General features: G+C 41.2%; 10 protein-coding genes and 1 pseudogene across 11 annotated transcripts in view; 6 read left to right on the top strand and 5 right to left on the bottom strand.

The window, feature by feature from the left end:
* Positions 1-1,594, top strand: part of vldlr (very low density lipoprotein receptor) — a 38,896-nt gene extending 37,302 nt beyond the window's left edge. Inside the window, exon 19 of the mRNA XM_020938402.2 lies at positions 894-1,594. Coding sequence (XP_020794061.1) covers positions 894-929 — 36 coding nt within the window. The 3' untranslated portion in view covers positions 930-1,594. The remainder of the gene's footprint in view (positions 1-893) is intronic.
* A 1,154-nt stretch (positions 1,595-2,748) lies between these two features.
* On the top strand, positions 2,749-17,313 carry kcnv2a (potassium channel, subfamily V, member 2a). The gene is made up of 9 exons (XM_055153951.1): positions 2,749-2,865; positions 4,651-4,767; positions 4,988-5,166; positions 5,343-5,514; positions 6,622-6,813; positions 7,794-8,048; positions 11,289-11,405; positions 13,484-13,609; positions 16,708-17,313. The coding sequence occupies exons 1-9, from the start codon at positions 2,749-2,751 to the stop codon at positions 16,954-16,956; spliced, it is 1,524 nt and encodes a 507-aa protein (XP_055009926.1). The 3' UTR covers positions 16,957-17,313.
* Positions 17,314-18,092: 779 nt separating this feature from the next.
* On the bottom strand, positions 18,093-29,010 carry pum3 (pumilio RNA-binding family member 3). Of its 2 annotated transcripts, none has more exons than XM_055153949.1 (18): positions 28,870-29,010; positions 28,449-28,522; positions 27,818-28,003; positions 26,861-27,044; positions 26,167-26,242; positions 25,991-26,084; positions 25,124-25,190; positions 24,855-25,029; positions 24,047-24,150; positions 23,739-23,817; positions 23,233-23,331; positions 22,775-22,828; positions 22,617-22,697; positions 22,125-22,267; positions 21,562-21,784; positions 19,987-20,074; positions 19,786-19,876; positions 18,093-18,927 (listed from the first exon to the last, which is right to left on the bottom strand). In XM_055153949.1, exons 2-18 carry the CDS (start codon positions 28,519-28,521, stop codon positions 18,789-18,791), a joined length of 1,956 nt encoding a protein of 651 aa, XP_055009924.1. In that variant the 5' UTR covers position 28,522; positions 28,870-29,010; the 3' UTR covers positions 18,093-18,788. The 2 variants fall into 2 exon arrangements, with proteins under 2 accessions (XP_055009924.1, XP_055009925.1); XM_055153950.1 differs by having other exon boundaries at positions 18,814-18,927; positions 19,766-19,876.
* A 207-nt stretch (positions 29,011-29,217) lies between these two features.
* On the top strand, positions 29,218-69,615 carry LOC110172426 (cilia- and flagella-associated protein 44). The gene is made up of 35 exons (XM_055153215.1): positions 29,218-29,300; positions 29,377-29,477; positions 32,297-32,444; positions 32,711-32,873; positions 33,644-33,746; positions 34,325-34,541; positions 37,685-37,799; positions 38,751-38,915; positions 39,937-40,092; positions 40,652-40,699; positions 40,901-41,000; positions 41,569-41,663; positions 42,839-43,048; positions 43,386-43,496; positions 44,602-44,754; positions 46,744-46,947; positions 47,600-47,742; positions 47,881-48,154; positions 48,235-48,290; positions 48,517-48,679; positions 53,888-54,018; positions 57,556-57,752; positions 58,485-58,635; positions 59,094-59,265; positions 59,949-60,190; positions 60,771-61,017; positions 61,449-61,652; positions 62,781-62,970; positions 63,395-63,475; positions 64,740-64,870; positions 64,956-65,072; positions 65,972-66,161; positions 67,635-67,795; positions 67,909-68,043; positions 68,948-69,615. The coding sequence occupies exons 2-35, from the start codon at positions 29,441-29,443 to the stop codon at positions 69,185-69,187; spliced, it is 5,250 nt and encodes a 1,749-aa protein (XP_055009190.1). The 5' UTR covers positions 29,218-29,300; positions 29,377-29,440; the 3' UTR covers positions 69,188-69,615.
* A 419-nt stretch (positions 69,616-70,034) lies between these two features.
* brcc3 (BRCA1/BRCA2-containing complex, subunit 3) lies at positions 70,035-72,500 on the bottom strand. Its single transcript, XM_020938362.2, has 4 exons — positions 72,273-72,500; positions 71,456-71,701; positions 71,127-71,306; positions 70,035-70,884 (listed from the first exon to the last, which is right to left on the bottom strand). Exons 1-4 carry the CDS (start codon positions 72,351-72,353, stop codon positions 70,615-70,617), a joined length of 777 nt encoding a protein of 258 aa, XP_020794021.1. The 5' UTR covers positions 72,354-72,500; the 3' UTR covers positions 70,035-70,614.
* Positions 72,501-74,722: 2,222 nt separating this feature from the next.
* rab27b (RAB27B, member RAS oncogene family) lies at positions 74,723-100,815 on the top strand. Its single transcript, XM_020938381.2, has 6 exons — positions 74,723-74,987; positions 91,003-91,174; positions 94,585-94,673; positions 96,798-96,901; positions 97,472-97,595; positions 98,425-100,815. The coding sequence occupies exons 2-6, from the start codon at positions 91,022-91,024 to the stop codon at positions 98,609-98,611; spliced, it is 657 nt and encodes a 218-aa protein (XP_020794040.2). The 5' UTR covers positions 74,723-74,987; positions 91,003-91,021; the 3' UTR covers positions 98,612-100,815.
* LOC129408881 (uncharacterized histidine-rich protein DDB_G0274557-like) lies at positions 89,498-89,896 on the bottom strand (the record flags this gene model as incomplete). The annotated part of the gene is made up of 2 exons (XM_055153214.1): positions 89,498-89,629; positions 89,843-89,896. Coding segments are annotated over 2 exons (186 nt in total), but the record flags the coding sequence as incomplete, so codon positions are not given.
* Positions 100,816-101,612: 797 nt separating the features above from the next.
* LOC110172471 (E3 ubiquitin/ISG15 ligase TRIM25-like) lies at positions 101,613-104,416 on the top strand. The gene is made up of 2 exons (XM_020938347.2): positions 101,613-101,948; positions 102,402-104,416. Exons 1-2 carry the CDS (start codon positions 101,666-101,668, stop codon positions 103,766-103,768), a joined length of 1,650 nt encoding a protein of 549 aa, XP_020794006.1. The 5' UTR covers positions 101,613-101,665; the 3' UTR covers positions 103,769-104,416.
* Positions 104,417-107,199: 2,783 nt separating this feature from the next.
* On the top strand, positions 107,200-145,058 carry atp8b1 (ATPase phospholipid transporting 8B1). The gene is made up of 30 exons (XM_020938346.2): positions 107,200-107,363; positions 117,340-117,524; positions 117,939-118,036; positions 118,227-118,340; positions 120,561-120,659; positions 121,950-122,011; positions 122,621-122,693; positions 123,893-123,963; positions 124,539-124,621; positions 126,695-126,853; positions 128,972-129,060; positions 129,188-129,378; positions 129,474-129,558; positions 130,245-130,368; positions 131,604-131,647; positions 131,745-131,892; positions 132,342-132,530; positions 133,685-133,797; positions 134,141-134,305; positions 134,970-135,081; positions 135,150-135,225; positions 135,297-135,429; positions 135,520-135,648; positions 135,801-135,957; positions 136,539-136,762; positions 137,734-137,817; positions 137,886-138,131; positions 139,149-139,287; positions 142,844-142,974; positions 143,846-145,058. The coding sequence occupies exons 2-30, from the start codon at positions 117,353-117,355 to the stop codon at positions 144,074-144,076; spliced, it is 3,741 nt and encodes a 1,246-aa protein (XP_020794005.1). The 5' UTR covers positions 107,200-107,363; positions 117,340-117,352; the 3' UTR covers positions 144,077-145,058.
* LOC129409100 (5S ribosomal RNA) lies at positions 120,373-120,489 on the bottom strand (annotated as a pseudogene).
* A 10,195-nt stretch (positions 145,059-155,253) lies between the features above and the next one.
* txnl1 (thioredoxin-like 1) lies at positions 155,254-163,290 on the bottom strand. Its single transcript, XM_020938358.2, has 8 exons — positions 163,059-163,290; positions 162,392-162,488; positions 161,512-161,685; positions 160,693-160,815; positions 157,961-158,030; positions 157,087-157,259; positions 156,530-156,634; positions 155,254-155,388 (listed from the first exon to the last, which is right to left on the bottom strand). The coding sequence occupies exons 1-8, from the start codon at positions 163,154-163,156 to the stop codon at positions 155,359-155,361; spliced, it is 870 nt and encodes a 289-aa protein (XP_020794017.2). The 5' UTR covers positions 163,157-163,290; the 3' UTR covers positions 155,254-155,358.
* Positions 163,291-232,500: the final 69,210 nt, after the last annotated feature.

The following is a 232,500-nucleotide window of genomic DNA, read 5'->3' as shown; positions in this document are numbered from 1 at the left end:
TACTGGTACAATAAGTGTATACACTAGGTCTGCTCTAGATCAAAACCATGGTAAAAATGTTTTCTTCATAATATCTATATTTGATGTACGAGTGTAACATTCATGGCTAACCTTCTAGCCGCAGCCTCTTAATAGGAAGTGAGCATGGGTGTGCTTTTGGCTCCATCGGCTTAAATTCACTTTTCATTGAAAACCCTTTGTTCCTCTCTCTGTAACTGCTGCTGTCAGACTTGTCTTAAATGTTCGTAGTAACCCCCTCTATATGACATGATTATATTAAGATATGAACATCAATAATAGACCAATGAGCTGCCCTCTTTCGTAAAAGTCACTCCTGCTAGCATTGGCAAGAGCTTTGTTTGACAGTGCTGCTAAGTGACTGCCCTCTACCTAACTAGCAGTGGGTGTAATGTGTTGCTAAAATGTGAGCATGAGCATTGTGCATGCAGCACTCCATGATGTAAAACTGGTGACCCCATGTGCACTGAAAACACACAGTACTGCAGCCATGTCCCGATGGTCCATACCGCCATCACCACACTAATGCCGCAAATGTGTGCTCTGCTTGTGTGTGCATGTCACCTGCAGTTGTACTTGCCCATATTGAGTAATAATGTGTCAACCATTTTGTCAAATCTGCACTGAGGGGCTAATCAAATTCCCAGACGGGGGCAAAAGCCTGTTTTTCCGTTTAGGTACATGGTATTCATAAAAACTTATTTGAAATGCAACAAAAATCTGCCTATTAATGTGCGATTTGACCAGCCCCAACACACCCCCACATCTCCATAAAATATTCTAGGCCTGTAGAATGTTGTGATGTCATGTGTATTATGTATTATATAGAGTGTATCATATAGTGGCTAAACTCCACCCCCTCTCTGTGCTTTCAGATTTCCATAGTGAGCACAGACGATGACTTGTCCTGATTGTGGGCGCTGCGGTCACTTTTGTACCAACATGTATGAACAGCGCCCCCTGCAGACAGCCTGTCCCATCACACCACAGGCCTTTGACAGTGCACCAGGGCTTTGCACCTATCAAGGCAGAGGATGGACGTTTATTTATAATAACAGTGTGCCAATCAATTATGTCAAAGTATAAATAATTTTCTTACTTATTTATGTTCTGTAAGTATTATTTCTGCCCTAAAATATTTGTTTGTTTTCTGTATCGCTGTTTGACAGATGAAGTCTCTGCTGGCCAGATTCAGATTGAGACAAAACCAGTCTAACCACTGTTAGGAATTGTACATTGCACTTATTTATATCATGCGTTACATTTGCTTTGGCTGTTTCTGCTATAGTTCTAAATCATGTGTTGTCATGACAGTGTTTGACTTGTGTACACACCCCGGCTGCATCCTCGGACAGGACGCTGGATCAGGACTCTCATGCACTTTGAGCAGTTTCTTCTCATGTAAAGATTGTACAGATGTTTTCTTTAGGCCGGCATTTTCAGGTCCACTTTGTGAAGCACTCTTTTGTATGTGTGTGTGTGTGTGCCGTGGCTATGGGTTTTCTAACCTTGTACAGTATGTGCGATTGGAGAGCTGTGCCACTTGAAAATAAAGGCCTACGGTTGTTCAGATTTGGCCCATTCGTACCGTGTTTTCCATCAGCTGAACCACAGCATGACTGGTACCTACTCAGACAGCAGCATGTGAAGAGTAGACGACCCCAAACTGGATCATCCTTTGGATTTAGTGAAATTCAATGAATGGAAAAGTGCATTTAGTGTCATCTGGGTTGTCCTTCACCAAGGCCAGTGAAGAGAGCTAACAGCTAGCAGCCCAAACACACCAAGGCAAATGATAAAGTAGTTGTCTGCTTAAAAGAAAACCTTTTTTGTGGCCTAGTTATGTGGGGCACTGTACATTAGCCTTGTCTGTTGGTCAGAAGTCTGACTCACAGTCCCAGAGCTGCCCTGGATCCCAGCACAAGAGGAGAGGTCAGGGCTGCTGCTCCAGTAGCTCAGAGGGGAACCTGGTGTGCCTGGTGAGTCCTGTGGAGGGGGCTGGGATAGAGCTGGACCTCTGGAGGATTACTGCGTGTTTGCACACGTCCCTCAGGATTACTGCAGAGGTTACGGCTTACTGTGAACTCGAGCTGACCACCAACAATTTAATGAAGTCACTTCTGTGGTGAGACTGCTGTCAGCACGCCCCATCACTGGAGAATGGGGCTGGTTAATCTGTCTGATGATATTTACCCTTGAAGACATTTGTTAAACTCACAATATGCAAAGCAATTCATCACATTTGAATCCATCTAAGGTCCAACTCTTTCAAATGATCAGTCAATGATCAGCTTGGGGAATGATTCCTGTTAGTTTATTCTTCCTAGTTCTGAACTCTCCAAACTACAAGTTTTACTATTTTGTGTTAAATTGCACTGATGAAAAGTCTGCCTTGTTAATGAACATGAACTTGACATTGAAATAATATTTGCTTTTAATAAGAAAACATTGGGAAGAAAACCGTTGCCAATTGCCACTGTGATCCTGAGAGGAGAAAAGCTGCAGAAATAACCTTTATCTGTCTCATCTGGGATGAGGCAGATAAAGGTACTTAAGTTTGCACAGTTTGCATCATCAGTAAGAGCGGAGAGGTGGGCCCTTGTTCCTTCCCCCTTTTCTCCTCCCACTCTCCTCTTCCCCCTCCCCCTCCCCCTCTCCCTCTGGAACACATCTGTCCTGTGCTACACTCATCTGTGGGAGCTGTAGTGTCAGACTCTCTCGGGGAGGACCATGCTGACCACCCTCCGTGCCAGGAGCCGCAGCCTGTTCCATGACTCTGATGTGGGCATCAGGAGCCAGAGTGATGCCCTCCTCCACAGCTGCCTCAAACCATGGAACTCCCTCCAGGTCTGGGTTCACTGCTTCCACACTCTTTAAATGCTTTCACTAGGTTCAAAATTCAAGGCAAAACTTAAAGTAAAGCTATACTAATATGCATGTATCCAGAGATGTATAATACAATTATATTTTGGCCAATTTTCAGTGAAAAGTTTGTAAAAGTAGTATATCTCAAGGATGTGCAACTTTTTAACATTTATACACATGTTATTTTTATATGAAAAGGTGACAAACTTGTAATAAATGTTTCTTATGCTTCTGTGTGGGTAAACTACAGATGATGTTTCACATTTATTTCTTTATATTTGAAACTAGAAATAACTCTGGAGTCGAGGGTCCATGACATTCTCTGTGACATCACATATATAGCCACTTTGAAAACACATCAGATTTCAATGTGAAAAAAAGTACTGTATATCTATTCAAATATGGACAGGGCAATGCCCTAGGAAAAAAGGATGTCACTATTGGAAATAAAATTTTCAGCCTACAGAGAGCTTAATTTTATTGACACCCTGAAAATTAAAGTGAACTAATGATGTTGCAGGCCAGTCCATTTTGCCACAGTTAAATTTCTGCAGCTCAGAAGGCTTCTCAATATCTTGTGAGGTCCCCTTACACAGATCTGGGAGAACATCCCACGAGTCTTGTGGGATGTCCTCCTAGATCTGTGCAAGGGCATCACTGAGCTCCTGTAGAGTCTGATGGACTTAAACATAATGTCCCAGAGGTGTTCTATCAGGTTTAAGTCATCTGATTATGAGGGCCATTCAGTTATATCAATGCTTTCATCCCCCAGATACTGTCTGCATACTTTTGCCACATGAGGCCGGGCATTGTCGTGCTGGTAGAGGTCTGTGTGTCCATGTATATGCCTCCCCAGATCAGCACTGACCCACCACCAAACTGCTCATGCTGAACCATGTTGCAGGGATCATAGTGTTCTCCTGTCTTCTCCAGACTCTTTCACGTCTATCACAGGTGCTCAGGTGAATCTGCTCTCATCTGTGAAAAGCACAGGGCACCAGTGGTGGACTTGCCATGTCTGGTGTCATGTAGCAAATGTGAGTGGAGCTCCACCGTGCTGGTGGTGAACACAGGGCCCACTACAGGACGTGGTGCCCTCAAGCCACCCTCATGAAGTCTGTTTGTGATTGTTCGGGCAGAGATGTTCACACTAGTGGTCTGCTGGAGGTCATTCTGTAGGACATGGGCAGTGCTCAACCTGTTCCTCCTGCACAAAGGAGCAGATATGGGTCCTACTGATGGGTCGAGGACCTTCTTCAGCCCTGTCCAGCTCTCCTAGAGGAACTGCCTGTCTTCTGAAATCATCTCCATAATCTGGAAATTGTTCTGGAGACACATTAAATCGCCTTGCAACAGCACGTCCGCATGTGCCATCCTGGGGAAGTTGGACAATCTGTGTAACTTAATAATGGTAATCACTGCAGCCAAAGCAGCACTAGTGAAAACCAGCCAAGAACACCAAGAGGTAGAAACTTGAAATGACCTCCACATGCAAAACCAGTCCTGTTTTAGGGGTTGTGTCATTGGTGCCGCTCTAGTGCACCTGTTGTTCATTTCCATTAAAAGAGGTGCCATCCTTTTGTTCCCAAGACATTGCCCTGTCCAGATTGGTATAGCTATACAACAGATTTTTTTTTTTCATATTGAGATCTGATGTTTTCAAAGTGTTGCTTTAATTTTTTTGAGCAGTATATATAGTGTGTACAATATGCTGTCCTGTATGCGTGTGTGTAATGTGTACAGTCTGCTGTACTGTGTGTCTGACAGGAGGTGAGCAAGGACATCTATGACATTTATGCAGAGTATGAACATGAAGAGGATGTGGAGCAGTTCCCAGTGTCCCCAACCAAGCACTTCACCCTCAACATCAACGTGGGAGGGATGGTGAGTCCCTCTGTCCCCCTGTCCTCTAGGGTCTGATGGACACACATCTGTCCCACAAACAAAAACACCAGAGCATATCACATGGTTGAACTGAAGTGGTGTTTGGTCCACATGTGGACAGATGTTTGGCTCACAGTTCTCTGCTCAGTGTAGTTAAGAAAACTGAGGTTTTCTTTTTCCCACCATATTCATGTATGCATTGACCCCTCCCCCTCCTCAGGTGTACCGGCTGCCCTACCAGCTGGCCGCCCGCTACCCAAAGAGCCGCATTGGTCGCCTGGCCACCTGCTCCGATCACAGTCTCAGACTGGACCTGTGTGACGACTACATTGTTCACAGCCAGGAGTTCTTCTTCGACCGAGACCCCTCGGTGTTCCACCACATCTTCACCTTTTACAGGTGAGTCCCCCGCCTCCTCTTCACCTTGTACAGGTGAGTCCTCCTCCTCCTCTGCACCTTGTACAGGTGAGTTGTCTGCACATCCAAAATGGACCTGTTCATATGAATAAAAAGTGGTGTAGTTCTGCTTTAAACTGATATGGTCTCTTGTCAGTGTGCTATGGTCGTGTCTCCAGAACAGGCGTGCTGTGGATCAAAGATGAGCTGTGTCCCCGGAGCTTCCTTGAGGAGGTGAACTACTGGGGCGTGAGGATCCGGAACACTCAGCGCTGCTGCCGCATCTCCTTCGAGGAACGCCAGGACGAGCTGAACCAGCAGCTGAGGATACAGAGACTGCTGCTGGAGGAGGTCGGTCCATGCGCTCCACATGCTCCGCACACTCCACAAGCTCATCCTCATATTACACGTTTCAATCAAGTGAAATGCATGTCCAAATCTTTTTCAGGGAAGTTTAAGACATTCATCAGTCTGCAGTCTTTTGTATTTGACTGCCATATTAAATAAAAGATGAATCAAGCCCAGTATGAGCTCTGGTAAATGAGACAGGGACCGTTGCTGTGTCTGGTCTGATTGTTTTTTGTGTCTTTACTGTGTTCTCAATAGTCGCTGTGTGGGTTTGGAGATGGTCCCACATGATCTGTGTCTCGACATGTGTTTACAGCTAAGCCTCGTCTCTGCCCACATCTGGACAGCTGTTTGGCTCACAGGTCTTTTAGTTTGTCCTGAAATGTCAGAAATGAATGGATTTTTAACAATGATTTAATTGTAAACCTATTTTAGATTCTAGACCACTATTCTGAAATTAGAGCCATTGAATGCTTGAGATCTGAGACAGTTGTTTTTTTATGGGATCAATGAATGAATGGAGATAATAAACAACATTATTATTTAGAGAAGCTAATACTTTTAATTTTTCAGTAAATTTTATCTTAACTTTGTCTGACCAGGCTGTCCCTTCCACTGTAATGTGGAAGACATCCTCCAAAATTCTTGTATCATTCAGAACAACATGTACATCTTTTACCTGACATAAATAAGAGTTTGGTGCTTTAACTGCTGATTCTGCAAAAAGCCACACCATTTCTCAGTTCTGTTTGTTTGGGCCTAAACCTACCATGTGCATCTTTAATTGGTTAACTGGCCTGTCAATCACGCCTGTCTGAAATCAGAGAGGCAGGACACAGTTCTAGACCTACTTCTTTCTAAAGTGTTGTCAAAGCGTATGGTTCAGGCTGGACAAATAAGTTTTGACTAATATTTATATTTCATTTTTATTTCTTTCACCTTTATTTAACAAGGAAAGAAATCCCACTGAGATTAAAAAACTTTTTTTTTCAGGGGAATCCCGGCCAAGAGGCAGCACTATATCTTTCCTTTATTATCTTAAAGAGGTGGTATTATATGCTTGGCCCAGACTAGTTAAGATGAGGATGACATTGTGTTTGTGTCCTGCAGGTGGCAGTAGAGGAGAACGAGGTTCTGTTTTGTCACATGCGCTGGGGGCGGAGTCGACGGGCGTTGTGGAACCTGATGGAAAAGCCCTTCTCTTCTGTGCCAGCTAAGGTCATGGCAGTGGCATCATCCATGTTTGTGCTCATCTCGCTGGTTGCCATGACACTCAACACTGTGGAGGACATGCGCTTCCAGGTACAGCCACAGGGACAGTCAGCAAAGTCAACTGAGTCCAATTCTTAACACTACTCCAAGAGTATATTAGTAACTGATGCTAAATCCTTACACCACATTCTGAGCAGTGGCTTACCAAACCTGTTAAGGGGTTCTTTTTTGTACGTGATTGTGTTACAGTGGGAAATACATTTGGCAGCTCATGTCTGGTGCAGCAGCTCCAGTATTAACCCTTGAGGCACTCTCAAGGTTTACTCAGATTACAGTTCTGCACTATTGATTTTCCTTTTTTTAATTGAACACACTGATGTCTCAATTCAAGATATGATGTACATCAAATAGATGCTTTTATAAGAAATGTATTTGTCTACATTTTATTAGAGGACATTTATGGTTTCTTATACGTAGAACTGCTTCTCCACATTTGCCTTGACTACTGTTTGTAGTTTAATGTAGTGAAAGGATGTACAGCATTATCAGTACAGAGCATTGTTCAAAATCCAAACTGAATTGATTTTTAGTTTGGATTTGTTCAGCTGAGTCCCCAACTTTTTAAAATTTTGAAATGAAAGAAAGTAAAGGAACTGTATGTGGCCTACGCTCTTGCTGTTTTAAAAATGTGCTACAATCACAACTGAACTTGGGTTGCTATTGTCTTGCAGATAGAGGCACATCCAAGTTCTTCTCATTGTCAGTATATAGACAGCCATGTGAAAGCTTAGAACCTCCAGAATTCCATCCCTGAGCTACAGAGGCTGCACTAGCACTGACTCATGACTGACTGTAGGTGCTGTGGTTCAGGTGACCATTCAGCTCAGAGAGAAGCATTTTAGGACACACAGGGTCAAGTGTATGAAATATGAAATATAAAATATATATCTATCTATCATTCATTCATTCACTCACACTCACCCATGAACTCTATCCATGTGTGATTAAAAGCTCATAATAGTCTCTTTTACATATGTCCCCTTTTAATGTCCTCTTTCCATGTGCACTAGACTGCTTGGGGCCAGCTGAACGGCAGGATTTACGGTGAGAGTGTGGAGACCTTGTGCATTGCATTCTTCACTCTGGAGTACATACTGCGTCTGGTGTCTACTCCAAACCTGAGGCGCTTTGGGCGGAGCATGCTCAACACAGTGGACCTGATCGCCATCCTGCCCCATTACTTGCAGATGGTGCTAGAGCGCTTTGAGTACGAGGACATCCATCTGGACTCAGAGGATATCGAGACAGTGGGACGTGTGGGCAAGGTGAGAGAGGTCACACTCAGGATACACAAGAGATCAAACTTGATCTCTGCACCAGAGTATCTTAAAACTGGCTTATTTAGCAAAACCTACTTTTCAGATCTTTTACTCATGTTATAGTTGTTTCCCCTTCGCATTTACTTGCTCGAAGTTGTATTTGGAGTGATTTGTGCATGTTTGTAATTTTGTAATCTTTAATTGCTTATTTTCAAGACGCAAATCAACTCGTGTGTTCATTGCCACTGGTACATGCACATTGCTCTATACTTACTACTTCTCCAGACTTCCTTCACCCCTGACACGTCCTCCAGCTCTTCCGGGGGGACCCTGAGGTGTTCCCAGGCCAGCCCAAAGACATGGGTCTTCCACAGGGCCTCTGTCTGGTGGGACATGCCCAGAACACCATGCAACAGATGCCCGAGCCACCTCAACTGGCTCCTCTCGACGTGGAGGAGCAGCGGCTCTACTCCGAGCTCCTCCCGTGTGACTGAGCTCCTCACCCTATCTCTAAGCCATCCTGCGAAGAAAACTCATTTCGAGCGCTTGTATCCACAATCTCGTCCTTTCGGTCATTACCCAAAGCTCATGACCATAGGTGAGAGTAGGAACGACCCTCTTCACCACAACGGTCCGATACAGCGACCACATCACTGCAGACGCTGCACCGATCCGCCTGTCAATCTCACGCTCCATCCTCCCCTCACTTGTGAACAAGACCCCGAGATACTTGAACTCCTCCACTTGAGGAAGGGACTCTCCACCCACCCGGAGAGGGCAAGCCACCTTTTTCCGGTCGAGAACCATGGCCTCGGACTTGGAAGAGCTGATCTTCATCCCAGCTGCTTCACACTCGGCTGCAAACTGCCCTAGTGCACATTGCAGGTCCTGGCTTGATGAAGCCAACAGGACAACATCGTCTGCAAAGAGCAGAGATGAGATCCTGTGGTCCCCAAACCAGACCCCCTCCGGCCCCTGACTGCGAACAGAACCGGTGACAAAGGGCAGCCCTGGCGGAGTCCAACATGCACCGGGAACAGGTCTGACTTACTGCCAGCAATGAACACAGCTCCTGCTCCAGTCATACAGGGACCGGACAGCCCTTAGCAAAGGACCCCGAACCCCATACTCCCAGAGCACCCCCCACAGGACACCACGAGGGACACGGTCGAATGCCTTCTCCAGATCCACAAAGCACATGTGGACTGTTTGGGCAAACTCCCATGAACCCTCGAGCACCCGATGGAGAGTGTAGAGCTGGTCCAGTGTTCCACGGCCAGGACGAAAACCACACTGCTCCTCCTGGATCCAAGGTTCTCCATGTGCACTTGGACTCCATGTCCCCAGCCTCCCCCAGAATCCAGAAGAAGTCTTCCCGGAGGTGCGAGTTGAAAGTCCCTCTGACAGAGGGCTCCGACAGACATTCCCAACAGACACTCACTACACGCTTGGGCCTGCCAGGTCTTTCCGGCTTCCTCCTCCGCCAGTGGACCCAACTCACCACCACTTGGTGATCAGTTGACAGCTCTGCCCCTCTCTTCACCCGAGTGTCCAAGACACGCCAGAGGTCAGATGACATGACTACAAAGTCGATCATCGACATCTGGCCTAGGGTGTCCTGGTGCCACTTGCACTTATGGACACCCTTGTGCTCGAACATGGTGTTTGTTATGGACAAACTGTGACTAGCACAGCAGTCCAGTAACAGAACACCGCTCGGGATAAGATCAGGGAGGCCGTTCCTCCCAGTCACCCCTCTCCAGGTGTGACTGTCATTGCCCACACGGGCGTTGAAGTCCCCCAGTAGAACAACGGAGTCCCCGGTCGGTGCACTGTCCAGTACCTCTCCCAAGGACTCCAAGAAGGCCGGGTACTCTGGACTGCTGTTCGGCCCCTAGGCCGACACCACAGTGAGAGACCTGTCCCTGACCCAAAGGCGCAGCACACGGCATCTGAGCTGTGGGGCAATGAGCCCACACCAGCTCGCCACTGCTCCCCGCAGCCAACGTCAGAGAAATAGAGTCCAGCCCCTCTCAAGGAGTTGAGTTCCAGAGCCCAAACTGTGTGTGGAGGTGAGGCCGACTGTATCTAGTTGGTAGCACTCAATCTCCCACACAAGCTCAGGCTCCTCCCCCCCAGCAAGGTGACATTCCATGTCCCCAGAGCTATTCTGGAAATAGGTCCAGAGATCCGGTTGCCGAGGTCTACGCCTTCGACCGCCGCCCAGATCTCCTTGCTCCGGCCCCATATGGCTCCTCCCCGCAGGTGGTGGGCCCGCGGAAGGGCGGCCCCAAGTCACTCCTTTGGGCTGTGCTCGGCCAGGCCCCGTGGGGAAGGCCCGGCCACCAGACGCTCGCCGTCGAGCTCCAGGGTGGGGCCCCGGTAACACCATTCCGGGTGGCTGGCCTCTGCGTTGAACTCATCATATGGCGCTTCTTCTGCATGCAGCCCTTTGATGACATTTACATCGATGTCAGCTCCCATTGGGCACCAGTTTTCTAACACAGGAGTCAGTGGACTCTTTTATTAAGTTGTTTTAGATCAATATTATGATTCTAAAATATCCAAATGATAACATAATGAACCACAGGTGCCATAGTTTATAACTATAGAAGAAAGACAAGCACTATGTCTTCTTTTTCAAGTGCATTTAAAGTGCAGGTAAGGTTACATTTCTTCCTGTTTGGACATGGACCAAAACTCGTCTAAATAATAGTAAATAGTTATCCTTTTTTTTTTTGTCTCAATCGTGACATCAGAAAAATGCCTTCTGTGAAAATGTTTGGATGGAGTTTTCCACACTGATGATATAGGCAAAAGAATTCTGTTTTAGAAGTAAGCACTACTTTTAGTACTTTTGTTCACATCTCTTTTCCTACAAACTGTAACTAACGTAATCTGGGATGAATCTTCAGCACAGGGAATATCCCACCAAACCAAGTAATTACTTAACATGAACACCTGTCATATGCACTTTACATTGTATTCTGTTGTTGTCCTTGTATGGAAATGAATGGTTAATGCTTTTTTCCCCTTGTTTACTGTCCAAATGAATGTGATTTTTCCCTCAAAATAGTGATGTCACATGACCTCTGGTTTGATTCTAAGCTCTTGTCAATTTTGAATAAAAACCTAAGCAGGCAGTCCCATGGCCTCTGTCCCAGAGAAGTGTGTAGGTTGATGAATATTGTTCTAAAATGAATCCAGATGTGATGTGGTACTGCTGTCCATGTGTGCCCCCTGCAGGTGGGACAGGTGCTGAGGATCATGCGGCTCATGAGAATCTTCAGGATTCTCAAGTTGGCACGACACTCGACTGGACTGAGGGCGTTTGGCTTCACCCTGCGTCAGTGCTACCAGCAGGTCTGTTCTGATCTTTCACATGAGGCGTGATCTGTCCAGATAGAGAATGAACACACACTTGGATGTGCCCCTCTGTCTGCAGGTTAAGGCTCTGGCAACATAGGTTCAATTGAGATTACAGTCCAATTTTTTGTAACTGTAAGAGTGCAGGCTACATACAGTTCCTTTAATAACTAATCTTAATCTTTGTGTGTTATTTATATCGTGTGTGTGTGTATATATGTACGTACGTACATACATATATACACACACACACACACAAGATATAATGTATGTATAGATAGAGAGAGACAGAGACAGACACAGAGAGACACAGAGAGAATTTGTACACGATGTATATCGGTTGGCCGATATTATCGGCTGATATGGATAACTTTAGGCATATCTGCTATCGGCCGATATGCTTGCTGATAGGGGCCGATATTTCACGTGGGCATGTTATACCTCGTTATAAAGCTTAGACTCTCTACATTCTGTTCATTTAATCCAATTTACAGACAGATAAATGTCCTAATATGTGGCTCCACATCAGTATTTATCTACGGAGTCATTTGTCTGTGTGTGTTCGTACTGTCCCTGAACACACCACAGAATCGCGTCACTCACGTGTGTTTGTTTACACCTGCAGACACAGATCCAAACACTGAGATTATATTCTTTTTTACGGACAATCGGTTTGAGTCTGGATTAAAAGGACATTTATTAGTGCAGAATTGTGATGTGAGGAGGAGCCTGTATGAGCGGTGAGTGTTGGAAATATGTCGACTCTGAAGCTAGTTTTTGTCATTTGTTATGGGTTAGCTGCTGTAGCTCCCGCACATAAACAGACTGTTTTCTATTGGTCTGTTCTAAAGTGACTATATTGGCCGTATATTTGCTACTGGACCTGCACTGATATGTAAATGAGCTGTGAACAGACGTGTGAATTATGACATTTGCGCATATAATTAATTAGCGCGGCGCGCACGTATTTACGGCTAAAGGCTAATAGCGCTACTTTCTTTACTAGTTATGGGTCCGTCGCGAACGAAATGACTCTTAGAACCGGCTCTTTGAAGGGAACGACGGGAGCCTGATCCTTATTGGGAGCCGTGTTTTCTCTTTCTCTCACTTTTTTCTCTTCCCGCCGCGTGCAGATTCGTGGTTTGACAGCGGCAGCGGCTGAAAACGAAACTTTGAGAAATTTGCGTGTACGTAGGATTAAAGAAAATAAAAATTAAAAAAACGAGCATATTTCACTGTAGTTTAGCATAAAATAAATAAGTCCCGGTTTAGTCCTTTTTCAGTCCTGGTTTAGACCTGGTTCAGTCTTGATTCAGTCCTGCTTTAGACGTGCTTTAGTCCTGCTTGCAACAAAACAATCTGAAGAGTCACTTGGGAGCCAAAAGAACCAGCAGCTTTTAGTGAGCCGAGCCAAAAGAGCCGGTTCTCTAAAAAGAACTGGAATACCCATCACTAGCTGCTAGAATGTGATGCAAAAATGCCATTAAGCCAACCTACTGTCTGTAAATATGATGTAAAGAGTCAGAATAACAATAAATGTTGCCAAAATAAACCCAATTTAAAATCCACCAGAGCCAAACCTAAGTTTTTTAAACAATTCAAGATTTACAGTGAATTTTTACATCACTAAATATATCGGCGATTATATCGGCTATCGGCAGCTCCAACTCCCATTATATCGGTTTCATATCGGCCACAGCAAAATCCATATCGGTCGGGCTCTAGTTAATAGGTTCTTTTTCCATACCTGACAGTTTCAACTGGTCATTAGTGGTCTTCCTCAGGGTGGTCACGTGATGTTGCTGTGACATGTCCGGTCAGCTGATTTAAACAGGTTTTGGTGCTGTCTTCCTACCGTTGGAGGCAGGATGAAGGCGCCATCTGCAGTCTGACTTCCTCAGGACATTATCCCAGGTGTGATCTGTGCGTCTCAGTGCTAAAATGAGGAAGTATCTCTATTACATTAAGTTCATTTTCCATCTCAGATCTTCATCTTTATCCAACCTGCAGAGCACAGACCCATAGTAAATCAAGACCCTCAAATCCAGTGGAGTTCATGTCTCTTGTGCGTGCAGGTGGGCTGTTTGCTGCTGTTTATTGCCATGGGGATCTTCATGTTCTCAGCCATGGTCTACACGGTGGAGCATGACGTCTCCAACACAAACTTCACATCCATGCCCCATGCCTGGTGGTGGGCCGCGGTGAGTCTGCTCTTACTGCATCAGGAGAGAGACTGGAAGGGTCTGAGGGACAGTGGGATTTTAAGGTTTGAAAAAAAAAAGTTTAAAATTGTTCCTTCTTCATTCCAATGTCTGCTTTGGTATTATTTGAGTTTAGTTTAGTAATGTTTGAGTTTCCTTTAAATTTAGAAATAAATCAGTTTGTTTTTGATCTCCTTTGGGTTAATCATTAATTACAAACTACATGATATCCATGGTATAGTCATTTTAAATGTGTTTTAATCTAATAGTCTAGGCCAATTTAAGCCAGTTTGTATTTAGATATGGTGAGTCTGTAAGTCCTTTAGGATTGATTTGATGAACATAAACAGTACAAACCTTTAATCAGTATAATTTCAGTTCTTCTCCAGACCACATCATGTACAGACAGAGGCCTGGCTATAGATGTCTATTAATGGAGAGATCTCACCATGAAAAACCCTACCATATCACTGCCAATTACACGACTGTCTCACCATCTCTTGATCTTTTGATTAATTGCCCAGCACTAGATGTAACTCACCAGACACCTTTTTTTTGTCCGATTAAAAAGTAAAGATAGTATCTTAAGTAGTACTGAAAAGTGAAACATTTAAGAGCCACTGGTGTTTATTTGAAGGAACAATGTATAGACATTAAAGGCCCTATATTCCACAGAATTGACTTGTGTAAGGTTTAAGATCCAACATTTTTTGTTTCATTCAAACATGCCTGAGTAATGCTGTACTGTAAGACTGTCTACATCTCCAAAGCTCAAAATGCTGATGAATGATTTTGTGGGTATACAATTGCAATCAGCATTCTGTGTTCTAATATTTTGGGTATTTAATCTCAGTGTGCATTACAATTATATTAAAAATCATACAGTGTCATTGCAGTTATTATCTATGAACTTGAAGCCACAGTACAGTCCCTGACAAATGTCTTGTCACTTCTCCATTTTGTAGAAACAGCAGCTTATAACCTGACTTTTAATTAATCCATGGGTTTTAGAAATGGCTCATATAAAAGCTAAAACTCTCCCAAATGATGTTTAATATACTAAAATAAATTTGCTTCACTGAAGAAAGATTGATCATTTAATGAACACAGAAAGGTCAGATTTGGGCAAGACAAAAGTTTTTTCACCTACAGAGAGTAATGTGAAAATTGAACAAAGAATTGACTTAAAATACAAAAATATGTTGCATAACATCAGTGAATTAAGTAGTGGTGCTGTGAGATCCATATTTAATATCTTGTCTGACTTCCATGAGCTTGAAGGACACATCCATGCAGTTCGACAATGACTCATATAATTTATTGATGAAGTCATCAGGAATAGCGAAGAAAGCAGTCTTACATGCCTCCCAGAGTTCATCAAGATTCTTTGGTTTCGTTTTCCATGCTTCCTCTTTCATTCTACCCCAGACATGTTCAGTGATGTTCATGTCTGGTGACTGGACCGGCCAGTCTGGAGCACCTTGATCTTCTTCACCTTGAGGAACTTTGATGTAGGTGGAAGTGTGCGATTGAGCATCCTGCTGCAAAATTTGAACTCTTTCTGGTTGGGAATGTAAGAGGAAGTTAATACTTCTTGATTTTAGGCTATAGATATTGCCTTCCACCCTGCAAATCTCTAGCACAGCCCCAGACCATGATTTTTCCGCCACCAAACTTAACTGTTTTCTGGGTGAATCTTGGATCCATGCGGACTCCAGTAGGCCTCCTGCAATATTTGCGGCGGCTATGATGTAATTCAACTGAAGATTCATCTGAGAAATCCACCTTCTGCCACTTTTCCAGTGTCCATCCTTTTAGCAGGCTGTGGGCCTTGGCAAATGCCACACAGTTTTTTAATTGCCTTTTGTTTAGTGCTGGTTTCTGTGCACTGATTCGACCATGGAGGCCATTTCGAGACAGAATTCTACAAACTGTTCTGCTTGACACGGGGACTTGAGGTGACCAGGCCTGGTGGAGTCTGCTGCAGTGGAAAAGGAACTGACTTTGTATTTTCAAGCCAACAAACGGACCTCCCGAGCAGTTGTCTTGCACGGTCTACCGGACCTCGGCTTGTCAAAAACATCTCCAGTCTCTTCAAATCTTTTTTCTTATTCTTTGTACTTGACGCTGAGACACATTGAAGGTGTCAGCCACCTCAGCAGTGGATCTGGTCTTCAGCCTCTTGATAATAAACGCTTTGGTCAGGGTGGATCTTAGGCATGTTGTCAGAGGTCAAGTTGCAGTTGATGTGAAGGTCTGGTGTGCTGAGGTTCTTTTTATACACACCCACTAACTGACTGATCACTTATTGATCACAGCCGAGGCTGTAATTTAGGACTGGGTGCATCATATGACAAGGCGAAAAGACTTTTGTCTTTGCAAAAACTGACTCAGGCTTTACCAAGCTGTGAACGTTAGGATGCTTTTCAAGCAGTTTTGTTTTGGCACCAAAACATTTCAAAAACTGAAGTGTCTGAAATTAGTAATTTCTTGTCCAAAAAAAAAAAAAAAAAAAAAAGATTAGACTTATATTTGAGGGGCACTCAAGGTCAACTTGTACCCAAGTGACAAGACTTTTGTCAGGGACTGTAAGTAACTTTTAGAATGAAAATAGAATAAAGTCTTCTTTTTTTTTTTTTTCATATTTGGATATTTATTGTACTGAAAAACATGCATCCTTACTGTGAGGGGCCTTGCATCTCTACAAACCTGACGCTTACTTAGTTAGGAGGGCATGGAAATGCCGTTCATTTGGCTTTATTCATCCACAGTATTGCATAAAATTGATCTATGTCCATAGAGAATGTTCTCAAGTATGGTTTTTAACTTTTTTTCTATGGCAACATGCAGACGACACGCTACCTCCAGAAAGTTACAATATGTAGATTTTTATTCCCCAAGTCTGTCCCTCCATGCCCCACCATTCAACATGTGCCTCTATTTTTCACAATCTGAGATGGTCAGCCTACTTAGTACAGCATTTTGAGCATATTTCAACTGAAACCATGTGAAGTTTTGTTTTTTTGTTTGTTTTTCTTGACTTAACTAAAAAAAAAAAAAACTTTACAAAATGATGTTTGAGCAGCGTGCTTTTTCAGGCCAGCATCTCCACGGTGGGGTACGGAGACATGTTCCCGGAGACCAACCTGGGTCGGATATTTGCATTCGGCTGCATCTCCTTTGGGATCATCCTGAATGGCATGCCCATCTCCATCCTCTACAACAAGTTCTCGGACTACTATGCAAAGCTTAAGTCCAATGAGTACACAGCCATCACCAAGGCCCGTGGCAAAGTACACTTCACCCGCCGGGCCCTGAGGCGGCTCACACAGCCCCGCAAAGCCTGATCCAACCACCAGGGGGCACATGAAACATCACACCAGCTATGCATATGTGTTGCTGTGCGATCACTGAGCCAAACAGCATTGCATTTCTGACCATTTTAAAGTGGAACTAAACCAAAATCCACACTAAATCTTATGGCTCCTAAACTATGTATATAGTGTTTTAATAGCATTGTCTGTTCCTAGTCAGTGTTGGCACCCAACTAGCTAAGCCTGCAGCTTTGTGCAGGCAAGCATGGCTAAAAATAAAATTGTGTGTGCGACCTACAGTGGCCTCTGCATTTCCACTAGTTGTAAACAGAGCAGTCTTTTGTGATATCACTAAACTGGCTGTAGGGGCGGAGTTCACTGTTCCTCATATGTCCCTCCTCCCTCTTCAGTCCTCCATAATTTTTCCCCATACATTAGCTGGTACATGGTAACTAATATTCATAACACAGTTTTAAGTTCAGAAAGGCCATTAATCACAAGATTATGTGAAGTGTTTTTAAAAGTTGGTTTATAAAGTTTCAGAAACACACTTTAACTAAAAGTAAAGATCTTGTGGTCAATTGTTCACATACAGGGGATTATCCCTGAACACACTTTCACATTTTTTCCCCCAGAATGTCTAAGGGAAAAATTAATGGAAAATTTAGTTCTAGAACAGAGGGCTGGGTGGTCACTTGAGCTCCATTTGAAATGGGGTTGTGGGTGTTTAGGCGTTTAGTCCCACTTAAATATAAAACATGTAATTTCAATATGTTCAAGTATCTTCGTTGAAAATTAAACTGTATACAGCAGGTGTGTCCAAACTTTTTTCATCAAGGGCCACATATCTAAACACAGATGAAGCAGAGGGCTGATCGAGGGTCGTAGACTGGAGCCCAGTACAGTGAATAATTGAAATATGTGCATGTTTAACACGTTAGAATCAGCCACATACACTAAATATGAAATTAGATTTATCAAGGTAGACTTTCAAAAATGTTGCAGCAAAAAGTGAATTTTTAATTGATGCAAGGTAATTTGGGCCAATTCACCTGGAAGTCTGAGGGCCAAGAAAAATTTGCCTGAGAGCTGCATTTGGCCCACAGGCCATAGTTTGGACATGCCTGGCATACAGGGTAAATGCAGAATGCATGAAGAAAAAAAAAATATATATTTTAATGTTTATTATAAAGAGCACAGGGTGTGCAAGATGGTATTAATATAACAAAGCATTTGTATTTCACATGTTCTCTGTGGTAACATTATTAAACATAGGATTTACACTGTTATTTAAAATACTTCAACACATTTACATGAACTCAATGTATCTGGCACTCATTTTTACAGGCCCTGTCATAATAAAATAAAATTGGTGCCTGAAGCAGAGATGGGCCGATTATCTAAATCTGTTATGTTGTTGTGAAGATGTGCTCAACATTCAAATATTCCATAAAAACATGTTGAGAATTTGAGGGTATCATTTCATTATCAAATGTACAGACAGAAATGAATAACTTAGTCATGTTTTGTCACATTTGTGTTAGACAATTTAGTATCCCAATCCTGATGATTTGTCCATTGCCCACACTTACTGACACTCTCTGCTGGCAAGAGAGGGAAATTGAACATTCTATTCACTCAGTGTTTAGTCCAGGCCAAGCAACCAGCTCTGACTGTGGATCATTTAGTCATCTGCAGTGTGCAATAGTTTTGCCCTTGGCGTTTGGTGCACACCTAATCCTGACACAAGGACAACACAATATGCACAAACTCATATTTGACAAACAATATTTTCTTGCACTTCCTAAAGTCAACAGCAGTTCAGAGTGTTCTCTAGGCAGGAGGCTCCAGGTGAGGTGGGGCCCTCAGCTCTGGGTGAGTTTCTGCAGTAGGATGCGGGCTCCCTGGTTGGTGGTGCTGCTGCTCTGCTCCAGCTCAGGGATGAGGGGCTTCAGAGCGGCCCTTACCTCCTCCACCACCGAAGAGTCACAGCTGCTCAGCAGGCTGCAAGTACAATGCCCCATTCAAGTAATTACATTCACACACTTCTGTTTGGCACACAACTCACTCAAACTCTGCACTACTTTGACTACCATGGATGGATTATCCCAGGGCTGCAACGATTATTTTGAACAAATAATCTAGCATAACATATCTAGCTATAATCGATTTTATGTTTAGAATGTGAAAAGCCAGTAAATTTAAGAATTATACTAAATTTGATCTAAATGAAGTCAAAGTGAAGCTGCTTGAGGCCATCATGATTGTGTTTTTACAGACAAGTGCGTTTTCATCATATATTCCACAAGTTAGACAGTTATTGCTCAGTCTTGGTCCTAAAACCTCTTCTCTCATGCATGGCATGTTTTGTAGCCAGTGTTAGACCAGTTAACAATTATTCCATTACTAAATTAGTTGTGATCAATTAATTTGCTGCCCTAGTTACCACTGTAAAAATGTGGACAGGGTAACAATACAGGGTTACTTGCTATGTCTTTTTAAGCAAAAGACAATGTGCAGTAATGGGGGTTTCAGGTAAAACTGCCCCCCACTGCATCCTGACATCACGTTTAAACTGTGCTTTGAATGGCACAGGCAGTGAAACGTGTGCCAGACCAGTAAAGGCAGGAAGCGGCACAGTGTTCATGTGAAAAAGGCCATCACAGACGTGATGTGAGGCAAAAATGTGGCTGCATCAAAAGTCTAGACTAAACTTGTTCATTCACAACTGAAATTATGGGAATGAATGTTGTATTGAGGTGAGCCCACCACCACTGGCGATGGCCATGTATACTGTATTGATTAAGTCAGCAGGTGTAGCAAATGTGATACTGTGCCTGACCCTGGTGTGTGCAGTCTCACCAGCTCAGCACCATGGCTCCACGGTTGACTTGAGCCCATGTCTGCAGTTTGTCTGTCCCCACGGTGTCCACCAGCATCCGGCCGAACCGCTCTAAGCACAGACCACAAGCACACTCACTACCACTGTTCCTTTTCATCTGCTTTAAATTTACCGTAGAGCCGCATACTGAGAGCTAATGTGACCTGTGAACGTCCATGTACCTGGTTTAGTGGCCTCAGCCAGTGTCAGGTCCTGCTCCAGCAGCCACTTGAGCAGCAAGTGTCCAGCTGGGTGTTCTGCCAGGTGCAGCTGTGCCCAAACAACAATACACAATACATATATATCAGTTACTGGTGGGTTTCAGATGATATCACAATATACTATAGGCCAATATTATTTCAAATACAGATGGGGGCAGCTAAAATGAATACTGTTCAACTGCAGATTTTGTTATAATATAGCAGGTCTGGGGTCTAGTCAGTAATAGAAGTTATCAGGTTCCATATTTGGGAATTTACCTTTCTGCTATTCCTTGATAAAGTACAATATAATTAATAGGAAAAACTGGCTCTTGCCCCCTATCTGAGAGTATTACATCACCACAGTCTAGAATCTGAAAACCATCAATACTGTTCTCCCTTCTGAAATATGGATGATAAAGCATATCCAAAATCATCAAAAGTCAATCAATATGTATATACACTTATGTACATGTCCAGATAGGTTTGTAGTCTAAACCAAATCCAGTTTACTAGATACATTTTATCATCTAGTAATTTCCTTTGGATTATAAAGTATACCTAATCTAATCTTTACACAGTTGGTTTCAAAACAGCAGAACACTTTGGGAAAACATCAGAAAAAAATATGTTGGGTATCAGATATGGGCAGGGCAATGTCTTAGGGAAGAAAAAAAAAGTATGCCTTTTAATGGAAATAAAATTTTCAACCTACAGAAGGTTTAATTTTATAGACACCCTGAAATAATGATGTGGCAGGCTAACTCAAAATGGTTTTCAATATTTGTCTTCACCCTACAGGCACTGCCTGCATACTCTTGCCAGCATAGGGTCTGACAGTGGGTTCAAGGATTTCATCCTGATTGCTAATGGCAGTCACATTGGTATTTTCTAGCCAGTAGAGGTCTGTGCATACCTCCATAGATATGCCTCCCCAGACCATCACTGACCCAAACTCTCCAGACTCTTTCACGTCTATCACAGGTGCTCAGGGTGAAACTGCTCTCATCTGTGAAATGCACAGGGCACCAGTGGTGGACTTGCCATGTCTGGTGTCATGTAGCAAATGCCAGTGGAGCTCCACCGTGCTGGTGGTGAACACAGGGCCCACTACAGGACGTGGTGCCCTCAAGCCACCCTCATGAAGTCTGTTTGTGATTGTTTGGGCAGAGATGTTCACACTAGTGGTCTGCTGGAGGTCATTCTGTAGGACATGGGCAGTGCTCAACCTGCTCCTCCTGCACAAAGGAGACGATATGGGTCCTGCTGATGGGTTTGAGGACCTTCTACAGCCCTGTCCAGCTCTCCTAGAGGAACTGCCTGTCTCCTGCAATCGCCTCCATGTTCTGGAGATTGTGCTGGAGACATATTAAATGTCCTTGCAACAGCACGTCCGGATGACAGAATTCTGATCTGCTCATTTTAAAACTACAGTATAAACATGCTAGAACACTGATCACATCAAATGGATATAACCTATTAACAACCTCAGTACCTCATCCCCTAACTCACCTATCCCCATTCTCTTCCCCATGATGCCTAAATACTTTGCCTCACCTTTCCTTTGACTCCGCCTGGCTGCAGCTCCTGGTTGGCGAGCTGTGCCACAGCGCTCATAGCTGGTGTGAGGTCTCCACAAGCGGAGGCCAGGATGTCGCTGACAGTCACACAGCTGGCCTTGTCTGTGGCCATGGCCGCTGCATTCTCACACAGGTGCTGGAGCAGAGCTGGGGATACTGCCTCCAGCAGCTCCCTCCTCCGGATACTCATGTCCTTTTTACTGAAACACACCAATCACCATCAGCCATCAGCCCTGCGCTATGACATCAGTGTGTCACTAAGAGGCCATGTTAGGAGCAGCACATCAATCACGAGGGTTATTGATGTCACTGTGACCAAAAGAAAGACATTGTTTGACATTTTACTCTCTATGTACCCTGAGCGTTCATATGAGGCATGGCAAAGGAAGAAAAATATTTACAACATTTCCATGAATACATTTAACATACAATCTATTAGCAGTATGAATGGAAAGTAAAATGGAATTTGACATGACTAATATGTTTGTGATGCTTAAGGATCTGTTAAGAGAAAGCGCTGCTGGTTTGGCCTGGCCTCACCTGTGCTGGTTGCTGTCCCCTCTCTGCAGTAGCTGGATGGTCTCTGGGAGCAGGTGGGCAGGGTCACGTGGATTTAGCAGATAGGTCATCACCTTCTTACCATATTTGTTCCCCAGGACCTCGCTCAGAGAGGACAGCAGCTCCTATACACAGCACAACCTACTGTCAGCACTGTTAAAGACTTTTCATTATTATGGAGCAAAATTATGGATATGCAAACTCTTGGGTGTAAAGAGACAGTGCTTTCTAAAAAGAAATTGAACAGCTTTATAGAGGTGGAAAATGTGTCAGAAAATTTAACAACAAATAAGATTAATTATTTAAGTCTTTTTAGTCTTTAAAGTGGTATTTGTCAGTCCTGTTCAAGTTCTGGCCAGCATGGTGGATGAAAGATTAAGTTAATTTATTGTAAGCCACAATGTTGATCTAAATGGCTTCGTAATAGAAACATTGACCTTTTTAAAAACCCACATTTAAAATCTAGTAACTCACAGACAGCACAGCTTGTTTGACCAGTTTGGTGTCATCCACACAGTCAAAGATGGCCAGCAGGACAAGGTGAGCGAATTCCCCCTGGAGAAGCACACATACTTTGGATTAGAATAGAGGAGAAGAGGGTATAAGTGAAAAACAACCAGGACCAGGCTCACCGTGGCAAACTTCACCATATATGTCTTCATGGTTTTGATTATGACCTTCCTGTCCTGCAGCAGAACACACAGGAAGGGGATTACTTTTAATGGGGGGGGTAGTTTTTTAGGATATAATGATATATACGATTACAATACGAGATAGTGTTCAAATCAAATATTGATTAATGATGGTACTGTTGATTTATTCACAATTACAAAAACATTTGTATTTTTAAACATGATATTTTTTGTTCTTAAGCAGATTATTATTATCTAATCAGAAAGCAGAATGGGCTCATGTTTGGGTTGCCAGATCCAAAAACTAAAACCCACAAATTGAGACATGTCTTCGGTCACTAATGGTATCTTAGGTTCAATTTCTAAACCAGTAGCAGCACATGTTACAGTCCCTACAACTTTGAGAACAAAGCTTCAGTTTGAATAAAAGACAGCTGAGGCAGTGGGCGGGTTCTCACCTTTGCCGTTCCATGCCACACACAGCTCATGGCGACCCGTGCTCCATCATGAGTGTGAGCCATGTAGACCACAGCCTCCCGGATAGACTCAATCATCTCCTGCACAGACACACCTCAGTCACATACTTCACCAGGAGATACTATTCTCACATGCTGTTGCGCAGTGTTGCACAAGCATATTGAAAAATGCTGTCAATCTACCTGTTGATCTACAGACAATCAGTCACCAAGATATGAACATTAATCACAGACTAAAACAGCAAAATAAAAACATTCAGATTATTTAGAGTGAGTTAATAAGAATAATGTTAATACAAAGTGTAACAGCAACAGTTACACAGTGAGGGGTGAGTTTTTCCAATAGAAGTCAATTGAAACCAGACCTTGAAGTAACCACTTCACATACAGGCTCACTAGCTATTTCAAAAGTGGAGGTTAGTGGGCTAGCTTTCGCCATACAGTCTAAGGGACCGTCATGTACCATCATGTACTGGAGGCCTACTCACCGTTCTCTGCTTCTCAGGAGCAAAATGGAAAAAGTCCAGGAAGACCTTGTGGACCAGTGAGTGTTTGATGACCTGTTCTCTGAAAGGATAGAAAACAGTTAACTTCAAAATGTATTAAATCACTACAAATCTGATATACCATTTCACAATAAGAAAATCAGTCAAATAAATCTAGATTTTTATAGTTAAACATTAAATAGGTCCACAACAGTTTTTTTTTAAGCAAACCCCCAAATTACAGCGGTGTTTTCCCTCCCTTAACAGCTAGAACACAAAGTGGGTGTAGTACTATGTGCAGGGACACGTACTTTTGAGCCATGGGAGTCAGGATCTGCTTCATCTCATCCAAGATGGTGTCCACTTTGTCTGGATTGGCTTCCAGCACTTTGTCGATGGTGTTGCACACTGAAGACTGAAAAAAAGAGACATTTGTTTCTATGCACAAAATGTCTTAATACTGCCCACCCATCCACCCATTCGCTGCTCAGCCATTTCACTCTCTCAATACACTTCATCTGTTGGCTCTGCTCTCACACGTAGACCTAATACCTAAGCTACCAGTACACAGCGCCTGGAAAAGACCTGTTTTAGACATCAGCATCATCATCGCCATCGTCTGTATTATTATTTTAAGTGGAGATCTTCTACCTGTGGTGGCCAGTGCCCTGTACTTCGCTGTCGCCTGGTGGGGGGATGGCACCAGTAAAGAGACACTGGGCAGTTTGACCAGCTCGCAGCTGATCACGTGACCAGTTTTAGAGATGAGTTTGAGACTTTTGTCACAGTGAGGGACAGGAGGAAACTGGACAAAATGCTCTCCCTCATTGACACTCCTGCTCACCCACTGCACCAGATTAGAGGAACCGAGGAGCTCATTCTACCAACAGGCCTCTACAGCTCTGCTCAAACAGTGAGAGATACAGGACTAAATTCATACCATGCTCCATACAACTGCACAACAACTCACCCTTATGGAACAGATAATACTTCCTATGAGATATTTTTATTTCTTATTTTATTTCTTTTTACTACATATACATTTATATAATTAGGCCTTATTTGACACCTGTCTCTTGCTATCTTTTTCTATTCTCTTCTTTTTGAAATGCGGCTCACCCTGCAGACAGTGAAGGTGTTCCCATACAGCTCCTCTGTTAGCATTAGCCTCTGGGACAGCACGGCCTTGTCATTGTAGGCATACTCTATGATGGAGGACGCGGCTGCATGTCGGAGCATGGCCTTCACATGACCTTTGAACGTCTGCATCACCGAAGCCACCGTTTCCTTGTTCCTGTAAAATATCACACAAGAGAGCTGGGAGTCAGCGGAGCCGGAGCGGGAAGAGCCGGCAGGGAGTGGGAGAGGAGGACCCTTCAGACACTTACCCATACATGAGCAGCTTCTTCACGACGTGCCGACCGTACTGAGACTTGCACAGAGCCGCCATGTCATCTGTGGACAAGTTAAACATAAGTCAGGTGCATATAGTCAGACCAGAGTCCTGCAAAGGGTCAGGTACCCACAGGTATGGGCAACTAGTTGCTGAAACATGCGGGTTTTAACGTTCTGGAATTTTATGGGCAGGTATGCGAGCGGGTAGTGATTACACAGGGGCGGACCAGAACTAAACCAGCACTAAACCAGGATGACACCAGGACTAATTTTGGACTTAATAGAGAGAACATTTTAATATAGCACTTTTACAACAAGGAACCACTCACCCAGTGTCTTGCCCAAGGACACAATGACTGCATTCATCTGTGGGATCAGTGGATTATGTGCCTCACAGATCTCTGATCAGCTGACTCTGACCTCTTCACTACCAGTTAAATCAAAGCCCCTTGGAGGACCAAACATTTGCCATTGCTGCCCCAACCCTTTGGAACTCTCTCCCCCTCCACATCAGAAAATTATTATTTATATATATTATTATTATTAGATGTAAATGTTTACAAAGGTTTTGGCTTTTGCCACTTTTAAGTGGTGCAGGTTGTCAGGCAGCAGATGAGGGGCAAATCCCCAAACATGTATCTTCTTGAAGTATCATCCCTTTCCGTCTTCAGAGCTACATTCTGATGTAGCAGGACGACTTTCAGATAGTGGAAATAGACTACGCTATATAGTGACATCCTCAACACAACAACAACAAAGTCATGTGACTGAAACCCTTGAATGTGGAGTGATTGCTATTATTTCATGTATCAAGCAAATGCCATCATCATAAAAGGGAGCAGGTGAATTGTAGTCCTGACCTTTGAGCTCGTTAAACACTTCGTGGCGCTGCTCATGGGTCCCAAACTGAATGAAGCACTGCAGGACGCGTACTGAGTCATGAGCGAAAGCCATCTGTCACAAACACATATATCACACTCATGTTTTTCCATTTAAAACCCCTCCCATTATATTGAGTACATGTGGCCTCACCGACCTGTTTGGATTTGCCCCGGATCAGATCATGGAGATCCTTCATCAGTTTCGTTTTCATCTGCCCATCACACTTTTTCCTGTCCACACACAAAAGCATGTTATCCATTAGGGAGAGGTCTGTTTTAGAAAAAGGGGAATTTACATAACACGGGTTAAAACTCCATGAGCCATTTCTGACAGTACCAGTAATAAATATTTAAAAGTTAGCATCACTGAGGTAAAACCATGCTTTGTGCTGTCCAACCTCCCAAACATTCTGCAATATCACTCACATACTGTAAAAGTAGAATAAGTATGAGTAAAAGATTCTGTCCTGTTCTGTACCAAATTTTTCCATGTAATAAAGCAGGTAGTAGTAGTCTTGCCCTAGTACAGATATAAAAACAGCTCTCCAGGACATAATTCTGGTGCACTGTAAGCATGCTAGATGTTTGTATCTTTAGTGTGATGGAAAAACAATGCTCTGGCCTCTGAAAGTTAAGAAAAACAATTATAAAGAAATGTTTGGACCATTGTGAACTGTTTAAAATGAACTAGTTTAGATTTTTTTTTTTTTAAATCCTTTATTATGGAGGAAAAACTTTTTCCCCATTTAAAAAGTGAGATAGTGCAATAACAAAAACATAAAATGGCAGATTAATTGATTAGCAATGTGATTAGTAGTTGCTCTAGTGTGTAGTGTGAGTGGTGTGTACCTGCGCAGCTGGCCCCAGATTTGTTTGCTCTGACAGATGATGTCAAACATGTCCTTCCTTTCAGCCTGTTGTCTGTTCTTCTTCACGTCCCTCTTCCTCTGTTGCCGTGTGGCCTTCAGCTCCTCTTTGGACAGCTTCTTTTTGGGGTCAGGCTTTCCACTCTTCAATTTTTTAGACACAGGACCTAACACACACACACATACAGTATGTAAATTCGCTTCACTGCTCTAACAGTTCTCACAAGAACACTGCATATATTGAGAAGCATAATGTCGTAGGTAAACATGTTAAAGTGGACCTATTCTGCAAAATCCACTTTTTAGAGCTTTTAAACCATGTTATGGTTGTTTGTTTCCCTTCTCATTGACCCTCTGGAGTTGTATTTAGCATGAATCATGCATATTTGCGTAATGTTTATTTATTCTCCTGTATTCAAGATGTAATTTCTTTGACCAACCTCCTTTTTCACAGCCACCAGTATACGGCCACTGCTCTGTACTTCATTCTCCAATTTTATTTTGTATGTCATTTCTTATTGGGCAAGTCAGCGGACTTGATTCTTTTATCAAGTTTCTTTTTTTTGGATGAATATTGATTGCAATTTAAATGTCCAAATTATACCATGATCCAGGGGTGTCATAGACTACTACAACTATCTAATCACAACCCCACTTACCTATTAAAAAATTATCTCTATATTGATGAAAAAGTTATGAACCTAATTTAGAGCATACCAGTATTAGTTTATTTACTTGTCCAATCTCTGAGGATGTCAAAATCAAAGTCAAAATGAGCACTTCACTGTTGAAGAAAAGTAGGTTTATGAAAAGTGATGAGAAGTCATTTTAAAGATGGTGATCCGTTTAAGCATGACTGCATTACAACTCCACAAACTCTGCTTCAGCTGAGGACATGTTGAAATGATTAAAACTCAGGAGGAGTTGTTGTGCTCCTTACCTCCTTCACCTCCTTCACTGTCCTTCCCATGCGGCCTCTTTCTCTTCCTCACTCGTTGGTCATTTTTGAAGAACTTGTGTGCAACCCGTTTCTCTCCTCTTTTCCCACTGTGCTCTGTGTTCTTATAAGGTTTCTTAAAAGGCTTCTTAGAACCAGACTTTCCTCCCATTTTAGTGCTGGTGGAATCTAATAAAATAGAATAGAAATACAAAAAAACCCACATACTAATCAATACTAAAACTAGCATTGAAAATAGGTACCAGTATCAATACTAAAAATATCACATTCACAGGACAGAAATTAACATGTCCTGAAAACATTTAGAATGATCTTGACCTGTATCAGAACAAGTCTGAGACCGCGTGGATTAGTACTCGCCCATGGACCACTATGGAGCCTATCTGGACCACTGAGGGATTACACAGAAATATGGCCATGTGGGAATAGAAAAGAATGAACTTCGATTTAATGTTGCAAATCACATTCTATTGTCTAAAGGATGAGTGTTCATTTATTATCATGGGGTTCATTTTGAGTATTGAATCTATTCCTTAATGTCTAAATAGAAATTTGAAATGTTAGTATCGTGACAACACAAGTTTCATCATATTGACAAAATCAAGTATCTCACCTTTTCCTTTTAGAGCTGTGGCTTTAACAACCTTGGCCTTGGGAGAAAATGTCTTTTTGGGTTTGGCTTCCATTCTACAGAGAAAAATATATCAGTATCATCTTATTATCAAACAATCCAACTGTTACCTGAAGAAATCTAAATATTCAGTATAGGCTACAGAATAAACAAACAAGAACTAGGTGACAGTATGATGAGACAATATGGGTAAAAGTAGCCTTTACTACAGCAAAGAGAGTGATCCTTATGTACGGGAAGACACCTGAGATTCCTACGCATATATACAATTGAAAAAAAAAATATTCGTAAATGATTGAAGTTATCCTGGTTACGATTAGGCTTCTCGTCCTTTTACCTGGACCAAATCCATAAACTCAAACTGCGTATTGTGTATTTCACAGCTTTTACAATAAATGCTTACTTTTCGTCGAATTTCGGGCTACTGCCTGATTTCTGCGAGTTCTGTGGTCTGTTTTATACAGTTAGTTTCCTCACACGCTGCTGCTAAGAACCTTCCACATGTGTTGTGGACGAAACCCATTTACGTGTCGCAAAACAGTACTGGTCACGACAGTTCTTTTCCAACTACGACCGTGTGTCTGGATCGCTATTGGGCCACTGTTATTACTGTTTTCCCGCTACACTGATAGAGACACACGCTTTACACGCGCGTTTAACGTGTACCCGTTTTTTAATATATGACACCACTGTCAATATCATTACTTTAACTCTCTTTGCCAGACAAACAGATTAGCCATTTCTTCACAAATGTGACAGAACTACATTACCCAGCAGGCTTTGCGACAAGAGAGACCTGTCGCATAGCAACGCATCGAATCTCCAAACTTACAGGTGCAGTTTATAGCAAACGTTTCAGTCTGGTCAAAATGCCTTTACTGTACTTGTACTAATTAAGATAGTTTGTTAGGAGGCTGCAGGCCGGGTCATTTTGGTTAAAGAGTACCTCTGCTGAGCGGATAGAAGATTGAAACATGGACGAAACTCACACGGAGGATGAACCAGCCCCGGGTAAGATCACTGGAATCTACTGCGGTCAAGTAACACAGGTGGGCAGAGTGCAAAAAATATACGTTAAAAGGTTAGTAAATATTAACAAAGTATTTTGTTAGGACTTTTTGGTAAAATAAGTTTGGTTAAATACAAACAAATACTCATGCTCATTTTAGTAGTCAAACTAAAACTTAGCAAAGAACCAAGACCAACCCAAGTCTCTGAAATTATCCAAATTATTCTAGTGAAAGCGTGTGGAGGTTAAAAAAACAGTGGAGCACTTCCTGTTTTACCACATGACATCACACAGTGGAACAGTGCTTTCACATTGAGAGAATGCAGCCTAAATAGGCAGGGTTTATATGTTATCACCTCTGTGAATGAACATACCTACTCTACAGAAAGGGACAGTGTTGAAGATAGCTAGGGGGAGGACTGTAGACTGTGTACTGGGACACTTCATCCATACAATACTCCGGTCAGAGAGTAGAAACGGACACTAGAACGTATTTTGGAGCTTTTAATGTGCTGTCTTCTATTTATTAAGCTGGTATCTCTGTCACAAACACAGACACAAACAGGACAAACTAAGGCACCAGCAGTTAGGCCAGAAGCATCACGGTAACACTGTTACTATGATGCTAAGGACCCCTGAGCTGCCTGCAATTGCCTGATCAAATAAGCAGTTCCCTTAAGGAATTTACAATAGCTGCCCCATAATAGTACAGCTATTATGTAAAACTAGCTAAATTCCCTAAGGTGCAACTATTGTCCATGTAGAGGAGTTATCACATCATCAGGAATGGCAGACAGTTGCACTAGGCGTGCTACTGGTTGCAGGAAAGTCTTTTGGACACAGCTGTTATTGCTCTGGATCACCTTTATGGTGGTCTGCTGGGCTCTCGGAAGCTGGGGGTCGATGATTGTGATGACCGTGTTGGTCATCAGGTGGATAGCTTTGACCAATTTCTCCTGAGAGTTGTGCAGTGAGAAGCCTGCCACGAAGCTGGTGGTCCTGTTTCAGTGGGGCTTTGCTCTGTCTAAGCTCTAAAGTCTCTTTGGTATCTGCAGAATAGCCTTCTTTGTGTAGGCTGCAGAGCGAAGGCAGATTGTCGACATGCTGGGTTGGGAGTGCCTGCTCTGTGTTGCGGACAGAGGGCAGGACCACTTAAGGGGTAGTGTTGTTGTGTGGCACTGTATTGTCAGAATGATGTAAAGGATTGTCCCCCTCCTGAATTCCCTCAGCTGTGGCCTCATCAGTGTTCCTAATGTCTTGTTCCAGATGTTCGACCTGCTGGACAAGGTCATCTAGTACTGATGAGTCAAAGATGATTTGACTCCTGCCATCACAAATCAGCTTTTCTTGCTCAGGCACAGGAACCGGAAGATCGGGAGAAGGAAAGCGAGATGGAGACTGCTGCTGTGCAGACTGGTGCTGCTGGATATCATGTCCCTGTGAAGATGGGTTAGGTGTAGAAGTCACCAACTGGTACTTGGGCTGCAGGGAAGTGGGTGGCTCAGGTTGTGGAGCAAGTTGTGGAGGCTGACTTGGCTCAGTGATCTGTTGCTGGTACACTGGCAGTGCAGTTGGAGCTTGTGGAGGTCGGTGCAGAGGCTGTAAGGACAGAGCAGGACGAGTGTACAGCAACTGGTGGTGATGCTGTGGTTGACTGTAGATTTTGGAATGGTGTGAGTGGAGCTTGGGGCTGATATACTGGTGCTGTTACAACTGGCATAGGTCGTTGCACTGGAAAAGCTGGGCCAACTGATGTGGCCTGGTACTGGACTGGCATAGACGCTGTGGTGCCACCATGCTCCATGCTCACTGTGGCAGGAACAAGTTGTATCACCCCATAGGTAGGCTGGTAGAAGGCTGTCGTCGAGATGTGTGGCATAATCACATTTGTTACTGCAAAGGCTTGGTTTGGTTGTACATGACAAAGAAGGTGCTGTAGCTGGCAGCATAGTAGGCAGCTGCTCATGTATTAGACGGTTAACTGGCTGAACCATATAGGCAGCATGGTATAACTGGTTTTGGATGCTGTATCCACTTGGGCCAGGTGATGAGGATCCTCCACACACCACTGGAAAGCTGTGATGAGTGCTTAATTGGGGTGCTGTGTTCCACTCTTTGACTTTATCGACTGCAGCTGAGGATGGAAAGCGAGAGAACCCGAGCGCTGTATGTAGCTGGCTATCATTTGTTGCAGACTCAGTCTGTACGTAAAGTGACTGCAACTGGGGAATGCTGGCTCTTATGCTCTCATCCTGATGAGTGGCAGTATAAGGCAGGAAGGAATAAGGAAGCCTGACCTGGTTGATCTGGAGGGGCATAGGAAGCAGTTGTGACCATCTTGTTGCTCCTCTGTCTGTTGCTCTTCTGGTGTCCATTTTAATACTTGGGTGAAGACTGGCTGTAGACTGTGTACTGGGACACTTCATCCATACAATACTCCGGTCAAAGAGTAGAAATGGACACTAGAACATATTTTGGAGCTTTTAATGTCCTGTCTTCTATTTATTAAGCTGGTATCTCTGTCACAGACACAGACAAAATAGGACAAACTACGGCAGCAGCAGTTAGGCCAGAAGCACCACGGTAACACTGTTACTATGATGCTAAGGACCCCTGAGCTGCCTGCAAGTGTCTGATCAAATAAACAGTTCCTTTAAGGAATTTACAACAGACAGATCAGGCTGTACTTTTTCAGAAGGCTGAAGTCCTTTAGATATATTTATTTTCTTGCCATACCGATTACGTCAGCCTACACTGAAATATCAATATGTTTGCGATATATTGCTTCATCCACAGTAAATTGTCTACCTTGCTGTTTTAGAAGAGCAGCAAACCCAGCAGGTTGTTGAGGTGGAGGAGGCTGCAGGGAAGCAGCTCCCGGTGGACATGTTCTATGACTATGTCGAGCTGGAGTCCAAGGCTTCCATCAGCCCAGAGTCTGGAATCCCTATCAACCTGCTGCACCTGTCGTATCCTTCAGAATTTTCACACAACATCCTTTCTTCCTCTCAGCTCCTCCTCCTCTCTCCTTCTCCTCTCCTGCTCTGCTCCTCCTCCTCTTTCCTCTATCTCTTCTCCTCCTCCTCACCTCCTCCTCTGATTCTCATCTCTTCTCCTCCTCAGGTCCTCCTCCTCTCTCCTCCTCCTCCTCCTCCTCCTCCTCTGTTTCCCCTTCTTGTTGCACAGTTCTATATTGACATACATCATGTATCTGGGTCCTTGACATAGTGTGCAGTCACTCATTTGGCTATGACTGTAAGCGCAGATGTAACCTGCAGCTGTTGGACGAGCAGACATTGGTGTATGTGGCAGGGAACATCCTGGTTCTGCAAGACCTGATCTCCAGGCAGCAAAGGTACCTGCGCTCCAGCGGGGGAGGAGGCATTGGAGCCATCACTGTAAGGACAACACTTCCAACACTTGGTTCTTATCAATGTAAAACAAAATGAAAAGGCGCAGCCCTAATAGGGTTGTCAAATTATCAAAACTCAGATGCTAATCAATACTCAAAGTAATAACTAGATATAGTAGATTGAATCTAGATGAGCAGGTATTGATACTAAAAAAGTCACATTCACAGGACAGAAATCTTTCCTGAATAGCTTTAGAATGATCACAAGTTGTATCAGAACAAGAGCACATAGGCTAATATACACCTATTATGGACCATTATGGATCCTACTTGAACCACTGAGGGATTAAACAGATATAAGACCATTTAATGTTTAAAATCACATTATTATTATTATACAGTAGTCATCCTCAAAACTAATTTAATTGGTTGTCAAAATTATGACTTCTTGAAAAATTATGACTCCATGACTTGACTGGAGGAGGAGCTCTGTGCTGGCCTCAGTGATGTGTGACTATATGGTCAAAGGTCAATGTCATTTATATTCTAGAGCCCAAGATCACAACTACAGTTGTTTCATAGGACTTCAAAAAATAGTTCTTTTACCCAATAGAAAGTTAGAAAATGTAATGAATCAAACGATGAACCAACATTCACAGGTCCTCACAATGTCCTCATTTCATTTCATTTCATTTTATTAGACTGAGCCAGGACTGAAATAGGACTGAAGCAGGTCAAGCTGGAGATGTGTTCTGGAGTGACAGACAATTCATGCCAGGTTTATAATATTCTTTCTCCTTTACATCTTTGTTTTAGACTCATCCAAACAAGCAGTACTTTGCTGTGGGAGAAAAAGGAAACCACCCAGATATTATCATTTACGAATACCCTTCCTTAAGGCCTTATCGCATCCTGAGAGGTAAGCTTACTGTGAACACATTATTATTGAACATTCAAATTTTGCTTGGGTGGACCAAACTCAGTGTTAAATAAAAATGAACTCTTTAAGGAGGAGGTATTACACATAACACACAACACAGGTCCCTCCATCAGTGTGCATATACACTAATTAAACTATTGCACATTGCATCAGGTTTGTGAAGGTGTAGTGTATTGTTTTGTATCATGCTTTTGTATATTTATGAAAAATTGTTGTATGAGATCATGAGTTATGTAGGCTTGTGGGCCAAGTCTTGGATAGAATCATACTGCTATCTATAAGGAGGGTTCCAAGGAGAGCCCAGTAGAGACTCAAACATGCATAGATGACATCTAAAACTCTTCAGGAATGTTTTTGATGAGGGAACAATGTTATAACATTGTAGAAAGCTCCAAAAAGTCAATTTTTGCATAATACCCCTTCTTTAATGAGCCATGTAATTTTATTTGGCCAAATAACTGTTAATTCATTTTACTAGTAGATGTTGAATCAAAAGAATGTGTGTGATTGTGCATGATTGTTACACTTTGCACCAAATGTGTCCATGTGCTGTGCAGGCGGGACTGAACAGGCCTACTGTCACCTGGACTGGAGTGCAGATGGAGAGCTGCTGGCCAGTGTGGGCGCGTCCCCGGACTACATGTTGACCCTGTGGGACTGGAGGCAGGAGGACGTGATGCTGAGCTGTAAGGCTGTGTCCCAGGACGTGTACAGGGTCAGCTTCTCCCCTCACAACCCAGGACAGCTCACCTCCTGCGGCTCGGGACACATCAAGTCAGTCCTCCTCATCTCCATCCACCACCACACGCTTTGACATTACACACTAACTTTGTACCAGCACCAATATGATCAGAAGGCATTTGGGTCATTCCATGACATTTCAACAAATGGCCCACGCACTTCGGTCTCAAAAAATTTTGAAAAAATGACCAAATAGTCCTTTACTATCATGTACCAACCCTGTGAAGTTGTAGTGATTTTCGATCAATACTTTTTAAGTTACAGCTCATTTAGTGAGGGGAGTATGTGTCAATTTACGGGCCCAAAATTCACGTAATTTTTTCTCGGCCCTTTTCACAGGTCGATATCTCTGTATGTATCACACATAGAGGGCTGAAATTTTGTAGGCTTGTACTCCTCTACTCTGTGTTCAAATAACATCTATTGAAAGTTTGGTATCTCAACTCATTGTCATTTTATATTAACTTAAAAAAATAAAAATAAAAAATAGTTCATTTCCGTGGCGTACCATTTTTTAGCACCTTTTTAAACCCATTTGTAGGTGTCAGAGACCTGTGAATTTTTTTGAGAATCAAGATATGTACTAGGACTGTTAAAAAAAACTTACCAAATGTTGAAAATTTTAAATGGGTTATGTGTAAGGGTCCTGTTAAAAACAAGAAAACGCAACATGGTCTGATTTTCACATGTAATTTATGGCATGTGGGTCGTGATGAAAAAATAAACTGGAATAATTTTTTCTTGAAAGACCATATGATCTTTCATATGGCACCAAACATATGTATTTTATGAAGCTCCTTCAATTTTTAATTGTATCTTGAACATTCACATTTGAGGTTTCAGTCATAGTGCAAGACACAATGACATGAGTATACAGTGATCATGTACTATGTTTTATTCCAGCAGCTAACGTCACTAAACATTTAAAGACTGAATCAAATGGTTTGATAATAATTTTAATGTGACAAGGTATCTCTGACAAGTTATCTGACATCCAAGAAAACAGCTGGAGATTATTCTCATATTAAAGAAACAAACATGTTCAACAATATGACATTGTCTTCTGTTAGTTGTGGATGGCAGATTGATATTCAAGACTATGCAAACGTTACAATAGATTTTGGTGCGCAAACATCTGGAAGCAGCCAAGTGAGGACACAGTTCCCTATCATGTTCAGATCACCTGAGCAGGTAAAGAAAGTCTTATGGAGCCTTAAATGGAAAGTGTTAAGGTTGTCCATTTAAGGGAAACTGCAGGATTTGTGGGAATTTATCACATATAACAAATTATATTCATCTTTATTCCGGGGTGAACCTATATAGTTCCAAATGCACATTTGTTTTGAAGGTGTTGTTTGAGCCAGTACATGTTTGGATCACCATTGGAACAAGAGAATACTCCCAATAAATTAATGTAGTGCACAGATGACAAAGCTCCTGATTGAAGTTACAAAGTCACACCCCAGTCAACATGGTCAACTGAACCATCTAAAACCAGTCCACCAGGGATGAAAAAGCCTCCACAGTTTGAGGAGAATTCTGGTGGTCAAGCTTGTGGGGACTGTCCATGCGGCCGTGACCGCCAGAAAATCCAAAAGCTTCGGGACCGACTGCGTGTTTATTTAGATGTGCCTACCGATACTGATGACGAATAAGACATACATGTTCTGTGTTCTGGGTTTTTAGATAAGTTGTAACACATCCTGTTGATTCATTCTTGTTCATTCTTCATGTTTTGGAGCTTTAGCTGCTGGAATAAAACATAGTACATGGTCACTGTAGACTTGTGTCATTGTGTCAAATGTGAATGTTCAAGATACAATTAAAAGTTGAAGGAGCTTCATAAAATACATGTTTGGTGCCATATGAAAGGTCTTTTTCTGGTCTTTCAAGAAAAAAATTATTCCAATTTTTTTTCATCACGACCCACATGCCATAAATTACTTGTGAAATTTGGACCATGTTGCTTTTTCTTGTTTTTAACAGGACCCTCACACATAACCTATTTCAAATTTTCAACATTTGGTGATTTTTTTTAACAGTCCTAGTACAAATCTTGATTTTCAAAAAAATTCACGGGTCTCTGACACCTACAAATGGGTTTAAAAAGGTGCAAAAAATGGTACGCCACGGAAATGAACAAGTTTTTTTTTTTTTTTTTTTTTAAGTTCATATAAAATGGCAATGAGTTGAGATACCAAACTTTCAATAGATGTTATTTGAACACAGAGTAGAGGAGTACAAGCCTACAAAATTTCAGCCCTGTATGTGTGATACTTATGGACATATCGACCTGTGAAAAGGGCCGAGAAAAAATGACGTGCATTTTGGGCCCATAAATTGACACATACTCCCTTCACTGAATGAGCTGTAACTTAAAAAGTATTGATCGAAAATGACAAAAATTTCACAGGGTTGGTACATGATAGTAGGGGACCAGCTGGTAATTTTTTCAAATTTTTTTAAAAAACATGATGCGTGACATTTTAATAGCCAAAAACAACATATTAAAAATTTTGATTAGTTCCATTTTGTTTTTGATGCTTTTTCTGTTTCTCTGCCGCTCAATATTTTACGAGGGGAGGGCTGAGCAGGGAGGGGTCAAAAGGAGGGTTCAAATAGGGCTCGGGAGAGATGACTAATTTATGCACACATGCATGGGTGACTTTATAAGACCTCATCAGACATATTTTTGATGAGGGAACAACATGATAACATAAGCTACATACAGTTGAGGTGATTTTAATGCCCCCTTAATAAAATACTACTTAAAGAGGGGGTTTTATGCTATCACCAGTGTATGTTTCCCTCCTCTTGGTTATGTTGATAACGATCAGACAGATTCTGATGTCACTGCTGTTGACACAGTTGATTATCACAGTTAATTATCAGTGATGTCTTTTATGTTTCTAGCTAAATTCTGAATGTTTACAGATATTTTTCAAACTAAAGCTGGTTCCATTGTCTGATGCTTTTCATCCATATAGCCAAGCATCTTTCCGGACAGTACCATTTCTGTGAGCACTGGATAGACATGTTTGGCTTGTCCTAACGAATGCAGTGTAGTGTATAAAGCATAATGCAGAGATAAATTCTGAAAAATACAGTTTTATAAGTTGTTAGAATAGATCAAAATCAAGGTGCCATCTGAGTACCTGTTCCTGTGTCTATCTCAGGTTCTGGAAGATGGCCAGCTCATTCACGGGCCTCAAACTCCAAGGCCTCATGGGACATTTTGGAAAGACCACAGCCACTGATATTGAGAGCTACGTGGTTCTACCAGATGGGAAGGTACCGCTGTCTATGACGTTTAGCTACCTTTCATAAGTTTATACAAAAATGAACATGAATCATTTTACACAATAGATATATGTGCATGGCATTCTCTTTAGAAGTAGATGATTTATTTATGGCTTTTGATTTACCTACAAAGTGCCCTTTTAACATATATGTACAGTGTTGGGGAGTAACAGATTACATGTACTGGAGTTACGTAATCAGAGTACAAATTATGAGTAACTGTATTCAGTTACAGTTACTGTTTCAGTGAGTGGTAATTGGATTACAGTTACTTTGTTGAAATAAATGGATTACATGGTGGTAATTTCCTGTTTTCACATTATTTTAATTTAATTTTATTTATTTATTTATTTAATTTTTTTGGTAATTCCACTCATTGCTGGAAACTAAACCAGGTGTAAACCAGGACTAAATCAGGACTAAAACCAGGTCTAAACTAGAGCTAAACCAGGTCTAAACTGGATCTAAACCAGGAATAAAACCAGGTCTAAACTAGATTGAAACCAGGACTAAAACCAGGCCTAAACTAGAGCTAAACCAGGACTAAATCAGGACTAAAACAGGATTTAACAGGACTAAATCAATCTGTAGGAGAATACATTTTAAAAGTAACCTTCCCAACACTGTATATGTATATGTATTTATGTCCATATGAACTGGTTACTCAATTATAATAATCACAATTCTATAGCTACCAGCTCAAAACACATAAAACCAAAAGTGCCACAAACTGTCTTCTCTATTTGCAAAAATTATATTTGAGATAGCTTAAAAAAGTAGTGGAGTTATTTGAACACAAACTGTTGTCAATTGAAAGTGGCTTTAAGAATTATATGGCAGATCAATGAAGCCAGTCTCTAAGAAATAATACACATATGTTTATGATGTTTGTAGACTGAATGTTTTGGAAATATCAATGGTTCATGTGTGCTCCTTCTGCAGGTGGTGTCGGGTTCAGATTGGGGGAACCTACTGCTGTGGAATGGTAACTCCATAAAGGTGGAGATCTGCCGTAAAGAGGGTCGCACCTGCCACACTGGGACCTCCCTGCCCTTTGCCATGGAGGAGGGCCAGCTGTTGACCATAGGAGCTGATGGAGCAGTGCGGGTAACTGTGTCTGTGCTGTGTGTGTGGAAGTGGGACTGCTGTGAGCCCAGTGTATTGTCATCCAGGTAATTCTTCTTATACAGCATGTGCCTTAGTAGCACTAAAGCCTGCTCTCCCTTTGTGATTGGGCAGTCTACTCTACCAGCAGTAACGCTATCTGGTGTGGCTTCGATGATAGAGAGCTCTTATTCTTCTGTTCAGTCACAATACTTCTTCATGGTTGAGCTTTGTGAGAACTTTAACTCATATAAAATATAATAGTTTGAATTGAATCTAAGTTTTCTGATCCAGCCCCTTTGGGGTCAAAGTGGGTTGAATAAGGCCCCCCGACCAAAATGAGTTTGGCACCGCTGATTTATAGATTACTGGAGCAGGGAAGGCATTTAATAATAATCCATCAGTTTTATATAGCACTTTTTTGGACATTCAAAGACGCTTTACAGAGAATTATTCATTCACTCCATACCCAGTGGTGATAAGCTACTATTGTAGCCACAGCTGCCCTGGGGCAGACTGACAGAAGGGAGGCTGCCAATCTGCACCACTGGCCTCTCCATCTACCACCAACACCACTTTCATACTAGGCAATGAGGGTGAAGTGCCTTGCCTTAGGACACAACAACAGTTTTTACGACTGGCGCCCCCCTGTGGCACCTGATTTTCCCAGTGGTCTCCCATCCAAGTACTAAGCAGGCCCGGCCCAGCTTAGCTTCTGAGACCCCCTTGAAAATGAGATGGTGACACATCTCAAGGGCTTATCCTCCAAACAAATAAATTCAAATTAAATTCAAATCTGAGGGGATCAGGCTTTGAAAAGCCGGTATGGCCACACATATCACCCACCATGTTCAATGTGGTGGGAGTGATTGTGGTCTGGCTCTGGCTTTAAGTTTATATGGGATCAGGCTTGGTAAGACTCAGGAAAAATATTTGTTTAGACCAGTTTAGTCCAGATTTCATTCCATGATACTGGGAAAGCCAAGTATATTGATTGTGTCACTGTAATGTGTGCTGTGCTCAGGGCTGGTACCTTGAGACCATTGACGATGCAGACAGCCAGGACGAAGGCAGCCGCTTTGAGCTGGAGCCCATGAACGAGCTGGTGTTGGGCCACAATGTCAGTCTGAGCTCTATGGTTCGCAGTGGACATCACGATTCCTTCATCTGGTACGCCCAGGTCTGTCCACCAGCACACACTCACTGAGCCCTCTGCTGCCTTTTACACACATTAGCATCACATTCAAGATATCTGCACAAACAATAAAAATGTAAAAAGAGTTGGTGAAACCATGTAACATAAAACTCCTGCACAAAAACAGGAACTCATGTCAGTAAACTAAACATAACCGAATGTGGAGCATGTTACAAAGAATTCATTGTGTGTTTAAACTTTGTTCACTGGGTTTAAACTCACCAGAATCCATCTGCTGCTGCATTCAGACTCAGGCCACCAGTACCAGTGGGTAGGAGAAATTGACAAATCACAGACCAACATTGTGGTTTGGGTCAAAGCCAAATGTGAAGCACCAAAAATGAACCAAAACTAACATTGCGATGCTGACTGATATGAATGTGCCTATTTGAGCAGAACTACACAGAAGCACTTTACTGCTCAGGCATATATGGGAATAAATTCAGAGCTTTTCTCTCAACTAGGTTCATCAAAAATTTGAATGCTTGCTCTGCTGTTTCGTACACTTATATAAAAACCAATGAGGTTATTGTTGTGTGCGCAGGATGCCATGGGAGCCATCTGGAAACTGGATCTGTCCTTCACCCACACGGTATCTGCATCCTCTCCTCTCTCCTTTCTATTTAAATTCAAACCCAGGTCTGAGAAACTACAGCACAGTACAATAGCATTTTGATCATTGCATTAGGCCTGCCAGACAGTATAACTCAGTCAAATGTCATTGGTTCTTAGAATCTGAGTCTTTAAATATGTTGGTTGGAGTCTTAAGCTTCAGATGTGTGGCTGTGTGCAGACCCCAGACCCAGAGTGCCTGTTCCAATTCCACTGTGGAGCCATTCAGGGCATGGACGTGTCCCGGAGTAGCCACCTGATGGCCACCACCGCGCTGGGACGTGAGTCTGTCTTTGAATAAATGTATGAATAATACACTTAGAGGCTAAAACAGTTCACTACTACAATACAAATGTTGAGCTACTTCTAAAGTAAATATTTGGATGGCTATAAATGTCATAAAGATCTCTATAGCTCAGCTTGAATTTAAATCTAGGGCAAAGCAGTGATTTGAATTTCTGGACAGAGGCTTATGTTCAGGGGAGGTAGAGTTCCACATTTTAGGAGCACCCACTGTAAAAGCTCTGTTTAGTCTGCTTAGTCCAGACAGTCAAAGAGGTTTGGCCAAAGCCAGTACTCTCTCTGCACACATGCTGTATATGTGCCCATGAAAAAGACTCTAGATAGCGTAGAAAGCTAAGTGGAAGAAAATGGATGGATGGACTTGAAACTCTACAGGCCAGTGGAGAGAGAGAACAGCTCATAAGCCTGATGCTTATGGATATACCATGTGGTAGATGGACATATACATGCTCCTGTCCCCATCTGAGTGAAGGACGATGAACACATCATTATAGTGATGAAGCTCCCTGGGGTGCTAGGTTCTGACAGAGCCAGTTTGCTCTACAGGTTCAGTCCGAGTTTTTGACTTCCTGTCCAAGAAGGAGCTGACGACCAATCGCTTTAACCAGGGAGGGACAGCTCTGTGCTGGGCCCCACCACAGGTCAGTCCCCTCTACTCACCCACCCTCACCCAGCCTGCTTTGACTGACACATTTATTGCTATGGTAACCCTAGTGCATGGGAACCAAGTGATATCGTGATTGGATATAGTCTTAGGCTACGTTCAGACTGCAGAGCTTAATGCTTAGTTTGGATTTTTTTTGTGAAATCCAATGTTTTTGCGAGGTCGTTCACATTTCCAATTAAATGCGACTTGTAATCTCCAGTGTGAACATTAAACGGCCCAAAAGTGTCCCGCATAAGCACTAGAGGACATGACAACGTCAACCGTAGTGAGCGTGCTCTGTGTTTACAGAAGTTGTCCAAACATGGACACAGCATTGAACACTTTAAGTTCCTTTCGTACCGGAGCCAGAACATGAACAACTTACTTGTTGTAAGGAGGAGACTGAGAAGGAAAAGAACGAGGTTTTTGGCCATGGTGTTTTGTGGGGCAGTCACAGCAAGAGTGGTGGGATAGCGAAGTGCTTCGCTTCAGTGACACAGAGTTCATTAACAATTTTTGTATGACGAGAAGAACGTTTGTGTACATTTGTGAGCGCCTACCTGTGCCACTCATGCGGGAGTAATCAACGGCACATGGCTATGAAAATCCATAAACCCACTCAAAGCAAGTAAGCAGTAAACCAGAGCTAAACAAATGGTCTAAAACACCATATAAGTGGGTCTAATCTAGTATGAAATGTAGGGTTTTTAGAGTTCTCTAGCCTTTTTAATGTTGTAGTTGGGTATTAGCATAGGATGTTCACTGTTAACTTTGACTCGAGATTTTAATCCAGTTTTTGTGTATAGATTTTAAATAATTCTTTTTAGTTAGTTAGTCTAGTTTTATTTAATGGAAATGTTGTACTAATTCATCCATGATGGTTTTTAGTCAACTACATTTTTTTTTTTTACTTTGATAAATTGTATAGTGATGCTTCCTGGGACATTGAGTTTGGGTATGGATGGAAGTGGCAGTAGTTTCTTTCGTTCATTCAGTTTAGTTTATGTTTTGTTTAGTCATATCAACCAAAAATGTCTGTATATTTAGTCATATGTTTAGTCATAGTCATTTACGTTTTAGTTTTACTTAGAAATCACACTACAGAAAACTGTGACAAGATATTGTAATGAATTAAATGACCATGGCATGATTGGTGGTGTGCCCTTGCAGGTGGAGCGGGGCAGGGGTCTGCTCGTTGTGGGCTTTGAGGATGGAGTGGTGCGTCTCCTAGATGTGTTTGACCCTGAGAGGCTGCAGATGATCCCACGACGCAACCGCAGAGGAGAGGCTGAGCTGCACCTCCGACAGGCCTTCAAACCCCACAGCACGAGTGTGAGCGCTGTAGCCTATGACCACAACGCAGACATGCTCGCCACTGCAGTGAGTCAAGCACACAGCAGCACAGCAAACAGTTAAACATACAACTATTTAGGTAATATAAGGCAGTCTGCATAGAACTAAATGGACATTTATTATGTTAAATATTAGACTCACTATTCTGTCTTTAACTGGACGACGTTCTCCACTACTTTGATCTTGTGGTTTTCAATTCATACTCTGCACAGATGTTTCTGTACACTGTGAACATCTTACACCCTGCAGTCTTGTGCTGGACTTCTTCACTTTTGTGTGCACTTTTATTGTGCATGTACTTTCTGTGTCAAACTGTGTTTGAGTGAAATGCCACAGTTTTGCAGTAGTCCCTTGTTGTTTGCAGAGCTCAGACTGCACAGTGTTCTTCTTCAGTGTGGGGGAGAAGTATCGGCCCCTGGGCTTTGTGCGCGTACCAGGCCCTGTGCAGGCTCTGGAGTGGTCTCCACGCACCCACGTGAGTCTTCCACATGCACCACACATCTCTGAATGAGATTTATTTTTGCCTAGTATGAAAGTGGTGTGTGAGTGAATGATGGTGATGGTTGGAGGGGCCGATGGCACAGATTGGCAGCCTCACTTCCGTCAGTCTGCCACAGGGCAGCTGTGGCTACTGTCCTGGAAAATTATCTTTTTAAATAACAGACATCCGTTGAAGCAACAAAAATAAAAGTTTATTTAATATCTTTGCAAAGAGAGGCAGAGGACACGTGTGCTCAATGCAGGGTTGTAACTCTGTCTGAGCTAGTGTCAGACTCACAAAACATATATAAGAGTGTCTAAACAAGTATTATCAAAAGAAAGGAAACATCTGCACCTGTGCTGGGTCATGATGCCCCAAAACATACGCAACGACAGTTAGTCCCTAATATGAGGAGAGCAGCTCTCATTAAATCAGGATATAAAGCACACAATGAAAAGTGTAAATAACTGCACGTAGTAGCAAAACTGTATTTTCCCATTACACTACAGTAGTAGCTTATCACCACTGAGTGTGGAGTGAAATGAATAATGAACTGTAAAGCACTTTTGGTATCTTGAAAGGCGCTATATAAATGCCATGATTAATTAATTAATTTACATGTAGAATGAAACATACAAACAATAAAGAATAGTAAATCAGGTCTGTAGCTTGTAAAAATAAATTTCAAAATTCAACCTAGTCAAAACTACTGTACACCAGATAATTATAAAAAAATTCAATATTTTTTTATTTTGTGTTTGTTGTTTGTGTTTCTTCCACATCACACAATCACATGATCAAATAACTTCACAATTTCACAGTATAAGGCCCTTAAATGCTGTAAAAAGGCCAATAACTTTACAGCTGAAAACTAAGACACCTTAAAGTGAGACTAAACACCTAAACTCCACCCACAACCACATTTCAAATAGAGCTGCTAAACTGGGCGAGGGCAGGAGGGGCGTTGTCTGGAGGTATACGGAACGACTGATATAACAGGTATCCACACTTAGATTAGCCATAGGTTTCATGAACACTGTAAAAAACTTGTAGGCTTAGATTGTCAGTTTTTAAATGAGCTGCTGTGTTGCTGCCTTAGAGTGAGAGCTGCCTGCTGGTGCTGTGTGGGACAGGGCATGTAGTGGAGGTGCAAAGTCCAGACCTGGAGCTGTCTGAGCAAAGACAGACTTATCAGCTGAGCACACTGTCCACCAAAGCCTTTTGCTTCAAAAGCATCAAGTCACGCATCCAGGTACCACCTACACTGCACCTGCATGTTTCATGTTTTACTATAAGATTTCACTCTCCCAAATTGTCAGCAGACACAAATCCAAGCATTCCCTACACACAGGAAAGTCATTCATTCAGTTCTAACACACGTTTTCACCTAAACATTATTCTATGTAATAAACTGTAAAATATTCATGGAAAGATGTTCAAAAGTTTGAATTGGCTGAATTAATATGTTTAAATCATGTCACACTAGTTAGACACATAGTACATAGTGTTGTCACAACACTAAAACAGCCTCAATTTAAATACTAGGGAATAGTCTCATTATTCAAAACCAATTCTGATACCACAATGATAATTAAAAACACTCTTTATTTAGACAATAGAATGTGATTTTAAACATTAAAGGGCACATATTACACTATTTCCTTCTGTGATTTTATGTTGTTTCCTCATCAGAAAATGCTCACTGTTGTGTTTTGTTTGATGCACACGTTTAACACAGAAACCCTGCATGTTTAGAGATTTTCTGTCAAATTGAAAGCACTCTTTTCCACCTTGTGATGTCATGCGGTAATACAGGAAGTGCTCATAGGCGTAGTTTGACTTTTCTGCTGGGGGGGCGAACATTTTAACCTGATTTAAAGTGTGTATTGTCATGTGCACAGTAAGGAAACACCTTGCCCTGTACAAAAAATGAAATGATCGCTTTACTGTCCACACCGCTGTGCATTATAACTGGTCTGTGACATTGCACACAATAGTTATAATGCTATTACACATACAACAGTAGTGTTCATAAGCCTCTCATAAAGCCAAGCTACACAGCACATCACACATGATGAGGGTCGGAGAGGGTGTGGTACATGGGGGTACGCTGCCAGGACTTAACCAGGACTAAAACAGGACTAAACCAGAACTGAACCAGGACTGAATGTCGGGACGTGCCCGAAGTGCGCCCACGTAGACCATCAGGTGACGGACTGGCGCAGAGCTCCGCACCCCGTGATCATGCTTTACGGACTCCCTACACCGCGGGCTTGGGGTTTTCTCTCTCAAGTCCAAGATTATTCCTGATTTAGTCCCAATTTAGTCCTGGTTTAGTCCAGGTTTAGACCTAGTTTAAACCTGGTTCCGTTCAGTCCTGGTTCAGTCCTGGTTTAGTCCTGGTTCAGACTAGGATTCACATTTATTTCATACAATCTTTTTGATTTATTGACATATTTAAAATATAAAAAAATTTTTTAAAAGTAAATATTTGTATTGACCATATTACAGACACAATGTCGTGACCTATTTAAGCTACTGAGGGGGCAGTGCCACTCCTGACCCTCCGCAAACTCCGCCTACGTCCTCTGTGTTTTAAATTCCACACACCTTTACTGAAATTATTTGGAAGATTTCAGCCCTGGAGTTTCCAGTCTCTACTAAACAAAAAATAAAATGTACCTGTTGACTTGAAAACTACTGCTTGATGGAATCATTAGGTGGAACAGAGTATTTTCTGCTTGGAGATGTTGACAGACTAATAACTGACAGTTATGCAAACATGTGAATGAAACAAAACACAACTCCAGGTATATTTGTTATATTGATGAGGTAGCAGCTTTATAATATGGCTTAAAGCTCATGAGAGCCAATTTGGCATCATATAGGACATTTAAGTCTTTGCAATTTTTTATATTCCCATGTGGTCTTATGTCTGTGTAATACCTCAGCAGTCCAGGTAGGTTCGTTAGTGGTTCATGGGTGTATATTAGTCTATGTGCTTGTAGTCTATGTCTATGTACTTGTTCTTATACAGCTCAAGATCATTCTAAAGCTATTCAGGACAGGGTCCTTTCTGTCCTGTGAATGAACATTTTTAGTATTGATACTTGTTCAATGAGTAGTTTCAATGCTAGTTTTGGTGTTGATTAGTACCTGATTGACTTTATACTATACTATTACTTTATACAATACTGTACTTTGGACAAGTGTAATAGTTCATAGTTTGTGTGTTTGTCAGAGAGAGGAGGTGGCCCAGAGACAGGCCCTGAAGGAAAAGAGACGCAGAGAGCGAGAGGAGTGGTTCAAACAGACCCAAAACTATGAGTTGGAGTCAGAGGAAGAACAAGAGGAGGAAAAACTGCCCCCCATCCACCTGCCTAATCCCCCCAGCCCCCTCTGCTGTGGCTTCTACTCACAGCCAGGACGCTTCTGGCTCTCCATGGTAATGCAGTCACACAAACAATACTTTCACTGTTAGTGAAAGTATTGTTTGTTTAGTTAGTCAGGGGGGTGCATGTTATGAGACACATGTGTAAACCAGCCAAATTTGATAGGAGTTTCATTCTTCTAAGAAGAAGAATGAAACTCCTACTGCATATATAGGGAGCAACACAGCTGTCAGGACAAAAGTTTGGAATAAGTGGGAACTACAGAGTGAAAAGGGTTCCGTCAGCATTCTCAGTCAAAGCTTCACACTTGTGGAAGTCTTGGTGGCAATGTTTAATTGTACTCTTCCTGTCAAATAAACCAATAAATTGAAATAAATAAATACACCAACTAAAACGGGGATCAAACCACCAACCATAGGATTGGTGGGCAAACGTTCCATCATTGTCATTTTTTGAATTACACACCACACAGCATTCTGGGAGATTTAGATATGTACAGTTCTATAAGTTTTGTTTTTCTTCTGTAATTCCAGAGGTTTTACAGTTATAGCACAGCATAGTTTCATAATGTGCATATTGGGAATTTATATTATAATATTGTGACTACTAATATGGGATAAACTCTCAGCTCAATGTAAGATAACACTGCATACCATAGGTCTCTGAGTAGTATGTGATGTGTGCTGTGTTACCTCTCCGTGACAGGGTGGATATGATGCGGGCTTCCTGTACCACTGTGAGTTCTCTGAGGATCAGGGGCAGGATCCTGCTCAGCGCCAGGACGAGCCCTTCAAGGCCCTGCCCATCCACAATGCAGAGCATGACCCCATAGTTTCTGTCACATTCAGGTACAACCCCCTCTCTCCCTCTCACCCTCCCCCTCCCCCCCTCTCTCTCCCTCTGTCTCCTTGCTGTGTCTCCTCTTTCCTTGTGTCTCATTTAAACATCCTGCTAAAGTTCAGAACAGTGTTCTATTCATGCTGCAGTTCTGAGCAGCACCTCCTGCTGTGTGGGATGACCTCTGGCTCGCTCAGAGTGTACCCGCTGAGCCCGGGTGACCACAACCTGGAGTCCATGCACCACTACTGGAACCTGAGTATCCATGACAACACCTATGGCGCTCTGCGGCACTTGCGTGTCAGCCATGATGAGCTGTTTGTCCTGACGGCTGGAGATGATGGGAACATCTTCAGCTTCAGTCTGCTACCTCCTGAGAAGCGGCCTCAACATGTCCCTCACACTAAAGTGCCCTCCCCCCAGGTTAGGGGACTCTCAGCCAAGCCACTTTTTTTTTTAATTGTTATATTTCTTTCTAAAATGTACTTGACTTATTTTCACAGACTGGTTTGGAGCATGAGGAAGTGGCCCAAGACATAGACAACCCCTCTGCTTACAGGTGTGTTTGCTTTGTCCTCTAATGTCCTCAGGTCTGAATCAGGAGTATCATGCAGTTCTACTCAACTATTTGTTTTATACACAAGTCAGAGAAGCTCTCTAATGAGTGTTTAAACCCTCTTCTAAATGTACCAAAGCCCCATGTTAAAGCCAGACTGAATGTTGTTGAGTGTTGTGTGGGCCTGGGATAGTGAGGCAGACTCAGATGGTTGTTGCGTGTTGTGCAGCATTGAGATGGCCAAGCAGATGCTGGAGAGTGACCGTGTGCAGCATGTAGCAGAGCAGAAGATCCTGAGGAAGCGCAAGACTCTAGGGGATCTCCAGAAGAGTGTCAGACTTCTACTATCCGAGAACCAGACTCTGCCCTTACACGTGCGCCTGCAGCCTCAGGTATGGACCAGAGCTTTTACACTCAAATGGCAATCAAAAAGGCGTCTATGACAGTATATTTTAACTGAAGCCCTTGACTAGTAGTGGAGCTGTTAAGGACCAAAAAGTGCCCAATTGTTCACTTTTGTGGTACAAGCATGAAACTTTGCCAGATTAGTAACGTTCCTAAGACCAACATTTCTGGATGTGGAACCAAGCTTAAGTCGACCCTGGAGCCGAGTACTGCCCATGTCACAAAATGGCTGACATATAAATGTGGCTGGGAGCTAAATTATTGCTTAAACTGCCTTTTTTGGAAAATAATGTTAAATTATCAAATAGGTTATAAAGATGAATATGTATGTATGTAAGATACAACCTACTGCAAATTGATTTCCAATGCTGTTTTTAGAGTGAAAGGAAACATTAAATCACAAAAATATTTGTTACTAAACTAATGGTGTTTTTTTAAAGATGTATTGTGTAACTTTTCTGGTCCCCATGGAGATGTTATTGCTTCATCTGGAATATTTCACAGTATGGCATTAAACTTTTCTATCTCCATGGAGACTAAACCAGACCAAGTTCCAGGTCAGATCTGTGGATAGGCGACCCGCTCACAGTCAGAATGTCTGTTTTTCTAGGTATTTTTGAGCTCTAAAACCACCTGTAATTGAATAAATGTAACGTAGAGTTATTTAATGTCACACTGTGGAACATTCCAGGCAAAGCAATGACATCTCTATAGAAACAAGCAGATGACAGACCCCGAATTAAAGTTACACAGTGCATTTTTAATAGTATTATGTACTGTGGCTAGTGCTTTTTGGTAATTTTACAGCAAAATAGGTAAATTTGCTAAATAATCTGGTCAAAAATGTGTAAGAATGAGTGTGTGTGAACTCCAGTGGCCGCTGTGATATCAAGTACGATGTGACATCACGCAGGACTGCCCTGATTACAGCCAGGTGTTTCTGTTTACAAATCCCTGGCTATAGGGATGGAATTTGTAATGTGGATGCCTTTTACACCAGTCACATTGTTCCTTATGCCCCCTAGCCCCGCCCCTCTCTCCTTTCACTCTCTTCATTAGTCCTCCAGGTACCACTCAGTTTATCAGCTCTATTTGAAATGTGTTTCTGGGCGGAGTTTAGGTGTTCAATCCCACTTTAAGGCAAATGTAAAATTTCATGAAAATAGTTTTGTGTTTGTTTGATTTGCTATCTTCATTTCTCCTCTTCTTTCTTTATCTTATATTATATTATTTCCAATGGTTAAATCACCTCTTCAGTCTTCCTTTTAGTTTCCTGGTTCAAATGGTATGGGGGTGTTTTTATTGCTCAAAAATACTTTGAAAAAAGCATGAATTCTAATTGTGAGTGGGGTCACCTCTCCATATATCTGACCTGTAAACATGGCCTGGTTGCGCCACTGGCTTGTCTCCAAGGTGATAGACAAGTTTAATGCCATACTAATCTGATAATTATTGCTCCCAGCAGAAAAGTTACATAGTAGATCTAGATTAATACTACTAAAAAATGTATGCCTAAAAAATAAAAAAATGCATTAATATTTGAATTGCCATTGTGTAAATGACCTTGCATTTTATTATCCTTACCATAATAAATGAGTGTTAGATTAGCAGCATCTCTTCATCGGCTCTTACATTGTCTTTTAAGGGGTCACAGCAATGGATTTAAATTTGTCGTGTGCCATGAATAAACCACAACCATCACCAAATGAAATTACTACCAAATTAATTTACCCCTCCTAAAACACATCACAGTATCATAATAACAATAATGACAACAGCAGCGGTGGACTGCTCATTCTGATAATCCCACACCAGACTGAGAACACCTTTGAAACTGTGGAGATGGTGATTTGGGATTATGGCCAAATTAAGGTGAGAGTCGACCTGGTTTTGTGATGGTGTCATATTTTCATTGCGATCTCTCAATCTGGAATGAGCTGTAGATGTTCAGACTAGCTAAAGAGGAGGCTCTGTTCACACCCATGCTGCAGTGAGATATGGATTGTAATAAAGATAAAAACCCATTATTAAGATCACAAATTTTCTATGTTTTGTGACAAGCAAGAGATCCTGCTAAATGTAAGAATGTATTAGGGTTAGGTAAGGGTTAGGTAAGAATTCAGATATTTGAGCAGTAAACACATTTGTTATGGCTTCTAGTTTAACATGAGGTAGTCCGTAGTTCGTAGTTTTGATTTCTTTTATTTGCAGATTTTCAGCATGCGTTTGCGTATGCGGTGCAGTGCGGTGCAGTCAAAGATCGTGTTGGTCGCCCTCCACAATGCCCTCGTCCCCACACACCTGTCTCCCTATTTGACCTGATTATTTGACCTAATTTCCCTAGGACCCACCCTCTTATGTGGACCCACCCTCTTACACTATAAACCAAAAGACTTAAATTAACTGAAGTAACTTAAGTTGGGACTGAATATAATTCATTTTAACATTTCTATAAATTTAAGAATAATATTTTAATAGTTGGTTTTAAAGTATAATAAAATATGAATTTATGGTAAATAAAAAATAACTTTTTAAATAAATTAAATTATGGCTCAAACAACATTTTCAGTCCTTAACTGAATAAACACAAGACTGATATGTTTAATGCCATACAGTGAAAGATCTTCATTAAAGGTTGTGGACCCCCCACCAGAAAAGTTATAATTTGCCATTAAGTATTTTAGTATTTTAAGACACCAGATCTACCCAGCCCCACAGATTGGGGATGGAAGCATGATTGCAGTCACCGGTTACTGTTGTGGACCACACTCCCCCAGGCAAAGGACACATGCTGTGAACTTATCAAGTGTCGATGCAGAGTAGCCTGTGGTGGGAGATGCAAGTGTGCAAAAGCACATTTGGCATGTACAGATTTATGCAAATATGGCAGCAGCTGCACTTAGAGCACTTTGAATAAGTTTAACGATTTAAGGTAGATCTCTGTTAAGTGTTAAGGGTTAAGCCTCTCTTCCATTCAGCATGCATTCCATGCATTTAATTATCATTATGAAATATGATATGGCACTTGCAGATCTTTAGAGATGGTTAAACGTTTTTTGTTATCAAAAACCCAATAAATACAGCTTTGAAAGATAAAATATTATATTAATTTGAATTTCAACCACAGGGAACCCACACAACACTTACATTCTCAAGAAAAATGATCACATGACCTCTTTAATGCTTTGGAGTTTATGAAAAATTGTTGTTCAACAGTACAAAATGGATAACTATAGAAATTAGACTATAAGAACCCTTTCTTATATACAGTCCCTGACAAAAGTCTTGTCGCTTATCCATTTTGTAGAAACAAAAGCTTATAACTTGACTTTAAATTAATCGATTGGTTTTAGAAATGTCTCATATGAAGCTAAAACCCTTCCAAATTATGCTCAATATACTAAAAAAAATTTGCTTCACTGAAAAAAGATTGATCATTTAATGAACACAGAAAGGTCAGATTTTGGAAAGACAAAAGTCTTGTGGCCTTGTCATATGATGCACCCAATCCTAGATTACAGCCTCACCTGTGGTCAGTTACTACTGATCAATCAGTTAGTGGGTGTGTATATAAAAAGAAGCCCAGCACACCAGACCTTCACATCAACTGCAACTTGACCTCTGACAACATGCCTAAGATCCACCCTGAGACCAAAGTGTTAATTATCAAGAGGCTGAAGACCAGATCCACTGCTGAGGTGGTGACACCTTCAATGTGTCTCAGCGTCAAGTACAAAGAATAAGAAAAAGATCTGAAATGACTGGAGATGTTTTTGACAAGCCCAGGTCCGGCAGACCCCGCAAGACAACTGCTCGGGAGGACCGTTTGTTGATTCGAAAATCCAAGGCCCCTTTTCCACTGCAGCAGACTCCACCAGGCCTGGTCACCTCAAGTCCCTGTGTCAACCACAACAGTTTGTAGAATTCTGTCTCGAAATGGCCTCCATGGTCGAATCAGTGCACAGAAACCAGCACTAAACAAAAGGCAATTAAAAAACTGTGTGGCATTTGCCAAGGCCCACAGCCTGCTAAAAGGATGGACACTGGAAAAGTGGCAGAAGGTGGATTTCTCAGATGAATCTTCAGTTAAATTACATCACAGCTGCCACAAATATTGCAGGAGACCTACTGGAGCCTACATGGATCCAAGATTTGGTGGTGGAAAAATCATGGCCTGGGGTTACATCCGGTATGGGGCTGTGCGAGACATTTGCAGGGTTGAAGGCAATATCAATAGCCTAAAATATCAAGACATATTAGCTACCTCTTACATTCCCAACCATAAAAGGGGTCAAATTTTGCAGCAGGATGGTGCTCCATTGCATAATTCTATCTCGACATCAAAGTTTTTCAAGCTGAAGAAGATCAAGGTGGTCCAGGACTGGCCAGCCCAGTCACCAGACATGAACATCACTGAGCATGGCTGGGGTAGAATGAAAGAGGAAGCATGGAAGGCAAAACCAAAGAATCTTGATGAACTCTGGGAGGCATGTAAGACGCTTTCTTTGCTATTCCTGATGACTTCATCAACAAATTGTATGAATCGTTGTTGAACCGCATGGATGTAGTCCTTGAAGCTCATGGAGTCATACAAGATATTAAATATGGATCTCACAGCACCACTACTTCATTCACTGACGTTATGCAACATATTTTTGTATTTGAAGTAAATTATTTGTTAAATTTTCTGTAGGCGACAAAACTTTTGTCTTGCCAAAATCTGACCTTTCTGTGTTCATTAAATGATCAATCTTTTTTCAGTGAAGCAAATTTATTTTAGTTTATTGAGCATAATTTGGGAGAGTTTTAGCTTTCATATGAGACATTTCTAAAACCAATCGATTAATTTAAAGTCAAATTATAAGCTTTTGTTTCTACAAAATGGATAAGCGACAAGACTTTTGTCAGGGACTGTATATATTATGCAGTATTTTTTTATCACAGCCTCGTTTTCATGTAGTCCATTTTGTGACATGTGCAGTTCTCAGCTCCAGTGTTAAATTAGACTTGGTTCCATATCCAGAAATAATAGTCTTGGGGGTGGCAAAGTTTCATGCTTGTGGCATAAACGGGAAATATTTTGGTCCTTAACAGCTCCACTATAGTGGGTATAGACAAATCTACACACAAGACAGAGAAAAGTCATCCTGTACAGTAGTCTGGGTCTGATTTGTTGGTGCTTACATGTTTTGCAGGAGCTACGTTTGGACATGCATTTTGTGGAGCAGGTGGAGCGTGTGAAGGCACAGAGGCTCAAAGAGGTGCAGAGGCAGCAGGGCTGGGAGGAGGAGCACAGCCACCATGCTCTGGAGAAACTGCACAATTGGTACTCACAGGATATGCTTGGAATATATTTTATAGTGTTTCAAACTAAAAGCCTTTGGCTTTCTGTAGCATTGCATTTTGTCAAAAACCTGTGCGTAAAATCCATGCACATAATCTGCCTCTCTTCCTCCAGAGTGCTAAGGCTCTCTTTGTTTCCATAAGCACATTGTAATACACCTTCACCAGACTCCGTTGAATAGCCTTCACTATACCATTTAATACTAGGGATGGAACGAGATCTTCCACCATGAGTTTTCGCAGGGTCAAATTGCCATGAGTCTGGACGCACATAGGAAAAACAGTGTTGCGAGATTTGATCTGTGTTTACATGTGGCCTAGGCATGGAAGGGTTGTACCTTAATCAGGCTCTGGAAAGTTGTGTGTCTTTGAGCAACTGTAGCTAAAAGACTCCTTTACACACAGAGTTGTAAGTCATGTCTTCAGATAGAGAACACTCTGTTCCAGTTTTTATTTTGTATTGTTAGGTCCAGTGTTGACACAGATAACCAGTGCTAAAGTTGGTTTAAAAAGGTTGTAAAATTATGATCAAATATGCAGAAGCACATCTAATTCACCCGCAGACAGCACTGAGCATGCAGTGTTTTTCACACTTAAACATAGTTTGAAAAAGATTCACAAAAAGATATTTAGTTAGTTTAAAGTAAGAAAGGAGAACGAAGGGCTGAAGCAACACAGAGGACAGAGGAGCATATCTGGTTTTTGTCTAATCATTTACATAAAAGTGAAGTGTAATAGACATATTGTATATTGAGTATCATTATCACCATCATCATCATCATCATAATATATCAGTACGTTCAACATTATTATTGTCCCAAAGTGAAACTGGTGTGCAGCAGCATCAGACATACAGTAGACATACAGTACAATGCAATAATACACTTAACCACAGTTTAAGCTATCTAGTTATGGCTTCAGACAAAAATGAAGTCCAAACTCTCTGAATCCTGATCCAGGTAATTTTCAGACACTGCACAGAAGGAAGGAGGTTAAACTCCTCAAAGGGCGGGTGGTCAGGGCTTTCCATTATTTGTTGGGCTTTACAAATCACCCTTTCTGTTCCACGCTCAACTTAAAAAAAAAACAAAAAAACAATTGGTTCAGCGGTCAGATCCCACTGGTTGGTGATGTGATTTCCGCTCCCACAGATGAATACTTTCATTGTGTCCTTGAGCAAGACACTTAACCCACCTTGCCCCTGGTGTCTGTGTACACTAGAATGTGAATGTGTGTGTGAATGTGTGAGTGGTTCCTTGATGTAAAGCCTTGTAGCCTTGTAGTGCCTTGAAGGTAGAAAAGCACTATATGAAAATGTCACCAATTACCAATTAGATGTCATGCAGCCGGGATTGCTGTGAGCCTATGATTTTACCTGCCACTTTGATCAACTCAGCCACAGAGAGGACACCAAACCAACAGACAATACAAAATGCAAGGACAGATTTAATAAAACTCTGATAAAAAAAAAAAGGGGGGGGTCAAAAGAACATTACTGACATTAAAAGCATTCTCTTTCCTTAAAAAAAAACAGTCTTTGCTGTTTGTGCAGATCAGTGTTCGGTTAAAGTGTAGGGCACTGTCAATAATTGTCCCCAAGTATGTATATTCAGAGACAAAGTCAACCTTTTTTCCCTGAATCACAGAATGAGTGCCACTAAGGGGCCACTTTCGAAAGTCTACCAGTCTTTAGTCTTTGATACATTAATAACACAAATAAAAGCATTCACACCATTCAATAAAATCATCTAACATAGGTCTGTGACTACTCTCATTGTCTGTTAAGAGATTCACAGTGACTATATTGTCTGCAAATTTCGGGATTTGTTATTAAATATGCTTCTGCAGTCATTGGTACAAAATAAAAAGCAAAGACAGTAACACGCAGCCATGTGATCAGTGGAACAATACAGTCAAGAAGACATGGCATCATTTACTTTAAAACACTGTGTCCTGCATAAGAAAAAAAAACACAATCCAAACAGCGCAGTTAAAAGATACAGCTAGATAGTATTGAAGGCTAGGTCTATGAACAGAAGCTGAGCATGGCTTTTCCAGTTGCCTCACTAGCAGATGAAGCAAGGTCAGTGGAGCATCCCTGTCTCTATTTGTTCTATATGCATATTGCATTGGATTGAGTTTATTCTGGTAAATGGTCACATTTTTCTATAGCACTTTTCCACCTTCAAGGCACTCAAAGCGCTTTACAACAAGGAACCACTCACCCATTCATACACACATTCACACACCAGTGTACGCAGACACTGTGGGCAAGGTGGGTTAAGTGTCTTGCCCAAAGTCACAACGACAGCATTCATCTGTGGGAGCTGGAATCACACCAGCCAACCTGTGGCTCAGTGGATCTGACCACTCAACCTGTGATGTTTATGTCGAGAGCTGGAATCAAACCACCAACCTTCAGATCAGTGGGCGAATGCTCTGCCACACAGGTGTCAAACATAAGGCCCGGGGGCCAGATCCGGCCCTCCAAGACCTTTAATGTGGCCCTTGGGTGATTTTCTACTAAAATATTTAAATTATATTTTCTATTAAAATCTTGGTAATTTTCTGTGGTGTTTATCGCAGCAGCGTCTCCAGCGTCTCTGTACGTGGCCCCTCCCACCAGAGCAGCACAAATGAAGACTTGTCTCTTTCCAAACGCTCTTAAAGGACGATCGTTTTGACTGTTGACCGTGACACCCTCATCAGAAACATGTCCAACATGAGAAAAGTGGAGCCAAGTGCAGGATTTTCCAAGAAAAATTTACTTATTCCTATTTACATACAAGTTAATGTTAAAACATTGTGTTGAAATTGAATTTTTCTTAAAGTTTCAGGTTGTTCATAATATTAGAATATTATAATAAGAAAGAGTTCATCAATTAAAAAAGATTTCTGCAATAGATTTGTGTTTCTGTGCACAAATATTTGAACTTATTGTTATTTTTGGGGTTTATATGCCATGAGTTTTCTGATCCGCCCCTTTGGGATCAAAGTAGGTTGGATACAGCCCCCGGACCAAAATGAGTTTGACACCCCTGGTCTACCAACTGAGCTACTGCTGCCCCACCTTCTGCACCTGGTTTAAAATTTGCAGCTTCACCAGCTTTTCAAATGTTTTCAGGACGAGTGAGGTGAGTGTCACTGGTCTAAAGTTATTAAGAACCTTAGGCAGGTCCATTTGGCCACAAGGACATCGTGGAACCATGGGTAAATATTTTCTGAAAGATACCACTTAATTGGGAAGTACAAGACTTGAGCACATGACCCTGACCAGGGCTCTGCAGATGAAACTAAGAATAAGGTTTCTATGTCGTTTACAAAGTCTGCAGAATATAAGGCCTTGAATGATGACACTTAAAGCACTCTGAGTCTATTTAGTTCTTCAGAGAAACACATGACATTTTTCACGAAGAAATATGTTGAGTTTGTATCTTATCACTTTCAAAAACAGGAACACATGATGATGAGCACACATTGTACCTCTGATTGTTCGTTCCAAATCTGTGGTTGTTTGCAGGTTTAAAGACTCCAGTGTGTTAACAGTGGTGGGCATAGAGTCTGACCACAGAGTATCCACATACTGCCTGCCCTCTGTGCCTGTGACCTGCCAGGCCTCAGCCAGGAGAGCCAGTCACAGCAGCTCCAGGAGTTCCACCAGCACTGAGGTCTGCAAAGGGCAGGCCAAGTCAGGCAGAGGGGCTGCTACCATCACAGGTCTCACACACACACACACCCCTCTCTTTTTCTCTCACTCTCTTGGTTTCTTTCTCTGTCTCCCACTCCTCCCCGTCCTTCTCAGATACATTCTAAAGGTCTTATGGGATGTGAAGTCATGATGCCAGTGGAGTCATTTGTGGAGTCAGTTGATACTAACTGCTGTGTCTGAAGCGCTCAAGTTAGACTTTAATTTGAGCTTTGTTCATCTCAAACTGGCCATAAATGAATAACTTAGTTGGAACTGTAACAGGTGATTTGTGCTGTTACAAGTCCTTCTGATTACAGTCACAATTTAGCTAGCCAACAGTTTTTCAGTTACTCCTTTGGTTCAAAGTCAAAGTTTTTCTTGAATTTTCAGATCATCTTAAAACTTTTTTTTGGCAGTCTTTGCTAATGTGTGCATTGTGTCACCATGGTAACAGTTGAGATTTTGACATAGACAGTATTATTCAATTGATACATTGCAGTGACCTCATGCAGGAGGAGTAGGAGAGCACCCTACTGGCTTTGTACAATGCTGTCTTTTGTTGAGTCTCCAGCACTACACAATGCTACATCATCCTGACTGCTACCCTGACAGGAGTTCCGAATCACTAACAAGCAATTATTAGGTGCAACATACATTTCCTAAAATAGTGAAGCAACCATGGGTTCTAGTGACTTTTCCTTCTGAGACTTTGAATGTGACATCGTCTTCCCTCCTCTGATGTGTCTGTGTGTGACTTTCAGACGAGGAGGTGTTACACACAGCTCCTCTCGTGCCCCGGCCTCCTGCTGTCAAATTGGCCAATCGGCAGGTGGAAAGGCTGAAGAAAGCAGCTGAGAAAGCAGAACAAGCCCGAGTGAAGATCCAGAAGAGGAAGGAAGAGTGGGCACAGATGTAAGTCCTCCACATGCTTTGGGCAGTAGCAATCACAAAATAAATACATTGAACTTAAAGGCCCTATGTTACACTAATAGTATTACATTGTATACTCATTAAAACATATCTGGAGATATGTTTTGTTTTATTCACAGTACTCCACTGTGTTTTTAAACTCCATACAACTTCACTAGAATCATTTGCAGCCTTGGAACTGCCTGACTTTGAAGCTATTGTTTGAACGTATGCAGAAGCATAGCCATACTGGACTCTACTAGACTGGAAAGGACATTATCACATTGTCTCTCCAGGTGCTGGGTCCTGCACTGATGGTAAATAAACTTCTGCAGTGTTAGAACTCCAGTGGCATTCCTCTGCTCTTCAACATGCTGGCTACTACAGCTTATTCTACAATGCTCATCGTGAAAAACTGATACAAATGACATGAGTGCATAACTGTAGTGTTGTTGTATTAGTTACGCGGAGAAGCCTGATGAAAACTATGAGGACCCTCAGGATGTCCTGGCCATCCAGAGCGCTCGAGAGACTGTGGGGGAACGGAAGCTCAAGACCTCCTCTGAATTCCCCAAACAGCTGCAGGTGAACGTCGAGAGGAAGAGAGAGGAACTGAGCGTGCTGCAAGAGGCGGTAACCACTCACACACTTTTAGATGCATATCAGCTAAATCAGATGAGGTATTTGAATTTAGCACAACTGGATAATGCAGGATAACAGTATAACACCAGGATCTGCAATGGACCACAAACATAAATTACACAGATGTTGAGTGGGAATTGCTCTTATAGTTCAGCTCAGCTAAGATGCAACTGAAGTAAAAGTAAAAGAGAAAAGACATTTAATGTATGTGATAGACAGTTAGTGAGTTTTGGAAGTGGCATGTCACCTGGATGATTGCATGGAGATAGAAAGTTAAAACCATACTTAGTTCCGAACATTCTCCATGGTGATAATGTTACTGGCAATTTGGCATCCTGCAAGTGAAGGCTGCTGTGATTTTGGGCTTTACAAATCTACACTGGATTGAAATACTGTGAAATACTAAGATTATAGCCAACATAGCAAAATTTCCATGGCCATCCATCCCTCTTCTAGGCCAAATAAGAGTCAGGGATGCAAGCCCACTCAGTAAGGTTGTAAGGTTTTTAGTGCAAATAACCACTAAAAAGGTAAAGCTTTATTAGTCTAATTTAAAGCCACATGATGTATCATTGTCTTCAAATTCAGGACTATTTTCAAGTGAAGTCATTTATAGGAATGGAATATGTTGAACAATCAGACTAAACCCTGATAGAAAGAACATGCTCCATCAGATGCGGTGCAGACAGTCGGGGATGAACACTCGGATCATAGCTTTACGGGACTCTAAGCTTCAGCTGGTGGCTCGACTCCACGCTTTGAGCACAGAGCTGCAGAGGATCCAGCGGAGGCTCCCAGCAGAGTCCCACCTGCACTGCCCTGCCCTGCCCCATGTGTTGCCAGAGGAGACCCCCGAGAAGAGGCAGCAGTATACCCATGCTACTCTGCTCAATTACAAGCAGCTGAGGGACCACTGGTATGGATTCTCCTTTAACTATCTAGTGGAAGAGTACACCAATCAGATTCTGATCTGTTCAGAAGACAAAGGCCTTATGGTGTTGATTTTAATTGTATTCAAATTTTGTCCTCCTTTGAGTCAGCCCTTTTTTGAGAATTATTCTAGTCATTATGTAGTTCCATTTTGGTCTTGCTTTAGACTTTTAAGAACTTTTATAAGACGATCCTGTTATAGACCTTGTTAGAAAATAATCTATATAAAGCTCCTGTACTCGTAACTACATTTGATCGGGAATCCATATTGGCAATGTTGAATTAACAGTAATGGCACAGAGTCCGCTTTTGTATTTATTTTTTTGTGTTATTAAATAAAATCATAGACAATGATTTATCTTAAAACTAATCAGATTAAACTTTAAAATCACACCCGTGCCAGGTAAGGGCCACTAAAGAGTATAGATTTCTATATATCTAATATCTGCACATCAGGTTTACTTTTTAATTTCATATATTGTCAAAAAAGGCTCTCTGAAGATGTTTGTGAAAAACAGACTTTATTATAAAGCTCTGATCTTTGGCTGAACCTGAGTATGCTTCAGGGCCGCAGTCAAGGAGCAGGACCAGGATGAAGCCTCTGACATTCTGCAGCAGTTGGAGAAAAATCTGCGGGAAGGTCAACACCCTGGCGGCCAGTCAGACACCACAGAAGAGACCACCAGTCAGTTAGATGCAGACCTGGAGCTAGAAGAGAAGGGGCTAGTGGAAAATACTTGGAATATGGAAAAGGAGTTGCAGATGGAAGAGCAGATCAGGCTTCTGTATCAACAGGACTGTATAATAGAGCAGGTGTGTAAACGCTGCCTTTTATTTAACAAGCGTCAGAACTCATGATTTTTAGCTTTGGGTAAAAAAATCAAGCAGTGATTTTAATGACAAACACTTAATGCTAATTTATTCACAATTAACAAACTGTTTTACACTTTGCAGTGGTGTAGTCTCTAGTGGTTATAAGGTCATGTGTGTGTCTTTGGCTCAGAGTGTGGGATTTGACTCCTGCTGTCTGTGTGTGTGTCTGTGCCTCAGAGGTGTTGGAGTGGGATGTGACTCCTGGTGTGTGTCTGTGTCTCAGAGGTGTTGGAGTGGGATGTGACTCCTGGTGTGTGTCTGTGTCTCAGAGGTGTTGGAGTGGGATGTGACTCCTGGTGTATGCTTGTACCTCAGAAGCAGAGCGAGGTGTGGGAGTGGGATGTGACTCCTGGTGTGTGTCTGTTTCTCAGATGCAGAGCGAGGTGTTGGAGTGGGATGCAGCTCTGCGGATGATCCTTCATGAGAAACTGGCTCTGGACCAGCAGCTGAAGCTGGCAGACCTCCGACAGATCACTCTGCTGCAGGAGCTTCTGCTGTTCAAGCAGTTTGAGGGGGAAAAGGAGAGTCTGCAGAGCAAGCTGAGCGTCAAAGCAGAGGAAGAGGAGGCCATCATGGTACACCAGCTTGACTGTAGCACTACAGCATTCTCACCATGACTAACATCATTCACTAAATGAGACACGTTCAAGTATTTAATCAGTAAAAGAAATGGCCAGGTTTAAAATTTTTTTGTTTGTATTTGCCTAGCTTAATTTCTTCTGATTCCGTCGTATCTCTAGAAACAGAAACTCTTTGAATTGTAGTTTCAGTGGTAAAAAAAAAAAAAAAACCAAAAAAAAAACTAAACTGCCTACCACCTGGCGGGAGCACCACATTGGTATACGCTAGAAACATACTAGAGCCCCTGGTATTCTCAGCAGTCTGTCCTATCTAAGTACTAACTAGGCTCAGCCCTGCTTATATGAAGAGATCCGTAAAGATTGGATTTTGGCAAGGTAGTATGGCCACATACATTATTATAATTCAAGTATTACCATATGTGACATTCTAGGCTAATGGCATGCCAGTAAATATTTACAGTTATGGTTATAGTTTTACATTAAGTGCTTGGCTTAAAGACCTTATATTATACTATTTTTGATGACTTTTTTTTGATTGATTGATTTTTGTTACACTGTTGTTTCCTCATCAAAAATATAAGTTGTGTTTTGTTTCATTTGCACACTCAAACAGAAAGCACCTTGTGATTTCATGTCGTAATACAGGAAGCGATGCGCTGTGTTTTTAAACTCTGTACTTAAACTGTACACTTTTACTAGAATCATTTGGATAATTTCAAACCTGGAATTGCTCATCTTTGCTGGAGTAAAGGTAAGAGGAGCTGTTAACTTGAAAAGTACCACATTACATCACAAGCTGGAAATTTAGAGCTTTGGAGATGTATACACACTAATAATAAAAGATTTGTCAAATATGTGTGAATGAAACAAAACACATTCTATCCATTTTGTGTAATACGGGACCTTTAACTTTGAACCTTGGTATCAGAGCTATACAATACATTTGAAACCTACTAAGTCCTCCTAAGAATGTATTTATCTGTAATGTACTCCTAACTGGGCAATGTATCTTCCAGGATACAAACACTGGCCGAGTATTCTTTACTTATTGAAAATGTCATTTTGTGTGTCAATAATAACAAAAAATTTACAAGAGAACTCCTACATTTTGTTGTGCTTTAGTTGAGACTGGAGGAGCTGAAGGAGCAGCTGGAGTCAAAGCTGCAGTACATCACCAAACTTCAGGAGCGAGAGAAGGCCCTGACCACCACATTCATTGCCACACTGGGAGACAACAACAAGTTTGAGGAGTTCCTCACCAGAGTCTTCAACAAGAAGCACAAGAGGCTCAAGAAGAAGACTGCAGTGGATGGTAGAGAATGGAGACTTTTAAAAGCAATCATTAACATTTTGAAATGCATTCTGAAAGTTACAGGTATAATATGGTCCATGCGCTCCTTCCCTGCTTCTTCCAAAATTTGGCATAGGAGTTAAAAAAGCCTTACATGCTATCCAAACCATTTAAAAGATAGGATTGCCCAAAATAATAATTTCAGTTTTATCTTTGTTTAAACTGAAAAGGTTATTTATCACATGGTTTATTTCAAATGATGATAGTAATGATAGATAAATAGATAGATTCAAAAGACAGATTTTTACTGGCAGCTTGTATCTAGTCTATTTTTATTAGGGAGCAAAATTATATACTTGACTACTGTCTACTTTCTACTTAGTTCTGATTTAGTTTCTGCCCATAACAACATGACAATGGACAAAATTCCTTTTCATGTGTACAGCAGAACAGGGGGCAGACAGCGAGGAGGACGAAGATGAGGAGTGGGATGATGACGATGAAGGTCTTGATATGTGTCCTCCCGGTGAGTACTCTCACATCCATCCTGCTCTCTATATACACCTTACACTCTATAGCCATTCACTGAGCCCACAAACAGGAACAGATGATGTAGCTCTACCATCTCTGAAGGGATTTAAACAAGGGAAAGGATTTTGTAATTTAATAGTGCAGTTATGGAAAAGAAATGTATAAAAAATTACAATATTTAGTATATAATCTATAAATTAAACAAGTAAAATGAACAGCAAAAAGAGACAGAAACATCTGGTGTAATTTCCCAAACAAGGTCATGAAGTGATATTTCTGCCCTTGTGGTTAATTTCTTGTTCAGTTCATGTTTTATGTGACACTTGAGCCGTAAAAAAACAACATTTATACATTAGCACATTCCTGGTGTTAAAGTATTTATTATTTATTTATTTATTTATTTGATTGGGACAGAGCATGTTAATGAACAAACATGACAACATGAATATAAACACACCGGATTGTAGCTTAAGGCTAATTTCCATCCGTTGTCCCAAGGGCTGGGGTCACAGGGGGTCAGACACTAAAATATTGCACACTCCACTCATTATATAGTTCCATTCATTGCACAGTTCCCATTCATTGCACAGTTCCCATTATTACACAGTTCCCATACATTGCACAGTTCCCATTCATTGCACATAGAAAAACAATTAAAATCACAGTGCAGTTATACATGTGTACATGTTTGATTTGACCATAACCAAGTTTTTGTTTGAGCTTTAAAAGAGCTGTATGTAGGGCATTCTTTCAGGGTCAGTGGAAGACTGTTCCACAGATTTCCACCTTGTACAGATAAAACATTCTGACCAAAGGTGGTCCGTCTCTGGGGTATGACCAAGTCACCCCTGGTGGTGGCTCGTGTGGTTCTTATTGAAATGTCTTTACATTTAATGTAATTATTTAATGGTGGTGGTGCCAGGGAGTGTAGAACCTTATAAATTAGACAAGTCCTTTTGAGTTTGACCATGTTGCTAAAATCTAGAAGCCTGTGCTTTTTCAGTATGTGACAGTGGTGGTGGGAAATGGGTTTTTTGTCAAGTATTTTTAGACCTCTTTTATAGAGGTTTTCAATGGTTTTAAGTGTTGTGGGGCAGGCAAGAGACCAAGTAGTTAAGCAGTAATCGATGTGAGAGATAATCAGTATCATCTGAATATTTCTGATTATGGTAATGCAAAAAAAATCAAGATATAAATTGAGCCACAACGAGCAGAGCACATAGAGCAGACTGGCTACAGTGTGCTTCTCCTCTCCCCAGACTGTGAGCAAGCTCTATTTGAGAACACGTTGCAGCTGAGAGAGCGCAGACTGGACCTGCAGGAGCAGCTACAGGAGGAGAGTAGGAGTGCTGAGGCTCTGAAGAAGGATTTTGAGACCCTCGCTAATAAAGTAACTCTGTCCTTTATTGTTCTCTTCACTTCATCTACACGTGGAAAAGTCAACACTGTTATTCTCAGTCACTGTGTGTTTCCAGGGGACGAGTGTGAGGAACAACCGCAAAGCAGTAGAGGACGACCTTGAGCTGATGGACCGAGAGAAGCAGCAGAAGATGAACGAGCTGGATGTGGTGGTGCCTCTGCGCCTGCACCAGGTCAGCAGTACACCTCACAAGGACCTTCACATAGTACTCCTCATATACTTACAGAGCAGTCCTACAGCTTAGATTCATGTGGGTGGAGCCTGTAATGTAGGTCATGTGGGTGGAGCCTGTACTGTAGAGTCCTGTAGGTGGAGCCTGTAGTGTAGAGTCATGTGGGTGGAGCCTGTAGTGTAGAGTCATGTGGGTGGAGCCTGTAGTGTAGGTCATGTGGGTGGAGCCTGTAGTGTAGAGTCATGTGGGTGGAGCCTGTAGAGTAGAGTCCTGTAGGTGGAGCCTGTAGTGTAGAGTCATGTGGGTGGAGCCTGTAGCGTAGAGTCATGTGGGTGGAGCCTGTAGCGTAGGTCATGTGGGTGGAGCCTGTAGCGTAGAGTCATGTGGGTGGAGCCTGTAGAGTAGAGTCCTGTAGGTGGAGCCTGTAGTGTAGAGTCATGTGGGTGGAGCCTGTAGTGTAGAGTCATGTGGGTGGAGCCTGTAGCGTAGAGTCATGTGGGTGGAGCCTGTAGCGTAGAGTCATGTGGGTGGAGCCTGTAGCATAGGTCATGTGGGTGGAGCCTGTAGTGTAGAGTCATGTGGGTGGAGCCTGTAGTGTGTAGAGTCATGTGGGTAGCCTGTAGAGTCATGTGGGTGGAGCTGTAGAGTCATGTGGGTGGAGCCTGTAGTGTAGAGTCATGTGGGTGGAGCCTGTAGAGTAGAGTCATGTGGGTGGAGCCTGTAGTGTAGAGTCATGTGGGTGGAGCCTGTAGTGTAGAGTCATGTGGGTGGAGCCTGTAGTGTAGAGTCATGTGGGTGGAGCCTGTAGTGTAGATTCATGTGGGTGGAGATCTCTCAGGTCATGTGTTTCAGTGCTGGGGCAGTGCTGATGTGATCTGATTGTGTGCTGTGTTGTTCAGATGGGCGTAGAGCTGTGGACTGACCTAAGCCAGGTTCTGGTGCTGGAGCGCACTGAGCTCCAGCGTCTCCAGGACAGGATCCCAGAGCTGCAGCGCGAGAAGGGCCAGCAGAGGGAGCTGTTCCACCAGGCTCGGCAGCAGTACGCCCGGCTGCAGCAGGACAACACAGACATGAAGGCCAACATCCAGGGTCTCCTCCCACTCACACTGTCCCCACTGTCCCTACTGCTTTTATTTTGTGAAAAGCCTTTGTGGTTTATGCTCTGTTTTTGAGGGAATGAGTCACCAATTGGAAACTATTGTCAAATGTCCAGAAATACATTAGTAGCAAAAACAATGTTAAAAAAACAAACACTTTAGAAGCACAATACTTTTGAATGAATGTAGTTTAGCATTTTAAATATGTGACGACACAATCCCGAGCTCTGTTGGTAGGTAATCCTGACCTGCTGACCTTGCTCAAGATCTCTGATATGTCCTCTGGCACAGCTCTGCAGTCATCCAGTGTTTCTGACAGGAAAACCCAGTGGCCTTGAAGGATGGGTCAAATGCAGACCTGTACCTTATTATCTTATTATTTTATCTAAACAACAGTGAAGAGTATTGGGTCATTTCTGTTCATTTTCACACCATTGTGACATTTTCAGCACCACTGAGTGCCTATATTAGGGTGACCATATTTGCATTTGTCAAAACCAGGGGGTGGGATGTGGTGCTTGTCATCGACATTGAGTGACTCTCACCTGGCAAAGCTTTTTAATGTTTTTCTGTGTCCTGGTGCTTTGAGGTCTCTGGCACCACTACTGGACTCTGAAACATATGTGCCTGCTTTGTACACTGTGCACATGGCCTCCTACTTGTCCCGACTGGGACGGAAAGTGGGGAATTTCTTGTACAAGTCATCGTTAAATGCGCATTTGCGCTTCGGCATGTTACAGGCTGACCGACTGTTTGTATCTGCTCGCTCTTTCTGAGTCACAGAGGTACGAGAACCGCTCAATTTAATGGCCCAATGAAAGGTAATAAAAATCCAGACATTTGCATCACTTTGTAAAAAAAAACAAAAACAAAAAAACAGACTGCCAGGACAGGACATGGAAAACGGACATGTCCAGGGAAAAACAGACGTTTGGTCACCCTAGCCCAGGGGCATCCAAGCTTTTTTCATCAAGGGCCACATATTTAAACACAGACAAAGCAGAGGGCCGATCGAGGGCTGTAGACTGATGCTCAGTACAGGGAATAATTGAAATGTCTGCATGTTTAACATGTTAGAATGAGCCATCAGTCTTTATTCATGCTAAGATCCTTACACTAAATATGAAATATTGGCTTTATCAAGGCAAATTTTCAAAAAAACTTGCAGTAAAAAAATATTTTTTAATTGATGCAAGTTAATTAAGGCCAATTCACCTGGAAGTCTGAGAGCCAAGAAAAATTTGTCTGAGGGCCGCATTTGGCGCCCGGGCCATTGTTTGGACATGCCTGCCCTAGCCTAGATGAAATGTTTTATGAATGATATTATATATGATATTATAATATGAAATACTTAGTGATGTTATTTGAAAGCTTCTTTCAGCTGTTGTGACTGTTGGGTGGGGGCCAACCCTTGTGTCCAGTGGCTGTGTGCTTGTGTAAGCCCTATTCCTGTGTGCTGTTGCAGTGCTGAAGAGAAGATGCAGTGACCTGATGATGAAGAAGTTTGGGCGGATCGTGGACTTGGAGGCTCTGCAGACCCTCTCAGGGAACAGGGTCCTGGAAGAGCTCAAACAGGACCAACTACTGCGGGACAACAAGTACACTCGTGAGATCTACCAGTGGGATGTACGTATGTCTAAAGTCCACACTTCTCCCCACCCTGGCTTCAAGGCTTACCGGCAAAGATGCAGTAGCAGAGCTTGAGTACCCATTTTAACTGACCCTGATGTCCTCCACAGCTGAAGGTTCTGGAGGCTCGTGACGCTCTCATGAAGGCCACAAAGAGTAACACAGAGACCATGCTCAGCATGACCCAATTCCTCAATGAGAAGAAGGATTCTGAGCAAAAGATCAAAGCTTGGCAGAAAAGGATGGTAAGACCCCATGGGCCTGATCTTGTCCCCAATCTTAGCACTAGCGCTAGCGTAAAGGAGGGGGCGTGTCCAGGTTGGGCTGTATTTCGCTGCTGGAAGCTGGAGAGTACATACTGTATATGGTGACTGCATCTGAACCAATTTGTGACCACTGTGGCATTTAAAAGTCACATTCTCATCTCTCGGGTCCACTGCATTTGGTCCCACACAGGTGGAAGTCTCGCGGATTAAGGAATATGTTTATCATCATATAAATGTTTCTGATGTTGCCGCTTTGCGCACAGATATGATACATGCGTCTGCTCCACTGTCACAGCCCTGAGCTGTCAGTGAATGTATGCATTGATCCCTGTAAGAGTCGGGCCGCGAGAATGTGAGGAAATTGTCATCGCAGCATTAGGTCCACAGACAGAGTAAGAAAACAGACTTTAGGACATCGCTGTAAATGGCCACATGTGAATGAGCAGCTTTTGTACAGATCCAGATCAAACCAAAATATAGAGCAGAGCTGAGCCGATACAGGGAGCGGGAGAGGGGCTGTGATCTGCTGCGGACAGCTCCTGCATAACAGTTATGTTAAGCATTTATCATCCTAATATATTTCTAAGCAAGATCAGGCCCCATGCGTCTGAGAGCTGACACACACAGTACAGCCTCAGAGCTGCATGCAGTACAGCACAGGGTACTGAGGGATGACACCTGAAGGACCAATTGCGTTGGGCTTATAAAAGTGTACTTATTTATTTCAAATTACTACATTAAACAAAATAGCATATATCATAATAAATTGGTCAATTTGCCCAGACTGTATGTAGATTCAGACCTGCTTCTCACTGACTGGATGTTTTGTTTAACCAGGATAGTCCAGGATAGTGAGATGAGTTTTGTGTGTCTCTTGTTTCAGGGTAAACAGCTGGAGGACAGCCAGAGCCGCAGTGACAGGCAGGACATAGTGCATCTACAGGAGGTGGTGAAGGCCCAGGTGGAGCAGGCTGCTGCTCTGAACAGAGAAATCCAGCTGCTGTCCCGCAAAGGAGGACATATTCTGCCTCCTGGCCCTGTCCCCCCAGCCCTCAGACCCCAGCCTTCAGTCTCCGCCCCTTGCACATCACACACACACACACACCAGCATGAGCCACTGTGACAGGCCTGAGGCAGAACTACACTTTTGCTCATGTTTGATTGTGTTGGTTTTGGAGCGCATGCCCCTATGTGACCTCCTGCTGTCCTCCAGGGGGCAGTGCATATCAGGCCACTGTGTTCGACTGTGATAAACTACTGCACCCTGCTGCACTGTGAGTGGACAATCCATGAAATCTAAAACTGTTTTTGAAATACATTTTAATATTGCAATATAGATATATCCAACAAGATAAAAGTGGCTTACGTTGCTTTGTCACTTATGTTGCACTGAGAACATAATTCACTGGAAATGCTCAATTGTCTGAAATGAATAGTGAAAGAATAAATATTGAAATTGTAAATGGATCCTTGAGCTTTGACCTTTGTAGCAAAAAAGAAAAAGAGAGACAGAAAAGAAACAGTTCTACTTTGTAAGACTTTTTACACAAGTTTGTGTGTACTGTAACTCATTTTATCTGAGACATTTAAAAAATTTTAATGTGTATGTCGTCATCACACATCACAAATCATTAATGGATAGCTCCTTTTTTAAATGTGTGTACCCATTTAGAGTAGAGCACTAACCCGCTTTTATCTTTTTAAGTTTTAAGTAGATTTTTATTTATTTTATTTTTTTTATTGATCTTATGTAATATTCAAAGAGACTGAATTTTGGGTTATCATGATCTATTATATATTATCTAAGAAAAAAACTCTTGAAATATTTCATATAATATATTGGTTTGACTTTTCTTAAATGAGACAAATGGACTAGTATTCACTCATATAATTGTACAACATCCACAATAAGCCAACATCAATGGGCTTATAAAACAGCTATTGAACCAGTCACACCACAAAAGTTGAAATTAAATTTGTATTTATGGTATTTATTTTTTGAAACAAAATTAAGTGAGCCATTTACAGTATTTACAATATAAAAAGATGCCATAGCACTGATGCTTTGACCTGGGCTCCTGCTGTAGCTCTGGTGAGACAGGGAGCTGTACACACACAACACACACAACAACTGATACAGAACGGACTGTACCCTCCAACCCAAAACCCCAAGAAGAAATCATGGACACCAGTGCAGACACATCAGACAAACAGTGAGAAACATGATCACAAACATTAGGGATAATGTATAATCATATAATATTTATGAGTGAAATTTGAATTTGAAGTGCTAGCTGCACTGAAAGGGAGCAAAGCACTTTGGGAGTTTTAGCACTGCACCACTTGAGCTGCAAATGATTGTGTGATACAATTGTGACTGACCTGATATCACAATATTTCGTCATTGATATCACAATATTACAGTTACTATTACATCACTGCTCCTGTCTGTCAAACATTCTTGTTTTTCCAACAGTGTGAACCCAAAATGAAAGCGCAGAGTTGACACCTTTATCGATAAACATGTGGCAGTGTCCTGTGTCATGTGGCTCACAGCTTGTCTAGCTCCTCCCTCAGCTGCTGCCTCTCTCTCTGGAGCTCACTGATGCAATGCTGGTTGTGGCTGAGCCTGTGCTCCAGCCACTGCAGCAGGGGTCCGCTCACTGCCGACATCTGGCTGCAGAGGTTCTTGGTGAAGACGGAGCCGTTGTGGATGCGGGTGACCGGGTCCAAGTGGGACAGGGCGTGGATCTTCCTGTAGGTGTCCTGCTCCTCTTGACACAGGATCCTGGGCAGCTCCACAGCAGACTCCAGACAGGCCTGAGAGGGACAAGAGGAGGAGGAGTTACACCCTCAGCACAGAGCACAAGGAACACGACACTAAATACAAACATGCATCTCACTCTGGCTCTGAAGTTGAACTGTACATGCAACAGAGGACTACAGTAGTGTTTCCCAGATAGACTGAAGGTGCAGAGGGTCAGAGAACTACTGTTAGAATAGACCTTCTGCTGATGATTCCTAATGTCATTTATTATCAGAACAGCAGTAATAATATCTACCTTGCTGATGGCCTCCCTTGGCAGCACGTGGATGGGGATCTCCAGCCGTTCATTCTCAGAGCCCTTGGCCGTGGATTGAAAGCAGGTGTACAGCACACGTCCTGTGCGTGTGTTTTTGTCCTCGATGAAGCAAGAGAAAATGAGCCCCACAAAGCCTTGGTCCAGCATCTGGTACATGGCCTACAAACAAACACTGTCAGTGAGTCGATTCATTATGTGTCAGCATGTGTCACTCTACTGTACCACAGACTGTCGATGTACTGTACTGTACTGTCCAGAATACACAAAGAGTAGCAAGAATTAGTAACAGAATTAGCATAGGATAGTACCTGTGTACGTACGTCCACGTGGGAGGGCCACACGGTGATGTGGGGGTGGGAGTGATACCAGCCCACCACCCTCATGGGCCGCCCCGTGCTGTCTGCCAGTCGCTCGGCCTCTGTGCTGGCTGCAGACAGCTGCTCCGGGGAGATCTCCACACGGTCCTTCCGTTTGTCCGAACGTCTCAGGATGATCACAGAATGTACATGGACCACCCGACTGGGCTCCAGCTCACCAATGCACAGCCCCATCACCTGCACTCACAAGGGCAGATGTAATTACAAACTGCCTCCCAGAATCACAACAAATGTTCAAACTGATCAGCAGTCACAATGTGCACTGGCACATGTCACCAGTCTGTTGTCAGAGGAAATTATTTTAGATTTTTCTTGACAGAATTCTGAAACTGAAACCTCTCCTGACCACTGTTGTCCCTCTCTGGTCAGTGCCTCCACTTAAACTGCTAAATGTAGGACCATAGACTATATATGCAGTAGTGCCCAACCGCCTACTTTTACTACAACTTGGTGCTCACTGCTCAGCTAAAGAGTCACGTCAGATTTCACATCCACAAAGATTAGCACCAAGTCACACTCACACTACAACCACAGAACTATACATCCATGACTCCAACTCATTATACAGGCTGAAGAAGCGAGACGGGGCCTGGAACTGTCCGGGGGGGACTTAAAAGTGGAAACTTGGCAAATAAAAGATGGTTCGTACAGACCCTACAAGTCTGTAACGGTACTGTTAAAAGGCGTTTTCGTCCATCACGCCCTAAGACATAAAGTGCGGTGTCCGTGTCCCGTCCGTGTCCCGTACCTCTTCTTTCTCGGTGCTGAGTGCGTGGCTCATGCACACGAGGAAGGCGTCGGACTCCAGGTGACAGGCGCTCACTGCCATCCCGCAGCGGCTATGCTCACAGCGGACAGAGAAACGGACAGAAGAGCGGGATTATGCATCAAACTGAACTAACGAGGCTAACAGCTAACAACCATAGCTAACAACAACAATGGGCCTCTTCCGGGTTCTCCCAGTGAGGCGGGAGCAGTGCGTCAGCGCCATCTGCTGGAACGCCACGTGACTGATCCATGGATCGAACCCGTACAGTCGACTTGAGCTAGGTAGCGCTACTGCGCATGTGCCCAACCCCCCACCCCGCTGAGTTTAAATGCGTCGATTTGAGCTCCCGAAACAGAAGTGTGGAGTAACCAGTCACATTTTAAAAGTGTATTGTTTTTATTGTATGTTTTGTCCAGTTAAGCAACGACATGTGCGTGTGAGATTTGCTGCAGAAGAAGACATTAGATGACTGAATAGTTTGGAATTATTATTTTATTGTTATCATTTTCATTACATTGCATTTTATTTTGTTTCCATGTGTAGCAACTTTGTTTAGGAATGTGCTGTATAAATAAAATATCACTATATTATAATAGGAAATCACACTGTAGCCTGTGATATGAGTGTTAAATATTATGTATTTAACATGTTTTTCTCTTCTATAGTGGGAGTCTTATTTGATAGAAGATATCGACCTGTGGAAATGAGCTCCTCTACCCAAATTCATATAAATGAGTGAATAATGGTGATTCTACAGTGGGAGCATTATTCGATGGCTAAATTGTCCTGTCGATATGTGCTCTCTTTAGTCTGAGCCTATTTGAGCAGAATACAAATGTTGAAATAAACTGCTTATGCAGATTCGGATAAATGAGTTACAATTTGACATAACTAAAGTATAAAGTGTGATCACTGCGTGCAAACAGCATCAAACCTGCATCTCTAATCCAAAGAAATATGATGTAAAACTCAGGTTCGCTTTATTGGATCTATATGACTGTACACGGAAAAACGTGAAGTGGCTCATTTCGACGGGGCATTTCCACAGAATACCGGCTCTTCGCACATCTCACTGTAAGTTCTACAGCTCTTTGTAGCCACATTGGGATTATGGATATACTTTCAAAAATATGTTTGGAAAAGTGAAAACAGTGCGAACACAGATCCCTTGCTTCTGTCCTCTTCCAAAATAAACATCTCAGTAAGTGCCCCTTCTGTTGTATTTACCTTGATTCAGGATGACATTCATACCATGCTCCATACAACTGTGCAACAACTCATTCTTATGAAACAGATAATACTCCCTACAACTGTGCGACAACTCACCCTTATGTAACAGATAACCCTATGCCCGGTCAATCATCATCATCGTCATTGTTGCACTGTTTTCCTTATGACCTCTTGTATAAAGCTGAATATAGCTAATTTTATTACTTATTTTTTATTTTGACTTGTATCTTTTCATTTATATAATCATGCCTTATTTGACTCCTGTGTCTTGCTGTATTTTGCTACTTATTTAGAATTTATTATTACCATATATATTTTTTTTCTCTCCTTAGCTCCTGTGTCCAAATAATTTCTCTTGTGGATCAATAAATTTTGTCTAATCTATTTAAACTACTTCCTTTTTCAGTGAACCAGCAGATATGCTCATGGCACCTCATGGTGAGTAGCCTTAAAGCCAATGTAAAGACAAATATATAGGCCTTGGGGTATTTCCTGACACAGTTTTGAATACAACAGGAAAAAATGTCTACAGTAAGTAAATGAGTAGGCCTACAGAAATGTAAAACAAGAATATTTAATATATATTTGAGCTTTTTAATCCCCAGAATGTGATGTGTTAATGTGTAAATGCATTTTTTTAAATTTACCCATTGCCTACATTTCAACTGACCAACTGATTTATTACATTCCAACATTTATTGTATTTATTTATTTTTTGAATGATGTTATTTTTGGTTCTTCATAACACACAAGCCCTAGGCTATGCCCACAGACATTTATCTAATCTGTGTACTAAATCATTTCAAAGAGACACTACAGCGTGTTTAAAGAGAGCTCTGCATCAGAATTTCAAGTCACTGTTGCTGCTGCTGACCCCAGAACCTAGAAGGTTTCTTTCAAGAAATGGCTCCGAAGTGAAACTTCACCAATGCTGCTTTCACGGACAGACCGTGCAAATTACAACTTTGCAAACTAATTATATATTATTGGATCAGAACTAGTAAGCCTACTCGGCTACATCACTTGTATTTTGGACCTGGATTGTGCTGACAAAAATGAGTGCACGCGACCTAAAAGGTCTCTTAGTTTTAGCTAAACCAGCCAACATGTGCCTTCTGTGTGCGCTGGTCAGACGAGGAGAGCACCTGTTAAGTCCTCCAAATTCCGAGTGTCGGTGAATGCATCGTCTTCATCGTCACCCCCTCTTCCTCCTCTGCATACATCTCCGTTCCGTGCAGTGGGAGGTTTCCCAGAGTTCCCCAGCTCCGCGCTCCGTCAGCGGGCCTCAGCACGCAGCCCTGCCGCCTCCAGGCTCCCGAGGGCCGCCTGCTTTCCTCTCCTCATCCGTGGGACCCTGGGAGAGATGCGACGCCCCAGAAGCGCACTCGGACACGCAGCGAGCACTCCACGGCAGCAGACCGCACCAGGCATCCGCAGCATCTGAGTTTGTGTCGTCAAAGGAAGGTGAGTTGTGTGGGATCTGAACCGGAGATGGGCGAGAGCACGGGGGAGGCACGACGTGACTCCCCCAGCGTCAGTGCGAGCTCGGAGGCGGTGATATGAGTCATACACCGCTATTCGTCTCGGAGACTATAGCATCAGTAGCATCCTATAGCATCAGTGCAGGATTCAATTCAGTCACTTTTCTCAGGATTCCAGACAGACTGAGGATGAAGGGAAGGCGCGTGGAAGCAGCTTCTTTCCATATCTAAGATCACGTTACCCACAGCGTATTTGGGTTGCATTAAGTGTGTGCGGTTCCTGTAAATACAACTAGGCTTGGAGAATGCTGTGGATTTTCTTAAGTGGAGATGTTCCAGTTGTACCTAGACAGTGGCACGTCTGATGCTGTGGATTAAACTTTTGCGTCAGCACAAGAAGCTCCTTAGTTCATTTCTTCCAGGTAAGGATGTGGTCTTTGCAGTTTTTATGTTGTTTCATGTTTCTGATTGTCCCTATAGTTGTGCAGGTGCAACTAGTTTTTAAAATGCTAAAGCACTTATCTCCAGACAGACTTTTCCTCTTCCACAAGCCTGATATTTCTTTACTGAGATGAGTGCATTTTGGCAGGTGAGCTTCACACTGACAGGTGAAGCTATGATACACTTTGAGTTACTTGGGTGAAATATTGAAAAAGAAAGATAAAATTGCAGTTGTTTTGGAGATCTGTAACATTGTGACATCAAGTATAGTGATGCTGCTGTCAGGAGCCAGGAGCTAGTCTCAGTCAGTACAACTTCAGCTGGAGGATTTCAACTATTGTGCATGTTTTGGGTTTGTGAGGGTCATGGTGGAAACCCACCCAGACACAAGGAGAAACATGCATAGTCACAGAAAAGCCTGGGCAGCCCAGGAGTTGAACTTGCAACCTTCTTGCTGTGAGGAAAAAGCCACAATGCTGCCATGACAGTTACACTCACAGTTTAATATCTGGATTCCCAATATGGTCATTGTGTTTTTCTCCCTGGTGTTAGCTATTTACACTAGTGACAATAAACCTGATATTCTAATTTTTCACATTTTAAACCTTTAAAAAAAGATGTCCTGTCCTTAAGAGTGGTCAGCAGCGGTCAGAGGTAGATGAGATGTTCTCAGCTGGTGTGTGGTGAGGAGTGGTCAGAAATGGTGCTTAGTGGAGAAGACTGGTCAGAGATGGTGCTTAGTGGGGAGGACTGGTCAGAGATGGTGCTTAGTGGAGAAGACTGGTCAGAGATGGTGCTTAGTGGGGAGGACTGGTCAGAGATGGTGCTTAGTGGGGAGGACTGGTCAGAGATGGTGCTTAGTGGGGAGGACTGGTCAGAGATGGTGCTTAGTGGGGAGGACTGGTCAGAGATGGTGCTTAGTGGGGAGGACTGGTCAGAGATGTGCTTAGTGGGGAGGACTGGTCAGAGATGGTGCTTAGTGGGGAGGACTGGTCAGAGATGGTGCTTAGTGGAGAAGACTGGTCAGAGATGTGCTTGGTGGGGAGGACTGGTCAGAGATGGTGCTTAGTGGAGAGACTGGTCAGAGATGGTGCTTAGTGGGGAGGACTGGTCAGAGATGGTGCTTAGTGGGGAGGGCTGGTCAGAGATAGTCAGGGTGCTTAGCAGTGAGGAGTGGTCGTCGCTCTATAGTGTTGAGCTGGTCCTGTGCAGTGTCTTTGTGCATTGGCTGTTTCCATGGAGACGTGTGATATGTGTGTTCTGAGAAGAACAAGTGAGGGACAATATCTAAAGGTTAATCTGCGTTTTCAGATGGGAGTGAGGAAGATAGAAGGCATTGAGGTAAATCAAATCTCTACTAGTACTACTACTAGTACTAGGCCTAGTACTAGTACTACAAGTACTACTACTACTACTACTACTACTAGTCTATCCTCTGCAGCTGCATATGTGTATGATGAGGCCTAGGTCCTACCCCATGCTTAGCCCTGAGTACACCCAACCAGCTGCTGGTCAGTGCAGTCTAACCCTTCACTAAAGCAACAGCAGGTGCATGATTTGCATTAGATTTGTATGACAAGAACAGGCATAGTGGAGCAATGTTGAACAGCACAGTGCTAATATGCGACATGAACCAGGAGCATTGCCCACAGCTGACGGCACACGCAGTCATGCCCACTACACAGCACACACAGGACCAAAGTTACAAGAACTATTCTTTCCTGGACAACTCATGATATTTAATATGAAGTTGAGAAACGATACTAAACTAGTACAGAAGTTTAGACACTCATTTGAGCAGGTATCGGTACTAAAAAAAAGTCCCATTCACAAGACAGAAATGAAGCTTTCCTGAATAGTTTAGAATGATGTTTCTCTGTATCAGAACAAGTGTCAGAGCACATAGACTAGTACACACACATAGACCAACATGAACCTACTGCACCTCTGACCATTACACACATATAAGATCTCACTGAATATAAAAAAGTACTATGATTTAATATTGAAAATCACATTCTATTGTCTAAAGAAGTACTTTTTACTACCATTTATTCCTTTGTATCAAAATCTTTTGGAATGTGAATGAGCAGTGAGGAGCAGTGAGGAGCAGTGAGAAGAGCAGTAAGGAAGCACACAGTTCCATGCAGGGGAAGCACTACGCTGTGGTGAAAGCTTTCTCCTCAGCTGTATGTGCTTCATTTGGTCCATGGGCAGGGGCACTTTTATGGATCACTGGGAATTGTGAGATTGGCTACTGTGTATAGCTGCTTCCTCCACCTGACTGTGAGATGTGATGTCTTTCTTACAGTATCAGCCTCCCTCCTGGTGTGGAGTTTAAGTAGTGCCACAAAAATGAGAAAAACTAAATTAAACATGTACCGATACTAGTATAGAATGTCGGCACTGATATTGAAAATTATACTGGATTGGATATCAGTTTCATATTTGGTTAAAGGACACCTTTCAGAGCTTTTAATCATGTTTTAGCTGTTCCCCCTTCTCATTTACACTCTGGAAGTTGTATTTGGAGTAATTTGTGCTCTGCTTTTGATGACGGTATATTGCTGATCATGCCCTGTGTTCATCAGCATACGCCCAATGTGACGTACAAAATTCCTTCTCAATTTAATTTGATTATATTATATTATGTAGTGTGAACGAGTACATAAATCCACATCTCCAATTCAGACAGGGAGGGTGGAAAGAAAGCCACAGAAGAATGTTTACATTTTATTTTGACAGCCCCAGAGGCCATGGGACAGGTGTCTGTGCAGATGCCTGTGGTTAAACTGGAAGCTTTCTGTGAGTGCGCTGTATGAACCATTTATACATCAGCCCCAATAAATCTGTAACACGACTCTGTGTTGTGATGATGTTTATGGTGACTTCAGCTCCCATTGGGCACTTCATCTTTCTAAAGTGGTAGTCTGCATGTGATTTTTAAGCCATTTTTGTGATTGGGTCTTTAATTGGACGCAATAACACTATTTATAGGCTGATTTTGATCTCGAGGGTCTCACTACTGTTCAATGAAAATATTACACAAATAGGACTAATTATGCTCATAAAAAAGTATTTTGAAAGGTACAATTTCTTTAAAAAGGTACTCAAGTAAATGTAACTTACTGAGCACTTACATTACACAGAATGGATTCTTGTGAGCTGTAAGCCATGTTATAATGCTGTTACCTCATCAAAAACAGCCAGAGTTTTGTGAATGTTTGAGTAATCCTGTATTATTAGTCTGCTCAAAAGGCTTTCTTCCACCTTGTGATGTCATGAAGTGGTAGTTTTCATGTTAATAGCTACCTTTTACCTTTAGTTCAATAGAAATGAACAATTCCAGGGCTGAAATCATCCAAATGATTCTAGTGAAGGTGTCTGTAGTTTAAAAACACAATGGAGCACTTCCTATAACCACAGAACATCACAAGATGGAACATAGTGTTTTCACTCTGAGAGAAGCACTCTGCTTAAATGTGCAGGGTTCGTGCGTTAAACATAGATCTGTGATGATAACACATTTTGAAGTGTGATAAATTATTGTATCACAAACTGACATTTTGTCCTTAGGCAAGACACTTCACCCACATTGGCGAGTATGAAAGTGGAGTGTGCGTGAGAGATGGTGGTGGTTGGAGGGGCCAATGGTGCAAATTTAGAGCTGTGCTTCAGTCTGCCCCAGGGCAGCTGTGGCTACAATAGTAGTTTACCACCACCAGGTATGGAATGAATGAATAATGCTCTGTAAAGCTGACTGACCGACTGAGATATAGACAATAAATTATATATTATTGAAACCAAAACCAAGTATTCTAAATGTACAATATATTTAGAAAATATGACTTGTAATGAATAAATGGCAGAATTAAACACTTTAATAGTTTGTTTGTATCTGTAATGAGTCAGAAGTTCTTTATAAAATCTTCTACAGCTCCGATTTTACCATAATACAGAAAAATAGCCAACATTTTGCCACTAGTGCAAAAAAAATGTCCCACAGATAAATATTGGCCTCCAAAAAGAATCTGTCATCTATTTAACGATTAATCCATATAGTAATTATCATGATAGGCCTATTTAAACATGAGTGAATGGAACAGAACACAACTCCAGGTATGTTTGTGTTGGAAACTACATTATAACTCAAAAAATAGCGTAGGATGGGGCCTGCTGTCTATGCAACAGCAGGATTCAGCCTGAAAATGTGTCAGAAGTGTTTAAAATCCTTTGGTGTCCAGGTGGGGATGGTCACTTGTTCTCTCCTGCATTCACACAGCCGTTGTCCTGGTGGTGTTGTGATGGCTCGTGCTGATGGCTGTGGTATGCGCTCTTGCTGCTGCCTCAGGACCTTGTGACTGCCACTTGTGACTTGTTTGTTGTTCTGGAGATGTTTGCTGTAACTGCTGTGGCTCTCATCCCTGGAGCCAAACTCTGAAAGGAAAGAGCGGATTGGCCAAGTCTGGGAGACAGACTCTGTGCCCGAGTTGCTGATTGGCGCTGCTCTCCTGTGGGTGTGGCTTAGTGCAGACCTCACCCTTCACTACCACTTCCTCTGCTCTGAGGCCACTTCATCTCGGCTCCCTCTTTAGGTAATTTATTTGTTTTTAATATTTCTGTCTGTCTTTTGAGGAATTTGAATTTGGGTGTGTGGTTTGGCTTTCACTTTTGTTAGTGTTAGTGTTGTAAAGCATTTAGGTTGTCTTTTGAACTTTACTTCACACGCAACTTCTCGGAGTCTACAAGTCTTCTATCTTTACCCTTGAAATCTAATTTAAAATGATCCAATTCAGAGCAGGACTTGGGCTGTACTTCAGTGGAGCTTTGCTGAGCTGGTGAGTGTGTTTTAACCCTGTGGGTGAGGGCAGTCTGGGGGGTTTCTCAGGGCGCAGTCAGTGTTGTGTACAGTGTTGTCATGATACTAAAATTTCAAACTCATTTTCAATACTAAGGAATAGATGCAATACTCAATACTGATTCTGATACCACAATGAGAATAAAAACATTCTCGGTCTCTTTCTGTCTCAATAGAATGTGATTTTCAATATTAAATGGTAGTACTTTCTTTTATATTACCATGTGGCCTTATATCTGTGTAATCCAAGTAGGTTCCATCGTGATCCATTCTAGTTTTAGGGTTGATTAGTGTGTGATTTTTGATACTTTTGACCCTAGGTATACAGGCAGGTAAAGACACATGCCTACAGTATACTGAAGGTTTAACAGTACTCATCTGCTGGGCACATTCACACGTGACCTGTTTTGGGCTTGGTTTGACACTGGTTTAGTCCCTGGTTCTGTTCTAGTCCAAGGTTTTATTTTTAGTATCAGTTATGAAGTGAAATGTTGGAGCGATGTTGAAATGAACGTCTGGGCTCCAGCGTGGTCAGGATTAACGCATAAAATTCTGATCCCAAAATGAGTGTTTCAAAACTCATCCAGGAATGTTGTCTGGGCCTTTTGTGACTTCAAGTAGAGACGACTTAAGACATTCAGACTTTTTATGTACCATCCAACTAACTAAAAAACAATGATGTAAAATTGTCAGCTTGATCCTTTGTAAGTAGCCTAAATACATGTAGTTTGGAACAGGCTTATTTTGCTTTGTAACATGTTTTAATGTTGTTTTCTCATCAAAACATGTTTGAAGAGGTTTTAGATGTCATCCATGCTTGTTTGAGTAATCTAGCAATCGTTCCTGCACCATTAGAACCCTCCTTACTGTTAGCAGTCCATTCTGTCCAATACTCTGCCCATAAGCTTACATCACCCTAATCATCATCCTAATCGTTAATTTTTCATAAATATATTCAATCCAATCCAACTAGCAAAGCATAATCTGCCAATTTAGGTGAGCATGTAGGAGCATAAGGCTGAAGCAGGTTGGACTGGTAGTGTGGGGCAAGGTCATGGAGGCATTTAAAGACAAATACAAGGATTTTAAAATCAATACAATAAGAGACAGGTGCAAGGACATTTAAATGGTCTTGATGTGACCTCGTCTGTTTGTGCCAGTAAAAAGGCATGTAGCCAGTATTCTGGACAAGTTGCAGCCTTCCAAATGAAGTTTGATTGGCATTTTATTTATTTTCTCATTTTTATGGCATATACATTTGCATATCATCTGTATTAAAATGGAATGAAATGCCATGCTTTTGGAAATCGATCCTAGAGGGAAACGATACAAAGAGGCCCAGGAATGGAGCCCTGGGGCACTCCACACCTGAGAGGGGCAGCAGAGAACTCAGTAGACCCAACGCAGACACAAAAATTTCCATTTTTGAGGTAGGATTTCAGCCAATCCAATGTACTCCCTCGTATCCCCCCACAACAGTGCTGCAGTCAGGACAAAAGCATCTGGTGGTCCACTGTGTCAAAGCCCAGCATTAAAGCTAGCAGGACCAATATGACACCAGTATCCACAGTCAGTAACAATTACAATGTTTTATTTGATTTATTTTGATTCATTCAATATTTTTACCAGGTAAATCTGTTGAGAACTCCTTCTCATTTACAAAGATGACCTGGCCAAGAGGCAATATAAAACAAAAGCACAAACAGAAAACACTCACACATCAACCATAACATAAAACAGTGAATGGAGATATACGTAGGACAGTGAAACATTTGCAGATTAAAGATATAAAAGTGTTAAAAACATGTGCAATTATCCTATAAAATACTGTTGATGGAGTTTTTAAAAGTCGACAGAGGTAAAAACGAACCTACAAAGTTTGAAACTAAGTTTTAAAGTGTGTTGAAGGTGGTTCCAGTCACTTGCTGCAGAAAACTAAAATGAGGAATGGCCAAAGCTCTGCAGGCTTTAGGAAGGACCAGGGTTATGTATTTGTTGGAGCATCTGGAGCTGTGGATGTGTAGTAGTGAGCTAAGGTAGGACGGAGTTTTACCAATTAAACATTTATAAATTAACAGTAACCAGTGAATTTATCTGCGGGTGTGGAGAGAGGGACGCTTCACCAGAGAGTAAAGTGCGCAATGATGGGTGGTGAATGGTAGCAAGGCTGGTGCCACCTAGTGCCTCTGCTCAATTTTATTTTTCTCCAGCAACTAGGTCAGGAACCAAATACACTAGACAGTTTGCAAAAAGTGCAAGTTCGGGCACCAGCCAATCAGCGAAGAGTCATATATTCAGTGTTGTCAACGATTAACGAATAAAGAATAAAGAGAATGTTTGGTGAATTTCAAAGAGAAAGACGTTATTGTCCTTCTTCCTACAGGATTTGGGAAAAGCTTAATATGCTAGTTATCCCCGTTAGCAGTGCATTACATACGTCACAACCAAATAGCAGCGATTGGTTAAATGATAAAAAGTACCCACCTACCAGAGTCTTACAGAGTCTCACAGCCTTAGATTTCGAGTCAACGAAATCTAAGGCTGCGAGGTCAGACGGTTTGTACGAAGTGAAACTAAGTAAAACCGGTTGATGAATCAGGCGAGGGGAATGGTGCACCTGTGACAAAGCAGATGGCTGCATGATAAATCACATGGAGCTTATAGAGCAGTATTTTTGATGCAGATCTGTAAACTAGGTCTCCATAGTCAATGATCGGGCGGACTGTAGTTTCGACCAATAGCTCTTTTGCAGGCATGCAAAACTGTTTTTATGTTGATATAGGAAATCTATCCTTAGTTTGGCTTTAGTAAGCAGACTGTTAATGTGCCTTTCAAAATTAAATGAAGAAACACGCCACACGCGTAGGTACTTGTAATGATCGACAATCTGGATCTCTGAGCCGTCCAAGGCCATAATTTTATGTGAGCTCTTGGTCTGTGGGAGGTTTCTATTAAAGATCATACATTTCGTCTGTTTTGTGTTCAGTGTTAAATGGAGGTCAGAAAAGGCATGCTGGGGCAATGTAAAACTATTTAGGAGCTGAGAGAATCCAGTGCTAAGACAAGAATCATATACATAAAGGATAGTGTCATCTGTGTATAAATGCATATGAAATTGGCCAGTGGCTTGCGTGATATTGTTAATATAGATATTGACCAGTGTGGAGCTAAGAATAGATCCCTGGGGTAAACCTTTAAGGAGGGGTAAAGGTCCCGCCCCCGCCCCGGCTCAAACGGATGTGTATTCCTATGAAAATTCCTATGAAAAGAAAGTCTTGTGCATCATTACAGCCTCACTAGAGCTTAGCCCATCACATGACCTGACCACATGACCACAGACAAAGTGTTGTGAGGGATGTCCACACTGTGATGCTCTGTTCCCCAGTGTTCACCATGAGAGGTTTGTCATTTATGGTGTTAAAGAGTAGTGTATAGTAGTGTTGTCACGATACTAAAATGTCCATACTAAGCAACAGATTTGATACTTAACACAAATCACAATGATGATAAACACTCTTTATTTTGACCATAAAAAAACGTTAAATGGTAGTACTTTGTTTTATATTCCCATGAGCCTTATATGTGTGTAATCCCTCAGTGGTCCAGGTAGGTTCCATAGTGCTCCATGGGTGTATACTAGTACATTACTTGCTCAAATGAGTATCTATAGTTTTAATACTAGTTTTAGTATCAATAAGTATCAGATTTTTGATATTTTTGACAACCCTTTTATGGAGCCAAACTGAGCCAAGCTCACCTTCTTCTGAACTAATCTTATGTAGTGTTACAGGTTGACCTCTGAAACTGTGAGAAGTGCCCGCTTCACCGTTGCCATGGTGACATAATTTTAAATGGGATTTGTTGAACAAACTGAGCAGTTTGGGCTAGATAATGTCTTCTGTGACTCTCCAGGATGCATGACCATCCCCCACTTCCCTTCAGATCTAACTGGACCCTGGATCTGTCAGTGAAATTAAGACTGACCAGACCCATGAGTTCAACTGGGACTTTTGACCAGAGAGGATGGAGAAACAGGGACACACAGAGACACACAGAGTAACTCCTTATTGTCTGCTGGACAAAGAATATTCCAGAGAAACAACACCCAAGAAGTTCTCTTTTCCAAATGTGTGCCCATCTTTTGGTGTGATTTATCCAAATGACTGTAGTTCATCTGTGTAGATCTGACTAAAAGCAAAGCTTTCACATTTCTCCAACTTAAAATATTCCTGTATCACAGATGGTTTAATGTATTAGTTTAGACCCAACACATAGCTTTAGATTACTCTTAAGTCTTAAACTCTTAAAGGAGAAATGAAATTCTGGATGAAACTGGAGAGTTGTGTATTTTGGTTTTGTCTACTGACTGTGGATCCACCTGGACAACTGAAGGATTACACAAACATCTTAGTTTTATCTAGACTCCAATCTTTAGACTCTGGTATAGAGTAGTACTCTCATAAGCATATTTCATATCCAAATGCTGTCTGTTTAACTTGGTCAATGTTATTTCCAGATATGGGTCAATGAACATTGTTTAATCAATTCTTTATTAATGAACTCATTTAGATAATTGATTATACTGAATTGGTTCAACATTCAACATTTGTTGAGTCCTGCCCTAAATTCTATTTCTGGTCACAGCCAGACCCTCAGAAAGTCCACCTGAGTCTTGCTTGAACTTAAAAATCTCAAATCCAATCTTTTATATCAGTTACGCCCTCTTTAATAAACATACACTTATCAAAGATTTGCAATCATATGTTCAGTCATACACGATCTTGTGGCAATTTAGTCTTTGCGACAAATAGCACATGTGAAAAATTATCTTGAGAGACTTTTTTCTTCCATGTTTTTCAGAGGTGCATCATAGACTTGTCGAGTACTTTTCTAGCAGCATGCTTTTACTCCTATTTCACTAATATTTATATTGAAGTAACAGTACTCTTGTTGTGCTTCCTCTTCACACTGAGTAAGTCTACAAGTGACAAAAGTGTGACATGTATATGTACATGTGACAATATGAAATGATTTGAACATTTGTGTTTCTAGCAGCTCCTTCAGATATTGTCTCATTTTTGTGTGTATCCAAAAATACCTGATTTTCAGGTTTTGTTTTTCAAATTGCATAAACTTCAGATGATAAATCAGATGTAACATCCCGACAATTACTTGAGTACTACCTGAGTAGTAGTTTTAGAATTTCTTGGGCCACTGTTTTCTAGTTTCAAAAAGAGGTACGTGTGTGTGTGTGTGTGCGTGTGTGCGTGTGTGTGTGTGCGTGTGTGTGTGAGTGCGTGTGTGTGTGTGAATGAATATATAAGTATATAGGTCTGAGGGCTGTGATTGACAGGCACAAAACGCATGGTGGGTTTGTATCAAATCAGTGGCATCTTATGAGTAAAAAAGGTGACTTAAAAACATCTGACTTCTGCAGAATCAGTGAGTGAAGGTGTGTCTTCCATATTTTAAGACATGCACTTTAAACACCAGCTGTGATTGGACAGATGAGACATGGGAGTCACAGGACTGCTGTGAGCTTTCATGTGCCTCATCTAATCACATTTCTGTCCACAAAAGTCACCATTGTGAGCACCGCGTTGACAGTTGTGCCACTAAGCTCAAACAAATGTGTGAATTACTCTGGATCTATGTGGAAAAACCTTTATTTGTCCATAAGGGAACATTATACTCATTAAAAGTCCTATATTACAATGTGACTCTTGTATTGGCAGTTTCAAATGATTTGAGTGAAGGTCTGTGGAGTTTAAAAACACAGTGGAGACACCACCTGACATCACAGAGTGCATGTGTTTTCTGTTTAAGAGAAGAACTTTGCATAAATGTGCAGGGTTTGTGTTAAACATGTGAATTAAACAAAACAAAACTCCATGAATGCTTGTGATGACGAAACAACATTAGAACAGAAGACAGAAAATAATAATATATGCCTTTTTAAAAAATCATCAGATAAGATACTTCATACAATGGGAAAAGTGCAGGTTTGCACCATTTAAGTACAAGAGCAGCAGCAGGAGGTCACAAATATCCTAAAGGCTTTTCTCACAGACCCATATTTTCAGAGAGCTTCCAGTGTTTGTTTTCTTTGTAACGCCCTTGAGGTCTTCTCCTTTAGGGAGCATGGTACACTCCACCTCACAGCCAGAAGGTGTCGGGTTTGACTTCTGATTGGTGTGGGGCTTCGTTTCCTTTTTTTTTTTTTTTTTTTTTCTTTTGAAGCCAAACAGGACGTACCACTGTAGCACAACCTACTGGAATAAAAGTTTTGGTTACCACTGTGAGTAAGGCCTTTTTCACATGACCCTAGTTCGGTAGACGTAAGAGAGCATACGCTCTAAGAGTGGTGCACTTAGGCTGGAGTGAACATCACAGACACATTGGCTTGCACTGAAAGCTCTGAGAGCACTTGAAACTTCTTATCACCATTGCATCTCCTCCTGCCCCCGTCTGCGCTGGTGAGCCTGGGTCTGTCTCTGTGTTGTTCAAACTTTTTTTTTTTTTTTTTTTAATGCTGTCTATGTCATATATACATGTATATTCCAAAAAGACCACCTCATACAGTGCTGAGGAAGTGAATGTGCACTCACAGGGCTCTATCTGCTTGAAGCACGTTGTTTTGGTACGAAGTTCAGTGTTCAGCAGATGCCTCACGTGGCTCATAGTGTCATAGTGTGTGTTTGGGGTGAAAGATGCATGGTGTAAGTGAACAAAGCCAACTCAAAAAGTAAAATAAACAGAACTATATCTAGTGAGCACTGGGATCTGTCCAGAATGTGAAAATGACCTATGTCTACAAGTGTCAAAAGCTTTATGTGGATGGCAATATGAATTTGCATTTCTTGTAGCACTCCAGCACGATGATATGATTTTTCAAATTAAAAATCAATTGTTATATCCTGGCAGTTACTCTTGAGTAATTTCTTGGGCTACTACTTTGTCCTTCTACTTGATTATTTAACTTTTTTTTTTCAGTAAAAAAAATATGTCTTTTGTACCCACCTCACTGAAACATGAATGTTAGTGTAGAGGAAGCCCAGAGTACAGTATAGTGAGAAGCCAGTTTCCAGTCTCCTTTTAATAATGAACAATATGGATCCAGACTGGTCTGATGAGCAGCTTTTCCAGTGCCAGCGGTTTATATACAGCCACAGCTCCCAGTCTTTACATCACACAGCTGTTAATATTTAATAAAGTCATTTCCCACTGTGGACGCCATCAGGTCTCCTCCTCTTGCTCCTTCCCTCAGAACAGATGTAAAGATCAGAAAAGATCATAATAATAACTGTGTGATTCAAGGTGAAGCTACTTTAAACCAACAATCACAAGGCTCACTCCACATGCTGCACATTTGGAATCTAAATGTAATGATGTCATACTCCCAGATGAGGAGCAACCAACAATTTTAGCTATCAATTACACTTTTACTGTCAATTAAACTTTACACTGTTAAACTGTAACAGGAGTAAAAGGACTTAAGCACATTTAAACCAGGGCTAAATCAGAAGAACCGTACCAGATTTATACTAGGAATAAACCAGATCAATACCAGGACAAAACTTGCACCTGGTCCCCTGTCTCTCATTCACACTGACCTTTTAGCAGCTGGGGGACTACCCCAGGGGTTAGTGTGCACCATACTGATGCAAACTCAAGAGCACAGCAGCAGACCCAGCCCCATCCCAACTCCCACATCCCAACTCTCACATTCCAGCCCCCCCATTCCATTTGTGTTTACTTTGCTGTTGTAAGTTTTTGTGGTTTGTGGCCTGTCATATATTTGTGTTTTCTGTTCAATGTGATTTTAACATTTCCATCAGCCAGTCCAGGGACTGAAAATAGAAACTAGCTTGGCTAAAATCTAGCATATTTATCATACATGAGCACATTAATATGCGCTGTCCTTTTCTTTTCCAAAATGGTAAAAGAATACATTTGAACAGTTGTAGATGAGGACAAACTAATCAGGCCCTTCCGGTTGTCTACAGGAGTGAGTCCTGTTCCCCAAACGTGTTTCTCTGGGGATGCTCTGGAGTACAGGTGACACCCTGTTGCTGACTGTATTTGCTATATACGATCAGGGGCCTGGTTACAGCAGGGCAGGCTTTATCGACTGAGCTAACTGGATTTGTGTCTGAGCCAAAAGCCAAACCAATCTGAGGTTTAAGATAAGGTCAGAAGTCTTGCTCTCTTCTCATCCCTGCAACCAAAGGTCAGTGTGACGAGGCTGGATGGAGTTAATGAGTAATGGCACATGTGTCCAATCTGACTCTGACTGAAGGAGACAGAGGTGAAGCTGACGATATGGCCTTTTGGATAAAAACAGTTTGCTCTGAAGACTCCACAGACAGAATTGTGTTCTGATCACTGCACATTCTGGAGATGTTGTTTATGACATTCCTTACTGCTACAAAACCAATATCAAGGCTCTGTCTTGCTGTTGTAGCCAGTATGGCAAAGCCAACAAAAAATGGGGTTACCAGATGTTCGATCTGCGAAGTAGGAAGCAGGTACTTGAGGGTGCATTCACACTCCTCGTTTGGTCCTGGTCTGAGGATGATGTGGATGATGTGGATGTTGTGGATGTTGTGGATGATGTGGATGTTGAGGATGATGTGGATGATGTGGATGATGTTGTAGATGTTGTAGATGTTGTGGATGTTGTGGATGATGTGGATGTTGAGGATGTTGTGAATGATGTGTATGTTGAGGATATTGTAGATGTTGTGGATGATGTGGATGTTGAGGATGATTGTAGATGTTGTGGATGTTGTGGATGATGTGGATGATGTGGATGTTGAGGATGATGTGGATGTTGAGGATGTTGTAGATGTTGAGGATGATGTTGTAGATGTTGTGGATGATGTAAATGATGTGGATGTTGTGGATGATGTGGATGTTGAGGATGATGTGGAGGATGTTGTAGATGTTGTGGATGATGTGGATGTTGAGGATGTTGTGAATGATGTGTATGTTGAGGATGTTGTGGATGTTGTGGATGTTGTGGATGTTGTGGATGATGTGGATGTTGAGGATATTGTAGATGTTGTGGATGATGTGGATGATGTGGATGATTGTGGATGTTGTGGATGTTGTGGATGTTGTGGATGTTGTGGATGATGTGGATGTTGAGGATATTGTAGATGTTGTGGATGTTGTGGATGTTGTGGATGTTGTGGATGATGTGGATGATGTGGATGTTGAGGATGTTGAGGATGTTGAGGATGATGTGGATGATGTGGATGTTGTGGATGTTGTGGATGTTGAGGATGTTGTGGATGTTGTGGATGTTGTGGATGTTGAGGATGATGTGGATGATGTGGATGTTGAGGATGATGTGGATGATGTGGATGTTGAGGATGATGTGGATGATGTGGATGTTGAGGATGATGTGGATGATGTGGATGTTGAGGATGATGTGGATGATGTGGATGTTGTGGATGATGTGGATGTTGTGGATGTTGAGGATGTTGAGGATGTTGAGGATGATGAGGATGATGAGGATGTGGATGATGTGGATGTTGTGGATGTTGTGGATGATGTGGATGTTGTGGATGTTGTGGATGATGTGGATGTTGTGGATGATGTGGATGATGTGGATGATGTGGATGATGTGGATGTTGTGGATGTTGTGGATGTTGTAGATGTTGTGGATGTTGTAGATGTTGTGGATGTTGTGGATGATGTGGATGATGTGGATGTTGTGGATGATGTGGATGATGTGGATGATGTGGATGTTGTGGATGTTGTGGATGATGTGGATGATGTGGATGATGTGGATGTTGTGGATGTTGTGGATGTTGTGGATGTTGTGGATGTTGTGGATGTTGTGGATGATGTGGATGATGTGGATGATGTGGATGTTGTTGTTGTGGTGATGTGGTTGTGTTCACTGTGAGAGTGGTGTGCAGACTTCCTTGGCTTATTCATTTTTAATTACACCTGCTGTGCTTTGTATTTGTTTCAGACCTCTATCAGCACAGCCCCAGCCTGCCCAGTAGAGTGAAAAGATATAAAGACCAGGACATATCATTACTTTTCAATAAGAAGAAAATGATAAGAAATTAACAATAAACATCACTTTAATTGGTGAATATTTAAAGGGGCAGTGTCATTGTGTTCCAGGAGCTGAACACAGAATCACTTTTATCCACTCCCAGGGGAAATTCTACAGTGCTATTCATGTATATAGGTCGTATTAAACATTGCAGTATTAATAATGTCATTATTGTATCCCTAACCAGTACTAACTTAAAACACAAGGCAGTCTGACCAATCCCAAGGCAGTCTGACCAATCCCAGCTCCATGTGTGTAGATCCCCAGACGCAACATACTGACAGAACGCCCAAGGCACTGAACCCCCCCCCCCCCCCCCCCCCAGGGCCAATAAGCTTAGCCCTCTATCTAGAATTAACCAACATAATGTAAGGAAGTGACAGATTTCTGTTTATGTATGCAATGTGTGGAGGGTCCTGGTGGTGGGCGTTGCCATGGAGATGCTGTCAGCTGGTTGTTTCCCAGGAAACCCTGTTATTGTAAGTTATTGTTGTCTTGTGTGAGGTTCAGAGCAGTGGTCCTCAACTTGGCTGGCCTACAAACCCACCCTTTTCCTTATGGATTACACTATAAACATGGCCTGACCTTGTGCTTATGTAAGTGTGCTGTGCTGTGTGTCTGCAGGCTTCTCTCAGTCCTCACTATGACCGATGGGGATTATGACTACCTGATCAAGCTCTTGGCACTGGGTGACTCCGGTGTGGGCAAGACCACCTTCCTGTACCGCTACACAGACAACAAGTTCAACCCCAAGTTCATCACCACAGTGGGCATCGACTTCAGGGAAAAGAGAGTGGTGAGTGTACTGAAGTGACATAACACTGATTGTGGGTATGAGTACAGAAGGGCTGGCATGCCCTGCCATCTAGTAGTCGACTAAAAAGCTCTATGATTAGTATCTGTCTTACCAAAACTGCACTATTCAAATAGAAAAAGTATGTATTTAAGTGTATTTATATTAAAGGAAGATTAAACTTCCAAATCTTCAGCTAATTTAGGAATAAGAGTAAAAACCAAAATGAGGCCAAACAAGGCTAACTGCCTTTAGTATAATCATAGTGAGAAGTTGAAGTATAGACTTACCTGCCATATGAACGTCACTGAAGTCCAGGTACCCGATTGTGAGGCCTGTCAGGAAGATTATATCGACTTAAGGTTCAACAAATGAAAGATGGATTGATAAATCTCAGGGCTCAGTATTTATTTTGTGTACATTTTCACACAGAATATTACATTTTTACTTCCTCAACTAGTATGTGTTGTGTTTCCTGCTCAAACAATATTTGTGTTTTGACCGTTGTGACCGATGACCTCAAAGGGCCTATTGCAAAGGAAAATGTGTAAAATCACTGACACTGGTTACATGACATCTGATTACTGCAGTGGTGGAGCGTGCATTTCACACCTAGACCGTCAGTAGTGCTCCATCTGAAAAAGTCCTCAATACTCCTCCTCAGTAACATTTTATTTTATGGTTACATTATACACAGTATAAAGAGCTGTGGAGATTCTGTGCACAGAGAAGTGAGGAGAGGAGAGCGTGTGGTGCACGGAGAAGAAATGAGGAGCGCTGGAGTGCTAAACCAGAACTAAACCAGGACTAAACCAGAACTAAACCAGGACTGTTTGTCGGGACTGGCCCGAAGGTGTGCCCGCGTAGACTGTTGGGTGACCGCAGACAAAAGGACTGTGCCGGGAGCAGCATGGGGCTCAGTGCAGCTGTCGCCCTATCACGCTTTGCAGACACTCTCTCACTCTCACTCAAGTCCAAGATTAATCCTGGTTTAGTCCTGGTTTAGTCCTGGTTTAGTCCTGGTTTAGTCCTGGTTTAGTCCTGGTTTAGTCCTGGTTTAGTCCTGGTTTAGTCCTGGTTTAGACCTGGTTTAGTCCTGGTTTAGACCTGGTTTAGTCCTGGTTTAGACCTGGTTTAGACCTTGTTCTGCTACAGATGCAGTTTTCTGCTTTGGCTGGTTCACGCTCTGACTGTCCAATCAGCGGGTCTGAATCCAGTCTGCTAGTAGGCCCTGACGATACCAACTCAAAATCTGATTGGTTGAAGCAACAGCTTCATGGACATTTATTTTATGTTCGAGGGCCTTCAGAACAGATTGTGAAGGCGTCAGGCACACTCTTTGACTTTAACTCTGCCTATCAACAAGTGACGGCTGAAATGTGATTGGTCAAATGCTTTAATATGAAAATACATGTCTGGAAGCAGCACAACCACTGGAAAAGATCTGAAAGGAATTATTTAAAAATAATAATATAATTCACAACAGTTTGTGATTCAGATATTTTTTTTAGGCCAGCAGAGAAGGCCTTGCAGGCCCTGACGCCTCGCCACTGGATTACTGTATAATCCAATTTCTGCAGATTTAAGATTACAGTCTTTAAACTGCATGTAAACTGCAAAATATGGTGTGAGTAACCACAGGGATCCATAATGATATAAAACTCTTAATTTTCACATTTGTGATTCACACTTGTGAAGTTCACAGACATGAATTTTGACAATTGCAATTAAGTTTGTTGTTTAAGTATTTGCAGAAATGTGTTTTATGTCATCATAATAAATAAATAAATAAATAAATAAATAAATATATATATATATATATATATATATATATATATATATATATATATATATATATATATATATATATATATATAATGCATCTGATATAAAAATGTATTGAACAGATACATATGTACTCTAGTTTATGAAACTGTTGACCCTTTTTCTGTACCAGTTTTGGTTCTAAAGTTCCATATGTTTTAAACAGACCATGTATGAAACATGGAACAAAAATTATTTCCCAAATTTCAAAGACCTGCAAATCATGTAAATAAATGGATGTATTTCATCATATCTTGTGTTATTCCATCTTTGAACTGTTGATGAAGGTACATGATTTTACAAAAAAAAATGTATTTAAAATGATCAAAATTTGCTTGGAAGGACTGACATATTTTATAGAAATAGTTTTCTTTCATTTTGAAGTAATATTAAAGTATTCGGAAGAAAAAAGCGACAAATTATGCAAAATCCTGCACCTTCTACTTGTTTGTACAATTTTCCCTCCGTTACTTTTCCCTCCGTTACCATGACCTTTCTTAATAAAAAATCTCATGACTCAAAAAGTAAGAGGTTTTTCAACCTAATCTTGTACCATATGGTAGAAACTATATGAAGCAAATATTCAAACCAGTTTGTTAAGGATATGTAAGTGAGAACCAAGAGTTATCACTGTTTGGATTTATTGCCCAAAAAGTGCTGCATATTTCATTCCCTCCGTTACCGACATGAGTTTTAAAAATTTTTTGTCAACAACTTGAAAGAATATCACAGGTTTAACTTGACCCTGTTGGAGTGTAACTCTTTCCTACATTCTGATACTTTACTTATTTCAATAGTCCCTCTAGTTTCTGAATAAGACACATTTGAATGTCAAAAATCTGCCTGTTTCCCTCCGTTACTGCTTGACCAGACCCACTTCAATAGGACACAATAGTAAATAGACCTTATTACAATGATTACATCTGACAGAGTTGACAATTATTAAGTTCACTTGTGTTTTAGAATCTGTAGTATCTGTAGTAAAGTATCATCGATAAAAATGTGTTATGGTGACAGGTCTACGGTTATGGATCCTGTCCTAACAAACAGTAACTTGGCTGATATATTGGGCTGATATTTACATTTTTTAACATATGGGTTATGGATTTAAAATCTCCAGCACTGGCCAATTATGTAGTTTTGGCAAACCAGCTGCCTACAGAAATTTGTCTGAACACTTTAATGTAGAGAGGAAACTGCACACTACACTGCTGTCTTGTAGGTATTTGAAGAAAAAGCTTGTGGGGGAGTTTGTAGTAAATTTAAATGACAGAATTTGGGGAAAATAATCAAAGTGGAGGAGTTCAGTATCTCGGGGTCTTGTTCATGACTGAGGAGCGTGAGATTGACAGGCAGATCAGTGCAGCGTCTGCAGTGATGCAAAGCTCTCGATTTACTGGTCAGTCTACGTTCCCCCCCTCACCTATGGTTATGAGCTCTGGGTAATGATCGAAAGAACAAGATCGCGGATACACGTGGTCGAAATGTGTTTCCTCCACAGAGTAGCTATATGGGTCAATCACTAATGCATAGACTTATTTGAGAAAAAGAGATTTTGTTTGAATGAAAATGCCTGTTCTGTTCCTCAGGTCTACACCGCGTCCAACCCTAACGGGACCACCGCAGGGAAAACCTTTAAAGTGCACCTCCAGCTCTGGGACACCGCGGGACAGGAGAGGTGAGACATGCACACACATACACACGCACACACACGGACATGCACACACACTGCACCATCTATGTTTTCGCTCTGTTTATCTTTTGGAACAATCTTTTGTAATGTGTCATGATACAAAATTTTCAAACTCTATTTTGACGCTAGGAAATTGACTCTATAGTTTATACCGATTTTGATACCAAAATGAAGAAAAAAATACAAATTTCTTTATATTATAATGAGATCATATACTAGTTCTGATGAAGTTCAAGATTCTTCTGAAACTGTTCAGAAGGTCAGTTTTAACCAGTTACCGTATAGCTCTTCGAATTAGTATCTGGTTTCGATTCTAGCTTTTAGTATAGCTGAAACTGTGTGTGTGCGTGCGTGTATATAATATATTGTATTATATTGTATCAATATGAATTGTTCCGGACTTCTTGGCGTATCAATACATGTGTACTGTGATCTTTTTGTGGCTGGGGTGGATATGTATGAATAATGGCCTTTATTTGTACGTGAACATACAAAGAAATCAAAATTGGACCCGTCACCCCATCCGTCCATTACAAACATACAATAGAATGTATGGGGAAGACAGGGAGCAGCATAACATGAGGAGACGGGGAGTAGAAAAAAAAGAACAGCCCCAGACCATGCTCCTTTCAGGGCTGAGTATGGTAGAGTGAAAACACCTCCGCGACATCAGCACTTAGTCAAAACACGGTACAAACATTTCACAGAACTAGCAACTGGGTAAGGGAGGAATGTGGAGTTAACCCAGTGCTTCTCAAATATTTTCTGTCATTTCCCCCCTAGGAAGAATAAAACATCTCGTGCCCCCCCGCGTGACTATAAATAGTATCATTTGTCTATAAAATTGTTATAAGTACACCTCTCCATAACACTGCCACCTTATATGATGCCAACAATGCTCGCTGGTTTACTGAAGTAGCAGTAACAAAGCGGGATGATTGTCGGCAATATTCGGCACGTTTTCGCTGAAAAAACTCAAACGGCTTATCAGAGTGATTGGGGTGTAATGTATTTAAGTGACGCCTTAATTTATTGGGCTTCATGCTGTCCGCTGCCAACATTTTTAGACACAGTAAGCACACCGGTCTTTCCTCGTCTCCCACCGTAGTCACAGTGAAGCCAAGCGCAAATAAAAAAGCATGTTCCCCGAGGTCAAACGCGCCCCCCTTGACGGAGCCTCACTATTTGAGAAGCACTGAGTTACCCCAACGTAGGCAGCAGCAATCTGGATCCACAGCCACTGGGCGCTGGATACAACAGACATGCCCACCAGGCTGGATGTGCAAAGCTGCGAGGGGTTGAGTATTTGTCATTCGTTTTTGTCCATATATAGGTATCAAGTCCATTTCTCTTTGCAAACCTTTGAGTTTTCTCCAAGATGTTATCCAATATTGTAATTTAGAGCTACCATGTCCATCCAACCAGCGGTCAATGACAGCAAACCTGCCCCTTAGTCACAAATTCAAGTGCTCACCGTTAAGCCCCTCATTTCAGTCATTCAAGTAAAGCTGCCTCAGTAATCTGAATTTTCCGAAAAATCCAATCAGCAAAAGTCCTGCAATCATGGTTCTGACAAGGTAAATGTCTTCTATGTCCTCCACGGACTGGGACAACCTGCGTTCATCGTCACAAAAAATATATATATCAATTGCGTTGAGACTTATCAACTTATCAAATCTATAGTTAATTTAGGTTTGGAAGAGCAGAGCAGAGAGTCTCTCAAAAGTAGATAGACTAGACAAGACAAAAGAAGCAAAGCAGGGAAGATAAGGGGCAGGAGAGGAGAGAAAAAGCATCCGCTCTCGCCAAGAACCAAACGAGACGTATCAGGACATGTATCATATCAAGTTACAGTATGGCATTAAATCTATTTATCGTGCATTTATTCAGTTACACATAATACCTTGAAAGCACACACATTCTAACTGTAAGTTGGCATGGCAGACCTGTGACAGAGCACTTTTTTAGGTTAGACAAAGAGTCATTATGATCAGGATCAGTCTTGGGGAAATGTATGTAATTCATGTGTGTGTTTGACGACATCACCATGAGAGTATCCCACGTGGTCAGTGATTACGTACTCATTGTGTGTGTGTGTCTCTTGTGCAGGTTCCGAAGCCTGACCACTGCCTTCTTCAGAGACGCCATGGGCTTCCTGCTCATGTTTGACCTCACCAGCCAGCAGAGCTTCCTCAACGTCCGCAATTGGATGAGTATGTTCCACACAACCATACCTCATGCATTTCCCTTACCCCACATACATGCTCACTGCTCGGGACTTATTTGGTGCAGATTGTTTAAAAATCCACTGCTCCCTACTCTGAACTCCAGCTATTCGTCACTTTGTTGTGATGACATGTGGTGATCTACCATAAATGAGCGGTCGGAAATCAGCCACTGCTGTTCTCAATTGGCAGCCAGTGGTTTTGTTTCTTTAAAGGTGCACTGTGTAAGTTTTCTAGGGAGGGTCCACCATCTTAACATTTGTCATGTTAAAAGCTCAGTGATATCACCTCTTATTTATTACTGTTCTGTTTAGTTTTGCAGCTTTTTGCATTTTTTTATATTTTAAAACTGCAAAAAAGCTGTTTTTAAAATATAAAAACTGCAAAAAAAGTGCACCATGTAACTTTTCTGGTGGTTGTGCTATTTGCTTGTCTCCAAAGACATGTACCAGCAGGCCCACAGGAGGAGTTATGTGATGTGGGGCTCATTATGTGTGTTGAGTCAGAATAAGCACACTGGGATGGGTCATGTGACTGGGCTCATGTTTGTTGTTCCAGGTCAGCTGCAGGCCAATGCCTACTGTGAAAACCCGGACATCGTGTTGATAGGAAACAAAGCGGACCTGGCAGATCAGAGGGAGGTCCAGGAGAAACAGGCTAAGGAGCTGGCCGATAAGTATGGGTAGGTCATCTGCTCACTTTGCTCTGCTCACTTTGCTGTGGTCACTCTCCTCTCCTCTGCTCACACTGCTCACTCTGGTCCTCTCACTCTGCTCACTTTACTCACTCTGCTTTGATGCTTAAGTCATGATGCATTTTCTTACAGAAAGTCACGTAACTGGTAAAGCCATCATTTGGTAAATATGCACAAGTCATAATACCTGCCTGTATTCAGTTAATGTCAAGCAGTGTCTTTCCCCACTGTCTTTCCATAATATCCTCTAAATACACAAATATATCAGAAATGTTTAACATTAGGAATAAGACTGCTAGATAAAGACATGCACATCCAACAAAAATAGTACAAAAAAGGAAAGAGATCCTCACTGCAGTACTCTGAAGCATCCACATTTTTATTTCATTGACACCACCATGTGATGTTTCAGGCCAAGCAGGGCCTGTCTGAAGAAGGGCTTGGCCTGAAATGTCACATTGTCGATGTCGATGTTGATGAAATAAAAATTTGGGAGCTTCAATGAACTGCACTACACTTGATTTAGTTAACCGTGATCTTAATTAATTGTAATTTTTAGATTTTACGGAAAATTGTTAACCCCTTCATAGTTTTTCATTGTATCTACAGATACAATTACAGGACCACAGATACAACCCTAAAATACTATTTGGAGGGTAGAAAACTGTATTTTCAATCTTTGTTTATATAAAATAAATAACATTACTCTAGAATTTCAAAAACTAGTTTCATTAGTCATTAGATCTGATGTTGGTTCTGGAAATTTACCATTTTAAAGGTTCTGCTTCACAAAGTAAAGTATGTTTGTCCCTTCCAGGATCCCATATTTTGAGACAAGTGCTGCCACCGGGGTGGAGGTGGACAAGGCTGTCATCACGCTGTTGGACCTGGTCATGAAGAGGATGGAGCAGTGCGTGGACAAACCTCCTGCTGAACCAGCCAATGGGACGGGAGCGGCCAAGCTCGGTGCCCCACAGACCAATGAGAAGAAGTGTGCATGTTAGACAGCATCAGGAAGCGACCAATCAGCTGCTCCCCACCCCACCCTAGACCTGCCTACTTTCCATTTAGCCTTGGTGCATGTTTGTTTGTCCTTTGTCATAAGGCAGTTCCCAGACATAATTTAATTTTTACAACTAGTGCTATAACAGTCCTATTATATGCACAAATGGGTAACATCTAATAAGCCAGTTATTTCACACTGAGCAAGCAGACAGATATCAATTGTGTAGTAGAATTTATCTAAAAAAGTAAAAATGCACCTTGACATAGTTTATGATTAACTATAATGAGGTGGGCCAATAATGGATATAATGGGCCAATCCACAAGACACGACAACTGCCCCAAACCTTACACTAGTATTAAAACTGATAACATTATTCAAATGCCTATATTTTGTGTGCCTGTTCAACAAATAGGGTTTATTCTTTGAGTATTTTAAGTATGGACATTTCTTTAAAAACTTTGACTCTCCCATAGAGTTATATGTCCAGTGCTTTCCAAATGAAATTATGACATCAAATGTAATGTATTTCACACAGATTTTGAGAACTACTTCTGGGTCAAATGTGGTGATCTTGATACAGAATTGTGCTAATGCTGGGACTGACCTCAAAAGATGGAGGCAGGATTTTAACCATAGATGAATTCACAAAAAATAAATAAACCCCTTAGGTATTTCAGGAAGTGTTGAATGATGAGCAAAAATACTTGTACTTTTGTACTCTTCTGAACAGCTAAATATGTTATGAAGTAAAGATATTTTGCTAAATTTCATACCTAAAAATGATATTACAAAATTATATTACTGCACTATGACTTTTGCTCATCTCAACAGAGATATTGCATAACCTGGAATGTCCCACAGTATGGCATTACACTCTTATATCTCCATGGAGACAAAGAGGTGAAGTCAGTTACTGGTCAGATCTGTGGTTAGATGATCCTCCTCACCACGAGAATGCATGTTTTTTCTAGTTTTTTTTTTTTTTTTTTTTTAGAAATTAAAACTTCTGTAATTGAAAAAAAGACTATAAAAGAGTTGACCAGAATAGGCCCTTTAAGCCCCAGTGACACTCTAGTATGGTCTAGTATGGTCTAGCCAGGACTGAACAGCCTCTCACTCAAGCATAGCTAAATCAAGTCATACACATTTCAAATCTCATTTAAGAATCCATGATTTTACTTCAGGTTCCGGGCCCTCTTGCATCCCGCTTTAGAAACTATCCTGTTTTGTTGAGTGACATGGCGCCCTCTACTGGACACACTGGGAACATACAGTAGTTGCCACACTTAATAAGCAAAACTTATTTAATTTCATTTTCTTCTTTGTTCAACATATTAACCTTCACCCATAAATAACTGACTAATCTGCACCAAAATATGTTTTTATTTGCTTATTTATTTTTTGATCCACTTAATCACCCATGGAGTTCTATGGGGCAGTGTCACTTCAAAGGCTGTTATCTCCAAATTCATTTTTCTCATAGGGACATAAGGACCCTCTTACCAGCAGCACCTACATACACCAAACGAGACCTTACGACCTTACGAGACTGAATTAGATAAGCAAATCCTTCTGTACGATTCAAAGTCGGATTTAGGAAAGTTTTAATTCTTCCAAAAATTAGGGCAAGTTTGAATTTTTGCAAGAATTTTTATATGAAAAGTTGTAATATTCTACATATATTCCCAATCCCTTACATTTACATATGTAAACTACAGAATAAGTTTAATATTTTTTTCCCTATTCACAGACTGTGTGAAATATTTTTACCATTATATGAACACTTGAGTTTATGATGCATTTTGTGGAGTTGCCAAAGTTTGCAGAATCTGCTTCCGGGACCGGTCTGTACCTTCAACATTTTACAAGAGGGATAGAGGGTCATACATACCGATCCAGGCTATTAATACTCACTATGAAATCATTTTCCCAACCACCACAGTCCATAAAGTTTACAAAATGACATTCCAGGAGGTTGTACTGGCCAAACCTTTGTAGAACAGTTCTGTTTTGTCTTGAATGTCCCAGAGTGATGACCTCATATATGTATTCTATAACACTGTATTATTATTTTTGGAAACGTGTGGTTTGATGCCTGGCCTTAAAGTGCTTTCAATGTTTACACTGTGGCTGCAGCATGGTGTGTGTGTGTGTGCGTGTGTGTGCCATGGAGGTGCATAATAAATGTCTTCTGAACTGCCTCGAATTTTGGTTGCATTCTTTGCCCAGTGACAATTGTTTTCATGTCCCCTGTGAGTAAGTCTAAAAACCTTTTGGTAACAATATGGAATGATTTGAACATGTGTGTTTCTTGCAGCGCATCTTCAGATATGGTTTAATTAGTCCCATTTTTGCATCTATGCTTTGACAACCCTTGGCGGTGTTTTGGGACACTGGTCACATAGATCTTAACAACAACTAGGCTTTCTTAGGTATTTATTCCACGTCTCTAACTGGACTATTTCACGTTTAAATGTGTCTAAAATAAGAATGCAAAACAATACAGTAGTTTTAATCATATAATTTCCCAAAAGAGGACAAAATGTGGACACAATTAACTACAATAGAAAAGAAGCAAATATTATAACCATAAGCACTTCATGCTCTTCCACAGGTGCCAGTTTGAGAAGCTCTATTCTAGAAGCTGAATGCCCTGAGACTTTGAACCATGAGTCAGGAACATGCTTTAGTTTTAACCTTTAACCAGAGTTTTATCCTATTCAGTCATTTTTGCCACTGTGAAACTGTGACCAACATAGAACAAAACAGAACTGTCAGGTATGGTCTCCACATTTCTCTGTAAACTTAAGCCCGTTTGTTCACTCTTGATAATGCACCACTACAGGAAATCAACCGGTTAATAGCACCTGACTGATGCCCCTGTCAGTAGCTTCTCTGTCAATTATTTGCCAAAAATACAGTCATTCTTCCACATGATCTACATTTATAGCAGTACTGTTATCAAAGTCCTCTCTGATAAGAGGGATGGTGTCTTTACTACTGGACTTGGTCTGAACACGGTGCTGGTGCAGTCTTGGACTTAATGTGGACATGGCAGAGGGGCAGGTGTCGATGGACAGGATGCTCTGTGCCATATGCCTGGAGGTGCTCAGACGTCCAGTGAGCCTCCCATGTGGACACAGCTTCTGTCTGGACTGTGTGGAGGGATACTGGGCAGATGCAGAGAAGGACTGCCTCTGTCCTCAGTGCAGGCACAGGTTTCCCCACAGGCCAATCCTCGCCACAAACACCCTGATGGCAGATCTTCTGGAGGAACTCAGCAAACACATCAGCCATGAGCCTGCCTCTAGGTCTGCCTCTAGGTCTGGATCAGGTATGTGTGAGGGCTTTAGTCATTCAAGATATTATTGTTGAATAATATCTAATTTCTGATGTAACTGTTATGAGGGCACTATGTGTTTAGTTAAAATGTTGTCTCATTGATATGTTAATGTTTTCCTGGAATGATTCCCCATTATGGGAATCATTCCAGTAGTCACCTTTTCTAACCTGAAATGATTAATTTTATTAAAGAAATAGGCCATAACCATTCATATATTTAAACAGACAGTTACTGCTACTATGTCTTTTCAGAGTAACAGTAAATTATTTCTTTTTGCTAAAAAAAAAAGTTAAATACTTGGTCTGCTGCCAACACGTGCTAAATATTTTTGCCAAAAATGTTCAACGGTATGCATAAAATCTTTCAACTTTAGAAGATGAGAAGGTTTATGTTTCACCAGTTGTGGAGGATGGCCATGGTTTTGACCCTGTATGTTTTGTCCAGACTCAGGCAGCTCTGTTTGCTGTTCCATCTGTGTGGAGCCCAAGAAACCTGCGCTCCAGTCCTGTTTGCAGTGCCTGGCCTCCTACTGCCACCTACACCTCCAGCTGCACCAGCAGGCCCCTGCCCTCCAGAAACACACCCTGGTCCAACCCTGCCACAGCCTGCTTCAGGACACGTGCTCACAGCACCACGAGCCCCTGAAGATCTACTGCCGCACGGACAAGCAGTGCATCTGCTACCTGTGTTCTCTGGACCAGCACCGCACCCACGACACAGTGCCTGCAGCAGAGGAGAGGGAGGAGCAGCAGAGGCAACAGGAAATGGACCTACAGCGCCATCTCCAGACCACAGACAACCATGTGGACATGATCAACCACCAGATGGAGGTTTTTGATGAGTCTGCTGACAGCTTCTTGAAAGAGGTTGAGGACATCTTCAGCAAGACCGTAGACCTCATCAGCATTAGGAGTATCAAAGTGAAGCGTGAGGTGGAGGCGAAGAGGAGAGCGGTGGTGAGCTCACTGAAAGCCATGGCAGCAGTTATGGAGCAGGAAAGACATGAGCTCAACATGAAGCAAGCGGAGCTACACATCCTGTCAAACACACAAGACCATGCCCACTATCTGAAACTCTGTCCTGCATATGTCTCTCCAGACCCCAAACCATGCTACATACCACCACACAACTACTTCAGAGATGTGCTAGCCTATACACAAGATGCTGTCAAGGAGATGACTGAAGTTTTAATTGAGAAATGTGAAAAGATTTCACTAGTTCTGGAAGATGTGGGTGCTTTCCTGAGACAAGCCCCTACAACCACAGAGGAGCTTGTTCAACATTTCCATGACATCAGATTAGAACCAAATATCCACATCCCACTGTCAAAGGAAAACCAAAGAGCTGAGTTATCCCTGGTCCTTTCCAAGATGCTGGATTTTGGTTTGCACGATAAGCCAGTGTTCACGAGCCGCCTCAAAGTATTCAGTGCCGGGGCTCTGAGTGGCAAGTGCTACTTGGAGATGACCTACTCCTCCAGCATGTTCTGCGTGGCCTTCACCTACAAAAATCTGACAGCAGAAGACCAGGAGATGTTTGGGGACAATGTGAGCTCATGGGCGCTGTACCTGCGTGATGGTTCATTCTGGTTTAGGCACGGGGCAGTAGAGAGCCAGCTCCCTGGGCCCATCTGCTCCAGAATAGGCCTGTACTTGGACTATGCTGCGGGGATGATCTGCGTTTATGGAGCATCTGGGTCTCTGTGTCTGCTCCATGAGGCTCGTGCTGTGTTCACCAGACCGCTCTATCTTGGGATACAACTGCTTCAGACCGGGGCACTGGAGATCTTTACATCAGCAACAATAAACTGAGCAAAGACAGTTCTTTAAGGGGATATTACACAAAATCATTTTTTTACCATGTCATCAAAAACATGCCTGAAAAAGTTTTAGCTCTTTTCCATGTATGTTTGAGTAATCGAGTGACCTCTCCCAGGCTCTATTCAAACCCTCCTTACCTTGAGTTGTAGGGCTCTGCCCACAACACGACAATTCTCCATAAATATATAAAGACATGATACAAAACTGTACACAGTAATCTGACAAACCTGATGTGATGTGCAGTAGTTTCATTAGCGGAATGCACGTTGATTGTGTTGTGACAGCACTTAAGGCAGGAGTCAAAAGGAGGGGGGAAAGAAAGTCCATCCATTTTCTCCCAGGGGCCGGGTCATAGGGGGAGCAGTCTAAGTAGGGACTCCCAGACTTCCTTCACTGTGGACACTTTCTCCAGCTCCTTGGAGAAACTCCAAGGCATTCTCAGGCCAGATCTGGAGAGATCTGGAGAGATCTGAAGATCTGGGGGAAAGAAAGTGATACTTATAAACATAATTTCAAGACAGCAAAACAATAAAAGGTAACATGGTGATCTATATATGTTATGTGTTAGAAGTTAATACCTCATAGAAGTAAAATAACCCCTTTAACAAGTTAGTTGTATTTTTATTTAATCATGCTCTTGTCCAACCAGTAAAATTATAACCTTCAAAATAAAAAAAAATAAAAACATTTCATGCTTGTTCGATTGGTAAATGGCATTTGAAGACAATCAAATTAAAGATAACTGATACACTACATAACTAGACAACTGATACATAGAGTATTTTTTAGAGTATAGAGTATAGTAATTTATAGAGTATACTTGCATTGTTGAGCAAGACACCTCACACACCTTGTATCAGCTTAGCAAAGAGGTGTAATGCATAAAATGATTTTAGTCTTGAAATGGAATGAAACTCTAAAACCACTCAAAGGCAGTTTTGTAAATCAACATGATATACACAGGTGCATCTCAAAAAATGAAAAAGTTCAGTATTGTTTGTCACTCATTTCAGAAAGTCCTGAAGCTTTCAAGATCTCAACAGATGAGGAGAGAGGAGACACAGGCTGCATCTCATTTCCTTTTCCTTGCTTCCTTCCTTCTTGGTGGCACGGTGGCTGAGTGGCTAGCACTCATGCCTCACAGCAAGAAGGTTTCGGGTTTAATGTCCGGGCCTTTCTGTGTAGAGTTTGCATGTTTCTCCCCGTGTCTGGATGGGTTTCCTCTGGGTGCTCCGGTTTCCCCCATCAACCCAAAACATGCTACAGGTCTCCATAAAAAGTTGATAGTCAAGGTCAGTTAAATACAATCAATCAGGGACTACAGGTGGAAATTAGCACTGGTGCTAGTGGCAAGACACTTCACCCACATTGTGTAGGATGAAAGTGATGTGTGTGAGTGACAGTGGTGGTCAGAGGGACCGTTGGTGCTGATTGGCATGGCAGCTGTGCTTGGAGGAACGAGGAGAGGAATTAAGGAGAAGTAAATAAGTCTTTATTTATATAGTGCTTTTCACAGACATTTTTGTCACAAAGCTTTACAGAGCATTATTCAGCATTATTCATTCACTCTATACCAGGTGATGTTAAGATACTACTGTAGTCACAGCTGCCCTGGGGCAGACAGAAGCACAGCTGCCATGTCAATCAGTGCCATCGGTCCCTCCAACCACCACCATCACTCACGCACACACCACTTTCATACTTGGCAATGCGGGTGAAGTGTCTTGCCTAAGGACACAACAACAGTTATTCCCACTGGTGCCCTCCTGTGGCACCTGATTTTCCCTGTGTCCCCATCCAAGTACTAACCAGGCCCGGCCCTGCTGAGCTTCTGAGATGTGACGGGATCAGGCTTTTACAAGCCGGTATGGCCCCTAACGTGTGTGCACATCCATGTAATGTGTGCAACCTGAATGTGTCAGACTGGTCATTCTGTGCGTCAAACCAGCGCTGTGTTTATCAGTTCAGGTTAGATTTTATGTTGCAAAGAATTTGATGTTAAGGAAGCACACAGCTACACAAGAGGCCTACACACAACATAGAACCATAATGACACAATCAGACAAGCCCTGCAGCCTCTCTCTGTCTGAATTTCAATTAAGAACGAAAAACAATACAATGGGGGAAAACAGGTTGTTATTTCATTATTCTAGTATTTTAGTGTCAACCAATCAAACAAACAACAAAAAAAGTTTTCGACCTCTACTTCCAATATTTAATTTGAAGTTTATTTCAGCTAACACCGCTCAAAAAACAGTCTCAGTGCCTAATTTAATTTGGATATTTCAAAGTCTCTGATTTATATGACGTTCTGCTGCTAGAAGGACTTAACTGAAAATTTGTTGCAATTCTCTGGACAAACATGTCGTATGCGACGAGTTTACATCATGGTTTACATTCGCGTCCTGGAAAGTAATTGTTTAAAAAAAACAAACAAAAAAAGTCATTGTTGAACACTGCAGCAGAACACTCCGGGGCAAATAAACCAGAGAGAATAAAATATCAAAATTAAAATAGGCACCGAGACTGTTTTTTGATTGGTGTTATTTGAAATAACTTTAATAAAAAATATCGGAAATAGAGATCGAATTTTTATTTTATTATTATTTTTTCACTGCTTCAGCTCAGAAACACACTTAAAAGAGTCCCAAAGCGACTGGTTTGACTGTAGCCAGGAAACAGCTGACAAGAGGTGCACCGGAGTTGGCAGGATGACAGCGCCATCTGCAGTCCGACTTCCTCAGGACAGTCTCCCAGGTGTGTGAGAGGAAAAAAGCCCTCGTCCGGTTTATAGTCCCATCCCTGCAGATGGCGCTGTCATCCTGCCTCCCCCGGTAGGAAGACAGCTCCAAAACATGTCACAGCAACAACACGTGAACACTCCGAGGAAGACGCTAGTGAACAGCATCAATATCAAGTACAAAACAAACTGTCTGAAAAAAGAACCTAACATAACATAACATTACATAACACCTAAACATAAATTATCAGAAGACCAAATGAACCTCATTTGACGATGTGAATAGAGCCTATTTGTATTCTCTTGCTGTTTTTGAACTGTGCGTTGCAACACTGAAATTTCTCGATTGTAGGACAAATAAAAAAAATATCTTATCTTACGCTTTTTTTTTTTTTTTTTTTTTTGCTCTTTTACCTAGTAGGACGATCAAAATGAGTGGAAATGCTCTCTCTCTCCACTGTGGACATTGTTGTGGTGGTATTATTATGATGAATTAGCGTAAAACGTGTCGCTTGTGACATGCATCCCGTGATCCAGGTGAGGAACGTACAGCGTACAGCGTAAAGTGCGCCGCAGTCCGCTCGCACGTGCACGCGCAGCGGGTTTCGCGGTCGGACCGGTGCGTCAGGTTTTGGGCCAATCAGCGGCGAGCCCAGGTGAGGCGTGCGCGCGCAGGGCGGGGAGCACAAACAGGAAGAGCGCCGCGGATAACAGAGTGCGAGAATCAGCGATAAAACACCGAGAAACACACCAAAACACACCGAGAAAGTGGCTCAGAGACCGGACTGACCCACGGACGGACCCACGGACTGACCCACGGACGGACGGCAGCTTAGGCGGGAGCAGGTGAGTCAGAGCCGGGGGACTTTGTGATGGCTGATGGCAGGTACCTGTGAGCCTCACCCGAGAGCCCGAGTGGACAGAGACCGAGAGGAGCTCAAAGAGCTGAAAGACCGGTCTGTGACCACTCCACCTCAGTTTAGTTTAGTTTAGGGTTTTTTGTTTTTGTTTGTTTGTTTGTTTGTTTGTTTTTTTTTGTTGTTTTTTTTTTGCATTATTGAGCCGCATTTTGGAGGCCTAACATATTTGAGTTGGTCTGTGTTTAGATGAGATGTTAACCCTCCTTTGGATCTAGTCTGTCAGTTCTGAAGTTAGACCATTGTTGAATTAGACCTATGGTTAGACGTTGTAGCTACAGCTTAATATGTTTTATAATTTGCCAATTACCTATATGTTGTAATCACTGGATCTGAAAAACACATTCAATGGACCTCAAATCAACAACTGGACTGTCTTTAGTTCTACCAAAATAGGCTGCTATAGTGAATCTAGGCTAGATTTTGCATATGTCAAGTTGCACACAATTGTTCCTATTTGTTTGTTTGTTTGTTTGTTGATGTGATTGTGTGTGCGTGTGTGTGCGTGCCTGCGCGTGCGTGCGCTCGCTCCCGTGACCCTGTTTTCATATATCTAGGCTGGGTGCAGATGTAGGGAAATGTGTGCTGTCTTATGAAAATCCTCCATCCTTCTCAGAGAATCCATTTGAATGATCACGAAGGACGCAAATGGAGCTGATGTATGCCTGGTTTGACCCCAGCTCCAACATCTCTATCTTACCTGAGCATTATAATTGAACTTGAAGAACCCAGGTTCTGTGTAGGCCTTATGGACCATCTAACATGGTACATCTAAGTGTGATTTCTTTTCTTTCACAGATATGTCTACATGAGTGCCAGTGCTGTCCATCTTACTAAGATTCAGTTGTGTGATTGATTATGTGATTTTCCTTACCAAAATTACTATGAAACATACACCAAAATAGTTTCACACTGATGTAGGCAACAAAAACATATTGGCCATTCTATGTTCCACATTGTTCAGTGTTAGTGCCAACACCAGTCGTACTCTCTTTAGAGGTTGTCTTTACTCAAATAAGTATAGCCTTTCCCTTTTAGGCGATTCAGAATCAGAATACTGTATGTGTACTGTCCTTGAGAGAAATGATTCAGTTGCTGCAGAAAATATAAAAAAGGCCAGTATGAAAAGCTTTAATTAAACAGTTACTAGGACAAAAAGGGGGATGTAACAATGACTGAAATATCATATCGTACTGTTAGAGTTCTCACAATAATATCGTGGACCATCACAATATATATCGAATTACAAGAGTTTTCATTTAAATTAATAGTTATGGTACAAAAAGGGAGGGAAACTATATAGACCACGATCCTGTGCTTCTTTTCAGAGCAGAGTACATGAAGAAATAACTGTTCTCAGCACTTTCTTAGTTCTTTGGATTAACTCTTGTAAAGGTAAAAAAAAAAAAAAAAGTTTCATATTCACAGTTTTGTTAGCCTCTAAAAAATATTGCAATAAATATCATACTCTGAGGTGTCTATCGTGAAAATATCGTACCGACAGATTTGGCTATTGTTACATCCCTAGACAAAAACAATTCCCGTGACCATTCAAAGTATGATTGTTGTGATGACCACTCTGTCCCTTTTACAGACCGTGTGAACATGACGACCACTCTGTCCCTTTTACAGACCGTGTGTGAACATGACGACCACTCTGTCCCTTTTACAGACCGTGTGAACATGACGACCACTCTGTCCCTTTTACAGACCGTGTGTGAACATGACGACCACTCTGTCCCTTTTACAGACCGTGTGTGAACATGACGACCACTCTGGCCCGTCTTAGCCCGTCCGCTCTGACTTGTGTGAATGACTCTAGTTTGTAAAACATGAGGATATTTCTGTGAGCAGAAGCTGCTGTCACGCACCTCCATCTGTGCTGTACGCAAATGTCTGCTCATTTGAGTGTGCTCTGCATACAGCTTGACCGCGTCATAGAGAGAGCCTACACAGAGCATGAAGGAAGCACCCACTGCCAGGGCTCAGGGCTCTCACACACAGATGCTGTGGGGTTTAGGGCTCTCACACACACACAGAGGTGGTAGGGTTTAGGGCTCTCACACACACACACAGAGGTGGTAGGGTTTAGGGCTCTCACACACACACAGAGGTGGTAGGGTTTAGGAGTTTCTGAAACATATTAAAATCATTAATCTCCCTGCAGTCCTGATTTCCCAGTTGTGCAAATCACAAAGCTTGCTGTAGGTTTTCTTTGAATATCAAATTCACAGAAATCAAACAAAAAACACACATCCATTCTGCCATGTGTAAAAATCTGCTGTCCCTTTTCCACAGACATGCATGGAATTTTGTATTAGCTTTTACCTTGAATCCAAAATATGGTCTGGTCATGGGTGGTCTGCCTATATAAAAACAAATATGGCTAAGACAGATTTTTATTTGTTTCTGAAAAAATTTGCATTTGCAATTGTTGCTTTGGATCTTACCTGGATGACTGAGGAATTGCACAGATGTCCAACGCTGTTGATCATTTGAGAAGAAATGCTGTCGGCCAAACTAATCCAAAAAGCCAACTTTTAGAAATAGGCCTATTTGCTACAAATAAAATTCCATCTTTGATTAGCTCTGTGCCATTTCTGTAAGCAGGGCAGGGTTACTGCAAAAAACAAACATCTTTATCACAAGTGAAAGAACTGCACAACCCTTCCTCTGCAAGCAAACCCTTCAGTTAGACAAGCCAGCGTTGTCACCATTTCGATACTAAGGCATAGACTCGATACCCGATTCAGATTCTGATACCACAATGATAATAAAAAACACTAGATTTAGATAATACAATGTGATTTTCATTATTAAATGGTAGTTCCTTTTTTTTATATTCCCATGTGGCCTGAAATCTGCATAATTCCTCAGAGGTGCAGTAGGTTCATGTTGGTCCGTGTGTGTACTAGTCTATGTGCTCTTCTACTTGTTCTGATACAACTCAACATCATTCTAAAGCTTCAGGGAAGATTCATTTTGATTGAGGTTAGTATGTAATTTTCGATACTTTTGACCACCCTACAGGCTATTGGGCTCAGTTTTATTTAATGACAAAGCAGTCCAAGTGCTTGTTTGCATGAGGTGACTCTTCCTTCCAGAACCTAGATGGTTTCAGGTTCCAGTGCCGCCACACCTCCTCCCCCTCCTCCCTCTGAAAACAACCCCACACAACCTGTTTTCAGAGGGGGAAGAGAGACAGAGAGAGAGAGAGAGAGAGAGAGAGACAGAGAGACAGAGACAGAGAGAGGCGCACAGGGAGAAAACATTGAGGCTAAACTTCTGCAGACAACTGTCCATTATTATCTCAAACTGTGTCACACATAGAGTTTGTGTGTCATAGCCTTCTAGAGTCAATGGGGTAGTTAAACGTGACATCATGATCCTAATGCAGACAGATTAATACTTCTTTGTTAAGTGCTTCTTCAAGCCCTGTTGTGTAATTGTTGTAGCCGAAAAATAGAGTAATAAGCATGTCGTTTTAGGTTGTGTTGCTCTGAATTCCATGGTATTCCTTAGTAGTTAATAGTATTTCTATGGAATCATGCAGGTGCCACCTTCAGAAAGTTACACGGTGTGATTTGAGGTAATTCTGGTACTTCCTGTCTCGTCAGTGTATTTATATTTCAGATGTGTTAATACATTAATGGGTTATTTATTTTCCAGAAACCTTACAACATTGACCATTTTTGTGCATTTTTTTAAATACACATACCTGTGACTGGTTAACATCTCCAAATAGCGACTGTAAGTCAGTCAGTCCATAATCATAAAAGCATTCTGATGATTCTATTGAACCAATCAAGGATGACACAGAACATAATGGAATGTAGCGTTAACCACAAGAGGGCACAGATGTAACTTTTTGTTTTCAGTCAGCCCTTTTTGCAACAAATTTTTTTGCCTCGCAAATCCAGAAAGATATATCTCTAAATTATACAGATGCCCCATTATCCCCATGCTTTCTTTCACATCTCAAGCGATGCGAGATTTGCTTTTTTCAGTGACACATCAGAAACAAAGGAGCTCATTGGTTCTCTATCATTTTGAACAAAAGTACCCCCCGTCCTCTGTGTCAAAGTTTTTTTCCTACCTCTACATCACAGTTGTAGAGTGTTGTCATAGCTTCAAAACCTTTAATGACTTAAAACAAACACAAAGAGAAATGCGCCGTTTTACAGCAGGTTTACAGGTACATTAGACAAAAGATTTTCTGAGGGGTCCCTGAGGGTTCTGTGCACAAGGAAATGCAGCTCTTATGTTACACCCAGAATAGTAGCTAAGTTAAGCACAACCTGTTGAGTGAGCTGGTGACGTTTACTGTTTCTTGTGTAGGAGGTTTAGTTTGTCGGGAATGATAAGTGAGCAGTCCAATCTGTGTATGTATATGTGTGTTCTAAAAATATAGCAGAGCGTGGCAGGGCGCGGTGGAGCAGAATGTGAGCACATACAGGGACAGGGACACAATAGGCTGGGAACTGCTCTCTCTGTGTTTGGTATGGTACGTTCAAGCACAACAGGAATTACCATTGTCGCATTTCATTTAGCAGCAAGCTCTCATGAGATCAGTCTAACTTTGTGGACTGTGGGGTTAATGTGTCACACTGTGCTAAGATAATATTCCATTGTTGAAAGGGCTTTATTTGATTTTCTATACCACAGCAAAACCACACTTTATCATTGTGTCATCTATTCACTGTTGGCTTAGTGCGATTTCCTACATGAATAGTAGACATTTAATTTAATGTTTGGTTTTTTTTTTTTTCACGGCCGATACTAGTTCAGAACCAAGAGCAACCCATGGCCAATAAACTCTGCAGATATATTTGGGCCAATTTTGATGTTTATCTGATCTGTAATTTAAATTTAGTACAGACTCATAGCCTTTTTTTGGCACAAACCTTTAAGAGAGGGCGGTGTTTTGTGCAGTTATGTTTTCACACTAAACTGTTCAGATAAAGCATTATGCGTATTCTTTTGTAGCAGGTCAGTCAAAACAAAATAACAGCTTCTATTTGAGATTTTAAGGCTCATATGTTAAAAAGTGTAAATACTGGCCCGGTGTATCGGCCAACCAGTCTATCTCTGTCACTTTGCTGACTGGATTAACTGGATTAATTGACGTGTCATACTGTGTTTAGATAACCCTCCATTGTTGAAATGGCTTTATTTGATTTTCTTCACCACATTACACATTGAGTCATCTGGGCAGGCCTAGTGGGTACGTGTACCATTCATTCTTTTGAATTTCAATTAAGAACTAAAAACAATCAAATGGGAACAGTTTGTTATTTATTATTCTTTTTTTATGTCAAACAAAATAGATTTTGATCTCTTTTTCCAATATTTAATTTAAAGTTTATCCGGGGATTGCCGCCGCGACAGGCACCACAGACCTTACGGCCACAGCCACGAGCGGCCGCATTGACAATAGAGGCCGAGAACAGAGCCCACTCGGACTCCATATCTTCAGCCTCCCCCGGAATCCAGGAGAAGTCCTCCCGGAGGTGCGAGTTGAAGGTCCCTCTGACAGAGGGCTCCGCCAGACGTTCCCAGCAGACCCTCACTACACGCTTGGGCCTGCCAGGTCTTTCCGGCTTCCTCCTCCGCCAGCGAACCCAACTCACAACCAGGTGGTGATCAGTTGACAGCTCAGCCCCTCTCTTCACCCGAGTGTCCAAGACACGCGGCCGGAGGTCAGATGACACGACTACAAAGTCGATCATCGACCTCCGACCTCCTAGGGTGTCCTGGTGCCACGTGCACTTATGGACACCCTTGTGCTCGAACATGGTGTTTGTTATGTACAAACTGTGACTAGCACAGAAGTCCAATAACAAAACACCGCTCGGGTTCAGATCGGGGAGGCCGTTCCTCCCAATTACCCCACTCCAAGTGTCACTGTCGTTGCCCACATGGGCATTGAAGTCCCCCAGTAGAACAACGGAGTCCCCGGTCAGTGCACTGTCTAGTACCCCTCCCAGGGACTCCAAGAAGGCCGGGTACTCAGCACTGCTGTTCGGCCCGTAGGCCGACACCACAGTGAGAGACCTGTCCCCGACCCGAAAGCGCAGGGACGTGACCCTCTCGTTCACCGGGGTGAACTCCAACACACAGCGGACTGAGCTGTGGGGCAATGAGCCCACACCAGCTCGCCGCCGCTCCCCGCGGCCAACGCCAGAGAAATGGAGAGTCCAGCCCCTCTCAAGGAGTTGGGTTCCAGAGCCCAAACTGTGCGTGGAGGTGAGGCAGACTATATCTAGTCGGTAACGCTCAACCTCCCGCACAAGCTCAGGCTCCTTCCCCCCCAGCGAGGTGACATTCCATGTCCCCAGAGCTAGTCTCCATGTCCGGAGATCCAGTCGCTGAGGCCCCCGCCGTTGACCGCTGCCCAGATCTCCTTGCACCGGCCCAATATGGATCCTCCCGCGGGTGGTGGGCCCACGTGAGGACGGCCCCACGTCGCTCCTTCGGGCTGAGCCCGGCCGGGCCCCATGAGGGAAGGCCCGGCCACCAGGCGCTCGCTGGCGAGCACCCACCCCAGGCCTGGCTCTAGGGTGAGGCCCCGGTGACACCAATCTGGGCGACGTAACTGGCCTCTGTGTGTAACTCATCATATGGGACTTCTGAACCGTTCTTCGTCTGACCCGTCCCCCCGGACCTGTTTGCCTTGGGTGACCCTACCAGGGGCATGAAGCCCCCGACAACAGAGCTCCCAGGATCATTCGGGCACTCAAACCCCTCCACCACGATAAGGTGACGGTTCAAGGAGGGGTCTCTGTGCCCATTTCAATTTTGACATTTAATTCTCTCTGGTTTATACGCCCTAGAAGTTCTGCTGCATATTGCTGCTTCCTCTTTCTCGTCATGGAGTTCAACTATGACTTTCTAAGACGCAAAAGTAAACGCATTGCTATAAAAGAGGGCAACATGTTTGAACACAAAATTGCAATTCTGCGTCAGTAACCAATCCTTTGCATCTTAGGTTGTGTTTTTCACAAAATCTTTGAATACTCATTTCTGAGCACATTTTGCTTCAGTGTGGCGGAAATTTCCACCTGTGTCTTGCCTACTCCAAACAACTCTTTCATGGTATTTAGCATGGATCTCATCTCATCTCATAACATCTCTCACTGATACAGACTAATGCATTCAAAAATTAAAAAATACGCACTAGGAAGCATAGCAGCATAACTTGTAAGGCATATAAACCAGAGAGAATAAAATATCAAAAAAAGAGGCACCGAGACTGTTTTTGATTGGTGTTATTTGAAATAAACGTTAAATTAAATATTGGAAATGGACGTCAAACTGTTTTTTTTATTTAACACTAAAACAGAATAATGAAGTAACAGACTGTTCCCATTTTATTGTTTTTTGTTCTTAATTGGAATTCAAAAGAATGAATGGTACACGGACTCTAGAGCCATTTCCCGCACAAATGTCAGGCATGTGATTATACCATTGTGTTTGCCTTCTGAAGTCAAGACCATATATTCAGCAATCGGCCTTAAATCTTCAGAGAGGCTGATCTTTTGTTCAGAAATCAGCTACGCCCATATGAGTAAAAGAAGATTGATTGGAACACTTCAAATCAGTTTCAAGTCAAATGAATTAAGCTCACAAGTGCACATACTTCAGTGACAAAACGTGATCAGCAGAGGAAGCCCCAACATGAGGGGCACCATCACCCAGGGGCCGTTGTGCTGCTTCAGTCCTTAGTTCTGGGCTAAACCTGGTTTTGGTCTGCTGTTGTCTTGGTCTAGTCCTACTTTTACACAGTTGTTGTTGTTGTTGCTGTGTTTTTTTTTAACTGTATTAAAACTTTCCAGTTTGGTGTCAGGATAGTACAACTGGTAATGATAGCTTACATTCACTTAATCATAAATCAGATGCAACTTACATCCTGGTAGGTAGTTACTCTGTTATACCTTTTAACTCTTATTTATTGTAATTTCTTGGACCACTACTTTGTACTTTGTTACTAATGTACAATATTTGCTACCTGAATTCTCCTCTGTCCATTAATTATAAATTAATAGTTGCACACAAAGTTCAAAGGGTTGCTTATTTTTTGTGCATATTTGAGTAGAGTTGGGGTCACTTCTTTTCAAAAACTTGTTCACTTGCTTTCTGAACATCTGGTGATCCCAGTCTATGTTTACTGCCCTCTGTAGGGTCAGTTGTGACAGCAGCGTACAGGTATAAATGCTGTTTTCAGTCTCTGCACTGGTATTGAGCTCCAGCTCCACTTTAGAGTGTGTGTGTGTGCCTTGACTCCTCCTCTGCACTGTGCTTCATCTTCATCATGTTTAGAGCAGCAGGGTTTGTGATTTATGCTTTAAATGACCAGATTTAGGCATGTGCTTATTGCAATGTTACATCTGAAAGCTCTCAGTGCTGCGGAGAGAAGCCCAGCTGATTAGTCGTTTGCAGTCCCACTTATCCTATAGTATAGTACAGTTCTACCAGTGTCTCATGAACGCAGCGCTGGTACACACGGCATTTAACAACATGCCCAAATCATGGTTTCTTGGGAATCAAGTCTGTGACCTTTTAATTAATCAAGTCTGCAAGTCAGTGTGCTGCCTGTGGCACTGTGTGTGTGCGTGTGTGTGTTGTCCTGTGGCACTGTGTGTGTGTGCGTGTGTGTTGTTCTGTGGCACTGTGTGTGTGTGCGCGTGTGCGCGTGTGTGTTGTTCTGTGGCACTGTGTGTGTGTGTGTGTTGTCCTGTGGCACTGTGTGTGTGTTGTCCTGTGGCACTGTGTGTGTGCGCATGTGTGTGTTGTCCTGTGGCACTGTGTGTGTGTGCGTGTGTGTTGTTCTGTGGCACTGTGTGTGCGTGTGTGTTGTCCTGTGGCACTGTGTGTGTGTGTTGTCCTGTGGCACTGTGTGTGTGTGTGTGTGTGTGTGTGTGTGTTGTTCTGTGGCACTGTGTGTGCGTGTGTGTTGTCCTGTGGCACTGTGTGTGTGTGTTGTCCTGTGGCACTGTGTGTGTGTGTGTGTGTTGTTCTGTGGCACTGTGTGTGCGTGTGTGTTGTCCTGTGGCACTGTGTGTGTGTGTGTGTTGTCCTGTGGCACTGTGTGTGTGTGTGTGTGTTGTTCTGTGGCACTGTGTGTGTGTGTGTGTTGTCCTGTGGCACTGTGTGTGTGTGTGTGTGTTGTTCTGTGGCACTGTGTGTGTGTGTGTGTTGTTCTGTGGCACTGTGTGTGTGTGTGTGTGTTGTTCTGTGGCACTGTGTGTGTGTGTGTGTGTTGTTCTGTGGCACTGTGTGTGTGTGTGTGTTGTTCTGTGGCACTGTGTGTGTGCGTGTGTGTTGTCCTGTGGCACTGTGTGTGTGCATTGTCCCCTGCGTGTGTGTTGTAATGCGTGTGTGTTGTCCTGTGCGTGTGTGTTGTCCTGTGGCGCTGCGTGTGTGTTGTAATGCGTGTGTGTTGTCCTGTGCGTGTGTGTTGTAATGCGTGTGTGCGTGTGTGTTGTCCTGTGGCGCTGTGTGTGTGTTGTCCTGTGGCGCTGTGTGTTGTCCTGCCCTTTACTTGTTCTCAGTAGTGTCCTCATGGTGCTAAAATTTCAAACTCAATTTTGATACTAAGGAATTCACTCAGTACACATCACGATAACACAGTGAAGATAAAAATGCTTCTTTTTTAGTAATAGAATGTAATATTCAAATGAAAATAGTACTGCATACTACTTTTTTTTTTTTTGCAGTATCAATACTTGGTGAAATGAGTATCTTTGGATTTTCATTTCTTTTGAAAGTCATAGTCTTTATCAAATCTCTTCAGGTTTAAATGGCCTGACCCAGATGGGCTAAAGACCTTGGCACTTGGCATACTTGTTTTTTTTTTTTTACTACAGAAGATTGGATGACATGAATGGATGCTGCTGTGTTTTCAGATTGGCAGTGAACATGAGCCGTCCCCGCGCAGACTCGCAGGGCTCCCAGGGCTCCCAAGTGCCCAATGATGAGGAAATGCCCTACAGCGACGATGAGACGGACGATGAGCTCGAGCCCCCATCAGACGAAGCTCTAGCAGAACCACCAGGAGGAGAGCACCAAGCTGTGGAAGCCAGACCCAGCGGTACCACATGCTCACACTGTTTGCTTACTATGTTTTTATGGGTTTTCAAGGTGTTTCAAATCATGTTCATGTACGTAGAGCTGCACTCAGGATCATCACACATCCTGGGGCATATCACGATTACCTCATGAGCATACTTCAATTAAATTCTGCCAGGCAGACCAAGCTTGACTCACTTTGACCCCATCCAAGAGGAAACAAAAGAAGTGGGGACAACGCACACTGCTAAGATGAGGACACAATAAGATATACTAAACTGTAGGGATGGTTTACCGATGATTAAATTCAACCAATATCTGGCTTATTTTTTCTGCACTGCCCCCATGTGTCATTCCCAGTTGTCATCAGTGTATGCGATTTGTCTTTTGAAGAGTCTCATGAGAAATAAATACCCTTCTGGGCTTTTTCTTTTAGAGATGGGCTGGAAAGTGAAGGCCAATGATAGAGCGTACCATCAGCTCCCAGAATTCCAAAAGAAAGTCTTCCTCTGCATCAAGAAGAGCAGATACTCTGTGAGTACAGGATTCACCTTGCAAACAACAAACAGTACACAGAATATACATACTATATTTGTGTTTTTAATATCATATTAAATGGGGCTTGATATCAGTAGAGTAATTATTATTACAGCCCTAGTTCACAGGTGACTACTAGACTACATCTACACTACATGTGATGTCTAATGCGAGTCTGTTTTCTCAGGGGAATGCCATTAAGACCTATAAGTACAATGTGCTGACGTTCATCCCCCTGAACTTGTACGAGCAGTTCAAGAGAGCGGCTAACCTGTACTTCCTTGCTCTGCTCATCCTGCAGGTACCACATGCATTCTGCACTCCCACACACCTCAGTAATGCACTCTCTCTCCATTCAGGCTTTGGAACAGACCTTTAACACCTTTTTATAAGTTTTACAGTAGAAATCATCTTTATGTATATAAAAGTTATCAACTACATTCAGGAGACAAATTCACTCTAGACCAGTGTTTCTCAAACAACTCCTTCAGGTGGTTCTTGGACAGCTGCTCAGTTTGTGGGTGTGCTTCATTTAGATTTCATTTTATCAACATTTTTTTCAACTTTTAGACCTGGAATAGTCCTGTTATCTCCAGCTAAACCAGGCCTATAACAGGTCTATATGACATGGACTCGTCGTGTTTATAGACCTGGTTTAAATCTTGATTAGTCTGGAATAATCCTGTTGACCTGACCTGGTTTGGATCTGGTGGTACTCGCAAAACCAAATCTTTTCTTTGGTGTTACTTTGTGTGAAAGGTTTGGGAGCCACTGCCATGAACTATTTCTTGAACATAAATTTGGACCACTGCAAACTGTTAAAAATGAACTAGTTATGTTTTTTCACATTTTTAATACAGGGTCCGGTCAAGCGGTAATGGAGGGAAACAGGAGCAGATTTTTTGACTTTCAAATAGCTCTTATTCAGAAACTAGAGGGACTATTGAAATAAGTAAGGTATCAGAATGTAGGAAAGAGTTAACACTCCAACAGGGTAAAGTTAAACCTGTGATATTCTTTCAAGTTGTTGACAAAAATTTTTAAAACTCATGTTTGTAAATGAGGGAATGAAATATGCAGCATTTTTTGGGCAATAAATCCAAACAGTGATAACTCTTGGTTCTCACTTACATATCCTTAACAAACTGGTTTGAATATTTGCTTCATATAGTTTTCTACCATATGGTACAAGATTAGGTTGAAAAACCTCTTACTTTTTGAGTCATGAGATTTTTTATTAAGAAAGGTCATGGAAACGGAGGGAAAAGTAACGGAGGGAAAATTGTGCAAGTAAGTAGAAGGTGCATGATTTTACACAATTTGTCAACTTTTTTCTTCTGAATACTTTAATATTACTTCAAAATGAAAGGAAACTATTTCTATAAAATATGTCAGTCCTTCCAAGCTAATTTTTATCATTTTAAATACTTTTTCTTTTTTTTTAATCATGTCCCTTCATCAACAGTTCAAAGATGGAATAACACAAGATATGATGAAATACATCAATTTATTTACATGATGTGCAGGTCTTTGAAATTTGGGAAATAATTTTTGTTCCATGTTTCATACATGGTCTGTTTAAAGCATATGAAACTTTAGAACCAAAAATGGTACAGAAAAAAGGTCAACAGTTTCATAAACTAGAGTACATATGTATCTGTTGAATACATTTTTATATCAGATGCATAACTTGAATTTTTGGCCTTGCTGTTTACTTCTGCTTGACCAGGCCCTACAGTACAATTCTGATATAGCCCATTCACTGCCATAACAGTTACAGGAGCGTATTTGGAACCAGGCTCTATATTATGAATAGGATTTTTTTTATATGAACAAAATGGTGAGGGAAAAAAAAGGGTCATGTAGAGCAAGGTAATACAAACATTTTAAGATCAAAATGATGAGGCTCAGAGCAGCAGTTAGAGAGAGGGACGGCAATATTCCAATGCAAGTCAATGTGAGCCAAGTTCAGAAGGAGCTGGAAGAGCCGAATTCCTATTTGGAACATGACTGCTAACATGTTAAGTGTGTGTGTGTGTGTGCGTGCGTATGCGTATGTATGTGTATGTATGTGTATATATAAATGTGTATATATAAAATAGTTTTAAGTCCTTTTACTGACAGGACTGACATGTCTCAAGTAAGTAAGACTTTTATTTATATAGCGCTTTTCATAGACATTTGTCGCAAAGACGATTTACAGAGCATTATTCAGTCACTCCATACTCGGTGGTGGTAAGCCACTATTGTAGCCACAGCTGTACTGGGGCAGACTGACTTGTGCCTTTTCTAAGGACACAACAACAGTTTTTTTTTTTTTAACGGCCAGCGCCGGCTTGTGGTACCTGATTTTCCCACTGGTCTCCCATCCAAGTACTAATGAGGCCCGGCCTTGCTTAGCTTCTGAGATCTGACAGGATCAGGCTTTGACAAGCCGGTATGGCCACAGCAGGAACAAAGGAAGCAAGGAAACAGATTGGAATACAGTGTGCCGTTGCTCAGACTGTTGTGTGTTCTGCAGATCATCCCGTCCATCACCACACTGCCCTGGTACACCACTCTCATCCCCCTGGTGGTCGTGCTGGGAATCACCGCCATCAAAGACCTGGTGGATGACCTGGTAAGAAACACACATTTTCACCCACACAAACTAGAGATACACCGATACTGGTATTGAATAATGGTGCCGATAGTGAAAAATTTGCTGGTTTCAACTTCCAAATATCGGTTCAGCTGATATCCGATAACCAGACGTAGTTGATTAGAAACGTGGCTCCTGGTTTTGATGGGCAGAACGAGTACATTCATACTGTATCTATTTGCACACAAGATAATTCTTCTTTTATAAGAATATATTTGGTTCCAGTAGGGTTGTCAAAATTAAACCAAAAACATTCATCTTGTCTTCTTTTGTACATTAACTTCTTAGGTCTTCTTAGGACAATACAGTAGGAGAAATATTTACCTTGACAAGTACACTCATTGTACATAGAGTGAGTAATCCTTAACAACATGAGAAGATGACATACACTTATTCAGTAAGACTAAACTGAGTGTTGATACTTCTGAAGTGGGTCTCTCTAGGTGCATGGGAGCTCTCAGCCATGCCCTCAGCTTGTGTAGACGTCTTTGCCGAATAACTACTTATAGCTCACCAAGTTCGCAAGGCACACAAGCCAGGAGATATGTTTCACTTTTGAGCTGGTGGCCACAATGGCCGGCTGCTCTGACTTGACTGAGCTCTGTGTAACCTTACACTCAACAATATAGTGCCCAACACATGTAGTGGCAATCATCACACTCTAACACTGAGTGCTTTGGGAAATTGGATAAAACACTGCAGACATTAGAGAGAAAAGAAAATTAGAGAAAAGAGAGATGTGTTCCGCCAAAGCTGTCAGGTGTGCAGACTGAGTGGAGCGTCTGACATCCACTTTGCTGTGCGTATCTTCCCAAAAATCCTGCAGGCACCCTTGTATAGGGCCGCATAGTAATATAAAAGTAAACAGTATGATTTAATTAAATAATTTGTTGATCACAAATCTCATTCTATTGTCTAAATAAACATGGTTTGAAATATTCGTCTCATGACATCGATACTTTCCAGTACAGCACCTTTTGATTCAGTTTTTTTTTAGGTTTCTTCTGAGCTACTGACTGAACTTCTCCCACTTAAGTGATAGCAGTTTATAAACTGAATAACAACTGCTTTAACCCTAGTTGTACCAATCCCCACTAACACATGCTTGCTGCCTGTTATGTTAGGATGTCTACTCGTCAGTGCATGGTATCAATAATCCACGGTGAATTGACTCTTTAACCCCACATCAGCGCACAGGGCCCTGACTGAGTCATGTATACAAATGTATGTTTGATTTTCTGCATGTGACTGAACTTGTTGAAATGACAGGCACGACACAGGATGGACAAGGAGATCAACAACAGGAAGACAGAGGTTCTGCTGGACGGCAGGTGAGTTTGGACGCATTTCACCTGCTTTGTTTTGTTGGAACAACAAACATGGATGCCCAAACCTGTTCATCAACATATTATAGTTCACATAACTGACATATTTCAAGGTCTTATAATACACGATATGTATTCTGGTGAGCACGTTATATGTCATCAACTCATCAAAAACATATCTGGAATTGTGTTTTGTTTCATTCACACATGTTTGAGTTACTTTTTACTATTAGTCTGTCTACATCTCTAAAGCTCAAAATGCTCTTTTCTACCTCTTACCTTTTGCTTCAGTAGAGATTGGTAATTACAGGGTTGAACTGATCCAAATGATTCTAATGAAGGCATATGGATTTTTAAAAACATAGAGCGTGAAGTGTTTTCTGTTTGAGGGAACACAACTGGCTAAATATGCAGGGTTTGTGTAAAACATGAGTGAATGAAATGAAACACAATTCCAGGTACGTTATTGAATAAAATATGAACATAGCATAATATACTGGGGGTATTTTCTAGAGCAAAGGGGTTCACTCAAGTTGAATAAACAGTGCTAAAGAATGAACGTATGTGTCTTGGATGATTGAGAGGGTACGGTGCACTCACAGGCTTGTGTTCCAGGTTTCAGACATCCAAGTGGAGGAATATCCAAGTGGGAGATGTGGTTCGACTCAAGAAAAATGACTTCATTCCAGTAAGTACTCACCGTAGAACACAACCTTGTGACAATAGTATGGTAAAAAGCCAAGTTTGCTGGATATACGTTACTACCAGTTAAGTCTGGACACATCTCACATGTTTTTTTTTATTTTTTTATTGTCACCACAACATGCCACAGCTGTGAAGTGAAAACCATTTCAGGTTTCATCATGAACTGATGAACTACTGGGAGAAGACCAAAGGTTTGCAGCGGTCTCAACAAAGTAAAGGGTGGCTACTTTGAGCATTTGAATATATAAAATAAAAGTTATTAAACTTTTTTTTCTTTACTACATACATGCATACATATTTCTTCAAATATTTGTCTTATCTTTTCTTCCAGTGGATCTAAACTGTAGAAAAAACCAAACATTCCATGCAGTGGTAGTGACCATTATGTAACTTATGTAAAATGTTTTAAAAAGTTTTTAAAAGGCTGATTATAGTGTACATTACACCACCTACCAAAAAGAACATTTAGAGACAGTGCAGTCACAAAAACAGGGAGCCAGATTTGATTATCAGGTTGGATGAATTTCTTTAAGCAAGTCTCCAGCTCGGTTCTTCTGACTTGAACCATGTTGCAGAACACACTGCTTCTTTGACCGTTGGAAGATGGGGCAAACTGACTTTAAAGATCACACATTATGAAAGATTGACTTTTTTGAGCTTTTAATTTTACAATGTACTTCCATCATCAAAAACATAGTTGAGTTGTATTTTGTTCATTCATGCATGGATTCCTGTTTATGGAGTCTCAATTCAATTTTTCCCTTGGTAATTACCTCACAGGTAGAAATGCTGCACAGGTCTAAGTCCTTAAATCACTGGGCTTGTTCTAGGGTTTCATTTATAAAGCATGCAAGAAGTAAGCAGTTTTGGTCATACTCACATAAAGTTTTATAAACAAGACCCCACAGCAGTCAAATTAAGTTAATGACAATGGTGTGTTTGTATTTGCAAATTTTTTTAATCGCTCATTCTCACTGCTGCCAGTAGATGGCGTGCTAAAACAAAATCCTAGTAGGGAAAAGGCAAGACCAGAATGTGTATTTTTCTATTCTTAAGCATTACTAAGTGCTAAAAGATGAAACACCAAAGCAGAGGAACTCAAAAGCTAATTTTAAGACCAACAGCGGTTGAACTAATATGTCCTTTAACCCTCCATAACCCCCTGTGTCCTGTGTCCCGCAGGCTGACATCCTGCTGCTGTCGTCATCCAACCCTAACAGTCTGTGTTATGTGGAAACAGCAGAACTGGACGGGTGAGTCCTATTGAATACACCACATACTTATCTGCAGCTCACTGTATCTCTGTTAGCTCTGAGAGCTGGGTAAACTCAGTGAGCAAATATGACTAGTTATACAAAGCGCGCATTACTGATACTAATGAATACCTAATGATGGTGTGTTACATGGCTGACATAATACTGGGTTAGGCATACTACAGCTCAGAGCAGCCACTTTGTGTGGAGCAGCCTGTGGAACTTCTGACTTTTCTGTCCAAATAAGGAACACACTTCCTTATTTTAAGGAACAGTGGGCAACCTAAGAAATGCATTATTATAGTTGTTCCAATTAAATCCATCAGATCTTCTGATATTATAATATTTAAGTTTCTTATGAACAGATGAACAGACCTCTGATCATCTGACACTGCTGAGAAAGGCAGCAGCCCAAACTGTCAAGTTCATTCTCCTGACAAGAAAAAAGAATAAAATAAAATGATGTTTAGTGTGCTATAATGGCCCATATTACCTGCAATTTGCACTGGGAATGTTGAGAGTTGAAAAAGTAATAGTACAGTATAGTAATAGTAATTGATGTGTGATTGTTTCAGGGAAACCAACCTAAAGTTTAAAATGGGCCTCAGAGTGACCGATGAGCGACTCCAGGAGGAGCAGCAGCTGGCTGACTTTGATGGTAAACTTACATAGTTCTTTAACATTTTCCATGTCCCCATGTCCCCATATCCCCATATCCCCACGTCCCCGTCTCCCCAGTGTCTCTGATGGTCATACCGCTGCAGACATGCAGTGGTCACAAGTACAGCACACATGATTCCTTTTCATTCTCATACCTTCCAAATATTTTGTATGCATTATTTCAAAACTGCTGAACACCAAGTAGAGTGAGTAATAAAACATTATTTAGAGTCATTTGGTTCAATAAAAACAAAAGGACCCAGTATTTGAGTCAAAATTAAAACTTAAATAAATAAATTTATCAGGCAGCAACAATATACAGCGCATCTCTAGAAATTGAATTACTGATAGCCAGAAGATGTGTGGAACAAACCACTTCCAGAGTTTGTCCGTGGAGAATGACAGCCTGTCCCCAAAGGTGCTCCTGATGGTGCTGTGCAGGGGTTGCTGGATGATCCAGAATGGACAGGAGTTTGTTTAGGGCCCTCTTCTCAGCCACAGATGTGAGTGAGTCAAGCTCTGCATCCACTACAGATCCTGCCTTCCTCACCATCTTATCCAACTGCACAGTGTCCTTCTTCTTGAGGCTTCCTCCCCAGCAGATCAGGGTTGAAGAGGACACTGGAGATGACTGTCCGGTAGAACATCAGCAGGAGCTTCATGTCATGTTGTCATAACACATTTCATTTAAACCTTTGCTTCTTAGTTTGTCAAATAATAAACTAATATCTTGTTCCCAGATGAGGCAGGAGCTTGGTTTTACACTCAATTGTTTTACAGGAACATCTATGGGTCATTCCATGCCAGATCTCCAAATGCCCCCGCCCAACCATCTCAGATTTGCCTGAAAAAACCCTAGAAGGTTCACACACTTTCCAATAGGAAAAGACTCAAATTTTAGCTTCCAACTTCTTATAGTTTTGTCATTAAAAATATTTGTCAACTCCCCCTGACCTGTTTTGAGCAGAATTTTCTGAGGAGCCACTTTCCGATTGCTGTATCTAAAAAACAATTTAAGGTAGGTCCTTCAGATTTTCAAGAGTTAAAATATGGCAAATTTACTTTTACACATGTACTTTTGATTTATCACAGATTTCTGGGGGCTTGAATGTGCTCGAAATTTGTACTCTTCAAATATGAGGGCATCTTTGAAGGACTGTTCGAAAACAGATATTCCTAGCACTGCAACAGGACACCTATATACAATTCAGGAGTGTCACACCAAAACATCTGAAAGTTTCCTCAAAGAGTTGAGAAAATTTACAATAATTGAGTAATCAAATTAAGCATTTTGTTGAGTTTAAGCTGTGAGTCAAATATTCAGAGTTTTCTTCCACCATCACAAATTTTGGATATGTTAAAAACAGACATCTAGTCTTTCTTAAACAGTTCATTTTATGTTTTAACACAGTATCTTCTAGAGTGTTCATCAGAGAGGGTCAGTTTTAAAATACAAAATACACAGCATGTGTGGGAAGATGTATGTTCAATATCAAACCTCTGTCTTTGAAATGGCACTGTCAACAGTCCTTCAAAGATGCCCGTATATTTGAAGAGTGGAGTTTTCAAGCACATTCAAGCCCCCAGAAATCTGTGATAAATCAAAAGCACACGTGTAAAAGTCCATATTCTACAAGTACATTTGCCAAATTTTAACCCTTGAAAACTTGAAGGACCTGCCATAAATAGTTTTAGATACAGCAATCTGAAAGTGGCTCCGTGGAAAACTCTGTTCAAAACAGGTCAGGGGGAGTTGACAAAATATTTTATTTTTAATGACAAAACTATAAGGAGTTGGAGCTAAACCTTGAGACTTTTCCTATTGGAAAGCGTGTGAACCTCCTAGGGTTTTTTCAGGCAAATCTGAGATGGTCGATCGGGGGCATTTGGAGATTTGGCATGGAATGACCCCTACACATGTTGAGCCTGATCTTGCATATTGGCGATATGGTTTGTTAAACTATACAGAACCTGAAAAGCAGCTATAGCCAATATATTTATACTATGTGCCTTACCATTCTTATGACTTTTCAATGACTGCACCGTGTGTGTCTCTGTGGTCTGTCTCCAGCTCTGATTGAGTGTGAGGAGCCCAATAATCGTCTGGATAAATTCACGGGAACCATGCTGTGGCAGCGAGAGCGCTACCCTCTGGACCTGGACAACATGCTTCTGAGAGGCTGCAAGATCCGAAACACCGAGTTCTGCCATGGACTGGTCATCTTCGCAGGTCTGCTCACATATAGAGAAGACTGAAACATGAACTGCTACACTCATCCAGGCATCCCATGCATTTCAGAAAATGTTTATTGAGGTCTGAACTTAACTAGCAAGTTTTATACACATGTGACACCCCATTCAGGCACACAGGGATACTAAAGGGGACATTTTATGTAAAGTTGACTTTTATTTTTGAACCATGTAAAAACAATGTTCCAACATCCTTACCTCACAGAGGTGTAGTTGAATTGATTTATGCAGGTTTGAGTTATTCTGTATTGTCAGTCATTTGAGCCTTGATATTTCTGTTGTCAGCTACCCTCTATCCCCAACCACTGCTCTGTACTAACTAACACTGAAATGCCACTGAAGAGACAGGCCAGCAGCAAAGAATCATTTCTGCAGTTTGAACAGGAAGTCAGTGGATCTGTTTCTATTATTAAAGAGGAGGTATTACTTTTACTTTAGGTATTTACTTTTTGGATCTTTCTACTATGTTACAGTGTTATCAGAAACATGTCAGAAGAGGTTTTATATCTCATCCATGCATGTTTTAGTCATCTAGTGATCTCTCCTAGGAACTATTCAAACCCTCCTTATCAGTATATGCCTGTCCAATACTCAGCCCACACGATTATCTCCATAAATATTAGGGCTGTCAACGTTAACACGTTAATGTATGCGATTCAGCTAAAAAACTGATGCATGATTCATGAATGAATGAATGAATGAATGAATGCAGATTAATCACATTTTCTGTTTTGACTAATCATGAGTCTTAGTTTGGCTCTGGAGCTTTACCTGACAGGCTGTGTTTAAGAGCTGTGCTGATTACACACGGTTACAGTTACACATAAAGTCTATCAGTAATATGGGCCAAATATTTCACTGTTACAGAACACTGAAACACATCAGGCTTGTATCTGTCACAATAAGAGCCAGTTACACCCATGAGCAGCAATGAAGGTCCTTTAACCCCACTAAACCTGTTGTTTGGTCATGTACATTAACCTGGAACATGTGCTCACACAAATTCATTATGAAATAGTAGAAACAGTAGTTTATTTTGTTCAGTCATGTATTTAATAGACTGTAAATAAAATGGGAATACAATTTTATATAGCCAATTGGGCTTTAAATTTAGCTTTATAGAATAATTGAGATATTTTTGTAAAAAAATGTCAGCGTGTAGTGCAATCGATCGTGATTAATCATTTCAAAAGTGATTCATCATATGATCTTTTTTTTTAATCATTTTACAACACTAATAAATATTCAAAAGCATGACACAAAAGAATGCACTAAAACTTCACAAACCTAAGGCGATGTGCAGTAGCTTCATTAGTTGGATGAACGCTGATTGAGTTGTGATAACCCTCTGAATGAGGAGTGAGTGTGGGGAGCAAAAGGAGGGAGACTCGGTGTGCAACAGTTGCCAAGTTGTTTTGGATGCATATAGCAATTTCAAAACAATAAAAGGCAACATGGTGAACTAAATATGTTATGTGTTAGCAATTAATATCTCATAGAAGTACAGTTGTGCCGAATTCACCAACATCCAGAAACACCTCCATGCTGATTTACATTTCACTTACATAGAAAATGAATATGCATTTAGTTAGAAACATCTCTGAATATCCAAATATGGCCCATATGGGTTTGGCATTATGACATGTGAAAGCTGGTGGGAGAGAGGGAAAGATGGGTGTGAAGAGTCCAGCGTGGTGAGCACTCGCAGGACTGTGACAGTGGCCTGTATGGAGAGCACTGAGGCTCACTGCAGCCTGTATAAAGTCTGTTAGACCCAATAGACACATGCGCTAATATACCTCATAAATGCTATTGGATTACATAGTCATATGTTTATAGGAAATAATTTAAGAAAATATTTAATTACAATCATGGAGGAAATAGAATTTTTTGTAGCATTACCAGAGTAATAATATTCTAAAACTGTCAAATTTTTTGGTTTTATGAGTGCTCCTGGCTGTTTGTAGGTTTGTTTCATTTAAGAAAAAGTTTTGTGAATGTCAATGTTCATAAGAAAGCCTTAAGTACAAATTTGTTCGTAAGAACGCTTCATGAAAGAGGGCCAGTATTGTCATTTACAATAAACAAAATTTTGTAGGAGCGGACACCAAAATAATGAGGAATGGAGGGAAGACCAGGTTCAAGCGCACAAAGATCGACGAGCTGATGAACTACATGGTGTACACGGTGAGTCCTTGTAGGTGATTGGTTAGAAGCCATTTTCCTCTTTTGCTCTTGTCATATGCTGCTTCCTTTTGTAGAATAAATTGTAGTAGCCCTAATATCACATTTCTCCATCACTCCCTCTCGGCAGATCTTTGCACTGCTCATCCTGGTGGCTGCTGGACTAGCCATCGGTCACACCTTTTGGTACGAAGAGATTGGCAGCAAAGCCTGGTACCTGTATGATGGCACGGGCTACAGCGCGTCCCACCGGGGCTTCCTCAGCTTCTGGGGTTACATTATCGTGCTCAACACCATGGTGCCTATCTCCCTCTATGTCAGGTCAGACCAGGCATATACCCATTGCTCACTCATTCTCACTCATGGACACATGGAGAACTAACTGTCTAACACATTTTATATTGTTGCCCTTTCAGTGTGGAGGTGATTCGCTTGGGCCAAAGCAAATTCATCAACTGGGATTTACAAATGTACTTTGCCGAGAAGGACACTCCTGCAAAGGTACATGCTGTTATTGCTTTGCCTAGAATGGATGAGACAAGCAGGTGATGCTACAAGGCCAAATTATTGGTCAGATATGTGGAGAGTAGGATTGTCAGAAGTTTCAAAAATCAGATAGGCCACTAGTCAATACTAAAACTAGAAACTAGATACTAATTTGAGCTGGCATTGATACTAAAATAATTACAGTCACATAAATTAAGCTTTCCTGAATAGCTTTAGAATGATCATGAGCTGTATCAGAACAAGAAGAAGAGACACACATAGTCCATGGGTGTATACTAGTCTACTATGGAACATATCTGGACCTGAGATAGGGGATTGAGGGATTATACATAAATAAGACCACATGGGAATAAAAAGGAAAATAACTTGATTTAATGCTGAAAATCACATTCTGTTGTCTAAATAGTGTTTTTTATTACCATCGTAGTATCAGTGCTGAGTCTATTCCTTAGTATTGAAGTACCCAGTTAGATTTTTTTTTTGTATCATGACCATCTCAGTAATAATACCTATAACAAAATAAATAAAGTAAGTCTAATGCTCTGGAACATTCAAGATTACATCAGAATGTTTCTGCTGAGACAAGCTGAGACCAGAAAGGTTCCACAGTGCACATAGTGCTCTGTGAAAAAAAAATAAAAAATCTTCGTTTAATTACTTGCTCCTTGTTCTCTCTTCAGGCTCGCACCACGACTCTGAACGAACAGTTGGGCCAGATCGAGTACATCTTCTCAGACAAAACAGGCACTCTAACCCAGAACATCATGCAGTTCAAGAAGTGCACCATAGCGGGGCGTAGTTATGGTAATTTACTCAAATACATTAGCAGAGATGGGAAGTACTCTGTAACATTTACTCGAGTACATTTTTAGAGTAATTGTACTTTTGTAGCAGCATACTTTTACTCCTAAAGTCATATTTTTGGTTACTCTTCCCCCTGTGAGTAACCCCCAATTCACACCAAAGGTGCAGGACTCTATCAAGATATGAATGTATAGGCCTTATTACCTGTACGTACATAAGGTTGTAATCACACTTGTAATGTATGTTACGTGAACCATTAATTATAGGTGAATTTACATTATTAAGGAAAAAAAACTGAGGTGATTTATGTGCATGTTAATAGATTTAAACCTCATTAAACCATAAATACAAGATGAAGTAGAAATGTAGCTTTATAGTAAACTTTCTTTACAATATATACAATAAAGTCAGCCATAACCATCTTAAATGTGTTCTGCAGTTCACCATACACATTCTAACTTAATGCACCTTAACATAAAATTTTAAAAAAACAACTACACATGTTAAGAATAAAAAGCAAGAACAAAATGAGATGTCTGAAAACAGAGAGAAGATGTGCAGGCTGGTGTAGCAGGAGCGTTTCTGACGCTCTGGTGTGAATTGACACTAATTTTAACTAAAATTTACGTGTGCGCTCAGCTCCACCTACATTAAGCGCTGCTGCAGCTCCTGGTGTGAATTCGGGGTGAGTCTTACAAGTGACAAAACTTTATGTTGAAATTATTTATGAAATTATTTGATTATTTGTGTTTCTTGCACCACTCTTTCAGAAATGATTTAGTTTTTCTCAATGTATTAGCGTCACGTGTCCTCTTTCGTCTGTCGGTGTGTCATGCAAAAACCATTTTCTCTGCTGTTATCAGTCCTCAGGGTGTGTTTAGCCCCAGCAGGTCAAAGTAGAGAGCACCACATATAGCAGCAGGGAAGCATCTGTGTGAGTGCATATTCACAGGGCTCTGTCCGTTCGAAGTGTGCTGTCTTGGCAATAAGTTTGGCGATTAGCAGATGCCTCTCACGTAGCTCATAGTGCGTGTTTGGGATGAATGATGTGTGGTGTAAGTGAACAAGGCTGACCCAGAAGTAAAGTAAACAGAACTAAATCTGTCCACAGAGTGAATTAACATGTGTGAAAACAACCTTACTCAAGTACAATTTTTGGATACTTTACCCACTTCTGTACATTAGATAATCAAATTATGATGTTTTTGAGGGCCTGAACTGATCTTTGCTTGCAGGTAACCCGACCACTGCTGAAGGCGTATCACTGGATAAAGGGAGGGTAAGCTTCCATTTTGCTTACGTTTTTACCTTGCTACATTCATCACTTGAGTAGTTGAGTAGACAGAAGCCACTGTTTTCCTTTTGTGTTGTTTCAGCCAGTGGACTGGAGTTGGAATCGTTATGCAGACAAAAAGTTTGAGTTCATGGACCATTCTCTTGTGGCTACGGTGCGATCTGGAAAAGACAAAGATGCCATGGAGTTCTTTAAGTTGCTGTCACTGTGCCACACGGTCATGGTGGATGGTGAGTTAGAATATGTCATCAATCAGAGTCTCAGTTACACAAATCCTGATCGGCCTCAACATTTTTCATGGCGGGAAATAAAGGTAAAATTTAGTGTTAGTTTCTGGGGCAGTGGCAAGGCTCTCAGAGCATCAAAGACAAAACTGAAACTTACTAAACATGTTAATACGTTGTTTTGGCCAGTAGAACATTTTCAAAACAATAAAAGGTGGCATGGTGACGTAAATGGACTTACATTAACTATTAACTAACATGTAAGTTAATACCCTATAGATGTAAAATGCTGCCTGTTTAAGCTTCTTTTAAAAATTAAGGAAATGAATTGCATGAAACAAAACCTGGCACAATTTTGACCTATATATTATAGGTTCTTAGGAATGTCATATGAACACAGCCGACCCATTTACTTATGTTTGACCAGCATGTATGTCTGTTCCCTGTGTCTGCAGAGGAAATGGTGTACCAGGCTGCCTCTCCAGATGAGGGCGCTTTGGTGACCGCTGCCCGGAACTTTGGCTTTGTGTTCATGTCCAGAACCCAGGACTCCATCACCATCCGAGAGGGCGAGCAAGAGAGTACCTATGAGATGTTGGCCTTGCTCGACTTCAACTCAGATCGCAAACGCATGTCCATCATCTGTAAGTGGATGTGGGTAGAGATTGTGTCTTATTTGATATTTGTAATGGATGGATCACATACCTGGCATCAGCATTGTCTTCTTACATATCTGTCATAAAGGACACCTTATAATCCGTCAGTATTTATTGGGTTTTAGATGACAATATAGCGCCTTGCCTACAGACACAACAACAGTTTGTGCCACTGGTGCCCAACTGTGGCACCTGGAATTTTCACTGGTCTCACATTCAAGTACTAACCAGCCCCAGGCCTGCTTAGCTTCTGAGATTTGACGAGATCAGGCTTTGATAAGGAGGTTTGGCCACACAAGTACAATGTAATCAATAGGAAAATCTGTCTCTTGGGAGTATGACATCTTCACATTCTACAATCTGAAAACTATCAATTGGCTCTCTGCACTATGGCATCCTGCTAGTTCCGGTCAGTCAGAGCAGTAATCACATCATTTCCACCCTTATTCTATCTTTGTTGTTTTTTTGTTGTTGTTTTTTGCTGAGTCGCACTAAAATCAATAAATCCTAACAGATCAGGAAATGGACGGTGAGCTTAGTGTGGATGTTACTTAGTGTTGCATGTAAGTAGCATGTTGTTAAATACAACAAAATAACATTTAGTAAAGTTTACCCAACTGTGTTATTTTGGTTTGTGGCCTTTATTTTAATTAGAAATGGCATTAGGACTGGCATCAACACACAAAGGCATACCTTTCTAAAGCCAAAAGTGTTACCCAGTGAAGTTTTCATGTAAAGGGTTTAAAATGATGTCACTGCATGATCTGTCTGGATTTTTTGGATTGCAAAAACTTCTTTGAGATCATCAGTGGGGACATGACCATTCTTACTGCTCTAGCAATATGAACTAGGCAACCAGTCGTGCCAAAGATGAACCTGAACAATTCAGCCTTTCTGGTCCCCTAGTGGTTTGTGGGACCCAATGTATCTGCATGCTTTGCTTAACGAGGAAGCTAGTAGTAACTTAAAACATATTGTTCTTGAGATTATAAGTTAAGTCAAGTTATTTTGTATTTCCTACTAACACCTGTAATGATATTCTCCATGTGTTTGTGGTGGAATGTAGCTGTACAAAAATGTCAGTGTTTAATGTTGACAGTGGTTTGTAGTGAGCAGCAGAATGACTGTGGTTTGTGTTTCAGTACGCTTCCCTGATGGCCGTATCCGTCTGTACTGTAAAGGAGCTGACACTGTCATCTACGAGCGCCTGTCCCCAGACTCCAGGCACAAGGAGACCACCCAGACTGCACTGGACGTCAGTAACCCAACCTCTGCACACAAACACAAGCACATCAAAACCACTAGTGCAATGGGCAAATCAATGGCAAATCACAATGCCTACTTTTTTAGGTTTTATGGTAGATGCCCCTATATCTTGTGTATAGAATTGACTAACCTGTCGACCTTTACACACTTGTTCTGATATGCATTAGTTTAATGGAATATTATTAAGGCTTGTCTCAATGTTGTGTTTTAAAGTGAGCTAACTCTAAGTTGATATGTGATATATGAAGCTTGTATGATTGCTTGTATGCTTGCATTGTTGCTTGTATTCTAATGACAAACCTGATCCATTTCCATTGGCTTGTGTGTTTCAGACCTTTGCTAATGAGACGCTGCGCACACTGTGTCTGTGCTACAAAGACATCAGCTCAGAGGAGTACGAGTCATGGGCACGCCGCCACAAGGAGGCGCAGGTGGTGCTGGCTGACAGGGAAGGCGCGCTGGACCGTGTATACGAGGAGATCGAGAAGAACCTCATGGTACAGTTCCCAGCCTCTACTCTGTGTGTGTGTGTGCTCGCGAGCCAGTGCATGCACATGTGTATATGGCTCTGCTTATGGAGAGCATAGTAGAAAACTCCCACACAGCTATTGGTGCACAAGCTTCTGGGTTACTTTTCCTTTGGACAAACCATGAAAATCATGTCACCTCATGGTTGGAAAAGTGCAGCTGGCTCTGATCACAATGTAGCGTGCTGTGCATAAAGCTCTCTGCACTACACCACAGGCTTCTGTTTCTTTGGTTAGTTCATTGTGTAAGTATCACTATTTAGTACAGGGCAGTTTGTGAGGGGCATGGGTTAGCAGTGGAAGATGGAAAACTGACAAACTAGGATTTTTAGAAAACTACATACAGTAGCTATTGTATATCCTTTTATTTATCATTCTTTAATCAAGGATGTCCCATTTCGGATCTCATTTTCATGAGAGTCCTGGTCCCAGTGGAGAACCTCTTAAACATGTTTTTAGTTAAGAGAGTGAACCTTGATAATCCAATAAACTAAACCGCTGCCCACAGGAAGTGATGCAAGTTAGGTTAATATTAAACCCTTAAACTGGTCTCTTAACAAACTTGTGCATCTAAAAGGCATTGGAGCACATAGATGTTCAAAGAAGGGAGTAACTTAAGAATGTGTTTGTGCAGCTGATTGGAGCCACAGCCATTGAGGACAAACTTCAAGACGGAGTTCCAGAGACAATTGCTAAACTGGCTAAAGCTGACATCAAGATCTGGGTGCTCACTGGAGACAAGAAAGGTACTGCGCACAAATAAACTTTATCTGTACTTCTGTACCAACTACAGGGCTGACCTGTGTGCTTTCAGAAACCGCTGAGAACATTGGATACTCCTGCTCCCTGCTGACCGATGACATGCAGATACACTATGGAGAAGATGTCAAGTGAGTTAGACTTTTACATTCAGAGCAGTCTATCCTCCGTGTGGTGTCCAAATACACTATTGTGTTTGCAGTGAGAAGCTGCGAGTACGCCAGAGCACCAGGAGGACTGAGCCCCCGAGCCGTCGCCCCAGGAAAAGGAAGCCCTCAGAACCCTTCTTCACTGAACCAGGAAAGAATGCTCTGATCATCACCGGAGGTTGGCTGGTGAGTCCAATACACGTTCCAATAGTGGTACGCTATACCATCCACTTCAGGTGTATGTTTAACAAATGTATATTTCTCATACTTGTTTAGAACGAAATTCTCTATGAGAAGAAGAAGAAACGCAGGCGTCTGCGTCTTCGGCGTCTGGGTAGACGACCCCCTCCCTCCAGCCCTCAGGATGGACAGCCCATGAACGACTGGGAGAAGGAGCAAAGACAGGTACAGTGTCAATTTGTAATAACACAGGGCATCTGACACCAGCAGTAATATGGAGCCACTCATTGAGTGTAGTCCAATCTTCTGGAGCAGGCTTATGAGAAGAGAAACTCTTTAGTTTTGTCCAGCGTTAACCCCTTACTCGTGTGTTTCAGATCGACTTTGTGGACATGGCGTGTGAGTGTGAGGCCGTCATCTGCTGTCGTGTCACTCCAAAGCAAAAGGCCAATGTAGTCAGTCTGGTGAAGAAGTACAAGAAGGCCGTGACCCTGTCCATCGGAGATGGAGCCAATGATGTCAACATGATTAAAAGTACCAGCCACATTCAGGCTCTATTGCAGCTCAGTGATTGTGTCATATGAAAACCACCTAACTGTGTGAATCAAGGCTAAACACTATTTTGTGTTTTTGTATCATCCCACTTTTTATATGAACCATTCATTTCAGCTTTATAGTACAGCCCCAACCCAGAAACGAAACGGAACTAAATCTAGTCCTAATCTCATGTTTTTCCACATGTTTGAAAAATGTGTCCTCTACTCAAAGCTAAATACACTTTTGGATCACACAACACAAAGTCACCATCTTCTATCCATAATGTTTCATTCTTAAAGAGGGGTATTATGCAAAATTGTATTTGCATTAGTAGGATGCCCGCTGATTGTGTTGTGACACGAGGAGCAAAGGGAAGAAGAGACTCAGAGTGCCAGAAACTGAAAATGTGAAACCTATGAAACATGTTTGTTATATTGGGCAAATATAGCATTTTCAAAACAATAAAAGGCAACATGGTGATATAAATATGCTATGTGACAACAGTGAATACCATATAGAAGTAAATAAGACAATGACATTCTCTATCTCAGCCCACTGACTTATCCTATTTCCTGTAGCGGCAGACATTGGCGTGGGCATTAGCGGGCAGGAGGGCATGCAGGCTGTCATGTCCAGTGACTATGCATTTGCCCAGTTCCGCTACCTGCAGCGTCTCCTGCTGGTGCACGGCCGCTGGTCCTACATCCGCATGTGCAAGTTCCTGCGCTTCTTCTTCTTCAAGAACTTTGCCTTCACCTTGGTCCACTTCTGGTACTCCTTCTTCAGCGGCTACTCCTCCCAAGTCAGTGCCCCCATACTCAGATGTGCTCTCTCCACTGTCTCCTCTCTCCTCTGTCTCTCTCCTCTGTCTCTCTCCTCTGTCTCTCTCCTCTGTCTCTCTCCTCTGTCTCTCTCCTCTGTCTCTCCTCTGTCTCTCTCCTCTGTCTCTCTCCTCTGACTCTGTCCTCTGACTCTGTCCTCTGACTCATTTCTCCTCTGTCTCTCTCCTCTGTCTCTCTCCTCTGACTCATTTCTCCTCTGACTCTCTCCTCTGTCTCTCTCCTCTGTCTCTCTCCTCTGACTCATTTCTCCTCTGACTCTCTCCTCTGTCTCTCTCCTGTCTCTCTCCTGTCTCTCTCCTGTCTCTCTCCTCTGACTCTCTCCTGTCTCTCTCCTCTGACTCTCTCCTCTGACTCTCTCCTCTGACTCATTTCTCCTGACTCCTCTCTCTTGACTCCTCTCTCCACTGTCTCCTCTCTCCTCTGACTCTCTCCTCTGACTCATTTCTCCTGACTCATCTCTACACTGACTCCCTTCTACTCTGACTCCTCTTTCCTGACTCCTCTCTCCTGACTCCTTAATCCACTGTCTCCTCTCTCTTCTGTCTCTCTCCTCTAACTCATTTCTCCTGACTCCTCTCTCCTCTGACTCTCTCTCCTCTGACTCCTCTCTCCTGACTCCTCTCTCCTCTGACTCCTCTCTCCTGACTCCTCTCTCCTGACTCCTCTCTCCTCTGACTCCTCTCTCCAGACTCCTCTCTCCTGACTCCTCTCTCCACTGTCTCCTCTCTCCTCTGACTCCTCTCTCCACTGTCTCCTCTCTCCACTGTCTCTCTCCTCTGTCTCTCTCCACTGTCTCCTCTCTCTTCTGTCTCTCTCCGCTGTCTCTCTCCTCTGACTCCTCTCTCCTCTGACTCCTCTCTCCTCTGACTCCTCTCTCCTCTGACTCCTCTCTCCTGCACCCTCTCATGGCCCTGATGTGTGTGTGTTCCAGGTGGCATATGAAGACTGGTTCATCACTCTGTATAACCTTTGCTACAGTAGTTTACCTGTGCTGCTGGTGGGCCTTCTGGACCAGGTCAGACCCTCTTCATGTTCATGAGCAAGACCTTACTGAACGCTCACTACATGCTCTCTCTTTTGTAGGATGTTAACGATAAGTTAAGTCTGCGTTTTCCCAAACTATACCTGCCCGGCCAGCAAGGCTCGCTCTTCAACTACAAGAACTTCTTCGTCAGTCTGTTCCATGGCATCTTTGTGTCTCTGCTTATTTTTTTCATCCCCTACGGAGCCTTTCTACAGACCATGGGCCAGGACGGGGAGGCTCCCTCGGACTACCAGTCCTTCGCTGTGGTCACTGCATCCTCCCTCATCTTCATCGTCAATCTACAGGTGGGTTGCACTGCAGGGTACTGTATATACAGTAGTTCAAACTAGACAGGGTTTAAAGGCCCATTAGCTGATAACTTCAACAACCATGTTCTACTCCATGAAGTGAGGTAAAGCCAGTGCCTAGCTTATTTTGCCTAGCCAGCCCAAAACTTTTGTTTAGGTCTGGGACTGTATTCTGCCTCCACAATTTCTGATGTGTGAGTTGCAGGAAATGTGATTTAACCAATCTGTACTTTGATCTTGATCATAAGGCAGGCACATTTTAATGGGAAAGTCTAAAGCCAATTGTGTGGCAGTAAGAGTGCGTGGTGTTAAAGAGAGGTCACCACTCTGGTCCGGGACACATTTTGAAAGCTCACTGCGGGCGCGGGGGGGAGCACGACTGCACAACGCAGCAGTGGGCAGGTGGGATGATAAACTGCATTCCCACAAACTAAATATGAGTCTAAAGTAAAATATACAAATGATTCAAGCATATCATGCATAATTTGCACTGGATATTTTATTTGGCATTAAAAAAAACACATTTTAAGCAGCAGACTGTCCTCATTATAAAAAATGTAGATAAAGCAAACAACTATTTATGAGTGAAATGTAAAATCTAATTTAGCCCACAGACTTTGCCATTCGCTATTTTCTTCTGATTGTGGTAATGTTCCAAACTAATAAATAATATATAATTATTATTATAATAAATATATAATAACTAATGAGAGCTGGTGTAGTAATAAGCACCCAGGTACAAACCTGTTTAGGCCCAGGCTACCTGTAAACAATGATAAAGGTTTGTTTCCAATTTATCATTTTAATGTATCTTCAGTCTTTATTAACATGCAGCATTTAAACTTTCTAAAATAAGCACTTGTATAAAAAAATAACATGTTAAATCAGAAATAGAAAAATGTCGTGCATGCGTGCACGAGCGCGCAGATCTCCCTGATTATCACATGTGCTCTGTGGAGAGCACTCACTGCTCTAGTCCATAAAGCACATTAACAGAGTTCTTTTGGGTTTCAGATTTCTCTGGATACTTCCTATTGGACATTTGTCAACTGTTTTGCCGTGTTGGGCAGCATTGCCATCTACTTTGGGATCATGTTTGACATCCACAGTGCTGGCATCCATGTCATCTTCCCCGCTTTCTTCACCTTTACCGGTTAGTCCCACTCACTCAAACACTTGTTACTAGAGGGCGTATTGTGCAAAATCTTTTCTCTTTTTTTGAGATTTCTACCATTATGTAATACTGTTCCTTCATCAAAAACATGTATTTAAGAAAGTTGCCCAGGGCCCTCTTTAAACCCTCTGTACAGTTGGCTGTAAGATTCTGTGCAATGTTCAGCCTTTTCCATAATTCATTGAATATACAAAAGGATTATGCAAAGCAAGTTGGCAGACCTGATGTGTGCAGTAGTTTCAATAGCAGATTGTGTTCTGGTAGCACTCTGAAGGGACAGTAACTTAATGTGGGTAGCAAAGGGAGGGGCTCAGAGCTTGAAAAACAAATGTCAAATGTTATTGTTGTTTTCAGCGGATATAGCATTTTCGAAACAATAAAAGGTAACATGGTGATTTAAGACCCCGTTTACACCGAAACGAATCCACATATCACTGTATCACTGTATCGGAAACGATCTGCATCCACACACGTCATTTCTGTGTCCGCAGGCCTTCCTTATTCACACAGCTTTGAGCATATTTGTTTACGTTTTACAGAAACAAAACTTAAAACCACATGACTAATTTGCATAAACTGAGCGCTCAAAAAACAGCTCACTATTGTGCACTGATGCAGTTCAGCTTCTGTCAGACTAAAGGACACTACTCAGTGAGTCTTTCTGGATGTGTTCTTTCTGTGACAGAGGGGTGTTCTGCTGATGGTGAGTCTGTTCTGAGATGGTTCATGTGAAACTTTTCAGAGATTATATGTCTGCAGGTCGTACACACAGACCGTACATATGAATATATGCTAGTGTCTTAGTGTTTTGGCGGTGAATTAGCTACTTCGCGGTGCATTGACCTACGACAGCGTATCAGCGTTTTCAGGCCAGCACACACTGCTGGATCAGGGGTCTCATTTATAAAAAAACTGCACAGGAGTTGTTGTAAGTTAGTGCTTACGTCTGGTAGCCACGAGAGGCGTGCGCCACGCAAACTCCATATTTAGAAAACCCACCGCACGCACTAAACCACGCAATCTGTGCTTTATAGCAGCTAGAATTTGCGCACGTAAACCCATGTCACGTCACGTCCTCTCCACACCTCCACCTCACCATAAAAGAACAGACCACGTCCTCTCCACACCTCCACCTCACCATAAAAGAACAGACCACGTCCTCTCCACACCTCCACCTCACCATAAAAGAACAGACCACGTCCTCTCCACACCTCCACCTCACCATAAAAGAACAGACCACGTCCTCTCCACACCTCCACCTCACCATAAAAGGAGCATGTAAAGTGACTGGTGAATGAGATTTCAATAAACATGAGCCGATAATCAGTGGGTTTGACAGAGACACGCGGGACAGAGGGAGGAGGACGCTCCACGCAGCACCACGTGATCACAACTAGGGATGGGCATTCGATTAAATTTTCTTAATCGATCGTCGAGAGAATTAACAATTGATTATCAATTAATCATTAACATTTTTTTATATTAAAATTAACATCATTATTATTACTATCTGCACTACTAATCTGCATAAATAAATTCAACTTTACAACATATAAATCATAACCACTCTAGAGCCACATCAGCCCGTTTGAGATTATGTGTTTAATGCAGCTTTGTGCAACTCTCACAGAAACAAAACTTAAAACCGTATGGCTAATTTGCATAAACTAAGCGAATTAAAAAAAAACAGCTCTTACGCAACATGACTCAATGGAATACAGGTTCATGTGACCATATTTGCGTTTGTCAAAACCAGGACACCGTACGGGGGGTGGGGCCTCGTCATCGACATTGCACTACTCTCACCTGGCAAAACCTTTTCATGTTTTCGGTGTCCTGGTGCTTTTTCCCACTGGACACCGAAACATATGTGCTGCTTTGTACACTGTGCCTCACACTTGTCCTGACCAGAATGGAAAGCATGGAATTTTTTGTACAATTCATTGTTAAATACGCATTTGCGCTTTGGCACATTACAGGCTGACCGAGTGTCTACTCGCTCCTTCTGAGTGCAGAGAGACACATGTACAGGCCCATGTTTGTCCCCGGACACAGGTGTTTGGTCACGCTACGCTACGCACAGCAACCTACATTCGGTTTGTCGATTAAAATGAACATATTCCATGAAATTCTTATTGATCAATTATCGATTAATCGACTAATCATGCTCATCCCTCGTCACAACAAAGACTTAAACAAGGTTTAACAAATAAACATAAAAGTAAAAGTGACAACAATGACTCATCTGTTAATTTAATAGTATTTCATAATATTTAGGCAGCACATCTTTGCAGTAAAGCAATTGTAATAAAAGTAATAGTTTTCTTGTTGTTTTAAGAGTTTTATAGCTATATTTAGTCTGTGTGGACTGGTCCTGTATGTATGTATATATATATATATGTATGTATGTATATGATGTATATATGTATGTGTGTATGTATGTATGTATATATATATGTGTGTGTGTGTGTATATACACACACACACACACACACATATATATATATATATATATATAATTACATACACACACATACATATATATGTCAAATTATGAGTGCGTGCGAGAGATTGAGATGCCCTCCCCTGGAGAGCAAAGGAGGGATACACATCAGATACAAATCAAGTGCTGTTATTCTGCCAATAAAAGTCCACACGAAACATCCAAACTGCTGACCTCTGAGTGCGCGGGCTGGGGCTGACCTCTGAGTGCGCGGGCTGGGGCTGACCTCTGTGAGTGCGGGGTTGACCTCTGTGAGTGCGGGGCTGACCTCTGTGAGTGCGGGGTTGACCTCTGTGAGTGCGGGGCTGACCTCTGTGAGTGCGGGGTTGACCTCTGTGAGTGCGGGGTTGACCTCTGTGAGTGCGGGGTTGACCTCTGTGAGTGCGGGGTTGACCTCTGTGAGTGCGGGGTTGACCTCTGTGAGTGCGGGGCTGACCTCTGTGAGTGTGGGGTTGGGTCGGGACGGGCACAGACATTATTGTGGTCTTCATACTGTCAGAGAGCAGCTCTCAGGTGCAAGAGCTCCCCGTTACACAAAAATTTAGGGAATATTTTGGGTTCTGGTCAGGTTTGGACAGTAGGCTTCGTGTCATGCGCAGACTCGGGTCACTCTGCGGCTCGGGGCGTAAAGACTAAAGTAAACGTGTTAAAGTTGCGTTCATTAAACCAAAGCCTCCCTCCTACAACTTTACAGGATGTCCTGAATTGGCGTAGAGATAAACAAAGCGCCACGCTTAAGACGAGTTTCATAAATACCGTGGTTGGCGTAGATAATGCTTTATAAATGAGGCCCCAGATCTGTACTCAGATTAATTCATGCGAGCTGGAGGCACCAGGTCGTTCCGTCTCTGGAGCCGTTTTCCATCGGATTAGTGTGGACGAACACTGCATCCGTAACGAAAAAGACTCGAACATGAGCTAGTGTGTACGGGGCCTAAATGTTACAGTTAATTCCCCATAGAAGTAAAACACCCCCTCTTAAAGAATTTAGACAGGCTGAAGGCTTAGCGTCATGTGCTGTGTTGTGTGCAGGAGCGGCATCCAACGCGCTGCGACAGCCCTACCTGTGGCTCACCATCATCCTCACCGTGGGCATGAGCTTGCTGCCCGTCATCTGCATCCAGTTTCTCTACAAGACCATCTGGCCCTCAGTTGGGGACAAGGTGAGCTCAGAGCCCAGTGCTAACCTGAAAAAATACATTTTTGAAGTTCAGTCAGTTTCTAAATAGTTGTAAAAGGGAGCTAATGTGCTTTGTTTGAGTTGTCTCTGAATGTATCAAAAAACTGACTGACTAATGTTGACGTGTGCTGCAGATCGATTAGTCAACTAAAAAGGAGCCATGGCAAAAGCTCTCAAAACTATGATGTATATCTATGTATCTGACCCAAACTGCACTTGCAAGTAGAGATGCAACATTATGATTCTGGTGTAGGATATTGATGCTGATTTTGAAAATTATGATGGATGGTTTGATATCTTCCTCCAATTTATAGATGAAAATGTGAACTGATGATTTACTGGCCAATGTTTGCCCAAACAACTTAGGAACTTGTATTTTTTCAAAGCTGTTCTGTAGTTACTTTAAATAACTTTTTACTGTATGCTGTTTGTGTTTATAGAAATAAATTTTCCATTTTCAGTCTCTGCCCTAGTATGGGTTGATATCGGGTATTGAAAGATATGTAAAATTAAAGTATCGACATCGGTATTGGAGAAACCTGCATGATTGCATTCCTTCTCACAAGACTACCCCTGCATGGGAGTTCATGCAAAAATTAATTATACAGAAAAGTACTAGGCACTACTGTATTTATATGTAAAAAATATGCAGATTAAACTAAGGATTCATTTCCAAATGATCTGCTAACCTACTCACTCACTTCTCCTTTCTGCTGTTGTCCCATAGAAATCCTGATAATCTAAATAAAATGATTAGTTGACTAATATAAATTTTGGTCGACACCATTGACCAATTAAATGACTAAAGCACCACAGCCTTAATATTCAAATGTTGTTGCTGTTATGTGGTGCAGGTCCAGAAGAACAGGAAGAAGTATGAGCAGGAGCTAGAGCGCGAGGAGCGAGAGAAGGCACCGGTGTTCCAAAGAGGCCGACGTTCCCGCAGATCAGCCTATGCCTTTTCCCACTCCCGCGGATACGCAGACCTCATCTCTTCTGGACGCAGCATCCGGAGGAAACCCACTGGTAGAGGCACCACCCTGCAGCATAGCATTCGCGAGGTGCCCCACGCAGAGAACATCTGAGCCCCAGCCTCCAGGCCACAAACCCAGACACTGCACGGGGGCTGGGGGCTGGGGCCAGTGGGACTGTTACTTCTTTAAATGTGGTTTGCATAAACATTCTAATCCTGGACAGGGTCAGATTGGAAAGCCCCTTTTAAATATTGTGCAATGCTAAAACATGAATTTGCACCAAAAATATAAGCTATGTACATCCATAGCAATGTTTTCAAAGGACACATTTTACTACAAGTGTCCTTGTTGAATTAAAGATGACACCATTTGTCATATTATAATAGTTCAATTTTAGAAGTTTGGATTTTTCATGAGAGTAGCGATCATCCTGTGAAAGGCCAGGTCCTAGAATCACTAGGGATCTTTTGTAGGATTGTGGTACATGGACTTTCCCACAATGCCAACTATGTCCACCCCAGTTCTCCCCTGAAGATCATGGCTAAAACTCCTCCCCTCCATCCCTCCCCTTTGAAGACCACAGGCTGACCCAGGCCACCTGGCTCTGCAGATGAAGCTCTGCAGCTGGAGCATAGCCATTTCTCAGGATCCCTGAGCAAAGTGATTGCTGTAGTTCCCTGAAGATGGAGGTGAAAGATCCTGATGTTTTGATACAGTCTCATGACTCTCATGTGTTTGAACATGACAGGACTTCCTCAGACGGGACCAGAGTCCACTCTGCTGCTCTCACTACACTTAGGAAAACTTAAGTGCCCTTTCCTAGTTTATCATTATTGTGAAAAGCAATTTTGTGTGCAATAAATGATGTGTTGTTTCTGATATGTCTGTATAGACAGGTGTTTTAACATGTATTTAATCTGCTATTAAATGTCTTCCATAAATCATGTGTGCGTTACAAGGCACAGGGGCTTTTAAAGTTGTACTGTATGTTTTTCACTTGATATTCAACCCAAAGACTGTTACTGAATGCTTTTATGAATGGGGATATATATTTTATTATCTGCTTGTTAATAAAACATATCTTACAAATGCAGTTGTGTAATTGTCTTATGAAACCACAACTAGTGCTCATTTAAAAGTTATTATCTCTTATCCATTTGATTTAGATTTTTTTTTTTTTTTATGTAAAATTGGGTCCTTTTTGAGAAACAACCCTCAATTAAAAAAAACAAAACAAAAAAAGACAGAAAACTTAGATAGAAAAACACAGTTCAGTGGGGATACAGGAGGTAATAGTCCGGTTCCTTAAATACTTTTGTGGGAATTTTCAGGGGATTTGCTAAAGTATATATTTTTGGAAAGGTTATAGTATATGGAGTCAGAAAATCAATATTTGCATTTGCTTAGATGTCCATATTGAATTTTTTAAAATGGCTGCCAAAAAGCTCTGAATTATTTCAGCCTCTGAATAAGTTGAAATGTTGATTTTAAGTGTTAAACCCACATTTTCAGGGTCAGGGAATCAAATGGTGCTAGTTACAAAGCTGTAAGACCTACCCACATTAACCCTTAGATGAATAAGTGGGTCAAAAATGACCCGGTGTGGTTGTTTTCTTGTAATTTCATTGTAATATTCACATGTAATACTCCATGTTCCTCCAAAAACATGTTTGTTTGGTTTTTTTTATTATCCTGTTGAAATACATCAACAACATTGGTAAAACAAACTATAAACATCACATGCAGCTGGTCAGATAACTCAGAGTTTAAAAGTAGCTCACATAAAATGTGGATGTTGAATGTCAACAAACATTTAGACACAATATGATTTTGATTTTGATTATGACCTTTTAAATTAGACATTTTCTATACATCATCATCATCATCATCACTTTCAGACAACATAGACTGTATATACAAGTGGAGATAGCTAACTTTAGTGTTTTTTACTCACTGAATAAATCAGAAGTCTGAGGAGCCAAAGTGATATGTGACACATACTATATGGTAATATTAGCTGGTTAGCTGTAGTTTTATATGTTTAAATATGTTCTTCAAATATATGACATATCTTCTGAGTTAAAACAAAGATAATACTCACTGTTCATGTGTTAGATGCTCTGTAAATGCTCTTAAGGATCACACTTTTCTGATATAACAAGTCTGAGGAAGAGCTATTGGCTCAAAACATCACTGTAAATAAAATCTTTCAACAGGAACTACTTTATGTATGTATCACTCTCACCATCCATTCTAGAAAGCCTGCAATGTGTGTCTTTGTAATCATTTACACACTACACACTTAATAATAATGATGTGTAACTAGCACCATTGGTTTCCTTGACCCTTACGATGTGGGTTTAGCAGTAAAAATCAACATTTCAGTTTATTCAGCAGTCAAGATACTAGAATTTTTACATTTACGGTGACCATTATTAAAACTTCAATATGACCGCCATATAGACATCTGTAAACACTTATTTTCTGACTCCATATACTATAACCTTTCCAAAAATATATAGTTCAGCAAATCCCCCTCAAAATCCCACTAAGGTTAAATTGTGAATATTAAGTAATGTAGTGTCCATGTAGTGGTGGTGGTGGTGTAGTTTTGCTGAGCTGATGGTGTTGTGGTGGTGTAGTTTTGCTGAGCTGATGGTGTTGTGGTGGTGTAGTTTTGCTGAGCTGATGGTGTTGTGGTGGTGTAGTTTTGGTGAGCTGATGGTGTTGTGGTGGTGTAGTGGTAATTTATTGTCAACCTCCTTGAACAGAATCCAGTCACTATCACAGTGGCAGACATTCAGGAAAGAGCCTCAGGTATGAAAAACTGGACTGAAACTGGACTGAAGTGGCAAAAGAAGCTCACTGCTCTCCACAGGTATACAAAAATATAGATGTATCATCTGCTGATTCTCTGTCGAAAGCCGAGATACTCCGAATATCAGTCCTTTTGATATGAACGGCCATCAACAAGTAGTTACTTGTGCAACAAGTAAAAATGAAAGGGACTGACTGGACAGCATTGTTTATTCCTCATTTGATATTGATCCTGAGAGATGTTCCATAAAACATTTTGACAGAGCTATTACAGTCTTTGTATAGTGTTTGGAGCAGCAAAAAAAAAAAAAAAAAAAAAAAAAAAAAGCTTTCCAAAGGGAAATGTTTCCAGAGTTTTTATCATAAATTGGTGAGTGACCGTGTCAAACTCCTTATAGAAATCTACAAATAAAAGAAGACTGTCCTCTTTTATATAGTTATTATAGTCCATCAGGTCTAACATGAGTCTAACATTATTTGATACTTCTACCTGTTACAAAACCTGACTGTTCTTCAACAGTGAGCACCTCCAGTCCTGACTTAAGCCTCTTGGCAAAGATTGATGCAAATATTTTTGCATCATTGTTTAACAGGGTGACTGGCCTCCAGTTTTCTATATTTTGTTTATCCTTTTTGGGTTTAGGGATTTAAATCCACACCCCAAATGATTTTGGCTGAAGGAAATTTTGATTACCTTATTTTTGTTTCAACAGTTGAAAATAACAAAGCATTTACTGTTTTGTTAGCTGCATAGACATTTATCAAAATACACTGTACCTGATTAGTATCAGTAATTAACATCACCCAGTGTCCCTCATCGTCTGTGAGATGTTTAACTACTGACCTCCAGAAGTTCCCTTTTAATATAGCGACCTCTGAAGTTCCCTCACAAAATACGTTAAGTGAATGACATGTTACACCAGAGGAGACAGGCTTTACATTGAATCACATGGTGTTAGACACTGATTCTTGTAGGGGGTTTCTCAATTCCCAGGATCCTTCCTCCAAAGACCACGTTGTAGAATCCTCTCCGCCGAAGCAGAGCCAAGTATCCTGCTCACAGCACCTCATGACCGCACCTGGAACAGGCTCCAGAGCAACAAAACCCTTTTAAAAGACATTAATGCTTCTACAAATATGAAGTGTTCAGGTTTTTGCATTAAAACATATGCATAATAAAGGCTAAGTGAATCCTCGTATAGAGTTGATAATTATATTGATAAATACACAGGCTGAAACATCTTCAGATGTATTAACAATCCACTCAAGATTTTGATCTAATTTAATTCAATCTGATAATAGTGTTATCTGCAGCAATGTGGCTAAAATAGCAACATTTTCTTTAGTTTAATTTTATTCAAATGCATTTTACTGCTTAAATAAAGTGAGTAAAAAATGAAGTTGTGGTGAATTGTGGGTCATTTTCAGTGCTCCGAGGCAGATAAGGATCCCCACCTTAGAACTATAATAAAAACTTTTTTTTATTGTAGATTCATGATCCTCACCCGTGCATCCTTGGTAAAGAACCAAACAGAGTGGTCATGTGAGAAGGACACAAAGGCTTTGAGACGATTGGACCAGCACTTTCTGGAGCTCTGATGACGTGGATCTGAAGTGGTTCAGAAACCAAGGAAGCCTGGTAATTGGGAAACACACTTTTGTCCTGTAAACCTGCCTGTGAGAAAAAGGTTTCACTGGCATTGACGTACTATTCAGTATTTTTTTTTCTGTTTTATTATTGACAAGTGTAACTTGAGGAAGGACCAAGTTTGCCAAGTCACACAAATAGATGCATTGTTCATAATTTTACACAGAGAACAAATTAAAGATAGACAAACAGCAGAGGCAGGTTTTATCTGAAACAACCCTCTCCATTTGTCCAGGCTGGGGACTGGTACAAAGGGGACATACTGCCCCTTTGTGGCTGGATTAAACCCATCGCCCAGTGTTTGTGCGCGGTTAGTGTTAGTAGTGCGTTAGTAGTTAGTCATAACAAACATGCACAGAAATTACAGCCACAAATCTTGAAAATTAAACAGATTATCACATTTTCATACACAACCTGGAAATAAGAAAACAGGTCACTCATGAGAACTGCAATAAGGCGCAGCAGTTAGCTCCATCATCACAGAGCAAGCAGGTCCCGGGTTCTATTCCTGCAGTGGATGGGGCCTTCCTGTGTGCAGTTTCCACACTCTCCCAGTGTCTGTGTGGGCACAGTGTTATTGTCTGACCCTCTTACCCTGCCATAAAAGTGAGTTGTGTTTGTGCTAAACATGGAGTGGATTTAAGCAACTGGAGGAAACAACCAAACAAACAAAAATTAGACACTGAAATCTTGAAAACGGGGTTAATCAATATAAGAACTGCATTTTACCTTGAACAGGATCAGAAGGTAGAGTGGTCTAGTCCAACTTGACTATATGTGAGCCTGTCTGACCCCATTTCTTACCTTATTTTAATACTAATATAATACTAATACTACTTCCAATCCTTTAAAAAAAATCTAAGCATACAATACAATCCTTGACCATCTTGAAGCCCCCCCCCCCCCCCCCCCTCCTTGCTTACCTACCTCACAGGCCTCATCCATCTTGAAGCCCCCTCTTCACCTAACATGTGATCCTGTCTCAACTCTTACCCTGCCATACAAGTGAGATGTGCTTGTCGAGTATATACTGGTTCTGTATCCAGCCAGTTGGTCCATTCTACCAACCAAGCCAGCACAAACATCTGCCTTCTAGAGGCAAAACGTCTCATTAACAAAGACACTTGTGTGCCAGGCATAATGACAATCATATCAAGCAAACCAGTGACTCTGTCAACACTGGAAATTCTGACAGCAAGTTAAATATACTTGTATATATACTGTATATGTGTATGTGTCTATTTACTGTAGATGTTGTGTATCATATTCATATAGTAACCTTTCTCCCACACAGTGTCCAGAAAACACATGCTGGATGAGGCTTTAGTGGATATGATAGTTAAAGCCTTTTTCTATCGTTGAGGATGAAGGGCTCCAAAATGTTATTAAAATCCTGGGCCCATCATACTCCATTCCAAGCCTCAATACTGTAAAGGCAATGGTGGAAGTAAGGTACACTGTAACCAAAGAGAAGGCCTCGGCAGAAATGAAGCAGACTTCAGCTGTTAGTGTGACTGTTGACATGTGGATCAGTCAACATGGATGGTACCTTGTGTCACTTGCCATTATTTGTCAGACAGCCTAGATCTGACGACTGTGCTTTTAGGTGTGCAGTATTTTCCACACAGCAGCTAATATTTCACATGCAGTTGGACATTTGATGACAGAGCAGGGAATCACTGAAAAGGTCTGTGGGATGGTTACTGATGGAGCTCACAATATTGTAGCAAGTGTTCATCAGTGAAACATTAGACATAGTTATTGCTTTGACCACATGCTGAATCTTATTGTCAAAAACTCACTCTGCCAGACTTCTGAGCTGCACACTTGAAGTCCAGTTCAAAAACAAAGGAAAAGTTGTGCTCTATTCAAGCTAATATGGGCATGCCCCAAAAAACCTTGTTCAAGAGGTCGAAACCAGATGGAACAGCACTTATTCCATGATCCATAAGCTTTATGAGCAGAGAGAGCCTTTAGGGGCAGCCCTGGCATCACGGAAATAGTGCCTTTCACTGCTGATGAATATGCAGCAATCAACCAGTGCCTGACAGTTTTAAGGCCATTCTATCAGCCACCTGTTGAGCTTTCTGAGGAAAGGAGAGTCTGGGTCAAAGGCAATAGCCAAAATGCTCAGACATGTCATTTCTGTTGAATGTGCCCAAATGGCTCCTTGTGTTGGTGCCATGCCTGCCAACCATTTGAAAAATGATTTGAATGAAACATTCATTGGCTTGGAAAAGGTGAGCTTCCTGTCTGTGGCCACCATCTTGGATCCACAGTTTAAACAGACTGGCTTTACTAATCAAAGCAATGCTCAGGCTGCTGTAGAAAGGCTGACACCAGAGTGTGCCAGTCTTATTGATGGGCCAGCAGAAGATGTGCCACTGGAGACTGCAACATCTGCCAGTGCTGATGAACAAAATGACAACTTGTGGGCTTTACTGGACAACTATGTAGAGTGAATTACTGTTGATGTTGTTGTTACTGTCATTCCTTGTCTTACTGTCTGTGTCATAGATATTTGAAAGAACAAATTCTGACAAGAGCAGAGGATCCCCTGAAGTACTGGGTGGCACAAAAGACTTTATATCCTACGCTGTAGAAACTTGCATGCAAGTATCTGTGCATCCCAGCATCATCTGTTCCCTGTGAAAAGATATTTTCCAAAGCTGGGGAGCTGGTCAGCCAGAAGAGGAGCTGACTGAAGCCTGTGACAGTAGAAAAAATTTTTTTTCTCAATAAAAACTTGTGAAGACAAATAACTTGTAACTTGCTCTTGTAAATAATCATTTCAAATCAACCATACAAGTCCCCAAATGACAAACCATTATCTTTAAAGGTTTTCCTTTAAAAATTCTTCTCACACACACACCACACACACACACGCACACACACACACACACACACACGCACACACACGCACACACACACGCACACACGCACACACACACGCACACACACACACACGCACACACACAACACACACACACACACACAGACCCAATGGTTTTGAATTCGAACACCATGATCATTTGCAAAGTAGGACGGGTCTCTAATCCTGTTAGTCCGATTCCTTATATACTTTTGTCGGAATTTTTTGGGGATTTGCTAACCTATATATTTTTGGAAACTTATAGTATATGGAGTCAGAAAATCAATGTTTGCATTTGCCCAGATGTCTTTATGGCAGCCATATTGAATTAAAAAAAAAGGCCACCAAAAATCTCTTTTTGGAATATCTCAGCCTCTGAATAAGTTGAAATGTTGATTTTAACTGCTAAACCCACATTTTCAGGGTCAGGGAATCAAATGGTGCTAGTTACAAAGCTGTAAGACCTACCCACATTAACCCTTAGATGAATAAGTGGGTCAAAAATGACCCGGTTTGGTTTATTGCAATTTCATTGTAATATTTGCATGTAATACTCCATGTTCCTCCAAAAAACATGTTTTTTTAATTATCCTGTTGAAATACTTCAACAATATGGGTAAAACAAACTACAAACATCACATGCAGTTGGTCAGATAACTCAAAGAGTTTAAAAGTAGCCAACATAAAATGTGTATGTTGGATGTCAACAAACACATTTAGACACAATATGATTATGCAACCTTTTTATTAGACATTTTCTATACATCATCAGTATCATCATCACTTTCATACAACCATAGACTGTATATATGAGTGGACAGATCTAACACTGTAGCCACCATGTGCCAAATAGGAAGTTCTCCAGGAGGCTCTTCCAGCTCCTTCTGACTCTGGCTCTGACTTACATTAGGATCTTGTGGCTCCTCTCTCTGTACCTGCTGCTGTGAACCTCGACATTTTGGTCTTAAAATGTTTATATGAACCCGTTCTACATGATCCTGAATTTGTTTTTTGTTTTTGCTCATTTGTCCGTCAAAAAAATCCTATTCATAATACAGTGTCTGACTCCAGATTTGCTCCTGTAACAGGGAACATCTCAAGCTTCATTTGAGCAGCGCTGAACTCTGTGGTCACACTCACTTAGTCCACTTCTTTTATACAGTCTATACAACAACACGGCTTGGGAATCATCATCATTCTGGCACTGGCTCCTGCACTGACACATGTCGGTACAGGATAAACCTTTAGTTTCTGGTGTGCAGTTCTGCAGTCACCTTTGTACTTGGCTGTGGTGAACCGTGGACCTGGACCCTGGGCCTTCACTAGGATCAATTTCTGGCCATCATGACATGAATTATTTAAAGAAAACTAAATGAAGCAAATCGCACATGCACTTATATCATATATTTGTTTAATAAACATTAGTTACTGTTCAGCAAGATGGACAGATCCACGGCCATCCGGGCTCCGAGTTCCATGGGCTCCGAGCTCTGCCGGCCCCGAGCTCTGGCCTGGCCATGGGCTCCGAGCTCCGGTTTCTGGGTCGTCCAAATAGGGGTGTCCTGCTCATTCTTGATGCTGCGGTCTCGCTTATATTTGCTATCACAGGGTATTCACAGAGGCCCTGAAGATGTTGTGATATGATCCGACCATATATATACACCCATATTGTTCAACGCCGCTCAAATGAGGCTCATGATGTTCACGGTTACAGGAGTGAATATGGAGCCAGGCTTTATATTATTCCATTCCATTTCTTCCGCTTATCCGGGGCCGGGTCGCGGGGGCAGCAGTCCCCTCATCACACACACTTCCTCCAACTCCTGCAGGGGGACCCCAAGGTGTTCCCAGGCCAGCCGAGAGACATATACTCCCTCTGCTCCCTCAGTCTTTGCCAGATTGTCAACCTGTAAAGACAGACACTCAAGCTCCTGAAAACCTGAAACCTGAAATCCCTGTATTCCCTGAATCTGTTCTGTTTGTGACTTCTCCAATTCTGTGTTTCCCTGTTTGTTGTCCCTGTTCCTGAGTTTACTCCCAGTCTTGGAAGATATTTTCATTCACACTTAATATCATAGATTCCTCTGTTATATTTTCAGTCTGAGTTGTCATTATAAACATTTCCTGTTATAGGACACTTTCTGTTATTTAAATAAGACTTTGTTTGCCTGAGGACTTGTGTTGCATTTGAGTCCAATTTACCGGCGTGATAAGGTAGTTGAATGCTTAAATTCCTGATGTGTGACTTGGTCAGTTAAATACAATCTATCAATGAATCTGCCCAGGGACGACAGGTGGAAATGAGCACTGATGCTACAACCTGGTACAATGCATCTCTCCTGTTAAGGGTCATGTATAAATTGTGCGTTGTCCCTGTCTCAAATAAACTAAACTAAACTAAACTAAAACTAAGTGTAGCTGCATGGTTTTGTTTTAATTCAAGGACAAAAAGCAAGCCATGATAAATATGAAATACATGTGAACTGCTTAAAATGTATGCACAAAAATCATTTTAGAGATGCGCTACTGTGTAACACACCCACATACACACACACTGTTTTCACATTCACATATTGGTAGTTGGTGTGCACAAATCTCCAGCAAGGACTTCTGACACCATCCTCCGTAGTTGTGATTATTCAGGTCACAACATAAGTTTAGAAGCATTTAGTCTTAAGTCTTCCAGTATAAACTCCCATATATCTGTCACTTTATATAGCATTAAAAGTCCTATATTACACAAAACTGACTCTTAAAGAACTTACTTACTTTAAGAAGTAAGCGATGTTAGAGTGTTGTTACCACATCATATCACCATCTCATGTTTGAGTAATGCTGATTTATTACTATGTCTTGTGATGTCATGTAGTGGTTGTGGTAGTAGTTTTAAGGTTAACAGCTACTTTTTACCTATAGCTCAGCAGAGATCGGCAGTTCCAGGATGAAATCGATCCAATGATTCTAGTGAAGGTGTATCAAGTTTAAAAACACTATGGAGAACTTTCTGTATTACTAATAGGGATGGGCATTCGATGAAATTTTCTTCTTCGACGGAAGAATTAACGATCGATTATCGATTAATCATTAACGTTTTTATATTAAAATGATCATCATTATTATTACTATCTGCACTACTAATCTGCATAAATAAATTCAACTTTACGACATATAAACCGTAACGACTCTAGAGCCACATCAGCTGTTTGACATTATAATGTGTTTAATTCAGTTTTGTTCAACTCTCACAGAAACAAAACTTAAAACTGCATCACTAATTTGCATAAACTCAGCGAAGATAAAACTACAGCTCTTGTGTCGCTGATGTGGTCAACTTCTGTTGGATTAAAAGACATGACTCAGGTGAATACAGGTTAGTGTGACCAGATTTGTGTTTGTCAAAACCAGGACACCGTACGGAGGGAGGGAGGTGGGGACTCGTCATCCACATTGAGTGACTCTCACCTGGTAAAACTTTTTCCCTCTGGACACCGAAACATATGTGCTGCTTTATACACTGTGCACATGGACTCACACTTGTCCCGAATGCAACGGAAAGTGTGGAATTTCTTGTACAAGTCATCGTTAAATACACATTTGTGCTTCGGCACGTTGCTGACACGTTGACCGACTGTTTGTGTCTCGCTCCTTCTGAGTTCAGAGACACATGTACAGACCTGTTTGGTCACACTACAGCAACCTACATTCGGTTTGTCGATTAAAATGAACGTAATCGATGAAATTCTTAATGATCAATTATCGATTAATCATGCCCATCCCTAATTACTACATGACATCACAAGGTTGAACAGAGTGTTTTCAGGTTGAGAAAAGGACAGTTTTGTCCTGGTGTCAACAATGGCTAAATCATTATCCTTCTTATAAATGTCACAGTAATCACAGCACAAGTTTGATAAATTAAGATTTCTAGTAGAGAAAATCTCCACACATGCCTTTGGAAAAGACTGACTTTATTTACAGAGAAATGCACAGAAGCCCATACAAACAGTTCGTCTGTCGTCCACATGGCACGTCCGGACCACGGCCTACTGCTGACCATCAATGGCTCTCTCCCTTCTTCCCCACAACCTGCACACAAGCATTCAAATGACATGGCTTTAACTACACATACTGTTCATTTGAAGGTGCATTCATGTTAGAGCTTGACAATATGGGCACAGTTAAAAGTGCACTATGGAACTTTTCATGTAGATGGTCCATCACATGCTTGGCTCCATGGAGTCGTTACTTTGCCAGGAATGTTTCACAGTATGGCATTTAACTTTGTGGAGATATGAGCACGTCCCACAATAAGAATGCATGTTTGTAATGTATTTTTATCAATAACAACATGGGTCATTTAAGATAAATGAATGCCCTAGTGTGTAATAATGCAGCAATAATAGCTCCATGGAGGGTATTGTGTCAGACTTCCATCAAGTTACACAGTGCACCTTTAATATCCTTCAGTGGAAACTAAAGTAATCTGCAGTTTGTGATACTTCACACTTCCAAACGATTGGTTACCACCTGTCACTCAAACCACAATGAAGACTGACCAAAAGAGCTCAAAAATCCTGCCACTTCGAAACCTGCTGCAGTTTCAAAAGACCATTTTCCATAGAATTTCAGATATTAAAGTACACCTATTGTGGGAAAAACAACCATGTTACCCCTCATTTACTCACCCAAAGTTGTATTTGGAGTTATTTAGTATGTTTGAGCAATCCTTAAATCGCTTATTTACAGGATACCATTTTGCCAATCAACTCCTGTTTTCACCACCACCAGCACACGTCTAGTGTTTTATTTTCTTTATCGGTGCTACATGTAGGATTTGTCAGTGCTGCATTGTCATTTTGGTACAAATGAAAAAAATCTGTATCAGCTCCCAATGGGTACTGCAATTTTCTAATGCAGAAGTCAGAGGACTTGTTTCTTTTATTAAGTCATTTAAGATCAATATTATGATTTAAAATAAAAAATATAAACGGTATAATACAACAAATAAAAAAAAATATAACATAATGATCATGATATAACATAATGATCTATGGGAGTTATAGGTCTTCTTTAAGAGTTTAAGAGGCAAGACAGAGGCTAATACGGTTGTTTTTAGTCCAAAAAAACACATTTAAAACTTCAAATCTGGTCAAGTGTTGGGTGTTACTGCTGCATATGTGCTCAGAATACTGTTGCTAATATTATGGCCCGTGTGCGTGCTCAGTACCCGTTTGAAGTCGTTCATGTTGGTGGCCTGGACTGGTGTTCCGATAAATGTGAGATAGTTGATTTTGGTCGTCTCTTCATCTCCTTGATTTGACTTTACAAACATCTGCAGAGAAAAATATGGACAGAGATTCAGAAGAGACACATGGCAGCATTAACAGTCGCTTCAAGTCCCTTCTGCTGACCACAAGTGTATTTCTGAATATTGCTTTATAATGATCTTGAGCTGTATCAGAACAAGTATAAGAGCACATGGACAAGTATAAACCCCTGGACCACTATGAAACCTACCTGCAACACTGAGGGATTACACACATACAGATATAAGACCACATGGGAAGAGAGAAAAAGTACTACCATTTAAATGAAAATCACATTCTACTGTCTAAATCAGGAGTGTCCAAACTTTCTTTTTAACACTGCGTTTTAGTTTTGAGTGCCACCAAATAAGACTTGGAAAAGGATCGGACTGCTCAACCAACGTTCGGATCACTCTGCCAACTGAGCTATTGAAATGGACTTTGAAATATTAGTATAGTGACAACACTGGCCCCTCACCGTGACACTCTGCACATTCTGGAACTTGACGTAACGCAGCGGTATGAGGCCTTCGTCCTTGTAGTCTTCCTCACACAGCTCCAGGCTCTGAGTGGCTTCACTGTGCTCAGCGTCATCAAAGTCCATGGAGCGAGGCAGGTTAATGAAAAGCTTCACCTGTTTAGGGGCCTGTGCTGTGGATAGGCACAGAACACGCTCATACCACCAACATGCAGCAAGTGTCTCTCACATCACAGCAAACACATGTACATTATATTATCTAGATGGAAATCTAGGAAGTAAAATGTCCAAATGAAGTAAAAAAAAAAAAAATCATTTTACTTGCTTTGGACAATAACTGGTATTAAGCAACCATAATGGAAGTAAGCTCTTCTGATTTACAACATAAAAATAACATTTTATTAAAGAGGAGGTATAACACTTTTAATTGCTGACACATAACATATTTAGATCACCATGCTAACTTATTGTTTTGAAATAGATATTAACATGTTTTATAAGTCAGCTCACTTTATTTTAGATGAATATTGCAATTTAAAATGCAAATTATAACATTATGACCCACGTGTCCATGGGATTATAACAATATAGCAGACACAAGCACAATTGGTCTTTTTTTTTTACGAAAAATGTATTCCTTTCACGTAAATTGTCTCTGGATTTTAGAAGGAATTTTGTGTATTAATGCCATGGATGGAGGGATTTTTTTTAGAACTCAGCCCTACTATCTTTAAACTTTTCTTCACAATCTGTCCACTTGATTAAATCCTTAGCAAATAACAACATAATGACATAATTAGAAAAAAATTAAAGTCTGTCCTATGCACTTGAACAGCACTGGAGGCTAACACAAAACTGTAAGCAGAGGCCTTACCGAAGTCCGAGCACTGCAACTTCATGGAGAAGAGTTTGACGGGCTGACTGAAGGCGATGGTGATCAGCAGCTGCACAAACACAAGCACCTCATGTTAACAGGGGGACCACAGCACAGGGACATTCAACAGGCCATTGTACTTTCTATCATTCTGCTAATGATAATAAATCGTTTTTTGCTTTAGTTTCACAGGTGGGAAGGATGGCCTAAAATTGTACTTAACTAAGAATAACGTACAATATTACTCAGGTATAAGTATTGGTCCAAATTGGTCCAAGAAATTACTCAAGAAAAAAAAAAAGTATTTGGGAAAAGTACTACTCAAGTAAGAGTAACTTCAAGTGTAACTGTTGGGGTGAAACATTTGATTTATTGACCAATATTAAATTAATGTAATTGGAAAGCTAAAACCTTAAATATTGTACAAAAATGAGACAAACTAAATCCTCTCTGAAGAGCGGTGAAGAAACACAAATGTTCAAATAATTTAATATTGTCAACATAAAACTTTTGTCACTTGTAGACTTGGTCACAGTGGGAAGATTAAACAGAGTAAGAGTTCTTCAGTAGAAATATTACTCAAGTAGGAGTAAACGTATGCTGATAGAGAAGTACAATTTACTTAAAAAGTTACTCAAGTAAATATAACAGAGTAAATATAACAAAGCACTACTCTGCTTAGCTGAAGTTCATGTATCGCACAGAAAAAAAAGGAGCTGAATTATGACCTTGTAATTTGTATTTTTTTGGTTAGTTTGCTTAATTTCTTCAAAACAGTTATAGCGTTGAGAGTCAGTGTGATGTTACTTCATCAGCTAATTGAAAAATATTGGACACAATTTATAAATTCCTCTCACAGTCACTCAATGTTAACAAGGTTTTAAGTATAACAGAAAGTGTACAAGGTTGAGCTGAAAAGCTAGGCTAAGATAGTTGTAGACTAAGATAATATGTAATTACTACATTATTTTAGTGCTGTCATGCGATTAAAAAAATTGAGAGATTAATTAATTATGATCTGTAATTAATTAATCTAATTAATCTCATTTTAATCTCACCTAAAAATTGCTGAGAAAAGCCTTCAATTTGAGGTATTTTCATTTAAATTCATTATTACATTATTGTGGCAGATCAAAAGACTGATATAGATTTAAAAAAGTGACTTTATAAAGTCATTTATTGTTTAACAAATCTCTCCAAATCGGCTGTTGAGCCCAAGTCTCCATGAATAAGAAACTGTTTGCTGTAAAGTAGCAAAGACGAGGAAATCTGAACATAATAACTTTTGTCTACTTAAAGACAATAAAAAGTCCAGTCTTTCCTTAACCAGATTAAAAATATTATTGATAGAGAAATGCTTTATATATGAGATCACTGGTTTTAGTTCTGGTTTAGTTCTGGTTTAGACCTGGTTTAGTCCTCATTTAGTCCTGGACTGGATTAGTCCTGGTTTTAGTCTTGGTGTTAGTTCTGGTTTAGAGGCGCACAGGAGGAAGCACGGTTTACGCAGTGTACGCGAAAAAACACGATCCACACGCGGCTCACGGGAGCACGTCGGTGTCTACGGAAGGAAATGTGGTCCGCACGTTCTCAGGTTAATGACGATGATGAAGGTGTGTTTGTTTGTGTGCGTTTGTGTGTGTTTGTGTTTGTGTGTTTGTGTGTGTGTGTGTTTGTGTGTGTGTGTGTTTGTGTGCGTGTCCCCTCATGTGGCAGGTCACTATAGGACAGTAGTGCAGACATAGTGCATGAGTGTATGCAGGTTGTTTTCACCAGTGACATTTAAGTTGTAGGCGATATTATATTAGTTATTTTCTTTTATATTTCACATCGGGAGAATAATTTCCAAGACACAAATGTGTTTTTACCTGTGCACTGCTGGTTCTGTTCTACTGGCTCTTCGACCTCGTCCATTGTGCGACTGACGCCGCCAACGTTAACATGATGTTTACATCGCACTTACTGCGCGCGTTTTGTGTGGGTTTCCGGCAATGAGTGGAATTACCGAAATAAAAAAATGTATAAATGTGTTTTTTTTGTGTGTGTGTTGTCCCAACAACACATAAAAACTGATTTTATAATAAAGCAACTCACTTACAGAAACACTAAAATTAGAGATTAAAAATGAGATTAACGCGATTAAAAAACATAATGCGCTAAATATGACTGTAATTAATTAATCGCAATTAATGCGATAATTTGACACCCCTACATTATTTACATTTCTGTTACAGCTTGTGATTACACTTATGTTATGTACAAGGAAAGTGTCTCTTGTTTGAGCTAGAAAAAGCTAGAAATCAGTTGTAAAAAAAATCTCACAAGCTCATTTTTCTCATGGAAAATTGTCTCATAAGATCTTGTGCCACAAGATCTTGTTCTTTCCCTACTGGTGAATATCTAGTTAATAATAAAGGTCTTTGAATCTGCTCAGGCCTAGTAATCTCCCACGCATTTTCCAATGTAAATTTCTCGGATGTTAGAATTTCAGCAAACCTTCCAATTTGAATGTACTTCATAGACTTAAAATGACTGCTTTATAGGATAATAATTACCATGTAGGTGGTTAGCCTCTGTCGTGCCTTTTAACACTTAATATCTGAATTTTTTGTAAAATGTTTATGGGGAAAAAAATGAATAGAACATGTACTTCCAGAACAGGTGGTCATAATAGAGCCCCATTGCGCAGGTGTGGTATAGTCATATGGCCCTCTAGTGGTCAGAGCGCTTACCTGCTCATCACAGTCAGACTCAAGGAAGGAGGCGTCTTTGGTCAGGCAGTTGTCGAAGCCGCTGTCGTCGCTCTCGTTCAGACACTCACAACCGGCTTTATTCACGAAGGGCATCAAGTCCATCTGAACCACAAACAACAGAGACCTTTAGCACGCCTGTACTTCTGTTTAGAAGGGCTTTTAGGTCTATAGTATTTCTGTCATCTCTCATTCAAGAAAGAGATACTCAGACCTTTACCCCTGTTTAAAATACTGAATTATGAGCTAGAAATATGATTGCTGTGTAGATAACTAACATGTATGTAGAGCCTATGTGTAAAACCACCCAGCACATTTTCAATTACATAGATGTGAATAGTGGATGGAGCTAGGATTCAAGATTTTGATTTAAATTTCAAAAGAAAAAAAAAACTTCTGTGCCCTCAGATACAAGGAAAACATGCTCAAATAAAGAATAGGCCACCATTACAACTGTTAATAACAAAAACATTGGACATGATGGCCAACATATTTAGGTTATAATTTGGTGTTTTGGTTCTCAAGACAATTATCCAAACAGAAAACAGAATGAGCCTAAAATGCCCCTCTCACCTCTGAATGGTCACTACCTAAACACCATGAGAAGAACTTGTATGTGTCCCCCGACTCTAAGTTAAGGCACTTACTTTTTTTTTTTTAATTTAAAATATGGTTATGCTTTAGGTTTATTACGTCACTGGCATGAAGTCTTAAAATCATAATATGGTTACATGAGTTACTGCGACAGGCCTAGATGTGGCTAAACTCTCCTAGCACTAAACAAATCCCAAATGCACTGACGTATCCTTTGGGAATGTCAGAATCCTCATTGCTGCCTGGGTCATTCTCGGTGTGCTGTCTGATCTTCTCCTCCAGCCCGTTGGCGTCGGCACCCTGGTACTGGTCCACCCTCACGCGGTTTCGGAAGAACAGGAAAGTGGGTGTGGCTGAGATGTTGTTGGCTGCTGCTGTGCCCTACACATACACACATATATACACACATATATACACACACCAAGGTCAGTTCAGTACAAAGAAGCTGGACAAGCAAAGGACATGCCAGTGGCACTAAGGCCTACTTTCAAAAAGACTATGTCTACTCTCTGCAATGTTATTTAATTTGCTTCTCTTGTTTAGTAGTTGTCAGCACGGCTGGTATTAAATAAAATTTTGTACTGGTAGAGATGAGAATTCCACTATATATATAACTATTGGGTTTGTCCAGTTGCTGTGTACACTTTTGCATTATGTTTGTGCATATTTATGGTGAATTGTCATGCGGGAGCATGGGTGACGTAGGCTTGTGGGATGAGCATTGTACAGAATCTTACAGCTAACGGTAAGGAGGGCTTCAATAGGGCCTGGAAGAGATAGCTAAAATACCCACACATGCATGGGTGATATCTAAAACCTCTTCAGGCATGCTTTTGATGAAAGAACAACGTTACAACAAGTTACAACTACTACTCCAATTCCAATTAAAATTTCAGTATTATGCCAACGATTGGGTAGGTCAAGCCAAAACAGGCCGCCAATCCACATCTAATCTTGTTTTGGTTCATAAATGTGTACACACAGACACACTGGCTTCACCACCTTTGTCTCTGAGCTGAGTTTAGGCTTAGAGAAGTCAAACTTAAAGCTATATCCATCAGGCATCAGTGTTGTCATCTGTACTCACTTGACAGACGTGGACATCCACCTCCAGGAAAACTACTTGTGGATATTTGTTGCTCAGCATGGTGAAGGCAGGTGCAATTCTGACACAGGGGTGGCACCTGACAACAAGAAGCAGAGAAATCATATAAAGGAAAGGACAGAAACCAAAACTAACAAGACATGATTTGACATGATAAATATCAGAATTAAGTAAAGAGTGGATGCTAAATAATTACCCAATATACCCACATGTCAGATGTAAATGACTGGGTCTAAAGCAGCTCTTCAACCACCATTATGTCTTTTAGTGAACTCTTATACTCTTATGTAAAACACACTTCACTGGAGCAGAAGATTCATACCTGCTTGTTTTAGTAGTGATGCTTTCAAAAATTAAAAATAACTAAATAAAAAATAAAAAACTTTCTTGTGTTTGGTGTAACATAGTTTGATGTCCTCCACTCAAGTATTGCTATGTCATCCTATGCAAACAAGCATTAGCGTTAGCACCTGAGCTTCAAAATCAAAACAGACAGGCAGATTAAATTAAAAAAAAATCCACTACACATGATATTGTTATTCATGTTTTGGTACGTGACTACAGTAAAATGACTGCTCCCATGGGGCCACAGAGTCTGTGTAATGCCCCGTGTCGTACTGACAGGCCTCGGGAACAGCTCAGCACTTACCCGGCCATTGTGAACTTCACCACGGCGAGCCTGGAGCCGGCCGCCGCTAGCTCCGGCTGGAAGTCTGGGTCGCTGCCAATTACTTTGACACCGACCATGGTAAAGTGTTGGCTGCTGACCACCAGAGTAAGGAGGCTGTACGGTGCGTGGGACCTGCGAAGAAACCCGAGCTACAAATACCACCGTGTTTTTAGCTCAGCTTAGCCTAGCCACTCTGTTACTGTGTGTGCACAGGCGCATGCGTGCTGAGGAAGTCCCGCCCCGAATCTACTGCAGCCGGCTCTGAGAATGCTGATTGGTCCTGTCATTGGAAGGGCGGGTTCTGTGAGATTTGATTGGTCCTGCCATTGGAAGAGCGGGTTCTGTGAGATTTGATTGGCCACTGTCCTAGAAAAGGCGGGTTCAGAGATTTGTCATGAAAATACGCAGGTAAATTGAAACGGGTAAATTGCGCTAGTGCATGGCTTCCAAAGCGTTCTCATCTTCTCCCATATATACTCAACAAAGAAGAGAGAGACAACCTCTCTCTCTCTCTCCCTCTCTCTCTCTCTCTCTCTCTCTCTCTCTCTCTCTGCTCTCTCTCTCTCTCTCTCTCTCTCTCTCTCTCTCTCTCTCTCTCTCTCTCTCTCTCTCTCTCTCTCTCTCTCTCTCTCGGCCTGGACAAGAGAATTGCATGTGTGTAAAACTTGCCCCATCTGTATCTGTGGTTTAAGTTCTTTCTAAATGAATTGTATCTAATTTAATGGATCAGCCCACTCTAGTTTAGTGGCCCATTCAGGTGTTCAGTGATCTGGTTTGCATGTGATCCAGACTTGACACATGTGCAGAATAAATGGGTTTGTTATTGAAATATTGTGGTCTTACAGGACTGATGTCTCAAGTCATATCTGTATATTCTCTACTGGTTGCTCTATCTTAACCTATTAGGTTGCAGACCACACAGAACATGAGGGTCAAGGTCCTCAGGAGTGACCACCTCACTATAAACTGTACTGGTAATAGTACAATTTTACGTGAGGTGTAGATTTTAAAACATATTATATTATTATACATATTATATTATATACACACACAAAGTATATATGGCCAAAGGAGGAGATACAGACCATAGATGTTAAGACACGAAAGCTCCTGACCATGCATAGTTCCATCCCAAATCCAGCACCCTGAGACTGTACGAGAGCCGGGTGGAAGGAGCCCGAGGACTAGTGAGTGTGGGAACCATTGTCCAGGATGAAACACCCAAGCTCCATGAGTACATCAAGGACAAGGCCCCGACAGATGAAGATGCTCAGAGAATGTCTCAGACAGCGGGGTTCAGAGGAAGAGGTGTTAAAGGGACTATCACGGCAAGCCCCTACACCGGAAAATAACTGTTGCTGATATCAAGAAATCCTACCAATGTCTTGAGAGGGCTGGTCTGAAGGACACACAGCAGTTCATCCTGCTGCCCAGGAGCAGGCTCTGAGCACTTGAGCAATAGAGGCCCAGATCTACCACACTAGACAAGAGGCAAAGAGGCTCCTGAGACAGCACAGAACTGCAGGGTGTAAGATGCAAGAGGTGGGGACTTGCAAGTTGTGACTTTGACTCAAGTCAGACTTGAGTCACTATTTTAGGACTTGAGACTTCACTTGATAAAATAGACAAAGACTTGAAACTTGACTTGGACTTGAAGGTCAGTGGCTTGTGACTTGTTTTTATAAAAATACTTTTCTCTGTACAGTTGATAAATGTGGAGCTGAATTTTACAGGAATAAACTGCAATGTGTCCCTCCCACTTTGGTACTTTGGATGTACTGTGATACTCAAACGTACTACATTAATATACATTACAATACAGTACAATACAGTACAATACAATAATATGCAGTACAACACAGTACTGTACATATGTTATTAGGTTCTTTTTTCAGACCTACAGTTTTGTTTCATACCTGACAGTTTCGACTGCTCACTATCTCTATACTCTAGGTCTGAACAAAGAACCTAATAACATAAAATATCGGAAGACCAAATGAATCTCATTGGACTACAGTAATATAGACAGAGTCTATATCTTGTCTTGTTAAGACATTTAAAAAGGAAAACTAGCATTTCTGCAACTCTTATATATAAATATACCATGACTTTTTAAGTACAATTTAGTTTAAAATTCATATAAATTGCAAAAATCTAAGCTATATTTGGTAGTTTGGTTTAAAGACTTGAAATGACTTATGGGCCAGTGACTTGAGACTGGACTTGGACTTGAATGTCTTTGGTCAAAGATTTGAGACTTACTTGAGACTTGCAAAACAATGACTTGGTCCCACCTGTCTAAGATGCTGCAGGGAAAGCCTACATGGATAAAGCATACACAAAAGTAAAGTCAAATATGTAAAATCACTGATGTCAGAATAATAATGGCTGGGTGCTCCCTTTGAGATAGGGTGAGGAGCTCAGTCACACGAGATGAGCTCGGAGGAGCCAGTTGAGGTGGCTCGGGCATTTGTTCCGGATGCCTCCTGGGCACCTCCCTCGGGAGGTGTTGCGGGCATGTCCCACCTGGAGGAGGCCCCGGGGAAGACCCAGGACACACTGGAGGGACTATGTCTCTGCGGTGGCCTGGGAACATCTTGGGGTCCCCCCGGAGGAACTGGTGGAAGTGTCTGGGGTGAAGGAAGTCTGGGAGTCCCTGGCCCCGGTTAAGCGAAAGAAAATGGATGGATAATAATTCCAGGAGGGGCAGAGGAGAGGGAGAAGACGAAGGCGATGGAAACACTGGAGGAACAGAGGAGAGACAGAGGATGATAAAGGGAGGATGCAGACAGAGTCAAAGGGTTGATGTAGGAGGAGAGTGTCCTACAGTGAGTTTGGTTGAATGTGAAATAAATGTCATTGTTGTGAAGTCTGGACAGTGTCCATCCATCCATTTTCTTCCGCTTATCCAGGGCCGGGTCGCGGGCGCACCAGTCTGGACAGTGTTTATTGATTAAAACATATTTGGTCAGTTTTCAGCAGTGCTCACACATTTTTGTCAACTCATCAGGATTTTGTCACATTTTAGTTAATTCCATCAAATCTATGCATTTGGAGGGTGTTTTTGTACTTTTTTTGTATTATTATTTTTTGGAAATTCAGTTTCTGTGGTTTAAGTAGTAAAGGACATTTAATCTACACCCTGATTTGTGTTGATTTTTTACAGAAATGTATTTTCTAACATTAAAATAGATTTTTTTTTATTGAGATATGAAACTCAAATGTTCATAAAAGTATAAAATGAACTTTTTTTAGATATACTTTAATTGGACACAATGATAAATAGCCTTTATGACAACATACATTTTAAGTACATGTTTTGTTGGTGTAATCAGATTTTGTGTGCCTTTAGTATGTCTGACTTGACAATATAGGAGTCGGGAAATATGCAATTTTTTTTTTTTATATTAGTAAATACAAATTTGCTGGACTCTACACTGCACAGGATTCATTGGGTTAGAGCACTCACAAACTTAACCACAAGGGGGAAACAGAGACCCGTGAAAGCCACTGGAGTGACTCTGTGCATAGGCCCGTATCTCACTGTTTCACTGTTCCATAATTTTCCTCAGTAGCCTAGGCCTACATCCTTATTGTGCATGTGTGAACATGTGATCTCACTTGTGAGTGAATTAGATCTGTCTTGTACAATACAGTGCAATTTTAGACATGCCTAAATACCTTTGAATAGACATTTGAATGGGCACACATGGCCTACAGTCTGCACTTGTAGCATAACTGTTTATATTATCTCAGGCAGTTTGTAAAAGATCAGTCCAAATGGTAAAACATGATTTATGATGCACTGATTTTGAATTTTTTTCTGAAATGAAGCCTCTGCTAATAACAGTCATTGCCTCCATGTGAGAGTCACATTTATTTATGGCAAGACATTGCATGAAAACATGAAAAGCAGGACAAACAAACAATCCTTCCAAACTATCCAAACAATGGATTAAGTGACACCTGTGCTGGCCAGGAGGATAGTGAGAGAAGTGAAAAAGAATCACAGATCACCACATAGGCCATCCAGGTGAATCTGGGCTCTGCTGGTGGAACATCTCAAGCCAGACAATCCAACAGACACGACATACTGCTGGGTTCCACGCAGGCCAAAGAGGACAGCACTTCTCCAGATAAGACACACAAAAGCCCATTTAGACTTTGCAAATGCTCATCTGGACAAAGAAGAAGACTTTTGGTCTTTTGTTTTATGGTCAGACAAAACTAAAATTTAATTGTTGGCCACCATGATGTATTGATGATTTGGCGTAAAAATGGAGAAGCCTTCAACCCCAAGAACACCATCCTCACTGTCAAACATGAAGCCAATAAAGACTTTTCTATTGACTATTGAGAAGGGTATGAATAATTCTGGATATCTATATCTGTCTATCTATCTATATCTATCTATCTATCTATCTATATATATATATACATATATATTATTATAATTATTTTTTCTAATATATAATTTCAAATATCCTGGTTGGCATATACACTATAAAAACACACTTATCTAATTATAGAAACAGCCTTTTGTCCATTATGAGATTAATACATTCATTTTACATTTCTCCTGATTTTGGAGAGTTTAAACCTCATTTAATCAACACATCCTTCTATAAAAATGTGACATTATGAAGCACATGAGTGGAAAATATAGGTTCTTCGTGAAGTACAAGAGGAGTTACAAAACCAACATGGAGGCTGGTGATCAACAGCCTTTTGTGCTCACACGTTTAGTCCTTATGTCTCTGTCAAGACTTGGTCAATCCACAAAATAAAAATAAATTAATAAATACATAAAAATAAAATACAATAAAATAAAAAAGTGAATCACCCAGAATGACATAGACCTGAAATCTAATCTGTAATCTGAAATAGTGAAAGTGTAGGCCTATTATGAGCAAATAATATATTTCATAATATATTTCTACTGACAAAGAAAATCTGGCAAGCTCACAAGAGAGTGACTTAAGTCTTGTCTTTTACTCTTTGGCTGTACACCAAATGAGTTGTGTGGTCCTTTATCTTTATTTTTTATTTATTTATTTTTTTTTCCACAGATTTTTTTTGCTTGTATGGTCTTATTTGATTGGTTGGTTTGATTGGTTTAATGTTTTAGTACAAGTAACTTTAAACTGAGTAATATTGTTTTGACCTGTCTCTGTGCTCAGTAATTACACACATATTAACCATAAATATGTATGCCACAAAAAAAAAAAAAAAAAAAGGTTTTGAGTAAATGATCAGTTCTTGGTGTTTTAAGGAAAAGAGCAACCTAATCTGTCATATGCACTTTAAACCAGACGATTAGGATATATGTATGATACGTATGTGGACCCAATGCCAAACACTGATAAGGTTCAATGTATGTGCTTTTCTATTTTGGAAATTTCTTTACAAAACATGATTCTCTCATTTACAAAAGGCCTTTAGTTGAGTTATATAGGCCTTGCCCACAGTCTGAGATTATAACAGCAGCATCATTTATGTACATTATGTTTAATGGTCAATAATGCTGTTTTGTATAACTATTATTGTTGTGTTTTTAGGGTAGAGTTATCAGAAGTATACTCATCAATACCAAAACTTGTACTGAAACAAAATACTCATTTGAAAATCACATTCTATTGTCCAAAGAAAGACTGTTTATTATTCTCATTGTGAATTGGTATTAAGTATTGAGTCTTCTTTAGTATCAAAATTGGGTCTGAAATGTTAGTATTGTGACAACACATTTTAGGATGAACATTTCATCATCTGTCCAGGGACTACAGATAAAATATATTCAATTCTAGAACATGAAAATACTATATTGTGAGCGGGGTAGTCCATGGTTTGAGCAGGGCTACACAAAGCAGTGCGTATAGAACCAGTATGCGAATCAGAGCTGCTTTCCTGAGGTTCACAAACAGCCTGGTGCCTTCAGCTTGTTTGGACCAGTGCCACGTTACCATGGAGACCAGCATGTGGAGCTGAGAGCGCAGTGTGGGGACCACGGAGCAGACACAGAGGAGAGTCACCTGTCCTTCACAACATCCACATGATCTCCAGCATTCCTGTGCATCCAGGCTGGAATTAAAGATGTTTATCATTATTTAAGGAATTTGAATGAGATCAATAATTCTCTTAACAATGAACAAAATCAGTCTGCTTAAAACTGGTCCATTGAATTCATGGCTCACCATCTCTTATGACATTTCTTTTGATGGATAACAGTCTGATTCTCCATCACACCACTACCTCTCCCAAACATGATCATGCAATCAGATTTGTTTTTTTTCAGTGCATGTGAGCTGAATGCATGTCTCTCCTCAAAGGAACAATTTCCCCCCCTTTTTTTTTTTTTTTTTTTTTAATAGCTCCACGACATTTTTTTAACCCTGTGTGACCCAGAGTTTTATTTATTAATTTATTTGAAGCAAGTACAGAGCTGTGGGTGGGGATAGGAGGTAGATGAAATCAGACATTTTTTGAGCACGCAAGGCTCTAACTATACAGGAGAATACAGATTACAGAAATATATGAGAAAGAACCATTCTGCCCTACAAAGGCAAAAGACCTTAACTTGCACACACATTTGAGTGTGAAATTGAGAAAAATGAACAAAGTTTCTGTTTTGTCCAGACAAAAGTATAATAGGCAGGAGTCCCAAAATCTGACAAGTAGTTGCTATAATGAAGAAATATTTGTATGTGAAAAATATTGAGCTTAAAATTGACCTTTGACCATTATTTGTCAGTTCCTGTTCTCTGTCTTTGTGTTGTGTCAAAAATAAGGAGTCGTTCAAAGGCAAAAGGCAGAAACTGACATGATCATTATTTGCTTGATTTTGCCCAGATCCATTATAAGAAAAACACGTCACCAAGCTCCAGTCATCATGATGTTTGTCTGAAATGATCTAGAAGAGCTTTGGATTTCCTGTTTAGTGCAGCAACACTTACACAGTTAAACAGTTTGACAAAGTGACTTTGCAGTATAGTGTGTACAGTTTGAATAAATACACCAGATACTTTCACATTAAAGATCACTGAAGTATAACTGAAGACAAAATATATATATTTATGAACTAAATCACAAACAAAACATACGCTGTTACTGCCTTTTGCCTTTGCCTTATTTTGGCACATGATACAGAGTACAGGAATTAACAAAAAAGGGTCAAAGGTCAATTTTGAGCTCAATATTTTTCAGGGTATTTAACCACATGATAAAGGAGGTCTCAAATACAAACAAAATGACATGAACTTATTTTTGACCAAACATGATGTTACGGCGTTCTGCCTTTGTAGGGCAGTATAGCATATATACTGTATTTTTACTGTCAAAATAAATAAATAAACCTATTTGATCCTGGTCTAATCCTGGTCTGATTCTGGTCTGAACCTGGTCTGATTTGGGTCTGGTCCTGGTCTGGTCCTGGTCTGATTCGGGTCTGGTCCTGGTCTGGTCCTGGTCTGATCCTCGTCTGATCCTGGTCTGGTCTAACCTCAGGCATTTGTGCTTTCTCTGTTCACATTCATGTTCAGTGAGGAGTGCTCAAATGGTTCTCGTTAGCATTAGCGCGTGAGTGGCTAATTACTGACGAAGGAGAGGAACTGGGGCTGTTACCGATGGCGACGCTGGCGGCCATGCACCTGCCCCGCTTCCACATGACACACTGCCCTTTGACCTCTGGCTGTCACACATCCTCTCTTAGAATTCTGACTCTGGTATGGTTCAACAAGCAACACTCAGCCTGTTTTGCAACCCCAAATATTCCCACACCACCTCCAGGAAGAGAAACCAATCAAACAATTATTATTATTATTATTATTATTATTATTATTATTATTATTATATTATTATTATTATTATTATTATTAATAGGCCTGAGCCCTGACAGGGCGTAGGGCCTATTGCTGTCACTACGAAGAGCAAATGGGCAATGATGAGAGCAAGGGAGAATGTGAGAGGAGGTGGTGCAGCTTCGTCCTCTCAGTCGCCCCCAGCATGAACAGCAGTATCCCAGTAACCCACGCCCAAACCCTGGGCCATATTTATCACTGCTAAAATAAATGGAAGTCAATGGGAGATCAGGGTGCGACCCTGATGAGATGGTGAATGACAAGCGCATCAGTGCCTGTCATTCACCAATGACTGGTGACGTGAGGAAGGTCGAGAGCTTTCAAAAATGTATAATATGCTGTTCCCATGTACACATTTTTTATTTTTTTTGCTAAAAATATTATTTTTAGGCCCGAGCACCAGAAGCTGGTGAAGGGCCTATTAGTATCGCAAAGCGATGCTCCTAGTGGGCAGGAAGTGAAATGGCTCGATGTGATTCGCCCATAGTGACCAGGGACCCTCGCCCTGACGTAGCAATGTGCCAGAGGTTTCTGAAAATGTATAGTTTGTTGGCCAAAAAAAAGTGAAACATTGTTCTCATTATCGGATCTGGAATTAAATTCTCTGCATGACTATGAGCTAAAAAAATATATTATACACTTGGGGAATTTTTCACTGTTGACCACCAGGGACGCAAAGACTCCTCCCAAAAATATTATTTATAATATTTTTGGGAGGAATATTACACGCACAAGCTTAGTACGATCGTGCTGAAATTTGATGCCTGATCTCGTCCTGAATATTTAAAAAAAAATATTTTAATGGCAGGATTAGGTTAGGAGTTATGGTTAGGGTAAGGGTTAGGGTTATAGTTGGGGTTGGGGCTATGGTTAGAGATACGACCAGGGTTAGGTTAGGGTTGCGTTTAGGGTTAGGCCTACAGTAGTGTTAGTGTTTGGCCTAGGGGCTAGACTTGTGTTTGGGGCTTAAGGTTATTAGGGTTAGCAAGGGGCATGGCTTTTGCGGGGCTTCTGCCAACTGTTAAAACTCGCGCTTCTCTAACTTTTGGCTATTTACATTTTCCAGAAGTAAATAAAATGACTCGTCAGCGCCCCCAAACAACTCAAAAATGCATTAGGGAATACAAATGAGGGCAAAATAAAACACATAGAATCATGAAATTTGACACAGACATCGATCATGACAAGATAAGGAAAAAATATCATTATGCCAACGTTATTACAATTTTTCACACTGGTCTTACAGTCTCTCTGAACAGTGAAGTGACAAAAAATGCACACAATTTTGGAGATTTACAAATGGCTCCCATTTGCTCCAACAAACTTTGATTTCAATGAATTTTGAAACAGTTATTAAACTCTCTGCCCTAAAGCTCCTTAATGTGAAAAATATTAGTTTGGTGCATTAGTGCCCCCTATAGATTAAAACTAAATTTTTGTGTACAATTTCAGAAATTTTGCACAAAATTCAGTTTTGGCATCCTTATCCAAAAAGTCAGTGACACCCATGCCATATTTTTATGACATTGCCATGACATAAACTCTCCATGTTATTCCAATGGTAAAATCATCAAATTGTACAAACTTGGACTGATTTTGGCCGATTTCACTCAAATTTTTATCGTGGGTTCACACCCCGACCATGAACAGATTGATGTAAGATATGCAATAGGGCCCCCAAGAAAATGTGTATAGAAAAATAACATTTTATTTATCATATATATAGAAAATTTGGTATCCACATTTGTGACATGGTGACACCCACACCCCATTTTCATTGTGTTGCCGTGGAAACAAGCCAAAATTCTGTCCTTCCCAGTAGGAAGTTTTCTGTATTCAAACTAAATTTGGTAGTCAGATGCATAATGGCAATAGGAACAAAATTTTTTATTATTATTAGTAATAATTATTATTATTACTATTAGTAGTAGTAGTAGTAGTAGTAGTAGTAGTTTTAAATTAAATTATCAATACTATTTTACTTAGTCTCCATCTAATATTAGCTATCCATTTTTATTTATTTATTTTATTTATTATGGGGGATACACTGTTTTATTGATTTATTATTATTATTATTATTATTATTATTATTATTATTGATAGTAATTAATAGATTTAAACTTTACTGACTTTATTATTTATTTATTTTATTTAGCAGACTTAGGGAAATTACACAGTAGCTCACATATTGCATGTATAACAAAGAGTAAAAATATAAATGTTAATAATAAATTCTATTAAGTAGCAAAAAAGACAGGTGTAATAAAGTAATAAAAAATCTCAACTTTATACAAAGAGGACATAAGGAAAACAGTGCAAAAATGATATGATGATTGACAGGACATAGGGTTATCTGTTACATAAGAGTGAGTTGTTGTAGAGTTCTAGCAGTGGCGGACCGTCCTTTTCACACCTAGGCCTTCAGTAGTGCTCCGTCTGAAACAATCCACTCTTCAATAATTATTTTATGGTTAGAAAAGCATCTTATTACACAGAAACACAGTATAAAGAGCAGTGGAGATTCCATGCACGGAGAAGAAGTGAGGAGCGCTGGGGCGCTAAACCAGAACTAAACCATAACTAAACCTGAACTAAACCAGAACTAAACCAGAACTAAACCAGGACCGTGTCAGGATGGGCCCGAAGGTGTGCCCATGTTTACTGCTCCATGCCACACCGGGCCACACGGGGCAGCTCCACGCTCAACGGCTCTGAACCCGGTAACATACGCCTGCTAGAAGGCCCTAGTTACACCAACTCAAAATCTGAGTGGTTGAAGCAACAGTTTCATAGACATTTATTTTGTGTTTGAGTTCCTGCAGAATGGATTGTGAAGGCGTCAAGCACACTTCTTTGACTTCGACTCTGCCTGGCAACAAATGATGACTGAAATGTGATTGGTCAAATTCTTTAATATAAAACTATATGTCTGGAAACAGCACAATCATCGGAAAAGCTCCAAAAGGAAGAGGACAGACCATTTGGAATTATGTAATAATAATATAATTAACATCAGTCTGTGATTCAGATATTTTTTTAGGCCAGCAGAGAAGGCCTTGCAGGTCCTAACGGTCCGCCACTGAGTTGTAGGGAGTATTATCTGTTCCATAAGGGTAAGTTGTTGCACAGTAGGAGCCTGTTGGATAATGAGCTCCACTGTCCCGCTAGAGTCTGGTGCAGTGGGTGAGTTGTTGTACAGTTGTAGGGAGTATTATCTGTCCCTCTATTGTCTAGTGCAGTGGGGGAGCAGGAGTGTCCATGATGGAGAGCAGTTTGTCCAGTGTCCTCGTGTCTCTCACTGTGACAAATGTCTCCAGCTCAGAGTTGATCATGTGAGCAGCTTTACAGATAAGTTTGTCAATCCGTCCAATGTCCCTTTTACTGGTGCTGCTTTCATAGCAGACCACAGAGAAGTACAGGGCACTGGCCACTACAGACTTGTAGAAGATCTCCAGTAACTTGAAGTACAAGTTGAAAGACCTGGGCTTTCTCAGGAAGTAGAGTCTACTCATGCCCTTCTTGTACACAGCATTACACAGTCTGTCGCTCACATGGACGCCAAGGTACTTGTAGCAGTCCACTATTTCCACTTCATGGCCCTGGATGGTAACAGGCTCCAATGGTGTCCTCCTAAATTCAGTCACCAGTTCCTTGGTCTTGTCAACATTCAGGAGCAGATGGGTTGTCTGGGACCACCCCACAAAATTTGCAATCAGTGTCTTGTCCTCAGGCACCTGCCCACTGCAGAGTCATCAAAGAACTTGTGTACATGGCAGGACCCAAAGCTGTACTGGAAATCAGAAGTGTACAGAGTGAACAGAAAAGAGTGAAAAGTAGTAAGTAATCCAGGAGATGGAGGAGCTGACACCCATCCTGAGCAGTTTCTCACTCATCGGCTTTGGATTATATTAAAATAGTTCCTCTCAATTATTTTCTGTCACGCCCCCAAGGAAGAAGAAAACATTTCACACCACATCCCCACCACTCCACAGAACCACTACCAAACGTGGACAAATCGCTATCAGGAGCCTCCATACAAGAGCAAATGTTTTAGTTGCATCTCCAAAGTGACTCCCGGAACAAGCACAGCATGTGTCCATCCGTATTCCGTGCTGTGCTCACCTGGGTCATGAGGCATTCTGCTCCTGTGTGTCGTCTTTAAAAATGATGTACGTGTTATAGTTCGAGGCACTTGGATCACCCAGGATGACAGAGACCATGTCTAATGCTGCAGCAGTATCAGCTCCTCAGCTATGTGATACACCACCTTATACGATGCTAACAGTGCTCACTTTTTCGGTGAAAAAAATTCAAGTGGCTTATCAGTGTGATTGAGGTGTAATGTCTTTAATGCCGTCATTTATTTGGCTTCATTCTGTCTACTGCCAATATTTTTAGACACAGTAAACACAGCAGTCTTTCCTCTTTTTCCGCCGTAGTCCCACTGAAGCCAGGTGCTACATACTCTTTACATACAGTTGGTTCTCTACACTTCATATCTCCTGCTCTGTGTTGTGTGTGCGTATGCTTGGTGCAGAAAAGCCAACACTATAGTGCTAATATTCCCTGCGCACACTCTGACAATGAGAGCATCACTGCCAACTCCTGTAGTGGATGTGCAATTAGACTTTATTGTAGTACAGCAAAAAAAAAGAAGAAGAAGAAAAAAAAAAAAGAATGGTCACATGCACCCCCCTGGCTTCAAACTGCCCCACTGTTTGAGAAGGACTATATTAAAGACACTGGAGAAATCGAAAAAACAATATCCTCACAGATCCCTTAACACCATCCAGGTGAGAGTGAGCCCACTGCAGAAGAAAGATTACATCATCTACACTAATATGGGACTGGTAGGCATATTGTAGAGAGTCAAGGCATGGTGCCACCAGGGGTATGAGCTGAGCCAGAGCAAGTCTCTCAAACACTTTTATGGCATGAGATGTCAAAGCAGCTGGTCTGAAGTCATTAAGTCCAGATGGAACAGGTTTCTTGGGCACTGGCAGGTGGTCTTTCATAGCACTGGTGTTCTTTCCAGCTTCAGACTCAGGGTGAAGTGCATAATCCCAGTGAGCTGTGCAGCACATGTCTTCAGCACACAGGGGTTGACTTGGTCTGGTTCACAAGACTTGTTTTGATGCACTTTCTCCAGTTGCCTTCTCACCTCCTCAGGTGACAAAGATATTGAGCTGGGTTCCTCCGTGGGGGTGGAGGTAGGTGTAGGAGCAGAAGAGATGAGCTGATGAATGGCCGTCTGAGTGGTCTGTGGTGAGGTGTGGATTGGGCATGTGGGAGGTGAAGAGACTGAGGTGCCAGGGGATGAAAAACAATTAAAATGCAAATTGAGTAGTAGGTTTGACCTGCCTGGGCTATTGTCCTGCTGCTTTGTTTTGGCGCTGAAACCCCTGATGGCGTTCATCCCCTTCCATACATCCCTGGCATTGTTCTGTTGGAGTCTTACCTTCTGGCCCTGCCTGAGCTGGACCTTCAGCTGTTGTTGTATCCTCTTCACCTTGTCCTTGTCTCCAGAGTTGAGGCCAGCTTCTTCTTGTTGAGGAGATCCTTCAGCTGGCTGGTGATCCCGGACTTGTTGTTGGGGTACCAGTGGAGAGTGCATGTGGAGATGGCTGTATCCTCACAGAAGTGGATATAATCTGTTATACCATCCATCGTGCTGTTGATTTGTCCACATCTGGGTGGCAGAGCACATCCCAGTCTGTAGCCTCAAAGCAGTCCTAAAGGGCATGGGTGGCTTCCTGATTCCACTTCCTTCCTTTCGTCCTAGTGTTGACAGGCTGCCTCTTCACTGCAGGAACATACTAAGGTGTTAACACAACAAGACTGTGGTCTGATCATCCCAGTGGGGCCAGGGCAGTGGCACTGTATGCCTCCTTAGAATTGGCTTACAGCAGGTCTAGAGTTCTTTTGTCCCGAGTTTCACAGTCCACATTCTGGTGAAGTATTGGTAAAACACTGTCCAAAGAAGCATGGTTGAAGTCACCGTAAATGAGAGCCTCTCAGTGTTTTGACTTCAGCGTGCATGTGTATCCTGTCACAGGCAACATCTTCATCAGATGAGGGAGGGATGTAATCTCCAATTAACAGGACAGAAGTAAATTTGGTGTCCAGTGAACAGATGTTCTCCTTCACAGTAATATGGCCAGATTACACCACCTCTCATTCACAAAAACAGCAATCTCACCGCCCTTCTTCTTACTGCTAAGAAGAGTGTCTCTGTCCACCTGCACATTCGTAAAGCCTGGTACAGATGCACTGTTGTCCAGGAAGTTCTAATGAAGCCAGGTTTCCATGAAGCAAATGATACTGCGGACAGCGGACTTCCTCTGGGTCCGAACAAGCACACACAGTTTGTCCATCTTATTTCTCAGTAACCTTATGTTCTCCATCAGGACTGACAGAACTGCAGGCTTGAATTTCATTGTTTTCTGTTTCACTTTTGCTCCTCCAAACAGCACTGGGGATTTGGACAGTGAAAGAATATGCTCCCGGGAGGCCTTCTGCACTGATACAGAACAGGCAAAAATAAAGAGGCCAGTGAAAATGAAGAAAAATAGACAAAAAGGCCCAAAAAAGAGGGTGAGTGATGAACTGAATGAATCAAATAATACAAATAAAATTTAAAGTGCAAACAAGAATAACTTTAAAAGGTAATGGTTTTCAAGAAATCTTCAGGAGCTACTGTGACCCTGCTGCCACTCTCTCATGTGCTCGGGGTGTGAATCGGATCTCAGAAGCTCAGCAGGCTTGGGTCTGGTTAGTATTTGGATGGAAGACCTCTGAGAATATCAGGTGCCACAGTGGGGCGCCAATGGCAAAAACTGTGTTCTTAGACAAAACACTTCATCCACATTGTCTAGTCAGAAAGTGCAGTATGCATGAGTGATGGTGATCAGAGGGGCCCAATGGCACAGATTGACAGCCTCACTTCTGTGCCCCAGGGCAGCTGCAGTTTCAATAGTATCTTACCACCACCTGTTATAGAGTGAATGAATAATGCTTTGTAAAGTGCTTTGGGTGTCTTGAAAGGCACTATATAAATGCAATGATTAATTAATCAATTAAAATATATTACACAAATGTTATCAGCATGTCAGGAATCTAGTTCAAGCTATTCAGTTTAATATGTATATTTCATAAATTCTTTGCAACTGTTAGTTCTAGCTACTGGTTGGAGACACTTGCTTTGGAATTGTCTTGAGCTGTATCAGAACAAGTGTAAGAACACAGACAACTGAGGGATTGCACACATATAATGCCACATGGTATTATAAAGAAAGAGTATTTTTTATTTTCATTGTGATATCGGAATCAGTTTTGAGTATCAAGTCTATTAATATCGAATTTGAGTTTGAAATTTTAGTTTCTTTAGTAAGTCGGCTAATCATTGGATTTATACAGTGCTTTTCAAGTTACCAAAAATACTTTACACTGCAATATTCATTTACTCCACACACTTTGGTGGTAAGATTCTTTTGTAGCCACAACGATCCTGGAACAGACTGCCAATCTGTGCCACTGACTACTCTGACCACCAACACTCACAGACCAATTCATACTTGCCTAAGGACACAACAACAGTTTTTGCCACTGGCATCTCAAGTGTGGCACCTGATTTTCCCAGTGGTCTCCCATAGTACTAACCAGCACCAGCCCTGCTTAGCTTCTAAGATCTGATGATCTTCACAATAATCTTCACAATGATGACACAGAAACTGGAAACACCTTATTTGACACTAGCTGTAAATCCACGCATCACTGTTTTGTGCAATGCTGTACCATGTACCCCTTTAACTCTAACTCCCATGTAATTGCATGCTACAGTGATAAACTAACTGTTCAATCCATTTCAGAGAGAAAGTATTGTTAAATAAATAAAGACAGTATAATATTTCATAAAAATTATCATGAAGTATGAAGTAAACGTAAACTCAAACCTAATACTCAATTACAAAAACATAAAGTAAAAATTGTTATTCCATGGTTGCCGTGGTCATGATTGACTGGCACACTGAGCAGTTTTTTTCATTTTTCTGTTACCTTTTAAAATTAATATTTGGAGATTTTGATCAACTAAGAAGTGAAGCATGTGCAGTTCAAGGGACAGAGGTTAGGGACTATTGGACTGTGTGACTAGAGCAGTTTGTTTTTCATGGGGACCCTGCTTGGGGATAGCTATGCTGCGAAATGCTACAGACATTTTAGACTTAGACCTAGACAAACTTTATTGATCCACAATACACATTTTTACATAAAATATGACAGAAGACCTTCCAGAGGAGAAGATTTGGGCTCATCTCATCTGACTTTTGTCCTCAGAGCTGCTACTCTCCTCAAACTTCCCTTACACAGACTCAAATAACCCTAACAAATAAACAAATAAAGGAGACAAATAAAGTGATATTGATTGTTTTGATTCTCAAGGCCCAAATAAACACCCATTAAATTTGTCCCCTTGTATTTGAATATTGGAAACATCATAAGTGTATATATTTAGATAACTATGCAGTGTGAATTCATTATCTATAAAATAATAACAGATGGAAAGCAACTAATTACAAATATTGAAGTTACTATAATTGAGTAGATTTTTGCGGGGAATTGTTCTTTTTGGCAGCACCTCATCACCTGCTCAGACCTTTAGCTCAGAGAGTGAGTGGACTATAGTTTGTAATTCAGTTTATTTACTACAGAATTTAATTAATTGTACCATAATTGTACAATTTTGACAGATGTAATTGGAACTTTTGAGAAATCAGTAGCCAACTTTGTCCACTTCTAAACAACAATAAAAGATACAAGGTACAAAGATAAAATTGTAAAAAACAAACAAACAAACAAATAAAGAAAAAACTGCTCGTGAACCCTGCAGAACAAACTTAATAATGGTATTATACTGTAACTTTTTAATATCTTACAGATCTCCACCCAGACCGGGAAGGGCATCCAGCTCAAACAGGTGTCCAGTTCACACAGCTGCTTTGGACAGAGTGTGCTTGTGGCACTGCTGAACCCTCTGAGAAGTTTCCTCTAACTTTCCCCCGTGTGTCTGACCATCTCCAGGTGATGTGGAGGAGGAGGCCCACTCTACATCTGCTGTAGCAGGGTTGGCAGCTGGACCCAAGCACCGTCCGAACCCTGTCATCGTGCCTCGCCCCCCACCCAGGATGACCGTTAGCATATGGAGCCCTCGCCTCTTTAGATTGTCATACGCACAAAGCAACACCTGAGCAGGACCTGGAGAACAGCACAGTTTTTTTTGTTTTGATCAAAACGTATAGAATTTATTAGTGAGAGTTGGCTTGTGAATAGTTCCACTTTGTTCCTGCATGTATACTAAATATATACAATAACTAAAGGATATCTGTGGCTAGCAATCTCGCCTCACAGTCATAAAGTCTGTGGTTTGATTCCCAGATTGTGCAGACCTGCAGTCTGTTTTCACCATTAATCACATTTGTAACAGACTACTCCTATTCATCCATTTGAGGTTAAAGAGGACATTTTTTGGTCTTTAAATTAGTTTTAGTTGTGTAATTGTGGTGTCAAGAAGTGCAGAAAAATTTATTTTAAGCATTACAGGTCCTGCCAAGATATTTTTATATCAAGTTTGGCTCGTATTTTCCAACCTGTTCGGTTTTCTGCTTTTTCTGTGACATATTTTTGACTATGTCATTACTGTATTTGCCGTGAATATGTCCATACAAATTCACGACTTACAGTTAATTGGTTTAGCCATCTTGATAATTTTGTAGTTCAAGCATAAAGATGTCAAAGGCACAAGAAGAATGACCCAAATGTTCTGTTGTTGGGTGTATAAACCTAGCCAAGATGGCACCACCTAGTGCCTCCAGTCAATTTCATTTCTCTCCATCAACTAGGTCAGGAATCAGAATACCAGCCAATCAGTGAAGAGTTATATATTCATTGTTGTCAACGATTCCAGAGATCGAGGACCGTTAGCAGTGCATTACATACGTGACTACCAAATAGCAGCAAAGTTAAATGATAAAAAGTACCCACCTACCGTTGAGCGAACAAATTCTAACACTGGGAGGTCAGACGGTTTCTATGAAGTGAAACCGGCTGATGAATTAGGCTAATATAAACCCGCACCGTTCACTACACAAATATTAACTTCTTCCATAGTGACAAACAAGTAATGCAATCAGGCCAAAATACAGGTCAAATCTGTAGAGTAAGAAGTGGTATTTGATTAGCAATAAAACACCTGTAATTGAATAAACCTAATTCAGTTTTAAGCCTTAGTGTGGAACCAGGCAAACCAACGACATCTTCATGGAGACCAGCAGGTGGCAAGTCACAAGTTACACAATGCACCTTTTAGATTTAGCACCAAAAGCTAAAACATTATGATGAAGATATCTATGTAACAACTTGTGAAGTCAGTTTCCTGATAGAAAAAACATATTCGACTACCAACACGATCACACAGTGCACCAACAGGACGTGAGTGCCCTCAAGAGTAAGCATGGACAAAACTACACTCAAGCGCACTTTAAAGCAGCATGTTCCACCTTAACTCGCTTGCGTTGTGTTCCACCTTAAATCGGCTCTGTGGGCTCATTGTTTACTGACAGAATTTGGCAGGCAGCCATTTTGTTTGGCTCATTTGCATAAACGCCAAATGGTGCCTGCTTCCTGTGTGTTCATGAATATTTCTAATACAGTCTGAGGACGACCAACTTTGTTACGCATTTCAGGATTTACAAGGTGTTATATACCAACGCGTGGACCAGTCTTCTTCCAGACAATGTAGTGGCTTTATGCGCTAGAAAAATACATGCACTTCCTTAACTGTATTCAAACTCAAAGTCATGAATGCTTGTCTAAACAAACACTAAATGAACCCAGCCATCTTTAACAAAACATCAGTATTTTGGGGATCACTGTTTCACATTTCAGATCCTTGGATGTGATCCTTTTGTGAAATGGAAAATACTTTTGTGAAATGGAAAATACATGCCAAAGAGCCGAAGCCCGTAGGGTGCGAGTGGCTGGCATCTAGGGGGAGCTGTTGTTCCTCCAGTCCTTAATTGCACTCATCCAGGTCAAAGGGTAGGCCACTGTAACTGTAATAGAGTCATGTCTTTTATAAATGAGAATGAGTGCATGATGCAGAGGGTCTGGCTGCAGGCTCTAGGGGAGTGGGAAAGAAGGATTTTCAGCTCTGGTGTATTTGGGACACAAAGGTCACACAGTGTGGCAGATCATTTGTCAGTAATAAAATTATAACTATTATCTGATTAACAGTTCTTATGATTCTAATGTAATGAAGGGAAAAATCCACATCTCTGTGGGATTACAGATTATATTAGGATTATTACAGGATGATGTCATCATGAGGACAGTGGTACACATTTGCGAAAAACAAAATGGGTTACTAAAATAATGGCATTTTTTGTGACTTTACTCACTGATTTTGTCTCTCTTCTTAAAGAGTGGCTATTTCACTTTTATATAGTATTAAATGCTAACACATAATGTACATGCTCAAAAACATTAAAGGAACACTGTAAAAACACATCAGATCTCAATGTGAAAATAAAATCTGTTAGAAAGCTAAAGGATGCCACTTCTTTTAATGGAAATGAACAACAAGTGTAGTCTGGGAGTCTGGGAGTCTTGGGACTCCCAAAACCCCTTTTTGTGGATCCCATCTTGTGCAAAATGATATGAGTCTGTCAAGTGGTGCTATAGTCACATACAGTGTCACATAGCCATGAAATTTGGAACAAAGAATCCTAACATGACGAGGAATACAACAATATATATAAGGGGTTTGTGCATTTCTGTTTACAATTATTAGACCTTTTACAGAAATAAGTGTAAGTGTTTGAGCAACTGGGTCTAGGAGAGATCAAGGAGACACAAGTTGTTGTGGAGGTGGTAAAAAGAAGATTTTGACTGATTTAATGTGGGGTTCAAAGGAGAGGGCTGAATCTAGGATGATGTCCTGGTTGTGGACTGTTGGGGAGGGGTGGATATCATTGCCATTTATGGTGAACACCAGATCTCCAACCTTATGGAGCAGTGGTCTGGTAGCCATGACAATGAACTCTGTCTTGATACTGTCAATCAGCTTGTGTCCTACTAATGAATCGACTGCACACCGCATCAGGTTTGCCAAGTTTCTGTGTAAGGTTTTGTGATGTAGACATGGTTGATGTGTAGGCTTGTAAGTTGAGTACTGCGAGGAGGGTTTGAATAGAGCTGGGAGAGATCACTAGTACTCAAACATGCATGATGACATAAAACCTCTTCAGGCATGTTGTTGTTGATGAGGGAACACTACAACATGGTAATCTACTATCTTCACTGTAGTGTCCTAAAGGCTGTATTACTGAATTGTATATTCTACATCTGCTATATCTATTTGCAGGAGCGGCTGGTCAATAGGAGGGCGCAAGAGCGCCGCACTCCCTAACCTTTGACCTAGATTAAAAAAAAGAAGAAAATAAAAAATGTAACGTGTATCTGCATAGACATATTTTTATCACGTTAAATGTGCTCATATCACTTTATTTGAGTCATGTGTTTGGAATTTGAGTGCGGTGAGTCAGTGTGTCCTAATGGAGTTTCTATGGAAGAGCCTGGGTTTTGAGAAAATCTGACATCATGACGTTGCTTCTGCCCATGAATTTACATTAGCCTTAAAATTCGTGTTTGGGGCGCAGGGCTGGAGTGCCCTGAAATCAACTGATTGGTCTGAATAAACATGAACACACATGTTGACCTGTTGTGGTTCAGCTGCTCTGTCACTCGGCCCCGACTCTGCACTGACACATGTTACTGCTACAGCTAATGATGAGAACAACAGAGCTGTGTGCTGTACAGTTATGGAGAGTTCGTACAAGTCCGTCCCAGGAACAGTTTTAGCGAGCAAGAACAAGAAAAGAAGCATTAAGCAGAAATGAGCCGCAGTGAGATACTACGGCTCTGATTCTGATTCACACACAAGCTAATAGCGGCTAGCTGTTAGCTTAAACTTCTCCACAGTAAAGTGCGAGGAGAGACCCGCCGCTGGGACCAGGAGCCACTTGCTGCCAGGGCCAGGGCTGTTGTTCGCTGCCCTGTCCGCCTCTGCCCACTTGTTTCTTGGTGTAAAAGTGTCACTGGGCATAGCGCACAGAGGACATAAGTCCACCTGGTGTCCTGGTGTTGATATGGACTGGTGTAACTTTCAGATTTAAGTGGGAAGTGAGATTAAGACAATTTTACAATCAGCTCATGCACTCGGCTCTTGGACCTCTTGTCACGGACCTCACTGGACGGGGATTTGGACCAGTTTGATCAGGGTCAGTCTTATCATCAGAATCCCTCTAGTCAGAAGACCCTCTAATCAGAAAATCCATGTTCAGGTAGTGTTTTCAGTATACCACGGGTCTAGTAGGGTATTTTCCAAATTTTCACCTCAAAGTTCATAAAAACATTAATTTTTATACGAACTTCCAATTTTGCGAACAAATTGAAAATAAGAGGCCTTGATATTTTTAGCTCAGCTCAAAGTATATGTACTTTTTAGGCGTGTCATAAAAATGCTCCTGTTCTGGGTATCCCGCCTGGTCGTATTGAAAAGGGCCGACTGTAAGGCATTTTATGTGATCACCCATTGTCCGGCGTCCATCCGTCTGTCTGTCTGTCCGTTAATCATGGCTGGACAAATCTAGACTGTTTGACTTACAGAGTCCATATGAATGTCTTTAGATACCTTAGGATAATAGCTCTTTCCAATTCTTGAATTATGTCACAGTGACCTACTTTATGGATCTTATAGGGCAAAGTTCACTTTTCCAATGCATTTCAATGGGAACTAGATTTGCTTATAATATAAAGAGTTTTTACAACAAGATCCTTTTCACTATGCCAAATTATTATCCCTACCATGACCTTTGTCCCATACCAGCCATTTGACCTTGATCCATTTTCCAAGGTCACAGCAGCCATTTCAATTTTCACACTGTCAAACTTCAAAAGCCAGACAAATCTAACTCTAATGTCTGGTGCTGTTATTTTTATACACATTTTATTGCCATACTAAGGTTGTTTCAATATGTATGTTTCATAGATCACTGTGACCTTGACCTTGGCCACAGGATGACAGAATGTTTGCCATTTCAATACATGGGTTTTGACATAAATAGGCCTGTCATTTCAAAACTATGATAGATACAAGATTGCTGTCTAGTGTGTAGACACTTTGGGTGACTACCTCTCACCCTTTTCAGCTCAAAATTGGTTAGGTGTCCAAGGTATGGCACAAAAAACTTTTTCATTGACTGATGAAAGCTGAGCGTTATGACCTTTACCATTTTACTTTAGTGCTAGCCTAGCCTTATCAAAGCAGATCACCTCCACAAAACTCCTAACACAATTTTATCTGAGCTTACAGTCATTCCAGTTATCACCATTTTTACAGTGGATTTCTCATTGGTTTCCTATTTCTACTAAGTAGTTGATCAGAAGTTTTAAATTTATCAACAACATTTTGGTGTATAACACTTAATATTAAATTCAGTAGAAAGTGCGTAAAAAATTAAATCAAAAGTAATAGGCCGAGTACATTGAGCACTGCATAGTGTTGTGGGAAGGCCTTCTGACTAGTGGGCCTTCTCACTACAGGGCCTTCTGACTAGTGGGCTTTCTGATGATAAGGGTGTAACCGTTTGATCTCTTTGTAGTGGACAATACACTTTTGGAGACAGAACCAATGGGACAGTGGATAGAGGAAACACACTTCAGTCCTCTGGAGAAGGTAAGAGGCTTGTTTTCATTAGTTTGGGGAAAACCTGAAGATGGAGCCTCACAGGTAAATAGTATTATAGTGTTATAGTTAAATAGTGCCTAAATGAGCTGGGGGTGTGTTGGAGCTGCTGTTGTTCTGCTGTGCGCTGTAGGAGCTGCGCTGTTGCCGTGTGTTCATGTTGTGACCATAGCCTCTTATTGTAGTTTTGCTGACATTGTTGGTGATGAGTGTGAGCGGTGTGTTACTTTGTGTTGTGTTACCTTGTGTTGTTGGGGCTGGGTGTGAGCAGTGGATCAGGTTGTGCTGCTGTGTAAACTTAGGTAAACTTGCGTAAAACTGCGCTTGGCTGTGCGTTGTGCTCTGATAGTTCAGCCAATTGTGACCAAAATGAAAATGTCTTTATCTGTTTCATTATAATACTAAATAGCCTATATATAATACATATATTTATAATATATATTTATAATTTTGGCCTTGGCGCCCCCCCAAAAAAATTATACCACCAGCTGCCACTGTCTATTTGAGATTAAATGTAAATTGTATTGATTTTTGCTCTTTACTGCTATATTGCATCATCTGACCTACTGTGTCCAAGTTATTCCCTTGTGGATCTTGCCGGACCAGAACCTCCTATATCTTCTCCTGCTGTCTTCTGTGAATGTTGTAAAGTATTGTAAAAGCATGTATGGTCTTGACTGGTCAGGCAATTGTGGACCAACTTTATTAAAAAAAATAAAATACAATACAATAAAAATATCCTCAAGAGAGACATTTTCTTATTTCTTTTCTTGTCAATTATCTATTTTATTTTTATGTGTTTTCTAATTCTTATGAAGGCAATTATCAACAGTTAACATTTGTATTTAACCACTAAGACAATAAATAAATTAGTTACTACATGTGGCCATGACCTGCCCAGAGCCCCCACACTTACACAGACAGACCGAAGTGAGCCTGATTCCAGTGCACTGAGAGCTGACTGCTGCGGAGGATCAGAGCTTTCACGAGCCGTTGTCATGTCAACACGCCACTTGTGAACGGCACAAACACGTATGTTCATATGTGCCATCTGTCGGAGTGACAGCTGTATGTTCAGACATGAATCATAATATCACAATGTATCAGAGCATGGACAAGCTCAGATGTCCTCACTACTGCTGTAAACTGTGGGACTGTCCTCACTACTGCTGTAAACTGTGGGACTGTCCTCACTACTGCTGTAAACTGTGGGACTGTCCTCACTACTGCTGTAAACTGTGGGACTGTCCTCACTACTGCTGTAAACTGTGGGACTGTCTTCACTACTGCTGTAAACTGTGGACCTGCTCCAAAGCTGTCCTCACTACTGGGTTCTCCTGTGTTTTTAGCACATTAGCTTCCCAATGACCAATGAACTGACAACCATTTCAATCAACAAAAAGCCATTCTGGAGCAAAGAAGTGGATGAAAGAAGTAAAAGTGCTGAGAAAATAGAATGATGAGACATACCTGGACCAGGGCACCAGGATGAATGACATCAATATATCTGACCTCGACATACTGTAAAGCTGCTGACTTATGCATGAGCCATGGCATCGGAGGTGGAGCCCACGGAGCCAGACCTGAAATCAGTAGAGCAACAAGTTTTGAGATTTTTTGATAATAAAGGAATCTCTGTCACAAGTGAGGACATGAAGGCCTGTCACATCCTGTCTCAAAAAGACAAGCACTGAAACAAGGATGGAAACTTAGGGGCTCAAATGCCTTCCCCCCCCATGATTTCCAGATGATAATAACAATCTACAACAACTCTTGATTCAAGTGACTGCCAAAAAATATGGTATGTATTTAATAAAATGTTACTGAACGTAAAAACAAACAAACAAACAAAAAGTATATATTTTTTTTAAATATTGAAATTAAATCTCAAATACAATTATTTATTGACAATGTAGAAATAGAAAAAGTTAATACATTTAAGTTTTGAGGAGAGACACAGATCTAGAAGTTCATATGAATACAAAATCTAAAGTGGCCAGAAATCTTGCCGTACTGGGAAAAGCAAGGCATCTTTTACATACACAACCTCTTCACATGTTATATTGTTCTTTGTTTTCATCCACACCCTGAGTGCCTGAGAGAGTGGCAGCAGGGTCACAGTAGCAAGTAATTTCCCTTGTGGAGAAAAGTTAAGTCTGTCTAAGTCTAAGTCTTTGATTTTGCCTTATCTAAGTTCTGGGGCACAAGTATGGGGACACATGTACAAAACTACCACCAAACCCTTATTCAAATAACAGTAAAAATCTGTGAAAATTTGACATGGAGCTGGTTATGAAGATCATATGAACATGTTATTCCTTAAGGTCAAAAAAAAAAAAAAAAAAAATTGTATTGACCTTTATTTACTTTATACATTTTTTTGTTTGTTTAGTTTTTTGCGTGTGTTATGTTTACACTTCTTCCTACTCCTTTCTGAGCATAACTGTAGTACAGAACATGCATATTCATTCATATGCATACTCATATTCCATGTTGATATAATTATATTTCATGTTTCTTTAATAAATGGCCATTAACTGTGTGTTGTTAGCATTGTAGTCCTGTGTTGTTAGCATTGTAGTCCTGTGTTGTTAGCATTGTAGTCCTGTGTTGTTAGCACATTAGCTGTGTGTTGTTAGCATTGTAGTCCTGTGTTGTTAGCACATTAGCTGTGTGTTGTTAGCATTGTAGTCCTGTGTTGTTAGCATTGTAGTCCTGTGTTGTTACCATTGTAGTCCTGTGTTGTTAGCATTGTAGTCCTGTGTTGTTAGCATTGTAGTCCTGTGTTGTTAGCACATTAGCTGTGTGTTGTTAGCATTGTAGTCCTGTGTTGTTAGCATTGTAGTCCTGTGTTGTTAGCATTGTAGTCCTGTGTTGTTAGCATTGTAGTCCTGTGTTGTTAGCACATTAGCTGTGTGTTGTTAGCATTGTAGTCCTGTGTTGTTAGCATTGTAGTCCTGTGTTGTTACCATTGTAGTCCTGTGTTGTTAGCATTGTAGTCCTGTGTTGGTAGCATTGTAGTCCACAACCACAACTTATTTAATAGCAATGGACAAAATGTATTTACTTTACTCATGTAGAGTAATGAGTATTGTGTTTGATGAGTAAGTTCTACTGTAGAATCAACAACACTTTTTAAGGTTTTACAGCCGCTCCTCACAAACCCACAGATACTGAGTCAGACCAAAGTCCTTCTAGAAAAGTCCCTGCCCTCAGCACCATATTGGTGACATCCAGCTCACTTGGTAGAGCATTTGTCCACTGATTTGAAGGTTGGTGGTTCGAATCCCACTCTCATCATAAACATCAATGGTTCACAGGTCGGTGGTGGGATTCCACAGACAAATGCTGTCGTTGTGTTCTTGGGCAAGACACTTACCCACCCCACCCCCAGTGTATGTGTGTATGGATGAGTTGTTCCTTGTTATAAAGCACTTTGAGCCTTGAAGATTGAAAAGCACTGTATAAAAATTTGTTCATTTACCATTTTTTACACATCAGTAAATACTAGACATATAATATTTACTGAATAATTTTGTCACAGCAATGCAATTTATTATGACAACATTTTATATATTTTACTTAATTTAGTTACATAAATTTGACTTCTTACTTAAAAAAAATAAATAAAATGTACTCAGTAAATTCATGATTGTTACCAATAAAGGTGCTAGTGTAAATTGTTATGAGAATTATATCTAGTTAATCTTACAAGTTTTTTTTTGTTGTTGTTTTTTTCAGTGAATGCTGTTAGCATTGTAGTCCTTAGTTATGAGTGCATTAGCTGTGTGCCGTGAGCACATTGTCCCTGTGTGTGGATGCCACGGTGGATGCAGGCTTGTTTGATGAATCCTCAGGCACCTGCTCAGTGCGCCGCCTCACATTCATCTCAGGTGTTTTGGGCCGGAGCAGGTGCACTCTGAGATGATGTATGGAGGAACACACTGGAGCCTGATCCCAGCAGCCAATCATCATCCATCATTTTGCTGTCGCCAGGCGAAACAGGGAGTGCACCACCAATGGAAAGCAGCAGGACTATTATTTGCTTACTACAAAAAAATCAGTGTATCATTTTAGTGTCTTCTTTACATCCGCTTTATACACAAACAACTCATTTCATAATAGATTATCATAAGCATCATAAACTGTGTTTCTTGTCTCACTAGAGTCCAGTTTAGTTTTTTTGTTTATTTATCAGAGACCCAATGAAACATACAAACATTGACGTACACAAAGAAGTTGTTGGTGGCAGGTTACAGTCTGTCCCTGGTCATCATGCCCATACACTATTACAGCACATGTTTCTGGATTCATACACGGCAGTTTAATGTGTACAGGTTCTTTTTAAAGTCGTTGTTTGGTCAGGGGTGTGCAAATTCGATCAGTTGTGCATGACATGATTTTGCTCTGTAGGAGAATCGTGACTCACCAAAAAGGGGTACTGCATTTTAGAACGTTTTGGCTGTCAAGCACTTGGATAGGCAAGTCTTCTCTGAAGTGAGCACCACAAATTTTCTCAGTGGATCATTCAATATTAGGATCTAACTTATTATCAGTAACATAATGTGAACAGATTCATTTTTTTAGGCATGAAGTGTTCGGCCTGCATATTTATTGAGAGACAGCCATCCTATCACCCAAATTGTCTTCTAAATATCTACACTACTTTGCGCTCCCTTGTTATTGTGGTTATGTTACTGCACATACATGTTTTCCTCCTGAAATGTGACTGTGAAGTTTCCCACAGGACAGGTCGAGGCTGAGGGACAGTCTTCAGAGGTGTGTGCCTGTGACAGCTGAGCAGCTAAAGCACTTATGCTACAGGCTTTAGCGGCTAATCTCTGTGGGATGCTATTAACGTAATGACAGCGTTCATTCATTATCTCTTCAACTATTCAGCCCTCCTCTCCAGAGCCACTTATCCCTCTATCTTCCCATGTATGTTCATATAATCATATTAATGTCTTACTGCTTTAGTCTTTATTATTCATCATTCATTCACTTTATACTTGGTGATACAGCGAGACTGACAGAAGTTATTCCTACACAGGCAAAGTGCTCCGTCTGGACAGAAACCTCCTCACTTTCACTTATTATTTAATTGAAATGTAAAATGCAAAACAATCTCTTTTCTTTCTGACCATGGTCCCTCTGATCACTCACATCACATTTTATAGTTTAAATCAGGAGTGTCAAACTCATTTTGGTCCGGGGGCCGTATCCAACCTACTTTGATCCCAAAGGGGCCGGATCAGAAAACTCATGGCATATAAATCCCAAAAATAAAAATAAGTTCAAATATTTGTGCAGAGAAACGTAAATCTATTACAGAAATCTTTTTTAATTGATGAACTCTTTCTTTTACAAAATATTATAATATTATGAACAACCTAAAACTTTAAGAAAAATGCAATTTCAACACAATGTTTTAACATGAACTTGTTTGCAAATAGGAATAAGTCAGTTTTTTCTTGGAAAATCCAACACTCGGCCCCACTTTTCTCATGTTGGACATTTCTCTGATGATGATGTCACGGTCACCAGTTAAAACGATCGTCCTTTAAGAGCATTTGGAAAGAGACAAGTCTTCATTTGTGCTGCTCTGGTGGGAGGGGCCACGTACAGAGACGCTGGAGACGCTGCCACAGAACACCACAGAAAATTACCAATATTTTAATAGAAAATATAATTTTAATATTTTAGTAGAAAATCAACCGAGGGCCAGATTAAAGGTCTTGGAGGGCCGAATCCGGCCCCCAGGCCTTATGTTTGACACCCGTGGTTTAGATGGTATCGTAAATATTCTGTTTTACGCAAAATTGACTCTTTTGAGCTTTTAGCCACAAGAGTCAAAATACCTGAAATGAATGTTGTTACCTCATCAAAAACATACCCAAAATTGTGTTTTGTTTCATCCACACATAAAGTAACTCTTTATTATTAGTCTGTCTACATCTCCAAAGCTCAAAATGCTAAGTTCCACCTTGTGATGTCTTGACGTGGCACTTTTTAAGTTAACAACTACTGAACTAAAGGTAAACTTCTTTTACCTTTAGTTCAGTAGAGATTGGCAGTTTGAGGGCTGAAATCATCCAAATGATTCTAGTGAAGGTGTGTGAAGTTTAAAAACACATGGAGCACTTCCTGTATTACCACATGACATCACAGGAGTGTTCAGATTTTCGGTGTGCATGTGAGTAAGATCACTGTTTAGTCGTGCATTAATCCTGGTTCAGTTTAGCTCTGGTTTACATCTCCAGGTTTGATCCTGGTTTAGCATGTCTTTAGTCCTGGACTTCTGGAAGTGCACCTCTGCTTAGGTCTTGGGCAGTGTTGGGGAGTAACAGATTACACGTACCAGCATTACGTAATCAGAGTACAAATTATGAGTAACTGTATTCAGTTACAGTTACTGTTTCAGTGAGTGGTAATTTGATTACATTTACTCAGTTTAAATAAATGGATTACATTACAAAATTGATTATTTTCCTGTTTTCAAATTTCGGGGTATTCCCTTTCTTTTTTTTCTTTTTTTTTCGGTAATTCTACTCATTGCCGGACACTAAACCAGGTCTAAAACCAGGTCTAAAACCAGGTCTAAACCCAGGTCCAAACCAGTTCTAAACCTAGTCTAAAACTAGGTCTAAACCAGGTCTGAACCAGGACTAAAGCAGGACTAAAGCAGGTCTAAACCAGGTTTAAACCCAGGTCCAAACCATTTCTAAACCTGGTCTAAAACCAGGTCTAAACCAGGACTAAACCAGGACTAAACCAGGTCTAAACCAGGTCTAAAACAGGACTTAACAAGACTATACCATGCTGCATGGACCGTGTCTCCTCCTCTTCTATCAATAATATTTTTTATATTTTAATATTTAATATTTTATTTCAAAGAAATATAATGGAAGTATTCTTCAGTCAGGTGAATGGTTACTGGGAGGTTTTGAGGAGTTGGTGGTCAGAGACGAGAGCTCCTGTCCTGATCGCAGGGACATTGTGGAGCAGCAGTGTTGGGGAGTAACAGATTACATTTCCCGGAGTTATGTAATCAGAAATGAATGGATTACATGTTCACATTTTTGGGCTATAACCCCCTTTTTTTTTTTTTCAGTAATTCTACTCATTGCCGGGCACTAAACCAGATCTAAAGCCAGGTCTAAACCAGGTCTAAATCAGGTCTAAACCAGGTCTAAACCAGGTCTAAACCAAGGCTAAACCAGGACTAAACCAGGACTAAAACCAGGTCTAAACCAAGGCTAAACCGGGACTAAACCATGTCTCAAACAGGATTTAACAGGTCTAAACCATGCTGTGTGGACCGTGTCTCCTCGTCTTCTATCAATATTATTCTTAATTTGGTTAAGTAAAGACTGGGCTTTTTTATTTTCTTTTAGCAGACAAAACATCTTATGTGAAGATCTCCTCATCTTTGCTTGTCTACAGCAAATCAAGTAATCCAAAGTATTTGGATTACGTTACTCACTTTAAGTAATTTAATGGATTCCGTTACAAACTACATTTTAGGGTCTGTAATCTGTAATCTGTAGGGGATTACATTTTAAAAGTAACCTTCCCAACACTGTGGAGCAGAGATTATAGCAGAGCATTGGATTCCATAAGCTGTGCTCACATATGCAGCACGTGCACATATCTCTGTGTGTGTCCGAGCAGAAGAGTGTTTGATTGGGGAGATGAGAGGGACAGGCGGAGGACAGATTGAGTTTGGATCTGGTCTGGTTCACATCAAAAGTACCTCCACAGGGACTGAGGCTCTGTGGACACATTCTGCCAACTCAGCCCACAACATTTAGGACAAGGTAAAGACAGAAACCACAGTTGCTGAGGGAATAAAGCAGATGCCCTATAACAGGAAGGTTAGCGTTTCCATCCCTTCCACCAGTGCTGTGGTTGTGTCCTTGGGCAGCACACTGGACTGACTTGTCTATATGAATTAGGTGCGTGAGTGGTTACTGGTGTGAGGGGCTTGATGAGTTTGAAAAGAGTAATTCTAATGTAAGGATTTTATTTTAATGTATTATCAAATCTAAAATTATATTCAATACCTTTTCTCATACATAAAAAAAGAATAAATAATAATAAAGCTACAGTATTTAATGTTCTGGAGGAGGCACATGACCTGCATGATTCCATGGAAATAGAAAGCTAAAGCAATACTTTGGAGCATTCTCCATGCAGATATATGTTTATAGTTTTTAGCCATAGAAACAACATCACCATAGAAACAAGCTGGAAGAGACTCTCCAGGTTAAATAAGAGTCAGGTTTGTGGAGATGCAAGCCTGCTCACAGTAACAATGCATGTTTGTCAGTGCAATACAAACAACAAAACAAAAACATGCTTTCTTTCTGGTCTATTTTGGCTAAAATGTACATACTGACTGTTTTTAAACTCCACACACCTTCTCTAGAATCATTTGGATGATTTCAGCCCTCAAACTTAGTTCAGTAGAGTTTGGAGTTTACTGCCGCCTCATGACATCACAAGGTGGAACTTAGCATTTTGAGCTTTGGAGTTGTAGACAGATAATAATAAAGAGTTACTTTATGTGTGGATGAAACAAAACACAAATTTGGGTACAGTTTTCATCTCAGGTATTTGACTCTTATGACTAAAAGCTCACTAGAGTCAATTTTGCATAATACAGAATATTTAAGATGCCATTTAAACTATAAAATGTGATGTGAGTGACCAGAGGGCCCATGATCACAAAGAAAAGAGATGGTTTTGCATTTTACATTTCAATTAAATAATAATAGCCGGGGGGAATTTATGAAAACACTTCTGGAAAAGTTTTAGATTTTTGGCAGGGTGTTAAGTATGGGTCGAAGGTTTTCAAAAATCCATGGATACAAGTCGGGGTGCGCCCCCTAGTGGCCGGTGTACATAAAATCCAAAATGGCCTCCGCCGGTAAGAGAAAAGGTTATAATGCAGAGTACTGTAGTGCAGAGTACTGTAGTGCAGAGTACTGTAGTACAGAGTACTGTAGTGCAGAGTACTGTAGTACAGAGTACTGTAGTGCAGAGTACTGTAGTGCAGAGTACTGTAGTACAGAATACTGTAGTGCAGAGTACTGTAGTGCAGAGTACTGTAGTACAGAGTACAGTAGTGCAGAGTACTGTAGTGCAGAGTACTGTAGTACAGAGTACTGTAGTACAGAGTACTGTAGTGCAGAGTACTGTAGTACAGAGTACTGTAGTACAGAGTACTGTAGTACAGAGTACTGTAGTGCAGAGTACTGTAGTACAGAGTACTGTAGTGCAGAGTACTGTAGTACAGAGTACTGTAGTGCAGAGTACTGTAGTACAGAGTACTGTAGTGCAGAGTACTGTAGTACAGAGTACTGTAGTGCAGAGTACTGTAGTGCAGAGTACTGTAGTACAGAGTACTGTAGTACAGAGTACTGTAGTGCAGAGTACTGTAGTGCAGAGTACTGTAGTGCAGAGTGCTGTAGTGCAGAGTACTGTAGTGCAGAGTACTGTAGTGCAGAGTACTGTAGTGCAGAGTACTGTAGTACAGAGTACTGTAGTACAGAGTACTGTAGTACAGAGTACTAGTGTAGTGCAGAGTACTGTAGTGCAGAGTACTGTAGTACAGAGTACTGTAGTGCAGAGTACTGTAGTACAGAGTACTGTAGTAGTACAGAGTACTGTAGTACAGAGTACTGTAGTACAGAGTACTGTAGTGCAGAGTACTGTAGTGCAGAGTACTGTAGTACAGTACTGTAGTGCAGTAAGTAGTAGTACAGAGTACTGTCGTACAGAGTACTGTAGTGCAGAGTACTGTAGTACAGAGTACTGTAGTACAGAGTACTGTAGTACAGAGTACTGTAGTACAGAGTACTGTCGTACAGAGTACTGTAGTGCAGAGTACTGTAGTACAGAGTACTGTAGTTAAGGACAGCAAAATGACAAGTGTTAAAGAAGGAAAAGTTGCCAGAGAGTGTGGAGTTTCCAAAGAACAGCGGATGACCAATTCTTTTTGTGTTCAGTGTGAGGAGCGTGCAGTTTGTGTAATATGTAAAGAAAGAGTTGCGTTTTTCAAAGAATATAATCTGTGTTGTCAGGGTCAAACAATTCTGTTATACGGGTCAGTTTCTGTGACCCCTGTTCTGGTAAAACCAGCTGAATCTGATGGCAAAACTTGAGTAAACTGGTCAAAGACATTCAAGAGCTTTTCATAGAATCAGGAAACCATTTCTGCACCTTATTTGACTTGATTTCAGAAATAGCCAGTTTCTAGTTAAGGCTTTTGCATAACTATATTTTTCACACTAGAATGATGGTAACATGTTCAATATTATTCTTTAAGGATGATCATATGGGTTTAGAGGTGTGAATGCTCTTTATACAATATGTTTCATTTCAGAGATATGGTCCGTTTTTCAAGCAAAATGACCATTACAATAATATGGCCAGATGTGTTTCTCAGGAGTTGGACTGGGACAGTGTGTCTCTCTATGAAACTAAACAAGTTTTTAAAGCTAAATGTACTTTAATGTTTCTATGAAGAAGGCCAGCCCGTGGACGTGCTTGCTAAATATATCTCTGCTCTGTTGCACCATTCCTCATGCAAATGGAGCATGGGCAGTGGGTTTCTTGTGTTTTCTGCACAGTGTAATTACACAGAGGTAAAAGCTGGTGATTAGCTGCACTCTAATTAACCCTTCCACTATTAGCCCTGCTTCACTCACAAATATGCAGCGCAATGCTCTCTGCGTGATTGGCTTTTTGGCACAGTTCTGGGAAATCAATGGTGGATGAGGGCTTGCTGCCAATTTAGAATTTTACCAAAATGTAAAAAAAAAAAAAAAAAGTATTAACATTTCCATATTCCATAAACAGCACCTGCTGGTGTGGAAGCAGCATTAAGCAAACGAGAGGCCCAAACTTGATGAAAGGCGCACACACTCTGCACGTGCTCAGTGTTGGCACACAGCCACACTAATCCACAACTTTGTCACTGTGCTGCGGAGTTGGACAGCACCTCATCAGATACTCCACCAAACTGCAGCCTCACAGAAGCAGGGTTTGCAGAGAGGAGCCAGAAACATAGGCATAATCAGCCCATATCTCCATGATGAGAAAGTAGGAGCAGAGCCATAGAAATGAACAGTTTCAAACTAAATTTTCAATGGGAAAAAAGTCCTCAGAATGTTGTATAACAAGAAGATGACACCTGCGATAAGGCTGCAATTCTCATTGTAGAATTTGATGATTGTCCCGATTTCTGATTTCAGTGAGCAGGAGGAATTGTTTTTATTGAGGTTTTTATTTGGGTTTAGTTGGATTGGGTCCACAAACGTGCCGTATAAAACCTAGGCTTTATTTATTGTACCACCATGTTTAAGCTATTGGGAAAAAAGATATTAACCATAAACCAGGTCAAAACATCTGCATTTTGAAAGTCAAACAGCTCATTGCGTGTTGTGTTTGGCCTAACCAGCTGCCTAAATTAAGAATATGTGCAGAAAGCCTATCAGATCACTTCAGTCCAAAGAGGGCAGTGCAAAAATGTAACTACACTGCTCCCTCCTCCAGTGTGGAATAAAACGAGGTCGTAGGTGAGTTTTTATTCCATTCAAATGAAGTTATTTGGGGAAAATGATCAAAATAAATGATCAAAATCTGCCCAAAAATATGGGCAAATAGAGCACCAGGAGCAGTGAAGAAGGGGGAATTTATCACCACGCTCCTTCAAACCAGATCAGCAAAAATATCCCTGGCTCAACATGATTTTAGTGCTTTTTTGTTTGTTTTTTTTGGTATTTTTTGGTTATGTTTTTGGCCTAATAAAAGGTTGAACAACCATCTGTTCCACTTCCCCCAGTGTCTTGCCCAAAGGCCCACTAGCTGGCAGAGGCCCAAGCCCCGCCTCTCTGCAACCCTGTCTCCTCTCCTCACAGAGCTTTGTTTCGGTGCTTTCACTCTCAGTCCACTGTTTTATATTGATCTGATCCAAATGGAGCTGTACACACTGTACACATACACAGCTGCTAAAATGTGAACAGTGTGTGAAGAATAACTAAGACTCAATCTGACAGTATTATCTCTTTTTAAAGTTAAAATGAAGAAATTAGGGCTGTAATGACATTCGTGACTAGTTGACTGTAAGATTATAATATTTATCATTATCATTGTCATTTATCTGGACTATAGACTCAAAAACACAAAGACAATGACATGAAATCTAAATATCAAAAAAGAATAAACTATTTCAGATTTTCATTAATAATACGTTTTATTACCAGCCTTCAAACTCTAGTCAACTTTACCTTTTATTTAAAACATTTTAAATACATAATATCTCTGACTAGTCCAGTGGTTCTTAATGGTAAATGGTCACATTTTTCTATAGCGCTTTTCCACCTTTAAGGCTCTCAAAGCACTTTACAACAAGGAACCACTCACCCATTCACACACACATTCACACACCAGTGTGTACACAGACACTGTGGGCAAGGTGGGTTAAGTGTCTTGCCCAAGGACACAACAGCAGCATTCATCTGTGGGAGCTGGAATCACACCAGCCAACCTGTGGGTCAGTGGATCTGACCACTCAACCTGTGATGTTTATGTTGAGAGCTGGAATCAAACCACCAACCTTCAGATCAGTGGACAAATGCTCTACCAACTGAGCTACTGCCGCATGAAAGTCAGGACCACCATGGCAGAATGATTTCAGGAGGAGCCCGGTTGATATGGAGAAATGTTGAAAAAAATTAGAAAAGTTTAAAAAATGCATTCAATATTTTTAAACCTTCAAGTGTAGTAAATATTCACCTTATTCTGGAAGTGCTCACTGATCTTGAATATTTTGCCTGGGGCCCATCATGACAGCAAATGAGCCGTTTTAAAGCTTCCAGGGAATCAGTGCAGTGTTGGTCATGTGAACAACGTGAACATTTGAACATTTTACACAAATCAACCTACTTCATATTACATTTTAACATCAAAACTTTTCTCAAATTCTCCATGGAAAAGAATGCAATCCCTCCTTAACTAGAAGTGCCACCACAAAGAAAACATGGTTCAGTCACATTTAGAGGCAAAGTGGGTGGGGAATAAGGTCAGTTTGCTGTTTGTGGCCTCCTCCTAACCTTTTGGTGTGGCAAATCCAACATAAGGCAAATATTAGACACAAGTTGCTTTGGGGAAGCCTGTTTTTCAGTTTGGTTCTTATTATGGTGGTCCGCTTTAAAAAGCTTAGAACCACTGAACTTATGAACTACTAAAATAAACTCTACAAGAAATGATATCACCATTGTTCACATTTTATATCAAGAGAAAACTGGGCTCAAACAAGGACACAGTGAATGGGCCCAGCTCACTTGACGGGTAGGCTCAGAAGAATTACATATGGGTCTGGTCAAGCAGTAACGGAGGGAAACGGGCAGATTTTTGACATTCAAATGTCTCTTATTCAGAAACTAGAGGGACTATTGAAATAAGTAAAGTATCAGAATGTAGGAAAGAGTTACACTCCAACAGGGTCAAGTTAAACCTGTGATGTTCTTTCAAGTTGTTGACAAAAAATTTTAAAACTCATGTCGGTAACGGAGAGAATGAAATATGCAGCACTTTTTGGGCAATAAATCCAAACAGTGATAACTCTTGGTTCTCACTTCCATATCCTTAACAAACTGGTTTGAATATTTGCTTCATATAGTTTTCTACCATATGGTACAAGATTAGGTTGAAAAACCTCTTACTTTTTGACTCATGAGATTTTTTATTAAGAAAGGTCATGGTAACGGAGGGAAAAGTAACAGAGGGAAAATTGTGCAAACAAGTAGAAGGTGTGTGATTTTGCATATTTACCTCCGCCAAGAAGGTTATGTTTTTGCCGGCGTTTGTCTGTTTGTTTGTTTGTTTGTCTGTTTGTTTGTTTGTTTGTCTGTTTGTTTGTCTTTTAGCAACATAACTCAAAAAGTTATGGACCGATTTTGATGAAATTTTCAGGATTGGTTGGAAATGTGAAAAGGAAGAACTGATTTCATTTTGGGGGTGATCCGGAAGAAATCCTGGATTCTGGATCACTTTGAAATTTGAGTTAACATTGTGGTAAATGGAGCCAAAAATTTAGTTTCTCACTATCTCGGTTAATTATTGACCAAACCCCATGAAATTTGACTCAGGGATGGACCATGGGATCCTCTTTCATATTCCAAAGGCTGATCCGGATCTGATCCAGAAGACTGATTTTATCGCAATTTATATAAAAAATGGGGGTAGTCCTTGGCGGAGGTCTGCGCTCTCTGACTGCTTTTCTAGTTTGTCACTTTTTTCTTCTAAATATTTTAATATTATTTCAAAATGAAAGGAAACTATTTCTATAAAATATGTCAGTCCTTCCTAGCAAATTTTTATCATTTTAAATACTTACTTACTACAAATATACCTTTACTGGAGCAAGACAAAAGTGGCTCAAATACATAATAAATTTACTACAGGCCCTTTTGTTGGATAATCTTTTTGTCCCTCTGTGAGAAAATTAATCTGAGTGCCTTTGGAATGTTTTTGTTTAAAAGAGGGATTATTATACTTCTATGGGGTATTACATGCTAACACATATAGATCACCACGTCATCTTTTATTGTTTTTACATGTTTAATAATTTTCTTTTTAGATGAAGTCTCTCTTTACAACACAATCAATGTGAATCCTGCTAATGAAACTACTGCACATTGCATCAGGTTTCTGAAGTGTGCTTTGTATCATTATTTTGTATATTTCTGGAGAATGGTTGTGTGGTAGCTTGGGTGCAGTGGGCATACGTGCATGGATGACAGTAAAAACCTCTTTAGGCATTTTGATGAGGAAACAATGTTAGAACATTGTAGAAAACTGTACAAAAAAGTTATGCACAGTGTCTTCTTCAAACATTCATTCATTTTGTTAGTGCTTCTGTGAAGCTCACACTCAATCCTAACTGACGTGAATATGAATATGAATATTATTACTAACTGATAGTCCAAAAATAGATTCAAACTGAATAAAACCTATGACATGTTTTGTTCACCTGCTCTCCTCCTCTGTCTTAAATACATTCCACAAGCATGTTGTAAGTCTGTGTTTTTGTGCTGCTTTTTGCTCCGAGTCCCATCTGGCACACAGCTGTGTGTGTGTGCATGAGTCTGTGTGTGTGTGTGTGTGTATGTGTCTGTCTGTGTGTGTGTCTCTGTGTGTGTGTGTGTCTGTCTGTGTGTGTGTGTGTGTGTGTGTGCGTGAGTCTGTCTGTGTGTGTGTATGTGTCTATGTGTGTGCTTGTATGTGTGCTTGCATGTTTGTGTTTGTGTGTGTCTGTGTATATGTGTGTGTGTGTGTATATGTATGTGTGTGTGTGTATGTATATGTGTGTCTGTGTGTGTGTGTCTGTGTGTGTGCGTCTGTATATGTATGTGTGCGTGTGTGTATGTGTGTGTTTGTGTGTGCGTGTGTGTCTGTGTATTGTGTGTGTGTGTATGTGTGTTCATGCGTGCGTGTGTGTGCCTGCGTGTATGTGTGTGTGGTCGTATGTGTGTGTGTGCATGTATTCATGCATGTGTGTGTGCCTGCGTGTGTGTGTATGTGTGTGTGTGTGTGTGTGTGTATGGGTGTGTGTTTGTGTGTGTGTTCGTGCGTGTGTGTGTATGGGTGTGTGTTTGTGAGTGTGTGTGTGTATGTGTGTTCGTGCGTGTGTGTGCCTGCGTGCGTGTGTGTATGTGTGTGTGTTCGTATGTGTGTGTGTGTGTGCATGTGTTCATGCATGTGTGTGTGCCTGCGTGTGTGTGTATGTGTGTGTGTGTATGGGTGTGTGTTTGTGTGTGTGTTCGTGCGTGTATGTGTGTGTGTGTGTGTGTGTGTGTATGGGTGTGTGTTTGTGTGTGTTCGTGCGTGTGTGTGTGTGTGTATGTGTGTTCGTGGGCGTGTGTGTGTGTGTGCTTGTGTGTGTAGCAGGATTTCCTTAAAAATCACAGGTTTTCATCTTTTTCTTCTTTTCTTTTTCTTTTTTATTGTTACTTTATTTCGTGGGATAATATCTGTGTCTACCCATTTCTGAAGAGAACTTCAGAAAAAAATGAAATGGTAAGTTATGCATAAAAATGTGAAACTTATAAAACATGTTAATATGTCATTTTGGGTGAATATAGCATTTTCAAAGTAAAGGTGATATGGTGATCTAAATTAGTTGTGTTAATAATGAATACCCCACAGAAGTACCCCAGCTTTAGATAAAACCTACATATTGAAGAGGGGGACGAAAAAGCTGTACACTGTACCTGCAAAGTACTTTATTGTGTCCTTTTAAACTGATCATGCAGCATGTTCCATCAAGTGTTGTTTCTCAGTGAATAACGGTGTCAGTGAGGAGCTTCATGGAGCCTGTATACAAGACGGTTTTTTATGCCACATCTGCCACTAAACAGGAAGTCAAATTACAAACTGTACCCCTTAACTAGAGAAAGTGAATTCTTTTTTCTTTGCATTTTATTTTCATTTGAGTTAAAAAAAAAAGACACTTATGTTTTAAAGGAACTGTGTGTAACCTGCACCATTAATAATAATAATAATAATACAACAATCATTAAGAATCATTAAGGGTGTAATTAAGACATTATTGGTAACTTCTTAATAACACCCAATCCTAATCACAACTGAACCTGTGTCACCAGGGCTTTAAGTTGAGCACTGAACAGCCGTACAGTGTGTGGTACTGAAGGCCATAGCAAATAATAAAGTGTCGTGAGTATACCACATGCAATTATTAAATACTGAAATCATATATTTGTTTAAATAGTGTTAATGAAGTCACACAATTAATGCTTAAGTACTGAAATCTGATATATGTGTTTAAAGAAACTGCAGCTGACGAGGGGACATCCTGGCTGGCTCCAAACCTAAATAGATCCAGTCATTCCCATAAACGGAGAGGCTTCAGGGAGGATCCAACGAGTGAACCTGATTAACATATCATTTGCATATTCATAAGTGATGTTATATATTTTGTGTGAAGGTGGTTCATACCACCTGATTATAAGTCTATGTAAGTATATGTGTAAGCTTGCAGGCCATCGGGGACAGTGGTTTGACCCAGAGCTTTGTATTAGAATCGTATTGTATAGGGAATACATTTTTGTGATTTCAATCGATCGATTCCAGTCATTATTTTCTACAATTGGAACACGCCAACAATTTGGTGACCGCAGACGTGATGAGGGAGTGGATATTGTGATATTGTGAAGGAAAATAAGTTGTGATAAGGAAATGATTGCGCAAGAAGGAGTAGGACTCCGTATCCTCCCAGGATGTCCCCTCGTCAGCTGCTCTGTACAGAATTTCCTTAAAAAGACACAACCTAAAGACAGAACTTACACAACAGTATCTGTAAACACATATATCAGATTCCAGTAGTTAAGCATTAATTGTGTGACTTCATTAACAATATTTAAACAAATATATGATTTCAGTATTTAATAATTGCATGCGGTATACTCACGACACTTTATTATTTGTTACGGCCTTCAGTACAAACGACTTCCAGAGTGTGTCTGTAAAGCAGGACAGGGACAACAGCCTCTTCTGCCTCAGGGCTCTTCTGTCCGGGGATGGTGCTGTACAGGGGTGCTGGGGGGTCTGTTTAGGGCCCTCTTCTCAACCACAGGTGTGAGTGAGTCAAGATCTGCACCCACTACAAATCCTGCCTTCCTCACCAGTTTGTCTCATTCTCAGTACATGAACAGGCCACGCCTCATGTGAAAGCTCAGAACCACCACAGTTCACTAGCACTGATTGGCTCAGCCTCCTTTTAGGTTTAAAGCTGCATTTCAGCATTGGACTAGCAACCCAAATGAGACACTCGTGTGAGGCTCATTCTACTGCTTTCTGATTAGATAAGGATGAACTGACAAAGTGAGGCTCCCAATCTGCACCACTGGCCCCTCCGACCACCACCAACACTCACGCACACACCACTTTCATACTAGGTGATGTGGGTGAAGTGTCTTGCCTAAGGACACAATTATAACAATAAATAAATGGACCATCATGTTATCAATAAATCAGCATTACAATAGTTATAGTAATATAGTTATATTTGATATGAACATGTTTACCTCGTATCTGACACAGATAAGTCATGTTTACAAAATTTAAAATCAAAATCTAACATATAGCTCTTTTTAGTGCAATAAAACTATAAGTAAATGTAACCTGCTCTGTTTACTTGAAACATTGTGCACAGTCACACTCGCGCATGCCTCTGAGCTGTCCTCACACATGAAAAGGAACCAAAGTGAAATTGGAGCTGTTTCCATGCAGATGTGGGGTCTGATGAGCGGAGCGGACGGGGTGTTAAAGTGGTCCCACCTGTCGGCTCTGTGTGTCACCACCGCCCCTGGTCCCTGTAGAGGGCGCCACCTGAAAACCACACATACTAACACCACTCCTCACAACACTAAAAACACCACTCCTCACAACATGTTTTCAGATCAAATAAACACCAGGGATGATGATTAAAATCAGTATCCAAAGAAGATACTCATTTGAGCAGGAATCAATACTACGCATTCCCAGAAATGAACCTTTCCTGAATAGTTTTATAATATTCTGGTCCTGTATCAGAATTAGAATAAGAGCACATAGACATGGAACCTACACGACGGAGAGATTACACAAATATGATCATATAAAAAAGGAACTGCCATTTAATGTTGAACATCACATTCTCTAATCTGAAGACAGGTGTTTTTTATTTTCATTGTGTTATCAGAATCGGTACTGAGTATCAAGTCTGTTCCTTGTTCCTTAGTATTAAAATCAAGATTTGTTCTAATGCACAGAATATGGCACAGTCAGAAGCAGCTGTTAACCATTTGTTGACTAAGCCAAAGCCTGGTCTCTGTTTAAAGAGAGTGCAGAGTGTTTGGGCCCTGTGCTCTCATTGGACGGGAGCGTGTCCAGACTCATGAATATTCAGAGGGGATCCAGAAGGACAGAGGACAAGAGAGAGAGTGGAGGGAGGAGGTACAGAGGAGAGTGAAAAACGCCAATATTTCAAATGCATGAATACATATACATGAAAAATACATACATAGGATATATGTATCTATATTTATCTCTTAAACTTGGACAGAAAAATGTAAAATACCTCAATATGCAGGGGAAATGAGTTGGATTAGTGTCTGCGCCCTCTGCTGGCACCTCTCCAGCGCCAGTTCTCCTTCTCAGTCTTCCCTCACCATACACATCACCTCCAGCTGGTCCCAGGGGTCCAGTGGGGTATCCAACTACTCCAAGACACATATGCCTGTTTCAGTGGGCTTTTGGGTCCAGGCCTGGTCCGGTGCAGTACAGGAGGTTCCTAGAGGAGTGTTTTACTAAAGGTGCAGGGGTCTGCTGGATCAACCCTCCTGTGTTTACACAACAAAAGCATTTTTTCATCACCTAAAATCATAAATCATCCCTGAATTGTAGGCATATTTCAATAAACCACAAAAGAGGTCATCTTTAAGCACTGTGAGACAAGAAGGAAACTGTCTCATTTTCACCCGTCTGGACCAACTCTAAATGAAATCTCAGCATGTGAGCGATGAGGAATGGCCACTGTTGAAGCTTTCCTGCACTGACTGTACAGTGCATCTTGAAGACACGCCGGAGCGTCCTCAGCTGTCTCCTCTTGATTTGGGAGAGCAGAGATTCCAGGCTGAGCTCCTCCCTTGTGACTCTCTTCTGGAGTGGAGATTTGAAGAGGTCAGTTTTCTCCAAATGGGTGCTCCATAGATGAGGGCAGAGACAGACACCTGCATAGAGCTGCACTGACTGGACTGTACCTACTGCACATACACCTCTTTTGTACACTCATCAAGTGTGTGAATGGAGTTATTCCTCCACTCTCCTTGTCTTTTTATTTTTCCTTTCCCAACTGTCTCACGTTGGAGCTGTTGCTTGGCCTGACGCAGACGTTTTATGGGCTGCATTAAAATGGCCCTGTGTAGTGCTGTGATGTGTTCAAAGTCTTCAGCTCAGAGCACATGCGGACCACATGTGGGACGCCGAGGGGAGAGGGGGACGAGAGAGAGAGAAGGAAAGAGAAGAGGAGAGAAGAGGAGAGAGAGAGGGAAAGAAAGAGCAGCAGGTTGTAGCAGGAAGTCTGTGTCTCGTTATGAGCTCTGTGAAGAACCTGCTCCAGCACATGTGCAGAGCAAAGGGGCCACGGGGGGGAGAGGGGTACAGGGGCCACGGGGGGAGGGGGGGGCCCACAGTGAGTGCCGCTATGAGCACCAGCGCTGCCGCAAGAATGTGAAAGGAAAAGACTGATTTGAAGCAGACGCAGAACATTTTGAGACTTCTAATGTGGACCAAGGATCAACCCAAAGACGCACAATGAGCTCCAGCAATACTCCAAACATCTAGTGTTTGTCAGCGGTGTCCTGCACCTGTCCTGCACCTGTCCTGCACCTGTCCAGCACATGTCCAGCACTTGACCTGGTCCTGTCCAGCACCTGCCCAGTAAACAAAGAAATAATGAAGGAAAAAAAGAAGTACGTGATGAGAAGAAACCGACCTTTAGGGAATGATGGACAGTAAGGGATGAGCCCTAGTTTTGTGCTAGTTCCTCTAGACTTTTCTTTGCTAAATGTCGCCCAAAAGAACCCAAACAAAACCAAAAGTGTAGAGTTGTTTGTCCAGACGTGATTTATGGTCCATAAATGTAGGTTGCTGTGTTGGGCTGTGCTCCTGTGTTCTGCTGAGTGGACTGGACTATTACTAAGAGCAGCACAGGAGCTCTCAAAGTGCCCCGTCAGCAGTCAGGAGAAACACCAGAGAGGAGAGAGGAAGGAGGTGAAGAAGGGAGAGAGGAAGGAGGTGAGGAAGGGACAGAGGAAGGAGGTGAGGAAGGGACAGAGGAAGGAGGTGAGGAAAGATGTAAGAAGCAGGAGAAAGGAAGCAAGCATGGTAAGAAGGAAGGAAGAGACTACGGCGGAAATAGTGGAAGGAGGAAAGGAACGAATACACGGAGGAAGGAGGCAATAGAAAGAGCAAGAGTGCAGAGAGGAAAGCAACAACAACAACAAAAAAGAAGTAAAGAACTGAAGTGAACAAGGAGTGAGGGAAAGAAGGAAGGGAAATATAACATAAGAGATAAGAACAGAAGAGAGTAAATAAGGGAAAAAAGGGGAAAAAATAAAGTAGAAAGGGAGGATGGAAGTAAGGAAGGAGACAAGGAATGAAGTGAACGCTGGAAAAGGAGAGGAAGGGAGCAAGAAAGGAAGAGAACCCCACACACACTCACACAGAGAACCCCACACACACTCACACAGAGAACCCCACACACACTCACACAGAGAACCCCACACACACTCACACAGAGAACCCCACACACACTCACACAGAGAACACCACACACACACACTCACACAGAGAACCCCACACACACTCATACAGACAACCCCACACACACACTCACACAGAGAACCCCACACACACTCACACAGAGAACACCACACACACTCACACAGAGAACCACACACACACACTCACACAGAGAACCCCACACACACTCACACAGAGAACACCACACACACACTCACACAGAGAACACCACACACACTCACACAGAGAGCACCACACACACACTCACACAGAGAACTCCACACACACTTACACAGAGAACCACACACACACACACTCACACAGAGAACTCCACACACACTCACACAGAGAACTCCACACACACTCACACAGAGAACCACACACACACACTCACACAGAGAACTCCACACACACTCACACAGAGAACTCCACACACACTCACACAGAGAACCACACACACACACACTCACACAGAGAACCACACACACACACTCATACAGAGAACACCACACACACTCACACAGACAACCACACACACACACACACACACTCATACAGAGAACACCACACACACTCACACAGAGAACCCCACACACACTCACACAGACAACTCCACACACACTCACACAGACAACTCCACACACACTCACACAGAGAACCACACACACACACTCATACAGAGAACACCACACACACTCACACAGAGAACACCACACACACTCACACACACAGAGAACCCCACACACTTATACACACCCCCGTTCTTCTGGGTGCTGTGAGACACAGTACTTGCCTGGGTGGGTTGGGAACAGCAGTTTCCCCCATCAAAACATGTACAAGGTCACATGGTCCAGCTGCAGTGTTGACCCACTGCTCTTGACCGGCTGCCCCAGTGGCATTAAAGGATGGGTCAAATGCCAAGATGGGGCTTATAAAGTTTCCCTGAACCTTACAGCCCCCACTGGGGTCAGGGGGTGCCAGGTTTGAAGGAATAATAGCACAGATATTCCTTAATTTGCCCTTTTATTTCATGCTAGGGTGCACAATGCTAGGGAATTGGATTGGAATCACCATTTGAGGCACAATTATCAAATCACAAAATCTGCTATTTAGATCGTAGATTGTCTTCTGCACAGATATCGTCTTGGTAGAGGAACTTCTTGTAGTCTAGACCACTACAAACAAACTACATATGCATGGGATTCTTGGATTAGTTTATCAGTCCAGATTTCTCAAATGTTACTACTTATGAAGTTGTTTACAAAGTGCACTCTGAACAGAACCTGTTTTTTAAACTTTTATCGCAAATCTAATCGCAGTGATACGTTTTCTCCCAAATCGTGTCCTATTTGATGAATCTTTAGAAACAGGCCCATTGGTAACAGTTCTAGGCCTGTGTGCTGGCACGAGTCTCCCAAGAGCAAAAGGCTCCAGAGCCTCGGGTTGGGAAACACGGGCCTGATGTCCACAGTGTGTCCGCTTTTGGAGCTGGTGGACATGGGGGTGTCCAGGACCTGCCCAGTGCAGTGCCACTGCACTTGTTCCACTGGAGTCACAGCCGCGGGAACAATGTTCTGAGAGCCGTTTAAGTTACGCACCAGCCGCTCTTTGACCGGGCCCCTGTCCACACGGTCCACACGGTCCACACGTTGTCCTCTCACTCCGCTGTCCCCCGCATACTTCCTCGCGCTCACCTCACGCGCGTGGACCGGGGGCACGGGCTGCAGACGCGGCGAGGCAGCGCGAGGAGGTAGTCATTTCACGTGCGCTTGTGACCTGCTTCTGTGCGCGCTTTGGGGATCTCACGGAGGTGCGCAAAAGGACAAATCCGCGTGGAACTGACCAATCCTCCCCCACGCGCGGTCTACGGAAGGAGCGACCGTTCGGTGGAAATGCTCTGAGGGTGGATGTAATCCGGGAGCGTGTCTGCGCGCAAAGCCGACACTGTGCCCGCTCTTTCCCGTGTGCCTCTGCACGTCTCACCGGCTCATCTCCAGTCCCGCTCCGTGCCCGCCGCCTCTCCGCTCGCGTCCCATGGTGTAGCCTCGTGGACTCGGGCGAAAAATGCATCATCACCACCAGCGTATGGCAGCTTTTGGAACGGACAAGGAACTCAGCGACTTACTGGATTTTAGCGCGGTAGGCAACGGTCTTAGCCTCTCTCCCTTTGCTTCTTAATGATTTCACATAGGAGCAGTTGGAGGTGTAGTGGCACATATTTGATCTTTAAATCGCTAAACAAACTGTAGTGCACAGCACTGTCTTTACAAGGACGAAAGTTAACGTCTTTTCAGAATTGTGCAAAAAAGCCACGGACCCTCCGCGCTTATGGATGCGACACACAGACTCAAAAATGCTCCAACCTTCGTGAACCTCTGATTATGCAAAATTCATATAGTGATAAATTATGCAGTGCTGTACTGTTTTGATGAATTACATGTATGAGGAAATGTATGGACGTAAAATACATTACTTTGAAATTGACTATAGCCTAGATAATTAGTATTATTTCTATAGGGCTTTATTTTTGTAATTTTAAAGAAAATAATAGGACAAAATTTAATTTAAATCTAAAAACCTAGACCGTAGCTGAACTGAACGAACTCTAGGCCTGAGCTGAGTATGGCATTTGTACTTAAAGTGAACCAGAAGAAATGCTTTAGATTTATGCTAATTATTCTACTATTTTGATTATTTGTCAAAAAGGAACTCAAATAATTTTTAAACAAAATTTGTGAAAGATATGTGAAGATTGCCGTTTTTCTTCTTCAATCATTCCAACAATACAAGACATTATGTCCCAGTGGACATGTGTCAGTAAACCCTGAGCAAGGGGTGGGAACTCCTCTATAATGATAATAATAATAATAATAGTCGGCCCACGTGAGTTTCCCAAAGACTTTTTATGTACCACCTCCCTTTAATGAGGACTGTGTGATTTGGAGGAAAATATCTTGAATTGTGATTTTTTTCTGACATGCATTGTGGTTTGATTTGTGAGTTATGTTTTATATTGTAGTTTATATTTTAAACACCGAAGAATTGATAAGACTGAAATGTGAACTAACAAACTAATACACAAATCACATTTCAGAACATGTTTGTACAGATCTAAACTACACGGTTGGCAGCTTTTCTGCATAATAACACAGGAGATGCTGTGCTCTCATGGTGTACTTTTAAATTGTGATTTTGATCAGACTAAGATGAATCCAGTCCTGTTTGAAATCCACTCGGCTGTAGATCTGGAGTCCTGAGGCCCACTCCCTCATGGGGCCTGGTGTAGTGTACACACGGACCATCACAGCACCCCCCATCCCCCATGCCCACAAACAACCAGCTACACTGACAAACATTAACCTCAAGAGATTGTTGAGTCTTCTAAAAGAAAATAAACGCACACACATCATATGACATCACAGTCTATAAACAATATGATATAGATGTCTAGTGAGGCTCCATGTGCAGTGTTGAGAATGAACTGTGATTTTTAAAGTGCAGAAACAACTTAATGTCATAAAAAAAAAAGATTACTCTGCTATTTTAATTCATATTATTTGTTATGATCACTCCTACCTCCTCGTTAAAGGGCCAAATGACACTATTTTTGATCAGTGTGTTGTGGTTTCTTGTTCAAATCTGGCCTGGATTGGTGTTTTGTTTCATTCACACAAATCCATACATATTTAGGTTGTGTTCTTTTCTCAAATTGAAAAAAAATAAATAAAATGTTGCACAGTGTTTTAAAACTCCACATGCCTTCTTCACTTGAATCATTTGGTTGATTTCAGCCCTGGAATTGCCCAACTTTGGAGTCAAATCTATTGTTTTAGCCTAATTGCAATAACTTCACTCCTCAGTGCACCGGCAGATATTAGAGTTTCTATTGACAATCTAATCTGCACAAAAGGTGCAAATATTAAAAAATAACAAACTAAATAACAACTTAAGGTTATTGTAGAGTACTGAAGAGTAAAGAAGTTCAATTGAGACTTAAAAAAAAACAGTAAATGACAGATGCAGGGTTACTCAAATATGTGTGAATGAAACAAAACAGTCCAGGTATGTTTTTGAGGAGGAAACAAGATAACACGAGTCCGTTTTGCGTAGGACCTTTAAAAAAGACCTCAAGCCAATGAAATGAGTGAAATGAGCATGTGTTAGAGTTTGCAGTGGAGGGGCCACAGTGAGGCAAACGTCCTGGTGGAGGGTTTGGTTTGGTGTGGCTGGGGCTGCCGGGGTCTGTTGTCTCCTTCTGTGGTGGAACAGTGAGAGGAGAGGGAGGAGAGAGAGGAAAGGGAGGAGAGAGATGAGGGAGGGAGAGGAGAGAGGGAGCAGAGGAGCAGAGGGAGAAGAGAGAGAGGAGCGTGAGCAGAGAGAACAGAGGGAGGAGAGAGAAGAGAGGGAAGAGAGAAAAGAGAGGGAGGAAAGAGAGGAGCAGGAGGAGAAAGAGGAGCGGGAGGAGAGGAGGAGAGTGAAGAGAGGAGCAGAGGAAGGAGAGAGAAAATAGGTGAGGAAAGGAGCAGAGAGAAAAGCGGGAAGAGAGGAGCAGAGAGAGGAGAGGAGAAAGGGGACAAGTAGAGAGAGGAGAAAGAGGAGAAGAGGAGAGAACAACAGAACAGGACAGGAGTAGAGCAGAACAGAGGAGCGTAGAGGAAAAGGAGGAGGAGTAGAAGGAGGACAGAGACTCACTGTGACACACTGTTTAATATAGGCCACTATAGCCTTTACATCGTGGTTTATGAGGTACAGTAGGCTGGGTTGGGTGAGTCTGTTTGAAATGCTCCTCCACTAGAACAAAGGAAAAAAAACACGGCCAATTTAATACATGCCTTTTACATTTGGAGGCTTCGTTTGGAGGATGCACACCAGGCTCCAGCAAGAATCCAACAAAAGAAGAATCCAGTGGAACAAAATGAAGACACACTCACAGTGACAAGAACACTGGGCACCAGTGTTATTATTTCCAAAGTGCTGAACTTCATGAAATCTAACCTATTCTGCAAAATGGACTTTTCAGAGCTTCAGCCATGTTGCAGTAGTTTCTTCTCATTAACCCTCTTGAAGTTGTACTTGGAGTGATTTGTGCATGTTTGAGTTGTGTTTAATTTTTATTTATTTTTATCAACTCATTTTCACTTGCTCTGGCACATGCCCAGTTATCCATAGGAGAGGCCCATGGCATGTGGTGCTTTGTTGTGAAGACATTTACACCGATGTCAACTCCAGTTGGACACTGCAGTTTTGCAACATAGAAATTAGCAGACCTATTTCTTTCATTTATTTGTAAATGAATGAATATTGCCATTTGATTCAAATGTCCAAGTTATAACATAATGATCCACAGGTCTCTCTCTCTCTCTCTCTCTCTCTCTCTCTCTCTCTCTCTCTCTCTATATATATATATATATATATATATATATATATATTATATTATATTATTTTATATGTGACACAGGCACAATATGTCTGCATTCCTAATAGGAAGTTTGCATGTGGCTCTTCCGGCTCCTTCTGACTCTGGCTCCAATTAGAATATTGTGGCCCATTTCTCTGTAACTGCTGCAATGAGCCTCGTCACTTTGGTTTCAAAATATTCATATTAACCCACTCTACATGATCCTTGTGTTTTCTTTTTGCTATTTTGTCTGTGAAAAAAATCCTTTTCATAATATAGAACCTGGCTCCAAATTCGCTTAGTCAACATTTTTATACAGTCTGTGAGTAAAACCAAGCGATTAGCACTGAGTATGTGGGACTGTGATTGACTGGTGTGTGTTTTGTGTCCCAGATGTTTTCTCCTCCCGTCGGGGCCAAGAAAGGACCAGCCGGCCCCAGCAGTGCACACTACTCAGCAGGTATGTGGCCCCCAGATTAGTTAGTCCTGGTTCAGTCCTGGTTTAGTCCTAGTTCAATTGTACTCTAGTCCTGGTTTAGACCAGTCTTGGTTCAGTCCTGCTTATAATCCTGTAGGTTTATGTGTTTTTCACACAATTTCCATTGATGATTCAGGTCCAAACTGGAGACTAGCTCCATTTCTAGTGCATACAGTTTCCTGTGTGTGTATGCGAGTGAGGTGCAGGTGCAGGGGCCTCTTCAGTCTTCAGTTAAGCGTTACACAGGGAGGTGCAGGTGCAAAGAGAGCCACAAGAAACCCATCACAACCACATACATGTCATTTGTACTGCACCTACCTCACATACCCTATTGCAGACCTGGGCATTGTGCAGCTCCCGGAGCACGTCCGGCCTTCTGGTCGACTCTGACCGGCCCAATTAAGATCATTTGGAATTTCAAAATAAACATTTTATAATTTAACCTCATGCATGGACTAAAGCTGCACTGCTTATTTTAGAGGTGTTTGTTTTTTTTTGTTTTTTCATTTTTTGTAAGACAACCTCACTTTTTCATTAGTTAGTCATAACATAAATATAAACCAGTCTGAGCAGCTCATCAAAACAATGATATTTACTGCTTTTTACAAGAAATACTATTAATATTATGCAGAATTGAGTTAAGCATTGTGGCCCTCCATGATATTTTCTGTTTCTCATGTGGCCCCATGGAAAAAATAATTCCCCACCCGTACTCTATTGTGTTACTAAAGTACTGGAAAATGGTTTACACACTGTTGGGGAGTAACTAACACATGTACCAAACACACATATTGCATCTGTAGATACCATGACATTATTCAGAAGCTAAGCAGGGCCAGGGCTGGTGCTGCAATAGGAGTGTTTACAGTACTGCTGTTGTGTCCTTGCTCAAGCCACTTGCATTTTATGAGCCCATATCAGGTGTGAATGACATCAGTGACACTCGCAAGGGCTGTTTTTTCCTCAAAATAACACAAATGTGATGTCATTGTGAATATTTCATGATCTGTATTCCAATATCAGCCCGTCAGAGCTCTCTTGTCCCAGACTAAAACCTGTCAGAGCTCTCTTGTCCCAGACTAAAACCTGTCAGAGCTCTCTTGTCCCAGTCTAAAACCTGTCAGAGCTCTCTTGTCCCAGACTACAGCAAGTCACAGAACCAAATAGGTGCAAATAGGGGTAGACAGTGAAGCTATAATGAATGAAACATGGCTATCATATAACCACACTTTAGGCAGAGACAGATACAGTATGTGACATCTAATTTCTGTGAAACATTGATTTTAACACATGTGGAACTGTGTGATACATGATTTGTTCTCTACTGCACAAATAAACACATTCAGTCCAGTAAGTTTCATTTTCACTTTAAAGAAGATCCATTGTGCTTGTGTCTGCTATTAAGTTATAATCTATGGCACCCGTGGATCATTGTGTTACAATTTGGACATTTTAAATAGCAATATTCATCTAAAACAACTTAATTAAAGAAACAAGCCTGCTGAGTGAAAACTTTTTTCATTTGTACCAAAATTCTGAAACCTACATTTATCATTGATTAAGAAAATAAAATTGGAGAACAAAGCATGAGACTGTGCATGTGAGCGTGCATGTGAGCGTGCATGTGAGCGTGCACGTGAGCGTGCATGTGAGCGTACATGTGAGCGTACACGTGAGTGTACACGCGAGCGTGCATGTGAGCGTGCATGTGAGCGTGCACGTGAGCGTGCATGTGAGCGTGCATGCGAGCGTACATGCGAGCGTACACGTGAGTGTACACGCGAGCGTGCATGTGAGCGTGCATGTGAGCGTGCATGCGAGCGTACATGCGAGCGTACATGTGAGCGTACATGCGAGCGTACATGTCCAGAGTGTACATGTGAGTGTACATGTCAGTGTACATGTGAGTGTACAAGTGAGTGTACATGTGAGCATAGTACCTCTATGAAGTTGGCCTCCATCAAAAGCACACCTACACAAAAACTACATCAATTGTGTTGTTTTGTGCTGCAAAAAGTTTTGTTTGTGCTGCTTTAGTTTCGGAGATATTAACAATTCTTTTATAGATCAAATTGGAGTCAATCAGCCACCAGGAAGCTTCAAAATGTCTCTAAAATGGCCCAAAATGGTGTCAATCATTTCTGCTTTATTTGTGCTGTTTTGTACTGCAAAAGTTTGTGCGATTATGGTTCTTAAGATATTAGCAGTTTTATTTTGCCCCTTAAAATGGTAAATAACCTCAAAACATGCATTTTGTTTGTGCTGTTTTGTGCTGTGACAATTTTAATGTACGCTAGTATATTTCTAAAATTATTAATTATTATTTTTGCAGAAATTATATGATGTCATTTCCACTCAGTTGACGGCAGCGACTTTAGTAAAACTGCAATACTAGTAAACATAAATTAGAGTTTCCCAAACTTTTTTCTGGGAACCCATATTGTTTAAATCACAAACCTTCACAACCCAAGTCAAGAGACATTATTTGTAACTCACAAAATAAAAGAGGATTTGAGCATTATTGAACATCCATCCATCCATTTTCTTCCGCTTATCTGTGGCTGGGTTGCGGAGGCAGCAGTCTAAGTAGGGACGCCCAGACTTCCTTCACCCCAGACATGTCCTCCAGCTCCTCCGAGGGAACCCTGAGGTGTTCCCAGGTCAGCCCAGAGACATAGTCCCTCCAGTGTGTCTTGGGTCTCCTCCCGGTGGGACATGCCCAGAACACCTCCTGAGGGAGGCGTCCAGGAGGCATCCGAAACAGATGCCCGAGCCACCTCAACTGGCTCCTCTCGACGTGGAGGAGCAGCGGCTCTACTCCGAGCTCCTCGCGTGTGACTGAGCTCCTCACCCTATCTCTAAGGGAGCACCCAGCCACTCTGCGAAGGAAACTCATTTCGAGCGCTTGTATCCGTGATCTCGTTCTTTCGGTCACTACTCAGAGCTCATGACCATAGGTGAGAGTAGGAACAAAGATTGACCGGTAAGAGCTTCGCCTTTCGGCTCAGCTCCCTCTTCACCACAACGGCCCGATGCAGCGACCGCATCACTGCAGACGCTGCACCTATCCACCTGTCAATCTCACGCTCCGTCCTCCCCTCACTCATGAACAAGACCCCGAGATACTTGAACTCCTCCACTTGAGGCAGGGATTATTGAACATTAATGAGGATATTTTATTGTTGATCGAGTGTCTCTCAACAATTACAATTCACAATTAGTATTAATCAAGTTTTAAACAATAAAAAACAGTCATTGAAGCAGCAATAAAAGGATCCATAAGTTGCCTATTTGGACATTAAATGTTGCCCATTTCTTTTTCTTTTCAACCTTCAATTGAACCAGCAGTACTGGAACAAATACTCTGTAGAACTGTATACTGCGGACATACATGCACATCATGACAAGGCGACCCAAAAAAAATCTTTTGTGACCCACCTGAGGGTCATGACCTAGTGTTTGTTAAACAATGAGATAAACGGTCAGAGGTTGTGCAAAAGTCTGTATTATATAAAATGTGAACCAAAAGCAAGTTACTAAAGACTGACTGATACTTTTTTGTAGTAACTGATGTGAGCGTGTGTGTGAGCGTGCGCGTGAGCGTGCGCGTGAGCGTGCGCGTGAGCGTGCGCGTGAGCGTGAGCGTGCGCGTGAGCGTGCGCGTGAGCGTGCGCGTGAGCGTGAGCGTGCGCGTGAGCGTGCGCGTGAGCGTAGTAACTGTTGTGAGGCTCACATTTGTTCTACGTCGCTGGTGGGTCCAAAATAGTGGACTGTGGGTGAAAAACAAGAGCACTTTAGTCAGAGCAGTGGCCTCAGCACAGCGGGGACCTCAGAGCTGTTTGGAGATGGAGCGTCAGTTTGTGAGAGCACATTTGAAATATTTCAGGAGTATTAGCATCTGAGCACACACTGAAAGCAGTTAATCCTTATGTGGACATGTGAGACGTGGCACCGGCAGAGCCACGGCTGTCACTCGAATGCAGCGCGAGGTGTTCAAAGACAAAGCCTCTGCTCCAGGCTCCGCAGCACTGCCAGGATTAGGGATGTTCTGGCTCTTTAGTCATAATGCACATGTTATTAGCACTATTAGCTGCAATAATGCAAATTATGAGTGGCATAACAGCATCCCATGACAGTATCCCATGACATATCTCTGGAAAATGGACCCAATTAATCCATACGTTCTGCCTGGGCTCAAAGCGCTCTACACCAAGTAGTGCTGTAATGATATGAACATTTCAAACTCGATTTTGAAACTAGGAATACAGTCGATACTCAATATCAATTTTGATACCACAGTCACACACAATGTGATTTTCAACATTAAATCATAGTCATAATTGGAGTACATTTTATCTGTGTAATCCCTCAGGTAGGTTCGACGTGGTCCATGGGTGTATACTAGTCTATGTGCTCTTATACTTGTTCTGATACAACTAAACATCAGTCTAAACCAGGGGTCTCCAACCTGTAGCTCGGGAGCTACCAGTAGCTCTCCTCCCCCTTCCAAGTAGCTCACCGAGAGATTTCTGAATTATACGTATAGTACGTATTGTATTAATTACAACTGTAAATGTGTTATTTTGAACTTTGTGCACTAATAAATGGATAATGGTTTATGTTTTAAAGGTATCAACTGTAAAATATGTAAAGCTTGCCCTCTTATGTCAACACAATGTCTTGCGACAGTTAAAATGAGTAGCTCTCATCATTTTTCTTTGTAAAGATAGCTCACTGGATTCATGAAGATCCCTGTTCTAAACTATTTAGGAAAGGTTCATTTCTGTCCTGTCAATGTGGCTTTTGTTAGTATCAATACCTGCTCAAATAAGTATTTAGTTTTGATACTAGTTATTAGTATCGGATTTTGAGTAACTTTTGACAAGCCTATCCTGTAGTGAAAAATGATGCTTTCTGGAGTGAGGAGTCTGACCTCGTGCTCCAGTCTGCAGTCGCTTAAAGAACCCAATAGATGCAAACAGCGGGCTTCATTTTCATGTGAGGTGAGTCTCATATGGGTCTGCATTTAAACCATTTAAACCTTAAGGAGCAGTGGGTGACCTCCGGGCACAGGGACCCCGCTGACTACCTAGCACCATTCACAGATTTACACTTTTTTTTCATAATTGTTATTCATGGGTAAATAATACTTCAGTTCAGATCTCATCTGATGTACATTGATAATTACATTTTCATGTAGTCATGTAGTTCCTAGTTTAGTCCTGTTTTGGTCCTGGTTTTGTTCTGCTGTAGTCCTTCTTTTGCCCTGATTAAAACCTTCTTTAGTCTTTAGTCCTGCTTTAGTCCTGGTTTAGTCCTGCTTTAGTGCTGGTTTAGTCCTGCTTTAGTCCTGGTTTAGTCCTGGTTCAGTCCTGGTTTAGTCCTGCTTTAGTCCTGGTTTAGTCCTGGTTTAGTCCTGCTTTAGTGCTGGTTTAGTCCTGCTTTAGTTCTGGTTTAGTCCTGATTCAGTCCTGGTTTAGTCCTGCTTTAGTCCTGCTTTAGTGCTGGTTTAGTCCTTCTTTAGTCCTGGTTTAGTCCTGCTTTAGTCCTGGTTTAGTCCTGCTTTAGTCCTGGTTTAGTCCTGCTTTAGTGCCGGTTTAGCGGTGGCCAGCACCCTGTACTTCGCTGTGGTCTGCTGGGAGGCAGCATCAGTAAAAGAGGCACTGGACGGATTGACAAACTGATCCGTAAAGCAGGTCACATTATCAAATGTGAGCTGAAGACATTTGTCACAGTGAGGGACAGGACACATCATGGCCCCACTGCTCACCCACAGCTCCAGACTACAGAGGGACAGATGAGCTCATTCTCCAACAGCTCCTACAGCTCCACTTAAATACTCCCTACAACTGTACAACAACTCACCCTTATGGAACAGATAACCCTATGTCCTATCAAGTACTATTCCCTCCTCACGACCACTTGTATATAGCTGAGATATATTTGTATCACTAGATTTCATTTGGACTTGTACGTATACATTTATATAATTATGCCACCTGTCTCTTTCTATTTTTACTGCTTGTTGTTGTTATTACCATTTATATTATATATGTAATTTTTTGTTATTATAATGTGTGATGTGTGAGCTACTGTGTCTAAGTAAATTCCCTTGTGGATCAGTAAAATTTAGTCCTGGTTTAGTCCTGGTTCAGTCCTGGTTCAGTCCTGGTTCAGTCCTGGTTCTGTCCTGGTTCAGTCCTGGTTCAGTCCTGGTTCAATGCTGGTTTAGTCCTGGTTTCAGTCCTGGTTCAGTGCTGGTTCTGTCCTGGTTCTGTCCTGGTTCAGTCCTGGTTCAGTCCTGGTTTAATGCTGGTTTAGTCCTGGTTCAGTCCTGGTTCAGTCCTGGTTCAGTGTTTAGTCTTTTTTGAGTTGAACTTTGGACACAGTAGACTCTGAGTGGGACCCGCGGGGTTGACCTGAGGAGACCAAAATGCTGTGCTCCGATTGGTTGCTGAAGCATGAGTGCTGGACTGTGATTGGCTGCTGAACATCTGGACGTGGGTGTGTGCCTGGATGCGCTCCACACATACCTCATGCCCCCATCCTCCCGCTCTCTCCTGCCTCTTCTGTTTTTCTTTTCTCCTCCCACTAACTCACTCTCTTGTACCCCATCTCTCTCTCTTCTCTCTCTCTCCATCCCTCCCACTTCTCTCTCCTCTCACCCCCCTTTCTTCCTCCTCTCTCCTCTCTCTCCCTTCTCTCTCCTCCTCTTCTCTCCTCTCTCACTCTTCCCCCCACTCCTTCTGTTCTGCTTTGTACACATTTGGTACACAGTTGTATTTTGTGGTGGACTTTGTATGTGGACCTGTTCTTCTCATTCTGATTTAATGCCACAATACAAAGCACATTTTCCAATTTTTTTGTCATTCACACTGGCAATAAAATCATTTTGATTCTGAGACTGAACTTGTTTATGAAATATTTTAATGGTCTATTTGAATAATCTAGAGTAGATAATGGCTGGTCTGGATTTGGCTCATCCTTCAGGAGCAGTGGGTGACCTCAGTGCACAGGGACCCCTCTGACTACTTTGCACTATTTACCGTCTTTTATGGGTAAACAATACTTGACAAAATTCTGAAAAGTGATATATTTGATGATAATAAATATGATAATAAACAGATTACATGTACTGGAGTTATGTAATCAGAGTACAAATTATGAATAACTGTATTCAGTTACATACTGTTTCAGTGAGTGGTAATTGGATTACAGTTACTTTGTTGAAATAAATGGATTACACGGCTGTATTTTCCTGTTTTCATATTTTGGGTTAAACCAGGATTAAAACCAGTACTAAAACCAAGACTAAATCAGGACTAAAACCAGGTCTAAAACCAGGACTAAACCAGGAGTAAAAAAACAGGACTAAACCAGTATTAAACCAGGACTAAATCAGGACTAAACCAGGATTAAAATCAGGACTAAATCAGGACTAAAACCAGGTCTAAAACCAGGATTAAAACCACGACTAACACCAGAACTAAACTAGAAAAGCACTCAGAGAGCGCAGACCTCCGCCAAGGACTACCCCCATTTTTTATATAAATTGTGATAAAATCTGTCTTCTGGATCAGATCCGGATCAGCCTTTGGAATATGAAAGAAGATGCCATGGTCCATCCCTGAGTCAAATTTCATGGGGTTTGGTCAATAATTAACCGAGATATTGAGAAACAAAATGTTAACTAAAATTTCAAAGTGATCCAGAATCCAGGATTTCTTCCGGATCACCCCCAAAATGAAATCAGTTCTTCCTTTTCACATTTCCAACCAATCCTGAAAATTTCATCAAAATCGGTCCATAACTTTTTGAGTTATGTTGCTAACAGACAAACAAACAAACAAACAAACAGACAAACAAACAAACAAACAGACAAACGCCGGCAAAAACATAACCTCCTTGGCGGAGGTAACCAGGACTAAAACCAGGACAATATCAAGTAATCCAAAGTATTCAGATTACGTTACTCACTTTAAGTAATTTAATGGATTACGTTACAAACTACATTTTGGGGTATGTAATCTGTAATCTGTAGGATTACATTTTAAAAGTACCCTTCCCAACCCTGAATATAGTAGATGCAAATGTAAACATAAAGTATCTGTAAGGGTTTTGATAAGAACTACACTTTAAATAGTCTTAATAAAACATAAAAAAGGCTTGGAATCCATAAGACAGTGTAGACTACTCATCTCATTAAAACACAGTTAACATCATTATATTTTAATTTGACAAAAAATATTGTCCTGTTTTTTACTGGTCTGTTTTTAGTGAATTTTACAGTGTGACTTCTTGGTTGGACAGGGGCAGCAGAGGTGACATATGTACAGATCATTCCATAACGGTTATGTGTCTAAACTGAACACTGATTAAATGATTAAACTGAAAAATATATGACAACACATTTATTTTGTAAAATCAAGGTTTAAACTGTCAGAAAAGGTCATTTCTTGTGTGTAAATTCTCTCTGTATTTTGGATGGACTTTTCCGTTTTGATGACGTAGACAAAAGAAGTCTGTTTTACCACTCATTGCTGCTTCCAGTATTTTTGTACTTTTCTTCTCAACTTCTGTTCCACTGACTGCCACTGAATTAATGTAAAACTATGATGAATATTTAGCACAGGTACTATCCACCAAACCAAGTCACAATTAGAAATGAGAACATGTCATATGAACTTTCATTCATAATGAACAGAAAACAAAGTTTATTAAGATGTTCTTCCCTCATCAAAAACATGCCTGTTTAGATGTCATCCGTGCATGTTTGAGTAATTTAGCCATCTCTTCCGGGCCCTATTCAAACACCCATGCTTCCACATGACAATTCTCCATAAATATACAAAAACATGACACAAAACTGTACACAGCAACTTGTCAAACCTGATGTGAGTGCAGTTTCATTAGTGGGGTGTATGCTGATAGTGCTGCCATGGTGTTCTGAAAGGGGACTCAGAGAGTTAAAAATGAAAGTGACACTTATACATTATACTTATACATTATATTTAATACACTGTTCTTGACAAATATAGCATAATTACAGCAATATAGCAAAACAATTAAAGGTAAAATGTGATTGAAATATGTTCAGTATTAGTTAACACCTCATAGAAGTGTAATAGCCCCACTTTAAGTAGTGACTGCACCTCATTCAGTCTTAATACTCTATTAGTTCATGTTACCGTAAATTCCAGACTACTGAGCGTCCCAGACTATAAGTGCATCAACTAAATTCTAACTAAATTTTAAAATTGTATATGTATCGGCCACACCTGAATATAAACCGCAACGTTCACCTTCAAGAACATTATCAAGTTTGGGCCGTCTGCTTTTATCGCCTCTGAAAGCTTTTGTCGTCTTTTTGCATTGAGTCAGTTCGTCATGCTGTTGTCACCAAAATCTCACCATCATCTCACTGATGTCGAGCTCACGTGCAGCAGCTCTGTTTCCGTCCTTTGACAGTCACATTAATTGCCATTAACTTCTTTCTTCGTGTATTTTCCATTTACAAAATAACTGTTCAAAACACAATCAAACAGCCTCAGTGCATCAGCCCCCTCTCTCCCCGCGCTCTACTGCGCATGTCTCCTCCATAAAGAGCCTCTGTCCTGTCTGGGTCATGTTAGTGTCTTGGAGGATTTCAGCAGATTTCAGACTCTCTCGGGAGCGGGGTTAGTTTTGTCAGGTATGAGTGGATGTCCACCTACTGAAGTTTGAGATGTTTCTTCTCATCATTTACGCACACGGGTAAGACATATCCCCCCACTGTTAATTTAGCATCATAACTTATTTTATTACACGGTGATAAACTATTTGAGTGCACTGACAATATCGCGAGCTTGTGTAGTAACTTCATGTGAACCCTAGATCCATGTGTCACCGGCACCGACAGCTGTGTTTTCTGCACTCAGGCTGCGTGTATCTGCTGTGTTGCCAAACCATAGACCGTTTATATGAATGGACAATGTGCCAAACAAAGAATCTGTCTATATATTAGCCACATCGTTTTATTAGCCGCAGGGTTGAAAGTGTGAGAAAAAAGTAGCGGTTTATAGTCCGGAATTTACAGTAATTATTTGTCCGTGCTTTATTAAGAGCAGTTTAGGTGAGGTTATTATAGAGTGTTACCAATACAATAAATGATACTTGCACTTTTGTCTATTTACTTTCAAGCTCATCCATGACATTGGATTGCAAAATTATAATCTGAGTATCGCTATTGGGATAATCCAAAAAATAAAGAGATTTTTACCCCTCTTGTCCCTGGTGTAAAATGGCTGTGTGTGTGGCTACGTGTGTGTGTATGGCTACGTGTGTGTATGAATGTGTGTGTGGCTGTGTGTGTATATATGACTGTGTGTGGCTGCATGTGTGTGTATGACTGTATGTGTGTGTGGCTATGTGTGTGTGTATGTGTGTGTGTGAGTGTGTGTGTGTATATGAGTGTGTGTGTGTGGCTGCAGGCCTGAGCGCGCCGGCCCTTTAAGAGCACATTATTTCCACTGAAGCTGTGTCTGTGTGTGCTCCGCGCTCGTTTTCCGGCCGGCTGCCTGTCGGCTGGGTGCGCTCCACAGCTCGCAGCCATTTCAAGGACCAATTATCCAATAAATGTGGCTTTATGAAGTTGTTTCCCTGCTGCTGTGCTCCTGGAACGCCGGGCAGGGCCACATTTATCACAACCAAAGCTTTCCATGAAAAATAAGCACCATTTGGCAAGACGGGCCGCCTAAAACAAACATGGCTGAAGGTTTCTGCAGGCGACTTCTGGCACAGGAGCTGGAGGTGTGGGCACCACTCGGGGCCGTCACACTTGTCTTTACAAAACATGTCGCAATAAAAACTTAATAGCAGACAGTAATAACATAACCCACATCTGAGCACAAATCTACCGGCCACCCACAACTGTTTAGAGCCTCACACAAGCCCCCAGGTGTAAAGAAGAAGAGAGGTAGCCACAAACTGTGCTCAAGAAAGACTACTGTTACTAAGAGCACTGTTAGTTTAACATAATACTAAGAGAACTTTAAATAAAAGCTATCCTCTTGCTTCTTCTTTATATATATATATATATATATATATATATATATATATATATATATATATATATATATATATATATATATAATTATATAAAATTATATAATATTATAATATTATATAATAATAATATTTCTTGGGAAACAAAGGGTTAATATAATGGAATGGAAATGGATCAATCACAATTTTTCTTTCAGTGGTATCTGGATAAATCAGTGACTCCTTCCTGTAGCAAAGACCAGTGTAGTTCAAGTCAATATGGGGGGATGAGTTTGAGATTGACAGTTGTCTTAGCCAATCATATTTCATCGAGTTATGGGCGGGATCATATCATGACATCTTCTGGGCCTTCGCGACTACCCTGTGATAGCAAATATAAGAGAGATAAATGCTCTCTGTTCGCTCTGTCCCGCCCTAAATCTCCACTGACGGTGTGTTACTGCTACAGGCTCATGCATGGATAACAACAGAGCTGTGTGCTACAGGAGTTATGGCGAGTTCAACTTCAACTCAAAGTGCGTTAGAGGAACAGTTTTTAGGGAGTAATATGTCTTCTCTTCAGCAGGACCCTATATATATATATATATATATATATATATATATATATATATATATATATATATATATATATATATATATATATATATATAATAACTTCATTGATAAACACAAGCTACTTAATGACTGCCAATATGGCTGTAGAAGAAACAGGTCGACCTACTACAGGTTGAATAACTGACAAAACTCACATTATACTGGGTGTGTATATATGGAACTTGTATTTGGAGTAATTCGTGCATGTCTGAGTAATCAATAATTTATTTTCAAGACAACATATTGCTGATCATGCCATGTGTTCATCCAGTATACATCCACTGCGACAATTTTATTTTCTCAGTCAGTGATATTCGTAGCATTCAGCAATGTAGCGTAGTCATTTTGGTACAAATGAAAAAAAAAATCTGCTGCTTGCTAGAGTGATGTGCAGATATCCATTGAGATGCAAGTGTTACAGCTCTGTTGGTACCAATATGTCAACATGTGGAGATGTGGGTGTGTCGTGCAATTACCCAGTGTTAATAAACCTAATATTTTGTTTTAAACATGATATTCATGTTTCTTTTGTGTACATTTCACCCCAGAGGTACATATGAGACAAAGCGGACATGTCAGCGGGTTTGAACGTGAAAGTAACTGCTCCGAACTGACAGCAGTGATTCTGATAGAGGCGTGAAATACTCTCCATAGGTCGCAGACATGGTCGTACATAGACAAACCTCTCACTGCTTTCCTTTAGTGTGGACGAGTACATAAATCCACATCTCCAATTCAGACAGGGAGGGAGGAAAGAAAGCCACAGAAGAATGTTTACATTTTATTTTGACAGCCCCAGAGGCCATGGGACAGGTGTCTGTGCAGATGCCTGTGGTTAAACTGGAAGCTTTCTGTGAGTGCGCTGTATGAACCATTTATACATCAGCCCCAATAAATCTGTAACACCGACTCTGTGTTGTGATGATGTTTACGGCGACTTCAGCTCCCATTGGGCACTTCATCTTTCTAAAGTGGTAGTCTGCAGGCTCTGTCTTTAATTAAATTGTTTTAGATGACTGTTACAATTTAAAATGAATAAATATTAACATAATGATCCACAGGTGTTGTACGTGTTAACTATATAGCAGGCTCAAGCACAATGTGTGATCTTTAAGAATCCTTATATACGTAAGTAAAGTATAAGTAAGTATATAAGTTTATACTCTAAGAGTAGTCCATGGACAGCCACATACACATGGTTATGAGTATGTGGCTGGGATGTATTTCAGTCACTATCATATATCTATAAGCAGGCCTATAGATAATAATATATACAATATTATACAGTGAAAAGTTTTGCTGCTGTAAACAAGAAACTGTATGGACCTAGGTGCTTATAAGCTATTGTTTCAGCCTAGTTCTTTTGGGCTATACATGCTTCTAAGTACACATCTTATGTAAAAGTAATGTAAATGAAGCCCAAATAAATTAAACTGAAATAAAAGTGTACTTCTGACTAGGGATGTAACAGTAACTAAAATATCGTGATATCATATTGTCAAAAGTCTGACAATAATATTGTGAGCTGTCACAATATATCGAATTTCAAGTTCCTTTGCTTAAATGCATGGTTTTATAGTAGTAACAGCTTATACAACCCAAAACATGCTACAGGTCTCCAAGAACAGTTAACAGTCAAGGTCAGTTAAATACAATCAATCACTGAACCTGTCCAGGGCACTGGTGCTAGTGGCTAGACACTTCACCCACATTACCTAGTATGAAAGTGGTGTGTGTGTGAGTGATGGTGGTGGTCAGAGATGGTGCCGATTGGCATGGCAGCTGTGCCTCTGTCAGTCTGCCCCAGGGCAGCTGTGGCTACAACAGTAGCTTGCCATCACCAGATATAGAGTGAATGAATAATATATGCTGAATGTAATGCTCTGTAAAGCATCTTTGTGACAAAAATGTTTGTGAAAAGCGCTATATAAATGGGGACTTACTTACTTATAAACATAGGGAAATACACATCCCATGATTCATTTCAAACAACATGAAGAATTTTTTTTTTTAACTTGAATTCTTGGGATTATGCCAGAAATAATTCACATCAAAATCTTGTCAAGGTATTTTAAAAGCCAAAAAGTGTCCTCTCCAAAATATCGCAATAAATATCGTTCCGTGAGATGCATATCATGATAATATCGTACCAAGAGGTTTGGATATATTTACATTCCTACTTCTTCTGACTATTGACATATTGTTCCTTCAATAAAAAATATAACTGAATTGAGAGGAAAAGTATCTAGACAATTTAGAGAAGTACCAATTAAAAAAAAAAAAAAAAGATATCTCCCTCTGAATATTTTGCCCCCTACAGGCCATGACAGAAACAGTCGCTCAGTAGAGACTTTCTCATACAGCTATTCTTTCTGCAGCTGCTGTGGAACTCTACCTCTTCTCAACTTGGGATGATGCTATGATTGAACTAATATGAATCTTTTAATTTGGTTAATGTGCATGTAGGTCATACTATTTCAAATGCAAAAAGGGTGGATCAGATATGGTCAGTTGTTTCCCCAGACTCAGCTCCTTCAAGAACATGTGAAGCAGTAAAAACATAGCTCTAATCCTGACTGTGGCCACTTCTGCAGTTTGACTTACCAAGCAAAGAGCTCACTAAGCCAAGCCCAGGAAGACGTCCATCAGGATCAAACTAACCAAGCCATGAGTGCCTAGTACTGGCCCTGGTCTATACTTTTCCTCTTTTTCAAGGGAGTCCTGGCTCCCGAGGGGAGCCATGACTCAAACTTTACTACCTTCCGCTCGCTAGTGACCTCAGGGAGGAAAGAAGGCACCTAATTGGTCTGATATTAATTAATCTTGATTCAGGAACAAAATAGTGAAATACAAACACCAGAATCATCTAGAGTGGGTTAAACATTTGAAAGTATAGAGAGAGGAGCCACAGTTTTTCAATAGAAGTCAATTGAAACTAGACCTTGAAGGAACATTTCCTGTTTGCAATATGGCAATGAGCAGCACTAAGCCTAAGCGACAGGCAGTGTGCAGGGGCCTACTCCGCTCCTGGTGGTTTCACCCTAGTTCTGGGTTGGGCTTGTCTAAATACTGGTGTAGGCCTGATTTATTCCTGGTGTATGTCCTGGTTGGCTGTTGGCTTGTTTTGATCTGGTTTAGCGGCACTAAAACCAAACTGCAGATGTGCAGATGGAACCCACAAACCCATGGTCAGGAATAGAGTTGTTTCACTACTCCACATGTGTTTAAGAGACACATCAGATCATCTCTACCTCTTACACTGTCTCTCAGACGTTAGGGGTTTGTTTATCATGTTATCATTTTATTGTTTTATGATTTGTTGCATTAATTATGGAGGACAACCTTTTTGTTTTGAAAGGCATCCTGATTGAATTGTGTAGTGATGTGATAGTGGCAGGGCTCCTACAGACCAAAGAAGAGTCAGGTTTTTTGAGATGCAAATTTTGTTGTTGTTGTTGTTCTTTTTTCTAAGACCTACAAACTCTAACATTACACAGTTTGCTAGCAATACTGATTCTGGTCTGTTTCCTATGGGTGATGTAAAAATTCACAGTAAATCTTGAATTGTTTAAAAAATGTAGGTTTGGCTCTAGTGGATTTTAAATTGTTTTTTATTTTTTTTATTTTTTATTTCGGCAACATTTATTGTTCTTCTGCCTCTTTATGTCATATTTACAGACAGTAGATCGGACTAATGGCATTTTTGCATCACATTCTAGCAGCTAGTGATGGGTATTCCAGTTCTTTTTAGAGAACCTGCTCTTTTGACCAGAACTGAACCAGTTCTAAACCAGGACTGAGTGTTGGGACTCTGTATCTCTCTCCGTCTCTCGAGCCCAAGATTAGTCCTGGTTTATTTATTTTATGCTGAACTACAGCCAAATATGCATGTTTTTTTTCTATCCATTGCACATGCATATTTCTGAAAGTTTAGTTTTCAGCCACTGCTGCTGTCAAACTACCACGAGTCTGCATGTGACCTGTATAGTCACTTTACAATAGACCAATAGAAAACAGTCTGTTTATGTGTGGGAGCTACAGCAGCTAATCACTAACCAAAACTAGCTTCAAAGTCGATGTATTTCCAACACTCAGCCTCATACAGACTCCTTCTCACATCACAAGTCTGCACTAATAAATGTCCTTTTAATCCAGACTCAAACCGATTGTCCGTAAAAAGAATATAATCTCAGTGTTTGGATCTGTGTGTGCGAGTGTAAACAAACACATGTGAGTGACGTGATGTGAGTGACGTGAGTGACGTGACGTGAGTGACGTGAGTGACGTGACGTGAGTGACGTGACGTGAGTGACGTGACGTGAGTGACGTGACGTGAGTGACGTGTGCTCAGGGACAGTACGACACACACACAGACAAATGACTCCGCAGATAAATCCTGATGTGGAGCCACATATTAGGACATTTATCTGTCTGTAAATTGGATTAAATGAACATAATGTAGAGAGTCTAAGATTTATAACAACGTATCACATGCTTACGTGAAATATCGGCCCCTATCAGCAAACATATCAGCCGATAATATCGGCCAACCAATATATCGATGTAATTACTATTAACATTGTATGAATGAAATATTCAGATACAGACACAGGAGAATCAGTCTAAAATTGTACTGGTTTATTCAGTAACATTTGCATCACCCTATCCATCTCCAAATAACACTGCTACTACTACTATAGTACCATAGTACCTTAGCTGTTAGATAGTTTGTGTGTGTGTGTGTGTGTGTGTGCGCGTGTGTGTGCGTGGGTGTGTGCGTGGGTGTGTGTGTGTGGGTGCGTGTGTGTGGTGCTTGTGTGTGTGTGTGTGTCTGTGTCTGTGTGTGTGTGTGGAGACATTAGTTTGATCAGCGCTTATCCTCACACACTCTTTGTCTTGTTTTGGCCTGTGCAGGTGTTCAGAACACAGCCAAAAAATGCACTATTCAGTCTGTTCCTTAAATAGAACCAGACTCAGACATTTGACACAAATAAAACCAGACTAATGCCAGTCTAAGGCCAGACTAAAACCAGACTAAAACCAGTCTAATGCCAGTCTAAGGCCAGACTAAAACCAGACTAATGCCAGTCTAAGGCCAGTCTAAGGCCAGACTAAAACCAGACTAGGGCCCCATCCGAAATTGGGCAAAATATCTGCTTCCTTGTCCTTCCTTCTCTTTTTCTCTGACCTCTGAGAGCTACGTTATGAGGTTGATGATAAGGACCAAGAAGGAGGAAGGAGCAATGTGGAGAAGGAGCTATCGCTTCTGTGGGTGGATCAGGATCCTCCTAAGCAGCAGCGGGAACAACAGCTGTTTAGTCAAAACTACAACTCCAAGAAAATGGACTACAACAAGCACACCGTCAATCTCTACTGCACTGTGTCTTATGAAAATTATTTGTACCGCTGGTTCGGAAGTTCCCCATGCTAAAGGAGATATGAAAGAAAGCATCATGTTTCCTTTCCTTACTCCTTCCTCACTTCACCAATTAGTTCAGATGGTCATGGCGGACGATGACGCATGTCCGGGTCAATGAAATGGAACAGAATCCATTTAACCCATTACTGATCCCTTAAAAACAAATTAAAACCATACAAGCCCCTAGAAATGATCTTGATCAGGAGCAAGATATAAGTGTATATATACTATATTTGAGCTACAATAATAATAATGCATGTGTAATGCACAGGGCAGGCTTGTGAAAGCCTTTCATTATTCTTACACACCACCCTCTGCTGTGGTAAGATACTGTAGCCACAGCTGCCCTGCCCTCAGTTTGTGCTATTTTTAAATTTACTTCTCTTTCCCCTTCAGTCCAGTCACAGGAGTCCACAGCATGTTACAGCATTATCCTGAAAAAAGCGGTATAGCACTTGATAGTGCATAAAACCAGGTGGAAATAATGCCCCCAAATCCCCTTAGGAGAACGACTACAAAGAGAAGCACACACTCAGGCACAATATCCAAAACACTTGAACCTGTGCTGCTCAGTTGTTTATCTAAATATAAAATCAATAATTAGTCTAGAGGAAGTATAAACGTAAGAAATCACAGGACATAAATAGTCCCTGAATGCAGCATTTGCCTTTTTCACTCAACCTTTCCTTAGGAGGGCGTGTGTGTACTGTGTGTGTACTGTGTGTGTACTGTGTGTGTACTGTGTGTGTACTGTGTGTGTACTGTGTGTGTGCGCGTCATGCCGCTAGTGTTAGCTCGTTAGCACTTTCGCACTTCGGAGATCCAGGAAACGAGGTGCTATCCAGGTGGCAGTATCCCACAATGCACTTGGCTGCAGGCGGCGCTAACCATGACTGTGGGTAGCAGCATCATCAGGGAAGAGAGTAACGTGTGAGACTGTACTGCGCTCGGATGGGGGTGCAAGGAACTCAACACTTTGAAACAAGCGTATGTTTCTTAAAGGTACATTTTACTCAAAGGGAAACAGTACAGGTAAAATCTTTTTCCTTTTTTAGGTTTTGGGTCAGATTGCTCATTTAAAGGTACTACATTACACAATATTGACTCTTGTGAGCTTTAAACCATGTTATGATGTTGTTACCTCCTCAAAAACATTATTATTATTTTGTTTCATTCACAGATCTTTGAGTAAAGCTTTATTATTTGCTGGTCTACATCTCCAAAGCTCAAAATGCCCTTGTGTTGTGAGCTTCCTTTTGCTATTCCCACACGACATCACAAAGTGGAAGTGCTTTCTGTTTTGAGAGAAGAACTCATCTTAAATATGAAGGGTTTGTGTGTTAAACATGTGTGAATGAAACAAAACACAACTCCAGGTCTGTTTGTGATGAAGAAACATGAGATATTTGGAGTTATCCTAATCCTAACATTGTCCTTCTAATGTCAAATAAAAAATGTTTCAGTTACTTTAATGTTATAATTAGAATTTTTATCAAATCTGGAACAACTTAAACACGAGCGCTGCTAAAATCTATTTCTATTCCATGATTATCTCTCACATAGACTGTTGTTTAGCTGCTTGGTCTCTCACCCCACAACACTTAGGACCATTGAAAACCTTTATAAAAGAGGTCTAAAATACTTCAAAAATACCCAAGCACCACCACTGTCACGTTCTGAAAAAGCATTGAATTTCAAATAAGTTTATTGTCAATTCTTCATACAAAACATGTAGATTTGAAATTGGGTCATTCCACGTCATTTCATCAAATTTCCAGAAAATGTCAAGCATCACGTTTTTTAAAAATTTTGAATTACCAGCTGGTCCCCTACTATCATGTACCAACGCTGTGAAATTTAAGTGATTTTCGATCAATACTTTACAAATTACAACTCATTCAGTGAAGGGAGTATGTGTCAATTTATGGGCCCAAAATCGCGTCATTTTTTCTCTGCCCTTTTCACAGGTCGATATGTCCATAAGTATCACACATATAGGGCTGAAATTTTGTAGGCTTGTACTCCTCTACTCTGTGTTCAAATAACATCTATCAAAAGTTTGGTATCTCAACTCATTGTCATTTTATATGAACTTAAAAAAAAAAAAAAAACTTGTTCGTTTCTGTGGCGTACCATTTTTAGCACCTTTTTAAACCCATTTGTAGGTGTCAGAGAACCTTAAATTTTTTTGAGAATCAAGATATGTACTAGGACTGTTAAAAAAAATCACCAAATGTTGAAAATTTGAAATGGGTTATGTGTGAGGGTCCTGTTAAAAACAAGAAAACGCAACATGGTCCGATTTTCACATGTAATTTATGGCATGTGGGTTGTGATGAAAATTTTTTGAATAATTTTAGTTTGAAAGACCAGAAAAAGATCTTTCATATGGCACCAAACATATGTATTTATGGAGCTCCTTAAATTTTTAATTGTATCTTGAACATTCACATTTGACACAATG

The sequence above is a fragment of the Boleophthalmus pectinirostris genome, unplaced genomic scaffold (genome assembly GCF_026225935.1).
Source record: "Boleophthalmus pectinirostris isolate CB_2022bp ecotype Guang Dong unplaced genomic scaffold, ASM2622593v1 HiC_scaffold_18, whole genome shotgun sequence".
Lineage (NCBI taxonomy): Eukaryota > Metazoa > Chordata > Actinopteri > Gobiiformes > Gobiidae > Boleophthalmus > Boleophthalmus pectinirostris.
This window is presented reverse-complemented; position numbering and strand designations above follow the sequence as displayed.

Coding starts and splice junctions, on each gene's coding strand:
- kcnv2a (XM_055153951.1), top strand. CDS start 2,749: ATGCTGACCACCCTCCGTGCCAGGAGCCGCAGCCTGTTCCATGACTCT. Junction 5,515..6,621: donor AGAGACTGCTGCTGGAGGAG/GTCGGTCCATGC, acceptor TGTGTCCTGCAG/GTGGCAGTAGAGGAGAACGA. Junction 8,049..11,288: donor CAGTGGGACGTGTGGGCAAG/GTGAGAGAGGTC, acceptor TGCCCCCTGCAG/GTGGGACAGGTGCTGAGGAT.
- pum3 (XM_055153949.1), bottom strand. CDS start 28,521: ATGGAAGCCAAACCCAAAAAGACATTTTCTCCCAAGGCCAAGGTTGTT. Junction 22,829..23,232: donor TGTGGCATGGAACGGCAAAG/GTGAGAACCCGC, acceptor GTTCTGCTGCAG/GACAGGAAGGTCATAATCAA. Junction 20,075..21,561: donor CAGGCGGAGTCAAAGGAAAG/GTGAGGCAAAGT, acceptor GTTTGGGCACAG/CTGCACCTGGCAGAACACCC.
- LOC110172426 (XM_055153215.1), top strand. CDS start 29,441: ATGGACGAAACTCACACGGAGGATGAACCAGCCCCGG. Junction 37,800..38,750: donor TGGTTCTACCAGATGGGAAG/GTACCGCTGTCT, acceptor CTCCTTCTGCAG/GTGGTGTCGGGTTCAGATTG. Junction 47,743..47,880: donor ATAGTTTCTGTCACATTCAG/GTACAACCCCCT, acceptor TTCATGCTGCAG/TTCTGAGCAGCACCTCCTGC.
- brcc3 (XM_020938362.2), bottom strand. CDS start 72,353: ATGGCAGTGAGCGCCTGTCACCTGGAGTCCGACGCCTTCCTCGTGTGC. Junction 71,702..72,272: donor TCAGCACCGAGAAAGAAGAG/GTACGGGACACG, acceptor TTGTGAGTGCAG/GTGATGGGGCTGTGCATTGG. Junction 71,307..71,455: donor ACGTGGACGTACGTACACAG/GTACTATCCTAT, acceptor GTTTGTTTGTAG/GCCATGTACCAGATGCTGGA.
- rab27b (XM_020938381.2), top strand. CDS start 91,022: ATGACCGATGGGGATTATGACTACCTGATCAAGCTCTTGGCACTGGGT. Junction 96,902..97,471: donor CAACGTCCGCAATTGGATGA/GTATGTTCCACA, acceptor TTGTTGTTCCAG/GTCAGCTGCAGGCCAATGCC. Junction 97,596..98,424: donor GAGCTGGCCGATAAGTATGG/GTAGGTCATCTG, acceptor TGTCCCTTCCAG/GATCCCATATTTTGAGACAA.
- LOC110172471 (XM_020938347.2), top strand. CDS start 101,666: ATGGCAGAGGGGCAGGTGTCGATGGACAGGATGCTCTGTGCCATATGC. Junction 101,949..102,401: donor TGCCTCTAGGTCTGGATCAG/GTATGTGTGAGG, acceptor TGTTTTGTCCAG/ACTCAGGCAGCTCTGTTTGC.
- atp8b1 (XM_020938346.2), top strand. CDS start 117,353: ATGAGCCGTCCCCGCGCAGACTCGCAGGGCTCCCAGGGCTCCCAAGTG. Junction 117,525..117,938: donor TGTGGAAGCCAGACCCAGCG/GTACCACATGCT, acceptor TTTTTCTTTTAG/AGATGGGCTGGAAAGTGAAG. Junction 123,964..124,538: donor GAAACAGCAGAACTGGACGG/GTGAGTCCTATT, acceptor TGATTGTTTCAG/GGAAACCAACCTAAAGTTTA.
- txnl1 (XM_020938358.2), bottom strand. CDS start 163,156: ATGGTCGGTGTCAAAGTAATTGGCAGCGACCCAGACTTCCAGCCGGAG. Junction 158,031..160,692: donor AGTCTGACTGTGATGAGCAG/GTAAGCGCTCTG, acceptor GTGTTTGTGCAG/CTGCTGATCACCATCGCCTT. Junction 157,260..157,960: donor GTTGCAGTGCTCGGACTTCG/GTAAGGCCTCTG, acceptor GCCTATCCACAG/CACAGGCCCCTAAACAGGTG.